This window comes from Microcaecilia unicolor, chromosome 11, assembly GCF_901765095.1.
Source record: "Microcaecilia unicolor chromosome 11, aMicUni1.1, whole genome shotgun sequence".
Lineage (NCBI taxonomy): Eukaryota > Metazoa > Chordata > Amphibia > Gymnophiona > Siphonopidae > Microcaecilia > Microcaecilia unicolor.
Window position 1 is genome coordinate 81,699,693 of NC_044041.1, and position 288,358 is coordinate 81,988,050.

The 288,358-nt window shown below is 43.2% G+C and overlaps 2 protein-coding genes and 1 long non-coding RNA gene across 3 annotated transcripts in view; 2 read left to right on the forward strand and 1 right to left on the reverse strand.

Annotated features, from left to right (window-relative positions):
• Positions 1-76,364: 76,364 nt before the first annotated feature.
• On the reverse strand, positions 76,365-102,338 carry CACTIN (cactin, spliceosome C complex subunit; the record flags this gene model as incomplete). Its single annotated transcript, XM_030218873.1, has 10 exons — positions 76,365-77,394; positions 79,187-79,461; positions 80,022-80,144; positions 80,218-80,410; positions 83,738-83,852; positions 84,036-84,198; positions 84,794-84,939; positions 90,456-90,551; positions 96,873-97,362; positions 101,818-102,338. Coding segments are annotated over 10 exons (2,613 nt in total), but the record flags the coding sequence as incomplete, so codon positions are not given.
• Positions 102,339-114,931: 12,593 nt separating this feature from the next.
• On the forward strand, positions 114,932-240,608 carry PIP5K1C (phosphatidylinositol-4-phosphate 5-kinase type 1 gamma; the record flags this gene model as incomplete). Its single annotated transcript, XM_030217986.1, has 17 exons — positions 114,932-115,196; positions 166,234-166,265; positions 167,776-167,862; positions 169,217-169,347; positions 183,428-183,545; positions 186,882-187,034; positions 190,442-190,741; positions 191,916-192,121; positions 193,677-193,760; positions 193,906-193,954; positions 194,966-195,050; positions 196,120-196,278; positions 197,219-197,357; positions 197,528-197,557; positions 197,805-197,906; positions 199,355-199,469; positions 237,659-240,608. Coding segments are annotated over 17 exons (2,058 nt in total), but the record flags the coding sequence as incomplete, so codon positions are not given.
• Positions 240,609-262,696: 22,088 nt separating this feature from the next.
• Positions 262,697-288,358, forward strand: part of LOC115480354 — a 28,779-nt gene continuing 3,117 nt past the window's right edge. Inside the window, exon 1 of the long non-coding RNA XR_003943808.1 lies at positions 262,697-262,855. This is a non-coding gene — a long non-coding RNA (uncharacterized LOC115480354). The remainder of the gene's footprint in view (positions 262,856-288,358) is intronic.

Here is a 288,358-nt window from a genome sequence, read left to right on the forward strand (position 1 = left end):
GGTTGGTTTATTGCATCCTTCTCTGCCTTACTATACCCTTAGTTCAATTCCTATTAAACCCACTCAGTCACGGCTGACTAACTGTTTATTTGTTTTGCTTTTTTTTTTTTTCAGTAGACAGAATGGAGAAATTTGGATATCTCTTATAAGAGTGATGTGTCAGGAAGAGGACGATTACATTGTTCTTCCAGCATGGGAAACCAAACTGCACTAAACCAGACTTAAACATGCCCAAAATGACCCATCCTGTCTGCTCGATGACTCCTGCTGACACTGCAAAAATATATCCCAGCTGCCAGCCATAAGGTGTGATCACATATTATAGTGCTTCCCAATCTTTTTGTGCCCGTGACCCCATAATTGCAGCCAAGTAAAATTGTGCGACCCCTCCCCCCTCCCCCAGAATGATGTACCTATGGAGAGTCCACCTAGGTCATGGCCCCAAAAGCAGGTTTTGTGACCCCATTTGGGGGACCTGACCCACAGTTTGAGAAGCTCTGATATATAAGATATCTTTCCTTATCTAGGACAGTTATTGCCATCTTCCTGCTTCATACTCCGCCATTCTGGGCAGAAGTGCATAGAATAGCCCCTACTTGATATACTCCCAACTCCCCTCCCTTCCCATGTCAAGTCACAAAGCTTTGTAATAATCTAAACAGCTACCAACACTAGCATTGCGGGTGTCTGAACACCCAGCCTCCTAGGCCTTGCATGGCCTTCCATTACCAACCTGCCACACTAATCCAGCTGGCCTCCTAGGAGTTGTAGCTTTAGTTAGTAACATAGTAAATGGAGACAGTGGCGTTCCTAGGTTGGCTGGAACCTAGGGCGGATCGCTGCTGCGCACCCCCCTGGTGCATCACCTTCCCCCCATGGCACATTACCTCCTCCCCCCCCCCCCCCCCCCGGTCTTACCTCCTGGGGGTGCTGGTTTCCTGCCCCAGAACAGGAAGTAATGTCAGAGGGAGCAGGGAAATGGCAGAGCCGACAGCCGTGTGGCTGCTCCCTGCACCCCCTTGCACTGTGCACCTGAGGAGGACCACCCCCACCATTCCGCCCTCGGCAAGCCACTGAATGGTGGCACAGTCCATCCAGTCTTCCCAACAAGGCAGCCAGAGCCTCACAACAATGTTGCAAACTGACAACATTTTACTTGCTATCAACCTTAAGGTGTCCCGTCCACAACCATCACACACTCCTAACATATGATATGATTGTGATATAAAGTGGAGGAGTGGCCTAGTGGTTAGGGTGGTGGACTTTGGTCCTGAGGAACTGAGTTTGACTCCCACTTCAGGCACAGGCAGCTCCTTGTGACTCTGGGCAAGTCACTTAACCCTCCATTGCCCCATGTAAGCCACATTGAGCCTGTCATGAGTGGGAAAGTGTGGGGTACAAATGTAACAAAAAAAATACATGTTTTTGATTTGTCCTTGCTATTTTTGGATCACAGATGTCTGCCTGGCATCGGCCTTACTTCCCAACTGCTGGAGTTGCCATCTAGGCACCCCTAAGTTCCATATAGTTACTGGTCTGATAATCAGCATTTTGCTGACCTCTGCCAGAATTAAACCCAGAAATTCAAAGCCAGGGCTGGCAAATGCATAGCTGGGTTAAGTGTAATATTCAGCACTTAAATGTACTATAGGTTACCATATAGACATTTATGTGGTCCTATTTACTTGTTTGGATTTTGTTCACACCTTTTTCAGTAGTAGCTCAGGGTGAGTTACATTCAGGTACACTGGCTATTTCTCTGTCCCTGGAGTGCTCACAATTTAATTTTGTACCTGAAGCAATGGAGGGTTAAGTGACTTGCTTGAGATCACAAGGAGCAACAGTGGGATTTGAACCATTCACCTCTACATGTCAAGACTGGTGCTCAAACCACTAGTCCACGCCTCCACTCTGTTTATTCAGTTACTCTGGTTAGTTAAGTGCTGAATATTGGCACCTAATCAGCCAATAGCCGACTCTCGGGAAGATGCACTAAAGACTCGTTAAAGCCCTTCCCTTACCGATTCCCTTAGCGAATCGGTAAGGAACGGGCATGCATCAAGGAAATCGCATGCAAATGAGCTGCTCACTTTTTAGCTCATTTGCATTCGATTTCCGTCAGCCAGCTGACAGAATCGTTGTCAGACAGGACAGAGGAATCGCTGAGCCTACCTCCCTCCCTTGCCCGAAATAGGCGCCGACTCCGTAGGTGCTGTGGGTGCTCGAGCACCCCCAATAGTTCACCCACCACCAGAGTTCCCTGCCAGAATTTTAAAAGTCTCCCCCTCCTTTCCTTCTGAGTTAAAAGCCCCCCCTTCCTTCCTTCCTTCCTTCCTTCCTTCCTCCCTCCCTCCCTCCCTCCCAGTTCCAGGCCCCCCTCCCTCCTCCCTTCCCTCCTCCGAGTACCAGGGCCCCCCTCTGAAATTTAAAAGTCATACCTGGTCGGGGTTAAGACATTTAGAAAAATAATAAAGAGCACTGGCCTCCAGTATCTTCCGGGTGTCAGTTTATATTCAATGGAAATGAGAGAGACTGAAATACCAGGAGAAAAAGTACAATGGAGGAACCATGGGGAGTAAGAAACTGATACCGGTCCAAGTGGCATGCATCAAGGAAATCGCATGCAAATGAGCTGCTCACGGCAGCAGCAGCAGCAGTGAACAGCGTGCTGGCTTGGTGCGCCTTCAACCTTCCCTCTGTCTCTCAAGCTCTGGTCCCGCCCTTGTGGAAACAGGAAATGAGGGCGGGACCAGAGGTTGAGAGACAGAGGGAAGGCTGAAGGTGCGCCGAGCCTGCACGCTGTTCACTGCTGCCGCTGCTGCCGTGAGCAGCTCATTTGCATGCGATTTCCTTGATGCATGCCACTTGGACCGGTATCAGTTTCTTACTCCCCATGGTTCCTCCATTGTACTTTTTCTCCTGGTATTTCAGTCTCTCTCATTTCCATTGAATATAAACTGACACCCGGAAGATACTGGAGGCCAGTGCTCTTTATTATTTTTCTAAATGGGGCCCTGTTGGCAAAACAACTTCAGTGTGAGGGCCAAGATTAATGCTGGACACAGCAGACAGCACAATGAATGAGAAGTTCCCTTCTGATACAGTCAACCTGGCTGCTCAAGGGCATTCAGAATAAGTTATGTAACTAAAATAGAGTCCATCCCTCCCCCTTTCTTTTTCTCTTTTCCTAAGCCCATCTCCCCCATGCATTCTCTATCCTGGTTGCCCAGCTTCTCCCCAACACACTTCCCCTACTCCATCCCCTGCTAGGCCCAATTCCCATCCTATCCCCAACAATCACCATCTTGTCTCCACCTTCAATGTATTTATTTATTGGGATTTATTAACCGCCTTTATGAAGAGATTCACCCAAGGTGGTGTTCAGCAGGTAGAGTTTAACATAAAACTTACAATTTTGTTTACAGCATAACAATAGTAAAATAACGAAGAATAAACTAAATACAATAAATGAGGTAAACTTGAAAACAGTAAATTGAAACCTAATAATAGAACTACCGTGAAACAGTATCAAAAATATACACATTTAACAGCACTGGAATTCAAATACCAGAGATATAATACAATGTTAGCATAATACTAATGATACACCTCCCCTCAAGCTGGCTCCCCCCCCCCCCCCCCCCCCCCCCATTTCTTTTAAATCCTTCTGTAGCAAGACCTGTAATCTGCTAATGCTTTTGCCTCTTAAACGTTTGCTATACATTTCATAACACCATACTGAAACAAGATCTGTAATCTGCTAAATGCTCTGAAAATGCATATCATGCATCTCATAGCATTATACTGAATCCTGAACTGTAATCTGCTAAATGCTCTTTAAATACTTAATATGTATCTCATAGCATTATATCGCTTCTAGTATTATAATCTACTGAACCTGACACTAATCACCTCTTATGCTCCACTGCCTCTCACACTAAACTACTACACAAATTGAATATTGCATACATTATCTCATAGCATTATACCGCTTCTAGAACTGTAATCTGCTGAACCTGACACTAACCACCTCCTATACTCCACTGTCTCTCACACTGAACACTGCATACAGTAACATCAACATTAACACTCACAAACTACTCCTAATCATCTACTGTCTCTACCTAATTCACCACGCACTAACAACCCCTATCGCAGAAAATACTCTTCCCACTACACACAAACTATACACACAACCCAAATACAATACACCTAACCAAAAGACTAAGAAAGGGAATGGACAACCTTCCACCTATGGAAACAACCGACAGAAAGGAAAGATGAGACACAACAAACTCAATGACCAGGAAGACAGACAACTAATAAAAATGATCACATCCCAGACCCTAACAGAACCCCGTCGACTAATACAAATGGGTTATAGAAATGCCAGATCTGCAGTTAACAAAACTACCACAATTACCGATTGGATCACAACAGACAATCTCGACTTTCTCTTTATAAACGAAACCTGGATCCACGATCTCAAAGACCCCATAATTCTAGAACTATGCCCACCAGGGTACAAATTCACCCACTGGACAAGGAACGGTAAAAGAGGAGGAGGATTAGCTATAATCTACAGATCCCAATTCACCGTCACAACAACAGCCGAATCCATACTTCCCCAACTTGAAATTGCCTCAGTCAGAATCAATCACCCAACCCTACAGGACCACCTAAACCTTATCCTGTTCTACAGACCACCAGACAATTGGCAAGACTGCCAAACACACTTTATGGACTTCATATCGAACACATGTATTTCAACCCATAACCTTCTCATAGTAGGCGACATCAACCTCCACCTCGAAGACACTAACCTAACAAATGTGAATGAATGCATAGACTTTCTTCAACTATGGCCAATGGCCAAACATGCAGCCCACCCATACTAAAGGACATACACTAGACATAATTACATACAAATTCTCACACAAACTAAATCTCAGACTAAAAGATACAAAATGGACAGCCATACCATGGTCCAATCACTACAAAGCGAACCTATCCCTTCACTGGCGAACAAAAAAGTCACAACACAAACAAGAACAATCAACCTACACCACGAGAGGCAAAATAGACCCACTAATATTCTGGCAACAACTCTATGACGAAGAATGGACAAAACCAACAGACTCACCACAATTTCTTCATGACTGGGACAACAGATGCAGAACCATATTAGACAACATAGCACCACTACAAACCAGAACCTCACATAGAAAAAAATCAATACTGTGGGTTAATGAAGAGTTGAAAGACCTAAAAACACAAGTCAGAAGATTAGAACGAGCATGGAATAAGAAAAAAGACAACTCGTCACTCAACGAATGGAAACAACTACAAAGAAAATACAAATATACCATCAGACAGACCAAAAGATCATATTATAAAACTAAAATCGGACCAGGCTATAAAGATACACACAAACTCTTCCAACTTGTAAATAATCTACTAAACACTACGCCGGTTACTTCTAATAACAGTGATACCCCATCAGCAAACAGCCTTGCGAACTACTTCAAAGAGAAAATCATAAAGTTATGATACCCAGCAATACAACTGATTATGCAAACCTCCTTGAGTGTCTAGACCCAATACATGGAGAATAACCAGCAGACCGATCATGGACCAACTTTGACTCACTATCGACCGAAAAAATCTCTCAACTACTCATAAAATACGCCAAATCGCAATGCAAACTAGACATCTGTCCTAGTACTCTTATAAGATCTGCCCCCTCAACAATTTATAACGGACCTCAGGGGATACCTAAACTACATGCTACAAAGCGGTCTTTTCCCAAAGGACAAAGGAAATATACTATTAACTCATTTACCTAAAGACGCAAAGAAAAGCACAAATGGCTTAACCAACTATCGCCCAGTAGCATCCATCCTGCTGATAACCAAACTTATGGAAGGCATAGTGACGAAACAACTCACTAACCACCTAAATAAACACTCAATTCTACATGAATCTCAATCAGGATTTCGATCAAATTACAGCACAGAAACAGTACTAGTCACTTTAATGAATAAATTTAAACAAACAATCGCAACCGGCAATAAAATACTTCTCCTACAATTTGACATGTCCAGTGCTTTCGACATGGTCAACCATGGAATATTACTACACATCCTGGAATACTTCGGAGTTGGAGGTAATGTTCTCAACTGGTTTAGAGGATTCCTAACAACAAGATCATACCAAGTATCAACTAACACAGAGACACAGTGGCGTACCAAGGGGAGGGCGGTGGGGGTGGTCTGCCCCGGGTGCACGCCGCTGGGGGGTGCCACGGCACGCGCCTGCTCCTCCGAGTTCACTAAAATTCGTTCGTTCGCTGCAGCTCCCTCTGCCCCGGAACAGGTTTCTTCCTGTTCCGGGGCAGAGGGAGCTGCAGCGAACGAACGAAGTTTAGCGAACTCAGAAGAGCAGGCGCGCCCCGCGGCACCCCCCCCCCAGCAGCGTGCACCCGGGGTGGTCATTTCACCGGAGGGTGTCATCTAGCGGGGGGGTGCTGCACCCGTGGGGGGCGCATCGGCGCTCCGCCCCGGGTGCCATCCAGGCCAGGAATGCCACTGCAGAGACATCAGTCCCATGGTTACCTGAATGCGGTGTTCCCCAAGGATCCCCCCTCTCACCAACCCTCTTTAACCTAATGATGACACCCCTAGCCAAGCTATTAGACAATCAAAAGCTCAACCCATACATATACGCAGACGATGTCACGATTTACATCCCATTCAAACATGACCTAAAGGAAATCACCAACGAAATCAACCAAAGCTTCCAAATCATGCACTCCTGGGTGGATGCATTTCAACTGAAACTCAATGCAGAAAAAACAGAATGTCTTATAATAACATCACAACACAATACAAATAAATTCACCACCATAACCACCCCAAACTTTTCCCTCCCAGTATCAAACAACTTGAAAATTCTGGGAGTCACCATTGATCGAAACCTCACACTTGAAAATCACGTGAAGAGCACAACTAAGAAAATGTTCCATTCCATGTGGAAACTCAAAAGAGTAAAACCTTTCTTCCCAAGGGCTATTTTTCTAAACCTGGTATAGTCAATGGTAATAAGTCACCTGGACTATTGCAATGCACTTTACGCCGGCTGTAAAGAACAGACCATCAAAAAACTTCAAACAGCCCAAAATACCGCAGCTAGACTCATATTTGGGAAAATAAAATATGAAAGTGCAAAACCCCTAAGAAAGAAACTACACTGGCTCCCACTTAAAGAACATACCACATTCAAAATTTGCATGATTGTTCATAAAATCATTTACGGAGATGCCTCGACATACATGCTAGACCTTGTCGACCTACCACCCAGAAATGCTAAGAAATCTTTCCGCACCTTTCTTAACCTACACTTCCCCAGCTGCAAACTAACACACACGACCAGCTTTTCTTATATGAGTACGCAGCTATGGAATTCACTTCCAACTAACCTGAGAAAGATCAACGAATTAACTGACTTCCGCAAAGCCTTGAAGACTTACCTCTTTAACAAAGCCTACCACGCGAACCCTTAACTAACCATAACATAACACCTATCCAACTTTATTTAGAATGTATCCTTCTACAACTGCTTGAACAATCCTCTTGTCTTCTTTAACTTCTTTGTAACACCAATTGTATGATGTAACCTGGCATGGCGATGCCATATCAGGTCGATGTAAGCCACATTGAGCCTGCAAATAGGTGGGAAAATGTGGGATACAAGTGCAATAAATAAAATATTTTCTCCATAGATTTGTTGGCAGTACCACCTCTGAAACAGCAATTCTGTTTTTTTCTGGCACCACATGGCTCTCAGGAAGTCTGAGCTGTTCAGTACCCAGTCTCCCATACTGCTCTCAAGGCCAGAAGTACAAAACCTAATGAGCCTGCAATGTAGGTTTTACACTGCTTCTAGCAGGTTTAGCGAGCATGGAGTTCAACAAGATATGCACAAAAGGGTTCTCATAACTCTTTTCCTATCACAGTAGCAGCTAATGAAAATTGTATGCAAAGCTATTATAATGAGCTTATTACTATACAAATATGCATGCAAAGCAATGCACAGAGGCAGTCCCTATGTTTACCGTGGAAAATTTAACGGGAGGTCTGGAGCTATTGGTCTTGACTGTTCTTCATTGTCACAAGTAGGAGAAGGGGAGAAACAAGATGCATACTTGAGCCCTGGCACATTTTTTCATCCAACAGACCTTTCTGTGATAGTAGCAGCATCTTCAACAAAATTGTAAAAGACTTTTGTACATGAGAACAGCATTGGGCGGCTGTTTCTTTCCCCCTGGAGGCGGGTGCTGCTTTTTCCTGACAGTAGGAAGGCAGGGAAGATGTGGAGCCCCAACACTGATCTGCCCATCAGCCACTGCTCCAGCCCTGGAAGCACACCCCGGGCACACCCCACAAATTAGAAAAAAAAGGCTACACCGGCTTTCATACACACATCTTCTTTGCATGTATGAAATCTGTATACAAGTGCCGCTCTGAGCATGCGCAGAGCAGCCACACTTAGCAATTGGCTGTTCTGCGCATGTTCAGTTGTACTGGCTTCCCTCCCCCCACCCCCCCCACCCCCCCACCCCCGTATCGAGCTGCTTGCTGCCTTTGCGAGCAGCTCATTTGCATGTGATTTGCTTTGGGAATCCCTGTGTATTTCCAAATTGGTAAATTTTACTGTGGTGGAAATACAGAGTGATTCTTTACGGGAACCTTTGTGCATCTGGGTCTCAGTCTTGTGAGAGAGGTGAAAGAGGTTAGGTAACGTATGGCTCAAACTTACAGAGAGCTGAATGGTGCCGTTCAAAAAGAACAGAACAATTGATATGGATGTAGTACCAGTAGCAAGTCTTGGGGAGGGGGCTGCATTTAGGGTCAATGAGAGCCACCACTGGCCCCCAGGCCTTGTAATTAAATCACTGCCTTAGGATATCTCACCCTTTTCTCCTTTTGCTTCAAGACAAAAAAATTCTCACTAGTCTTGCAAAGGTCTTTCATTCACACCAAGAACTCAGACCGGGGTTCGCTACCTCATAAAAGCAGACCCAGATGGAAAGAATTACTCCCTCAGAATGGGGAAACTGTCCACTCCACAGTGAGATTTATCAGAAACAGTTCAGTTCAGCAACAGTAGCACCATATTTATATTTTGATGACAACCACTGTAATAATTTCTTTTCTGTAACCTTTTTTATTGTGTAATATTGTAAATTGCATTTCTGATAATGTTGAACAGCAGTATAGTAAGACTATTGAACATTAAACATCTGCAGACTGTGTGGATCTTTGCATTCACTGCAGTGTCTCAGAAACAAGAAATTGATTTCCTGCCACTTCTAACTCCCATCTATGACTATCAATTAGAATTAGAGAGATGTATGGGGAAAGAAATCTTGCCCATCTGCATCCCTGCTGGAATCTTACCCATCCCCACTGGAATCTTACCCATCCCCACCCGTCCCGCAAGGATTTAACCCAGTGGCATAGCCAGAATTCAATTTTTGGGTGGGCCAACAGGTTGGATGGGTGGGCACTAGACAGTGGTGTGCTGATAAATGTTTAACAACAGGCTCTCTCCCCGGTCCACCTCTGCGCCCCCCCCCCCCCCCCCCCCCGTGCACCTCCCCTCAAAATTGCAGAGCTGGCTATAACCGGGGAGAGAGCCTGGGGGGTGGGGGAGGCAATGCATTACTCTCTCCAGGAAAATAAACATTAAATGATCCCAGGTTCCAATCTAATTCATGTTTAATGTCGGATAAAATGCCATAAATAAGTAAATAAATATAAACTTTTAATGTTGAGCACCTGATTCTCAAAGTGGACATGTTCCAATCATTATAATGAAAATAAAATGATTTTTTTTCCACCTTTGCTGTCTGGTGACTTTGTTTTTCTGATCATACTGGCCCAGTATCTGATTCTGCTGCTATCTGTCCTCTTTACTCCGTTTCCAGGGCTTCCTTTCCATTTATTTCTTTACTTTCCGCCTTTCTTCTTCATTTCTTGCTCTGGGTCCCTCCGCAGACTTGATTGTCCAGTGGATCCAGCTTCTGCCTATTTTCTTCATCCATGTGCAATTTTCTCCTCTCTTCCTTTTCCCTCATCTCATCTTCTTCCTCACTCTTCCCTCCCCTCCATCCATGTCCAGCATTTCTTCTCTCTCCCTTCCCTCTCCTCCATCCATATCCAGCAGCCTCCTCTCTCCTGCCCTTCCCTCCATCCATCCATGTCCAGCAACCCTCCTCTGCCCCCTGCCCTCCCCTCCATCCACCCATGTCCAGCAACCTTCCTCTCTCCTCTTCCCTCCCCTCTATCCACCCATGTCCAGCAACTCTCCTCTCCCCTCCCTCCATCCATCCATACCCAGAAATTCTCTTCTCTCCCCTGCCCCTATCCATCCATCCCCAGCAATTCTGTTCTTGCCCCTGTCCCCTCCATCCATCCATTCCCAGCAATTCTCCTCTCTCCCCTGCTCCCCACCTCCATCCATCCATCCCCAGCAATTTTCCTCTCTCCCCTGCCCCCCACCTCCATCCATCCATCCCCAGCAATTCTCCTCTCTCCCCTGACCCCCACCTCCATCCATCCATCCTGTGACTCTCCTCTCTCCCCTCCCCTCCCACTCCCATCCATGTGTCCTGCGATTCTCCTTCACCCCCATGCATCCTTCCCTCCCATTCCACCTGCCTCTGCAGAGGAGACGCTTCCGGGTTAGAAGCAGGAGGTAGCGTGTTTGAATCACTACCGCTGCTGTTGAGAGTGAGACAGAGGGAGGAGGTAGATCATGGCGGCGGTAGGCAGCGTCTTGGAAGCGCTGCCGTCAGAGAGAAGGAGGCAGATGCAGGATCAGAGCTGCCTGCTCCCTCCGCTCCGCGGCTGTGGGTGGGCCTGAACCCAAACTGGGTGGGCCTAGGCCCATCCAGGCCCACCCGTGGCTACGCCCCTGATTTAACCTGTTGTCATATCCCCTATCTCAACGCAAGCGGCGTCCTCGGACTGTGCAGGATCCCGTTGACACGCACACTTGACTGGCACAGCCCTGAGCCATGTGTGTGTAGTTCTTCTCTGGCTGCAGGCTCCTTGATTGCTTTGCTTCCATGCACCTGGGTCTGATCTCTCTCTCTCTCTGCCTGACTTCCAGTCTCCTTGATTGCTTTGCTTCCACGCACCTGCTCTCTCTCTCTCTCTCTCTCTCTCTCTGCCTGACTTCCCTTGCTTCTCTCCTATTGGTCTTCTGGTTCCTCCTTCCCCTGCTCTTGTCCTATGGCTGTGCTCCTTCTCTCTGCTGGTCCCTGCTGATGTCAGACGCCAGCACTTTATCAGCTGAGCTCTTCCTGGACTCCATGCTTCAGCTTCTACTTTGGTAGGTGTTACTTGGTCAGTAGTTTGCTTCTTCTCTACTTTGTCCCTCGTTGTTGCCTGCCTACTGACTTTGCCTGTACCTGGATTACTCTCTTGACCTGCTGCCTGCCTATTGACTTTGCCTGTACCTGGATTTCTCTCTTGACCTGCTGCCTGCCTATTGACTTTACCTGTACCTGGATTACTCTCTTGACCTGCTGCCTGCCTATTGACTTTGCCTGTACCTGGATTTCTCTCTTGACCTGCTGCCTGCCTATTGACTTTGCCTGTACCTGGATCACTCTCTTGCCTGCTGCCTGCCTGGCCAATACGTTCACCACCCCGCTTCCAGCTCTGTCTCGTAAGTCCTGCAGGCCGCCCGCACCTAGGGGCTCAACCTCTGGGGAACGGCGGTCAGCACAGGTGAAACATGGGGTTGTCCAGCCGCCAAGCAGAACCTGGTCCAAGTACCGGGCTAAGCAGTGCTCTACGTGGTACAAGAACTCACAAGTCTGACACCTGTCCCCATCCAGTCCCACAAGAATTTAATGGTACATAAAAAAACCTCTCGTTGGCTCTCTTGGCCTCTCTCTGGGTTCAAGTCACAGCACTGCAGGCAAGGAAGGAACGGAAGTTGGAACTTTGAACATGCTGGTGCGCATGTGTAAGACTTATCTCTGATTTACTGGCACTCTGTGCTGAGAGGTAGCCACATGCATGCGCTGGTAGGTCAGGTGGCATCTGATGCTCGTGACTGTGTTAGAGCTGAGGTCTGTACATCAGCCCAGGAGCAGAGAGGATTCATAGTAACATAGTAAGTGACAGCAGATAAAGCTCTGAACGGTCCATCCAGTCTGCCCAATAGTCACACTTATTTTCAATTCATGATTAAATCAACAATGAACAAGATATTATATACTTGATTATGGTCTTTCTTTGGTGTTTCTGAGACATAGACCATCCAGCCTTATCCTTGTGTTCCAACTGCTGGAGTTGCCGACGAAGCCCTCTTCAGCTTATTCATCTTCTCATTTGTGGGAAACAGACCGTAAAAGTCTGTCCAGCACTGTCCTCATCTTCCAGCTACTAAAGTTGCTATGTAAGCCCTTTCCAGCCCATCCTAAACCAGATTGTCATATATGAGACACGGGCCATACAAGTCTGCCTGGTACTGGCCCTAATTCATCACGGCCGGAGTCGCCATCTAAGCGTCACTCGACACATCCATACACATGCAGCCATTTAAGTTTAGGTTTTTTATAACTTCCATTTTCTAATTAGAGATCCTCTGTGTTCATACCATGCCTTTTAAAATTCTGTCACCATTTGTGTTTCTACCATCTCCTTAATGGAAGACTTTCCGCATCTGTGCTGTTAAAGCAAGAAGGAGGAGAAGACAGCACTGTCTCAAAGAATTTGGTACTTGGTAGGTGACAGGCTGGTGCAGGTGCAGCTAACAGTTCCATTGGAACCCCACAGGAACTGCTTCCATCCCCATGAACCCCATCCCCGTGCAGGTCTCTAATTAGAGTCTCCTCTCGTTTTTTGTCAACTTCCAAAAGAGAGGGGTCATTACTCTTTTGCCATCTCCAATATACCCTTCACTAGGAGAAGCATAAGGCTTCTTTGCAATAATATCAAATCATACCTCATTTCTTTGTATTGTGGTTATAACCCCACTCCTAAGGTTCACTGTCATTGATTCTACACAAAGCAAGGTCTCTATTTTAAAAGCATCTCTACATGTATGTAACACCCCTTTGCCTTACTGCTTCTGGGTTCAGGATCAGACTCTTCTGGAGCCCCCCCCCCCCCCCCCAAAGGCAGTCTCCAACAGATCCTTCACTCTTGGTGCTCGGTACCTGCATCTAGGGAAAGAAGCGTCAAAGGGTGGGACTACCCTCTTCTACCCCAGGAAATTCCAAACAAGTCCCTATGCCAACTGTGGGGAATGAATTTGGCTGTTAGTTTAACAGGTTGGAGAGACACTTTTACTTCTTACAAATAAATTAATATTCTGGAGTCGGTAGTCCAAGCAAGCTCAGTAGTCCAACTGTAAACCAGGAACCTTTTAACCATTCAGCATAGTTCTTTATCCCAACTCCCCAGATGTTCCTTGGGGGAAATCTGAGGTCCCCTCCTTTGATTGCATATATTTGCAGATGCTCAGCCATAAACTATATATGCTTTTCCCAGCTCCTGTCCATGCCTGTCACTGAGAACAGGGTCCCCAAAGGCTGTATTTCGGCCAATGGTACAGGTCCAGACCCCCATGGCCTGACCTCCCTCCAAGGTGACCTTTGTTAAATCCTTTACATGCTCATCTTCCAATGTGGTATACATCATTCAGTGTATAAAATGTAACGAAGGATGCTATATTGGAGAAACAAGCCAGATGCTAAAGACAAGATTTATTTTACATAGACATCACATGAAAAATGCCAGTGCCAGACAGGATTCCACCCCTGTGGGGCAGCACTTTACAAAACCAGAACACTGTACCAGTGATTTCATAGTAAGAATCCTGAAAGGTAACTTTAAAACAATACAGGAACGTAAGACCTTTGAAGTCAGAATGATTGAATATTTTGACAGCCACCAGACAAGACTTAACAAAGATCTGGGCTTTCTAGCCCATTATAAACCATAAAGTTGTATTGCTCTGTTTGTCACCTTCCTCTCACCTATCCACCCCCATCCTGTTAGACTATCACTGAAATGCTTTCCCATGCATATCTCCTGGTCTGTCACTATCCACCCCACCCTGTTAGACTGTCACTGAAATGCTTTGATGTTTCACTTATATATACTGTCATCTACCAACACTTGCTTATTTCCGATCTGACGAAGAAGGGCAACCTTCGAAAGCTAATCAAGAAATGTATTAAATTATGTCCAATAAAAAAGGTATCATCTTATTTTCTTTTCCATGTTTTATTTTATTTTGTTTTATTTCTATTGATTAGCTTATGGTAGAAATCAGCTGGCGTCTAACGCTAGCTGATTTCTACCGCAAGCTACAAATGCTACTGTAGCTTAGTGAAAGACCCCCTTACTGAATTCAGCCCTATATGTGCTGGCAAATACACATGCACTTCTGCAATTCCTTATGTATATTTTGGAAGAGACTTTGCATTCAGCAGATCCTTTTGTAAAACATTGCTGGAATTGAGCAAGCCTTGACCTGGACTTCTCAGTTCCAATCTCAACCTTGCATGTAAAATGGGCCTTTAGGTGTAGTTGATAACTACTAATTCTATGCAGCCTACCAACCAAACCCAGCTACAGCTGTCCTGCCAGACAGACCCGGTCAACCCTGTACTTAGTAGATTACTACTTATTCTCTACTGAGCAAGTTAATCAAGTAGAGCTCCTTTGCCAGTCGAGCATGCATTGGGTGCTTCTTACTGTTGCAGCAAGCTACAGCTGTCCTGCCAGACAGACCCGGTCAACCCTGTACTTAGTAGATTACTACTTATTCTCTACTGAGCAAGTTAATCAAGTAGAGCTCCTTTGCCAGTCGAGCATGCATTGGGTGCTTCTTACTGTTGCAGCAAGGTTAATACATTGGAGAATTAGACACCTTGAAGCAGAGACATGATCACCTCTTTTCTGCTCCATTAATAATTCAAGGCTTCACAATACTTAAGAATTTTTCCCTGTAATTTAATTGACTATGGGCTCTAGAGAGTTCACTCTTCCAAGGAAGGCTGAATAAAGACTTTGTGGAAAAAGGTATATACCATAAAATCATTGTGGCACTGAAAAAAAGTACAGTTTGCCATCAGGGCCAGTGTTAGAAATGCTGAGGCCCAGGATAGCAATTTGGTAGAAGGCCCCAAAGGCAGATGTCAGGCTTCACTTTCTTCTACTTTGGACAGGTCTGGGGCCCCTAATGGTATGGGAGCCCAAAGCAATTGCCCTGTTTACACCCCCTCCTAATGCTGGTTTTGTCTGCCATCCAGTCCTAGTCCTAAGCAGTGATTGGCCCCTGTCACCACAGGTCAAGTTACTGTCTCTGATATTCTCTTCAAGGCCTTTGTACTAAAGGTTTTCTCCCATTTCCTGTCTATAGGGAAAATGCTACATTCATGGGACCCTAAGCAAGTCAACTGCAAGACAAGAGCTGATGATGGAACTACAGCATGAGAACTTTCCTGGGCATTCACAAATACATAATATCTGCTCCTCCATTTATTTTCTTTTGTGTACAATATTTGTTGAAGAGACCAGAGTGTGCTTGTATTATTTATTCCTTATTTTCTTAAACAGAAAAAGCAACTTGGATAATGAACTGCTATGACATAGTGAAAAAAGAATGTCTCATTTAATCATTGCTTTCCACACTTTTAAACTCACTGGTGGGCAACTTTCCAACCAGAGGAGAGCAGTCCTCGGAGGATAGGTCTGCATTTCTGGATAATGCTAGCTGGGGGCAAGATCTCCTTTGTGGTGTGATTAGCGCCACCCCGGCTGCTGCATTTACAGTCAAAATCCCACTGGGCTTCCTTCAAAATCAACTGAGAATTCACAAATTGAACAGTAGAAGTCATTAAAGACCAAACAATTTTCCAGAACCAGTAGTAAAATGAGAAGATTTTGGTGGAAGGAATATATGGAGTTGGGGGGGGGGGGGGGAGGAGAGAGAAAACAGTAACTATCCTTTGCAAGGGAGCTAGATTTTTCCAAGCCACAAAATTCTTGGCAAACTCAGTTTAAAACAGCATTAATAGTTCTCATTTTAAAACATTACAATAGACTCTCTGATTTTCCACTGCCTGATGTTTGCACGTTGCACCTCACTGTTTCATAAGAACATAAGAATAGCCATACTGGGTTAGACCAATGGCCCATCTAGCCCAGTATCCCACTTCCAACAGTGGCCAATCCAGGTCACAAGTACCTGGCAGAAACCTGAACAGTAGCAACATTCCATGCTACCAATCCCGGGGCAAGCAGTGGTTTCCACCATGTCCATCTCAATAACAGACTATGAACTTTTCCTCCAGGAACTTGTCCAAACCTTTTTTAAACACAGATATGCTAACTGCTATTACCACACCCTCTGGCAATGAGTTCCAGAGCTTAGCTATTCTTTGAGAGAAAAAATATTTCTTCCTATTTGTTTTAAAAGTATTTCCATGTCATTTCATTGAGTGTCCCCTGGTCTTTGTACTTTTTGAAAGAGTGAAAAATCGATTCACTTTTACCCGTTCTACACCCACTTAAGATTTTGTAGACTTCAATCATATCCCCACTCAGCCATCTGTTTCCGAAACTGAAGAGCCCTAACCTCTTTAGCCTTTCCTTATATGAGAGGAGTTCCATCTCTTCTATCATTTTGGTCGCTCTCCTTTGAACCTTTTCAAATTCCGCTATATCTTTTTTGAGATATGGTGACCAGAACCGAACGTAATACTCAAGGTGCATACAGAAGCATTATAATATTCTTGGTCTTATTTTGCATCCCTTCCCTAATAATTGTTAGCATCTTGTTTGCTTTTTTGGCCGCTGCTGCCGCACACTAGACAGAAGATTTCAGCTTATTGTCTACAATGAAACCTAGATCTTTTTCTTGGGTGCTGACTTCTAAGGTGTACCCTAGCATCAGGTAACTATGATTTGTATTATTCTTTCCAATGTGCATCACTTTGCACTTGTCCACATTAAATTTCATCTGCTATTTGGATGCCCAGCCTTCCAGTTTCCTAAGGTCTTCCTGCAATTTTGCACAGACCACATGTGTTTTGACAACTGTGGTTATTGTGTTCGGGAGGTTGAAATTGGTAGAAATCATTAAGATACTTCCTCAGTGGTGTAATTTGCATCCTAGCAGCCCCAGCAGCAGTACAAGAATTCCAAGGAAGAAGGGGTCTATTTGCAGCTGCTCTTGGATCTTATGAGGTGGACTTCCTTGCTCTCAGAGCTGCCAAGTTACCCAGTCTCAAGAAGGAGGCTTGACACCAGGCCTTATGGAACCTACAGCACTGATTTCAGTGGGTAGAATCAGGGACTTCAAATACCACACTGCTTTGGGGTATAAGCTCAAAACCAGAAATGACCAAAAAATCTCCCTCCTGGAACTGGGTAACTAGGCAGCTCTGTGCCCTGGAGGATCTTTCCAAAATTGTCACTTGAACTTATGCCACTGTTCTTCCCCTCGTTATTCAGCTTTTACCAAATCAGTCTTGAAAGGCCTCTGAAACAAAAGACTTTCTCACCATTCTTCCTACTCACCATCAATAACAGGTTTTGACATAAGCGTTGGGCTTACCCGCCGCTCTGTAAAAGGGCTTCTTAGATTGTGAGCTGTCTGGCAGTGACAGCCCTACCATTAGGTTGAGGCGGGGGCCTCAGGCGGCACTGTTCATGGAGTGGCATTGCTCCTTTTCACCCAGGACACTAGCTGTAGTCTGGATTCTCCCCCCTTCCTTTCTCAACCCCCTTCCCCGAGTATATTTCAGGATTATTGTTGCTTAAGTTGGAATAGCTCATTTTAAATTTCTACCTAGTATTATTTGATGTATGAATTTGTGTACCATTCTACGAATGTTTGTAATGGAAGCTACATTGATCCATGATCTCTTCTTGGGCTAATGTGGGATAAAAATGTCATCAATCAATCAACCAATCACTCAATCGCCGATTCGGGACTAACGAGTCATTTTCAGCGACTGATTTGGGGGAGTTTCGGGGATGAATCAACACTTGACTGGTTAAGTGTCAATATTTAGCATTTAACCAGCCAGGGTAACCACATAAATAGGACCATATAAAAGTCATTCCTATCTTTATATGGTGCCCCATAGCCAGCTCCAGAAACCCAGACATTCAATGCTGAAATCTGGACATGGCCAGGTAATGAATTTTCGGCCATAATGCTGGCAGAGGCCAGCAAAATGCTAAGTGCCACCGGACGAATAGCAACCCCTAAATTTATGGGTTTAATGGTTTTTATTCAGGATCAAGATAACTATACATCAAACAACTGAATAGCAAGTCTAGACAGAGTCATCAATCTGTTACATGATAATGAGTAAAGAAAAAGAAAATAGTAAAACACCTTACAATCTAAAACTGAAAAACTTGTGACCCCAATTTTATGAAGAACCCACTACCACCCGACCCCATAACCCTTTTTCTTTGAAACCACAACTGAGATGGCCTGTTTTCTGGACTTTTATGACCCCAGGCCATCTATTGAAATGAGCGTGTGCAATAAAACAACTCCTAAATTTTAAAAAATTCCCAAACCTATCCTTGTAACCTCCACAATGAATATGCATGAGATATATATGCATGCACTGGAGATTTTTTTTTTTTTTTTGGGGGGGGGGCAACATTCAGACCCTGGAGATAGCCGGGCTGCCTCCCGCAGTCAGCACTGAGCCTGGATATTCAATGTCAGGCCATTTCTGGTGACTGGTATTAAATATCTGGTTTATTTTTGGCCAGTTTAAACATTACCGGCCAAGCCAATATTCAGCGCTGGATGGTTATATTAAACCTGCCAAAGATATTCCAGGTATTCACGCGGCCAAATATGGCTGCTAAATGCACACTGAAAATCAGCAGATAGCCAGTTATATCACCCAATATAACTGGCTATCTGCTATCTGCTAACCAGTGATATTCAGCGGGAGACAGGCAGCTATCATCTCCCACTGAATATTGCCTGCTAAGTACCATTTAACTGGCCAAGTGCTGTTCCTGGCCAGTTAAATGGTTTTGAATATCTGGGAGTTGGCATATATATATCATGCATAAGTCTCCAGTTTATGCAGATTTACCTCATGGATTTTCATTGTGGATATTCTGAAAAACTGACTGGCTGTGGGGTCACCAAGTAGGCCTGGGAAGCCTGGCCTTAATAGCTAACACAGTCCAGCATTTTGAAGGCCCCCAAACCCTACATGATGAGCTGTTCTGGAATGTTTTATTGAGGGAAAGGCAAGAACCTGAAAACAGGAGAGAGCTACAGGGCAATGTCAATGTACAATAATTTCCTAGCACGAATTCCACCAGCCTCGGGTTGTCCCAAGGTCTCTAATGAGACCTCATTTAGTGTATACACAAGACGAAGATGGTCCACAGTGTGGCTACTAAAATGATCAGTGGTCTTCTTCATAAAGCATATGGGGAGAGACTTAAAGATCTCAATATGTATACTTTGGAAGAAAGGCAGAAGAGGGGAGGTATGAGAGAGAGAGAGAGACTGAAATATTTCCATTACATAAATGCATAGGAGGCAAGTCTCTTTCAATTGAAAGAAAACTATGCAACAAAGGATGGTCATAGGATGGGGTGAAAGTGGACAGACTGAGAGGTGATCTAAGGAAATATTTCTTTATGGAAAGAGTGTTGGATGCGTGGAATGATCCCTCAGTGGAGGTTGTGAAGATGAGGACAGTATCAGAATTCAAGAGAGCATGGGACAAGCACAGAGGATCTCTAAGGGAGAGGAAAGAAAAGTAGAAATTGCTATGGATGGACAAACTGGATAGGCCATATGGTCTTTATGGAGTGGAGGAGTAGCCTAGTGGCTAGATCATTAGGCTGACAACCAGGGAAGCCCAATTCTAAGCTTGTAGCTGCTTCTTCTGATCTAAGGCAAGTCCATTAACCCTCCATTGCCTCAACATTAGATTGTAAGCCCTCCAGGCAGGGGCGTAGCCAGACACACAATTTTGGATGGGCCTGGGCCCAAGATGGATGGGCAGAAGAGGTAATTTGGTCTCTCTTTCTCTCACCTGCATGCTGTATGGTCTCTCAAACATCCCCCCTCTCCCGCATACCTTTACAATTGCAGATTTCCACCAGTAGCGAGCTGAAACTTATACACACTGCTCATGTTGGCCACACAGCCTTCCCATGATGCAACTTCCTATTTTTGCATAGGCGGGAACACGTCAGAGGGAAGGCTGTGCGCGAAGTATGTATCGGTCACTGCTTGCTGCAGGCGAAGATCTGCTATTTACAAGGTATGCAGGAGGACAGTTGTTGGGAGTTTTTGGCTGGTGGGGCTGGTGGGGCTTGGGGATCCCTGCCAGCCACATCATAAGTACATAAGTAATGCCACACTGGAAAAAGACCAAGGGTCCATCGAGCATCCTGTCCACGACAGCGACCAGTCCAGACCAAGGGCACCTGGCAAGCTTTCCAAACGTACACACATTCTATACATGTTATTCCTGGAATTGTGGATTTTTCCCAAGTCCATTTAGTAGTGGTTTATGGACTTGTCCTTTAGGAAACCGTCTAACCCCTTTTTAAACTCTGCCAAGTTAACCGCCTTCACCACATTCTCCGGCAACGAATTCCAGAGTTTAATTATGCGTTGGGTAAAGACACTTTTTCTCCGATTTGTTTTAAATTTACTACACTGTACATAGGTACATAGGTGTGCTGCTACTGGATGGGCCTGATCCCAAAGTGGGTGGGCCTGGGCCCACCCGCGCCCACCCTTGGCTACACCACTGCCTCCAGGGACAGGGAAATTCCCAGTAAACCTGTGCAACTCATCTTGAGCTACTACTGAAAAAGGTGTGAACCAAATTCAGATAAATAAAATAAATATCCCTGATGCACCCACCAGAAAATTGGAAGGCTTATTGTAATCCTTCTACATTTGCAAACTATGTTCAGATAATAATGTTTATCTGCTGTCATTTTCTGTGTTTCCTGTGTTCTATCCCAACTGATTTCCTGCTTTCCATCATCAGAATAGGGAATGCAGGGCTAATTAGCTTTGAAGTTAGCAGTTTGACCCTTGTATGCTTGGAAAGAAAAGAAAAGCATGTGCATGGGATGGCTAGATGATAAGACAGGATGGATGTTTTTAATGCTCCATTCTTGGATTTTGGAATCACTCTATCAGACACATTATGACCTTTGTAAGTGAAGGTTTAAAGCAAATCTCTACCTTTCAGGTGACCTCTGTGCTTTTAGAAAAGCAGCTTTCCAAAGTATTCTGATCTGGGATAGGTTGTGCTTTTCTCCCTATAATTACTGACACATTCTTGAATGATGAACTGCCGGACCTTTCAGTAGACCCATGCTCAGCTTCCCCTGTGACCCTGCCCCATCACATCAGCCCTGTACTAAGCTCTGACCTGAACTGGGACTCTTGAAGGGCCTTTGTCCTCAAAGGCAGACTTTCCTTTCTCTGTTACATCTGTATCACCCTGCAATGCAATTGAGTTGTAAAGTCTTCTGTGATGCAAAATGAAAATAGAGCAGAAGTAAATTAACCACTGAGATATTCATATCCACAAATACAATTCCCGATGGTATGAGGACATGCTGGCGACAGAGTAGCAGCACCAGACTTGATGATAGACCAATGTTTGATGGGCAGTAATTTGTTTAATGTCTGTAACAGTTCATAGTAATCCTCTGATTCTTCCCCAAACCAAAGCCGCAGAGCAGGAAATGGCAAAAGGTTCTGCCCCCTGAGCTCTAATTCAATTGACTGTTAATTTCAGAAAAAGTTAGAAAGAAATATGATGACCCAAGAATGGTAATCTGGAAGATAGCAGGAGGATTGTTTTTCCCTAGATAATGTTGCTGGAATTGATTTTAAAGTTCTTAGTAACCCTTGCCATTAAAGAAAGGAATAAAGAGGGAGACCACAGATGCCATGAAATAAAAGACTCATACCATAGGCAAGAAACAGCAGGCCAGAGGTCTGTGTGACACTTCTGAATCCTGCTGTAAAAAAAGAAACAGCTTAAATGTGTTGACTGGGTTAGTACAACACTGCTGTAAGTATGTCTTCTGTGTCTAAAAGGTTGAAGACATCTTGCTGGAGGCTCTCCCCGTTACATGGATCAGGGCTCAGAAGGCTGACGCCAACAGACAAAATTCAAAGCTAGGAGCTTCTCTATATATTTTTCTAACTTTCCCTCCAGGATTGAAACTCCTCCTAGCTTTCCAACTTTCACCAATTAGGGGATGGGACACTCCCATTATCTTACAGCTCACTTACGTGTGCCCAAGGATGTTAAAGAAAACAGGAGACGGGGTGTTCCTATCTAGCCCATTATATGGGCTGAAGCCAGTAGATGGAGCTTGCCAGCATTAGGCGGAGCTTGCTGCCATTTTAGTTCACCCAAAACAATAGCAAATACTATTGAAAACAATAGCAAAAGATTATTAGAAATAATGCATTACCAATAGTGCGTGCAGCGCTTCTGACGGACTTTTTTTAAATAGTCTTTTTAAAGACTACTACGTCATTTTTGAAGAACCAACCTCATTGCTATTTAGCAATTCTCCGTGCAAGAGACTGCTGTAAGATCTTCAGAGGATTTCCATCATCATTGCTCTGCAGCACTCTGCACAGCAGACTCCTGATGCAGGCCTGACGGCCGAAACATGACATTGTGTCGAGTCTTCAAACCTTCAATAAAGTTTTTTATTTAAGAACATCCTCCAGTTTCTGGTATCCTTGGTCGTACTCCCACTTTTTGCACATTACATGTTTGACTATACATTTGCATGGAATGGTTTTGATAGAAGATTTTGTAGATGTAAAGCTGTACCTGTTTTATAAACTACGTGCATATATTGTAGCTTTTCCCCCATCTCCACCCAAACAACACCCCCAGGAATGCTTAAGTGAATATTGGCAGCTCCTCCTGTACCAGTTTCCTAGAGAAGAACTCTTTGGAGATGGGGGAAAAGGTACATATAAAGTTGAACATCCATAAACTTCTATTAAGTGACAGATTCAAATCAATGGCCCATCTGACACCATTACACTGAAGAGACTGATAAGGACATGCTGGCTGTCTAGCTAGAGCTGTTCACCGGGCAGCTTTACCAGCTTGTAGGAAGCTTTATATACTTGGTCTCAGTTTGCTGTAATTGACACAGGCTACATGTAGCCAGCTGAAATGGACAGACTGCCTTCTTGCCTGAGAGGACATAGTATTTTAAGTTGAGCATTTTTGCCCTTTTTTTATTTTTTGTTCAGAGTTTATTTGTTAAATGAAGTCATGGTTGTGGTCGATGTTTCTGATACAGACAGCTGTTTACTAAAAGTCTATAACAGTGGGGTTATTTTGTACTTGACAGATATTTTTCATTCTTACACCTCCAAATTGTACTGAATTATAAGGACCTTATGTGCCATGTACTTTTCGTACGACTTTCCACCAGGGCTGTGGAGTTGGTATAGCAAACGTCCAACTCCTCTTTTTCTGTTGTCAGACTCCTACTGCTATTAGGCTTCAATGTTTTTTTTTTTTTGTTCTGGATCTAAAGTACTGGTAAATAGAACTTATATTTACTAGCATTGTTCTCCCTAACCTGAGCAGGAGTCCTCCACTTATAACCCTGCAAGAAGGGGGAGGGGGTGCTGTTCACTATCACATTTTCAATAGTGACTCCAGCGAAGCTGCCTGTCCATAGGGATTGAAAACATAATACTGAATCCCTCTCCCACTCAGCTTAGAGGGAACAGTGTTTTTTTTTAAACATTTATGCTTTTATTATATTACACAAGTAATAAACTTGTTACATTAACTCAGGGAAAAATACAAGACAGAATATTCTCTTATACAGAGTACAATAGAAATAAAACATGGAAAAGAGAATGCCTTTTTTATTGGACATAACTTATTGGACATAAAACATTTCTTGATTGGCTTTCGAAGGTTGCCCTTCGTCAGATCAGAGGGGCAGCCTTCGAGAGCTAATCAAGAGGTGTTTTAAGTTATGTCCAATAAGAAAGGTATTTTCTTTTCCATGTTTTATTTTGTTTTAGTTCTATTAATAAATCAAGGAAATCACAGTAGTATAAAGTTAACAAGTAAGGCCCATGCCCACCCACATCTATTCCTTATTCAGCCTATAAACAGATATTATTGCTCTGACACCCTCTTCAGGTTGATGAAAGCTTTAAGCTGGTCTGGTACAAAAAAAAAACATATTTAACTCCCAGATATCTCACTATGCATTTACAGGGATAAGCTAAGAAGAAAGTAGCCCCCATAGTCTTTATTTCTTCTCTCGTGTCCAGAACTTTTTTCCGTTTTTCTTGAGTCGATCTAGTAACATCTGGAAATATCCATAGTTTTTGTCCACAAAACGTTTGATGAGCATTCTTAAAATATAACCTTCATTCAACTGAAACAATGCTTGCTAAAGTCTCCAATGATATGTTCTTAGCCAGATCCAAAGGTCTCTATTCTATCCTCATCCTTCTTGATCTATCTGCTGCTTTTGACACTGTTGATCACAGCCTACTCCTTGATACGCTGTCCTCACTTGGATTTCAGGGCTCTGTTCTTTTTTGGTTTTCTTCTTATCTCTCCCAGCGTACCTTTAGTGTATACTTCAGCTCATAGGGTCAGTGAGCTTCAGGCCTTAGTGCTGGATGCACCTTATACTAAGTTTCATCACAACAGAGTAGTCCTCTGCATGCACCCTAAGACCTTATACGGTCTGTGCCAGAGCCGGTGGTGGGAGGCGGGACTGGTGGTTGGGAGGTGGGGATGGTGCTGGGCAGACTTATACGGTCTGTGCCAGAACCGGTGGTGGGAGGCGGGGCTGGTGGTTGGGAGGCAGGGATAGTGCTGGGCAGACTTATACGTCTGTGCCCTGAAAAGGACAGGTACAAATCAAGGTAAGGTATACACAAAAAGTAGCACATATGAGTTTATCTTGTTGGGCAGACTAGATGGACCGTGCAGGTCTTTTTCTGCCGTCATCTACTATGTTACTATGTTACTCACCCTCAGTCTCAGCCACGCCCATCTGGGCCGTAGGCCACGCCCCATCTGCACATAAAAAGCACCCTCAACGTTCTAAAGCACACTCTGAGGCTTCAACAGTTCGTATGTTCGAAGCTCTGTAACCATTTTTAAGCACACTACATCTCTGCCCCGCCCTGACCTATCAGAGAAGGGAGGAGTGTCACAGCTGCACCGCTCTGACCTATCAAAGGGAACTGAAACAGGAAAAGGAAGGAGCGTCACACCGAATGACGGACCTATCAGAGGGAAGTCAAGTAGAAGAAGGGAGGAGCGTCAGAGGCCAAGGGGACGGCCATATCTACGTCTCATAGGTTTCCTTGCTTTTCAGTGTATTACAGCTGCAGCCACTTAGGTAAGTCTAGCAAGCCTGTCAGCTACTGAATACAGAAAGCAAAAGATAGCATGTGGGAACTTGCTCCATTTTGTTCTCTGGAATGCAGTGATTATTATACAAATGGTCTTGCTTTCATTATTTTGGTAGGGGCTGCCTTCATGACTGTCCACAGTCCCCCCAGTCCTGACACCTGACAGGGGGGACAGGGAAGGACACTCACTGTCTCACATACGCACTTGCACACACTCATTCTCACATACACACATGCTCTCTCACAGACACACTCACACCCACTCTCTGTCACACACACACACTTGCACATTCTCACTCTCACACAGTCATTCTCACAGACACTCTCTCAAACATACACACTCCGCACAAGACCTTGCTAGCGCCCGTTTCATTTCAGCCAGAAACGGGCCTTTTTTACTAGTGTAAATATAAATATCGTGAAATAAAAATTGAATATCACTAAAACAGCTTAAAAAATTATAGTAGCTGGTAGAAACAGCACTTATAAACTCTGTATTTTGTGCTCATTTTTCTACACTGTTCTATACAAATACAGATGGTTAAATTTTAGTGAGGATATCCTGTTTCCTGATTGGTTCATCTTAAATGTTTTTGTAATCTGCATTGAGAAGCCTTGTGTTATAAAGATGGAATAGACTGCTATTAAATGGAAGTAAAATTAAACTTGCCTTTCATTGGGGCAGATGGAATCACATCTTCACCTCATCTGTTATGTAGAAGTTTACATTTTAGATATATAAATGGATCATTCTGTTTTTAGCCATGTTTCAGGGACAAGTGGTTTTATAAGTCAAAATAAAAATAAATATTTTGTTTCATGCAGATCTCTTTTGTTAAACATAACTAAATGGGCTATAAGCCCCTAATGCAGTCCATTGGTTTTGTTATATTTTGTTCTTGTGGTGACTTATACTTTGCCAAAATTGAAAACTCTTATCTCTTCTATCTGGTCAATAATAAAAGGAGCTAATTGGGAACACTTTCCACCCTAAAAGGTTGTTTTCTGGCTGTACATGAGGAATTATGATATTGAAAAAATAAGTGTATGTTTGTGTCCCTAGACGTGTATCCAAAGTTTATATTTATTTATTTGTTACATTTGTATCCCACATTTTCCCACCTATTTGCAGGCTCAATGTGGCTTACATAGTACCTTAGTGGCGATCGCCAGTTTCGGTAGAACAAATACAAGGTGATATAATAGTAGAGTAAAAGTTCATGTGTGACAGACACATTGGGGAATCATAAGGAGGAAGTTAAGTTATGTCCAGTATGAGCTTTGGTTTCGTTATGTTGCAGGGTTCAGGCGTTTAAGTTTCAGGTAAAATATTCTACTTTCCATTTCTAGGCTGTGAAAGCCAGCTCTGAGGTAACTGAATTGCTTCAGAATATTCGGCAAGCAAAGGAAAGAGCTGCAAAGGAACTGGAGAGTCTGCAAATCATGAAGATTCCACAGATGGCATGAAAAAAAAAAACTGTTTGAAGCTGAGGTGAGATTTTTTATTTATTTATTTAACACATTTATACCCCACATTTTCCCACTTAGTTGCAGGCTCAATGTGGCTTACACAATACCGTAGAGACAGGCTCCTGTTCGATAAAATACAAATACACAATATAGTAGTAGGCATATAAGAAACATAAATAAAAGCAACAAAGAAATAAAGAGGGGGTGGTGATAAAAGTCCAATATGTTCAATAGTTTTGCTGCGTCGCAGGAACTAGAAAGTTAATTTGGGTCAGGGGGATCAACAAATCAAATCAAATATTTGTTTAATCATAACAGTACAATTAATTGTTTCAGCTTTGCTGCCTTGTAAGTCTGTTTACATGATTTGGGGTTGAAGAAAAGTTTGCATCAAGTTAGTTCAGTGCTTTCCAAGCTTTCTAAAATATATTTTCATTGTTCTAACAGAAATTTCTCTTCAGGGCTGCAGAACAGCTGCAGTATTGTAAAACATAGCTTAGAACTTTCTAGAGAGCTCTACTGTGCCTATTTTGGAGTTCCCACATCAGCGCCTTCACTTGGGCTACCTGAATTTTTTCTAGAAAGTCTTTATTTAGTTTTTCTGGTCAAAGTTTACAGTTTTCTTGAAGTTTTTGCACTGCCACAGTCTTCAATAATAGCAGTACATTGGGCAACTTTGTTTGAGAGTTTTAGCAGAGGATATCTCAGTTTGGCTTTGCTTTATTTTATTTTAATTTTTAACTAAAGTCACTTATTGAGACTAACAACAAGTTTACAAAGCACCAAAAACAGCTGCAACTGAATATTCATTTAGATGGTATGAAAACAACCCAGCATCATTGCAGCTATGCTGTAGGCTCATTGTTTCTAGAAAAAAGCAGTTTGGCACCAATGTTTTCATTTTTTTATATTTTATAATATAGAAAAGTATTTCTTACCTGGAATAAATAATAAAACATTTTGTGATTGAGACAAAAAGTGGTATCTGCTACCTATATCGTATCTTATCTGATGAGGGTAGAATGAAAACATTCCTGATTAGCAATCTGATATATTTGCATATTAGCAATTACAGCATTATGTAAATGCGCTACTTAGAGAACATCTGAAGGAAAGAGGTACAATAAGCACTCACAATAGCATACACATTTGGTTCGCAACTTAAAGTACCATTAAAATACCATCAGGTGGCTCTACAGGAACCTACACCAATAGTGCTCGTTTGACTACTTGATGGACAGAGGAATTGCAATTTGAAATCTCAGAAGATTTGCTTCAGTCTTGCCTGAAAGGCACTCAAGGGCTTAATGACATTATAAATCTGTGAGAAATGCAATACAAAAAGGCAAAGTAGCCCCCATGCTCTGGAATTTACTCCCAGAGGAGCTATGTATAATTTCAGACTACCTCTACTTCAGGAAGCAGGTAAAAGCCTGGCTTTTCTCCCAAGCCTTTAATTCGTGGTATGATTGACTATACACTCATTCTGCACCTGTGCTAGTTTGCTACACACACTGTAATTTAAATCAGTTCCTTATCGCTTGCTTAACCATCCAAAGAACTTGCCTTGAGTAAGCTAACTATTTAATTATCCCAACTGACTCTGTGCCACGCATTTGTTCCTATCATATATCTGCCCTTTCCCCATTTCCCTAGTCATACAGATGTCCCTATGCCAACCATCGCAATGAAAACCTGAATGCTACCAGGCAGCAAGTATATGGTGCTTGTTTTCAAAAGAGAAAAAGTCCTGAAAAGTGGCACAAAGTTCCAGATGGATGTTTTTCACAGATGTCAGATGGTTTTCTCTACAGTTTGTCTAAATTGCAAGGGGGCATCTTAGGAGCGGAATTTGGACGGGTCCAGAATGTGGACATTTTCCCGGAATAATGGAACAAGATAAAAATGTCTAGCAAAAATTGAGATGTTTTTATCTGGATCTGCTTCAATCACAACTGAGTCACACAAAGGTGCCTAACTGACCAGCTGACCACTAGAGGGAGGACCCCCATTGATCTCCCAGTGATCCGTGACCCTCTTCAACACCCCAAAGATTTTGACATTGATAGTACATAACTCAGCAGCACTTGAAGATGACAAAACCTTTAATGCAAACAAGGCACAACTCGACACGGACCATGAGGCCTTCATCAGGAGTCTAATGCCACAAACAGAAGCAAACACACTGTAGCAGTATAAAGCAGCAATTGATATCTCTTGCAAAAGAGTAAAAAATGTCACACATCAATCGCAGGCAATCAGACTCCTGATGAAGGCCTAGCCAGCTGTGACATGGCCCGTGTCGAGTCATGCTTTGTTCACATTAAAGGACTTCATTAACACCATTCTATATTGTTGTATTTGGTTTGCTGCTGAGTTACATCTATGTGGTTATGAAGACTTGCTCTTCTGTTTTGTTAGTGACAGTACATACCAGGCTTTGTGACAACTTCAGATATTATGGCCATTCCTATTAGAGCAGCAAGCTGGTCCCAGGAGTAGGCTAGTGGTCAGTGCAGTGGACTAGAGAATGAGACCCAGGTCAATATCCCACTCTAACTAGTACACTTGTGGTGGAAATTGTGAGACTTCCAAAATCCACAAAATATCAACTGTACCTATAGATAGGAGACACCTGAAACCTGAGGCCTTTTGTAGTGCTGTACAGTTAGATACAGTAGGCTTTTAGGTGTTCTTGGAGGGTTCACAATACAAGCTAAGGGTGTTTAAGGTAGGATTTGTACCTGGGTCTCTTTATGTGAAGTCCACTGCACTGACCACTAAGCTGCACCCTGTTCTGCTGGGATGTCTTGAGTGGCCAGTTTACTAGGAATGGTGCCGGCTTCTTTTTGTGCATTTTCTCTAGGATGTTGTGGGGTGTTTTTTTTTAATGGTACCTAAAGAAATACATACTGAACAGAAAAACATCTGGAAATTAGAAATTTTTGTAACAATAAAAAATTGTTTTTCTGGGTCAAAAATTGCTATGTTCAGGATGAGACATTTAGACATTTTCACTAAAACGTCTACAATTCGACTTGGATTTCATATCGAAAATGCCCTTCCACGGGTCCCAGTTAGAATCTCAATGTTTAAAAGACCCCAAATTTTCGCACACTTGCAAATTGTTTTCTTCTGCTTTGCTAGTACCCTTTCCATATCATACAAATACCACAACTTGTTTAGCCACTGCTGATGTGAGGGCACTCCTTCAAATTTCCATGCCCTTGCCAGTATCAATCTCCCTGTATTAAAACAGTGTCCGAGTAAGGCATTCTGAGTCGGTCAACCCTGGTGCATGTCTACCCAGCAAGATTCCACCAGGATCCCAGGGGATTACCCATCCTGCCCATACTTGTATTTTATACTGAGTAGCTCTGCAATACGCCTTCGCCTTAAGACAACCCCACCAAATGTGGTCCATAATTTTCGTTTCTCCATACTTCCTCCAACAGAGGGGCAATATTAGGAAAACATCTATGTAGTCTGTCTGTGGTCAAATGCCAACTATAGAAGACCTTTACATTATTCTCTTGTATATTAATTGCCTCCTCCATTTTGACCCACTTCTGTTCCTCTTATGTCACTCCCAATTCCACCTCCCATCTACTCTGATGAGAAAAAACCTGGGCCCCCAGTTTCCTGAGGTACCTATAGCTGAAATAAGCTCTCTGAGGGAACAGGGACAACTGGTACAGTGTAGAAGCAGGTGTGAGGCTGATGGAATGGTTTCTGCTAGGTACTTGTGACCTGGATTGGTCACTGCTGTAAGCAGGATACTAGGCTAGATGGACCATTGGTCTGACCCAGTATGGCTGCTATTATGTTATGTCTAAGGTACAACACACCTAATCACAGGTCCCAGAGTTCAAAATCCCTATCTATCTACTGATTGGAAGTATGGACCACTAGAAATATGTAAAAAGCAAGTTTATTCAGCACAGCCAGGCAAAAAGTAGTAATGACTTCCAAAATAGCTTTTAAGAATCCCTAATACTATTTCCTATAATACCTAATACCGATAAATAAATAATACAGATACTTAATTTAATGGAAGAAGCAGGTGACATATGGTTTCAACACACATTCCCTATTGGCAAAAGCTAACTGACAACCCAGCTGCAATTGTGATCATAGAACTTAAAATATAAAAGCTTCCTATGTCAGAGTCATCTTCACGATGGCAGCTGGAACATCAGGCTTGTTGCAGGAGCTGGTGCCTTAATGCGATAAAGTGGGTCTCTCAATCTTGATCTTCTGACGTCTCCTGATCTTTGCATGTGCACATTTATACTGTTTGTTCTTTGAGAAGCATGGCATCATTATCTCCCACGGGATGATGCCATTTGATGGAGACCGGCATGAATCAGTCTCCTAACTTCTTTCTGGAAGCCTTTGGAACTGCCACCGAGCATGCACAGGGGTCTTCCCACTTGCCAATGCCATGTGGGACCAGCCCTCTTTATCTATGAAGCAGTGCAGATATACGTTGTGTGTCTCTCTCTTCACCACTTGTGCCTGCATTTTTATTAGGCCTATTTGACTTTTTAGTGCTGAGCAGGACCAGTGTCTCTTTTCCCTTTAATTTTTTTCTTAGTTTTTTTGGCACTTACAAATTTATTTTTCTGTGACTTGCAGCTCCCTTAGGACTAAGCACTTTGGTCAGGAAATACTTTCTTTTTCAATCATTAATTTGTGTGATTTCACTTCAACTATTTTTCTTGACATGTCCCAGAAAACTCCCAGTGGTTTTAAAAAGAACTCCCTGTGTGGCAGGACCATGTCTCTTATGGTCACTCATAATTGGTGCCTGTCATGCTCTGTTGTCTGATGTCCAAGAGAACCGTGAAGAGTTGAGAGTAGTGCAGAAGTATTTTTGGCATTGAGAAGTCCGGTTCATTGTTGTCAGTGTTGGAGGCATCAGTCCCTGTGGCACTTGGAGCTGCATTGGACACTGGGGGATGCATCAACATCAAGGAGGTCTCTCTGCCTGCCTTGACATCAAGCGTCAATAGCGCCCAAAAGGCCCAAGGATTTGATGTCATTGTCATCGGGTAGAGGCCAGGAAGCATCAGTTCACTTTGAAGCACAGTACCAGGAGCACTGGGGCATCAGCATCGCCGATACCTGAGAAGTGTCTGTGCTGAGAGGGTAGGTCCCCCTCTAGGATTTGCCACCACTAGCCTCCTTCAGGCCACTACCAGTCTTCCGATTAGCCCTGATATCTTCTGTGGACCTGAGCCCCCCTACCGTTAGCAGTGCTGGTCTTTGAGGAGCAGTTCCAGGCCATGCTCCAGGAGGAGTTTGGGCAACTTCTCACCTAATGGGGGGAAGGCCGACAGTCGCTCAAAAGAGCATGGTTCGGGATAAGGTATCTTTCAAAGATATCACCATAACAGGGAAGATAGAGTATCCTGATAGTGAGGTTGCAAAAGAGATTGTAGTAGATCGGGTATCTTTAAATAACAATAAAAATCAGACAAAAGATTGCCAATTAATACTGTCAAGTACTAAGCATGATGTACTTAGGAACAACAAACATAGTTTGAAATGTCTATATGCGAATGCCAGGAGCCTAAGAAATAAGATGGGGGAGTTGGAATATATTGCACTAAATGAAAAATTAGATATAATAGGCATCTCTGAGACCTGGTGGAAGGAGGATAACCAGTGGGACACTGTCATACCGGGGTACAAATTATATCGTAGTGATAGGGTGAATCGGATTGGTGGAGGGGTAGCATTGTATATTAACGAGAGCCTTGAATCAAATAGATTGAAAATTCTGCAGGAAACAAAACACTCCTTGGAATCACTGTGGATTGAAATTCCATGTGCAAAGGGGAAAAGGATAGTGATAGGAGTGTACTACCGTCCGCCTGGCCAGGACGAACAGACGGATGCGGAAATGTTAAAGGAAATCAGGGACGCAAACAAACTGGGCAACACAATAATAATGGGGGATTTCAATTACCCGCATATAGACTGGGTTAATGTAACATCTGTACACGCAAGGGACGTAGGAATTCTTGATGAAATTAAGGACAGCTTCATGGAACAGCTAGTTCAGGAGCCGACAAGAGAAGGAAAAATACTAGACTTAGTCCTTAGTGGTGCTCATGATCTAGTGCAGGGGGTAACGATACGAGGGCCGCTTGATAACAGTGATCATAATATGATCGGTTTTGATATTGGCATTGAAGGAAGTGAAACTAGGAAATCAAGTACGCTAGCGTTTAACTATAGAAAAGGTGATTACGACAAAATGAGAAAAATGGCGAAAAAAAGACTGAAAGGAGCAGCTCGCAGAGTAAAAAACTTGCATCAGGCGTGGATGCTGTTTAAAAACACCATCCTGGAGGTTCAGGACAAATATATTCCACGTATTAGAAAAAAGGGAAAAAAGACTAAACGTCAGCCGGCGTGGCTAAACAGTAAGATAAAGGAAATCATTAGAGCCAAAAAACAATCCTTCAGAAAGTGGAGAAGAGAACCAACTGAAAGTAACAGGATAGATCATAAGGAATGCCAAGCCAAATGCAAAGCGGAGATAAGGAGGGCAAAAAAGGACTTTGAGAAGAAATTAGCGTTGGAAGCAAAAATACATAGTAAAAATTTTTTTAGATACATTAAAAGCAGGAAACCGGCCAAAGAGTCGGTTGGGCCACTGGACGAAAATGGTGTTAAAGGGGCGATCAAGGAGGACAAAGCCGTAGCGGAGAAATTAAATGAATTCTTTGCTTCGGTCTTCACTGAGGAGGATTTGGGGGGGACACCGGTGCCGGAAAGAATATTTGAAGCGGGGGAGTCGGAGAAACTAAACAAATTCTCTGTAACCTTGGAGGATGTAATGGGTCAGTTCAGCAAGCTGAAGAGTAGTAAATCACCGGGACCTGATGGTATTCATCCCAGAGTATTAATAGAACTAAAAAATGAACTTGCGGAGCTACTGTTAGAAATATGCAATCTGTCCCTAAAATCGAGTGTAGTACCGGAAGACTGGAGGGTAGCCAATGTTACTCCGATTTTTAAGAAGGGTTCCAGAGGAGATCCGGGAAATTATAGACCGGTGAGTCTGACGTCGGTGCCGGGCAAGATGGTAGAGGCTATTATTAAGAATAAAATTGCAGAGCATATACAAAAACATGGACTGATGAGACAAAGTCAGCACGGATTTAGTGAAGGGAAGTCTTGCCTCACCAATCTAATGCATTTTTTTGAGGGGGTAAGCAAACATGTGGACAATGGGGAGCCGGTTGATATTGTATATCTGGATTTTCAGAAGGCGTTTGACAAAGTGCCGCACGAAAGACTCCTGAAGAAATTGCAGAGTCATGGAATCGGAGGTAGGGTATTATTATGGATTAAGAACTGGTTGAAAGATAGGAAGCAGAGAGTAGGATTGCGTGGCCAGTATTCTCAGTGGAGGAGGGTAGTTAGTGGGGTCCCGCAGGGGTCTGTGCTGGGTCCGTTGCTTTTTAATGTATTTATAAATGACCTAGAGATGGGAATAACTAGTGAGGTAATTAAATTCGCCGATGACACAAAATTATTCAGGGTCGTCAAGTCGCAGGAGGAATGTGAACGATTACAGGAGGACCTTGCAAGACTGGGAGAATGGGCGTGCAAGTGGCAGATGAAATTCAATGTTGACAAGTGCAAAGTGATGCATGTGGGTAAGAGGAACCCGAATTATAGCTACGTCTTGCAAGGTTCCGCGTTAGGAGTTACGGATCAAGAAAGGGATCTGGGTGTCGTCGTCGATGATACGCTGAAACCTTCTGCTCAGTGTGCTGCTGCGGCTAGGAAAGCGAATAGAATGTTGGGTGTTATTAGGAAGGGTATGGAGTCCAGGTGTGCGGATGTTATAATGCCGTTGTATCGCTCCATGGTGCGACCGCACCTGGAGTATTGTGTTCAGTACTGGTCTCCGTATCTCAAAAAAGATATAGTAGAATTGGAAAAGGTACAGCGAAGGGCGACGAAAATGATAGTGGGGATGGGACTACTTTCCTATGAAGAGAGGCTGAGAAGGCTAGGGCTTTTCAGCTTGGAGAAGAGACGGCTGAGGGGAGATATGATAGAAGTGTATAAAATAATGAGTGGAATGGATCGGGTGGATGTGAAGCGACTGTTCACGCTATCCAAAAATACTAGGACTAGAGGGCATGAGTTGAAGCTACAGTGTGGTAAATTTAAAACGAATCGGAGAAAATTTTTCTTCACCCAACGTGTAATTAGACTCTGGAATTCGTTGCCGGAGAACGTGGTACGGGCGGTTAGCTTGACGGAGTTTAAAAAGGGGTTAGATAGATTCCTAAAGGACAAGTCCATAGACCGCTATTAAATGGACTTGGAAAAATTCCGCATTTTTAGGTATAACTTGTCTGGAATGTTTTTACGTTTGGGGAGCGTGCCAGGTGCCCTTGACCTGGATTGGCCACTGTCGGTGACAGGATGCTGGGCTAGATGGACCTTTGGTCTTTCCCAGTATGGCACTACTTATGTACTTATGTACTTATGAGGATGTTGATCTTGGACCCGATGTCTGTCTAGCCCATGCTCTAACTTTTGGCCAAGCATCAACACTGATGACTGAATGGGTCTGTTCTGCTTGAGATGGTGTCGGTGTCTAGCCCCTCAGAAGAGGAAGATTCCTTGAAGTCCAGGTCCTGTAGATTTCCTCAGTGCTCTCATGTGGATTTTGCTCATTTGTTTTAGTAGCTTGAGGCAAGTGAGATCTGAAACAGAGGATTTTTTTTCCTGAGTCTGATACAGTTTCTGAAGAAGAACCCAAAGTCCTCTCAAAGGAGGGGGTCCTTAGAACTTCTTTCAGATCCATCCCCACAAAGCCAGTTAATTGTTTAAGTTATTAGTGGAACATAATCACAGAGGCATGGTATGGTTGCATTTTCAATATGGTAATACTAGGGCCCAGCTAAGGAACAGGTTATTTTGAGCTAGTCTTCACTGGACCAAACTTGCTTTCCTTGAGCCATCACCATCCAGCTGGATAGGCAATGTCTTAAAAGGTGGAGGATAAAGGTTTTTTGTTTGTTTGTTTTTTTATTACATTTGTCTCACATTATCCCAAGCAAACTCGATTTCAATGTGGCTTACATTTGAAAATACAGTGAGACAGAATAATAGAATTCAGTTATATCATGGGAGCAAGTACATGGATATGTCTGAAACATTTAACAAAGATGAGATTACCATATACACTCAGCTGGGCATTTAAAAGTCTGTCCTTTAATGGTGCTGCATGTTTAGAAGTCATAGCCATAAGTATAGAAAGTTATTCAAATATCACATACATACACCAGAACAGGGATCCATATACACATTGCAAAAGTAAACAGCAACTTCTACAGAGTACATCCAAAATTTAATTTTTATTTTCTCATTTCCATCTTCCAAAATTCCAGACAGCAGATCTACAGATCAGCAGGATCCAAAGCAGTCCAAAACAAGTTAAATTAAAAAATAAAAAGTAAAAAAAAAAACCAAACAACACAGTTTATACCTAATTGTTCAACCACCCTTAGGATTCATCTTTGGGTTTAAAAAGCAAAACTATGTGCTGGATAAATGAATTAAAACAAAGTTTACAGCAAATGCCCTTAATATGTAATACTTGGTATAAATAATGAAACAGTGATGGTATATTCACATAGCAAGCAGCCTGAGCCAACAGATTTATTTTCCATTGAACATAATTAACTTTGTATAAACTTGGCTGCTAACAGTGTGCTTAAATGGACAAAGTTGGCACATTTAGACTGCCTCTGGACAGAACTTCTGTATGAAGGAAGCTCCTATCTCATTATTCAATACATATCTGTGAAATCCTATATAATAAAAAGCACCTTCAACATTCTGAAGCTGACTCCGTGGCACTGTGGCAGTGTAGGGTTCGTAAGTCTGTCATTCAGCATTTCATTGGCTCTCACTGTCCCCGCCCTCACGTCGAGGAAACGGAACGCTGCATAGTTGCCAAGCAAACAAACGCGACATCACAGGAACAAAGAACCAATCAGACAGAACGGAACTTGGAGGAGGGAAGTGGAGTGGATTGAATCTCTAACACCCGTCGCTTTGCTGGCAAAAGTTCAAGGGGGCGTGTCGGTAGCTTAGCGAAGGCGGGACATGGGTGGGCATGGGCGTGGCTACCAGATGGCCGGCTTTCGCCGATAATAGAAAAAAAAAGCGGTGTTAAGCAGTATTTCGCCGGGTTTACTTGGTCCTTTTATTTTCATGACCAAGCCTCAAAAAGGTGCCCCAACTGACCAGATGACCACCGGAAGGAATCGGGGATGACCTCCCCGTACTCACCCAGTGGTCACCAACCCCCTCCCACACTAAAACAATAAAACTAAAAACCTTTTTTGCCAGCCTGTATGCCAGCCTCAAATGCTGTACCCACCTCCATGACAGCAGAATGTGTTCTATCCTCTGACAGCCTTTCCCTGGTTGTGATGCGGCTCTCAGGTGAGTGTGACTCCTTTTCTGTTAGGTGCACTGCAGAGTCACATCAGCAATGCATTGTGGTGGGTGTAGAGTAGTGGGCTCTATTCCCATTGTGCTTTTCCCCTGCTAACTGGGTCAGAGTGTGTCCAGTTTTGTTTCCGGTAGTCCATGAGGTAGTGGCCATTTTTGTCAGCCACTTTTAGATCCCTTTCATGTGTTACCCACATTAGAGAACTTAGTTATTAGCTTGAATGTAGCTGAAAGAGGGCATTGTACACCATTCTGCCAGCTCTGACCTACTGCTAATCTCAGTACCAGGGAGACTCTTTACCAGTGGGGCACAACCTCTGATCTGCAGTTAACTGTGAGTAAACGTGCTTATTCAAATAAAGGACTTTTTCAAAGAGATTAGTCTTCTGGTGTCAACTGGTGTGCCAAGGTTATACAGCAGCAACAAGTCCTAGAGGCCTGCGTGTATGCAGGTCCCTGGAGCAGTTTTAGTGGGTATCGCAGTGCACTTAAGGCAGGCGGACCCAGGCCCATCCCCCCTACCTGTAACCCTTGTGCTGGTAATGGGAACCCTCCAAAACCCACTGTACCCACATGTAGTTGCCCCCTTCACCCCTAAGAGCTACGGTAGTGTTGTACATGTGTGGGTAGTGGGTTTTGGGCAGTGGGGGTGGGGGTGGGGGTGGGGGGCTTAGCACCCAAAGCAAGGGAGCTATGCATGTGGGAGCCTATTGGAAAGAATACTGAGCCCTGCAGAACACCATACACCAAAGATACAGGTGCGGAAGTGGAAAAAGGGGAGTGATACGAGAAAGAGCAGTCAGAAACGAATGATGTAAACCACAGCAAGACAGTACCAGTAAGTCCTAGATCTTTGAGATATGCCAGCAATAGAGCATGATCAACCAAATCAAACAGTGAAAAAGGTTGAGTGCTATCCTTCCCTAATCAAGTAAGACATGGAGTTCATTCAGTAAGTCTGTGATGAGAGTTTCAGTTCTATGGGCCGGACAGAAACCAGACGGTTGAGGGTGAAGTGTATTTGAGGCTTCAACGTGTCTCAAAAGCTGGGCAAACAATATCTTTTCAAAATGTTTGGAAAGGAAATTTAATACTGGTCTATAGTTGGTGATAGTGAATGGACCAAGTGCAGGTTTTTTTAAGGAGAGAGAATACAAGAGCTTGTTTCCAAAGAGATGGGAACTCCCCAGATTCAAGACTATTATGATTCAATATAACATTAATAAAGCGAGAAAGGCCCAAGGAGGAGGTGCGTAACCTAGAGGATGGGAAGAAGTCCATTGGGCAAACTGTCAGACTACATGATGGTAGAATTTTAGAAGTCAAGTCTCAAATGAGGACCACTGCCTGGCAAAACTCATAGACACAAATGAAGAACCAGTGGGAGACACATAAGACAACAGAAGAAGGAACAGAGGCTAAAGGGAAGGCAGTTATGAAAGACTGATGAAAGTCCAGGACTTCAGACTCAAAGAAATGAGCAAAAGATGAAGTATTCAAGGTCTCGGGAATAGCAGGAGCAGGTCCTGATGGCAAGGAGGAAACAATAGAAAAAAGTTTATCAACAAGAGTCAGTGTAGACACCAGATTAGATGGGCAAGACCAGAGCATAAACTAAGGAATGGGCCAGTTGGATCAAGGGGCCCTGAAGCTCTGTCTTACTAGCATTATTCAACTTTGCTAATGGGGGACTCAGGCAATTGCCTAGCTGGATGCCACCACCTCTAAAATATGGCTCTGATTATGGACATTATCTGTCACCAGATTGTGTGTTTCTACATTTATCTCCTTGACTCTGAGCCTTAGGGTAAATCACCTGGTAATATACATGCCTTTGACATGGTGGACCACGGAATCCTACTACATATACTTGAATACTTTGGCATCGGAGGCAATGTCCTAAACTGGTTCAAGGGGTTCCTAACCTTACGCTCATACCAGGTCACATCAAATTCAACTACGTCTGCAGGATGGACACCAGAATGTGGAGTACCACAAGGATCACCCCTCTCACCAACTATCTTCAACCTAATGATGACACCCCTAGCAAAACTTCTAGCAAGCCATAACCTTAACCCACATATATACGCTGACGATGTAACAATATATATCCCTTTCAAACAAGACATTAAAGAAATCCACAATGAAATCAACCAAAGCTTACATATCATGAACACCTGGGCAGATGCATTTCGTTTGAAACTGAATGCAGAAAAAACTCAATGCCTGATACTTACCTCCCAATACAACACGAATTAATTCACCGCTATAAACACACCAAAACTAAATCTTCCAATATCTGAAACTTTAAAAATCCTTGGAGTCACTATTGACCGCCACCTAACACTCGATAATCACGCAAACAACACAACCAAAAAGATGTTTTACAGCATGTGGAGACTGAAAAGAATAAGACCATTCTTCCCAAGATCCGTCTTCCGCAGCCTAGTGCAATCACTCGTACTTAGCCATTTGGACTACTGCAACTCACTATACGCAGGTTGTAAAGAGCAAATACTGAAGAAACTTCAAACAGCCCAGAACACAGCTGCCAGACTCATTTTCGGGAAACCAAAATACGAAAGCGCGAAACCCTTACGAGAGAAGCTACACTGGCTCCCACTCAAGGAATGCATCACTTTTAAAGTATGCACACTAGTCCACAAAATCATTCATGGTGAAGCCCCAGCCTACATGTCTGACTTAATAGACCTACCACCTAGAAACGCTAAAAGATCATCCCGAACTTTCCTGAACCTCCACTTCCCTAATTGCAAAGGCATAAAATACAAAGTGATGCACGCATCAACCTTTTCTTATATGAGCACGCAATTTTGGAACAATCTTCCACGTAACCTGAAGGCGACCTACGAGCTGACTGACTTCCGCAAACTATTGAAGACTCATCTCTTCGAAAGTATCTATCGAAAGGATCAAAACACATGAAGTCTACGCACACTGTTAGTAATACATCAATACATTCTCATCTGTACTCTCATTTTAACATACTTAAACTTAATCTACAAGTAAAATGCTATACCCAAACGTTTTTCGCGCTATTGTTCTATAGTCCTATCAGTATCCGTTGTTCTTCCTTTGTTCCATTGTTTTGTTCCATTGTATTATTCTCTTAACGATACGTAGACTCTGTTTTAAACTCAATGCCTAACAATGTAACAACAATCGAGTTGCAACAAATTGTACTTCCATTAATACAATGTATTGTAAGCCACACTGAGCCCGCAAATAGGTGGGAAAATGTGGGATACAAATGCAATAAAATAAAAAAATAAAATAAAACTATATTGTAGGGTGGGCATCAGCCATAATCCATTTAAAAATACTCAGTACGGTTCTTTTCCGGGCTAATACTAATATAGACATTTTCAGCTGAAATGAAAATAAGATGCAAACCGCTCATGTGAGAGTGCCAATGTACAGGTTAAAGCAACCAAAATTCAGGGTCAACTAAAGCTGTGTTTTCCAACTTTTTCAACCCAAGGCACACCTACTTAACAAAGCTTTTGTGTCATACACCAGCTTCCAATGAGCAGGCAGTGCAGAAATGGAGAGAACTGATGTCTAAGGACTGGGAATAAAAAAAACAGGCTAGTAGAACCCAAAGCGAGAGGCTGAGGAGAGGGAAGAAGAGGAGATGCTATGGTATATTAAGTTCAAACATTTTTTTTATTGAAATTTTTGTTTAACATACACACAAATAAAGTGGGTGTACAGCAATAATCAACATAACACCTCTCAATGCCAACTTTACCTCCCCCCTCAAAATACTCTCTCTGCGTCAAGAACAACATCTTTCAGAAGGCCTTGTTTCTTACGGCCTTCCAAAACTTTAAGGTCTACACCCCCTCCCCCTTCTCCACTCCCAAATATAAGGCATCTAGGTAAAACAACATATCAGTACAAAATCAGTTTTAATCTATATCATAGAGTGTTTAAAATTAAGCTTCCTATTTAAGAGACACTTTCCATATAGGGGAGCTACTTGCAGAGGCTATGGTACATTAAATTGAAGCCTGGTTACCTGTGCCCTGCATGCTGCCTATTAATATCAACAGTTCAGTACTAGCAACAGTTCAGTGGAGGTATAGCCTAGTGGTTAGAACACCAAGCTTGATGTACAGAGCTGCCTCATTCAAAACCCACTGCTGCTCCTTGTGATCTTGGGCAAGTAATTTCCCACTGCTGTTCCTTATGATCTTGGGTAAGTCATTTAACTCTCCATTGCTTCAGGTACAAACTTAGATTGTGAGCCCTCCAGGAACTGGGAAATACTCAGTGTACCTGAATGTAACTCCTCTTGAGGTTCTATTGAAAAAGGAGTAAGCAAAATCCCCCCAAAATAAAATAATGTTGGAGTGATCAATTTGCTCAGAAAGGAGCTCCTATATGTTAGAGAACCAATAGCAGTGTTTCTTGTTGCCACGATGTGTTGTTTTAGAAACAGAGAAAATGATGGCAGTTAAAGGCCATATGGCCTATCAAGCCAGCCTTTCCATACCATATCCCTTCCTCTCCCTAAGAAATCCCATGTGCTTAGTCCACAATTTATTGAATTCAAATACAGTCCTTTTTTCCACCATCTCCACTGGAGGTTGTTCCACGGATCCATCACCCGTTCTGCAATTGATTTCCTGAGATTACTTCTGAGTCTATCCCCTTTTAACTTCATCTTATGCCCTCTCATTCCAGTTTTCTTTCAGTTGAAAGAGACTCACCTCCTGTGTATTTATGCCATAGATATATTTAAATGTCTTTATCATATCTCCTCTCTCTCTTCTCCACTCAGGAAATGGTGACGTTTCCATGGCTCATCTGATCATATGTGAAGGACCACCAGTGTACCATGGTACACTGATTGGGAAACACTGAGCTGAAGTATAATTATTCAGGTTCTTGGCCTTGTGTTCCCTAGGAAACATCATTAGCATCTTCCTAAATCACCAGCAGCAAAGGAAAGTCAAACAAACTGGCTGACGTACTTTGCTAAAAAATTTAAAAAAAGAAATAATATAACAATCTGTTTGAGACTCTTTTAAGAAATGGCCTGCCAGGGAAAAATCACTAACAGTAATTAGTTCCTTCTTACAAGATAAGTTAAACTCCGTTTGCTTGGTTGCTTTCATTTCCAGATTCCTATTAACTTGTTTGAAATCTTTTCATCTGGCCAAGTGTCCATTTTGCTTCCCAGCCAGGGCACTTTGTCATATTTGACAGAAGAACCCGATCTGATAGTTTGGGGCTAGGCTGCTTTCTTCTTTCCCACAGATGGCTGGGCTAAGCCATTGGGAAGGCCGCAAGCATCCTCTCTGTCTGTGTGCAAGTAGGAAGTGCCTTTCAGCAGAAAGACAGAAAGTTCCAGTCTCAGAAAAATGGGTGCTGAAGCCTGGGAACAACCTTGGTCTGATTCATTGGGCATTCTTCCCCGTAAATGCAAATTTTTGTGAATCAGACCCTTAGTCAGCATCCCACAAATTTGTATGTTATGGTCAGCCTGAACACTGGACCTGGTGATACTCTCCATATACATTTTTAAAGCACTCAGGGCCCCTTTTACTAAGCCGCGTAGGCATCTACACACGCCAAATGAACGTCAAATTGGAGTTACTGCGTGGCCCTTGCGGTAATTTCAATTTTGGCACGCGTCCGCTACGCACGTCTGAAAATATTTTTTTATTTTCAGGTGCGCGTAACGGACGCGTGCCAAGTGACATTTGGTGCTCGTAGGTCATTACCACCCAGATTCTTTACCACTAGGTCTATGGCTGGCGGTAAGGTCTCAGACCCAAAATGGACGCGCGGCAATTTTGATTTTGCCGCATGTCCATTTTCGGCCCCACAAAAAAGAGGCCTTTTTTACAGGCATGCTAAAAAATGGATCGGTGCGCACCCAAAACCAGCGCCTACACTACCGCAAGCCATTTTTCAGTGCGCCTTTGTAAAAGGACCCCTTAAACATACAAAGCACCATATTAACCTATGGTACTTTATGTATCTAAGTGCTTTGAAAATGAGCCCCATAACATAGTAATTGATGACAGATAAAGACCTGAACAGTCCATCCAGTCTGCCCAACTATCACACTCATTATAAATTAATGATTACATCAACAATAAATGTGATATAAAATACTTGATCGCACCTCGAATATTGTGTTCAATTCTGGTCGCCGTATCTCAAAAAAGATATAGTGGAACTAGAAAAGGTGCAGAGAAGGGCCACGAAAATGATAAAGGGGATGGGACAACTTCCCTATGAGGAAAGGCTACAGTGGCTAGGGCTCTTCAGCTTGGAGAAAAGGCGGCTGAGGGGAGATATGATAGAGGTCTATAAAATAATGAGTGGAGTTGAACAGGTAGATGTGAAGCGTCTGTTCACGCTTTCCAAAAATACTAGGACTAGGGGGCATGCGATGAAGCTACAATGTAGTAAATTTAAAACGAATCGGAGAAAATGTTTCTTCATTCAACGTGTAATTAAACTCTGGAATTCGTTGCCAGAGAATGTGGTAAAGGCGGTTAGCTTAGCGGAGTTTTAAAAAGGTTTGGACGGCTTCCTAAAGGAAAAGTCTATAGACCATTATTAAATGGACTTGGAGAAAATCCACTATTTCTAGGATAAGCAGTATAACATGTTTTGTACTTTTTTGGGATCTTGCCAGGTATTTATGACCTGGATTGGCCACTTTTGGAAACAGGATGCTGGGCTCGATGGACCTTTGGTCTTTCCCAGTATGGCAATACTTATGTACTTATATCTTTCTTTGGTGTTTCTGGGACATAAACCATAGAAGTCTGTCATGCCCTGTCCTTACGTTTCAACTGCTAGAGTTGCTGTTGTAGCCCACTCCAACCTACATATGAAGTACCATGGTTCGTTTTTACTGCTGGGCTTCCTTTGCACCAGATTTTAAAGGGAAGCATGCACAACTTAGACTGAAAGTACTTTTTCTTCCCAAAATGCTATGTATTCTTTTGAAAATGTATGAGTGAGCACTTTGTTTCAATCCCCACCATAATTCTGACCCCCGGGAACATCTCTGTTAAATTTGGGAAAAAGTAAATGCATTGTTTTGCTTTTATGTTTTTAACTTTATTAGATTTTCCAACTTATAACATGTGTTTATTGACCACGTAGGTTTGGATATCCTTTCTAAAACGCCCTTCCACATGTCAGAGAAGCTGTTGCTGGTGAGTAATCGTATACTTCATTGTCTTTCCAATGCATTATTTTTGCTACAGCTCCTGACACACCAGATTTAGAATTTTTACAACAATTTCTATAAATCTTTTCAGTTTGCCTCTATGATGGATCCTTCTCAGCACATCACTTGGGGTATATAGATTATTTCTATTTGCACAATATTACTCACCTTATTGAATTCAGAGGGGTGTTTTTGATATGACGTCTAAGTCGGACTTTGGACTTTTTGCACTAAACGTCCCAAATCTGAATAGAAAACATGATCATTTTTGAAACTACAAAACATCTATCTTTTTTTTTTCAGAAAATATCATTTTTAACAAGGTTTTGTACATTTATTTATATTTCAGGCCATTTTCAAAATCAAGCCATTGGGATGTAGGAATGGCCAGCATTTTTAGCACACTGGTCCCCCCGAAATTCCAGGAGAGCAATGGGGCACCCTAGAGGACTTCACATAAATGCTCCCAGATACACATCTCACTGTTGCTCCCTTATCTTGTCTGTTAAGGCTTCCAAAACCTACTCAAAACCCACTACCCCCAACTGTACACCACTACAATAGCCCTTATGGGTGAAGGGGGCACCTATATGTGAATACAGTGGGTTTCTGGTGAGTTTTGGAAGGCTCACAGTTTCCACCACAAGTGTAACAGGAAGGGGGAGGTACGGTCCTGGGTCCACTTGTCTACAGTGCACTTCACCCACCACTAAACTATTCCAGGGACCTGCATATAACATCTGAGGCTGTCATAGAGGCTGATGGGTACTATTTTTATTCATATTTTGGGGGTGTGGGAGGGGGTCAATGACCACTGGGGGAGTAAGGAGGGGTCATCCCTGAATCCGTCCAGTGGTCATCTAGTCATTTAGGGCAACTTTTTGTGTCTTATTTGTTAGAAAAACAGGTCTACTCTACATCAAAACGTTGACGTTTTCACCCTAGATGTTTTCATTTTGTTCTATTATGGCTATAAAATGTCCAAGTGTTAGGCACGCCCTAAGCCCGCCCTAATCCCACCTTCAAAATGCCCTGACACACCCACTTGTGATTTGGACGCACCACACATGAAATGCATAGATAGACTTCTGCAAAACAGGTTTCAAAAATACAGATTTGGAAGTTTTGAGAAGAAATCTGTCCAAATGGTGCTTTATGACACTTTTAGGACGTTTTTCTCTTTCAACAATGAGCCCATAGATGTTATGGTTTATTGGTTTTCATTCATGATCAAAATAACTACACAACAAACAGCTGACCAACAAGTCTAGACAGAATTATCAATCTGGAACATGATAATGAATAAACAAAAGGAAGAAAATAATGAGCACAACATTGTTCAGTATAAACCAAAAAACTTATGATCCCAATTTTACAATGAACCCACTGCCACCCCACCCCTTAGCCCTTTTCTTATGAAGCTACAACTGCGATGGCCCGTTGTCTTGACTCTTATGACTCCAGGCAATCTATTGAGATGAACATATCCAATATTTCCTAATCCCCCCCCCCCCTCAAACCCAGGCAGAGGATCCCAAAACAGATGTTTGTGGGACAATAACCAAATTAAGATACATTCTGGAATTTATTCAGTACTGCACTTCTGGCCTTGTGTGATATTTTGTAAATAACAATTCCAAACAGACATGAAAGCTTTTTTTCTTCTTTGGTTAGCTTAAGCATCCCGCGCTCCCATAACATTAAGGCATGCAATCTATTTCTTCAGTACCAAATGAAGGGAGGCTCACCCTGCAACCAATGGTTAAGTATACATGTCTTCCCCAATGCATAAGCTTTACTAAGAAATAAGTGAAAGTTTATGGCAGCGGCGTACCGAGGGCGGGGTGGTGGGGGCGGTCCGCCCCTGGTGCACGCTGCAGGAGGGGTGCAGGGAGCAGCTGTGTAGCTGTCGGCTCCGCCAGTTCCCTGCTCCCTCTGATGTTACTTCCTGTTCCAGGGCAGAAGGAGCAGGGAACTAGCGGAGCCGACAGCCACACAGCTGCTCCCAGCACCCTAGGAGATAAGAGCAATGCACCCGGGAAGGTGTTTGGAGGTGATGCGCCGGGGGGGGGGGGGACGACACTGCACCCGGGGGGGTGCATAGTGGCAATCCGCCCTGGGTGGCAGCCGACCAAGGAACACCACTGCCCATAGGCCTCCCACTTATTCAGTAAGACTTCTTTCCAAGAAAAAGCTACGCGCTAACCAAAAATAGTGCCCAAGTATCTATGAAGTGATCTCCAAAAAGCTTGGATACCATCACATCAACAAAAGGCATGAAAGAAAGTATTGTCCTCCCTGCTGACATTTGAGACATTAAGCAAGAGGCACCCAACTTGCTCTAGAGGCCTGATACTGTGAGATATATGTTCTACAAAGTACTCTGTATTGTTTAATCTACTCTGTCACTTATGAGCTTTGATGCAATACCACTTTGCATTTCTCATTCCAGAATTGGCGATCGCCATTACGGAACAATGTAAGCCACATTGAGACTGCAAATAGGTGGGAAAATCTGGGATACAAATGCAACAAATAATAATATAGCTGCACATAAGCAAAGTGATCTTTGCAAGTTAAAGAAAGTCCTTGCTTGCTATAATTCTAAGAAAGAGTAGAAGCCACCTTCCTTGTTGAGTAAATGTTCTATCAGAGTAATACCCGAGTCCGACCATCTTCTAAAGAGACTAGACTCCATTCCTGGCAGGAAATCAGCATTGCCCTACATGGCAATAAATCGCTAACACTTGGATTCTGATTCCAAAATTTCAACAGCTCCTGCCAGACACTTCCAATAGCTGCAGCAATACACACTACTACGGCATGTCCATGGCAAGTTCCTAGCCCTGGCCTGCAAAAGAAAATACAAATGCCAAGGGGCATACAATGCCCATTCCCATTGTGTTGGAGTAAATTGATCAGAGACAAAAGTCCAATCACGGAGATGCTGCAGAAGACAAGCCTGGTTATAGCGCTTAAAACAGGATAAGTCTATCCCTCCCTGCGACCAAGTACCATAAAGATACTCGAGATGCATTTTTTATTTTTTTACAGACCAAATAAAATTCCTACACATTCTCTTTAACAAATGTAAACCTTTCCGCAAAAGATGTAGCAGTAAAACCTGCAAAACTAAAGCCAGCACGGAAAAATTGCCATTTTAAAGAGACTAATGCTACCCATTAGTGATAAAGGTAAATGACTCCACTTCTCTATATTCATACGATATATACCTAGAGTTGTGTCAGAAGATGGCCGCCCTTCTCTTTTGAAAATGCCCCTGCATGCCATACTTTGTGTTGTTATTTGAATATTTTTACTGCTGTAATTGTCTATTGCTTATGTTTGACTTATTCTTACTGTACACCTCCTTGACTGAAATATTTAAAAAAGGCCAAGTATGTCCAGCAATAATTTTGACCTCCTGCAATCCTGACAGCCATACTTAAAGCCTAGTAAATAAATAGGGTCCAAAATAGTATACATGTTCTCCTTATATGTGACCAGGCATTTACATGGAAATTGGAAATAAAAAGATGCTCCTGTAGCCAAAACTTTAGGCTTCTGCTGCAGGCAAAGTTTTCTTGTCTGAGTAACTCGGGCCACAGGAAAACATTTGTACAACTTGCCCACAAAAGAATAAGGGGTCCTTTTACTAAGGTGCACCGAAAAGTGGTTTGCACTGGTGCAAGCGCGTAGCCAGACTTCGGCAGGAGGGGGGTCCAGAGCCGAGGTGAGGAGACACATTTTAGCCCCCACCCCCGCCGACCACCCCCCCGCTGCCACTGCCGACACCCCCGCCCCACCATTGCTAACACCAACAACTTTGACCCCCTCCTGCCGATGACCCTCTCAACCCCCCTCCCACCGCCAACCCGCCGTCGCCGTCTGCTACCTTTGCTGGCGGGGGACGTACAATGTGCAGGACATCAGACTCACAGAAACAGAACGAAGCCCTGCAGATCATACAGGATGTCAGACTCAGAAACAAAACGAAGAAAGAAGACTTCGGCTGGCGGGGGTTGGGGTCCCCCGCCAGCAAAGGTAGCAGACGGTGATGGCGGGTTGGCAGCGGGAGGGGGGATTGAGAGGGTCGTCGGCAGGGGGGTCCAGGGCCAAATCTATGGGGGCCCAGGCCCCCATGGCCCCATAATAGCTACGCCCCTGCACTGGTGTACATGCATGTAGTAGATGCGTGCAGGTCCATTTTTTTTAGTGCACCTGCAAAAAAGGCCTTTTTTTTTTAGCTGAAAATGGATGTGCGGAAAAATAAAAATTGGCGTGCATTCATTTTGGGCCTGAGACCTTACTGCCACCCATTGACCTAGCGGTAAAGTCTCATAAATTAACTGGGCAGTAATTGTCAGCGTGTGTACAATGTTGATTACCGCCCGGTGAGCGCCACACGCCAGAAATTTTCCGGGGCACGTAGTGGCGCGCGTAGAAAATGAAATTACCACCTGGGCCACGTAGTAGCCAGGCGGTAGTTCAAAACCGATGTGCCTAGGACGCACGTTCGCACCTACACAGCTTAGTAAAAGGGGCCCTAAATGTTTCTTTGGAAAATACGTCTTAAAAAAAACAACCTGATTCTGTTCTTCAGTCTGGAAGAATACTAACAGCACCACCCTTTTAGTTATCAGATCTTGGGATGATTCTAAAAACTTTGACAAATCTAAACTATCAGGGGATGCAATAGAATCAAGGGCACCTTCCTCATTAACTACCTTGACACCTCTGAGTAAATAAATAGCATTCAAAACACTAGAGAATCTGGGCAGAATATCCTTAAGATACATCTTTAGTAATTCTAGAGCAGCAAGGTAAGGAGTTACAGGAAAATGTAATATCCTTAAATTCCTAGCCCTAGATCTATTCTCCAAAGCCTCAAATCTAGCATGAACCATTAAACTATCTTTCACTGATGAACTTTAAGCTGATTGTACTTTAGCCATCTGAGAAACTGTCTTTGCCAATTGTTGCTCTATGGCTATGATCTTATGTTCATGCTCTGAAAACTTCTCAGAGGAAACCTCCTTGAATTTAGAGTTGAGCTAAATTTCCTGGCAAAACATTCTCCATCCTATTTACAGCCTTCAAAGCATCCTCTAAAACAGCAGTTCCCAAACCTAGTCCTGGAGGCACCCCAGCCATTCAGATTTTCAGGATATCTACAATGAATATTCATGAGACAGGTGCATGCAGTGGAGGCAGTGCATGCAGATCTCTCTCTATATTGTTTCTGTGGGGATTAAGTGCACCTCCACACTTCGTGTGGCTTCCTTTTTTAGGAGAAATAGTTCCAGAGTCTAAAAATGAAGCAACAGGTTGTTTAACTGGAAGAGACGATAACAACCATGTTTGAGGACCGAGAGAGGAAACTGAAAAGATACCTGCTGGGGAACTCACCACACAGAGAGAGTGGGAAGTGGACCAATGACTCCAGGAGAACAGGAACTCACCGCACCAGTTGGTATAATCCCTGCCTGATCGGCAAGAGTTAATCCCTCCAACAACAGAGCAGTCTGAGGGGATGGGGTTCGCTCACCCGATGAAAAGGATGCGCCTGTTGGAGAGGTTGTTATGCCCTGGCCCCCAGGTTAATATAGAGGGTCTAAATGTTCTGGCTTATGTATCACTCTTTTTTGTTATTTAGACAACTTGTTTCCTCCCCCCCCCCCCCCCTTTCTTTTCACTAGTCAGTGAGTTCAAGAGCTTTCTCATAATGTGGACATGTTGCATAGTTATGAAATGATTTAACTCTTTTTGTGTTTTCCTGCATTTTCCTTTGTACATTTCTTTGAGATGTATTTAAGATAATTATAAGTAAAAAATTATACACATTTATTTGTACTCCACATTTATATGTCACCATGTATGCTTGACAACTATCTGGTCGATATTTGAAACAATTTGGCAGGTTAAATTACTTGGTTGGGGCCATACGGGGGGGGATCTCTTACCTATTGAGGTGGCGGTAAGGGCTCTGCGGTAACCCAGCGGTAACCAGGCAGTGCGCAGCACTGCCCGATTACTGCTGGGTTAGCGCCAGGCTAAAAATTATGGAAATATTTTCTGTAGTGTCAGAAATGATGCACGCTTAAGGCGGAACTACCACTTGTGGCCATGTTGTGCCAGTGGTAGTTCTGGGTTGCTACGTGGCAACCCTTTAATAAAAGGGCCCCTTTGTGTTGTAGTGACTAGTAAAAAACCTATTTTGCATTTCAGTTGGGCTGCAATCCTGTTTCCATCTTGGGTTCTGCGGATTGACTGCTTTGTTTTTTCCTGGACTAAATAAATAAATTACGTAAATAAATATATCTAGGTGGGGTAATTCTCAAGTAGCCCATATCCTATATAATAAAAAGCACCTCCAATATTCTGAAGCTGACTCAGTGGCACTGTGGCAGTGTAGGGTTCGTAAGTCTGTCATTCAGCGTTTCATTGGCTCTCACTGTCCCCGCCCTCACGTCGAGGAAACGGAACGCTGCATAGTTGCCAAGCAAACAAACGTGACATCACAGGAACGAAGAACCAATCAGATAGAACGGAACTTGGAGGAGGGAAGTGGAGTGGATTGAATGTCTAACAATCATATACAGGGAGGTACGAACATCAGTGGAGGCAAGTGCACAGAACGGAAGGGAAGACAAACATTTAATCACTTTGTCACCCACACACATCACACACACACACAATCACTCTGTGTATCTCTCTCTTACACTGTCTGTAAAACACACTGTCACTCTCAGTCTCTCACATGGGCAACTGTATGTTGCATTCTCACGAGTAAGGAGCTCTTCTGATGTGATTGTTAAACTGATTGATGGGCCTGAACAAGGAAAACCTTTACCACATTGTAGTTTACACAAAAACTATCTATATAAATAATTCTCACCTCCAACGTTCTGAAGCTCACTCCGTGGCACTGAAGCCCTGTACTGTTGGTAGGCTAGGATGTGAGCACCACTCACCCTCACTCATAGACCCACCCTCAGCCACGCCCCATCCAGACATAATTCGCAACTCCAACGTTCTAATGAAGCCTCAGAAATTTCTTTCGAACGTTCTAAAGATGTAGTTGTGTAGATTGCAGTTTGTCTGCCCCACCCTCGCGTCACAACATGATGACGTCGAGGGCGGAGCACTGACACTGAACGAATCGGAACAGACGCATCGCAGACCTATCAAAAAGACCTGCACGAAAGAGGGGAGGACTAGGATCGCCAAACCGTTGCTACGCGACGAAATGTAACGTCAGAAGCATCGTGGAACGGACCAATGGCGCGCAACTGCATGGGAACAAGGGAGGAGACTCAGCAGCACAAAAGAGGGGAGGACTAGGATCGTCAAACCGTTGCTACATGATGAAACGTCATGTCAGAAGCATCGTGGAACGGACCAATCACGCGCAACTGCATGGGAACATGGGAGGAGACTCAGCAGCACAACGAGTCACTTTCTGTGCAGCACAGAAACGAGGAACGTCGCTGGAAGGAGAAAACTATTTGGATACCCATGCTCCTGCTCCCGGTATGTGTAACCACCCTCACAAACGACCACCCACACAAAACTAACCACTGACTTGACATCTACACCCCGTCGCCCTCCCCCATGCACCCAAAATCTAAACGCAGACTTCCACACAAGCAGAAAACCAGACAAATACAAATGGAGTTAAAATTAGCAAACACAGCTCTCCAGAACACAGGCATTTTAACGACTTGCCAGGCAGGTTCACAAGTGCTTAAAGGAACTTCACACCCTCCCCCCCCCCCAAAAAAAAAAAATCAAAACACACCCTTCAAGAGAATCAGGAATCCTGACAAATACACATGGACTTATAATTAGCAAACACAGCTCTCCAGAACAGAGGCATATTAATGACTGGACAGGCAGGTTCCAAACTGCTTAAAGGAGCTTCCAAATACACACTCCACCCAACCACAAACAAACACAGCTATCCAGAACAGAATAATATTAACACTTGACAGGCAGGTACCCAAGTGCTTAAAGGAGCTTCCTCCCCCCCCCCCCCCCCCCCCCCCCCACCAAAAACAAACACAGCCTTCTTTGCCTTTTTTAACATCATTTATATCCCTTTATATAAAACAGAAAAAAACAAAAACACACATGCAAATGTGACAGCTCATTTTTCAAAATTATATGGTTGGAGGGCGGGGATAGTGCTGGGCAGACTTATACGGTCTGTGCCCTGAAGAGCACAGGTACAAATCAAAGTAGGGTATACACAAAAAGTAGCACATATGAGTTATCTTGTTGGGCAGACTGGATGGACCGTGCAGGTCTTTTTCTGCCGTCATCTACTATATTACACAATACTACAACAAAAACAAATATATGTAAATATCGAAAACCAATACAGAAAATAAGACAATTCAAAACATTAATGGCAGAAACTAATCACCTTACTAGCGCCTGTTTCATTTGTTTCGGAAACGGGCCTTTTTTACTAGTTGTATATCAAGAAATCTTACACATGTAAACAATAATTATATTCAGAATACAACCGTGGAAACATTAATGGCAGGAACTCATTACATTGCTAGCGCCCATTTCATTGCGTTAAGAAACGGGCCTTTTTTACTAGTCTGTAATAAACAAATAGCTTTAAAAATTGCCCTGTACTGTAAATATGATGACCCCCCCCCCCTCTAGTGGTGAGAGGCAACAACTACAGCTGATAAGAGAATGGGTAGCTGGTTCTAGGCCAGCTGAGATATTCCCTCACACATGCAGAGCCTGAAGAGAGCAGAGAAATATGAAGACAGCTGCATGAGATGCTTCCTCGCTAAAATTCCCTGCCTGCGTATGAAGTTCGTGTTTGTGCCAAGCCTCTAGGACTCCAGGGGCTTCATACTGTGCCTCCATGATTAAAGAAGGTCCCTGTCCTGCTGCTAGCCTGTGGTTTTCTCCGTGCTGACTGTCAGCTACTCAGCATCTGTATCCGACAGATTACAGGGTCTTTTACTTCCTCCACATGCCTTCCAGGCAACAGGAAAAAGAATGAACAGGAGGGGCAGAGAGGGGGATCTTTTCCTCAAAAGCCTGATTAAAGTCACAGACTAATACAGTTTAAATCAGCAACTCAGCCTGCTGCCCTGTTTTCGTGTGAGGCTTTCTGTATCTTAACTAAACCCTATGCAGCAGGAGCTGTGCAGATATGGCCAAGAATGCCAAAAAGAGAAAAGTTTATCTGAGAACATGATATAAGCATTGTAGAAACATGACAACCCGTAGGCACATGGCAGTATGACAGCAGATAATGGCCCTAAGGTCTAGCTAGGCTGCACAATTTCATTCTTGGCACAATGTTATGGACCCCAAGAGTCTGTTCCACATTTGTGATCAAAGGACATACAATCTAGAGAGGGAGCAGGCAGGCTCTCCTTTCCTTAGCGTGAGAAACAATTGCCATTTTGCCCTTAGGCATCAGGCAGCCCTGTAATCTTGAGAGAGCCAGAAAAGCAACATGACTTCTCTTTTTTTCTTGTGAATCTTTTTATTCTTTCCAACCCAACAGAGGTTGGAAAGAATTATACAAAAGGAGTTGAGAATGTCTGCTGTCTGTTCACCTGCCTGTCTAGAATCAAAATAACTCTCCAAAAAAATGTAATGGAATGAATGGGATGAAGCTTGGCTTGAGGGGAAAAAAAAAAAACAGTAAAAAGACACAGCAAATGTGAAAATGGGCCTAACTGGACTGGAGGTTCCAGCAGGAGCGTAGTCAGACCTGCCATTTCAGGTGGGCCCTGAGTTAACCTGGGTGGACCCTTCCCACTCTCACCCCTGTACATACATATAATTTGTTTTAACTTTTTCTCGGCCCCTGCTGTCATCTTTCTCCACCTCAAACCACCCACCATCTGCTCCTCTCTCCCCCTCCCCCGCCCGCCTGGTATCTGCTTGTCTCTTCCTCCCCAGTCTACCTCCAAGCCATCACCAGCAGCGATTCCAGTAAGCAACCTCCACCAGCCCTGCAGGCTTCCCTGCCAGTGAAGAAACAGGAAGTTACATCATCGAGGGCAGGACATGGTAAAGGGAAGCCTGCAGGGTTGGCGCAGGTTACTTACTGGAATTGCTGCCGGCGACGGCTCAAAAGTAGATGGGGAGGGGGTTCAGAGAGAGATGGGCAGCTGCCATGAGAGAGAGGGAGAGAGAGAGAGATAGGAGTGAGGCACTGAAAAATTAGGTGCTTTGTGGCCACTAGACTGGGTGGGCCTGAGGCAAGAATAGATGGGCCCGTGCCCACCCAGGTCCACCCATAGCTATGCCAGTGAGTTCCAGAGATATAAGCCCTCCCCAAAATATGACACAATGTATTTCTGTGGGAGAAAGTTTCAGTTTCTGTAACAGAGAAACTTTGATAGAGTGAAATGTAGCAGTTAGAGAACAGGGCAAGGCAGTTTAAAAGGTGCAATTCCTGACTCTTCCAAATTCATAAACTGCCCCAACCCCCGAAACGTTACCCCACCTCACAAATGCCTCCAGAGCCCAAAAACTATCTCTACAAGTGTCATACTACTCCACATATTGCCCTCACATCCAAAACATATTCTCTGCATTACCACATCACCCTAAAACTGCCACCTGTAAACTGAATCATCAGAACAAGGAACTGCATGCCATTGCTGAAGTTTGCCTTTACCATCTAGGTGACATCTTATTCATATACTTAGTGGTTTTAATAGCCCTTTGCACAGTCCCGGAAGGGATAAAACATGTCTATGTCTGGCTACTGTTTATTTTAATAGTTGTTATGAATAAATATTTCTGAGAGGACCAGTTCTTTTAATCTGCTTTTTTTTTTTCACAACATTGGATCTTGCAGGTCTGCTTTAGAATTGCTTTTTTTTTTTTTTTTTTTTTTGGACCTTCTCTCTCTCTCCCCATTGCCTCTTGTATGAAATTAGGCTGTGAGCAGGGAAATAGCTAGTGTACCTGAATATAACTTACCTTGAGCAATCACTGAAATAGGTGTGAGCCAGTGGCGTAGCTAGGACAGAATGGGCCCTGGGCAGAAAAGATGGGCTCCCTGTAACACCTCTTCCAAGGTAATGGAAAGGGGGAACCACTTCAGCACTCCAGTAAACAAACTCAACAAAAAGCAAGCACATTCCAGACCCATGTAGAAAACTTGTCATAGAAATAGGAACTGAAATGCAAGATATCAGAGATGCACATTTTCCAAAGCTGACACATTACATTTAATACATTCAGAAAAAAATACTTTTTTTCTTCCTTTGTTGTCTGAGCATAGCTTTGCTCCCATTGTCTTTTTTTTTCTACTATTTTCTGCTTTTTCTTGACTCTCTTTTCTGGTTCTCCTCTCCTTTTGACATTTCTTCTCCATCATCCATCTTTCTTCTGTGTCCCTATCTATCCTGTCTAGCATCTCCCCTCTGTGCCTCTGTCCCTATCCTCCCCTCATGTGCAGCATCTGCCCTCTCACTATCCCTATCTTTCCTCCAAATTCAGCATCTCTCCTCTGTGTCCCTAACTTACTCTATTCAGCATCTCTTCTCTATGTCCCTGTCCCTCCCCATGTCCTTCTCCCCTATCTCTTCCCTTCCTCCTGCATCACCCACACTGGGGCCAGCATCTTTCCCTCTCTCTCCACTTCCCTCCCCCAGGGCCAGCAACTCTCTCTCTGTCACCTTGACCCGCCTCCCACTGTGGTCCAGCAACTCTCACCCTCTCTCCCCCCGGTCCAGTCTGTCTCTCTTTCCTCCACTCCCTCCACCCATGTCCAGTTTCTCTCTCCCTCTCTTCCCCCTCCTCCTCCATCAAGCCCAGCATTTCTCCATATCCTCCCTATTCTCCCGCCTCCATCTGGGTCTGGCATCTCTCGATTCCTCTACCCCTACAAGTCTGGTATCTTTCTCTTCCCCCAAACTCATGCTGGTAGCAGCAACAATGAAAACATCTGTTGTTTCCTGCCCACAGGAAGTAGGAGGCGAGAAGTAAAAGAGGACAGGTCCTTTTACATTGCGGCCACTGCAAATTTCGAGGACCGATGGTGAGGGGAGCACAAGAGATGGGTGGGGGCAGAGGTAGAGAGAGAGAGAGAAAGAGAGAGAGATACTGGACAGTGGGGATGAAGTGCAGTGGTTCAACAGCAGGCAGCCCCTACTCTTGGCAGCTCTGGTCTTTTTACCATGCTCACTCAATGGTATCTGTGCCCCTGATGTGAGCTAAATCTAAATAAATATAAATTAGCCCCCTCCAAAAAATATGACAGTACATTTTTGTGGGAGAAGCAGTTCCAACAGCTGCAGCATATATACACTGATTCACTGTAACACAGCAATTAACAAATTTCACTGTCCAAAGTGCTATCTCTTCTCTTAGGGCCAGTAGTAGTGTTTCTGGCATCCTCATCATTCTTTCTTTCTCTCTCCCTCACCGATCCAAGATCTCCTGTTTCTCTTCTCTTCCTTCCCCTCCCCCTCTAGCATCTACCTTTCTATTCCCTCTCCCCCCCCCCCCCAACAGTCCAGCATCTCCCTTTTCTAATTTCTTCTCTCCCCTCCCCCACTAGTCTAGCTTCTCCATTTTTAATTCTTTCCCCTCCTCCCATTCAGCATTGCATCTTGTCTCCCTCCCCTCCCCCTCAGTCCAACATTGCCCCCTCTTGCTCCTTCTCTTCCTCCAGTCTACCGTTTCTCCTCAAACCTCCTTACCTCTCTCCCTTCTGCTGTTGCCGTTTCTGTTGCTGCCATCGCTGCCTGTAACTATTGTACCTCTGGGCCTGACAGCTCACAGCAGCAGTCAAAACACCAATATGTGCTGGAGAACCTTCCAGACCATGTGCTCGCAGCTCACGAAGACCCTGATGATCCTGCTCGCTCTGATACATAAGTTCCATTATCAAGGGATAGGACCAGCAGGGCTTTTGCAAACTACAAGCACAATGGAGTGGAGGAGTGGCCTAGTGGTTAGAGCACTGGTCTTGCAATCCAGAGGTGGCTGGTTCAAATCCCACTGCTGCTCCTTGTGATCTTGGGCAAGTCACTTAACCCTCCATTTCCTCAGGTACAAACTTAGATTATGAGCTCTCCTGGGACAGAGAAATATCCAGAGTATCTGAATGTAACTCACCTTGAGCTACTACTGAAAAATGTATGAGCAAAATCTAAAAAAAAAATGGTTGGAAAGCTGTCCTGTACCTATTGATTCTTTGATTGCTGTTGCTGGACCCAGAATAAAGGTATGATAGCAGCAGCAATAGAGGACATTGGCCTGGGCTGTTATGTAGCAGGACATTGGCACAACAGGTAACACAGCATTTTGCTTGTGGCAGCTTTTGGACCCCGCCAAAGTCAGTGTCCCCCCCCCCCCCCCCCCCCCATAACGCTTACTGGCCTTGTAGTCTTCTGATTACACCACACACTGAAAGCACACACATACCAACACTAAAGTGTACACCCCTCCCCTCCCCTCCCCTGCATGCATTTACTTGTTGAGCCATTAGAAAGAATTCCATGAGCCATGCTATGCATGCTTTCCCCACTTGTTTTGCCTGCGGTTGATATGGTATCCACAGGGAGGCAGTGAAACAGATGATCAATTCGCAGACATGTCTTGCCTCCAAAGAAGATAATCCAATTTGTTTCAACAGCCATATTACACAACTACATTTAAAATAAAAACATACATTACATTATTTACATCACTACCAAATCCATTATTCCTGTTATGATTGTTTTTAGACAAAAATGGATTTTTGGCTGATCTTCAGTTGCTTGTATTAAAGAGTGTCAGCTGGTTTAATTGGTTTTGTGAACTTCTGCTGCTTAAAAATACGGCCCATCATGGATTCTTGCAAGAGGTCATGGGAAAGTATATCTGCATTTCCCGATCATTTTATTGTAATACAAATTGTGGTTTGTTCTCAGGAATTTGTTGCTCGAAATGTTTTATCCTGAAGTGGATGTGCTTGGCTTACATTTTTTGCACATATTTTTGATGATTCATATGTGTATATATATATATATATATATATATATATATATATATATATATATACTAGTAAAAAAGCCCCGTTTCTGGTGCAAATGAAACGGGGGCTAGCAATGTTTTCTTCTGTGTGCATGTGGGAGTGTGTGTGTCCCTGCCCTCTCTCCCCTCCCCCCTCTGAGTCCTTCACTGTTACAGAGCCAAGGATTTGATTTCGTGCTCTGCTGTTTTCCTTCACTGACTGCGTTACAGAGAGGGCGGGGCAGACACTCATGGGGAAACCGGATATCTCTCCCCCTTCACACTTCCGTCTGGAGGCTTCATAGAACGTTGGTGTTGCCTTTTATATATATATATATATATATATATATATATATATATATATATATATATATATACACATACACACACACATTAGGCTGAGAGACTAATACATTTATGAGAAAGAGCAGTCTGGATCACTCAATAACTTTTAAATATGACCAAACAGGGCCGACAGCCTGTCAGTCACACAAAAAGGCAAATTTTAGATAGAAATAACATACACAGTAACATAGTAGATGACAGCAGAAAAAGACCTTTACGGTCCATCCAGTCTGCCCAACAAGATAAAATCTTATGTGCTACTTTTTATTTGTACTTGTCCTCTTCAGGGCACAGACCGTATAAGTCTGCCCCGCACTATCCCCACCTCCCACCAGTTGGCTCTGGCACAGACCGTATAAGTCTGCCCATCACTATCCCCTCCTCTGAACCACCAGTCCCGCCTTCCACCAACGGCTCTGGCACAGACCGTATAAGTCTGCCCAGCACTAGCCCCGCCTCCTCCCACCGGCTCTTGAGACATCCAGGTTGGGACATCTCAAATTCCTCCAGGAGCTTGTCCAAACCTTTTTTAAAACCCAAATACACTAACCGCTATTACCACATCCTCTGGCAATGAGTTCCATAGCTTAACTATTCTTTGAAAAAATATTTCCTCCATATTTATCAAACAACATGTTCAGCTGGGGTTTACAGCATTTAGGCCCTGTTTACAAAGCTGTGCAGCATTGCCAACACAGCCCATTCAAAAATGAATGGGCTGTGTTGGCAGTATCGCACCGCCAGCAGCTAGCGTGGCTTTGTAAACAGGGGGTTTACTATCTTATTATCTTATTATGAGGTCTCTCTGGCACTATATTTACTTATTTACTCCCCTGTTTACTAAGCCATGCTAGTGGCTGATGTGCGCTAATGCCGACTTAGCCCATTCACTTTGAAAGAGCTGTGTTGGCATTGCTGCGTGGAAGCCACTAGCACAGCTTAGCAGTGGCGTACCAAGGGGGGGGGCAGTGGGGGCGGTCTGTCCCGGTTGCATGCCACTGGGGGGGTGCCGCGCACCTGTCTGCTCCGCTTGTTCCATGCTCCCAGGTTACTTCCTGTTCCGGGGCAGAGGGAGCATGGAATGAGCGGAGCAGACAGGTGCGCGGCACCCCCCCCCCCCCCCAGCAGGTAAAAATGCACCCGGGGGAGGTGTGGCCTTTCGCCAGGGGGAGGTGGCCTTTTGCCGGGGGTGAGGGGGTCACGCTGCACCCGGGGGGGGTGTCCTTTCGCCAGGGATGGGGGGGTCACGCTGCACCCAGGGGGGGCGGATTGGCGATCCGCCCCGGGTGTCAGCCACCCTAGGAACGCCACTGCGGCTTAGTAAACAGAGGGGGGGGGGGGAGTTAGTTATATACTTATATTACTTATTTAGGGCCCCTTTTATTAAGCCGCGTAGGTGCCTACGCGCGTCCAACGCATGCCAAATTGGAGTTACCGCCCAGTTACCACGTGGCCCTTGCGGTAATTTCAATTTTGGTGCATATCTGAAAAATATTTTTTATTTTCTGGCGCGCATAGCGGACATGCGCCAAGTGGCATCTGACACACATAGGTCATTAACGCCCAAATTCTTTACCACAAGGTCCATGGCTGGCGGTAAGGTCTCAGACCCAAAATGGACACGCAGCAATTTTGATTTTGCCACAGGCCATTTTTCAACGCGCCTTTGTAAAAGGACCCCTTACTTTTTACCTATATTGTATCTGAAATGTCACCTAATGACCTGACACAGCAAACAACATTAGGGAGAAGAGAAATGTTTTTAATTTTCACACTGAGTTCAAAGTTTTCTGCAATCCAGCTGTCCAGTGGCATTCTCCCTGCAGTCTTTGTATATACACCTGTCAACTGTGGCATGTGATGACTTACATAATTTAAAAAAAGTGTTTGTGGCTCCCAGATTTCATCTCGAACTCCTGCATGTCAGCCTCAAACATCCTCATACTAGGAGACATCAACCTACACCTAGAAGATGACACTTCACCAAGCACAAGAGAATGCAAAGAATTCCTAAAACTCTGGGATCTGCAAGTACCCAACATACAACCAACACACGAAAAAGGACATACACTTGATATCATAACAAACAAATTCGAACCGGATTCCACCATCATACTCACTGACACAAGATGGACACCCACACTATGGTCAGACCACCATAAAGCAAATGTCTCTCTCTGCTGGCGAAAAACACACACTAACACAATCAATAAACATGAGCGAACAACATACACAACGAGAGGAAAAATAGACCCCACAATATTCTGGCAAAAGATCTACCAGAACGAATGGCCAACAAACGCTGACACCATCCAATTCCTCCAAGAATGGGACGATCTATGTACAACAACATTAGACAAAATCGCCCCAATCCAAACCAGAACAGCACGCAGGAAGAAAACAAATCCATGGTTCAACGAAGAGCTGAAAAAACTTAAAACACAAGTCAGAAAACTAGAACGAGAATGGAACAAAAAAAAAAACGAACAAACACTGAACGCATGGAAACTAATTCAGAGAAAATACAAATACACCATAAAACAGACCAAAAGACTACATTACAAAACAATAATAGGACCAAGCTACAAAGACACACATAAACTCTTCAACCTTGTGAACAAACTGTTAGACACCACACCAGTTACAAACAACGGCATAGATGTACTAGATGCGGACAACTTTGCGAAGTACTTCAAGGAGAAAATTACACAGCTACGACTCAAAATACCTGCCAGCCCCATTGAGTACGCCACAATTTTAGACTGTCTAGACCCAGAAGAAGGAACATACCCTGCAGACAGAACTTGGACCGAATTCGAAATACTATCTGAAGACCTCATCTCTGAAACTCTCAAAAGATATGCAAAATCACACTGCAAACTAGACACGTGCCCAAACAACCTCATGAAATCTGCCCCTCAACAATTCATAACAGACCTAACGAGCCACGTAAACTTCATGCTACAAAATGGACTCTTCCCAAAAGAAAAAGGAAAAATCTTACTCACCCCAATCCCTAAAGACACAAAGAAAAGCACAAGTGAAATAACCAACTACAGGCCAGTAGCATCCATACCTTTAATAACCAAAGTAACAGAAGGAATGGTAACCAAACAACTCACAAACTATCTAAACAAACACTCAATACTACATGACGCCCAATCAGGATTCCGATCGAATCATAGCACAGAAACAGTATTAGTCACCCTTATGACCAAATTCAAACAGACAATTGCAACTGGCAACAACGTACGCCTCCTTCAATTCGACATGTCAAGTGCCTTTGACATGGTTGACCACGGAATCCTATTACACATACTCGAATACTTTGGCATTGGAGGTAATGTCCTGAATTGGTTTGAAGGGTTCCTAACCCAACGTTCATATCAAGTCACATCAAATTCGACCACATCTAAGACATGGATACCTGAATGTGGAGTACCACAAGGATCACCACTCTCACCAACCATTTTCAACTTAATGATGATCCCTTTGGCAAAACTCCTATCAAACCAGAACCTTAACCCATACATCTACGCTGATGATGTGACAATATACATCCCCTTCAAACAGGACATTAACGAAATTGTCCACGAAATTGATCAAAGCCTACACATCATGAACACATGGGCGGATGCATTTCGACTGAAATTAAATGCAGAAAAAACTCAATGCCTGATTCTCACCTCTCAATACAACACAAAAGAATTCACAACCATAAACACTCCAAACCTGAACCTTCAAGTCTCAGAAACGCTAAAGATCCTTGGAATCACCATCGACCGCCACCTAACGCTTGAAACTCATGCTAACAACACAACAAAAAAGATGTTTTACAGCATGTGGAAACTAAAAACGATAAGACCATACTTCCCAAGATCCATTTTTCGCAGCCTAGTGCAATCCCTTGTGTTCAGCCATTTGGATTATTGCAACTCACTATACGCAGGTTGCAAAGAACAAACACTGAGGAAACTTCAAACAGCCCAGAATACGGCAGCCAGACTTATCTTTGGAAAGCCAAAATATGAAAGTGCAAAACCATTAAGAGAAAAACTGCACTGGCTTCCACTCAAGGAACGCATAACTTTTAAAGTATGCACATTAGTCCACAAAATCGTTCACGGTGAAGCCCCAGCCTACATGTCAGAGTTGATAGACTTACCACCCAGAAATGCCAAAAGATCATCTCGAACCTTCCTTAACCCCCAATAGCAAAGGCGTGAAATACAAAACGTTACACGCGTCAACCTTTTCTCACAAGAGCACGCAGTTTTGGAATACACTGCCGCGCAACCTAAGAACAACCAACAAGCAAGCTTCCTTCCGCAGATTATTGAAGACCCATCTTTTCGAACAAGTCTACGGAAAAAACAAAACACATAAAGTCCATACTTACTGTTCACTAATGCATCATACATTCATCTCAGAACTCCCACTCCCGTATTATCACATCACTCATACCTTTACTCACAGAAAGTTATATACCATATGACTTCATGTCTTTTAATCGCCCGTAAGCTACCATTGTTTCCTTCCAAAGTTGCAATGCCTATGTTCCACTATTACATCCCTTAACGACACCTCAATTGTTTCGCTTAACCCTGCATAATATAATCCCTAACTATCTGTAACAAATTGTATTTCCAACATTCAACTCATATTGTAATCCACACTGAACCCGCAAAAAGGTGGTAAAATGTGGGATACAAATGCAATAAATAAAATAAATAAATAAATTGTAGACTGTCTTGTTGAAAATGGTTCAACTACTCATAATCATCTCAGCTTCAGGAATCTACCTCAGTCCAGCCTATCTCGGATAGCTTACTCCTCGGATTAATCATAACAGTCCTTCCTAATAACATCTTCATGGACCATTTTAGACCTTCTTGCCCTTTCCCTCTTTTCTACTTCCCTTGTTCCTTCTATCCTATCTCATTGATTGTAAATGTTTAACAACTGATCTGGCAACAGCCTATCATTACATTGTAAGCCACTTTGAGCCTGCACACCTGTGGGAAAAAGTGGGATATAAATGTGCTTAAATAAAATAAATAAATAAAAATTGCAGAGCTGTGGTGAACTTGTTTGTTGCAAGAGCTGGTTGAAGCCATAATAAACTTCAGCGTGTATAATCAACCCATTTGTCACTAAACAGCATAGAATGTGGTTCAGAAAGTAAAAACTCTGTGAAGGGTCTCAGGCAGGCTTGGCAGAGTAGGAGCAAGGGAGACTGAGCAAAGTGCTTTGGGGAACCCTTTCTTTTCTCACCTATAGCACTTCTATCACTCAAATTGACAAGTACACAAACCCCTACAGAAGTATGTGGGAAGTTTTAACAGCCAGATGTTATAACTAATTTTTTTTTTACTGAGAGATGTTCTATCATTCAATATTATATGAGGAAGAGAATCAAAATCTCCAATAAATCGACTGTCTGACCCTGACGCAGCTAGACGAAACGCTGGCCATTGTAGGTCACGGTCAGCATGTGGAGGACAGAAAATGCTCAGCTAAGTACCATACGCTGTTACACGCTTTAGTACTAAGAGAAGTGTTTACAATTTAACATTTAACTTTGAATATTATTGAGATTTTGTATTTCTATGAAATGGAGGTTTTTTGCTGATGATGAAGCAGCCCTGCTCCTGAGGCATCTAGCCGGGAGCTTCTTGAGGCTTTTTCATCCGGTAATTTTGGAATACAATACACTTTATTTACCATTCACGAAGCACTAAATAGAGAATCTTGTGGATTTGTGATTTCGTTTTGAAGATGTTCTATCATTGCCATTTTGTGTGCAGCTGGATTTACTATGGTGAGATTCACCCCAAATAATGTAGCCTCACAGAGCCTTATCAATCAACATGTTTTTACTGCAGTCTTTATTTTATGTTCACTAACAGTCTTTAGTCCTGACAGTGAAGAAATTAGGAAGGTGCATTCCTTGTGCTCATAGAAATGTTGGAACGTCACAGACAAGGCAGTTATAGATCACTGCAGAACTTCCAAAAACCAGAAAAGACTGAAAAAGTGCCTAGGTCTCCCTGTCATCCACACAACTTGTCTTTTCACGAAGCCTGGCAAGGCTAGGGACGAAACTCAGAATGTAAGTCAATGGCTTGACGTTATGGACTGTTGTAGAAAAGTCCCACCTTATCTTCTTTTGGAACGAGGATAAGAAGGATATTTTTGTCAGTACTTTGGAGAGGGAGCATGAAGCTGTGCAGGCTGTTTCTTTCTGGGTACGTCCCATCTGGAGTTCATTAATATTTCTCTTAAGCCATTTATTTGACATTTTCCTGAGCCTAGGATAGACCCCGAAGTAATAAGCTGCAATGAAAGCCAGACTCTTTGGCCCCTCCAGCCCTTTCAAGCTACCCCAGGCAATGTCTTACTTTTTATGCATCATGCAGACAGAATTTGTGAAACAATCTTAAGGTTTACATATTACAGGCCTGTTGGGTTCTCCTCTTCTCTCATCATTATTTCAACTTGTGAAAGTCAGGTTTCAGGAGCAATCAGTGAAATATGCAACCTGATTAGGCAGACACTGCTGTTCATACATTTCTCATTTTTTGTCATAGATTTTATATATCTACAAGGAATGAAGTTGAGACATTTTTTTATCTAGAGCACATAGGTATTAGATACCCTTGAAAAATCTTAAGCCTGGCATTCCCCTCAATTATTTTTCAGGCCCCATGCCACTTCCCACCCCCAGAAATTTGGGGGCCATTTTACAGGGCGGTGGTAGGTTCTCCCTGCATGGGCCTGTGGTCCTGCCTCTCCTCAAGAAATCGGACAAGAAATCCATAGATTCAAAACAAGTGCAATCAAAGCTGGCTCAGACTACCTCTGAAGGGCCTAGTGCCTTCTTTCCTTTCATTTTGATGTTATTAATAGTAGTAAAATTATTTATTCCTTCTTACAGTTATAGGCCTGGGCAAATCACAGTTATCATATATACCAACAAACATCAATCTGTATTACACAGTAAACTTAGAATCCACCCCTCCTCCCCCAACAACGAAAAGGCTTTGGTAAACTGGTTGCTCAGTAAATGTGAAAAGCTTGGAAAGGTGTCACACTTACACATAACTGATTAGAAACACTGTGTAACTGACTTCAAGCACTGTGATTTCTCAAATACCCACTCGAGTCCCAAAGACAAACTTACAAACCTTATGAGAGGAAATGGGACTTGATATACCACCTTTCTGTGGTTTTTGCAGCTACATTCAAAGCGGTTTACATAGTATATACAGGTACTTATTTGTACCTTGCGCAATGGAGGGTTGCATTGAACTCATTTCATGACCAACATTAAAATACATCCATGGATTTTCCAGCTTATCCCCTATTCCGCTTACATTGCTGTCCAGTGTCAGCCAGCACCGATGTAAAACTTGCAGTAGGCCTGCTTCGTACAGCTGGAATGAATTAAGATTGACAAGAATCACACCATCTTAATGGAACTGTATAGAGAGCTTCTATTTCTTGCAATGTTTAGTTTCATACATTTTGCTGTATTGATGATTGATGTTTATTTTCTGTTAGGCAGTATGATTAAGATAAGTGAGTTATTATAAATGAATACATAGACGTGGAGCCCCAGCCCAAAAGTAAAGGACTATCAAAGCAATGACTAGACTAAGGGGTCCTTTTACTAAGGTGCACTGAAAAATGGCTTGCGGTAGTGTACATACAGGTTTTGGGTGCACACAGATCCAGTTTTTAGCGCCTGTAAAAAAGCCCTTTTTCCAAAAATAGACGTGGCATAATCAAAATTGCCGTGCATCCATTTTGGGTCTGCGACCTTACCGCCAGCTAGTGGTAAAGTCTCATGCGGTAACCGATGGTAATGACCTATGTGCGCCAAATGCCACGTGGTGCACATCCGATATGTGCGTCTGAAAATATTCAGCCACGCGTATCGGACGCACGCCAAAAATGACATTTCCGCAAGAGCCACGTGGTAGCCGGTCGGTAACCCCATTTTGGCACATGTTGGGCGCACGTAGAGCCCTACGCAGCTTAGTAAAAGGACCCCTAAGTTCAGTGAGGTCAGGAGGGGGAAGAAGAATTAGAAAGTAGAGGAAAATTGCCAGCCATTTGCAAATGTGGGCTGATGGCACAAGATCCAAGCCTTGGTTATTTTTGAGCTACAAACCCAAAGAACCAGAAGGAGCTGCTGGGTAAAAAAAAAAGTAAAAACTGTCTGCTAGTGTCAGTCAAAATTAAGTAAATCTACCAAAGGAAGAGACACACTTTGTCCACTCATCCTCTGTAGGGAACTGCTCATTTTTACAGAAAAATCATTTCCTCATTTATACACAAACCCTTCAAAATTCATGGTTTGGTAGCAGAAAGGAAACACCAATTGGCTTGACCAAGTCGCACGAAATGTGTGGTGGGAAGGAGAAAGCAGACAGCTATACTGCACTTCTAATATGAAAAAGTATGCGATCACATGGTTATTGTGTTCTGAATGTATATGCCATTCACACCTCCCACTTTATCAAGTTTGTAACGACCCTATTTAGAACATTCTATTACTTTTCCCATAGATCATGGATATCTTAAGTGTTCCTTCAAAGGCACTAGGCCCAGGGAAAAGCATGCATTTGGTAGGTAGGATTGTATATATTGACTAAGATATTGCAGGTTTGGGATTATTGACTGATAATTATTTATGCCTTGTACAGGATTCCATGCAGGTTCATAACTTTTACATGCTATGACTTTTTCTTTTTCATCCAAAGGCCCATGTGAGAGTTATACTGATTCCAGTCCTATCTTTATTGTGTAAAGTCCTACTTCTTTGCTGTGTATGGATGATTATAACATTATTTTTTGTTTCTAACTTTAGTTAAGGGAATATGATTCATGAGAACTGTAGACGTTTTGGTTATATATGAGTGAGAATAAAATTATATGCTTCTGATTTTGACAATAGCATTATACATCCTTTTTTGTTTTCATGATTTGTAGATGTTGTAAACAACCTTATAATATCTTGCTGGTAAAGACTGCATGTCAATATTTTATTAAATATTAGAGAATGGAGGGGGGAATAAAAATAACCAAAGGAAGATCACACATGGTCTTGAAAGCCCTTCGTACAATGGTTCCTGTAACGTTTCAAAGCCCACAGCAAATCCAGTTCTCTCCAGGACCAATAGGACTACCTGATGTCTGCACTTGCAGAAACATGAAAAATGTGAAGTTGAAAGACTGAATATTTGAATATTTTGGAAGCAACAAATTGAAATTTTTTTTAAAGCACATTTTATAATTTGCACTTATAACTTAAATGTTGTCTGTTGGCTCTTTTTGTACTTTTAATCAAAGCCATCATTTTATTTATCATTAATCTTCGTTATCCGCTTTGAGTTAGCGGGATACAAGTACCATATTACATTACATCTTACATCAGATTTTGTCTGCCTGCTCCAGCAGCCAAGCTGAGAGTCCACACTGTAGACTTCTGCAAACATATTACCTTGAACCAAACTCTTCCAATGCTTTCAGCAGAGGTTTAACCTTCACTTACCCATCCACTTCCCCTACTTCCACCCAAAAAATGCACAGATGCATCAAGAGCAGCTTTTAAGAAATTAATTTTGCTACAAGATGGCAATGCTGTGGCAATATCCCAAAATGTTTATGTAGAAGTCTCTTCGCTAAGTTTTCAACCTTTTTCTCAGACAACACAATTATCTCAGCTGAAGACATTTCTCATGGTTTGTTGTTTTTTTCCATACCACCACAAAACACTGTAGAGAGAACCAATAAACAGAGGGGTTGTTTCCAATGGGATTTTTGTTGACATTTTGTTCCCTGCTGGCCCCTTGTTAACAAATGCCATGCCATCAGCAGCAGAAAGGCCAGAATCCACCCCCCCCCCCCCCCAAAAAAAAATACAGTGAGCCACAGAAAATAGCATTAAGAGGTTATCTTTGCCCTACTTCAGTTCTCCAATGGCCAGTCAAACATGTTACTGGATCATAGCCAAGACAAATCCTGGAAGTTTATTTTGCAATAAGAACAGCATCTTCCCTGTACACAGCTCATGCATGGAAAATCTTTTTGACTCATCAAAATAAAATGTCTCACTCTCAGAGCAGCAGTTGGTATGGAAGAGGAAGCAGAAACTGAGTCCTACTTCTCAGACACAGCTAAAACCAAATACGTTTTTGATTGACAGCTAATTAATTCTTGAGAGATAACAAAACCAATGACAACCTGATTGATGGCTTTAATATTTCCCAGATGTGTTATTCAAAGTATGAAAGTTGGGTTTCCTAAAATTTCTAGGGTACTGTAACATGATCAGTGCTGTGAGATTTGCCCAACTCAGAAGTGAGAAGAGACAGAAACAGAATTTGAGGGACGGATTATACAATATCATGGTTAGCAGATGATATTTTGTGTACTCTGAGCAGATCAATCACTTTGCCACTGGTTATTAAAGAACTAAAGGATTTGGGGGCAATATATGTGTTCAGGGCTAATATATTGAAGTCTGAGATTTTGAATGTTGGCCTTGAACCCCAGCAAACAGCAGGGATCCAGGCAAACTTTGTCTTTTGATAAACCTCTGGGAATATCAACTACTTGGAGGTTCACATTACTAAAGACTTGTTATGATCCTTCTGGGACAGGCAGGATAGTGTCTGTGTCTCACTCCTGATTGAGCTGACGTCTGAGGCAGTTGACATCAGATGCCAGACCCTCTTTAAGCCTGCCTGCCTGCCTGCGACACTTTAGCGTTATCTCCTTCAGCTGGGAACTTATCTTGCTTCTGCATAGTCTGTGCCTGTGGCACAGTGTGAATTCTCTTTTGTATGGTTGCCATTATTCTCTTTGTCTATGTTTGATCTTTGAAGGATTGTTACAAGGCAAAATAAAAGAGGCCATTATAGTCAAAAGATTGTCCTTTAAAGAATGGAAAAAGGACCCAAATGAAGAAAATAAGAAGCAACATAAGCACTGGCAAGTCAGATGCAAAACATTAATAAAGTAGACTAAAAGAGAATATGAAGAGAAACTTGCCGAAGAGGCTAAAACTCTTAACAACTTTTTCAGGTACATAAGAAACAGAAAACCTGCGAGGGAATCCGTGGGACCGTTAGATGTCGAAGCAGCAAAAGGGGAGCTCAGGGAGGACAAGGCCATGGTGGAGAAACAAAGAATTATTTGCTTCCGTTTTTACGGAAGATGTAAGAGATCTGCCTGTACCGGAAATGGTTTTCAAGGGTGATGATGCAGAGGAACTGAAAGAAATCTCAGTGAACCTGAAAGATGTACTGAGCCAAATTGACAAAGTAAAGAGTAGTAAATCACCACGACTGGATAGCATACATCCAAGGGTATTCAAAGAACTCAAGCATGAAATTGCTGATCTGATAGTAATATGTAACCTGTTGCTAAAATCATCCATAGTACCTGAAGTTTGGAGGGTGGCCAATGTGACGTTGATTTGTAAAAAAGGTTCTAGGAGTGATCCGGGAAATTATAGACCGGTAAGCCTGATGTTGGTGCCGAGCAAAATAGTGGAAACTATTAAAAAGAATAAAATTACAGAACATGTAGACAAACATGGTTTAATGGGACAGTCAGCATGGGTTCAGCCAAGGGAAGTCTTGCTCTCCAATTTGCTTCAATTTTTTGAAGGCGTGAATAAACATGTGGATAAAGGTGAGCTGGTTGATGTAGTGTATCTAGATTTTCAGAAAGATTCTGATAAAAGTTCTTCATGAGAAAATTAAAGAGTCATGGGATAGGAGGCAAGGTTATGGTGTGCATTAGGAATTGGTTATTGGACAGAAAACAGAGTAGGGTTAAATGGTAATTTCTCTCAATAGCGGGTGGAGTGCTGCAGGGATCTATACTGGGACTGGTGCTATTTAACATATTTATAAATGATATGGAAATCGGAACGATGAGTGACATGATTAAATTTGCAGACGATACAAAACTATTCAAGGTTGTTAAAATACGTGCTGACTGTGAAATATTCCAGGAAGACCTTAGGAAATTGGAAGACTGGGAATCCAAATGGCAGACGAAATATGTGGACAAATGCAAGGTGATGCACATTGGAAAGAATAATCCCAATCATAGTTACCTGAGGCTAGGGTCCACAATGGAGGTCAGCACTCAAGAAAAAGATCTAGGTGTCGTTGTAGATAATACACTGAAATTTTCTGCTCAGTGTGCGGCAGCGGCCAAAAAAGCAAACAGGATGCTAGGAATTATTAGGAAATGGATGGTGAATAAGACCAAATATACTATAATGCCTTTGTATTGCTTCATGTTGTGTCTGCACCCTGAGTACTGTGTTCAGTTCTGGTCGCCGTGTCTCAAAAAAGATATAGGGGAATTAGAAAAGGTTCAAAGAAGAGCAACCAAAATGATAAAGGGGATGGAACTCCTCTTGTATGAGGAAAGGCTAAAGAGGATAGGGCTCTTCAGCTTGGAAAAGAGATGGATGAGGGGAAAAATGATTGAGGTCTACAAAATCCTGAGTGGTGTAGAACGAGTAGAAGTAAATCGATGTTTTACTCGTTCCAAAAGTACAAAGACTAGGGACACTCAAGGAAGTTACATGGAAATACTTTTAAAACAAATAGGAGGAAATAATTTTTCACTCAACGAATAGTTAAGCTCTTGAACTCTGCCAGAGGAGGTGGTAAGAGCAGTTAGCGTATCTGGGTTAAAAAAAGTTTGGACAAATCCCTGGAGAAGTCCATAATCTGCTATTGAGACAGACATGGGAAGCAACTGCTTGCCCTAGGATTTGTCATATGGAATATTGCCACGATTTGGGTTTCTGCCAGGGGCTTGTGACCTGCCTTAGCCACTGTTTGGAAAACAGGATACTGGGTTAGATGGACCACTGGTCTGACCCAGTATGGCTACTCTTATGTTCTTATAGCCAGGGGCGTAGCCAGACAGCAGATTTTGGGTGGGCCTAGGTAAGAAGTGGGTGGGCACCAAGTGTCCTCCCCCACCCCACACACCAGCTGGCGGGAAAATGCTTCTCCCCACCTTGGCAGTCTACAGGAGGCATGCACTGAAAACTGAGCATGTGCAGGTACCAGTATCATGGAGAGCAGCATTTTTGTTACCATCAGGGGAAAGTCTTCAGCTGGTGGAGCTTGGGATCCCCAACAGATACTGCTAAACGTGTGCTACTGTTGGGTGGGCCTGAGCCCTAACTGGGTGGGCCTCGGCCCACCCAGGCCCACCTGTGGCTATGCCACTGCTTATAGCCCTTTGAGTCATTGAAACACACAAGCCCCCTCCATGGTTGTGTGGTGTTGTCCCATTGGAGGGGCTACCTTTTTAATGTGCTGTTAAGGATCTTTCCTATCAGAAATGTGGTGTTCTTCTCTTGATTCTTATTTTTGGTTGTAAATCCCCTTTATAGTAGATGAATGCACAGGAGACAGGCCTCTTTAAGTTGAAAGGAATCTCTGGAACAGAGGGTCATAGGATGAAGATGAACAGGGTTAAATTCAACAGTAGTCTAAGGAAATATTTCTTTAAGGAAAGGGTTGTAGATGTGTGGAACAGCTCCCAGTGAAAGTGGTGGAGATGAGGGCTATATATGAATCTGAGAAAACATAGGACAAGCACAGAGGATTTCTGAGAGGGAGGAAGAGATTGTAGAGCTGGTGTTGGTAGCTATTTGGATTATTTCAAGACTATAAAGACTGGACTTAGGGAATGTGGAAAAGGAAAAAGTATGAAATATGAATTTTAAAAAAGGGATCTCAAATGCTTAACTACTGATGAGGATGGAGCACAATAGCAGAAGACAACTGAAACTGTCCAGCAAGAAACAATATCCTATATGTGATCATGCACTGTAAATAGGGATTGGAATGCATCCTTGACAGTATATAGATAGAGATAATGGAGCAGTTTTGACTCTCTGTTATTTGTTACAACTCTTTAAAAGCTTTAAAAACGAACATTAGTAATAGAGGACATGAATTGAGGTTGAAGGGGGCAGACTCAGGACTAATGTCAGGAAGTATTTTTTCACAGAGAGGGTGGTGGATATGTGGAATGCCCTCCCGCGGGGTGTGGTGGAGATGAAAACGGTAATGGAATTCAAACATGCGTGGGATAAACACAAAGGAATCCTGTTTAGAAGGAATGGTTTCGCAGAATCTTAGCGGAGATTGGGTGGCAACAACGGTAATTGGGAAACAAAACGGGAGCTGGGCAGACCTACAGTCTATGCCCTGATCGTGACTGGATAGGGATGGGCTGGAGTGTAAATTTTAAGGGGTTCAATGTTAGCTTCAGAACTTAGTACAAGTACAGTACTGGGCAGACTTCTACAGTCTGTGCCCTAAGTAAGGCAAGGACAAATCAAACTCGGGTATACATATAATGTATCTTGTTGGGCAGACTAGATGGACCATACAGGTCTTTATCTGCCGTCATTTACTATGTTATGTTATACTGCATTTTGAGACAGGCAAACTAAATTTTATCTTGAAAGGAGAAAAGAAATTAGTGGTATGACAAGAAAGGATGTCAAATAAGGTTTTAAGCTTAACATGGGGAAAGAGGAAGAGAGACCCTTGGACGACAGAAAGGAACAGCAACAATGGCACACAATCCCACTTTGCAAAAACCTATTGTGTGCCACGGCCTTCAAATGCCCAGATAAAAATGGGTCTTCAGTGCCACCTGGAATTTCCTTTGTAAGAGGATTCAGTATACATAGAAATTGACATGGTATTCCAAACAGCTGGTGAAGTGCAAAAAAAAAAAAAAGTACTATGTCTAATGGAGTCAAAACGTGTTTGCAAAAGAGCTGGAATGATCAGCTGAAATTCTGCAGCCAAACACAATAGATGAGCTGGGTGGTAGGGACTTATCAGAGAATACAAGTATAGAGGAGTATCGGTATACAGGGCTTTGTGGGCTATTATAGCATCTCAAACTGGATTCTATAAAGGATAGCAAGTCAGCGCCAGTTGTAAAAGTAGAGGAGGCACATGGTTGAATATCGCATACGGCATAATAGCAATGTTCTTAACCATATGAAGCTGCTTAATTAGGCAGAGAGTGATCCCAGTGTAGATCATGTCACAGTAATTGAGTCTAGAAAGCACTAGGGTGTAGAGCAATGTTAAATGAACTGTCTTATCCACAAGACTCCAGCTGGCCATAAAAAGACAGAAGGGTAAAGAATGAACCCAGATATCTGAAAGGAGAAATTTAGGCATATTTGTTCAATTTTCTTTCCTTTAGTCCTGAGGCACCAGTCTGTATGAATGGGTTGTATCCCCTTTCTACCAGTAGAGAAACTGGCTTTTCCCAGTGACAGCATCACCTGCTGTGATTCGTCATCGTAGAGGATTCCCCTTGTCTTGCACTTTGGTTTTCCCAGTGACATCACTTGTATAAGGGGGTGTCCAGCGATTCAGGCTAGAACCAACTTAGCCAGGTTTCATAGTAGCTGATTCCTCAGTAGCCAACAGGTGACATTTTCAAGACAGTGATGCAGTGGTGAGAGATCAAAATTGCTGGGATTGACCTAAGCGATCAGAAGGATGTCAGCAGCTGCCCTTTAAGTTATTTCACTTCTTCCTGGTACTGGGAAACCCCACTGAAAGTTACAAAAAGCAAAAACACAGAAATTGTTAATCTCTCCTCATTCAAAAAATGATCAAGACAGATCTATCCTGTACACGATGGAAACAAGCCCAAGTCTGCTTGATGCTCTTGTCTCAGCCTAAACAATGTGCACTGTGACACATGCAATGTACTGAGCAAGCCCAGTGGCTCAACAGCTGTACATGCTGAGGTCTTGGGTTCAATTCCCAGTTCAGGTTTCTACTCCCTGGGCTTATGAAGAAGGAATTCATAACCCCAGCCACTGCTCCATGATGCCCTCTACTGGCTAGGATCAGGATCCATGTTAACATCTTCTTGGGGTGGGGGTGCTCTGATGGCTGGGCTAGGTTGAAAGAGGATGAAAAATATGGAGGAAGAAACCTGCCTAGCGCGAAGGAAGGTTAAAGGCATTGTAAACCAAAAATAGGCCATTTCATCTAAGCTGGAAGGTCAAAAGGGAGGACAAAGCTGGACCAAAAAAGAAAAAAGAAAAAAAAAACCCCCCACAAATGTGCCACAGCCCAGACACAAATTTAAGTGGAGGCCTCACGCACAAAGCAACAATAATATTCAAAGTATTAAAGAGGAGAAGCAAAGAGAAAGAGTGGCGAAATCAGTCTAGTGGTTAGAGCCAAGGAGATTAGGTTCAAATCCCAATGAAATTTCATGAGGCAGCGTTTCCCCAAACTGTGCGCAGCAGCAAACTCACAGAGGTGCTGAGGAGGGAGAGGCAAAATAAGCACACGCTGATTGGTCTCCTGCTCTTGTGTGCCAGGACCTGGGTTATCATGTGTAAACATTAACTCTGCCACCAGCCACGGGTTGGGCTCTTCTTCCTGTGACAGGAATGACCTGACCCATGGCCAGTGGCAGAGCAGAGTTCACACATTAACCCGGGTCCTGGTCCACAGGAGCAGGAGACGGACCGAGGGAGCATAGCAGAGGCAGAAGCTATTGGAACTGGGTAGACTAGATCCCTGAAGAGATCTGGAGGCCCTTTGTCACTTGGACCACTAGAGCTCACAACATTATTAGCAAGGTTACTTTTGTCACAGCTTTGTGTGGGGTCAATCCATTGCAACGTTTATATGAATACTGTCTGTAAGTGTTGACAGTTGTTACTGTGGTTTTATACTGAAAACATTTTATGACCACGTAGCACAGTAGTAGTAGGTGTAACAAGGCAGCTCTTTTTATGCATAGAGGATTAAAGGCACATCCCCCATGAATTTTTTTTCCCCAGAATACCTTTTTTTGGTGGGGAGGGGAGAAATGTATGGCAGGAAGAAATGAGGGGCGGGCACCATGAGAATTTCCATGGACATTAAGAGCGCCACAAATTGAAAAGGTTTGGGAACCACTGCCTTGGGCAGGTCACTTCACCCTTGATTTGCCTCAGGTACAAACTTAGATTGTAGGCCCTCTACGGAGACAGAAACATCTGCTCTACCTGAATGTAACTCACCTTGACCACCAGTGAAAAGGCCTGAGCTAAATATAAATGTAAATACAAGCTACACTGCGCCAAAGTCCCAAGAGAACAAACTAGGCAGGGAGAGTTGAGTGATCACTGAATGAGATTTGATTACACCCCTAAACTTGCCCTAAAACTTCCCGAATAAAAGCAAGCTTGAAAAATGCCTTTTTCATAGAGACAGAGGCTGGAGTCAAAACATTTCAGACATGGGAGTCAATGCTGTCTGGAAAACAAAAGAGGATATTATTAAGATATGGGAACCCTTACAAAACTTACACTATTTGGGGCTGAGACATATTAGCCATACCCAGGACAAACATCGATTTTTAGTGTATGAAAACAGATCAAGGAATGTTGTTACAAACAAGTCTGGTCATTAATGCAAGTCTGCAAGCCTGGGTTTAAAAAGCACCAGAAAAATATTTTTTAATACAATGTTAAAATATTGTACTCAAAATCCCAGAGCTATATATACATTACTGAGTACAAGCGTGAATGATCTGTAGGCCGTTCAGTTGACTGTGTACATTTACAGGGTAGAAAAATTTATCAGCATGGAAAATATCTCTGAGATGCGATTGAGGCAAATCAGACAAGTAGGTTCAAAAACTTGTAAGGAAACCCAATGTAATTCAAAGTTTTGAACCACTCTCAGAGGTGCCAACCCAATCCAGGGCAAACAATCAGAAAGAAGAGTATTTGCTTGGACAGACAGTGGAAGTGAGCACCTGCGGTTCTCATCTCCTGTATCGGTAGCGCTTGAAATGGAACCACAGCTGGAAGATGCCATTTGAGAACTGGCAACGGAAGCCGTGGCGGTGCGAGTACTCCCACTCACGACTGACGATCTTGAAAGCGATGTCCTCGTAAGGTGGCCCAGCATGGAAGCGCAGAATAGCAAAGTCTTTGTTATCTTGGCACACCTCCAGGAAGTACTCTGGAGTGGAGCGCTTGTTGATCAGGTCTGGGTAGAAGATGTTGAACTTGTAGCCTTGCACAATTTTGGGTGGTGGATTGTCAAAGTCATAGTGGGTCTGGTTGTACTTATTCCACTCAAAGCCCGTGTGGACCCGATTGAAGAAACGAGGCTTCCTGGGTCGGTACTTGTCGGCCCAGAGATAAGCTTTGCTCGTCAAGGGTACCTCCACGCTGAACCTTGCCTCATCCCCACCCATACCCTCCTTGGCCTTACGGACAAAGAAGTCTTCAGCACTTTCAATGGCATCGCCTATGGAGAAAAGACAGAATTAGGATGACAATGAGACAATGTGTGGAGGAGAAAAAGCCCAAATTCATGAAGCAGGAGTTCCTGGACACATTCTAAATGCTGCCTTTCTACACCATTAAGAACATAAGTGTTGCCATACTGGGACAAACCAAAGGTCCTTCAAACCCAGTAACTTGTTTCCAGAAGTGACCAATCCAGGTCACAAGTACCTGGCAAGACCCCAAAACAGTAAAACATATTTTATGCTGCTTATCTTAAAAATAAGCAGTGGATTTTCCCAAGTCTATCTTAATAATATCTTGTGGACTTTTCTTTTAGGAAATTAGCCAAACCTTTTTTAAACCCTGCTAAGCTAACTGCTTTTATCACATTCTCTGGCAACAAATTCCAGAGTTCACAATTTTGAGTAAAGAAATATTTTCTCCAGTTTGTTTTAAATTTACTACTTAGTAGCTTCACTGCATGACCCCGTCCTAGTATTTTTGGAAAGAGTAAACAAAGGATTCACATCTACTCTTTTCACTCCACTCAGTATTTTATAGACCTCTATCATATCTCCCCTCAGCCGTCTCTTCTCCAAGCTGAAGAACCCTAGTTGCTATAGATTTCCTCATAGGGAAGTCATCCCATCCCCTTTATCATTTTTGTTACACTTCTCTGTACCTTTTCTAATTCTGCTATATCTTTTTTTCAGATGTGGTGACCAGAATTGCACACAGACATAACGTTCTCAACATTAAAAACTCTTCCTCCTCAGATAACAATGTAAGATGTGCTATGCTGGGCTGACCAAAGGTCCAACAAGACCAAAATCCTATGCCTGACCGTGGCTAGGCCAGGTCATAAACACTCAGCAGGGTCTCAACAAGTAGAACCATTCCTTTCTTATTCCCAGGGATAAGCAGTGGCTTTCCTAAGTCCACATGGCTAACAGCAATTTATTGACTTTTCCTCCAGGAACTTGTCTAAACCCTTTCTAAAGCTTGATCACATCCCTAGACAACAAATTCTCTTATGGCCATCTTGATAACACGAACAGACATGCACAGATGCAAAAGTAATTCACCCACAGTCTAGCTATATTTTATTGCTGAACATCCTTCCAGTTTTCTCCTGCAGCCCCACAAGATAGTTTTGCAAGGAGGAGAGGTTCAGCTAAGGAGAGAAACACTATCCACCAGGAGAAGGTTGCGAAAGTTAACCAGCATTGCCCCAGTTCTGTTCTGCTGTGTGTGTGAAAGAGCAGAACTCCTTTGTGTAAGTTTAGTAGCCATATGAAAATAACCTGTATCAAAACAACTTAAGTTCTTTCCTGTGATTTCAGGGCTAACTCGTGGTATGATACCCTGCTGGGAAAGCGGCAGAGAAGTGGCTTTAAATAAATGCAACAAGCATATATGATATAAATATAATTATATAATTATTTTTAACTCCTGCATGTCAACAATGATATTCAGGAGAAAGTATCTGAACTTAGCTAGCTTTCAGATCAGCTGACATGAAATGTAAGAGAAGGAAAAAGATCAGGTTATAACCTTAGCATTATCCATCACCTTCTCAAATACAGCATCTGGATACTGCTGGAATGTTACCCCAGGTTGCTGTTCAAGCCTCTGTGGCGATACTAACAAGATGGGTAATGCCTATCCAGATGTGTGATGCACATTCCACTGTGACAGCAGCACATCTGTTCTCCTTCTGCCCAGGCATACTCAGCTGATTAGATAACATATCTAAAAAAAAAGTCTGAATGGCTGGTTTTGGTCTGTGAGAAGATCTCAGTCCACTGTACCTGTGACCTGCAGCTGCTGTCTGCACAAGAGCAGCCTCTGAAGATCCTCTTCAAAGTCCACCACATGGGCATCAAAGGGCAACTCCTGGTTGGTCAGCAACCTGGGGCTGTACTTCCCTGCGTCATAGTCATCCAGGCTCTGCTGGATAAGGTCTTCCTCCATTAGCACAGCCTCCCCTCCTTCTGCTTTTGGCTCAGGCTCTCCCTCTGTCTCCTCCAAAGTTCCGGCTGTTGATGGACCAGGCTGTTCCGCTGGGCTCTCCTCTGGTTCAGACCTAAAGCAAAAGACGTTGATTACAAAAGCTGCCTAAATGGTACTGAGATCATAGACCCACCAAGTCCAACAGAACCAGAGATACTCTTGTCAACAAAGGATGTCTGATTTAAGATCAAGATTGATCCACTTAGAATGAAATTCCACATCTAAACCTCGAAAACAAACTGGTGAAAAGAAAAGTGGGATCAAAAATAGTATACGTGTTCAGATTTGGTTTAAGAATGGTTCTGTGGACGCAGCATGGAAGTGTGCGTGTATCTATGCAGCTGCCCATAACCCCATTTTGAATCGTACAACATTCACATACCCCCAGCCATAGCTTCTTTATGCTCACGCCTCGCTCTGTGCCAGTTTCTAGCATCGGTCGACCATGCTGTTGTAGGCCTGGCCTCCCATCAAGCCTACACGGGCAGATGACACCCTTCTAAAGTTTTTATTGTTTTGCTACTGTGGTCATGACTTCAAATGATGATCTTGACCCCCATTTGGGGTCACAGCCCATACTTTGGGAACCACTAAATTAAAGTCACCTACAGTGATGGCTCTATCAACACGTACCTATTGCTGGGGGATTCTGGCTCCTTCTTGATGATGGGGAAAAGTGGCTCACTCTCTACTCCTTGCTCCTGTTTCAACTTGTACAGCTTCTGACGCAGGACGTCTTGGTGCCTCTCGCGTAGCCTGCGGACAGACAAAGTGTTACTCTAGCTCTTCCATTGCCTCTAGGAATACCTCACCAGTCACTGCAGCTCACCTTGCCCTGGCCATGTAAGCTTTGAGCTGCTGCAGCAGACTTTCCCAGTACCCAATATCCAGGTTGGGGCCTCCAGCTCGGATCTTGTTTTCGATGCCTTGATAGATGACCTGCAGCTGAATGTAAGTCTTCCCTTTGAAGACAGACTGCACATCTGAGCTCACTGAAGCATTGACTCCTTCTCGTCTCTCTCCTAATCAGCCAGAGACAGCACAGAATGACTATTAGTTATGGGAGAGGGGAGATGAAAGCATTTATTTATTTATTGCATTTGTATCCCACATTTTCCCACCTATTTGCAGGCTCAATGTGGCTTACAGAGTTTTGTTATGACATAGTCATTCCAGGATATCAGATACAGTAATATACAGAGATTAAGAAAGGGAAGAGAGAAGGAAGGTGTTGGGCAGGATAGTATAGATGGTGGATTTTAATAACTGTTATACTAAACATATACTAAACTAAGTTGAATTCTGGAGCCCAGTATCTAACATACCCCTGGCCATGTTTCCCTACCTCAAAAGATGCAACGCCTAAAAACAACCTCCTTGGAAGGAAGGTCAGCTATTGAACCTCTATAAATAAAACTCATGCCTAAATTAACTCCATACCACCTCTGTGAATATGCAAAGGCTGCTTGCAGAGAATCCCAACCCTTCTTCTCATTAGATTTAACAAATGATTTCAACTGAGATGCAACAGGGATGGCACAATTCTATTCTACTGGCATGAAGTAACATCTAGTCAACTTGGCAAATACTGAACAATGAATGCACTTTGCCAAGAGATATTCTGGTACGCAGGAAGCTTTTCTGCAATATAGTGCCATTTTAAGTTATTACTTACCAATCAGTACACTTAGCAGAGAGAATGTGCAATTGATCCACTAAGTGGGCATTAATGCTTGCTTGGCCCAAAGCCAATGCAGTTGGACTTGATTAATGAACATGCAAAAATATGTCACAGATGCCACCTAGTGGCAGCAAAATCAGATGCACACGAGTTTTGGTAACATAAGTCAGCCCAACAAGGCAGCCAGAGTTGTACAGGATGATCTGTGCAAGTCACACCTCTCCATGCCTTGTTTAAGTGCTAAAGCTATTTAAATTTTGCTTTGAATCCATCCAGAAATATTTATGCCAAAAATGCTCATTTCAATCCAGCAGTAACAGTTTGTTGAAGGGCTAGGCATACCATGCTTTATTCCTCTCAGACACATCTAGTAGGCAGGCAGTCTCCACAACTTTTACAAAGAAAGAGAGAGAATTATGCAAGTGTAATTCTTCAATTTGTCTAGCTACATCTGGAAGGCCCCACCTTTTTAAAGGATCAAGTCTATAAAGCAGTTTCCAAGTGTGAAAACATATTCTACCTGTGGAAAATGGCTTTTAACACATTTTGAATGGATATATATGTGTTAAAAGGAGGGCTTTTCTTGTGTCAGTACGTGCCGGTACAGTGTACCAACACCTTTTTTGGCTCCTGCTTCCTCTCGCCAAAGGAAAGGGGGGAGCCCAGTACTTCCCTCCCATGTGGCATGCCCGACATCCCTCTCTCCCCTCCATACTCCCTGGGTCCGGGACCGGAATGCCCCCTCTCTCTAGCTGGTACAATTCTGTAAGAAGAAGAAACCGAGTCCACACAGCGCACTTACTTACCTGAGACCTGATCCGCTACACTGACGCCAGAACTTCTCTATGCCACAGCCTGCCCCCCCCCCCCCCCGATGTAACTTTCTTCTTCCTCAAGGGCGGGCCACGGCAAAGGGACGGTCTGGACGTCAGCGCAGAGGATCAGGCCTCAGGAGAGTAAAGGACTCCATTGTTTCTTATAGAATTGCACCAGTCAAGACAGTGTAAGCAGGAGGGGGGGGGGTCCCAGTCCTGGGGGGAGAGGGACTCAGCTTCTCATAAAAATCGCTGGTCACGGATGGGAGGGGAGAGCGGGGGAGAGAGGAGAATTGCTGAAAATGGATGGAGGGGAGGCAGGGGAGAGAGAAGAATTGCTGGACATGGATGGATGGAGGGGAACGGAGAGAGGAGAATTGGTGGACATGGATGGATGGAGGGGACAGCAGAGGAGAGAGGAGAATTGCTGGACATGGATGGATGGAAGGGCAGAGGAGAGAGGAGAAATGCTGGACATGGATGGATGGAAGGGCAGAGGAGAGAGGAGAATTGCTGGACATGGATGGATGGAAGGGCAGGGGAGAGAGGAGACATGCTGGATATGGATGGAGGAGAGAGGAGAAATACCTGACATGGATGGAGTGGAGGCGACAGAGAGGAAGGATTTACACATGGATGGAGGGAAGGGGAACAATGCTGGACATGGATGCAAGGGAGGGAAGAGAAAAGAAGAAGATGCACATGGATAGAGATGAGGGAAAGAGAAGAGAGGAGAAACACTGCACAAGGATGGAGAAGATAGGCAAAAGCTGGATTCTACTCTACACCTCCTCCAGTCAAGTATGCCGAGGACCCAGCTTTTACTTATGGATTTATAAATGGACAGGAAACCCTGGAAACAGAGTTAAGAGAACAGATAGAGAGCAGCAGGATCAGAGACTGAGACCAACATGATCAGAAAAACAAAGTTGCCAGACAACAAAGGTAAAAAAAAAAAAATCATTGAATTTTAGTGTTTGGAATATGTCCAATTTGAGAATTTGCATCTGCTGTCTTTTTTTCCACTGTATAGGATGAAACGTATTTCTTTCTGTTTTCCTGGTATTGTGCTGCATGCAGAGTCTAGCTTCTTAGGATTTCAGGTTAATTTTTGAAGAATTTAAAGAGGGGCTCTCTCTGTTCTGCATGTGTGACTGCAAGGCCAAGTGTCTGAATAGGGATCCGTTTGTTAGGTTCTGAGATTCTGATAACATATTGGGTTTCAGATTTGGCGAGACTGTTCTCCTAATTCCTGGTCTGTGTGCTAATTTGGTTTGTATCATTTTTGGTATACTGGAGCTTTAATGGCTTACAGAAATTTATAATGAAAAAAAAAATTGAAGTTATTTTTCTTCTATACTTTTGTAATATTTTCAGTGATACCTGTTTATATGCGCCATAGCTGGTAAAAGGAGTGTGGCTACCAAAGGGGTGTTCTGCATAATCTGGGCAGAGCTGGGGGAGAAGATGTGACGTATGGATGTAACTTATAAAGTACACAAGTATACATGCACACTTTTATCAATATTAAGCAGTTGCAAATTGAAGCATATTCTATAAAAGGTACAACTGGTATAAAATAGATGCTTTATTAGACATCATGTTATGAAACCAACTCCCTCTCCCACAGCCAGAATGACAATATAATTCCCTTCAAGATGCTTAACCAAGTCACAAAGTGAATCACATGACCAGTGAAAATATGTTCATAAGATGAGAGCACAGCATAGAGGGGGTAAAGCAGTCCTCAGACAGGCAAAAAGAGGACAACAGACCCAATAGATTCCTCTCTCTTCCAGGGAAATGTTACACCACTATAATAAAAATCAAGATTTTTTCCAGCTTAGTTTTACCTGGTCCTTTTCCAGAGCTCTGCAGCTTGCGAAGTTTAGCGATTTCCTCTTCTGTGATGGTGGTCATATCCCTCCAGAAGTCCACATTCTTGCCCTGCTCCAATTCCATATAGATCTGAAATCAGAAGTTTCAGTGAGACTGAGCTGATACTCCAAGAATGGATGAAACCTACAAAAAAGATCTGATCAGGCAGTGTCTCTACAACCAGAGAAACGAGGAGCAAAGAAGATCAGGTCTGCTTGGCCCCAAATGCCAATTCCACAGTGTGCAACATCAGCAAACCCAGAGGAAACGTACCTGAATATCCTCAAGTAGATCCTCCAGGTCTGACACTGTGAGCCCATTCAGGAAGGTGTACGGTTCATGCATCTCCACAGCCAGATCATCATCCTCCGCACTGATGTATTTAGCTAGCAAATCAATGGGCTTTGCCCGGCCATCCCGAATTCGGATCTTGGACCTGATTGAGGATAGAGCATGACGCTAACCATAAATCCAAGTACTTCCACATGAAGAGGGGACAGAGTTAGGATGCACTAGGAGAGACATACACACCAAAGGAACACAAGCATTGCCAAACTGGGACAGACTGAAGGTGCATCAAGCCCAGTATCCTGTTTCCAACAAAGGCTAAACCAGGTCACAAGTACCTGGCAAGATCCCAAAAAAGTAAAACAGATTTTATGCTGCTTATCCCAGGTACACAACAGTGGATTATCCAAAGTCCATCATAATAACGACTTATTAGACTTTTCTTGTAGGAACGTGTCCAAACCCTTTTTAAACTCCTGCTAAGCTAACTGCTTTTACCACATTCTCTGGCAACGAATTCCAGGAGTTTAATTACACGTTGAGTTAAGAAATATTTTCTCCGCTTTGTTGTAAATTTACTACTTAGTAGCTTCATTGCGTGTATTTTTAAAATGAGCAAACAAGCAATTCATGTCAACCTGGCTCCAATCCACTCAGTATTTTATAGACCTCTATCATATCCCCCCCCCCCCACAAGCCATCTCTTCTAGCTCCAAAACCTATATACTGGGTAGTACACCCACCTCAACTTGGCCTGTTGCAGGTGAAAGTTATCCTCCTGCTCTTCCCAGGTTTTAAAGTGCTCCGCCTCTTTCTCCCGCTGTAGCATCTCCAGCTCTTGCTCACGCATGGCTTTCTCTCGCTCCCGCTCTAAGCGTAACTGCTTCACCTACAAAGAAACAAGTGCAATAAAAAACATAACATCACTTTTTAAGAAATATCTGCTGAAGTACTGAAACTCCCTTGGGAATGTCTTTCGTAAGATCTATTATCTATCATATAAGAAAAGAAAACTTGGAACAGCCTAGAGCAGAGAGGTGGTCTTCAATTTCAACAGATAGTTCACTAAACTTTAGCAGACTTCATTAGATATGGTGGAAGATTTTCCTTTTGTCCTTAGATAATCATACTTCAAAACTGTTTTTCCAGAATAGATTGTTGTTGCTTGTGGGTCAGCAATTGTGGTGTTTCCCGATGTACTGGGTAAATCTCTCTTATCTGCACCCTTCTCCTCCACCGCTAACTCCAGACTCCGTTCCTTTTATCTTGCTGCACCATATGCCTGGAACAGACTTCCTGACCCAGTACGTCAGCTCCATCTCTGACCGTCTTCAAATCTAGGCTAAAAGCCCACCTTTTTGATGCTGATTTTAACTCCTAACCCTTATTTTATCATCCCCACCTTAGTAATTCCCTTATCTCTTATTTGTCCTGTTTGTCTGTCCTAATTAGATTGTAAGCTCTGTCGAGCAGGGACTGTCTCTTCGTATTCAAGTGTACAGCGCTGCGTACGTCTAGTAGCGCTATAGAAATGATAAGTAGTAGTAATAGATCCAGGAAAGGTGTAAATTTTTCTTGGTTTGTTATACAAATTAATGACAATTTTTTTATTTTTGGTATGTTTGGTGAAATTTTCTAACCTATGTTACATATTTTATGACCCTAAACAGCTTAATTTGTTTCTTGATAAATGTTTCCCACACAGCTTGGGTTGGGTCTGAAAATCATGTAGGATGATCTGGACAACTGCAGGAAATTTGTAATTAAACTAATAGTTAGTAAGGGTATCTTTCTTCTATTTCTTTTTCACTTGAACTTCCTCCAAGACAGATGTTCTGTTGGGTCCTTCCTTATTGGGGAGTTTAAGAGTATGGAAATGGGAAATGTGCATTTGAATTGTATTTGGTGTCTATCTTTTTTTTTGTTCCTTGTTTCCTGCTTATTTTCCTGCCTATTTCTGTACAAGTTATAACTTCTTGTTTATTTTCAAATTACAATAAATATAACATTTTAAAAACAAAAAATATAACATAAGAATGGCCATACTGGGTCAGACCAAAGCTCCATCTAGCCCAGTATCCTGTTTCCAACAGTGGCCAATCCAGGTCACAAGTATCTGGCAGAAACCCAAAAAGTAGCAACATTCCATGCTACTGACCCTAGGGATAAGCAGTGACTTTCTCCTGTTCTAACTTAAAATAATGGCTTATGGACTCTTCCTCCAGAACGTCATCCAAACCTTTTATTTTTAACCACAGCTACACTAAAACTGCCTTTACCACATTCTCTGGCAATGAGTTTCAAAGCTTAGTTGTGTGTAATTAAGAAAGGGCAGGGGGGCCAGCATCCCTAAAGAAAGTTTGCCTCTGCATGCAATAATCTGTAGTTTTAACTCCACACTGAAAATATCAGTTCCCACAGATGTCCCCATATGAGTCCATTCAAGAAGCTCTCAATGAGCCCAAACTCTACTCTCTAGCTCCATGAGAATACTGTACACAGAGAGATGATCACCCAGCTAAAGACTGACTGAATCTGGGAAAACAAGGACACAAAAATATCAAGGGAAGAAAGAATGCTGTAGGCATCAGGCAGTAACCTACACAGACAGCGGTTACACTCTTAAAGCAAGGGAGCAGAGGGGCAACCTACACAGACAGCGGTTACACTCCTAAAGCAAGGGAGCAGAGGTGCAACCTACACAGAGAAGCAATTACACTCCTAAACCAAGGGAGCAGAGCTATAACCTACACAGAGAAGCAGTTACACTCTTAAAGCAAGGGAGCAGAGGGGCAACCTACACAGAGAAGCGGTTACACTCCTAAACCAAGGGAGCAGAGCTATAACCTACACAGAGAAGTGGTTACATTCCTAAACCAAGGGAGCAGAGGTATAACCTACACAGAGAAGTGGTTACATTCCTAAACCAAGGGACCAAAGGTGTAAGCTACACAGAGCAGTACTTAACAGTCCTAAAGGTAGATCGGGGAGGGGGGGGATAACTCATAACGTACACAGACACAATTACAACCCTGACCACCTTACTGAGCAGACCAGATGGGCCATTTCAGTCTTTACCTATGATCACTGACTACAAATTGAGGGTCAAGAAAAACATTATAGTGAAATGTCACCCTAAAATATACATAAATTATAGTTAAAACATTCTTCAAACACATAAAATATGAAATGAATCACTTAATTTATAAAGCGAAAGGGAAGATATTTTAGGATGCACAGCTCTTTTCTGATCGATTAGTAAGGCTTACTTTAACAAATTTTTTTCAGTAGTGTTGAGAAAGCTGATGGCTCCACCTTCAAACTCTCCTTGAAGAAACTTTTACAGTGGAACCATGGCCAGGTCAGGGGTTCAAGACTAACTACAAGAGCCCCACTGAAAATGGATACTGACTGAATGACTGAAAGGAAGTTTTATTTGTAAACCATTTTCCTGCCGAGTGCTGCCTGCCTTTCCCTCACTCGCGGCCGGCCAGCCAGCCATCGTGGCTGGTCGCAAATTTCTCAAGCTCCTGCCCCAAACCTCCCCGAAGCCACAGACCACCAGGGAATAACCCAGAATGACCCCAAAATGGGTCAGGAATGCCCTGGACCCCCAAATGGGTCCCGAGAAATAAACCAAAAATTTTAAAAAAACGAACTGGCCCCAGAGCACCCTCGGACCCACAAATGGATCCAGGAATGCCTCAGACCGCCTCTGCAGCCCCGAGAAGCCACCAGCAGCTCCGAGAAAAAATGTTAAATGAAAACCGACAGAAGCCTCCCTGCTTGCGGAGTTATCTTGATGGATTCCTGGACCTTCTTTGCTGCAGTGTAGTCTGGCCTCTAGCCCTTGGAACTTTACCTTCCCAATCTGCCCTGATGTTACACAGCTGCCAGACATCTTCTGAAAAACACACTTTGAAAGCGTGAAACCCCTCCTAAGAAGCTTACATTGGCTTCCTATTCACGCTCGCATAGCATTCAAAATACGCACAATAGTCCACAGAATCATCTACAAACTCGCACCAGATTACATGACGGAACTTATCGATCTACCATTAAGAAACGTGATGAGAACAGCAAGAACCTACCTAACCATTCACTACTCCAATTGCAAAGGTATAAAATACAAATCTTCACATGCCACCAGCCTCTCCTTTATAGGCACATAACTTTGAAACTCACTACCCAAAGACCTGAAACTCACAGAAAACTACCTACAATTCAGAAAAAACATCTTTTCAAGAAGTCTTTCCCCCCTGGATCTGCCTAATTCCACACCACCATACATCATGAAAAGTTCAGAAATGGAAAACAATAATATTAACCTCTCTCACAATACGCTAATATATCAACCTAAGCATTTATTGTACTTCTGTATTATGTACTAGACTTCTACAAATCTAAATTTTGTAACTGCCTTTTTAGCAATATGTAAGCCACATTGAACCTGCCATATGGTGGGAAAATGTGGAATACAAATGCAATAAATAAAAAATATATATATTTACGATTGGTTTATAAGCACCATTACTGACTGTGCACATATCAGATTATAAACAATCCAATGAATGAGCCAATACAGTTTTGGAAACTGTAACACGTTTTTGAGTTGTTTTGAATTATATCCAAATAATTATTTTTTTCAAACTTTCAAATTCTATATTTTAATAAGTCTTGAGTTGGTAGTATTCTCTCCCATTTTACAATTCTTGTGTATTTATAATTTTGTGCAGAGTCTATGACCATTTAGAAATATGTTATTGGTGAAAGTAGAGTTGGTGGGGGTAAATGGCGGGCGTTATTTTAGTTTAAATGGGTGACAATGCTAATCTTAGAATTTTTTTTTAATGTATTGTAGGAAATTGGGGATTTGCTTTTCTTATGGATGTTTTATTATTAATATACATTTATAGTCTGTGAAGAAACTGTGTGTTTTAAGCCTGTAAAATGTATTGGATATTTTCCTGTTTTAATTATGTCTGAAGTGTATTTCTCCTATTTGGCCAGCAGATGGTGCACGTTTATGCTTAAAGATATTACAGAGAACTGAGGGGTCCTTTTACAAAGGCGCTGAAAAATGGCTTCTGGTAGTGTAGGCGCAGGTTTGAGTGCACACCGATCCATTTTTTAGCACGCCTATAAAAAAAGGTCTTTTTTTTTTTTTTTTTGCCGAAAATGGACGTGCGGCAAAATCAAAATTGCCATATGTCCATTTTGGGTCTGAGACCTTACCGCCAGCCATAGACCTAGTGGTAAAGAATCTGGGTGGTAATAACCTGCGTGTGTCAAATGCCACTTGGCGCGCATCCATTACATGCGACAGAAAATAAAAAATATTTTTCAGATGTGTGTAGTGGACGTGCGCCAAAACTGAAATTACCACAAAGACCACACGGTAACAGGGTGGTAACTCCAGTTTGGCATGCTTTTGGAATGCGTAGGCGCATACGTGGCTTAGTAAAAGGGGCCCTGAATGTTTTCTCTTTAGTTTGACACAAACAGCAAGCAAGAAGCAGTATATATATGAAATCTTGTTGACTGGGCTCTTTGCTGAGGCTCGGTGAATTATATGTGGTGATCTTCCCAGGTACTGTTTAGCAAGTATGCAAATGTTTAGTTAGTTTTCTAATTGATCTATTTTTCAGTTACTTGTTACTGTTTGCTATTTGTACATTTTTTTTTTTTGGTCCACTGTTCCAAGTTCTGAGAATAAACACAATTGTTTGTTCACTCTGCTTGTCTGGACTGATAACGAATCCTGGAAGTTGGGTCTGTGAATGCTTTCTGGGAACTGTGGACACTGGGAGTGTGGCTCCAGTAACCTAGAAATCACTGGGGATAATTTGGGAGTGGGAGACTTGCCCAGAGGTGGTTGTGACCCAGTTGGTAGGAGGAGGGTGGTAGTGTAGAGCACAAGCGGCAGGTGCAGGCGGACCTGAGCTATGCTGGGGATAGACCCTCTAAGTGGCCATAGATAACCCCAGGCGGGTGGCTAGGTATTTCGTGACATAGTCACATCTCTGTTTTAATATAATGTTACTGTTCTTATTACTATTGCGTTACTTTTATTCTCTTTGCTAGCAGAGTCTTTTTGACTTTCTATTGGTTAATTTTAAAATAATAAAAAGTGTTGAAATAAAAATATACAATTAACTTTTAAGCTGTAATGATGATTTACAATCACAATCAGCCAGATGCTGATGACAATAATGCCAGCATAAGTCAATCCCCTTTTCCATGTCTTTTTACTCAACATTCACTGGTTTGATATTTTACAGCGTTTGATGCCTTAATACTATTTATGTACATTCTCTTTACCTTGCCTGTACACATGAATTTGCTACTTTTAGGGCTGAAGGATTTTTTTTTCTCTCTATCATTCATAAATTGACTGCATCTTACCTTTTGTAGCTCCAAACGATTGTCCTCCTGAATTTGCTTGTTTCTGTCTTTCAGGTCCTTTTCTCCAAGGTGAGCAATCCCTTTTTTCTCCAGGGCCTGAAACCAAAGGGAGCAGACTAAGCTAGCACCGACACAGATCAGATGCCCTCAAACAGTGATGTGCAAAAGTTTTGCCCCGTTCTGATTTCTCCTCTTATTGCATATATGTCATACTGATTGGTTCTTTAAACAAAATGTGATAAAGGGTACCTGAGTAAACATGTAACATAGTTTACACACTGTTACATCGTTAATTTAAGAAAAAATGTTATCCAACACCCATATCACCATGTAACTGCTCCCTCAACTTAATAACTGGTTGCACCATCTTTAGCAACAAAAATTACAACCAAACCCTTCCTATATTTTGATATCAGTCTGTCTTTCACATTGCTGTTGATAAACAGTCCACTCTTCTTTGCAGAGCTGCTTTAATCCAGACACATTTATAGGTTTTTGTGCATGAACTGCTCATTTCAGGTCCTGCCACAGCATGTCTACTGGGTTCAACTCAGGACTGACTAGGCCAATCCAAAACTTTGTTTCCCCTCAGCCATTCAGATGCAGACTTGTTTTTGTGTTTTGGATGATTGCCTTGCTGCAGAACCCAATTACACTTCAGTTTTGGCTCATGGACAGACGACCAGACATTCTCCTTAAGAATTTTTTGGTATAGTGCAGAATTCATGGTTCCTCTAATAATGGCAAGCTTTCCAGATCCTGAAGCAGCAAACCATCCCCACACCATCACACTACCACCATGTTTGACTCGGTATGATGTTCTTACTGTGGAATGCTGATTTGCTTTACATCAGACATAACAGGACCTGTGTTGTCCAAAAGAGTTCTGCTTTTGACTCGTCTATCCATAGAACATTATCCCTAAAGACCTAGGGATCATCCAGGTGTGTTTTTGCAAATATGAGACACACATTGATGTTTCTCTTGGTAACAGCAGTTTCTACCTTGCTACTTTCCCATTAACCCCATTTCTACCCTGTCTCTTTCTTACTGTGGAGTCATGAACCCTGACCTTAGCTGAGGATACAGAGGACTGCAGTTCTTTGGATGTTCTTCTGGGAAGTTTTGTGACTTCTGGAAGAGTTGTTGCTGTGACACTGGAGTAATTTTGGCAGACTGATTACTCCTGGGAAGATACACTACCGTTCCAAGTCTTCTCCATTTGGAGATAATAGCTCTCTCTGTGGTTTGGAGGAGTCCCAGAGCTTTAGAAATGGCTTTGCAACTCTTACAACTTTTTTTTTCTCATCTCTTCTTGAATTTCCTTTGATCATGGCATAGTGTTTTTATAGAAACCTTCTGATAACTACTCCTTTCATGGTAACTTTCAATATATGGGGTCCTTTTACTAAGGTGTGTTAAAAGGTTGGCCGCACTACCTTTAGCACATAGGTTTCCCACACACTGTGGCCACCTTTACCACATCAGTAAAGTAGCTGCTTTTTTTTTTTTTTTTGTAATGGCTATGTGCTAATTTCACAAAACAAATGCTGTGAATCAAACTAATAGCACACTTGTTATTTAACCCGGGAGGAAAAATCTCATACTACTGTGGCCAATACCGGTGTGTCAAACCGGACTGCAAACTCAGGTAGTTCAGGTGCACACAGTTAAAAGTAATCATTGGTCAAAAAACCTCCTATAAAATACCATTTTCAGGCTTCAATTTTCATTTTTCAAAAACAAGAGAACAGTCATAAATAAATCATCAAAAGCACTTATCTCGAGTGGTGCAGAATATCCGTTCTCAAACGCTCAGTCCTGGCGGGATCAATGAAAAAACAGTGAAGTCCCAATGGACCCGTTTCACTCCAGCTTCCTCTGGAGACCTTCACTGTACCCCTGTTTGCCGGGAAAATCTGCTAGTAACATAGTAGATGACAGCAGAAAAAGGCCTGCACGTTCCATCCAGTCTGCCCAACAAATAAACTCATATGTGCTACTTTTTGTGTATACCTTACCTTGATTTGTATCTGCCATTTTCAGGGCACAGACCGTAGAAGTCTGCCCAGCGCTAGCCCTGCCTCCCAACCACCAGCCCCGCCTCCCACCACTGGCTCTGCCACTCATGACGAGACAATCAGCTGGATAACTGTGTGCACATGAACTAGCTGAGTTTGCAGTCCGGTTTGACACACTGGTATCGGCCACAGTAGTATGAGGTTTTTTCTCTTGGTTTAAATAACAAATGTGCTATTAGTTTGATTCACAGCATTTGTTTTGTGTTTTGCACAGTTTTACAGTGAATCTGATTTTCACTATGTGCTAATTTCCACATTAGCACAGACATGCCTACTCTCTGCCCATGGGCGCACCCCGTGTGGGATTAGTGCGCGCTAACCAGAAAACTACTGCGGGATGCTTCATTGTGTCCTATGGCAGTTTTTAGTTTGTGGTAGGCCCACATTAGGCCTACCATGCCTTCATAAAAGGGTCCTGTAGTCAGGTTGGGATTGAATAGAGCTGGTTGGTCAACTGATTAAGGGGGCAGTTAATTTTTCATATAGGTTAACATGGGTGTTGGATAACTTTGTTTCTTAAATAAATTATGTAATAAATGCAAAACCTGTGTGTTCACTCAGGTTCCCTTTGTCTAATATTACATTTTGTTTAAAGAAAGATCAGAACTATTCAGTGTGGTATATATGCAATAACAGGGGAAATCGGGTGGGGGGAGACACTTTTCACATCACTGTAGAATAAACCTTGCCTTTTTACTACTAGGGGAATTATGAAGGATCTTTTGCAAAGACCCTTAGCTTGCACTGGGGTCCTTTTACTAAGCTGTGCTAAAAAGTGGCCAGAGCTGTTGTCAGTGTGTAGGTTTCCCACTCGCTGTGGCCACTTTTAGCATGGCAGTTAAACGGCCACATTTCCCTATTTTTCTTTAATGGCCACGCGCTAATTCCCAATTAGTGCATGGGCCTTACCGCGAGAACCCTTACTGACACCTATTTTGTAGGTGCTAAGGGGTCCCGCTCTAGCTCCACAATAATCAGGCAGCACGCTGCAATGTGCCTGAGCTACCATATTAGCACAGGGCACACCTACTCTCCGCCCACAGTCACGCCTCCCACACTGAAAAATACAAAACATTTTTCAGCATGGGGTTAGCACATAGGATGCCCCAGCACATCCCCTGGCAGTGCTTTGTGCCGCGCCTACCGTGGCTTAGTAAAAGGGCCTCTTTGTCTTTTCTTATTTTCTGCATTCATAATCTGCACTCTCTTTCTAATTCTAGGTGGAGTACATGATAACATACATAATTGTGATATAAAAAAAACATAAAAACAAAACAATTCACATAAAACAAGTCAAAACAAATCAGCACATATCCTGCTTTTAAAATATTACAACAAAACACACTTCATCCAATCAGCAGAACCTCTCCTATTATTGCCTCTTTATTACATCTTCATCATATTGTCTAATGTTTTAGATGTACCTTAATTTCATTCAGTATTTTTGGATGAATATAGAAATTCTCTCTATATATATAGTATATATATATATTTTTTTTTATATCTACGTCTTGCAAGGTTCCGCGTTAGGAGTTACGGATCAAGAAAGGGATCTGGGTGTCGTCGTCGATGATACGCTGAAACCTTCTGCTCAGTGTGCTGCTGCGGCTAGGAAAGCGAATAGAATGTTGGGTGTTATTAGGAAGGGTATGGAGTCCAGGTGTGCGGATGTTATAATGCCGTTGTATCGCTCCATGGTGCGACCGCACCTGGAGTATTGTGTTCAGTACTGGTCTCCGTATCTCAAAAAAGATATAGTAGAATTGGAAAAGGTACAGCGAAGGGCGACGAAAATGATAGTGGGGATGGGACGACTTTCCTATGAAGAGAGGCTGAGAAGGCTAGGGCTTTTCAGCTTGGAGAAGAGACGGCTGAGGGGAGATATGATAGAAGTGTATAAAATAATGAGTGGAATGGATCGGGTGGATGTGAAGCGACTGTTCACGCTATCCAAAAATACTAGGACTAGAGGGCATGAGTTGAAGCTACAGTGTGGTAAATTTAAAACGAATCGGAGAAAATTTTTCTTCACCCAACGTGTAATTAGACTCTGGAATTCATTGCCGGAGAACGTGGTACGGGCGGTTAGCTTGACGGAGTTTAAAAAGGGGTTAGATAGATTCCTAAAGGACAAGTCCATAGACCGCTATTAAATGGACTGGAAAAATTCCTCATTTTTAGGTATAACTTGTCTGGAATGTTTTTACGTTTGGGGAGCGTGCCAGGTGCCCTTGACCTGGATTGGCCACTGTCGGTGACAGGATGCTGGGCTAGATGGACCTTTGGTCTTTCCCAGTATGGCACTACTTATGTACTTATGTACTTATGTACTTATCAAAGATCCACAATTGTGGAATGCTTTTCTTGATAAAATTCGATCTTTACAAGATTTGAAGGAGTTTAAATTTTTTAAAACTTGGTTATTCCAGGAGGCATACAACATTAATACATTATAATTTTGATGCAGGATAGTAATGATGGAGCAGTGATATGTTATTTGCTTAAAAATGACTCTGTGTTAATGATAAGTCTAGTAAGGGTATGCTTGATATGGTGAATGATTGTACTAAATACTTTAAACACCAGCATTAATACTTTATATCAAATTCAATATTCTACCAGTAACCAATGAAGAGCTATAAGTAAGGCAAGGGTGGACTGAGCATACGGGCAGCCAGGCAATGCCCGAGGGCCCAGAGGGGGTAACAGTGCCTCTCTTCACCCCCTCCCCCCCTCCGTTTCAGTGGACCTTCCCCGGACCTATTTTGAAGGGCTCTGGTGGTCTATTGGCCTCTTCAGGGTGCAGGAAATAACCCCATTCTTTCCTGCCCATTGCGCTGCTCTGTCTGGCACCATCACATCTTCAAAATGGCTGTCGAGAATGCCGAAGGAAGTCTCAGCAGCCATTAAGAAGTAGTGGCACTGGGTAGAGCAGACACGGCAGGCAGGAAAGAGTCGGGAAACTGAAAATGGTAAAGACACTTCTAGTTTCCTTATCTTGGGGGACTCTGCCCCACCTTTTTATTGCTGTTTCCTTGTTGCTTTGTTGTATTGATTGGTATTGTATTCATGTTTGCCTGTTGTCTTACCAATAAAAGTGTTTCAAAGTAAATGTTACACTCTAACCTACAGAGAATGATACCCCTGAGGGAATTCTGTGCAAAATTTGTGAAAGTTCTATGCACAATATTTCAAAATTCTGCATTGTTTATTTGTAGTTTTTTGCACAGAATTTCTCCATCATAAAGCCTGAAATTCCCTCCTGCCTTTTCCCTCCTCAGGCTCCAACCTTCCCAATTAGACAGCTGCATGAGAACAGGGTTAGCGGAAATCCCACAGTTCTCCCCTTCATCTCCATAGGAATACTGCAAGGATGTGCGCAGGTCCTGCGGAAGAGTAGTGCCAGGCCAGCCTACCTATCCTTTCCTTGTGTTTCTAAGCTAGATTAATTATAATAGCACTAAAACAAATTAATGGATATGGTTGATAGCATTAAAATCCCCATAAGCACTAAGACAGGAAATTATCAACATGGGCTACTGTTAAGTTGGGTTATTTTACTATAAGTCGGGTTATTTTAGTACAGGGGACGGGCGGGGAAGGAGATTACTTGCGGGGACAGGCGGGGAATGAAGAGATTCCAGTGGGGACGGGTGAAATATCTGTCCCCAAGCAACTCCCTATTCCCACTTCCATCTCTCGTTCTAAAGGCAGGTCTCTCTCCCTCTACTTCCCTGCAAGACCCCTAATTCTGTCTGCCCCCAAAGTCTTCTCCCACATCAAGTACCCCCACCTCTCACCCCACCTCTCACCCAGCACATCCCTACCTCTTATTCTTCCTTTCCCCAGGCACACACCCAATGTGCAGTGGTTCACTTCCTCTTCCTCCTGCCACACAATCTCTGTGGGGGAGGGAGGAAAGAGACCCAATGCCTGCACTTCTTGTGCAGAATTCTGTGCTGTGCAGTTGCTCAGAGTTTCCCCTGGAGTAGAATGATTCATGTCAAATTAGCAAAAGAGAAATTTGTTAAGTAAATACAAATAAAGCATTATAACTTTGTAATGCTCAACCAACATAAATTACAAAAACAAATGTTACAGTATCACATTTTAAGAAAAGCCTGTCAACTCATGGAAAGGACTGTGCTGTACATGCGTGTCCTTTGTAAATATGATATACTGTTTTGAACTTCATAGATGATGGGTATAAGAGCATGGAATAAGATCTCACTTGTGCCTGATGGTTCTATTTAACACCAAAAATTGTTTTTAAGTATTATCAGAGCTTGGCTGCAACTAGAGTTGTCTTGTGTGGAAATCCCTACTCTCTTCTTACCTTGTGCCATATGAAGGATCCAAGCAAGTTGTTATCTCCAAAGGGGTTGTCTGTGTTGGTGTAACCCATATACTCTTCCCCCCAGCCCATCTTCTCTCGTTTTTTCCTTTCCTTGGCTTCTTTCTTAGCCAAGCGTCTGGCCCTCTTCTCTTCAGGTGTCTCCATGGCCTTCAGCATCTCTTTATGCTGCTTCTTTTCCACATTCAGGCTCTCCTGGAGGCTCAGTTGTTGGCCCAGGTCCTCTCCTGGACTTTGGGAACGTGAGGGAGAAGAGGACAGCACAGAAGAAACTGAAGTTTGGGAGGCAGACCTCCTATTCCTGTCTCCTTTACTGGGTGTTCCCCCTCTTTTCTTCCTGCATGTTCCTCCAGAGTCAGACGGAGAAGAGTAAGTCTTTGATGGAGATTCATGCTTCCGACTTTTCTGATACTGCTCCCGGCTTTTACTCCTCTTCCTTCTCCTTGGTTTCTTGCTCTTACTCCTATCAGACCTAAAAATAAGTCCATATCACAGTAAAGCATTAACAACACATTATGAAAAGCTATAACTTGATTCAGTCAGAACCTGTAGCACTGGCAACAGACATGGCTCAGAGCCCTAAAACCTAGACAATTACCTCTGAAATGCAGTATGTGACACAACCTCCCTATGCTCAAGGATAGCCTGAAAGCTTTTACTACAAAGATATAGTGAATTATATTACAGCTGTATTTCTATTTTTCTGCTATATAAATAACAGACATCTTAAAAAGTTGGTTAGGAGAACAAAATATTAACCTTTAGGTAATGTCCTGTCCTCGATGGAGCTTACAGTCTTAAGTTTGCACCAGAGATAATGGAGGGTTAAATGACTGTCCCAAGGTCACAAGGAGCATTAGTGGGATTTGAACCCTAGCTTCCATGGTTGTCAGCCCACTACTCTAATTACTAGGTTACTCATCCACAACTGTGTTAACATAATCTAACTGCACACACACTTAAAAAAGACAAGGCTTAATTCCTGGGAGAACAGCCTGGAATGCAGTTTCACCACTTCTTTTCAGACTCCAGAGCAGCAAGGATGTTCTGCTCTAAACCCTCCCTTCCAGGCAACCTGTAGTGTAGAGAAGGGGAGGGATTGAGCTTGGAGCAGAGAATAGTCCATAATCCAGCCCCTATTCTCCTGTTGCTCCTTCCCTGGCCGACCACCTCCTATCCAGACTCCAGTGCAAGGAGGTTTAATGAAGACATGACACGGCATGACGTTAAAAAGTTGAAGCCAGCCCCCTGGAGAAGCTGCCATATTGGTGATATCAAAACAAAGTATCTTCTGCTGCATGCTTGTTGGTAGCATTTTAAATAAATAAATAAATAAATAAAATCTCAGTTACAGAAACATGCCAGCTTGTGCAGCAAACGGATGTACACAGACGAATCATCAGAACAGAATAACCTTTCATTGCTAAGAGGAGTAATTACTTCTAAATCGTAATCAGGGTGTCATTTTGAGGGCTGGTTATAGGGACTCCCTAGCAGGTGTTGTATTCATGCAGAGATGTTTTCACCTAGTAATGGTCAAAAAAAAAACAGAGATCATGTTATAAGAATCACGTGCTCGCCATTCAGAGTTTTGTGTAATCCTGTGTCAAGATGCTAAAGAAGAGATTTAATTTACATAGACACCATATGAAAAATGCTAGTACCAATAAAGATGTCATGCCTGTGGGGCAGCACTTTACAAAACCAGAACACTGTACCAGTGATTTTATGGTAAGAATCCTGAAAGGGTACTTTCAAACAATTCAGGAATGTAAGACCTTTGAAGTCAGAATGATTAAATATCTTGACACTCACCAGACAGGACTTAAAGATCTGGGTTTTCTAGCCCATAATAAACTATAAAATTGTACTGCTTTGTCACCCTCCTATCTCCATGCATATCTCCCTGTCCCTCATCCACTCACTCTTCCTGTCTCTCCTATCCACCCCCATCCTGTTAGACTGTCACTGGAATGCTTTGATGTTTCACTTATATATACTGTCATCTACCAACATTTGCTTATTTCCGATCTGACAAAGAAGAGCAACCTTTGAAAGCTAATCAAGAAATGTATTGTTATGTCCAATAAAAAAAAGGTATCCTCTTATTTTCTTTTCCATGTTTTATTTCTATTGATTACATTCAGAATTTTAAACTACAAAGGTTTTTTGTTTCAAACCTTACTTAGGTTAAAACCTAGCAGCATGTAAATTCGTTTTTTTTTTCAGTGCCTAGATTAAAAGAGAAAGATGGTATGTTTTATGAAATGCTGTCGTATATTATAAAAATGCATTTGATATTTTTTATATTACTATTTAAAAGAGAGGTGTTGAACAATGAAAAGATTATATAACCTTTGAATGAATGACTAGGAACAAAAAACACACACTTATTTATGCACTATCACTATTCCTCATGTACAGCCACAAAACATCCTTTTAGGATGGACAGTGTTCACAATGACCGCCTTTTATTATCCACCAGAAAGAAAAGATAAGAGTTTTCAGTTTTGGCACAGTATAAGTCATTACAAGAACAAAATATAAGAAAACTAATGGACTGCATTAGGGGCTTATAGCCTATTAAGATATATTTAAACAAATGAGAGATATGCATGAAACAACACAAAGTCTTAGGACTGCTTATGTGTATGTTTGTTTTTGTTTTTTTTTATTTCTCAGCTTTATTTATTTGAAAGCTTCCCATACATAGATGTGGTTTTTTTTTTATTTCTCAGCTTTATGTATTTATTTGAAAGCTTCCCATACATAGATCTGTGTTTAAAACAGCATTAAAACTTATTGTAGCTGGTAGAAACGGCAGTAATACTCTCTTGGTTTTGTGCTCATTTTCTACACTTTTATACAATGTAGTAATGCATGGTCAAATCTCAGTGAGGATATCCCGTTTCCTGATGGGTTCATCTTTAACTGTTGTAACCTGCCTTGGGAAGCCTGGTGTTATAAAGATTGGAAGTAAAACTCCTTTCATTGAGGCACATGGAATCACATCTTCACCTCAGCTCTTTTATAGAAGTTGACATTTTAGATACACAAATGGATAATTCTGTTTTGAGCATGTTTCAAGAACAAGTGGTTTTATAAGTGAGAATAATAAAAATTAATATTGTTTTTATATAGAAATATCTTGTCATCACAAGCAAAAATAAAGACATATAGCGCAGCACTTAAATGCACAATACAGCATTGCAAGAAAGAAAAAAAAAAGCACAAGCAAGCTCCAGAGCACTAACAAATACATTTTGAATATTTGGAGTGCAGAAGTGGCCTAACGGTTAGTGCAGAGAATTGTGGATCTGGGTTTGATTCCCACTGCTGCCTGACAGTGGGTAGTGTGTTGAGATCCTAAGGAACCAGGTTCAATTCCCTCTGCAGCTCCATGTGACCCTGGGCAAATCACTTAGCCCTCCATTGTCCCAGGTACAATGCGTAACTTATGGCCCTTGTTTACTAAGGTGTGCTAGCGTTTTTAGCACATGCTAAAAATTTGTGCGTGTTAACCATGTAGACACCCATAGGATTATTATGGGCATCTACACAGTTAACGTGTGCTAATGCTTAGCGCGCTCTAAAAACGCTAACGCTCCTCTAGCGTGGCTTAGTAAATAGGGCCCTTAGATTGTGAGCACATTAGGGACAGTGCAAAGTACCTGCAATAGATTGTAAACCACAGAGTCCCCTCTGGAATTAGTTGCGGTATATCAAGTGCTCAAAAGAAATAAATAATCAGCCCCTATCACAGACCCCTCGAAACTCTCCAACCCCCTCCTCCCCTCCTAACAAAGAGAATGCAAACCCTAGGAGATTTAATACAACTATATAAAGCTCACAAGTTTGCCAATGTTTTCAATAGCGACTGCTATTGTTTTGCTGTGACCAATATGGTGGAAAGCTCCGCCCACTGCCTTCAGCCCAGACAGGTTTGTGCAGTCTCCTGTCATTAAACCTCCTTGCTCCAGTATGTTATTTTCCTTTTATCTACAAATTAAGGGGCCCTTTAACAAAGGCGCTAGAGGACCTACGCATGTACAGCATGCGCCAAATCAGTGCTAGCGCATGAGTCAGGCAGTAATTCCGAATTTGGCACGCACCGAATCCAGCAATAGAAAAAAATTTCTATTACAGGCTGCTTACCCGGAGATAAACAGCAGTTGACGCCCGCTTACCGTGCGAGTAGGTCAACGGGTGGCGGTAAGATCTCAGGTCGAAAATGGACATGAGCTGGTTTCAATTTTAGCGCATGCCCATTTTCCAGCCACTTAAAAAATGGCCCTTTTTCCTAGACGTGGTAAAAAGTGGCACAGAATGCGCCCCAAATACGCACTCGAACTACCACAGGCGACGTTTTACTATGGCTTAGTAAAAGGGCCCCTAAGCCCTGATAGGAGCCCACTCTCAACATGATTAGGGATGTTTATACACACAGAGCTGGCATTTGTGTAGGTACGCACACATATTTTAATTTTTACTTTCAATTAATGGGATGGTTAGGACTCAGAACTATTACTAAAACATACAAACACAAAATATAATAAGAAGATATCTTATGAAACAACTCCAATTAAGCTTGGTATTAAAGAAGATCCAACTAAAGACTTCTGAGTTCTGACCAAGAAAAACAACAGCCGCTCCATCTCTGGCAGTCTTCAAAACTAAGCTAAAAGCCCACCTTTTTGATGCAGCTTTTAACTTCTAACCCATATTCACTTGTTCAGAACCCTTATTTTATCATCCTCACTGTAATATTCCCTTATCTCTTGTTTCTCCTGTTTGTCTGTCCTAATTAGATTGTAAGCTCTGTCGAGCAGGGACTGTCTCTTCATGTTCAAGTGTACAGCGCTGCGTACGTCTAGTAGCGCTATAAAAATGATAAGTAGTAGTAGTAGTAAAAAGATGAATCTCCCACCTGGAGTGCGACTCTCGGCCTCGGCTTTCACGTCCGCTGTCCTCCGAGGCAGACCTGCTTTGAGTTTTCTGTCTCTCGCTGGAGTCAGAGCCTGTAGATGGGGAGTGAGACAGAGTTCGGCTTCTCCTCCGTCTGCGCTTGTCTTTGTCCCTGCCTGTGGAATCAGACCGCGTGTGCTTCATTCTCCTGCTATCACGATCGGACTGGCCTTTCCTACTCCGATGCTTGCTGTGTGCTTTTTTTCGGGTCCAGCTTTGTCCATCACTGCAGCTTTCAGCAGAGCTAGACCGGGCTCGATTTCTCCTGCTAGTCTTACTATCAGAACTAGCGGATCTTGACCGATTCAATCTTTCTTGTCTGCGAGGTTTCTCCTGCTTTTTTGCCCAGGTCCGGCTTTGGCTGGTGCTCTCTAGTCTGGATCGAATTTGGTCTAACGTTGCCAGTTCTGCGGTTTTCCCGCTCACTCGGGCGGTTTTTGAAAGTCGGTCACGGGAAAATACTAGCAATCGAGGGGTTTTGTTTTACTTTGTTGCATGTGTCTATTTTTTGGGGGTATGGGGGGGTCTATCGTATCCGCTTCAACGAGGCTGTTGCTTCCGGTGGTGCATTTGAAGACTCATTCTCTAGAGTTCCAATAAGAGTAACTGTTGTATTCCACATCCACACCTTCATTGTAGGGCTCCAATAGCTTCTCTCGTTGTTGGTGAGGTCATCATCGTTGCAAGGAGGTTTACCTTAAGGAGGTTTAATAGACAGGAGATGAAGTGACGTCAGAACGCTGAAACCAATTGGGTCAGTCTAAGCTTCCTCTTCCCAGCGCAGCTGTCATCCCCGTTCACTCAAAACAAAGCAATCAAAGCAATGAGCTGCTGCATTAACCTTTCGTTCTTTATTGTTGGTAGCATTTTTATTTAATCTCATTTATATTTTTAAACGGCACTGCCAGCTTGTGCCGCATACGGATGTACACAGAGGAAGTATAATAACGGAATAACTTTCCATAGGTAGAGTAGTAATTTGTTATAAATCTTAATCAGTGATCAGTTGGAGGGGGGCTGGTTACGGTTACAGGGACACCCTAGCACCCTGATGGCGAACCTATGACAACCGTGTCAGCACTGACACCCGTAGCCATTTTGGATGACGCGAGTTGAAAGCCGGCAGCAAATAGAACCCAGCCTACCTGCTCTTACTGCCAGGGCCGGTCTTAGGCAGGGGCGACAGGGGCGTTGGTGGTCTTATCGCAGCTTCAGAACCCCCCTCCGAGTCGGAACCCCCCTGCTCCGCCCCACCTCGCAGCCTTGGTAACCAGCAGTCCTCTTCGTCAGAATCATCCAATTAGGAGTGCCCTTTTAGGCGCCAGACAGGCTCCCTACAACCAATCAAGCTCACTGCAGTTGTAGCTCAGCCAGGTGAAAAAGCTGCCTGAGGCTCGAGGCAATTGTGATTAAATGTCGAACCTGAGTGCTGAGTTGCGAGTAACTCAGGCAGCTGCTGCTCTCTTCAGACAAATAAAGTCGGGTCAGCAGCCGCTTTCTTCCTCTCTGTGATCCTGTTGCAGCCTTAGCTCAGCTGTGCTTGGACACTGACTGCTGCTCCTGCTCCACACTTGTTTGGGAAGTTCCTAAAAATACCAGTCCAGCTAAGAAATCACTTTTCATTGCTTTTATAATGCTCCTTTCACTACTTGTTTGTAGCAATTCGTTATGAGAGAGGGAAAACAAAAAGGGAGAATAAATCATGGGTGCCGTTTCCCGCCATTAGAAATAGCGGCAGGTAAGTTAAATAATTAGTTTTTGGTTTATTAAATACAGTTATATATTACAATTATACATTTTTGTTATTTAAAACTATAAATATCGCGAAATTATGTTTTTTTTCTCGAAGTGACACACCACCTGAGTTATGCTCGGTTTTTTGGCGAATTTTGACACACCAAGCTCAAAAGGTTGCCCATCACTGCCCTAGCACGTGCCATATTCATGCAGAGATTTTTGTCACTAAAACAGACCATGTTATGAGAATCAGGTGCTCAACATTCAGAGTTTCTATTTATTTATTTATGACATTCATATCCCACATTTAACATGTATTAGGTTGAAACCAGGGAGTATTTGAAAGCTTTTTTTCTTTTCCTGTGCCTAGATCAAAAGAGAAAGATGGTTTGTGGGAACTTGCGCCTTCTGTTTTGAAGAATGCAGTGATATATTATAAAAATGCACTTAATATTTATTATTATTATTTACTACTGGTGGATATACAGCAGAAGCTAACCAAGTCAACTTCATGCTTTGTAATATAATTTTAATAGCATTTTCTCAGTTATTACCCAAATACAAATAAAATTATAATGTTAATTATACAACCGTGTTTGCCTCTTATGGTAGTTAGGATAACTCTTATGGTAGTTAGGATAGAGTTACCCAAGGCAGTCAGGATATTGACAATGAATATTCATGAGAGAGATTTGCATACAGTGGAGGCAGTGCTTGTTATTAAATGCTTTGAGTCCTGTACATCTGTTGTGCTATTTTGGCGGGTGGAAACAGGTGGGCTTAAAGGGAGGGAGGGGAATATGAAAGGATTCTTGGGGTATGTTCTCTGTAAACGTTTTTATTGTGCCATGTTGGATGGTTTACTGTTTTTTTTTTCTTCTGTTTGAAGCTTATCATCCAACATGTTTTGCTTTTAATATAGATGATTAAAACATAAAAAAATAAGTTTTGGATATTAATTAATTTTATTATTCTGTCTCACTGTATTTCCAGTTTTGGCACAGTATAAACCATCACAAGAACAAAATATAAGAAAACCAATGGACTGTATTAGGGGCAAATGAGAGATCTGTTTGACAGAAAATATTTTTATTATTTTGACTTGTAAACCACTTGTCCCTGAAACATGCTCAAACAGAACAGGGGCATAGCTATGGGCGGGCCCAGGCCCATCCAATTTCGGCTCAGGCCCACCAACCCAAGCGTGGTTGCACACATCACTTTTGTACCGCGTCGTCGCACCAGCGGTGGCCGCCCGCTCAGCTGATCTCCAGTCCCACCCACCCATAGGCGCCGACTCCTTGGGTGCTCGAGCATCCCCAATATTTTCCCGGCCGTCAGTCATCCGAAGTTCCGGTTCCAACATCCCCAGCCTGACCTACCTGCCCTCTTCTCCCTCAACAGCCCTCCTTGCTTTCCTACTGCCCAGCCAGCGCTTAAAACTCATTTTACCTGACTTGTGACTGCAAAAGAAGCAGAGTAGAGCAGGCTCACCTTCAGCCTTCCCCTTCTCTCTCAGCGTCCCACCCTCATTTCCTGTTTCTGCAAGGGCAGTACGTTGAAAGAGAAGGGGAAGGCTGAAGGCGAGCCTGCTCTACTCTGCTTCTTTTGCAGTCACGACGTCAGCCAGGTAAAATGAGTTTTAAGCGCTGGCTGGCTGCAGGAAGGCAAGGAGGGCTGTTGAGGGAGAAGAGGGCGGGCAGGTTGGGCAGGGGGGGTTGGAACTGGAACTCAGGGGCAGGTAGGGTTTGGGGCATCACTGGACGTAGAGGGGAGGGCAGAGGAGCATTGCTGGACATGGAGGGGAGGGCAGGGGAGAGGAGAAATCGCTGGACATGGAGGGGAGGGCAGAGGAGAATTGCTGGACATGGATGGGAGGGAGGGGAGAGAGGAGAAATCGCTAGACATGGAGGGGAGGGCAGGGGAGAGAGGAGAGTTGCTGGACATGGATGGAGGGCAGGGGAGAGAGAAGCTGGACATGGATGGAGGGAAGAGCAGGGGAGGAGAAGAGAGTTGCTGGACATGGATGGAGGGGAGGGCAGGGGAGGGGAGAGAGGAGAGTTGCTGGACATGGAGGGCAGGGGAGAGAGGACAGTTGCTGGACATGGATGGGGAGGGGCAGAGGAGAGAGGACAGTTGCTGGACATGGATGCAGGGGAGGCAGGGGAGAGAGGACAGTTTGCTGGATATGGATGCAGGGGAGGGCAGGGAGAGAGGAGAGTTGCTGGACATGGGTGGGGGAGGGCAGGGGAGAGAGGAGAGTTGCTGGACATGGATGGGGAGGGCAGGGGAGAGAGGAGAGTTGCTGATATGGATGGAGGGAAGGGCAGGGGAAAGAGGAGAGTTGCTGGTCATGGATGCAGGGGAGGGCAGGAGAAATGCTGGACATGGATGGAGTGAAGAGAGGAAGTGAGATGCACATGGATGGAGGGGAGAGAGGAGAAATGCTGGACATGGTTGGAGGGGAGGGAAAGAGAGGAAGTGAGAATGAACATGGATTGCGGGTCGGAGAGAGGAAAATGGTGGACATGGATGGAGGAGAGGGAAGAGAGAGAGGAAGGAGATGCATATGGATGGAGGGGAGTGAAGAAAGAGGAAGGAGATGCATACTGACAGAGATGAGGGAAAGGGAAAAGAGGAGAAAAACTACACATGGATGGAGAAAATAGATGCTGGATGGAAAGAGGAAAGAGAGGGGCAGACGCTGGATGGAAAGTGGAGAGAGAGGGGGTAGACGCTGGATGGAAAGGGGGAAGAGAAGGGGCAGATGCTGGATGGAAAGGGGGAAAGGGGGAAGAGAGGGGGTAGACCGCTGGATGGAAAGGGGGGGGAGAGTTAAGATTGAGGAAATAAGAAACAAGAGACTGGGACCAACACAATTAGAAATAGTAAAGAGCCAGACCACAAAGGTAGGAAAAATAATTTTATTTTAGTTTAGGATAAATAGTGTGGTAGCTGTGTTAATAAATACAGAAAATGGAAGTAAGGTGATATCTTTATTGGACTAATTTTAATACATTTTTGACTAATGTTTGGAGACCAAACCTCCTTTCTCGTGTCAGAACAGAATACCATAACAGCAGTATACTGTCCTGACCTGAGGAAAGAGGTCCAATAAAAATTATATTATCATATTTTCCATTTTTCATTTTATTTGTATTTGTTAACACTATAGTATAGTGATTGAAATATGTCTTTGAAATTTGTATCTCTTTATATTTGCACAGTACAGGGGACTAAGGGGTGGGACTGTTCAGGGAAGAAGTCCTGGTGCAGGTTGTAGGCAGCCTATGAGTGGCGCTGCCACTGCCCAGGTGAAGACTGCAGCAGACAGGATTTGAAGGGGGGGGAGAGAACGCACTGCCTGTAAAAAAAAATGTCCAGCACTTCCAATCATTTTGAAAAGTTGGCTCCTATGCACCCACCTACCTTTTAGGCAGAGCAGAGGCAGACTTGGCACACACGCAGTCGCACTGCAGGTCGCAGCTTGACCTCTGGTGACCGTGCATCCTTCCTTCTCTGCATGCTACTGTTGAGTTGAGTCCATGCTTTGTTGTATATCCCCACCCGTGCGCGCACTCAGACCTCGTTCCCGCTCGTCATTGCTGGTCAAAATAGCTGCACGCATGCACGCACCACACTTACTGCTGCCAGGAGTTGACTAGTGCAAGAAAAGGTTAGAGATACGGATCAGCAAGCAGCTGCCCAGCACTGCAGGACCAGGTAATAAAATTTTAAATACATATTTTTTTACATCATCATGTAATTTTTTTAACATGATCATGTAATTTTTAAAAAATTAAGCTAGCTGGGCACTATTAAAATTTATTGTTCGGAATTTCTGGGTGGGGTAAGCACTTCACTGCCAGTGCCTAGGACAAAAAATGTATATTTAATTATTAAAATATATCTTTTTTGCCCTAGGCAGTGAAGAGCCCACCCCCCACCCAGAAGCCCACCATCGTGGACCAGCCAGCGTTTTGATTTGTAATCATAATGATGGCTCTGGTCTGGTGGTAGGCTTCTGGATGGGCCATGGGGGGGTGGGGTAGACTGTTCACTGCCTAGGGCAAAAAAAAGATGTATTTAGTCATTAAATATATCTCTTTTGCCCTGGCCTAGGCAATGAGGAGCCCATCCCCCACCCAGTAAGTATGTGGTTTATGTTGATGCAGGGCAGCTGTTGGGTAGAATACTTAGAAATCCATCATAAAGTGCATTCTAAGGCATTATTTTGTTAGTATCCCAAGAAACACTACTCATACCTATATATATATATATATATACATACACACACACAGTGCACTCCATTTAAGTGCACAGTCGGATGGTGCCTCCGGTACTTCGGTCCCGTTTTTTGGCACCATCAATTTCTATGGGGACAAACTTTGTTTTAGCGCACCACTGATAAGTGCAAGATTCGCTTATATGCATGGTTCAAGACTGCTCCTCTGCAGGAAGACTCCGCATAAGTGTGTGCATGGAATATGAAAGCCAATTGGCGCGTGACAACTGAGATTTAAAATTTACCACCTCTTTAACTGCCCCAGGCAGATAAGGGGAAAGAATGTTGTTGGAGCATGCACTGGGGTCGTTGTCGTTGTTGCGGCAGCGGTGGAACTGTAAGACTTTAAACACTGGCTGAACGAATAGAAGTTATTAAAAATTAGAAAACAAAGTCAAGCATCTATTGCTAAAGAATATGTTGTTAATCCCAGTCAAATTTCACGTGTCTTGAAGTAGAAAGACCAGCTTCTGGAAGACTGGCAAAACAATACAAATCCACAACGGAAACGAAAACATGCGGGAAAAGCTGAGGAGGTAGAATATGCTCTTCTTCTGTGGTTTTCTCGAGTCAGGAGCAGACAGTTTCCTGTCAGTGGTCCACTGCTTATGGAGAAAGCTAACCAGGTAGCAGAAAGTTTTGGACTGACTGAATTCAAACCCACTGTTGGATGGTTGGAAAGATGGAAGGAACGCATAAAATTCAAGAAACAACATGGTGAGAAACAAGACGCTGATGACTTTGGTGCTGAAAATTGGGTTGTTCAGTTCTTTCTACCATCTTGAACGAGTTTGCACCTCGTGACATTTTCAATGCTGACAAAAATGGTCTCTACTGGTGAGCGATTCCTGGTGGAACACTTGCATTCAAACATGCCGAAACTACTGGAGGTAAAACATCGAAGGACCGACTGACAATCCTCCTTTGCTGCAATATGGATGGGAGTGAGAAGTTGGAACCCCTCGTCATTGGAAAGAGCAAACAGCCCCATTGCTTCAAGAAAGTTAAGCGACTTCCTGTGTCATACGAGGCTAACGCAAATTCGTGGATGACTGGTGAAATTTGGAAGCAGTGGATAAAGAAGTTAGACACTAGAATGCAGGCACAAAAGCTTTGGATAGGAAACAGAGAGTGGGGTTAAATGGGCAGTATTCACAATGGAGAAGGGTAGTTAGTGAGGTTCCTCAGGGGTCTGTGCTAGGACCGCTGCTTTTAATATTTATAAATGATTTAGAGATGGGAGTAACTAGCGAGGTAATTACATTTGCTGATGACACAAAGTTATTCAAAGTCGTTAACTCGCGACAGGATTGTGAAAAATTACAGAAGGACCTTACGAGACTGGGGATGGGCGGCTAGATGGCAGATGACGTTTAATGTGAGCAAGTGCAAGGTGATGCATGTGGGAAAAAAGAACCTGAATTATAGCTACGTCATGCAAGGTTCCACGTTAGGAGTTACGGACCAAGGAAGGGACGAAAATGGTGTTAAAGGGGCGATCAAGGAGGACAAAGCCGTAGCGGAGAAATTAAATGAATTCTTTGCTTCGGTCTTCACCGAGGAGGATTTGGGGGGGACACCGGTGCCGGAAAGAATATTTGAAGCGGGGGAGTCGGAGAAACTAAACAAATTCTCTGTAACCTTGGAGGATGTAATGGGTCAGTTCAGCAAGCTGAAGAGTAGTAAATCACCGGGACCTGATGGCATTCATCCCAGAGTATTAATAGAACTAAAAAATGAACTTGCGGAGCTACTGTTAGAAATATGCAATCTGTCCCTAAAATCGAGTGTAGTACCGGAAGACTGGAGGGTAGCCAATGTTACTCCGATTTTTAAGAAGGGTTCCAGAGGAGATCCGGGAAATTATAGACCGGTGAGTCTGACGTCGGTGCCGGGCAAGATGGTGGAGGCTATTATTAAGAATAAAATTGCAGAGCATATACAAAAACATGGACTGATGAGACAAAGTCAGCACGGATTAGTGAAGGGAAGTCTTGCCTCACCAATCTAATGCATTTTTTTGAGGGGGTAAGCAAACATGTGGACAATGGGGAGCCGGTTGATATTGTATAGGATTTTCAGAAGGCGTTTGACAAAGTGCCGCACGAAAGACTCCTGAAGAAATTGCAGAGTCATGGAATCGGAGGTAGGGTATTATTATGGATTAAGAACTGGTTGAAAGATAGGAAGCAGAGAGTAGGATTGCGTGGCCAGTATTCTCAGTGGAGGAGGGTAGTTAGTGGGGTCCCGCAGGGGTCTGTGCTGGGTCCGTTGCTTTTTAATGTATTTATAAATGACCTAGAGATGGGAATAACTAGTGAGGTAATTAAATTCGCCGATGACACAAAATTATTCAGGGTCGTCAAGTCGCAGGAGGAATGTGAACGATTACAGGAGGACCTTGCGAGACTGGGAGAATGGGCGTGCAAGTGGCAGATGAAGTTCAATGTTGACAAGTGCAAAGTGATGCATGTGGGTAAGAGGAACCCGAATTATAGCTACGTCTTGCAAGGTTCCGCGTTAGGAGTTACGGATCAAGAAAGGGATCTGGGTGTCGTCGTCGATGATACGCTGAAACCTTCTGCTCAGTGTGCTGCTGCGGCTAGGAAGCGAATAGAATGTTGGGTGTTATTAGGAAGGGTATGGAGACCAGTGTGCGGATGTTATAATGCCGTTGTATCGCTCCATGGTGCCGACCGCACCCTTTTTTTCATTATATGATTTGTTGGTAGTTATATTTGTTTTATGTGTTCAGCAATGGTCTCCGTATCTCAAAAAAGATATAGTAGAATTGGAAAAGGTACAGCGAAGGGCGACGAAAATGATAGTGGGGATGGGACGACTTTCCTATGAAGAGAGGCTGAGAAGGCTAGGGCTTTTCAGCTTGGAGAAGAGACGGCTGAGGGAGATATGATAGAAGTGTATAAAATAATGAGTGGAATGGATCGGGTGGATGTGAAGCGACTGTTCACGCTATCCAAAAATACTAGGACTAGAGGGCATGAGTTGAAGCTACAGTGTGGTAAATTTAAAACGAATCGGAGAAAATTTTTCTTCACCCAACGTGTAATTAGACTCTGGAATTCGTTGCCGGAGAACGTGGTACGGGCGGTTAGCTTGACGGAGTTTAAAAAGGGGTTAGATAGATTCCTAAAGGACAAGTCCATAGACCGCTATTAAATGGACTTGGAAAAATTCCGCATTTTTAGGTATAACTTGTCTGGAATGTTTTTACGTTTGGGGAGCGTGCCAGGTGCCCTTGACCTGGATTGGCCACTGTCGGTGACAGGATGCTGGGCTAGATGGACCTTTGGTCTTTCCCAGTATGGCACTACTTATGTACTTATGTACTTATAAAGGGATCTAGGTGTCGTCGTCGATAATACACTGAAACCTTCTGCTCAGTGTGCTGCTGCGGCTCGAAAAGCGAATAGAATGTTGGGTATTAGGAAAGGTATGGAACAGGTGTGAGGATGTTATAATGCCATTATATCACTCCATGGTGCGACCGCACCTTGAGTATTGTGTTCAATTCTGGTCAGCATCTCAAGAAAGATATAGTGGAATTGGAAAAGGTGCAGCGAAGGGCGACGAAAATAATAGCGGGGATGGGACAACTTCCCTATGAAAAAAAGACTAAGGAGGCTATGGCTTTTCAGCTTGGAGAAGAGACGGCTGAGGGGAGACATGATAGAGGTATATATAAAATAATGAGTGGAACAGGTGGATGTGAAGCGTCTGTTCACGCTTTCCAAAAATACTAGGACTAGGGGCATGCGATTAAATACAGTGTAGTAAATTTAAAACAAATCGGAGAAAATGTTTCTTCACCCAACGCGTAATTAAACTCTGGAATTCGTGCCGCCGAGAACATGGTGAAGGCGGTTAGCTTGGCAGAGTTTAAAAAGGGGGGTTAGACGGTTTCCTAAAGGATAAGTCCATAAACCTTACTAAATGGACTTGGGAAAAATCCCAATTCCGGGAATAACATGTATAGATATTTGTACGTTTGGGAAGCTTGCCAGGTGCCCTTGGCCTGGATTGGCCGCTGTCATGGACAGGATGCTGGGCTCGATGGACCCTTGGTCTTTTCCCAGTGGCATTACTTATGTACTGTGCTGCACACAGGATGATGTCAGACTGTCTAATGTCAAGGTGGTCTTCCTGCCACCAAACACTACCTCTCTGATATAACCTCTAGATCAGGGCATAATAGCCATTTCAATAACATTATCGGCTCTTGTTCTACGTCATCTGATGAGCGTTATGGATGACCAGACTGGGAAGGATAAACGTGCTGTTGAACTGTCTCGTAATCTATCACTGTTGGATTCTCTACATATGCAGACAGAAGCCTGGAATCATGTTACACGGGCACCATTGTGAACTGCTACAGCGGCAAGCTTTGTTAAGGATGTGGAGAGGGATGAAGCAGGGCAGCTGTTGCAAACGCGTCAGATGAAGAGGTATTGACATCCCAGCCAGTTTTACTGAAGAGGCGTTCCATCACTACGTAGCTGTTGATTACGATCTATAAACAGCTGAAGACAGCACTGATGTTGAGATGCTCTTACATGCAGGCAACAATGGCTGATGATGGAACAGATGAAGAAATGAGCAGCGGGCACATGCTGATGAAATTCAACAACCTCCTCCTGTCACTTTTGCAAGAGCACTGGAGAGTCTCAACACCGTGTGGCCTATCTGGAGGCCACTGGATGTCAATGCTATGACAGTTTTTACCGTCTGGCAGACGTAGTCTATGGAACTCACAGACCCACGAGTGTACAGAGGACTATAACTGATTACTTCAAGCCAGCCTATTGTCAGTTAACTGAGACTGTATACTGTACTATAATAATAAACAGTACTGTACATATGTTTATCAGATGTCAAGCTTCTTTGGGTCACAATGGTTAAGTACATGCTCTGGTTAACTGCATGCATTTCTTTGGTCCCAGACCCTTGCACTTAAGTGGATTGCACTGTATATATATATATATATTTCTTTGGTCCCAGACTATATATATAGTGCCCACCCATATTAGCTCTGGGCCCAGCCAAAATGTCAGGTCTGGCTACGCCACTGCAACAGAATAATCCATTTGTGTATCTAAAAGGTAAGCTTCTACAAAACAGATGAAGATGTGATTCCATGTGCCCAATGAAAGGAAAGTTTAATTCTACTTCCATTTAATTACAATATATCCATCATCTTTATAACACCACGCTTCCCAAGACAGATTACACACAGTTAAGATGAACCCATCAGGAAACGATATCCTCACTGATATCTGGCCATCTGTATTGTATAGAACAGTGAAGAAAAATGAGCACAAACTACAGAATTTATAGTTGCTGATTCTCCTAGCTACAATAATTTTTTTAAGCTGTTTTATTGATATTTGTTATTACTGTTCTCCTCCACTTTTTAAGGCACTGCCTATCCAACAGAAACAGCTTTAGACTTGTTACAGATGGACCAACAATAAAGAAAGGCTACGTGATCGTTGTGATCCTGGGCAAGTCACTTAACCCTCCATTGCCTCAGGTACAAACTTAGATTGGGAGCCCTCCTGGACTGAGAAATATCCAGTGTACCTGAATGTACTCACCTTAAGGCAAGCTACTACTGAAAAAGTGTGTGAGCAAAATCTAAATAAAAATAAAAATGGATGCAGCAGCTCATAGGTTTGCTTGCTTTGTTTTTAAGTGTATGACAATGACTGCTGCAAGAGGGAGTGGAAACAGAGATTAACCAAATTGTCTTCCTTGCTTACAGTGGACTAGATAGGCTCACTTCCACTCCTGTCTACTGAATCTCCTTGATCTAACCCCCCCTTTTTTTAAAGTCTAAGTTTATTTATTCAAAGATTTTGCAAATACAAAGGAAAAACAAGAACCTGCAAAACAAAACTGCAAACTGAGGGGTACGTTTACTAAGGTGTGTTAGCGTTTTTAACGTGCCTGTAAATTTAAGGTGTGTTAAAACAATAATGCACCTATACATTCCTGTGGGCATGTTAGCGTTTAATGCGCATAAACCATTTACATGCGTTAAAAATGCTAACGCACCCTTAGCCCTGAAAGCCTTGACATTGTGATACACATTACCTATAAAATATAGTCAGGCAGTATCCTGAATAAAAGAAGATACAGGGAACCATTTATCGTTGAATTTATGTATCATTGGATTTCTTTGCTAGATATGCTTCAAATTTATTTGATTATAATGAATATTAGATACATTCTTCCACAAAATTAAAATAAGTTTGAGCAAGAGATATTAAGGAATCCAGTAAAGTGCATTCAGATTGTGTTAACAAATCTTAAAAACAAAGAGATTTCATATAACATAGTCAAACTGTAAATCACACTTTATAGGAAGGATTTTAAGAATGGTATCCCAGATTGAGGACCAATACGTCTGAAGGTGGAGACATTCAATTAAAAGATATTTCAGGGAACCCAATTCTTTGACACAAGAAGAACAGCATTTTCCCCCTCTAAGTTCCCCACCATACATATACCTCATTATAACGCAATATCACTTTGTACTCATTCATACTATGTATTTGTCCAAACCGTAACCGGCTAACGCCGTTAACGGTATATGTAAGCCACATTGAGCCTGCAAAGGGGGAAAATGTGGGATACAAATGTAAACAAATAATTTATTATTATTGACAGGTAAGATCTTATAGGGGTCCAAATAGCTTTATGCATTAAAAAGAACATGGATTGAGTAACATTTGCAGATCGAGATGCACTGAAACTAATAAGATGACAGGCAGCTGGCTGCGCGGAGGGGGGGGGGACTGTGCAAACAGAGCGTGCAGGCGTAGCCAAGGAAGTGGAGTGACGGCGTATGAAAGACGTTTGCCACGTGACATAATGCAGCCGACTGAGTGGACCAAGCAGCTCCTATGTTCGAGGTCGCTCTAGCTCTAGTCTTGCTGTGCTCCTGAGGAGTGGCAGGGGCGGGTGAGGGCTGGTGTAGACGTGCTCGCGTGATGACGCAGTGGTTCGTCAGCAGTGGCAGAGGTGGTGGTGACCGAGTGCTCGCCGGCAGTCGGTGCTGTGGAGCGGCCCTGGGGGCGCGCAAGCTTCCTTCCATGGTGGTGTGAGGGCGCGCCCGGCGGTTGTTCTCTCGCGTTCTCTCTACCACCGGCCTGAGCCGGGAGATGGAAACCTCAGAGGAGGAGGAGGCGGCTGGCAGTGCGCCCGAGGTCGGTGGAACCGGTTCAGTGGAGGCCGGCTGGGGGCTGGAACCCCTGGGAGGAGGAGGAGGAGGAGGAGACGCCGGGACGCCGCTGCAGGTAGAGGGGCTGTGGCCGTCGTATCCATAGCAACTGGGAGGGGGCGAACGAGATGGTTCTCTCTTCCTCCCCTGTGATGACTTTGAATGGAGGGCGGGAGAGTAATGGGATAAAGAAGCAGAGCCTGGACTAAATGTTATTAGTAGTGGTAGAGAGGAAAGCTTGAATCTGGTATTACTCAAGATTGGGAGGTTGAGAGGAAGTAAGAAGTGCCTGGATTTCATGTTACCACGATGGGGGCCAAGCAGAATCTTGGAATCAGGTAGGGAGGGAAAAAGCTTAGACCTGAATCCAAGCCTCTGCTTGGCCCCCATCATGGTAACATGAAATCCAGGCACTTCTTGCTTTTTCTCTTCCCCTCCCCTCCCCCAATAATAATAATGATGATGAGAAGAGGCAGAAGCTAGTCTGATGGGCATGTTTATTTTATTTATTTGTTATTTGAGGGGGGGTATTCAGAGTCTTAGATACCTGGTTGATGGGTGGGGAAGTTGGACCTGGTATTATTGAGGAGAGGAAGCGAGAAACATAGTCTACAGCTCATGTTATGATAGATAAGAGGCAAGCAGAGTCTTGGATTTGATGTTATTGTTAGGGGTGGGGGAAGGTTGGACCTGGTATTATTGAGAGGAGGGAGGGAGGGAAGAGAGAGGGCATGATACAGAGCCAAGCTTCAATGTTACCCTGGTGGGGGGCAAGCACGTTCATGTTATTATTGATGGTGTTGGTTCTGTTAGAAGGAAAGCTTGGGCCTGGTATTGACAGGTGAGAAGGAGGAACAAGAAGAGCATTGACTTGTGTTACCAGGGCAGGGTGCAGAGCCTTGCATTCATAATATTGGGTGGTAATGAGGGAGAGAAGAAGAGTAAGCAAACCCTGGACCTCAAGTTTGGGATGGGTTGTTGGCTTGTTGTCTATTTGGGAGTGAGTGAGAGCAGGGGCTGCCTTAGTATCCAGAAATATAAGTGGAACCCTGTTATAACATGATGTTTGGGATCCTTAAAAATATCATCGCATTAAATGCCTGTTGCATTATATTGGGGTATGCCTTCTTTTCGACCAGCACTGGGAGCAGCCCAGGTCGGGTATACAGGGTTCACAAAAGGTTGTTTTCATGAACAAAGCTTGCCCAAAGTTGTAAACAATCCACCTGAAATTTTCACACCAGCACTGGGAGCAGTCCACACAAGGTTGTTTAGCCAAAGCTGTGTTGAAAAAGAGCCCACCCAAGGTTGTTTTCAGAACAACACCTTGAGCAGCCAAAGCCACATTGAAAAAGAATCCACCAGAGGTTGTTTCAGAACTGTACAGACAGAACCCACCCCGGCGTAGCTAAACACTGGCAGGAATGGTGTTGGGGAAGGCTGGAATGGCTTTTGGGCAGGAGGGGTGGGCTTCACCCCGGCGCAGCTAGACATTGACTGGAATAGTTTTTGGGCAGGGAAGGGGGTGGACTTCTCTCTGGCGTAGCTAGCATTGGTTGGACAGGAAATGTAAGCTTTAAAAAAAAAGGGAGCCAAGACATGATCGCATATAAGCAGAATTGTATTATTGCGGGGTGCGTTCTAATGGGGTTTCACTTTACTACTTGGAGTAAGTAGGCAAAGGTTACAAAGGTGACAACTTGGTGAGTCCCAGATTATATAGTCCCTGTTCCTATGATAAAGGGAGCCCTCCTACCCCCTGTTAGGGATGATAGGGTCCCACTGACTTGGGAGGGTAGTTGTAACAAGACACCATGAATTTCCCCATGGGAGATGGGACTCCCTAGTGAGGGCTTTCACAAAATAGGTCTTTTTCATGTGTACGAGTCGTATAAAGAGCATTTTTATAAAATTCACTGCCATAAACATGTATACAAACAGAGTATCCTCCACATGCTTTTTGTATGTGTTGAAAATGGGGTAACACTGTATTTACAAACATGAAAGTGTAGGTAGATAATGACAGCCATACATGTGTATGGTTACTCCTGGTCCAGAGTAGGTGCAAATATATGGATTATACTTTTCTCAGTGTTGCACACATAAGCAGCAATTTTACAAAAGGGAAGTATATGTGTTTTCCCCTTCTGTTTATAACATTTCTGCTTTTTTTTTGTATACTGGCCATATCCACATATGCAGGTAGTTGTAAACTTATCCTTCCTTTGTTTTTTTGGCCAGTTTTTTTAAATAGTCTGAAATTAAAATATGTGGTCATGAGACCTCTTCCTCCTGCAGCTCCTGTCTGCACTGTGAATCCAAACAAACTAATGGAAGGGCAGCCGGAGGAAGAGGTCTTTTATGACCATATTATTTTTGTGAAGGTATTCTATACTGAAAGACTCAGCAGTGTACTCCTGATGAAGGCTGTAAAGCCGAAACACAACGTGTGTTAAATTCACTCAGCTGGGATTTGTTTTTACTGGATGAAGAATAAACAGACTTTGGTTTGCATCATCATGACACTTGGTGTTCTTCCACTTCTGTGATTCGTTGTGTTTGCCTGTGGAAACTTTAGTTTTCTCTTACTTTGGAACTTCTTTGAATCATGAGCCATGTTACAAAATTGGCAATTTGAAACCATTTCTTCTTTGGCCATGGAACCCTATTGTGAGCGGTCATTGTCCAAGAACATTTTACTTTCCCCCTTCTCTTGATTTTAAACTTCTAGTCTCTTTTTATTAACCTATAGTAGGAGTGTAAATTGAATTTGCTGTATGTTGATTTTGTGTGTGAATGTGCGTGTGTATGCACTTGTGTTACCAAGTAAATTGACTCTCCAAGAAGACAGATACAGGCTAAAAGCTGGAGAACAGACTCTAAAATCTAGTCCTTCTGAAAGGTGTGTAGGTGAGGATTAATGGGATGGAAACAAAGCCCCAAATCCTTCACAGCAGAACTTTGACTCTGGTAAGTATTACGAATAATCAGAGCTTTTGGCACGGCTGCGGTCTTGCTGTGGTACTTGAAATTTATGTTGTTAATCAAGGATATCTTTTTGTATATAAACAGAGGCTGAGAAAATGGGGCTGTATTACATAAAACGTCTGAGATCCGAAAAGAATTAAGTGACTTCAGGGCACTTAGAATGAATTGTTGTGGGTTAAATGAAATCCTGAAGTTTAACCTTCCTCTCAATATAAAACAGCCTAATATTTGCATGATAGGTATTAACACCTTGGAGCCTAACGGCTTCCAAAAATGCCTTGGAATCATCTGTTTATGAATGGTATGTTTGTTCCTTACAAGTAGGTTCCAGTAAGCTAAATCTCCCCCTCCTCTCCCTCCACTCCTGTAGATTCTTATTTGCTATAACACTGGAACACAGACCTGACTGGCACTCTTTCAGTAGAAGCAGATTGTTGGTCATTGAAATCCAGGTCTGCTCTGACTTGGTTGTGGTCTGGCATTAAGCACTGCCTTTAAAATGCTTCTTAGAGCCATACTGTGAATAGTTGGCAACATCTTCATCTCCCACTGGAAGGCTTTTTATATTTCTTGCCTCTGCAGGTTTTTTTTCTTTGTTTCCTGGTCTGTCCCACTAAGGTCTGTAGTTACATAATCTTTCAATTCATTCCCATTGCCTTTGAGATTTTCTTAATCTTCTACCAGTTTCTGGTTTTAGGCAGTAGAAATCTATATGTCATAATGTGGAAATCATAAGCATATGTACTGACAATACGTAAGTGGATTCTGAAATCCACCCCCCCCCCCCCCCATGATATCCTAGGAGGAAATAGGAATGCAAGACTATCAGGTATTAAAGAGGATAAAGACATCAATATTTTCTTACTTGAGCCAGCCTGTAGCCTTCAGATCCTGACTTTAACCATGTCTTTAAGTTCCTACAGTGGGCCTGTGAATGATGCATCCTGGAACAGTTTCTATGGCATATGAGAAGCACAGCGTTTAGTTTAGTATGGCCACTATGTTCCCTTGCCAGATGTGAAGCCTTCCTGGAATAGGGTCTGATGGCATGCAGTAAATGAGTAGAACAAAAACCAAAGAAAATCCCACATAGAATGTAGCACAACAAATGACAGTGGGAAGGTGGAGATGGCTTGAGAAAAACCAGATATGATCAATCTGTGTACCTGGTTTTTCTCAAGCCAGCTCCACATTCCCACTGTCATTTGTTATGCTGTAAATGAAACATCCAGGACTAAATTATCTGTGCACAATATTTTAAAATTCTGCAGACACCTGCAGGAGCCAACATGTCTTCCAACTGCATAGGCCGCCATCACTGTTGATGTACTAAAATCATTGAGACAATACGGGTTTCAGTATGAGAAAAAGTGATGTGGTAGCTGTGTTAGTCCACTTTTAAAGTAATCTATAGAAATAAAATAAAACATAGAAAATAAGATGATACCTTTTTTTATTGGACTAACAATACATTTTTTTATTAGCGTTTGAAGGTAACCCTTCTCAGATTAGAAAGAAGCAAATGTTGATAAATAGCAGTATATATAAGTAAGACATCAGAGCATTCCAATGAGTCTTACAGGAAGAGGGTGGGGTAGGAAGGAGCTGGGTGGATGAGAGACAGAGAAAGATGTATGGTGATAAGATGGTGACAAAACGTAGAAGTTTATGGTTTATAATGGCTTCAATCAAGTCCTGTCTGGTGGGTGTCAAAATATTTAATCATTATGACTTCAAAGGTATTACGTTCCTGGATTGTCTTAGTTTCCTTATAGTATTTTCACCATAAAATCATTGATGCAGTGTTCTGGTTGTTGTAAGTGCTGTCCTACAGAGGTGACATCCTGGTTAGCATTGGCATTTTTATATGAGTCTATGTAAATTAAATCTCTTCTTTAGCATCTGGCTTCTTTCTTCAATATAGCACCGTTTGTCACACTTGACACATGAGAGAGGAGTTTTCAACAAATGCTGCATTCTCAGAATATCCCAGAAATAGTTTTTTTGCATTCAAAGGACCATTACAACTCTTCAGCAAGCAACGTTCATTAGTATGATATATCTGTTGCTTGTTCTCCTGCTCACTGAAGATAGGTTTCAAAAGTTTAAATTTCTTCCCCTCTTCAAAAATGAGCTTTCCTTCATATTCTCTGTTTTCTAGAGCATCATAAGCCTGAGTTTGAGGTTAGTAGGTTCACAGGGATCAACTTGGATGCCTCTCATTACTTGTTATAACTTGCTCTAGAAGTTGAGAGAACGAGGTGATGTCTGCAGAGACAGACTTGTATGATTGGCAAAAGCAATAAAGGAGATTGGTTGTATGCCTGTATTCTTTCAGGTTTCTGCTGTAGTGTTCTGAAAATGTCAGATGCCTTGCATGGAAAATTAAGTTTATGGTGATGATTATAAAGTGCTACAAGTAGATTTGCACATCTACAATTGGAAAGACCTGTGGCAGAAATAGCTTATATTTAAGCCGCTCTCTTTTTAAATTAGTGCACTTATTGTAGACACTATGGCATTTCCATTCATGAAATATTCAGTCAGCATGGATTCACCAAGGGAAGTCATGCCTCACCAATTTGCCTCATTTCTTTGAAGGTGTGAATAAACGTGGACAAAGGTGAGCTGTTGATGTAGTGTATCTAGATTTTCAGAAAGCCTTTGACAGAGTCCCTCATGATATACTCCGGAGAAAATTAAAAGCCATGGGATAGGAGGCAGTGTTCTGCATGGTTAAGGAACTGGTTAATGGCTAGAAAACAGAGGGTTAAATGGCCATTTTCCTCAGTGGAGAATAGTGGAGTGCTGCAGGGATCTATACTGGGGCAGATGCCATTTAACATGTTTATAAGTATCTGGAAATCGGAACAAGTGAGGTGATTAAATTTGCAGATTACACAAAACTATTCAAAGTTGTTAAAATACAAGTGAACTTTTAAAAACTGCAGGAAGACCTTAGGAAATTGGAAGACTGGGCATTCAAATGGCAGATGAAATTTATTGTGAACAAATGCAAAGTGATGTACATTGGGAAGAATAATCCAGGTCATAGTTACTTGATGCTAGGGTTCACCTTAGATCTTTTATTGGGTGCCAACTCCTAAGTGTCATTGTAGAACTGTAAATTGCTTAGCTGTCTTATGTACACATAGTGGCATATCGAATAAAATTGAGCCTGAATTTACTTTTATGAGTTGTATGTGAAATAAATCAATGTCTAATTTTCTGTGCGGTCTTTCTACTGTATTGCTAGTCCATTTAAGGATCTCTCAAGTATTTTCAAGGTATTTAATGGAACAAAATGATCCCCTCAGTACACCAGGAGTTCTTAGTGTTGCAGGACTTCATTGTCCTTTTCTTTCAGAGCTTTGTATTGCTGAAAGATAGTCATCCAAGACTTTGAGTGTAGCAGAATTGTAAACTCCTTGGTCTCTAGCTCAAAGTGCTTGATGTAAGATTATCTATTTGTATGCCAGTTATAAGACGTTACCACCAGGTCCAATATGAGCATATTTTTTCAGGGGCATTGGCGACCATTAATTTAAAGCTGTCCCTGGTGTTCAAGACACTTATTATTAGTATGTGCTTTGACTTTTTTTTCTTTGATTTACTTGTGCCTTTCTCAATAGTAGTCCAAGACAAATTTACATTAAAGTATTTCCCTGACTACAGAGTGTTGATATTCAAAAGGGTTTAACTGAGCAGGCCTCTGTCCAGTGAAACATAGAGCTAAGTTGGCCATCCAGCAATGTTCAGCAGCACTTAAATGGGCAGTACCACTGCATATTGCCTGTGACTAGAGAATGACACAGGGACAACGTTTGGCTCCGTTCCCATGAGCTCTGTCCCCATCCACGGTAATGGTAACTGGGTCATTCACTAAAAAGTATAGGTTTTGAGTTCAGGTTTGTTTTTCAGTAAAAAAAAAAAAAAGAAAGAGTAGTTCAGACAAGCACTTTAATTTTGCTGCAGCAATTTGTATTAATCGTCAGTTAGCTGTCATTGTATTTTGAAATTAATTTTCTATTTTGTATAATACGTGCACATTTAGAATTTATTTCTCGTATATCATTGGCTTTTGCTGTTTTAACACATTTCCCTCTCCAAGAAGCCTCGTTTCTTCCCCCCCCCCCCCCCACCTAACATAAAATTTTTCCCCAGTGACCTGGTTACCATCCTTCAGATTTCAGACTGTAGTACCCTAATGCTACTGCCACCCTGCCTTCCACAAACATCTTGATCAACAAGATCAAGGGTGCCAAGTTTCCCACCCCTACCATGCACTCCTTCTGAAGGCCTTCAGAAGGGAGGGTGTACCTCTCCCTCCAGCCTGAAACTTGTCTTTTGAAGATCTCCCTAGGAGTAGGGAACTTGGGGAAGGAGGAGAGCAGTGGGTCAGAGCCCTACTGAGCAGCAGATGAGGAGTATGTAGCCTGATATGCAGCTGCTCTCCTTTCATCTGCTTGTGATCAGCACTGAGCCAGGACTGCAGCTGTGGGTGCAGGGGTAAGGAAGATGTACGTGCATGGAGCAGCCAACACTTTTCTCCCTTTCCTTCCTTCTCGCCACAGGTGTCACTCCCCCCCCCCCCCCCCCCCCCCCCCCGCAGGATCTCCTAACTTTATCCACCGAACTAACGGCACTGGTACACAGCTTCCATGTGACCTCTTTAACCTGGATAGTCAATGCCAGCGCTCAGACTTGGCCCAGCATTAACTATCTAGGTTCAGTTCAGCCCGCAGCTGTAAGTGGTTTAAAAACCACTGACCACTGCCTGCCGAATATTACTCCCTAAGATTCTACCTGAAGCAGTGGAGAGGAGTAGCCTAATGGTTAGAACAGTAGGCTGGAAACCAGGTTTCAAATCCTGCTATGGCTCCTTGTAATCTTAGGCAAGTACTTAACCCTCTTTTGCTTCAGGTAGAAACTTCAGCCTTCTTGGCATAGGGAAATATTATCATATCTGGATTAATACTGAAAAGGCACTGTAGAAAGAATAAACACTCTAAACAGAAAAGGAATTTACCCAGTTAATTGTATGTTAAGATAAAGTGCTGCATTTTCTATGTTTAGCCAAACACTTGAAAGAAATTAACCATGTACTAAAGCGACAACAGTTTTCAGGCATGCTGGATGCTGTTCAGAAGATGGCCAAGTATGTTTATTTTGTTCTCCGCCACAGTTGAAGAGCACAATTTTTAATTAGCTCTTAGGATCATTTCTGCCTGTTAAGCATACCTGTTGGTATAGACATACATCTTTGCTGGCTGGTGGCAGTTCTGCGGTTTCACATTTATGTGATCAGAGAAGGGGAAAAAAAAAGATTTTTGGGTGTAGTCTATGAATGTTAATTTGGGCCTTGTAGAAACATCTCCATATTTTTCTGGTATTCATGGATACTGTAGCTTGGAAACAAACATTAGTGGCTGTTTAAAGATGATGGGTGTGTCTGAGTTTGGCTTTGCACTGTTGACATTACATTTAATACACTAGAGCAGGGGTTCTTAACCCAGTCCTCGGGACACACCTAGGTTTTCAGGATATCCACAATGAATATGCATGAGATACATTTGCATACATTACTTTCCTTCTTTGCAAAACAGTCATGTATATTCATTGTGGCTCGCCTGAAAACATGACTGGCTAGTTATGTCCTGAGAATTAGGTTGAGATCCCCTGCACTAGAGCAATACCCTGTGTTCTCTTTTGCTTCTCAGTTCCAGTTCAGTGGTGAACTGAGCATGTTAACTTTCCATTTTTCATCTTGCCAGCCCCTTTTTTTTTTTTTTTAATTGTCATTTTCTTTAATGGAGTGTGATCCTATCATTTCCTACCCCACCCCTCCCCTTCAATACAGCAATCGTCTCGTACAGTGACAAAAATGAAAATGGTTCAGCATATATTCATAGCGATTTTAAGTGGGCAGGAGAGGCTCCCGCTTGCTTATATTGTCTTATGCTGCCTAAACCCACCTAACCCCTGATACTCAATGGCATTAAAGCGGGCAGTGCCGCTGAAATATTGCCTCTGATCCCTGAAAAAAAGGGGGGGCAGTACAGGAGGCAGCAAGGAGGAGCTGGCATTATGTGGGTGCCAGCAATATTCAGTGCTGGTACTTGCATAGCTAAGCAGCCTAATTTAGGACAGCTCAAAAGCTGTCCTAAATTTAGGCCATTTAGCTATGCGGGTGCTGGTACTGAATATCGGCCAGCACCCACATAACGTTTTTGCTTTAAAAACAAACAAAAAAAACCCTGATCCCTCTGCTGGGCCCACTCTGTCCCCAATCCCCCTTCTGTCTAGGTAGCTTCTCTCTCCTGCAGCCTACCTGATGTCCCTGGTGGTCCATGGGAGTCATTGGGGGCAGGAGCATAGCCATTTCTTCAGGGAAGCCACAAGGAGCAGGAGTGAGTAGCCTTTTCTCTCCCCCCAATGACCCCCCACTGACCACTAGGAGTACATCAGGACCAGGGTGGGGGGCTTGATCATGGCGGCAGCAGACTGGGGAGGAGAGAGCTTTCTCAGCCCCTAGTTCCAGCCCCCTTCGCCCATCTTAACCCTTCTTCTCAGCTGCTAGTTCCATTTCCAGCCCCAGTCCCCACTTGTCTGTCCTCAGCTCCTGCAACAGTCCCCTTCTTGTTCCTGCTCTGCATTTAAAAAATCTTTTACTTTGAATCGCTGGCAGCATCTATGAGGGAAGCAGGCTGCCTCAGGCCTTCCCTCACTGTGTCCTGCCCATGCGGAAACAGGAACTTACATCAGAGGAGGGCAGGATGCAGTGAGGGAAGACCTGAGGCAGCCTGCTTCCTTCACAGACACTGCCAGTGATTCAAGGTAAAAGACTTTTTAAATGCAGGGCAGGAATGAGAAGGGGGCTGTCAGGGGAGCTGCGGAAAGGGAAGAAAAGCAGTAATCTAGTAGCCAAGCACGGCTTGTAGCATCCTCCAGCGGTCAGTGTCCCTTGCCATGCTTACCGGGTTGTGCCGGCCCTGATGAGATACCTATCTCGGCTGTTATCTAGGAATATTCCTGTTTGAGCTGCTGTCCCCGGTAGGCTCAATGAAGTGCTTAAAGGAAATTTGTGATGAAACCTGCAAAATAGTTAGAGGTGAAAGGGAATCCTGCACTGTTGCACATCCCCAAGAGACCTTTTCAGCTTAGGTAGTTTTTGATGTGTAAAACTTGAAATGTTTCCTTAATTCTTGCTACTCCTACCTTTCTTTTTATCCTCCTCATAACCTTGCCATGTTTTTTTGTGGTTTCCCTGGACCATATGTGGGTTTGTGTAATATTGTGTGGTAAACATTAATCCTCAGGACCTGAGTCATGTAAGTGTGGGCAGAATAAACAAGGATTAATAGACAAAACTTCAGACCACTTATTGCTTGTTTGAGAGATGCGTAGGCATTCTCAGTGCTCAGTTCACTATCATACCAGGGTAGAGGTGCAGGAGCCTTGTGAAAGGCTGTTTCATCTAGAATGTAAACCGCACTGAACCCTGGAAAGGGGATATTAGCGGTATACAAGAATTGAATTGAATTTCCATTTTGAACTGTACGTTTACCATTTTTCGTATTTTTCTCCTTTTCTCCTTATTTTCTTTTACTTCTGTGTGATACATCAGGTGGCTCAGCTGAACGCTTGATGCCCGTGAAAAGCAAGTTTATCTCTTTATTTTTTCAGATTTTTCTACTATTTCACATGAGCTCTGAGTAGGAGAACATAAGACTGCAGCGCAATAATTTGCAAAGTAAAGGAAACAAATTCTTAAAATAAACTTAAAATAAAATTGGTTACCATGCCCATTTGCCATAACTCTTCTAGTGTGGATGTTTTATTCGAGCCATCATGCTACTCTACAGACTTATACCAAGCTTGGCCTTGAATTCTTCAGACTGAATCAGATTTCAGCCAGTGGATTTCCACTCATATTTCACTAATGTCATTGACATTTTGCTGTAATGCTACACAGCCAGCAAAAATAAAAGTACATTTTATTTTGCCTTTTACCATGTAATATGACAGATTCAGACAATTGGAGTGGTAGGAATAGGCAGCTCCAGTGATCTGCTTTTTATTTAGATGGGAGGGAGAAAAGGGTTGTACATTTCGAGGGTAATTTTGCAAGGCATTTTTGCCTATAAAAGCGTGTTACAGACAGTAATCACCTTTTCATAAAATCACCTGGGGTAAAGATGCCTAAACTTATGTGCTTGTCCTATCTGGTTGGAGGTATTAATTGGGGCAGCTTTGCAGTTATGCACATACATGATAAAATATGCACTTAAGTTTGTCAGTATATATAGAACAATATAAATTGAACTGTGTCAAATTACTTAGGGCAGTTTTAAAAGAGAAAGCATGTGCATTCTCTTCCTTTTCAGCATTGGTGTAATTTGTTCTCATTTCTGCTATGTAAGCTAGGAACCTGATATAACAGTATCCAATGTGGCAAGCAGATCCATTTTTATGTTTAACCCACAATCAGTAAAGCAAAGCATGCCCAAGAACAGTGAAATACAAACAATGCACTGCTGCAGACATGTATCACTGCATCAATTTCAGGTACAACCATGCCCCCCCACACACACACACTGCAAGAGTAAACAGAATGTACATCTAGAAATGGTTTATAAGAGACCATTATTGGTTGAGGACTCTACTTTGAGTCGCTAGTTGCAACGCTGCCCAGAGTCTCTCCCAAATTCATTGAAATCTCTCTCCCCGAACTGAGTCTTGTATATCCAATCTGTCCATTGAGAACAGTAAGATCAGCTGGGTCCGCCAGAGTGCAATAGTAGGTGCAGAAGAATCCATCCAGTGCATCAGAATCAAATTTTTTCCCCACCCCCCAGTCTGGGTAGCTCTGCAGCGGAATCCTTTTATCCCTGGCTGTACAGAGTCAGAGATATTGAAAGCTTCAAATGAAAGAGTCTGTGAAAGGGCAACTCTTTGGAACCACTGAGCCATTATCTGTTAAAACACCTGGGACCAAAACACTTGAATGAGGGGACAGCACCAGAACATGTAACCTAAAGAAGCTGCAGAGGCATGACACTTCGGGCATTCCCCAAATAAACCAAAAAAGGATCTGGAAGCCCGATGCGTAGAAATGTAGAGCCGCAGCACAAACTTGTACTCCAACTCCCACAGCACAGCATTACTCAACAGTCGTTGAACTCCAAAAACAGTTTTTCATCTGAGCTGATGACAGATCCACCACAAGATTGGTGGAAAATCCATTTTTATCCAAAGCGAGATTTGTCAAGGAGTTTTCACTAGTACAGACCAACACAACTACCCTTCTGGAAGCTTTATGGAGCAAATTTGAAATGTTATAAAGGTACTGAAAGGGGCATTTTCGAAAGAACGTCCAAGTCAGAATTGGAATGTCCCGCTCATAATGTCCAAAAGAAAAGTCCATTTCAGAGCCATTTTGAACAGGAAAAACATTGGGGTTTCCTGTTCAAAAATATGCGAGAATGCCCAAAATGAACTGCCATTTTCCAAAATAAAATGTCCAAATTATGACCCCCCCCCCCCCCAAAAAAAAAAATGGCCACACAGGTGTCCCTGCAGCGTAGAGGGGAGCCTAGTGGTCAGTGCAGTGGACTTTAATCCAGGGCACCTAAGTTCATATTCCACTGCAACTCTTAAATGGTGAGCCCTCCAGAGATGGGGAAATACCTACTGTACCTGTGTGCATAACCTCATAAGTACAGTAGGTATAACTCTGTTTTTGGAGGGTTTGCAATTTAAAGGTTAAAAAATTGGAAGTGGGATTTGAACCTGGGTCCCCTAGTTTATAGTCCACTGCACTGACCACTAGACTACCCTTCAGACCTGCTTGCTGCTGTGTTCAGATTGTCCATAATACCTGATGATGTCATGGAGCCTAGTTTCCCTTTCTGGTGTCACTTATAGGGGTGAGGGAGGGGACAGTAACCACTGGGAAATTCATGAGGGATCATGGCTTAATCCTTCCAGTGGTCAGGTACTCAATCAGGGCACCTTTTTGTACCCTGGATGTGATTGAAACAGGTCTAACTTAGGACACCCTTCTTCTTTGACTTGAACGTTTCTTCTCGTTCAGTTATCACTGTTGGACATCCTAAATTTGGGCCCCCCTAGTCTCAACTAAACATGTACCCTTTCTATTTGTCCAAACTGCAGTGTAGGATGTCCAAATTCTGTGTTTTGAAAATTACAATTTGGACGTTTTTGGTAGGTGGACTTTTGGGGGCATTTTGAGTGTCTTAATGTCCCACTAGCAGTGTGCCCCCATGCTCATAGCAGTCCTAAGAGAAAATTAACCTTTGCCATGGTTTTGGTATTGAAATGTTCTCAGAATTATTTAGACATTATATAGGTACCATTTAGGGTATTTTGGTCCTCCCTTCATTATGTTGAGCTCCCTGTTCTCCACAAATATTCTTCTCCCTCTCTTGAAGAAGCAATAGCTGTTTATCTGTGTTTAAAGTCTTTTGGCATTATTGTTTTCTTAGTCTATGTGCCTCCACCTGTCTCAAACTCATCTGCACAGGCACTTTATCCTTTCTCCCTATCTTATTGATCATCCCCTCTTATTATTCTGGGCAATTTTAATGCTCATATTGAAAATCAAAATGACACTTGCCTCTGATTTCCTTATGTTTCTCTCTCTGATACTAACCTGACACATGTACTCTCTCTCCTACTCATATGACGGGTCATATTCTAGACCTCCTTGTCACATCCACACTTCGTAACTCACATTCAGTCTCTAACTATCCTGTTCCCTGGTTGGACCATTCACTTCTCACTTTGTTACCCACTCCTTGTTTCTGTGTCTAGCAATGCCTCCAGTACCCCCGGGATAGAGATTTAGCACCTGAGTGCTTTTTAGCTTCATGTGACTCATTTCCTCTAGATTACACCTGATTCTCCTTGGAAGATCAGTTATCCATTTGGGATAATATTATGATCTTTGCTTTTGATAGGACAGCCCCCCTTGCACCCCGTACTCTCTAGTAGGCATCGTATCCATCACTGGTACCACCATGGCCTCCATCTTCTGAAGCGCCAACTGCAACACCATGAGCGCAGATGGCATAACTCCAGATTTCCATAGCGTCACACAGATCAATCCAGAGACAAGTGGGTTATTGTGCCTGTGGGGCTGCTGTGTGCTTTCCTTTGTTGGAGGGTCTGGCCGATGTTGCATCCCGATGCATGTGCACATTGTTTTCTGACACTATCCGGCCCTTGCCTTATGGTTCGGACAGGGAGGACAGCATCACAGTTTTTTTTGGCAAGGTCGGGGCAGTTTATTCTTTAGCTGCCATCTTTGTGTGCTTAGCCGTGGGTTTAGCTTCCAGGCTTAGTGTCCTTTCCTGGCGCATCCAGGCTGTTCTCATTCTGTGCCGCGGACCTTTCTTAGCCTTCCCCTGGAGATGCACAGGTGGCATTCGCAGTGTGTGTGTGTGGGGGGGATTAGGACTCCGGTTCGCTGGACCGGTTTCTTTTGCCTTCTGCAGGCCGGTTCAGGGGGAGACGGATTCTCTTAGTCTCAGCTTTCTCAGGCTTTTGAGCAGGCCGGCATTTCAGCAGGGCTGTTCTTGACGCTGCCTGCACCTGCCTCGTTCTTGTGGCCATGTCCACATCTCCGGTCCAGGCTTAATTTTGATTATTTTCGATTATTGTGAATCTTTATTTTTGGGGAGTTCTACTTTCTGTTTCTGCCTAATGTCTTTCTCCTTGCAAAAACAAATAATTTATCTCCCATGCTTTTGGTATTGTTTCTTTCAACTTCTTTGGCTCTAGAGCAGTTATCCTCCCTTAGTAGGGGGTGTTCAGCGCTTTTGTGTTTTTTATTCCTCAGGTTGACATTGATTGCCCAGGGCATTATCTCCTTGTGCTCTTCTCCTGGCATTTGTCAGAGGAGTTGTAATTCAGACCTCAGTGCTGCTGGCTTTACCGCCTGAATTTCACAGCTACACAGCTGTTTATTCCCCTTGCCATGGGCTATATCACTGTGTAAGGTCAGCGGTGTTTCTCATTGTGGCAGTATTGGCTTCACTGTAATGCAGTACATCAGCCTATTTTCTGCTGTGTGGGGTCAGTATTCTCATTTTGTGTGCTAGGTAGCATATTGAATATGAGCAGTCCATTGTCTGCTATGCTTGGTAACATTCTGCTTGTGGCTTTTCATTAGATCAACATGGTGCCTTACCAGATTTTTTATCCTGCTCTTGGACGGTACCTGGGTACTCTGGGTGGTACCCAGAATGCTGACAATTCAGACAGGAATACTGTCCCCACTGCACCTCCTGTAGCGCTGCTATTTTCAGGCAGCAAACAATACTGGCACTGTGCAGACCACCAGTTGTCATGATACAGCCTTTTAGTAGGCATCCACGAGACAGATTACGAGAGAATTGCTGGCAGCACACTGGGAAGCTGCAAATCCCCCTCCCCCCCCCCCAAGCCTACTAAAATGCTGGTAAACTCTGCTATGGGGATGCAACCTTGCGACTACACCATGGCATAAGTTGTACCGCCATACCGGAGTCTGCAAGAAGCTGAGAGACAGTTCTGTAGGTTCTGTTCTCCCCTTAATGGTAGCACCTTTATTTTTCTTTCTTGGAGCACAGGAGCCATATCTTTATCTCTTCTTTCTGCGGTGTGCTTTTGGCCGCTGAGCCTTGCTCTGTATTTGGTTGTCGGGTTGTGCTCCGCCGCTGAGCCGTGTTCTGCTGACGGCTCCCGAGCTGTGCTCTGTTTGAATCTTCTCCCGGTCCTGAGAGTCAAAGGGTGCTCAGCCTTTGGAGGTTGTGCCTTGCTATGACTCTGGAGTGTGGCGTCTTGCTGTGTCTCGATCTTTGCGCCTTGCTCCCTCTCTGGATGTTGCATGGTATTCTTTCCGGCTGTCAAGCCCCATGGGCCTTGCCTTGTTGCGGCTAGCACAGCTTTCGCAGTCTCTGGGGAGGCTTGTTCTGTCACTGGCTCCTCTATCCTTTGGGTCTAGTTCTATTGCTGGCTGTCGCTGCTGCCTCTTGTGGGCTCCACTGGAAATCAGGCCTTCTCTCAGGATTTGGGACTGTAGCGATCCATCTCAGAGGTCTGGCTGGGCTTCGTTTCTGAGCTTCGGCCTTCCTTGTTTGAGACTTCGTGCCTTTTGTGGTTGTAGAGTTTTCTTCCTTCCGGTGTGGAACCTGACTCCCTTTTTATGATCCTGGTCACCTCACTTCTCCTGGTCCTGGAGGACATTTCTTGTGCCATCTCGGTATGGCGGGTCTCTCGGAAGTCACCCCTTTTCGTGGCCTCTGTATGCGGAGTCTAACACTAGGGCTGCTGGTCAGGGCTTCTTCTGTATCTGCGGTCCCAAGCTACTTGGTGACTGATTTGATACATCCCACTTATATCTGGACTGATCTGTGGGATGCTATGGAAGGCAAAATTAGGCCTTACCTGATAATCTTGTTTCCATTAGTCCCAACAGATCTGTCCAGAGGCCTGCCCTTTGTTGTTCTTCTCTGGGACATTGTGCTTGTGTGTTTGTCGTCCCTTTCATGTCAGGATTTGCATTACCGCAGATGTTGCTTGCATTCGGTCTCTTCAGGAGACGGATGTTATGGGAGAATGAACTCCGGTCCATTGTCCACAGGGTCGCTGGTTCTCTTCTTGGCTGTGTCAGAGGCAGGAGTTTGATGTATGATTTCATGGCCTCTTTACTGCTTTGGTATCAATCACACTGAAAGTGAGGCTGCTGCACAGTACCCTTTATGGCAGAGTTCTGGCGTTCTCTCTATCTCCACTTGCTGGTAGAGGGACAACCCACTCGTCTCTTTATTGATCTGTTGGGACTAGGTAATGACTAATTTTACCTTCCCACGGGCCTGGTTCTTTTTACTGCTGCTGCTTCACACTACAAAGCTGCTCTCATGGCCTCTAAAAAGGAATATTTTTCCTCTTTACTACAGTGACTGTTCTCTTGTGCTTGACTGCTTAAATATTAAATGCTTTACTTTTTGTCTATTTAGATTGTAAGCTCTTTGAGCAGGGACTGTCTTTCTTCTGTGTTTGTACAGCGCTGCGTACACTTTGTAGCGCTCTAGAAATGTTAAATAGTAGTAGTAGTAGTAGTGAGAAAATAATCGCTTTCGACTGTATAAAATCTTTTGTCAAGTTACCAACTCTTTTCTCATCATGTTCCTTTATCATGTGGAGTGAATGCAGATGCATTTACCAAAAAGGTTGTGGATCTAAAACAAATTCTATCTCCCCCCACCCCAATCTCCTCCTGCTGAATCCTCACTGCTTACTGACGGGATTACTTCTTTCAGTATGAAGTCGTCCTTCAAGTTACCAACTCCATTTGATGCACTTGTTATTATCTCTAGTGTTAATTCCTTAACAGCCCCTACTGATTCAGTCCTTTCCTCTTTGAGCACACCACCAGAACTCTCGTCCATGCTCGCATTACCTCTCGCCTTGATTATTGCAACTTACTCCTCACCGGCCTCCCACTCAGCCATCTATCCCCCCTTCAATCCGTTCAGAACGCTGCCGCACATCTTATATTCCGCCAGAACAGATATACTCATATCACCCCTCTCCTCAAATCACTTCATTGGCTTTCGATCAGATATCGCATACAATTCAAGCTCCTCCTCCTTACCTACAAATGCACTCAGTCTGCGGCTCCTCACTACCTCTCCACCCTCATCTCCCCCTATGTTCCCGCCCGTAACCTCCGCTCACAGGACAAAGCCCTTCTCTCAGTACCCTTCTCCACCACTGCCAACTCCAGGCTCCGCTCATTCTGCCTTGCCTCACCCTATGCCTGGAACAATCTTCCTTTACCCATACGCCATGCCCCCTCCCTACCCTCTTCAAATCTCTGCTTAAAACTCACCTCTTCAATGCTGCCTTCGGCGCCTAATCGCTTGAGAAATATAGAATGCCCCAATCTATCCACCCTATCAGATTAACTGTTCACTCATCCTCTAGATTGTACACTTGTCTTTAGATTGTTCTCTTGTCTTTTAGATTGTAAGCTCTTTGAGCAGGGACTGTCCTTCTATGTTTAAATTGTACAGCGCTGCGTAACCCTAGTAGCGCTTTAGAAATGTTAGTTAGTAGTAGTAGTCCCAGCCTACTTCATAAAACAAGTTGGTCCATCACCGATTTCCTGTATTCATACCATGATCATCACCTATCACATCATACTTTATGCTGTGAGTTTATTTTGTTGTGCAGACTGGATGGACCATATAGGCCATCTGCCGTCATCTACTACGTTACGTTACATTACTTGTCTTTTCTCTGGATATTTCCCTCTCAAATGAAAAACTACCACTGTCTCTCCATTTTTCAAAAATTCCTCCTCAGATCCATCGAATCTCATAAGTACATAAGTACATAAGTAGTGCCATACTGGGAAAGACCAAAGGTCCATCTAGCCCAGCATCCTGTCACCGACAGTGGCCAATCCAGGTCAAGGGCACCTGGCACGCTCCCCAAACGTAAAAACATTCCAGACAAGTTATACCTAAAAATGCGGAATTTTTCCAAGTCCATTTAATAGCGGTCTATGGACTTGTCCTTTAGGAATCTATCTAACCCCTTTTTAAACTCCGTCAAGCTAAACCGCCCGTACCACGTTCTCCGGCAACGAATTCCAGAGTCTAATTACACGTTGGGTGAAGAAAATTTTCTCTGATTCGTTTTAAATTTACCACACTGTAGCTTCAACTCATGCCCTCTAGTCCTAGTATTTTTGGATAGCGTGAACAGTCGCTTCACATCCACCCGATCCATTCCACTCATTATTTTATACACTTCTATCATATCTCCCCTCAGCCGTCTCTTCTCCAAGCTGAAAAGCCCTAGCCTTCTCAGCCTCTCTTCATAGGAAAGTCGTCCCATCCCCACTATCATTTTCGTCGCCCTTCGCTGTACCTTTTCCAATTCTACTATATCTTTTTTGAGATACGGAGACCAGTACTGAACACAATACTCCAGGTGCGGTCGCACCATGGAGCGATACAACGGCATTATAACATCCGCACACCTGGACTCCATACCCTTCCTAATAACACCCAACATTCTATTCGCTTTCCTAGCCGCAGCAGCACACTGAGCAGAAGGTTTCAGCGTATCATCGACGACGACACCCAGATCCCTTTCTTGATCCGTAACTCCTAACGCGGAACCTTGCAAGACGTAGCTATAATTCGGGTTCCTCTTACCCACATGCATCACTTTGCACTTGTCAACATTGAACTTCATCTGCCACTTGCACGCCCATTCTCCCAGTCTCGCAAGGTCCTCCTGTAATCGTTCACATTCCTCCTGCGACTTGACGACCCTGAATAATTTTGTGTCATCGGCGAATTTAATTACCTCACTAGTTATTCCCATCTCTAGGTCATTTATAAATACATTAAAAAGCAACGGACCCAGCACAGACCCCTGCGGGACCCCACTAACTACCCTCCTCCACTGAGAATACTGGCCACGCAATCCTACTCTCTGCTTCCTATCTTTCAACCAGTTCTTAATCCATAATAATACCCTACCTCCGATTCCATGACTCAGCAATTTCTTCAGGAGTCTTTCGTGCGGCACTTTGTCAAACGCCTTCTGAAAATCCAGATATACAATATCAACCGGCTCCCCATTGTCCACATGTTTGCTTACCCCCTCAAAAAAATGCATTAAACTGTCTTTGCATCTCCCATTTATTTCCAAAGTAACTGAAAAAATTGTGGCAAAACAATTAACATTCTTTGACAGTACCATTGGATTATATGCGGGTTGTAAAGTACAGCTTATGAAGAAACTCCAGACAACCCAAAACACAGCTGCCAGGTTGATATTCCATAAACCACGATTCGATAGCGCTAAACCTTTCCAATTAAAATTGCACTGGCTCCCAGTCAAGGATCACATTACCTTCAAAATCTGCTCTTTGGTTCACAAGATTGTCTATGGTGATGCCCCAGGATATATGATAGATCTTGGTAGATCTTCCGACCAGAAACAGAACCAGAGCGTCACGTACCTATTTGAACCTCCACTATGCAAGCTGAATTGGACTCGGATACAAATCAACATATGCACTACCAAAGAGTGTGAAAACAATTCAAGACCATCAAAACTTCAGGCGATCATTAAAGACCTATCTGCTTTGCAAGGCCTATCCTACTGGCCCTACTTAAATGCCTCAGGAATATATAATGTCCAATGCGATGTAAGGTATTGATGCATTGCAGAGTTGAGGCATTTCCTTGTCCCTTTTTATACATGTTTACTCTAACCTTACCTGACCCTTATTTTAAACTGTATTTGTTTAACATCTACCGGACTTGGCGATCGCCTTTACAGTATAATGTAAGCCACATTGAGCCTTCTAATGGGTGAGAAAATGTGGGATACAAATGTTACAAATAAATAAATTACTTCATTGCCAAACTATCTTCCATGCTCATTATAGTACTGAATGCTCCCTTATTACTTTATCAGGTTTTGTCCATTGTTCCCTTGATAATGGTAAGGAGATTCTCCTTTATTTCTCTCGATCTTAGCACAGCATTTGTTTATTTGAAAATGTTTATTGAAACTTTCCAACCAAAGAATATAAGTACATAAGTATTGCCATACTGGGAAAGACCAAAGGTCCATCAAGCCAGCATCCTGTTTCCAACAGTGGCCAATCCAGGTCACAATTACCTTGCAAGATCCTAAAAAAGTACAAAACATTTTATACTGCTTATCCTAGAAATAGTGGATTTTCCCCAAGTCCATTTAATAATGGTCTATGGACTTTTCCTTTAGGAAGCCATCCAAACCTTTTTTAAACTCTGCTAAACTAACCGCCTTTACCACATTGGAAACGAATTCCAGAGTTTAATTACACGTTGAGTGAAGAAATATTTTCTCCAATTCGTTTTATGTTTAAATCTTTTTTATTCAAAACAAAAGTGACAATTGCAATTATAAGTCGCAGGTAAAATTAACAACTTATCAGGCCTGCATTCCTACTTCAATAAACATATTATGTGGAAAAACACGTTTCAAACTCCCTTTCCCCTTCCCTTCCCTCCCTATTCCCCCCCCCCCCAAAAAACATTCAAACAGTGCATCAGAAAGGTGTGGCACATTCAACACTGTTTCACAGAGGCCTTAACTGTTAAGGAGACTGCTCCTGGCTGCGGGCTGTAGTGTGTCCCAGAAACGACTCCACACCAACCGCAAACGTTTGCCCTCTGGTGACTCAAAATTCTTGATTCCCCGTCTCTCCAATTTTAGTCTCTCAATCATTTGCACCCTCCAATGCGCCACAGCTGGAGCGGTCGACTCCCTCCAGTTCAGTAGCAACACTCTCTTTCCCTGTAGCACAGACCTCCTCAGGAAGTCTTTCAAACCCGATACGTGAAGATTTCTTAGTTTAAAGTCCTCAAATAAAAGCAGAGGCTGCATGGGCACTGAGTAGTTCCAATATTTCTGGATAGCCGCTAGTATCTCTGTCCAGAAGTTTGCCACTAATGGGCAAGTCCAGAACCTATGGCCCAAAGTAGCTGGGTTCCTGCCACACTTTGGACACGCCCCTGTGGATCCAAAACGCGCCTTGAATGCTCTATTAGGCGCAATATATAGTCTTAGCGCAAACCTATACTGCAGCTCCCAGTCTCGGGAAAAGGTGGTCTGTCTCAAGATGCTTCTGAGAAAGTCTGTGAACAAATTCTCCGAGACATCCTCCGCTAGGTCCGCTGCCCACTTCGCCGCATAGCCCGCATAGTCCAGATCTTCTGTTGTGTCCAACAAATTCCGATGGAAAAATCTTAATGGTACTGCATTTTGGGAGCCCAAGGTAAGAGCCGAGCTTAAAACATCCTGTGCATCCTCGCATAGGTTCTCCCAGCCGAGGGATGCTGCATAATGCCGCACCTGGTAGTAAGCATAAAAGTCCTGAGCTGGTAATTTAAACTCCTGCTGCAGTTCTGTAAAGTCTTTAATCTTCCCCTCCTCATTCAGCAGCTGGTAAATATAGTGGATCCCGCGCTTCTGCCAGGTAAGAAGAGTCTTTGAAGATGTGCCCGCTGGGAAGTCTGGGTTGTTTCTCAACGGCAAAAATGGTGTTGCTGCGGGCGAAAAGTTGTGGCGCCTGCACAGCCACCTCCAGGCCGCTCTTGCAGAACTAATAAACGGATTTTTCCGGATCTCCAGCTGTGGTTTTCTGCTTGTTGTGTGTATCAGCCATCCCAGATGCTCCTCAGGGGCCAACGATGTTTCTATTGCAGTCGGTGTGAAGTCCTGGGTCCCCGCCAGCCAGTCCCGAACATGCCTCAAGACACAGGAAACTACCAAGTACCTAATATTCAGCAATCCCATTCCCCCATGAGACTTTGGCTTTTGTATTACTGCCATCGGCAATCTAGGGCGCCGATCCCTCCACAAAAAGCCTTGCACCATGCGATGTAATATCCGCTCTTCTCTGCGCCGCAAATATAGCGGCAACATTTGGAATAGGTAGAGCCACTTAGGCGCTATCATCATGTTAAAAAGTGCTATACGGCCAGTAAGCGAAATGGGATAGGCGCCCCAGAGTTGTAGCAATCGACGGGTTTCTGCCAGCAGTGGGAACACATTCACTCTATATAGCTTAGCTAGATCAGTCGGGACCATAACCCCCAGATATTTTATTTTCTCAGTCGCCCATCCCAAAGGGAACCGTTCTCCCCAGCCAACTTTCACCTCTTCTCCCAGGGGCAGACCCTGTGACTTTAGTGGGTTTAGCTTAAAGCCGGACATCGCCCCGTACCCTTTCAGAACTTCTAACAGGCAATGGAGTGTCGAGTGGGCCGGGTCTAGAATGAGTAAAAGATCATCAGCATATGCAAGTATTTTGGGAGCTGCCCCCTGCGTTTGTATGCCCCGTATCCGCTCCGCCGCCCGAATCTCACATAAAAGAGGCTCTAAGGAGAGCACAAATAGCAGAGGAGACAGGGGGCATCCCTGTCGTGTCCCACATCTAATCTCCATCTCTTTCGTTCTAATCCCATTCACTATCAGCATAGCTTTTGGGGATGTATAAAGTGCTCTTATAGCTTGCAAGTGCCATCCCGTGATCCCCACCCATTGTAACACTTCAAACATAAAGGGCCAAAACACTCTATCGAAAGCACGTTCCGCATCTAGGCTGACTATCAACCCCGATGTGCCTCCCACTGTCTTGTGTATGACTGCTGCTAGTAATTTGCGCACATTTAGGACTGACTGGCGACCTCTCACAAAGCCTATCTGATTCTCCTGAATTACCTGGGGCAGCAAAGGGGCCAGTCGGTCTGCCAGGACTCGTGATAGAATCTTCACATCCACATTTATTAGTGAAATAGGCCGATATGAGCCAGGGTCCAATAAATCCCTCCCACTTTTTGGCAGAAGACTAACTAACGCCATATTTGCCTGAGGAGGAAACGCCTCGTGCTCTATGATTTCTGTATAGTATTCCCATAATGGTCCCAGTAGTTGGGGGCCTAACATTTTGTAAAACTCGCCCGAAAAGCCGTCAGGCTCCGGCGCAGAATGTAACTTTAGAGCCTTGATGGCTCTCTGAACTTCTTTAGCCGTTAATGGCACATTTAGCCCCTCCACTGCTTCAGCCGAGAGCTGCGGCATACCCGACCGAGCCAAGTAGTCCCTTATTCCTTTTCGCTCCTCAGGCTCTCCTTGGTATAACCCTGAGAAATGCCTCCAGAGGGTCTCCGCCACCTCCTCCGCTCTGGACACTCTCTGTCCTGCACTATTCCTCAGGACCGGTATATAGTGGGACCTACGCGCTCCTTTCACCATGCGTGCTAGCTGCCCTCCCACTTTGTCTCCATGCTTGTAAAGTTTATACTTTCTGTAAATAAGGGAACGGGTCGTTCTCTCATGCAAGAGTTCATTTAATGCAACCCGCGCTGCCCTCAATGTATCATAATTGTCTGCTACTGGGTCTTTAATGTACTGCCTCTTTGCCTGCCGAAACTGGCGTTCTCGGACTAGGATCCCCCTTGCGATCTGACGATTTCTCTGGCTCACATAGGCTATTATGTCTCCTCTTAGCACAGCTTTAGCAGCTGCCCAAAAAAGAACTGGGTCTTCCGCATGCTGGGCATTAAAGGTGCTATATTCTTCCCATTTTTTTAGAAGATATTCCTGAAATTCCGGGGAGGAATATAGATAGGCCGGGAAGCGCCAGTGTCTCGCTGTTTGATAAAATGGCTGTGCCTCCAGGTCTATCCAGACCATAGCATGATCTGACAGCTCCTCGGGCCCTATCCTCGCTGCCTGGACCTGCGGGAACAATTCCTGGGAAAGTAGTATATAATCTAGTCTGGATTGTGTACGGTGGACTCTTGATGTATGGGTGTAATCGTTCTCATCCATGTTCAGCAATCGCCATGGATCAACTAAACCTGCAGATTGACAAAAGGATTCTAGTAGTGTGGGCCCATCAAGCTCCCCTCTTCTCTTTGGTCCCGTACGATCCAGCCCCCAGTCAAATACCTGGTTCATGTCTCCTGCTATTATTTTGGGCAGATCCGGGTACTGTTGACATTTGCTTAATAACTGTGAGTAAAACTGTTTGTTCAGCCCAGTTGGTGCATAAACAGCCACCAAAAGTCTATCTCTGCCCTGCAGGTGTATTTTTACTCCAACATATCTTCCCTCATTATCCTTGAATAAGGGCGTTACTTGACAGGCCAGAGCCTTATGTATTAAAATTGCTACCCCTCCTTTTCTGCCTGCCGCTGGGGAACAGTAGACCTCCCCCACCCACTGTTTTTTTAACTTTTCATGCTCCTCTTGGGAGAGTCTCGTCTCTTGAACGCAGGCTATCTGGGCCCCATGACGCTTCAAAGCCCCCAAGAGCTTTGTTCTTTTTATTGGGGACGTAATCCCACAAACGTTCCAGGAGATCACTCGAACCTCACTCCCCCGTGGCGTGCTCAAAGCTCTTGTCTGGTGTTACCGTCATAGTATCCTCTCTGCGTTCCCAGGAGAGCCCAGCCTCCCTCCCAGGGGATCTTCCCGTTAAGTTCTTAAAGTCTCTGTCCGTACTTTTCCTCTCATGCCCCCACCCTGTCGTTGTCATATGTTCGTTGCTACCAGTGCCCCACCTTTCGATGCCCCAATTGCACACAAAATTGGTTCTGCTGCCCCCCCCAACTACCCCTTCCCAAGCCCTCCCTCTTCTGCTTCTGACCCCTACCTTCCCCCCCTGCTCCCCTCTGTCGTCCCTCCCCTCCCCCATTCTTTGTCCTTCCCTTTATTGTCCCTCCCAGCTCTGTGTCCCAACCCATCTCTCTCTCTGGATGGGTTATCGGGGTTTCCGTGCCTCCGGGCCCCAACTTTAGCGTAATCATGGCCGTCCCTCCATAAACAATCGTAGGCATCCACCCCTGAATCCTACGTGGGTTCTTTACTATATTGTAACTAACACTCCAACATAGCAATAAACATGTGATACATTACATTAGGTAAATTATTTCTCTTTCTCTCCTCTGTCAGGCCTGTTTTTCTTGTCTTCCAAGTCCTCCACGTGGTGTTGTGCTGCAGAGACTGTGCTGCAAAACTTCCATTTGCCTTCACTCTTGATTTTAAGTACCGCAGGGTATATTAGCATGAACGGCACTTGCATTTCATGGAGACGCTGACACCATGGAGTAAATTTTTTCCTCTGCTCCTGCAGTGCTGCCGAATAATCCTGGTAAATTCGGACTTGGTGTCCATTGTATTTAAGATCCTGGCGTTTTTGTCTATAGCCTTGCAAGATTTCTACTTTGTGCACGTAGTTGTGCACTTTGACTATAACAGTTCTCGGGTTTTTCTTTCCCTCTTGATATCTTCCCACCCGGTGGGCCCGTTCCAGACAAATCTTGCCTGCGTGGTCAGATAGCGCGAATTCTTCTGCTAGCCACTTTTCCAACACAGACGCTAGCGCTTGGTCTGGGACCGCTTCTGGGAGGCCCACCAGCCGCAAATTTCCCCTTCGCGATCTGTTCTCTAGGTCATCGAGTTGAACCTTCAGCCGCTCCACGTTTGCTGTAAGGTCTGTTACTTGGCGCGAGGTGGGGCCCGACGCGTCTTCGACGTCTGAGACTCGCTTTTCAAGCTCCCCCGTTCTCTGCACAGTGTCCGTGAGGAGCGTCTCTATGTTTGCGGTGCGTACACATAATTGGTCTAGCTTTTGCGCCATCACCTCCTCCATCACGTCTCTGAGCTGTTTTAGCTGCTCCTCTGTGAACGCGGCGTTCCCGCTCTGCGTCGGGCCTTCCTCCGCACCACCCGCTACCTTGGGTTTATCTTTTTCTTTTTTCGTGCTTCTGCTGGTCATCGCTCTCGCTGGAGTGCTCAGAAACTTTTCCATAAAGGTTCTTTGCTATGTTCCAGTGTTTAAGGGCTTTGCCTTTTAATATAATCGTTTTAATTTCAGATTTCAGGGGTTAGGGCCTCGGAGCTCACGAAACCACGTCTGCCTCCTTTCAGAGCATCACGTGACCCCCTCCAATTCGTTTTAAATTTACTACTTTGTAGCTTCATCGCATGCCCCCTAGTCCTAGTATTTTGGAAAGCATAAACAGACGCTTCACATTTACCCGTTCAACTCCACTCATTATTTTATAGACCTCTATCATATCTCCTCTCAGCCATCTTTTTTCCAAGCTGAAGAGCCCTAGCCGCTTTAGCCTTTCCTCATAGGGAAGTCGTCCCATCCCCTTTATCATTTTCGTTGCCCTTCTGCACCTTTTCTAATTCCACTATATATTTTTTTGAGATGCGGCGACCGGAATTGAACACAATGTTCGAGGTGTGGTCGCACCATGGAGCAATACAAAGGCATTATAACATCCTCATTTGTGTTTTCCATTATTTTCATAATAATACCTAACATTCTATTTGCATTCTTAGCCGCAGAAGGTTTCAATGTATCAACGATGACACCTAGATCCCTTTCTTTGTCTGTGACTCCTAACGTGGAACCTTGCATGACGTAGCTATAATTTGGGTTCCTCTTTCCCACATGCATCACTTTGCACTTGCTCACATTAAACGTCATCTGCCATTTAGACGCCCAGTCTTGTAAGGTCCTCTTGTAGTTTTTCCCAATCCTCCCACGATTGAACGACTTTGAATAACTTTGTGTCATCAGCAGATTTAATCACCTCACTAGTTACTCCCATCTCTAGGTCATTTATAAATATGTTAAAAAGCAGCGGTCCCAACACAGACCCCTGGGGAACCCCACTAACTACCCTTCTCCATTGAGAATATTGACCATTTAACCCTACTCTTTGTTTTCTATCTTTTAACCAATTTTTAATCCACAATAGAACACTACCTCCTATCCTATGACTCTTCAATTTCCACTGGAGTCTTTCATGAGGTACTTTGTCAAACGCCTTCTGAAAATCCAGATACACAATATCAACTGGCTCACCTTTATCCACACGTTTGTTCACCCCTTCAAAGAAATATAGTAGATTGGTGAGGCAAGATTTCCCTTCACTAAATCCATGTTGACTTTATCTCATTAATCCATGCTTTTGAATATGCTCTGTAATTTTGTTCTTTATAATAGTCTCTACCATTTTGCCCGGCATCAACATCAGACTCACCAGTCTATAATTTCCCGGATGTCCTCTGGAACCTTTTTAAAAAATTGGTGTTACATTGGTCACCCTCCAGTCTTTCGGTACCACGCTTGATTTTAAGGATAAATTACATATTACTAACAGTAGCTCCGCAAGTTCATTTTTCAGTTCTATCAGTACTCTGGCATGGATACCGTCCAGTCCAGGAGATTTGCTACTCTTCAGTTTGTAGAACTGCCCCATTACAACCTCCAGGTTTACAGAGAATTCATTACGTTTGTCACAAACAAAGATCAAATTTGAAAAGTGCCACGATCCAAAGGAGCAGTAACATCAGCTTATTCCAAGAATCCCCCTATCCTCCAATACAGAACAGATAAGAAAAGCAATATGAAGTTTGACAGAACCTTAAGACTCATTAAAAAATTAAATTTCCAAATGATTAAACACAACCGAATGAACTTGTGTAGTAAGAGTGTTCCCAGTGTCCAGAGCTTGAGAAATTGTCTCTTAAATGAATAACTACGATTTTCAACTGATAAGCATTCCACCCGCAAAAGTTCATGTATGTAACTCTTCCATTGTGATAAAGTGGGAGCCTCACAATGAATCCATTGAGCCAAAATGCAGCGCTTGGCAATTAATGATGCTGTACGGAGAAAGAAACCTAAAACTTGGGTCCCCTCTCAAATCATAGTCACTTTATCCAGTCAACAGATCTGAGGTGTTGCCTTCCAATATACATCTGGCTCAAGTGGGTCTAAACTGCTTGCCAAAATTGGCAAAAATTTGTATGTAGTCCCAGACACAATGTTAAGAGGAGGCATCTGGGCTGCCACATTTCACAGAAGATCCATCCATAGAAAATCTCATCTTTCGAGCTCTGGATGGGTAAATGTACATTCTCAACAAAAACGTAAGCACAGATTTTGATCTGGTGTCTGCTATCATGAGATTTTACTTTGTCAGTTAGAGTCAATGGGTATTGTCAGGACCATTCTTGTTTCAAATCTTACTTGTCTGATAGGGTCAATATTCGCAATGGAGAAGGGTAGTTAGTGGGGTCCCTCAGGGATCTGTGCTGGGGCCTCTGCTTTTTAACATAGTCATAAATTACCTAGAGATGGGGGTAACTAGTGAGGTAATCAAATTTGCTGATGACACAAAGTTATTCAAAGTCATCAAATCGCGGGAAGATTGTGAAAAATTACAAGAGGACTTTATGAGACTGGGAGACTGGGCTTCTAAATGGCAGGTGACGTTTAATGCGAACAAGTGCAAAGTGATGCATGTGGGAAAGAGAAACCCAAAATATAACTACGTCATGCAGGGTTCAGCGTTAGGAGTCACGGTCCAAGAAAGGGATCTAGGTGTCGTCGTTGATGATAACGTTGAAACCTTCTGTTCAATGTGCTGCTGTGGCTAGGAAAGCAAATAGAATGTTGGGTATTATTAGGAAAGGGATGGAAAATAAAAATGAGAATATTATTCTGCCGTTGTATCACTCCATGGTGTGACCACACCTCAAGTATTGTGTTCAATTCTGGTTGCCGCACCTCAAAAAAGATATAGTGGAATTAGAAAAGGTGCAGAGAAGGGCGACAAAGATGATACAGGGGATAGGACGACTTCCCTATGTGGAAAGGCTGAACAAGCTGGGACTCTTCAGCTTGGAGAAAAGGCGGCTGAGGGGAGATTTGATAGAGGTCTATAAGGTAATGAGTGGAATGGAACAGGTAGATGTGGAGCGTTTGTTTACGCTTTCCAAAAATACTAGGACAAGGGGGCATGCAATGAAGCTGCAGTGTAGCAAATTTAAAATGAATCGGAGGAAATCTTTCTTCACTCAGTGCATAGTTAGACTCTGGAATTTGTTGCTGGAAAAATTGGTTAAGGCAGGTGACTTTATTTATTACATTTGTATCCCACATTTTCCCACCTCTTTGCAGGCTCAATGTGGCTTACAATTACATCATGATTAGTGGAAATATATAAGAAAATAGACATTTAGTATAGCGGACTTTAAAAAAGGTTTGGACTGCTTCCTGGAGGAAAAGGCCATAGAATGTTATTGAATGGAAGTGGGAATAATCCACTATTTCTGGGACAGGCGGGGTACACTGAAACCTTCTGCTCAGTGCACTGCTGTGGCTAGGAAAGCTAATAGAATGTTGGGTATTATTAGGAAAGGTATGGAAAACAGGTGTGAGGATGTTATAATGCCTTTGTATCGCTCCATGGTGCCGACCGCACCTTGAGTATTGTGTTCAATTCTGGTCGCCGCATCTCAAGAAAGATATAGTAGAATTGGAAAAGGTGCAGCGAAGGGCAACTAAAATGATAGCGGGGATGGGACGACTTCCCTATGAAGAAAGACTAAGGAGGCTAGGGCTTTTCAGTTTGGAGAAGAGACGGCTGAGGGGAGACATGATAGAGGCATATAAAATAATGAGTGGAGTGGAACAGGTGGATATGAAGCATCTGTTCACGCTTTCCAAAAATACTAGGACTAGGGGGCATGCAATGAAACTACAGTGTAGTAAATTTAAAACAAATCGGAGAAAATGTTTCTTCACCTAACGCATAATTAAACTCTGGAATTTGTTGCTGGAGAACGTGGTGAAGGCGGTTAGCTTGGCAGAGTTTCAAAAGGGGTTAGACGGTTTCCTAAAGGACAAGTTTATAAACCACTACTAAATGGACTTGGGAAAAATCCACAATTCCAGGAATAACATGTATAGAATGTTTGTATGTTTGGGAAGCTTGCCAGGTGCCCTTGGCCTGGATTGGCCGCTGTCGTGGACAGGATGCTGGGCTCGATGGACCCTTGGTCTTTTCCTAGTGTGGCAGTACTTATGTTCTTTTGACCGCTGTCGGAGACAGGGTGTTGGGCTTGATGGACCCTTGGTCTGTCCTGGCATGGCGATGCTTATGTACTTATTGAAGAAGTATCTCTGAAACTGAGTAAGATTGCTACGTGGCTCAAAACCATCTCTCTTCTCTTTCCACTTGTTGGCCACCTGCTCTGCCGTGGTCCCTTTTGCTCTGTGACCTGCTTATCCCACTAAAAGACAACAAGATACTTGGCGTAATTGATAATCTACTCGCTTTTGGCCCCCATCTCTTCAGTTGTACAGAAATCCTTTTTTTTTTTTTGGGTTAAAGACAGATTAGGACTGCTTGTTCCTTCTTTGATTTACCATCCCTTTGTCTACTGGTTTTCAGCATCCCTTCATCTACTGGTTCATTCATTAATCATTTCTCACCTTGACTATTGCAACTCTGTCTTTCATTGTCTCCCTCTCTATCAAATTAATTCTAAACACTGCAGTAAAGCTTATTCATGGTGCAAAAAAATATGATAGTGTCACCTCTCGTCTATAATCCGAACACTGGCTCCCTGTTCACTACTGCGCTCTCTTTAAAATTCAGACATTAACACATCCTGTACTTTGGGCTCCCCCAGTTTCAGATCACTTCTCCCCTATGTTCCAAGCCTTTCTCTACATTCCTCTATTTGGTACTTTTTTGTTATGCCCTCACATCTACAGGTAAGCTCACACCATACCAGATCTACCTAAAACTTTTAAGGCTGCCCTAAAAACATATTTTACTAAAATGATCACTAATTAAGAGTATTGTCTCACATATTCAAAACTGCTGTGCCCATGGCCCTTGACAGCTTCTCACTTTTGTATGTCTCTTTCTGTCAGTCCCTCCCCTCCTCGTGTGTTTGCTTAGGGTTTAACGATTCCCTGCTTATCCATTTCCTTATAAATATTTGTAACCTAGCTCCCCTTTGTGGTCTCTTTTTAACTTAATTTTTCTCTTCTTTTTTAATTTATATTGTAAATTGCTCATATACCTGTCGATTTTTGCGGTATATTAAATGAAGTTCAACCTTGGATTAACTCTTAATAAATCACCCCATCAATTTCAGCTTTGTTGAATTATCCACATTTGGGTCCTTGTGATCAAAGGCCAGGCATAAAGAAATCCTCTGAAATGTATTTTCCTGACACAAAGAATGTACCTATAGTCAGGGCTTTTTTTGAGGGGGTACTCGGGGGTAGAGTACCGGCACCTTTTCCAGTGTCTCCTAAAATTGACCTATGACCACAAGTGTTAATGAAAGAGCTTAGGCTCAAGACACCAATTCTGCCTTGTCATATATTCTGTGACTGATTGCAGGGGGCCTGGCTATTGTGGAGTGAGTCCCTCAGTGATCACCCCACCCCCGAAGGGTGGCCTGGCATTTGAGTACCGGCACCTTTTTTGCTAGAAAAATTGCACTGCCTATAGTTATTGCTGTGTTCCAGGAAGATGGAATATAACACTGTTTATTTTTACGTACTGTATAAAGTGAATCATGTGTTTAGTATGTGGGCCATCTAGTTTGTGTTACAGAAACATATGCTCAGTTTCTATACACATTGCGTGATGGCATTCAAAGAAAAGTAAAAACCATGTAATTTTATTACCAGATTGGAACAAGGACTTGCTAAAAGCCATAGCAGTCCTGTCTTCCAGTTGTTTACTCAAACCAACTTTTTTTTTTTTTAATTTGTAAATTTTTTATTAACAAATCGGAATAACAACATCTGGAGACAAATACTCCTTGAAAAGTTCAAAACATCAACATTCAAGCAATATCACATCCAAATTCCCCCCCTCCCTCCCTCCATGAACTCTCAATCTCCCTCCCTCCATCTTCCCTTCCATCCCCTCCACCCCTCCTCATCCGCATCTTATCCCCCAGGTTTATTTCTCCCGTTAATCATCTCTCCAAACCTCTGCTAAGTGTAGCCACTCTTCCGCATTCGGATTATAATGATCCCTGCGTCTGTCCTTCAATTTTTTAAGTCCCATCAATAGCTGAAGTTTACCCTTCCAATCTTGCCCTGTTGGGCCCAACTTGTGCTTCCATTTCAATGCTATAGTTGTTTTTGCTGCCACCAGGCCCATTCATGTAATTCTACTTTGCCATTTCTTCCCACCCTTATTTCCATAACCTAGTAAACACCATTTGGGTTCACAAGAAAACTGGATTCCCATCGCTTGTGATATGTAACCCGTAACTACCTCCCAAAATTCCTGTATCTTCGGGCATTTCCACCATATATGAAAATATGTTCCTTTCCCCTCCTCGCACCTCCAGCAGGTATCCGAGGTATTAGGATACATAGCCTTTATTTGGTCTGGAGTATAGTACCAGCGACTCCGGACCTTATAGGCATTTTCTTTAATTAGGACACACACTGATGCCTTTTTAACCTCTTTGCAAATTTTCCTCCATTGCCCCTCATTAAATTCCGTTTTAAGATCTTGTTCCCAAGCCCTCATATAAGAAAGCTTTACCATCCCAGAGCCCCTAATGTGCTCATATAGCTTAGAGATTCCTTTCCCACCCTCTCCTATTGCTTCCCGTAAATTTTCGAACTTCTCACTCTCCAACCCTTTATCTTTGAACCACTTTTCTTTGTTCATGTAATTCTTTACTTGTAGGTATGCATATAGGTCGGTCTGTGGAAGATTATATTCTTGTTGTAGCATTTCAAAGCTCTTAAGATTCCCCTCCACTATGAGTTCACGAAATCTTATCAGCCCTTTATCAAACCACGTTGCGAATGTGTTATTCTCCCGCCCACCAGGGAATCCCGGTTCTTGAGTTAACCAGGCATAGGTGGAACGGGTCTGCGACCCCCTCAAGTTCTTCTTAAGTTTCCCCCATATTGTAAGTAAGTGGGAAATAAAGGGGTTCAGGGTCAGGGATCTATACATGTTGTCTGGGGCAGACCCCCACAACAAAGCATCTAGATTTCCCTCCTGGACAAAAATCTGTTCAAGTCTCGTTACGGGAGATAGATCCACACTACTCCAGACCCCAATTTGCCTGAGTTGCGCCGCCCAATAGTACCAGGTAATATTTGGCATGCCTCTTCCTCCCTGCTCTATCGTCTTCCACATTATTTTCTTTGGTAATCGAGCTGGGTGACCTCCCAATACAAACTCCCCCAGCTCTGTTTGTATTTTCTGTAACTCCCCCTTAGGGACAGCAATTGGGAGAGTCTGAAAGAGGAAGAGTAACCTTGGTAGTATATTCATTTTTACAGCCGCTATGCGGCCCCACTACGATAACCATCCCTTCTTCCATTGGATTAGATCTCTCCTGATTGCCGCTATAAGCGGTACATAATTCAACTGGTATAGTGTAGTAAGATCACGTGGGATATGTATACCTAGGTAACGGAAACTTCTGTCGGTCCAACGGAACACGGATCTCTTCATTTGTTCCACCTCCTGCTCTGTTACTGTTATCCCCATAAGTTCCGATTTATCAAAATTTACTTTAAACCCGGACATTCTTCCAAACATATTTAACTCTCTAATAAGCACCGGCAGGGTACTCCCTGGGGAACCTATATAAAATAATAGATCATCTGCAAATAAGGCTAATTTGTGTTCTTGCCCCCCCCATCCGAACCCCTTTTACGTCTTTAAGCCCCCGGATTCGTTGAGCTAAAGGCTCAATAGAGATGGCAAACAATAACGGGGATAGGGGACACCCTTGAGACCATCCCCCATTCACCTTAATTCTTGCCACTGGGTGTTCATATAGCCCTTTCACTCATCCCACAAAAGGTCTACCCAGCCCCATTTCCAACATTACTTCCCATAGATATTCCCATTCCACTCTATCAAATGCCTTTTCTGCGTCTATTGTGAGGAGTGTCATAGAGTCCCCTCTTCTCTGCGCTCCCCAAATCAGGTTAAGAGTTCGTCTAATGTTATTTGCCACTTGCCTTTGACTTATAAAGCCAGATTGATCTTCATGAATAAGAGAGGGCAATATCTCGCTCAGTCTATCTGCCATAAGTTTAGCTAGAATTTTTACGTCTACATTCAGCAAGGATATCGGGCGATAAGAGCCACACAATGTTGGATCTCTCTCAGGTTTTAGGAGCACCGATATCCCGGCTTCATGCATGCTTGGCGGTAGGCCCCTTTCTACAAAACAAACATTGCCCAATCTTACCAACAGAGGCCCTAGCTCTTGATGAAAGAGCTTATAGTATTTGGCCGTGAACCCATCCATCCCAGGGGATTTCCTCCCTTTCAGCCCTTTGATAACTTTTACTACTTCCTTCAAGGTCACAGTGGCTTCAATTTTCTCCCTCTGTTGGGCCGTCACCCTCCGCAGACCCAGGCTCTGTAGGAATTCTTTGATTTCCCCTTTGGAGGCTGTGGATTCCGTACTATATAAAGTCTTATAAAACTTTACAAATTGCTCTCTCATTTCCCCATCTTGGTGAAACATCAAATCCTTTGGCCCCTTTATTTTAGTAATCGTATTTCGGACCCTTCTATCCTTTAGCCCTCTAGCTAGCATTGCGCTCGCTTTATTGCTGAATTCAAAGAATCTCTGCTGTAGCAACTGCCTGTGGAATTCCATTGCTCTCCCCTCCACTGGGGTTTACCCTCCCTCTGATGTAGTGCTTCCAGTCTCACCAAATTACTCCGTACTTCCATCTCATGGGCTGCCCTCTTCTTTTTCATGTATGCTCCTTTACGTATGAGCACCCCCCTCACAACCGCCTTAAGGGTGTCCCATAAGACCCCCTCCGACACTTCTCCTGTATCATTTATTTCTAAATACTCTTTGATGGTGGACCGTACTTCTTGACAATCCTCAACCTTATCTAAGAGGGATTCATTTAATCTCCAAATTTGACTTCCCCCCTGTTCCCCTAACCCATCTAACTTCACCCATACCGGTGCATGATCAGAGGCATGGATATTTTCAATTTCTGCTTCTCGCACTTCCCCCCACTCATTCCTGCTTCCCCAAATGGCGTCTATTCTCGCATATGTCCCCTGTACGTGTGCATAGTGTGTGAACTGTCGTCGACCCAGATGTTTCAAACACCATATATCAATCAGATCTAATTCTCTCATCAATCTGTGGAATTGTCGCCCATTATATCCACCCCCTCCCTTCTGCCTGATGGAGTGATCCAGTGACCCCACTGAATGGTTAAAGTCCGCCCCCCATCAACACCCCCCCCCCCCCACAAAAGGGAGCAATTCTTCCCGAAGTGAATCAAAGTATTTTCCCTGACCCACATTAGGAGCATATACATTGATAAGTGTAATATTTCGACCATTCAGTTGCCCTTTAATTGCCAGGCATCTCCCCTCTCTGTCCTTGTAAACTGCTTCTTTATTAAACTTCAAATGGTCCCTCACATATATCACCAACCCTCCCGTCTTATTTCCCCTGGAGTCTGCTAGGGCGTACCCTACGCCCAGACCTTTATTTATGGTTAGAGATTCATCACGTTGTTTAATGTGTGTCTCTTGCAGCATGACTATATCCCAATTCAATTTACGCAGTTCCCTGAATATTATGCTCCTCTTACCCGGGTTATTTAATCCATTAACGTTCCATGATCCAATTCACACTCTCCCCATCCCCAACCTAATCCCCCCTTGTTCCCCCCCTGTAACTGGCAAACTATATCTCGTAAATTAATAAATATAACAGAAACCTTCAAAACAATTTTAAACAAAAATTATCACTCTCATTATTCATATATATATAATTATTTTTTAAAATAAAATCCAATAAATTATAGAAAATTTTTTTATGTTGTGCTCAGTTTTTGGTGTATTGCTGTGGACTGATAATCCAGGCTTAGCAGGAACACCACCCTTACATCATAGCACATCCTACCTCCATCCTAATAGTATTGTTCAATAGATGGGCAAAGTCCAAAAGAATATAATAAACTTGATGTTCAAAAAATATATAAATAGCAATTACTTAACTTAAGTAGAGATGTGCAGAAAAAAATCTTCTTCCTGCCAAGTTCTTGTCCACTGCAATGCTTTTTTCAAAAAAATCCCTCTGTGCAAGATGTAAGACCATAAAGGTCACAGTTCAGCAGTTTCAATTCCCTACATGGGCCATGTTTCGCCAGACTAATGGCGTCTTCAGGGGAACTGATCTGAAATGCAGGTTAAAGATTTTATAAAACCTAGCATTTTACCATATCTAAAATAAGTGCAAAACAATCTCACAAAACTTAAAACTTAGAGTGTATTCCATTATAGTGAAAAATTCAAAATGTAACTCACTGTTCAGCAATACCAGGGAGGAGCCCCACTCTGTCCGGTTCACAAACCTACTCGAGAACGCCCACACATGCGCAGTATAAATGTCAGGCATCAGCTGTTTTCAAACGGCGGGAAAAAGCATTAAATGAGAGCTTGCCATTCTATTTCTCTATTCAGGCCACTAGAGGTCACTATATCTCGTGCCAGTCTTACCCTTTAGGAAGCTAGCCTTCCCCAGAGCATAACCACTCAAATATACATCCATAGAAACTTAACCCCCTATGTTTCCAACTTAAACATTAACATTTACTCTCCTCCATTTTGACATCTGCATATAACATGCCCACCCCCAAGTCTCTCACCAACTGCAATCAGAAAGACAGTATAAGTCCAGAAGCAGTACAGCTCTCGCTCAGGTGACCACCACTGTCCGTTCTTCCGCTCTTTCCACCCTTGGGGATAAGTGGTTTTTCTTTCCTCCAACCTTCTGCCAGCTATTCTGCTCCGTCCTCCTCGTGTTATTTGTAGGATGCTGTTTCGCCTCTTCATCTCTGGGGACAGCTGTGCATCCCATCTCTCTCAGTAGTTTCCACGCTCCTTGATGTGTATGTAAGCGCCTGGTATTGTTTCCCACTGTGATCTGTAATCCAAATGGGAACAACCAACGGTACCGCAGTCTCGCCTTTTGCAGATAGGCGGTAATTTCTTTAAAATCTCTTCTTCTCTGCAATGTTTTCTTTGCCAAGTCTTGGAAGATTTTAACTTTAACCGACCGCCAGTTTACTTCCCCCAATTCTCTTGCTCGCCTCCATACTCTCTCTTTAACTGTAAATTTGTGGAAACACGCCACTATGTCTCTGGGCAAGCCCCCTCTTGGTGACCCCAGGCTTCTGTGGGCTCTCTCCAGTTCTATGGGCTCTTGTCCTTGCTGCCCTTCCCCGTTAGGGTCTTGCTGGAATAAAAAGGTGCAAATTTCTTTTACTACCTTTTCTGGATCTTTATACTGATCCTCTTCTGGAATGCCTCGAAATCGCAAATTACACCTTCTTGTGTGATTTTCCAAGTCCTCCAGCGCTGTTTCCAGGTCTGCTCTTACTTGTTGTTCAGCTTTAAGAGCTCCCTGGCGTTCTCTCACCTCCGCCATTGCAGCCTCCGTTTTTTCTTCATTTTCAGCCACTCGATTTCCAATTTCTTTCATTTCTTCATGCAGCTCCGTTACTGCTGTTTGGATACTTCGACGAGTTGCTACCAGTTCAGTTTTAAGGTCTGTGAACCAGCGCACAAAGTCCCGTTTACTCAGCTCTGTTTTACTTTCCATTTGTTCTTCGGGATCCAGGTCTGAGTCACTCTCTTCGGCAGCCATCTTTGCGCCGCGTGTCCGGAGGCTCGATCCTTTACTCGCACTGGGCGCGTCAGCCCCGAATTTGAATTTTGCCAGCTTTTTCTTCGCTGCCATCGTTCCGACGTTCTCTCTTTCGTTTTGGTGAGTAAATTCTACAATTTAGCGCAGGGGAAGCTTCTATTCTGCTCCGAAGACAGCAGAGCTCTCAAATTAAGCTGCCATCTCTAGGGCTGACATCACTTCCTCTCCCTACCTCACTACTCAAACCAACTTTGTCTAGTGACGTGCATTCTCTGGTGACCCACATCCTAGTTTAGCTCTTACCAGAACCTGCTCTCTTTCACAGAACATTAGCAAATGAAAAATTAATCTGTAGTGGATTTCAATGTGGAAAATATCAGTCTCTTTCCCTTCATTCAACCAACGAGAAAATCTAGAGCCACCTTCAAATATTTGTGTATCATTCAGAATGCAGTCTTCTCTGTCACTTCTTTGTCTTCCACATATATTAGCCAAGTATTTTTGTTATCAGGAGATAACCAAGCTGGTAGAGCTTTGTAAAGTACCTGAGTTGGAATAGCAGGTGCTATTATCAGTATCATCTTTACGCTGATGACTCCCAGAAATCTCAGCAGGAATCCAGGCCAAAGTATCAGCCTGCCTGTCTGACATTGCTGCCTGGATGACTCAGCGATTTGAAACTAAACATGACCAAGACTGAACTTCTTATCTTTCCCCCTAAATCCACCTCTCCTCTTCCCCATTCTCTTTCTGTGGCTCTCATTCTCCCTGTCTCATCAGCTCGTAACCTTGGGGTCATCTTCGACTCCTCTTTCTCCTTCTCCGAACATATTCAGCAGACTGCTAAAACCTATCGTTTCTTTCTCTGTAATATCACCAAAATTCACCATTTCCTTTCTGAGCACATTACCAGAACCCATATCCACACGCTTATCACCTCTCGCTTAGACTATTGCAACTTGCTTCTCACAGGTCTCCTACTTAGCCATCTCTCTCCTCTTCAAGATTCTGCTGCACGACTTATATTCTGCCAGTGTCGCTATGCTCATATAGCCCTCTCCTCAAGTCACTTCCCTGGCTCCCTATCCGTTTCCGCATACAGTTCAAACTCCTCTTATTGACCTGTAAGTGCATTCACGCTGCAGCTCCTCAGTACCTCTCCACTCTCATCTCTCCCTACACTCCTCCCTGGGAGCTCCGTTCACTGGATAAATCTCTCTTATCTGCACCCTTCTCCTCCACTGCTAACTCCAGACTCCGTTCCTTTTATCGTGCTGCACCATATGCCTGGAATAGACTTCCTGATCTGGTACGTTAAGCTCCATCTCTGGCCGTCTTCAAATCTAGGCTAAAAGCCCACCTTTTTGATGCTTTTAACTCCTAACCATTACTCACTTGTTTAGTACCCTTATTTTATCATACCCACCTTAGTAATTCCCTTATCTCTTATTTGTCTTGTTTGTCTGTCGAGCAGGGACTGTCTCTTCATATTCAAGTGTACAGCGCTGTGTAAGTCTAGTAACGCTATAGAAATAAGTAGTAGTAGTAGTCGTCGGTACTGTGCAGTAATGGCTCTGTGGATACTACAATTAAGGCATGGTGATGCTTTTCAGAGGTCTCGTAGGGGTCAAATGTTGGTTCTTGTAAAATTTTCTGTGGATTTTTTTTTTTTTTGGGGGGGGGGGTTTAATGTTTTTGAAGACAAAGCAAAAAACCTTTAACTTTGTTGTAGGAGGATGTTTCTAGAGTTGGTAAATTTTAAGCTAACGAGTTATTCTACTAGAAGTATGGTGAAAAGGAAATCGGATTTGGTTGAAGGTAGATATTTTGATCAGGGAGGTCTTCTGCAATTTACTTCCTCTGTATTGTTAATCAGACTCTTAAAGCATGTAAAAATAATCAATATCCTTTAAATAAAATAAACCTATTTGTGTAATGTAACTGTTGGTATATACAAATTTCTTTTTTAAAGTTGCCCTAGTAACTTGCAACTATTTGTTTTGATTGACAAGGTAACTTTAATGTGAAAGCATGCAAAAATACCCCCCCCCCCCAGTTGGCTTATTAAAGTCGATTTCTTTCTTAACATTCCTTGTTTTTACTGGACACCAACTTTCTACATGGACTTGTAATTTCTGATCAGGGTCACCCTGCAAAAAACTGTTCTTTTTAAGAAAAGTGGGAATTACATTTGCAGTATGTAAGCACAGAAAAATAAAGGACTGAAGAAACACTGGACCAGCATTTTATGGACTTTTGACATAAACAGAAACACATTTTTAATTCTGATTGTGTTTATTCACAGTAAATTTACTAGTTTTGGCAACTGGAGTGTCCAGGTGAAAAATAGTGTTCTGTCATAGTGTATGTACAGTACTTACAAATCTATATTCTGCACTGTCCATAGTCTTCACCTTCTTGAAGAAACAGTTATTTTGCTACCTTGAAGAATAAATAGTACCTCAAGCTGGTTAATCTGAATTCCCTGCTAAAAATCCATTTATATCCCTGGTGTTGCTGTCACCACTGAGAGAGAAACACCTCTGCTTTTTCTCACCTAACGTTTGCTAATGTTCTATCATGCTAAGCAAATGGAAATTCTGAGGCACTTTTCGCATTTTTCGCATTTTTAGATTTTTCCTTTGGCACTGTGTGATGTTTCAAAGCTTTAGACTTCACAATATAACTGGTGGCCATACAGGGAACTGTGTTTATTGCCATGTGTTCCATAACTAGGCTTGCATGTTTTTTTTCTGTTGCAAGTGGACAGTATTGATGTTTTGTGTGTGTCACAAAATGCCTAGCACCTTCCTGGGGTTAACCTTGCAGCCACCCCCAGCACTGCTCAGGGCCACCTGCACCTGGGCACGTGCTCTATACTAGCACCCCCCTTTCACTGACTGGGTCCCATTATTCATCGGTGATTTACATAACATGAGAGTAGCCATACTGGGTCAGACCAACGGTTCATCTAGCCCAGTATCCTGTTTTCCAAACAGTGGCCAAGCCAGGTCACAAGTACCTGGCAGAAAACCAAATTGTGGCAACACTCCATATTACAAATCCCAGGGCAAGCAGTTGCTTCCCATGTCTGTCGCAATAGCAGACTATAGACCTTTCCCTCCAGGAATTTGTCCAAACCTTTTTTTTAAACCCAGATACGCTAACCACTATTACCACCTCCTCTGACAAAGAATTCCAGAGCTTAACTATTCATTGAGTGAAAAAATATTTCCTCCTTTTTGTATTTCCATGCAACTTCTTCGAGTGTCCCCTAGTCTTTGTACTTTTGGAACAAGTAAAAAATCTATTTACTTCTACTCATTCTACACCACTCAGGATTTTGTAGACCTCAATCATATCTCCCCTCATCCGTCTCTTTTCCAAGCTGAAGAGCCCTATCCTCTTTAGCCTTTTCTCATAACAAGAGGAGTTCCTTTCACTTTATCATTTTAGTTGCTCTTTGAACCTTTTCTAATTCCGCTATATCTTGTTTGAGATACGGCAACCAGAACTGAACGCAACACTCAAGGTGCGGACGCACCATGGAAAGGCATTATAGTATTTTCGGTCTTATTCGCCATCCCTTTCCTTTCCTAATAATTCCTGGCATCCTGTTTGCTTTTTTGTGGCCGCCGCACACTGAGCAGAAGATTTCAGCATATTATCTACGACACCCAGATCTTTTTCTTGAGCGCTGACCCCCCAAGGTGGACCCTCCTAGCATCAGGTAACTGTGATTTGGACTATTCTTTCCAATGTGCATCACCTTGCATTTGTCCACATTAAACGCCCAGTCTTCCAGTTTCCTAAGGTCTTCCTGCAATATTTCACGGTCCGCACGTGTTTTAACAACCTTGACTAGTTTTGTATCATCTGCAAATTTAATCACCTCGCTCATCGTTCCGATTTCCATATCATTTATAAATATATTAAATAGTACCAGTCCCAGTACAGATCCCTGTGGCACTCCACTGTTCACTCTCCTCCACTGAGAGAAATGACCATTTAACCCTACCCTCTGTTTTCTGTCCAGTAGCCAATTTCTAAGCCACACCAGAACCTTGCCTCCTATCCTATTTCTCGGACATTGGGACCACACTCCAGGGGATCCCAGTTTCTAGAAAGCACCCACAGACCCAAAAACACAAACCAGGATTCTTAGTCTAGAACAGCAGAGTCAATGAACTAAAAAAGGTTTATTGTCACAGAACTTGATCAGTGAACAGAAAAAGGTGAAATCAGCAGACAATAATAAGTTTCTGAATATGGATCAATTATAAAACTATCTAAACATTTGTTACTACCTGGGTAGCACCAAGGGAGGTCATGAAATATAGCTGCTCACAGTTTATATCATATAACTGCTCACTGGGTCTCAGTAAAGAGAGATTTCTCTCTCCACTCCCTGGCTGAGACTGGGGAAAATCCAGTACCTTCAGGCTAGATTTCGCCCATTCCTCTCTGAACAGACCACCCGAACCCTCGTCCACACGCTCGTTACCTCTCGTCTTGACTATTGCAACCTTCTTCTCATTGGCCTCCTGCTTAACCATCTATCCCCCCTTCAATCTGTCCAAAATTCCGCCGCACGTCTTATCTACCGCGTGAACCGATACTCTCATATCACCCCTCTCCTCAAGTCACTTCACTGGCTCCCGATCCGCTACCGTATACAGTTCAAGCTTCTCCTATTAACCTTCAAATGCACTCAATCTGCAGCCCCCCATTACCTCTCTACCCTCCTCTCCCCGTATGTTCCCACCCGTAACCTCCGCTCTCAGGACAAATCACTCCTATCTGTACCCTTCTCCACCACCGCTAACTCCAGACTCCGCCCCTTCTGCCTCGCATCACCATATGCCTGGAACAGACTTCCCGAGCCCATACGCCATGCGCCCTCCCTGCCCATTTTCAAGTCCTTACTCAAAGCCCATCTCTTCTCCCTTGCTTTTGGCGCCTAACCACCTTCCCCATTCATGATACCTACACTGACTACATAGTTTGTAACCTTTAGATTGTAAGCTTTCTTGAGCAGGGTCTGTCCTTCCCCATGTTAAACTTGTACAGCGCTGCGTAACCCTGGCAGCGCTATAAAAATGCTAAGTAGTAGTAGTAGATTTGAAATCCAGGGCCAATTAGAGCCCAGGACATCAATTTTGAAAGTACCAGCCCAATGGTACTGTAGATTGCCATTCCATAAGCTGAAACTGGAAGAGAAAAAGCCTTTTTCTGCAGCAGCTTTAAAACTCAAAACAAGCGCCATCTGCTGGCCATTTAGGAGATATGCACTTCATGAAATAGTACAGTTTTCAGGATCATAAAACCACAGTTTCATCAGTGTTTTTTTTTTTTTAAGTGGTTGTCCTCCGGTTCTCTCCACATTCTGGAAGCTGTCATCTGAGAAGCTCCTGCAAAGCCTGGGCTAATGATGGTCAGATCCGAGTAGGATGAATTATTTTTTCCATTACATACTTTCCCATTATTCCAGACCGTGTGGGATAGTTGTGTCCATCAGCCAGCAGATGCAGATAGAAAATACTGAGACACTAAACTGGATGCCAAGAGAGAGATGTCTCAGCTTAGTTTTCAGTTCTCTGTCTCCAGCAGATGGATAGACACACTTTTTAGCCTCTGGTTCTATGTGATTTGCTCCTGGTGCAGCTGGTCTGTAGTTGATATTTACGGGTGGCTTGAGTCTGCAGAGTCACACCTGGAGGTCTTCAGATTCCTGTCTGTGGTGCCCTGCAAATTTACTTCTTCCCTTCCTTCACCTTTCCCCTGTTTCCTTTGGAGCGCTCTTTTTCCAGCACAACAACCTTTAAAAAGAAAAAAAAACTGAGAAGGAAAGGCTTACTGGAGAACATGGGATAGAGTATCAGTCCTGAGTCTTCTCATCTGTGGTAAGACTTGTGGAAACTGTGAGCTTGAGGGGAGCAGCTGGCAGTGGTAAGTCAGACTAAAGTGTGATTCAGAACTGCTTGGAGGGCTACAAGTTCTACTTGGTGCAGTGGAGGGATTCTGACTAGCTGCTTGGGACATGTGCTGCACTGGTGACATTTGGGGTGAATTGCAACTTCCTTGGAGACAGTTAAGAAGTTATTGGGTTTGGTGATCAACTTCGATAAGAGTAGACTATCTCCATCGCAGACACTGGAGTATCTGGGTGTTCTATTCGACACAGCACTGGAGAGGGTCTTCTTCATGGACTGCAGGAAGGTGAAGCTGGTTCAATAGATTTGTTGTCTTCTCAGTCGAGAATGGCACAGGGTCTGGGACTAGGCCATATTCTGGGGTCAGTGATGGTGGTGTTGGAAGTGGTTCCATGGGCAAGGGCTCATATTCGGCCATTACAGGAATCTCTTCTCAGCCGCTGGTCTCAGATATCACAGAAGTACAACCTTCATCTTCCATGGATGCTGGTTGTCAGACGGAGTATGCAGTGGTGGTTGACCGTCGGAGCTCCCTTTCTGATAACAAAGTGGTAGGTGGTGACAGGTTGTGGAGCTCATTACAAGTTCCCCCTGGCACAGGGCACCTGGATGGAACAGGAGTCTCGGTGGTCAATAAAATGCTTGGCACTCAGGGCAGTGAGGAATGCCTTATGCAACTGTGTTCCCTTTCTGGCAGGAGCCCCGGTCCAAGTTTTCTCCACGGTGGGTATATCAACAAGCAGGACCTGCATCGTCTAATGGTGAAGGCAGCCTCCCTCCTGAGTTGGGTGGAGAAAAATCTTCTCTGCTTATCGGCTGCTCACATCACAGGGTCCTTGAGTGTAGAGGATGATTTTCTCAGCAGGCACTCCTTAGACCCGGAAGAATGGGAACTATCCAGCCATGGATTTCAGCTGATAGTGGACCAATGGGGTTCTCCACTTCTGGACTTGATGGCAATGAAAAGGAATGCCAAAGTGCCCAAGTTCTTCATCTGTTGGAAAGAACTGGGCTTGACAGAGATTGATGCCCTACTGCAGCCCTGGCCAGAGACACATCTACTGTAGGTCTTCCCTCCTTGGCCCATGGTAGGCTGCATGTTGATAAGGATCATGTTGAACTGGGGTCTAATAATTCTCTTAGCCCCAGTTTGGCCGCAGAGGCCGTGGTGTACTGATATGATTTGTTGAATGGGGGTCTTCTCTGTTTTTCGCAGATACACAACTTACTGAAGCAAGGTTCGGTGCTTATGGAGGATCTGTGCCCCTTTGGTCTTGATTCTTGGTCATTGCTACCTTACTTCAGGCTCAGAAATGCTCTATATCCATGGCATATGCGAGGGTGTGGAGGACGTTCAAGGGCTGGTGTTCTGTGTGCGGACTTTATCCCTTCTCTGCTCAGGTCACGCACATCCTGGTGTTTTTTCAGGCAGGCCTTCAGAAAAGATTGGCATTAGATTCTCTAAGATTCAGGTTACGGCTTTGGCCTGTTTCAGGGGCTGACTACAGAAGACCCGAATATCATTCGATTCTTGCAGGGAGCAAGCTGCTTGTGGACTCCCTTTCGTATACTGTTTCGAGAGTGGAACCTTAATTTAGGCCATGGGGCTATTCAGAAGCCTCCATGTGAGCCACTCTGGAAGACTTCCTTGAAAGATCCATCGTTTCACTGAGACGACGAAGAGGCTCAGTATTCTTCCTTTAAGCTTCTTGATGTGCGTAGAGTCCTCATTAGCTATCTGGAAGTCACAAATGAGTTTCACAAATCAGACAGATTTTGTGTTTTTTGGTAAACAGAGGCTTGGCCTCATGGCTTCCAGGCCCACAATTTCTAGATAGTCTCCTTCAGCCATCACAATAGCATATTTGCTTGTGGGAAAGCAGGCTCTTAAAGCCTTGTGGGCTCATTCTACTAGATGTACAGCGACATCCTGGGCAGAGACTACCTTACTGTCTCCGGCAGATATTTGCAAGGTGGTGATGTGGTCGATACCGCATACCTTTGCCAAGCACTACAAGATGGATGTTGTGGCACACTCGGAAGCCAGTTTTGGTGCTTTGGCCCTCAGGGTGGCAGCACCAGGATCCCACCCACACTAGGGATTGCTTTTGAACATCTCACAGGTTCTGCAATAGTGGGTAGCTATGTAATGGAAGGAGAAATTGTCTTACATAATGATTTTCTTTCCATTAGTCCTTCCCACTATTCCAGAGGCATACCCAAGGTTTCTGAGATGTTTAGTCGGAGCAAAGTGATGGGTCAGATAATGGACTGTCACCTTGCATGGTACTTTCTGCATATCTCTTGCTTTCTACAAGTTGTCCAGAGATGAGAGAGGTCCACACACTCGCTCATCTGGTTAGTGTTAGGTTAGCGAGTTGTATAAGGTGGTTGTGTATGCTCTAGTTTCTCCTTATTGCTTATCTACATAAATACTGAGGAGCTGGACGATTCCAAAAATGATATCTCAGCTCAGTTTTCAGTTCTTTATCGTCCTCTGCTGGTTGATGGTCACAACTATTCCACATGTTCTGGAATAGTGGAAAGGACTAATGGAAAGAAAATTATCTATCAGGTAAGTCCTAATTTCTCCTTCCCTAATTTAGCTGGGAGAGCCCTGTGCTGATCACCTTCAAATCAGTATGCAGCATCAAGATACATTCTGTGTGAGAACATCTTAAATGGCCCAGAAGAAGCTGCTCATTGTCCTTTTATCACCACCAGTGAACAAGACTAGGAATAGGAGTCACAAAGAGCCATCTTGTTTGATTTTTGTTATACTGTGTGATTAGGTTTTCAGCTAGTTTGCGCCAAGTGGGAGTTGCTGCAGAAAATGGTGTACATGTGACTGTAAAGCTTGGCACAGCATGCTGGCTCTGTTAAGCTAAGCATTGCAGGGAATCGTGTAGGTGTATTGCACTAAGAGCTACTTTCAGTCCGCCTTTACCAGTGTGACTGATTTTGACAGTTCAAGTTGGTATTTCGTTCTTGGTGCTCTTTTTATCACATTAATTGAACTGACTTTGTTTTCTGAAAAGTTTCAGGAAAAAAAGAAATCTAAACCTTGGCTCCTTGCAGACGTTTAGGGCTGTTGATTTGATTTAAGTTAAAAACTTAATTTGGTTCTTCATACTACACCTCTATATATTACCTCTACTAATCTGTGAATTGCTGAATCTTTGAGTCGGAGCCACTTAGTGAACCAATGAAGGTTGATTTTTCAACCAGAAGAAAGAGGGACGTGTTTGCAGAGACCATTTGCATCCAAGTACATGTAAACTTTTGTGAATGTGGCTTAATTGTTTATCAGTTATATTATGTTCTAACCTATCATGCTAAAAAGTTCAAAAACTAATATAACCAATAAAGTGGCTTAACTGGACTTCACGTTTGTGGTGGTGGCAGTGGCACAGACATGTAATGTGGAGCCTGTGGACCGTTCTAAATATAAAAGTTTAGGATCGTTTCCACTGTATGTGGGAGAAAACTGAAGCTTCTATATCTTTGGCTGGAAGTTCATCATTTTTTGTCTGAAGAGAGAGAATTTATTTATATGCTGAGGGATTTTTTTTTTGTTTGTTTGCCTTTCATTTGGCTCGGCTTGTTCTACCAGTCCTTAAAGGTTAGAAACAGGTTGTTTATTGTTAATTGTGTAGAAATAACAGCTGCTGCCTGGTGAAGACCTGCAACGCTTTAATGTCTTTAGTATATATCTACATTTGTTACAATGCTGTGCTATGCGGTTACGCAGAAGAAAACGTTTACTTCACCTTCTTTGGTAGAATCAGGTCTGAAGGTTTATTATTCTCGGATGGAACTTTAACTTCTGTGGATCACATGTTCCGTGAAAACATACACAGGAATACTTGCGTCATCCTCTTCCTCCTTCCCCAGCCCTCTTGACGTGTTGCACATGGCACCTCTAGGGATATTGCTTGCAAATGAAAACCATTCATTGCAGTACAGCACTTTCTCAACTCTTTCCTCCTCCTTTTCCTCTCCCAAACCTGGCTCTGTATAGTACTATAGCAAGCCAACCAAGAAATGATCATTTCTAGTCCTACTTTGTTTTTTTTTTTGGGCACTTCATACCCTTGTAAGATGACTGAGCTTAAACACAGTACCTCCATTCTGTCTGCAAAATGTATTTGGTCTGTGTGTGCATGCAGGATACATAAATTTGTCCTGATTAGTTCGCTCCTCTCATGGGAGGCTTACCTGATAACGTACTGTAGTCTGATTTGATACTTTCTGGTCTCTTTGGATTTATATTTGCTTTGTGTTGCAGCCTTGTTAACCTAAAGCTGAAACCTAGGCAAAAAAACAGTTTGTGCTGTGGATAAGATAGTTGACAGCATGTGACTGTGCTCCAACCAGAAACTGTGAAATTAAGACATGTGCAATTAAGGTTTGGGCTGGGTAGGTGGGAGGTTCCTGCAAGTTCTGCTATAGATGTTGTACTGCTTGTTGTCCACAGCATAAACACTCTATGTAATAGTGTCTTTATTGGTGGGAGCAATGTTGTCACTGTTTGCTGTGATGACCGACAGCCTTAGGATTGTGTTATGGCCCAATAAGCAGGAAATACGAATTTGTTGCATTTTTCACACTTGCTGTGATTAGTTCAATGTATTTTTATTTCAGCTTGTGTTTTGAATCAGAGGCATAGACATGGGTTAGGTATGGCCTCTTCACTTTGGAGTCAGACCAATAAGAAGAAAAGTGTAGGCAAAGTCAATATCCACACTGCCTGGTGCCCATCTCTGTTAACTTCAGACCCCCCCCCCCCCCCCCCCCCCAAAAAAAAAAAAAAAAAAATCAACCTGGCTATGCTACTGCTTCAAATCATTTGGGTTACCTTCTCCATTATCAGAACATTACTGATAATCCAGAATAGTTAATGTCTTGATCATGCCATAAAATTTGGAATTTAGAAAACAAAGGAACTCTTAAACTCAACATGAGCTTGATGAGAAAAGAATGATCTCGCCTTTTACTGGATTTATTTCAAATAGCTGACATTTAGGCCCAGATGCACTAAACTTTAACGACCCTTTAACGAAGAATTTTTGAACCGTGGCATGCATTAAAGGCCATTTTCCGACGACAGTAGCAGAAAACGAAAACGGAATGCAGATGAGCAAATTGTGTAGAAACCCTATTGAAACGAGACGCACTGAAGTTTTCCGCTTGCCCTAACGCTGGAAAACTGCTGGAAAGCTAACGACAGGTCTGTACCTGTCGTTAGGGCGGTCCGACTAAAATCTTCTATGTAAAAACCACCCCAAAAAAAGCAAGGGGGGTGAAAACGCGCGTCAGGGGCGTCCTTTATTGACGCCCGAGGTCGCTGCTTCTCCCCACTCCCCCTGCTTCAATTTAAAACTGAAAAAAAAAAGGATCGGGAGGGGGCAAAGGCGCTCATCAGGAGCGTCCTATATGGACGGCCTTGCCCCCCCCCCCCCCTCCCGTCCGAGATCGCCGCTTCTCCCTGTATGAAAAAGAACTCAAAATAAAAATCAAACCTTTTGCAGCACCGGGCCCCCCCTCCCTTCCTGTCTCTCTCTTCTCCTCCTCCCACCACTGCTCCGCCTCCCGCCATCCTCTGCCCCCCCGTGCCCCGCGCCTCTCACCTCTGTGTGAAGGTGCTGCAAGGGCAGAAAGAACAGCTGATGCCTCCAGTCTTCGTGCGGGCCAGTAAGGAGGAGGGGGGACTGGTGGAGGGGGGGAGCAGCGGTGACAAACAGGGGGGCGGGGCACGGGGGCAGAGGATGGCGGGAGGTGGAGCAGTGGTGGGAGAAGGAGAAGAGAGAGACAGGAAGGGAGGGGGCCAGGCGCTGCAAAAGGTTTGATTTTTTTTTTAGTTTTCTTTTCATACAGGGAGAAGCAGGGAGCGGCGGAGACCTCGGGGGGGGAGGGGGGCAAGGCCGTCCATACAGGACGCTCCTGATGAGCGCCTTTGCCCCCTCCCGATCCTTTTTTGATGTTTAAGATTTTATATTGTATGCAGGGGAAAGCGGGGAGCCACGTGTTTGTGTTGTTGTTGGTTTTTTTTTGTTGTTTTGACGTTTGTGGCATGCGCAGAGCAGCCAGCATAACGCTTGGCTGCTCTGCGCATGCTTTAGGGGCCGATTACTGACGGGGATTACACCAATTTAACGTATCTTTAATGCATTGTACTTTACAATACTGTACCGAACATTAAAGACTTGTTTTTTTGGTGCATTCTTTGTTTTTTAAAATTCGTTAAGGACTTTTACGATTTACATTTTTTTACGAAAGGTTGATGCATTTGGGCCTTAGAGGATCAATTTTGTAGTTATCAGGCTTGACACCTGCACTTTCTTCTCTCTCCTAGGCTGGGCCCAAGCCTCCTCCCATCCCTCCCCCCTTCCCAGTCTTGTTTGCCCTTTTATAACTCCTAGCTCTGCAGCTGTGGCCTGCCTCCTGGCACACAGCTGTCCTGCCCTGAATAAGTAGGTTGAAAACTGGAGAGTGCCGAGGAAGTGGCGTCAGCGTCCAAGATGACTGCTTGAGCTGAGTGCTCCACATGTCCTGAGGATAGAACTTAATGTGTCCCTCACTGTGAGCTCTGTCACTGCCAGTCAAAAAGTGCACGCTGGTTGGACTGATTATACCCACACTTCAGTCTTCCCTTTACCTCATAAGGAAGGGATGTGGATTGCGTGATATGTTGGGAAGCCTTCTCAGTTTAACTGACCATTGCAGTGAAGAAAGTAAATTTTTTTTAGCCAAGTAATGCCTGGCTTTTTTGGAAGCTGCCTATACCTCTGAGAGAGAGGTTTATTTTTTGTTGAACAGTAGGAAGAATCCTTGCTATGTGGTAGACTGGCAAAGATTCAGCCCAATACTGATATCCCAGTGTTAGCAGCATGGGCTTGGTCTAAACCCTGTGAAATGACATGTTTTCTAGTAATTTTCAAGTGCCTTTAGATTTAATCCCTCACAACATGACACAGATGTGATGCCCACCCTATGATGCTGCCTCGATTGTTCGCTTGATCTGTGTAGGCTTATTCTTGACAGACTTTTTTTTTAGATTTTTCTTTTTCCTTCTCTCCTCAGATTTGGCATTTAAGAAGACCACTGTATCAGAGGTGAGTAGCAAGAATGGTGTAATTTTGAATTCATTCAAATGAGGTACAGAAAGAAGATTATGGTGATACTATGATGATACAGCACATTAATTCTAACATGGTGGGTGGAGCAGTGTTACTCCTTTTTTTATTGGAGGGAGGGAGATGGTTGGATCATGATCAAAGCACCACCATAACGTACCTCATCCTAAATGTTTAGGTCTTGCATTCTTTTTTCCTGTTATGTGCCATGATTACAGCTGTTTGCTGCTTGACACCCTTTCATTACCATTTATTCAACGCTGAGAGTTGAATGTGATGGCGACAGTCATTCAGAGTTTTGAAAGGAGGGAGTTGAATGGTGGTTAAAGAATATCTTTTTGGTTGTTATTCGTTGGTTTTGGTATCTTCATGGAAAAAAGGAGAGCTTTGATTTACTATCAAAAATGCAGATTGAGAAACCTCTGTAGTTGGGTTAAGTATGTCCGTCTGGCTGGGAGAAGAGAACATTCAAATCAGTAACTTCTATTTCCAGAATCGCTGTCTTGTTTTCCACTAGAATTTTTGTAAGATATAACATTTTTAATTAAATCGACCAAAAAAATTGTAGTGGTGGTCATGAACTTTGGAGACCATATATGCCACTATGCGGTCATCCAAAATCATGTTCTGGAGGAGTAACCCAGTGGTTAGAGCAGTGGACTGAGAACCAGAGAAGCCAGGATTCAAATTTTGCTACGGCCTTGTGATCTTAGGATAGTGATTTAACTTTAACATGGTGGCTGCTACAAAATTTAGATTGTAAGCCCAACAGGGACAGGAAATACTTTCTGTACCTTGTTGCAACTCACCTTGAGCTACAACTGAAAAATAAAAATCATGAAGTATCCTTAACTTTTCTTACTGATCCCCAATTTAAAATATACCTATATCAGAATCTGACAATAAATTTGAGGAATTATGGCATGAACTTTGTGCTGGACTGTCACTTCAGGCCTCTGTTATTGGTTGGAAAATCATGTAAATTTAGGAAAAAAACTTGAAATTAAGTCCTGGAGATGACATTTGTCAAAAAACATGTTTTAGTGATATTGGAATAAATGTACAGTGTTGTGTGAAGTTTGTATATGTAGTAGGATGAATTGTCACTGTGAATTCTGTAGTTGGTTGTTTGGAAACTGGTAAAAATATACCTATTTAACCTTCAAAGGTTCAGTTTTCATCCAGGTTTGCTCTAGCTGCTAGAACTCTGTGCTGTCATTTTGCCAAGTGGAAATATTTTACCTGTTAAATTTATGAAATTCATTGTGCACTTTTAGTATTGGTAATTGCAGACATGTGGCATATTTGCACTGAGTGTTTGATTACCCCTTTTGAATGTCATTTGTTGCATCAGTGTGCTGTGCAGGGCAAGAACCATTTTTTTTCCCTCTTCAGTCCATCCATCTGATCCATTTCAGCAGTCCGTGTTCACCATTCTGATCAGCCCCACTCTGCGAGATCTGACCTGACACCACTCTGTGTTCCTCAGGTCCCATCGCTATCTGGCCAGCCTGGCTCGGGGAAGAAGATTGGTCACCGGGGAGTGGACGCCTCAGGAGAAACCACCTACAAAAAGGTTCCATTCCTTCCCCTGCACCCTCAGCATGCCCCCCCCCCCCCCCCAGCCAGCAGAGCCATGGGCGCTCTTTGGTTTACCAAATTCATTCTGAAAACATGTAGCGTGAAGAAACTTGCCCCTTTCAGGCAATCTTCTTATATACGTATATTAGAGAATGACACAGGGACCCCGATAACCGTGGGGACAGGGACAGACTTTGTTCCCGTGTCATTTTCTACTTTGAAGCTTGTTAACGAACTGGACTGTTATGTTTGAGTGATGCAGATGACGATATTTTGATTTTTTTTTTTGGAAAAACAATCAAACATGGTGGCCACAACTAGCAAATTTGCGTGGAGGATCCTGTACATTCCTGCTACCATCACATCTTCTAAGAATACATCTTCTATTGCAGGAAGGACTGTGGAATGCAGGAGAGCTAGACAGACAAGGTCCTATTTCTCCCCTGCTAGGGCATGCAGAACGGGTTGTATTATGTACCCCTGGAAATTTTAACAGTGGATTAGGATTCCTTGGGGTAGTAGAAGTCAGCTATCATTGGGGTTGGAATGGTAGAGGGTGGTGGTGGTGGAGGTTATTATAGTTGCTTGTTGTTAGGGTTATTATAGTTGCTCATTATTGTTTTCTATCTGTGATTCATAAACAACAGTTGCACAGCATATTCCTTTTTATACTTTAATAAAAAGATTTAAATATAAAATCATAAGTGCTTGAGGCTTCTGCAGATGAGGACAGAGCCCACAGGGATGGGGTGGGGAAGGAGACAGAACTTGCGGGGAAGGAGACAACACAAGTCCACAGGGGTGGGACAGGGATGGAGACAGAACCTGCGGGGATGGGGTGGGGACGGAGACAAGAACCCATGGGGATGGGGTGGGGACATCAGAAACTTTTGTCCCCCGTGTCATTCTCTAACGTATATATATATTGCTCTAGCCTTAGTGGCATCTCTAGGTTCACTTGGTTTCGTTTTCACTGGGAATAGTCCCACTACATTTACTGCCAAAATTAGTACCATTCCAAAATAGTCATGTAACCAATTTTAGATAATTAAGACATTCAACAACATTTTCACCTTCCTTCTTGGAGGATATGTTTAAAGCTGAGAACTAAATTTATTGTTTGTGCTTTCCCCTAGAAATTGTTTAGCTGAGGAAGGGAGCCAGTCACAACTTCATTGGGTTTGCAGTTGCATAAAACAGAACTGTCTGCCTTCAGCATGTTTACTGACTCTTTTTGCCTGTGTGGTTGGTGTCAGTTTGTGTATACTGAGTCAAGTGCTACCTTGTAAGATCTGCCTCTGTTCTGGAAGGTAAGCTTTTAAAATGTTTTCTTTTTTCCTTTTTGACAGACTACATCTTCCACACTGAAAGGGGCCATCCAGTTAGGTATCGGATACACGGTAGGAAATCTGAGCTCCAAGCCAGAGAGAGATGTCCTTATGCAGGATTTCTATGTGGTTGAAAGTATTTTCTTCCCAAGGTATTGATGTGTTTTTGTTTTGTTTTTTTGTCATTTACTTTGGGAAGTACCTGAAATGATGCACAGATAGCAGCAGAAAATGTTACATTCGGCTGTCCACTTTTATCTGCTTACTACAGGTCTTGATCCATGGTCTTTTCCTTCCCTGCCACTGTTCTGACTCCTATAACCTTTGCTGGCAGTCTCTTTTAGCTATCCACCATCCTCTCGGTGAAAAGTATTTTCTCACATTCCTTTTGCATTTGTCTTCCTTTGGCTTCATAATGCACTTCCTCTGTTTCATTTTGTATTTATATCTTGCCTTTGTTGAGGGGACTGAAAATGAGTTTAGCATTATAAAAGTGCAGCATAGGTAGTTTAAAATATACTGCTTAACTTAAACTTTTCATTCTGTAGAAATACTTCCTTCTAGCACTTTATTGGAAACAGATTAGGAATTCTTAATCAGTGGTGCCTTCTCTCCCAAGGGGTTTGGAAAGAGAGCAAACAGGGCGAAGAGAAAGGTCTTGAAATCTGAGATAATTTATTGAAACTTTCTAGACAGAGTGAAAGGCAGTTTATAGGACAATTTTAGTATAACTGTGTCCCAATGTAATTTTAGTGACACATTAGCAGTTAGCACTGTTAGTGGCTAACAGCAAAATATGTTGCTGTCAGTAGTCTCTAGTGGACATGTGGTTTAAGAAGGGGGAGGATGCGATGGTTTCACTGACCTGTTAAAGGGATGTGGGAACCAAAAAAGGTTTAAGAACCCCTGTGCTGGATATTTTGAATATTTTCTATTTCTCTCTCTGTCTCCCCCTCTTCCCAGAGAGTACATGTTTATCTCTCTTGATAGTATCTCCAAATTCATTAATTTTCCATACACCATGACTAGAATGAACCTCAGTCCTCTGCTGGATTCTCTTTGTATGGCTTTTAGTGCCGGCTATGCACCATTTTAGTGGTTCTCCTCTGTATTGCCTCTTCTTTATCCATGTCCTTTTGGAAATGGTAGCGCCAATGTGAGCCTCACCAGAGGCTTGTAGAAGAGCAATATTTCCCTGTTTCTACTAGGGATCTCTCATTATGCACCCAAGTGTATTAGCTTTCTCAACTGTCTTGTCACAATGTAGCAAGCAGTATGGTCATCAGAGCTGAAACCCCCAGGTCTCTTTCCTGGTTGATATTTTTTCATCTCTAAAGAATTATTTGATCTTAGATTTCTGCATCCTAAATGGGACAATATTTCTTTTTGTCTCTAAGCATAGTTGCCTTACTTTTGAACATTTTTATGAGTCGTGAAAAGAATGTCTTATGTGTACACTGCATCTCTGTCCTACCTTATATCACTGTGAAGCCCACCGCACTTTTCTTCATTGTCTTTATGGTATTCAAGGGCTGTCATATCTTGGATTGTCGTGTCTTGAATTTTGAGAGTTGGTAGGGTAAATGCAGTGCAAGAAAGTTAGAAAGCCAGAGTAGGGAAACTATGCATTGTAACCAGCAAATGAACAATCAGCACTGGGATCCCATAGCAGCTGGAAACTCTACCAGCGATGTCAAATGACAGCATTCTTTACTGGAGACATAAGTAGAAGGCGACCACTCCCATACACACAAACTCTAGTTGAACGCAAGTCTTTTATTCTTGTTCAGATTTAAAATCTTTAATCTTATTTGCCCAATCTGGCATGTATTCACTTGCAAGTATTCATATCATTTTTAACAGGCAGATTTTCCCTTCTGCTTCCCAATTTACATATAAAGATGTCTGATCCTAGCCCTTAAGTTTGCAACACCCCACTGACTACTTTTCCATTAACTACCTCCTCTCTGGGTTCTGTTACTCAGCCAGTTTATAATTTCTGTTCCAACTTCCAAGGTGCTACACTGTCTGCCTTGCAAGTGTGCTTCCATTACTTCACCCCTGTGGAGTAGTCCCACCTCTTCTCCACCCCTCTCCTATGTCAAGTGAGAGCTGTTGTGAGCACTCCTGTAACTCCTTCAGTATTTCTGGATTTACCCAATCAGATCCCAGAGCCATGTTTTCTATTGGCCTTTCTAGTACCTCGAATACTCCCCACTCTAAACAGCAATGTGTTCATTCCATACCCCTTCTGCCCTTGCTGCAACACTCCCCTTCTAGTGTGAATACCCAGTAAAGAGATTAGCTTTCTTCTGATCCTACACTTGAACTAAACCCATCCTTCCCTTTAATGCTTGCTGTTCTTGTTCTGGGCTATCTAAAGAAAGTACTATCTTCAAATTGGGCAGTATACTTCATTATTGCATATGTTTGTCTCTGGTTGTGGTTCTTAGCTCTTTCTGTTGCTCCTGCTGAGTTTGCCTATCTTTCTTCTCCTCCTCCTTTGTCTGTATTGCCTGCATGCCATTCTGTTTGTACCTTTTGTCTTCATTCTCATCCTTCTTACTAATATATATGTTGCTATTTCAGTGCTCTCCCTAGTTTTGTCTGTCTCTTAAAGCCTGTACTACTGACAAAGCTTCCTTAACATAAGGTGAGAGGAAGCGACCTAATGATTAGAACAATGAATGGGCTGAGAATTGGGGAATCCAGGATCAAATCCCTCGCTTCCTGCCATTAAAACATCTGTGACCTTGCGAGCTTATCTTAGAAGCGTCGTTTGTGTGTTGGATGTGCATAAACCGGCATTTGGATGTGTATATTGCACATCTCCGAGGACAAGCAGGCTTATTAATTCTCATAAGTGGGTGACACCGACCCGCGTTGGCTGGTCTGGAATTTACAAAAGTCTAATGAGTGCTTTGTAGCGTGAGAGACATGCTGCTACACGAATGAGTGAGTTCCTTCCTGCCTGCCGTGTGAACGCAGTTTCCACAGTTCTTTTTTTCTACCGCAGTGAGAAGAGGGCGTGTTTTTTTTACCATCTCCTCACATCGCTTGGTCCTAGAGAGCTTTTTTGTGCCTTTCAGCTGTTTTTCTTTTTTGCCGTGCCTTGCACCTTTTTTGGGCACCATCGCTTCGTTTGATTTAGACGAGGAAGTTTTTCCTTCCACGTCCACAAAGATTTCCAGTGGCTTCAAGTGCTGTACCTGGTGCAATCGGACAATCTCTGGGAACAACACCCATTTTTGTTGTCTACAGTGTCTTGGGCCCAACCATAGCCCTGCTAACTCTGTCTTCGCATGAAGAGGAGAACCCAGGTTTCCAGAGGGGCTCAGTGAGAGAGGATTTTTGGAGCCAAGTCCGGTTCCTCAACATCGGCTTCGAGTATCGCACTGGCATCAGGAGTGTCGGTAAGCATGGCTGCTGCTAGACCCTTAGACACTGGGAGCAGTGAAGCATTGAGTGGGTCCTCCACCTGCCTTGAGGCGATGTGTGGATTCGATGTCCTCATCAGTCGGTGACATGTTTCGGGCGAAGGCCAAGAAGCATAGTCATCGGTCGCCCTTGACGCATGGTGCCAGGAGCTCCAGGGTGTCAAAGGACTTGGCACCCGAGAAGTGTCAGTACTGGGAAGACCACTCCTCCTCCATATAGGAGTTGCCAATGCGTTGGTCTCCCAGCAGCCAAGAACCCTGATCCTATACCTACCCCGGCAGTTCTACAACCTCTGTCTGAGCCGGCACCAAGCTTTTCCCAGTGTCCTCGCTCGATGAGTGCATCTGGGCCTTGCTCCCTGAGCCTTTGGATGGCCTCATGCAACGGTGTGCATTGGGGTGCTTGTGCCTACCCTGCCTCCCGTTGTGTCCCCCGCTTGGCCCTCAGCCTGTGATGCGGTCTCCAACACTGATTCCGCATATGGCTCTGGTGACCACTGCCACCCAAGTCGCTACTCCCTTGACGACTGAGAAAGCTTCACTGGAGTCAAGACGGGAGATGATTTCTCAACGCCGTTCTTGAGGACTTGGTTCCTCCACGTCAAGGCAGGTTCAGTCTCAACACTCCCATCAGGAGGTATTGCCTGACAGTGAAGAAGAGTGCTCATGGGATTCAGAGGAGGATCCACGGTACTTTTCCTCAGATAAGTCCTATGGAATTCCTTCTGAACCCTCTTCTCCACCTGAAAGAAGAAAGTCTCCTCAAGAAAGCCTTTCATTTCTGTTAAGGAAATGTCTGATGCCATTCTATTTCCTTTGGAAGTGGAGGATGAACCCAGAGCCAAGATGCTCGAGGTCCTGGACTACACATCTCCTAAGGAGGCTGTGACTGCCCCTCTCCATGAGATACTCAAGGACATCCTCATCAGGAACTGGGAGTCCCCTCTGTTGGTCCCTGTCATTCCCAAGAAGATTGACACCCAGTACCGGATCCACAGTGCACCTAGTTTTGATAGGCTTTAGTTGCCTCACAATTCGATGGTGGTGAAATTCACTCTCAGAAGAGCCAGGAGTTCCAGGCACTCCCAGGCAGAGAAGCTAGAACCCTGAATTCTCTTGGGAGGAAGATGTACCAGCAGTGCTTTTTTTTTTTGTGCCGGTACGCACCAGTACGGCGTACCGGCATCTATTTCCTGAGGTCTGGCTCACCTGCCTGCTCCCTTCCGTTCGTGCACCTATGCTCCCTGAGTTGAAATCTTTTGTTTACTCGAAGTCGCGGTGAACTGGCAGTGAAAGCAGCAGGCGGGCAGGTTCAGCATCCTCGTCGCTTCCCTTCCTTCTCAGTGCATCCCGCCTTCCTCTGATGTAATTTCCTTTCCGTGAGGGTGGGACGCGCTGAGAGGGAAGGGAAGCGACAAGGATGCCGAACCTGCCTGCCTGCTGCTTTCACTGCCGGTTCTCCGCGACTTCGGGTAAGCAAAAGATTTCAACTCAGGGAGCACAGGTGCATGAACAGAAGGGGCAGGGAAGAGAGAATCGCTGGACATGGATAGGAGGGGAAGGCAGGGGAGAGAGGAGAATCACTGGACATGGATGGGAGGGGAGGGCAGGGGAGAGAGGAGAATCGCTGGACATGGATGGGAGAGGAGGACAGGGGAGAGAGGAGATATTCTGGACATGGATGGAGGGGAGGTAAGGCAGAAAGGAGATGCACTTGGAGGGGAGGGCAGGGGAAAGAGGAGAAATGCTGGAAATGGATGGAGAGGAGAGCAGGAGATAGAGGAGAATTGCTGGACATGGATGGATGGAGGGGTTGACGGGGAGAGAGGAGAAATGCTGGACTTGGATGGAAGAGAGGGGAGAGAATTATTTCTTTATATGGATACAGGGGAGGAAAGAGAGAGGAGAAATGCTGGACATGGATGGAGTGGAGGAGAGAGGAGAAGTGCTGGACATGGATGGAGGGGAGGAAAGAAAAAAAGAAGATGCACATGGATGGAGGTGAGGGCAAGGGAAGAGAGGAGAAAAACTGCACATGGAGAAAATAGGCAAAAGCTGGATCCACGTTGTACCTCCTCCAGTCAGTTCCACGGAGGAGGACCCAGCTTTTATTTATGGATGTAGGGCAAGAAATGAAGAAGAAAGGAGGAAAGTACAGAAATAAATGGAAAGGAAGCCCTGGAAACGGAGTTAAGAGAACAGATAGAGAGCAGCGGATAGAAAAACGAAGTCACCAGACAACAAAGGTAGAAAAAATCATTTTATTTTTATTTTAGTGTTTGGAATATGTCCAATTTGAGAATTTACATCTGCTGTCTTATTTTGCACTGGGAATACTGAAGTTGTAAAAGCTGACAGAAATTATTTATAATGAAAAAAATCACGTTATTTTTTTTCTCCTATACTAGTATAATATTTTCAGTGATGTCTGTTTATATGCGCCGTGGCTGGTATAAGGGGTGTGGCTAATGTGGGTGTGGCTATAATAGGGGTGGAGCCATATGTGGTGATCCCGCCCATAATGAGTACCGGCACCTTTTTTTCTACAAAAAAAGCACTGTGTACCAGGCTTCAATTCTCATTTCCCAAATACAATCATACCAACTCTTCACAAGCATCCACTTGCAAAACTCTGTGAGCAAGTTGTCCAACCTGGCTGAGATGCTCCCTCTGGAGAAGGCTGAGTCAGTTTGCCAGTTGGTCAAACAGCAGACTTTCTGTTGAAAGTTCTTGGCCAGGGGCACTTATGAAACTTTTGATGTGGCATCCAGGATCTGTGCCCAAAGTATAGCAACACGCAAACTCTCATGACTATGCGTTTCTGACTTGGAACATTCTGTTCAGCAGAGGTTGGTGGATGCCCCATGTCGGGTGGATAACCTTTTTGGAGAGAATCAAAAAACACACTGATACCATCTCGTCTCTCTCCCGCCGGACGCCTTCTGCATCATTCTTCTCAGCTAGGCGGACTTTTGGCAAGCCAAAGAAGAGTTCCTATTACTATCTTAGGAGTAGGTACAACCCTTTGGCTCACCAGCCTACTCAAGCTCAATACCAGCATGCTCATTCACATCAACATTGTGTGCCAAAGGCTCCTGCTGCTTCCCAGGAGGAGCAAGGAACATACCCACAGTAAAAGTGTCCATCCTGGACAACTTGCCAGTCGGGGGGGGGGGGGGGATTAAAGTTTTTCACAAAAGGTGGTCTCTTATCTCCGACTGGTGGGTTCTTCAAATAGTCCGTCTTGGATGTGCCCTCAATTGATATCTCAAACCTCCAAATTTCCCACCGAGGGCTCATTCATTCAGCTCTCAGCACAGGCAGGTACTTGCAGAGGAACTCTCAGCCCTTCTGAAAGCCCATGCAGTCCCATTCCACCAGGGGAAGAAGGGCGGGGATTCTATTCTAGGTACTTACATAAGTACATAAGTATTGCCATACTGGGAAAGACCAAAGGTCCATTGAGCCCAGCATCCTGTTTCCAACAGTGGCCAATCCAGGTCACAGATACCCAGCAAGATCCCAAAAAAGTACAAAACATTTTATACTGCTTATCCCAGAAATAGTGGATTTTCCCAAGTCCATTTAATAATGGTCTATGGACTTTTCCTTTAGGAAGCCGTCCAAACCTTTTTTTAAACTCCGCTAAGCTAACCGCCTTTACCACATTCTCTGACAACGAATTCCAGAGTTTAATTACACGTTGAGTGAAGAAAAATTTTTCTCTGATTCGTTTTAAATTTACTACATTGTAGCTTCATCGCATGCCCCCTCCTAGGATTTTTGGAAAGCGTGAACAAACGCTTCACATCTACCCGTTCAACTCCACTCATTATTTTATAGACCTCTATCATATCTCCCCTCAGCCGCCTTTTCTCCAAGCTGAAGAGCCCTAGCCGCTTTAGCCTTTCTTCATAGGGAAGTCGTCCCCTCCCCTTTATCATTTTCGTGGCCCTTCTCTGCACCTTTTCTAATTCCACTATATATTTTTTGAGATGTGGCGACCAGAATTGAACACAATATTCGAGGTGCGGTCGCACCATGGAGCGATACAAAGGCATTATAACATCCTAATTTTTGTTTTCCATTCCTTTCCTAATAATACCTAACATTCTATTTGCTTTCTTAGCCGCAGCAGCACAGTGAGCAGAAGGTTTCAACGTATCATCAGCGACAACACCTAGATCCCTTTCTTGGTCTGTGACTCCTAACGTGGAACCTTGCATAACATAGCTATAATTCAGGTTCCTCTTTCCCACATGCATCACTTTGCACTTGCTCACATTAAACGTCACCTGCCATTTAGACGCCCAGTCTCGTAAGGTCCTCTTGTAATTTTTTCCAGTCCTCCCGCGATTAAACGACTTTGAATAACTTTGTGTCATCAGCAAATTTAATTACCTCACTAGTTACTCCCAGGTCATTTATAAATATGTTAAAAAGCAGCGGTCTCAGCACAGAGCCCAGGGGAACCCCACTAACTACCCTTCTCCATTGAGAATAATGACCATTTAACCCTACTCTGTTTTCTATCTTTTAACCAGTTTTTAATCCACAATAGAACAGTACCTCCTATCCCATGACTCTCCAATTTCCTCTGGAGTCTTTCATGAGGTACTTTACACAATATCAACCGGCTCCCCTTTATCCACATGTTTGTTCACCCCTTCAAAGAAATGTAGTAGATTGGTGAGGCGAGATTTCCCTTCACTAAATCCATGTTGACTTTGTCTCATTAATCCATGCTTTTAAATATGCTCTCTAATTTTGTTCTTAATAATAGTCTCTACCATTTTGCTCGGCACCAATGTCAAGACTCACCAGTCTATAATTTCCCGGATCTCCTCTGGAACCTTTTTAAAAAATCGGCGTTACATTGGCTACCCTCCAATCTTCCAGTACCACGCTCAATTTTAAGGATAAATTACATATTTCTAACAATAGCTCCGCAAGCTCATTTTTCAGTTCTATCAGTACTCTGGGATGAATACCATCTGGTCCAGGAGATTTGCTACTCTTCAGTTTGTAGAACTTCCTTGTGCAAAAGAAATCAGGAGGGATGCGTCCTATCCTAGATCTAAGGGCCATGAACAAATTCCTAGTCTGAAAAAAGTTCAGGATAATTTCCCTGGGTACCCTTCTCCCAATGATTCAGAAAGACAATTGACTATGCTTTCTGGACTTAAAGGATGTGTGAAGAAACAGTGTGTTTTAAGCCTGTAAAATGTATTAGATATTTTCCTGTTTTAATTATGTGCTGAAGTGTATTTCTCTTATTTGACCAGCAGGTGGTGTTTCTTTGCTATAAAGCTGTTCTAGGGAGCTGAATGTTCTTTTTCATTAACACAAGCAGGAAGCAAGCAGCAGTATACTTTTACAACTTGTTGACTGGGCTCTGATTAGCCTGGAGTTTGAAAAATTAACCAGAAGTACTGGCTTTGCTTCAGTCTTAGCCCAGGAGAAGATACAGACAGATCTCTTTACTAAGGCTCTGTGAACAGTTTTATATCCTGATCTTCTCAGGTACTGTTGAGACAGTATACAAATGTCTAGTTAATGTTATAATTGATCCATATTTCAGTTACCTGTTATTGTTCTGCTGATTACACAGTGTTTGTTCATTGTTCAATTTTTAAGTCAATAAATAATTTGCCTCTCTGTCTGGACTGATAAAGAATCCTGGTGGTTTGTGTGGGGGGGTCTGTGATCGCTTCCTGGGAATTGTGGGACCACTGGAAGTGTGGCCCCTAGTAACTTAGAAATCACGGGATAATTTGAGAGCAGGAGACTCACCCAGAGGCGGTTGTGACCCAGTCGGTGGGTGGAGGGTGCTAGTATAGAGTACAAGCAGCAGGTGCAGGCAGACCTGAGCTGTGCTGGGGATAGGCCCTCTAAGTGGCCGCGGAGTAACTCCAGGTGGGTGACTAGGCTTTTCGTGACAGGATGCATATACTCACATCCTGATACATCCAGCCCACCGGAAGTATCTTCGATTTCAGCTGGGAACACATCACTTTCAGTACCGCGTGTTGTCTTTTGGCCACATGTCAGCTCCTAGGGTTTTCACCAAATGTCTAGCGGTAGTTGCAGCATCACTATGCAGACTGGGATTCCATGTGTTCCTGTATCTTGACGATTGGCTGGTGAAGAGCACCTCGGAGGAGGGTGCTCAGGAGTCCATGCGGATGACTATCCGGGTGCTCGAGCTACTAAGGTTTGTTTTAAATTACCCCATTTCCGCCCTGTCCAGCAATTGGAGTTCATAGGAACTCTGCTTGATACTCAGATGATTTGAAACTACCTCCCGGAGATGAGAGCACACAATCTGTCACACTCTCGTCCAAGGTTCATACCTCTCAGCAAGTCACAGCTCGGCAGATGTTGATTGTTGGGCCACATGGCTTCCACAGTGTACGTGACACCCATGACATGTCTTCACATGAGATTAGCTCAATGGACTCTAGCTTCTCAGTGGTATCAAGCCACGGGGAGTCTAGAAGATGTCATCCAAGTATCGCCAGAGCTTGTACACTCCCTTCATTGGTGGACCATTCGATCCAGTTTGACTCTGGGATTTCCATTCCGAAATTCCTCAGCCACAAAAAGTTCTGACGACGAATGCATCTCTCTGGGGATGGGGAGCTCATGTAGATGGGCTTCACATTCAAGGAGTTTGATCCTCCCAGGAAACAAATCTTCAGATCAATCTCCTGGGCTCTGGGCGATCTGGAAAGCTCTAAAGGCTTTCAGAGATTGGCTATCTCACCAAATTGTTCTCATCCAAACAGAGAATCAGGTTGCAATGTATTACACCAACGAGCAGGGGGGGCATCGGATCATGCCCTCTGTGTCCGGAGGCCATCTGGATGTGGCATTGGGCTTGCCAACATGACATATTCCTTTGAGCCACTTATCTGGCGGGCAAGAACAACACCCTGGTAGACTGAGCAGAATAATGCAACCTCACAAGTGGTCTCTCAATATGAGCATAGTCCGCAAGATCTTCCGAGCATCTCCCCCCCACCCTCGGGTGAATCTTTTTGCCACTCAGCTCAACCATAATGTCTCTAAGTTCTGTTCAGGCTTCAGGCTCACAACAGACTAGCATCAGATGCCTTCCTCCTCAGTTGGGGGACAGGTCTTCTGTATGCGTCTCCTCCCATACCTCTAGTGGGAAAGACTGTTGAAACTCAAGCAAGACCATCTGCATCCCAACCTCCAGTCTCTGGCTCTCACAGCTTGGATGTTGAGAGCCTAGAATTTGCTTCCTTGAATATTTTGGAGGGTGTCTACCGGGTGTTGCTGGCTTCCAGGAAAGACTTCACTAAGAGGTGCTGTTCTTTCAAATGGAGGAGATTTGCCATCTGGTGTGAGAGCAAGGCCCTAGAATCTCCTTGCTTGCCCTACGCAGACCCTGCTTGAATACCTTCTACATCAGAGTCTGGTCTCAAGACCAACTCCATAAGGGTTCGCCTCGGTGCAATTAGTGCTTATCATCAACATGTAGAGGGTAAGCCCATCTCTGGACAGCCTCTAGTTTTTTGCTTGATTAGAGATTTGCTTTTGTCAAAGCCCACTGTCAAACATCCACCAGTGTCATGGGATCTCAGCGTCATTCTCACCCAGTTGATGACAGCTCCTTTCGAGCCACTGAATTTGTGCCATCAGAAGTACTTGTAGGGTCAGTGAGCTTCAGGCCTTAGTAGTGGTTGCACCTTATACTAAGTTTTATCATAAGAGAGTAGTCCTCCGCAAGCACTCCAAGTTCCTGCCTAAGGTGGTGTCGGAGTTCTATCTGAACCAGTCGATTGTCTTTCCAACAATCTTTCCCTGACCTCACGCCCATCCTGGGGAAAGCAGCTTGCACACCTTGGGTTGCAAGAGAGCGTTGGCTTACTACATGGAGCAGAGAAGGCCCACATACAGTCTGCCCAGCTGTTTGTTTCTTTTGATCCCAACAGGATGGGTAGGGTTACCATTCGTCCGGATTTCCCCGGACATGTCCTCTTTTTGAGGGCGCCGTGGGGAGTCCGGGCGGATTTCCTGATTTGTTGGCTTTGTCCGGGTTTCTCCTCCTCCTGACTCGACTCCTCCCGTCATCCGACGCCGACGTGCAGCGTCCGTGCGTGTGCGCTAGCCAGCCCAGCCCGCCCGCCCCAGTCAGCTGATTAAAATGATCCGCCCTCCGTCCGTCCTCCTGCACGAGCACACAGGCAGGCGCGCAGTGCAGCGCTTCAGTTCTAGTGCCTGCCGCCTGCACAGCCGCTGCCATATCGACGACGATGAGGTCAATTTTTTAAATCCTGATTCCGACTTGTCTCTCCTCCAAGGGCGGCCTCCCTGTCTGAGTCCGGGGTCAGAGCCACTTTCTTTCGGATGGTACTGGTCTGGAGCTGGTAGGTAACTTGGTAGGCTGCCATGTGGCCCATGCATGCTGCCTTGTGCAACACACGGATGTACACAGATGGAAGTATAAATAACGGAATAACTTTTCATAGGTATTGTAGGAATTTGTTATAAATCATAAACGGTGTGTTATTTGGAGGGGCTGGTTATAAGGACACCTTAGCATGTGTTATATTCATGCACTGCAGAGATTTTTGTTTCTCCTGGTAAAGACATCAAGGTATAAAAATCAGGTGGTCAACATTCAGAGTTTCTTTCTAATTATTTATTTACATATTTATGGCAGTTATATCCCACATTAAACAAGAATTAGGGTTGGGTTTTTTTTGTTGTGCCTAGATCTAATGCAAACTCATAGTAAAGCATCACAAATACATGCATTTGTGATTATATACTTATTAAAAGTCTCCTGTCCTAATAACAGCATCAAAGCGGGGTTCAAAATGAAAATTTCCTTACATCGACAGTTTTAAAAACACTCAATACATTTTTATATGGACAGCAAAGGCTGTACTGGAGATTTGTAAACTAGTCTAGGTGGGGGAAGGAAGGGGGGGAGAAGTAGAAGAAAACTGGGGCCGGCCTGGGGGAAGGGAAGGGAACCTAGAAGCGTGTAAGGGGGGGCGGGGGGGGGGGGAGAGAGCTGGCAAAAGGTGGATGGTGAATGTACGCTAATACGATTGAAGCGGCAGCTTCCCGAGACTTCCATTGAAGTCTTGTATAGGGGGCGGGGCAAGGGGTGGGGCATGGGTGGGACAGGGGCGGAGAAGAGGTGTGTCAGGGGGCGGGGCACGTGTCCTCTTTTTTCTTAGGGCAAATATGGTAACCCTAAGGATGGGGGTCGCCAAAGGGAAATGCACCATTTCTAATTGGCTTGCAGATTGCATTTCCTTCACTTATGCCCAGGCTAATCTGGCCCTAGAGGGTCATGTCCCAGCTCATAATGTCAGAGCCATGGCTGCATCAGTAGCCCACTTGAGGTCAGCCTCCACTGAAGAAATTTGCAAGGCTGCGGCATGGTCTTCAGTCCGCACATTCACATCACACTACTGCCTTGAGCAGGATACCCGACGCAACAGTTGGTTTGGACAGACAGTATTGCAGAATCTGTTTGGCGTGTAGAATCTAACTCCACCCTCCTAGGCCCTTTTTATTCTGTTCCAGGCTGCGCACTTACTCAGACTATATATAGTTTCAGGTTAATCTGTGTTATGTCCTCGCCGTTGTGAGGCCCACTTGGCCAATATTTGTTGTTTTTGGTGAGCCTGGATGTTAGGGATTCCCCACTTGTGAGAATTAATAATCTTGCTTGTCCTCGGAGAAAGCAAAGGTACTGTGTTCTCCAAGGACAGCAGGCTTTATATTCTCACAGTCCCATCTTTCCTTGGAGTTGTCTCCTTTGTTATTTTTACTGTAGTATAACACTGAGGTGATCACATTCGCACGGTGGGCGGGAAGGCACTCGCGCATTCGCAGTGGAGCATGTCTCATGCTCCACAAAGCTCTCATTAGACTTTTGTAAATTCTGGACCAGGGTCGGCATCACCTACTTGTGAGAATATAAAGCCTGCTGTCCTCGGAGAACACCTGCTACAGGTTGCTACACGTCTAAATCCTGGTTTTGGAAAGCTGGGATATACATGTCTAAAACTCAGATGTTCATCTGGCAAGGGGATGTGGTCTGGGAGTGTTTTGGTTGGGACCAGGGCAAGGCAAAAAATAAACAAGTATTCCCCATTTCAGAATGGGAATGCATGTCTCTGACCAAACAGATCAACACTGGGGTTTGTTTGCTACACGGGACATCTAAGTTCCAGAAATGTGTTTTTATTGAACAGCACTCCACTGGAGGTATTGGGTCTGGTCACCCCCTTAATCCCCTAGTGGTTTCCTCCCCCCCCCCTTCCCGAGAAAGCAAAACTTTCAAGGGATATATGGTTCTGTTGACAGCATTGGGAATGACAATGTGTTCGTTTCTAAAATGGCTGTCATATACACATGTATGTTGCTGTTTCAGAATATACATGTGTATGTGAAGATAGGTACATACCTATATACGTGTTTCGACCCCATTGATATTTTATATGTTTATGGTTCTAAAACAGATGCCCCCACCATGCATAACCCTGCACAAACTTCCATTCCTCAATACTAGCGGAACTTGTGATGTCCCAACCTGGATGTCTTTTTGATTTGTAAATTGTTTCTAAAATGCTATTCTAGGTGTATGAATTATATAGGAGAAATTACCTGCAGAGGTGGGAGGATGAATACACTCCAGTATTTGGGGGGGGGGGGGGGGGTATCAAGAGATCCTTTATTTTGGGTGAGTTAAGCAGGAAATTCTTTTGTACTTTGGCACTAAGACTTATGTATCCTTTCTGTACAGTGAAGGAAGTAACCTTACACCAGCCCATCATTACCCAGACTTCAGATTCAAAACCTATGCACCTGTGGCTTTCCGGTACTTTCGAGAGCTCTTTGGTATTCGTCCAGATGACTATTTGGTATGTTTCTGCCCTCTAAGATCTAGAAATATTGCAGGGTGCATAATTTAAATCTGTGAAGGAAAAGGAGCTCCAGACTTCATGGTGTGGATTATTATTGTAAGAAATGTAGCAGCCAAGAAGTACTGGGTAGAATTATTAAAATATATGCTTGCATTATAGCTGATGTCCAAGGAGACTTATGTGAATAAAGTCAACCTTTTGCAAGTGTTTTTGTTCATCAGATTTTTGTGATAGTGCTAGGAAAAGATCATGTTCAGGGAGGTCTAGAATAGGACAATACATTGTGAAAGGTCAATTAAGTTGGGGGATAAACACATAGCTAATGTAGCCATTCCATCCTCAAAGAGAAATCTGTGCATTTGAGAGGAAGAATACACCTGCCATTTTGATGATGGTCTAGGGAAGGGGGGGTAAAAAGCATTGCCTGAATCCAGTTTGGGAAAGGGTTGGTGATGCATTTGTACACGAGATGTTTGAATGGTTAATACTGAGATTTGAGTAATTGCTCGATTTTAGTTCTTGGTATATCCCAATCCTGTTCTTCACCTCGTTCTGCCCAGTACACACTACGATCACTTGCCCTTTTAGGTGACACTAATTTTAGGGAGGGAAACAAGCCATCAAGGACAGCCCTTATGATGCATTGTGTATCGGGAAGAGGTATGGGGAGAAAATGCTTTAATTACATTTTCCTGTGCTGATGCAATATCAATACAATGCTACCAGTCTGGCACAATTGTTGAATTGTGTGCTTCCTGTCATTTGGAAGGGGAAATGTAAAAAGAACTAGGAAACCAAGAACCTTTGATTTTTTTTGTAAACTTGTTACATTTCAGTGATTTAATGGGTGGAAAATAATATTTTGGAAGCTGCCCATCAGTCAGATGACTAGAATGCCTTCAGTTTTCCAGTATTCCTTCATCCCCTCCAACCCACACACTTGAGGTTTGGCTGTAATCTTATCTTGTGCTGTCTGCATAAATTAAAATCATGTCAACAGCTGCACATCTTTAATCATCTTTTATTTTTTATCACATGTTATTCACCAGTAATTTAACTATGTTGCTACTATGCCAGCAGGCTAGTGTTAAATGTTGTCACGTAATTAGCATCTTGCACTGCTGGCCTCAAGCATTCCTAAGATTTTTCATAGGCAGTAGCCCTGTTAACTCACCATTATGCTTGATTCTTGCACATGTTTTGCATGATTGGAAAGCTGATCTTATTACTTTTCTCAGTGAAGTTACAGCAGTTGCTTGTGAGGCACAGCAGATCTGGAAATGTGTATTGAGATTGTGATTTTATAAACAAAATTGTTGTGCATGCTGAAGTCTCCTGCTAAGGAAAATAAGTGCAGAAGAATGGAGAGCTCTGGGAGGTGACATAGATAAGTAGACTGGAAGTAGATATGTGCACAGGCAAAAAGAAAATGTCAGTTTGTTAGGAAAATGTGGATTTTTTTCCTTGATTTTCTTAGAATTTTTGGTTCACTTTACACATTCATGTTCAAAATGAACACATGCAAGAGGGTGGGAGGAATTTGTTGTATGTGTGCCAGCTGTCTAGTCCTCTGGGTCATCGTGAAGGAATAACATGGTTGACTTGAAGTGGGATGGTATTTGCTCTTGTTCAGATATTGTTGTAGCTTTAGGTTTGGGTGGGTGTAGGGGTGGGAGGGTAATGCGTTCTTCAGATGTGCAGATTTGGTTTTTTTTTTGTGACTTTAGTAAACTATAATTTAAAAAAAATGAACACATGCAAACTGTACAAGTGTTAATTCATAAGTTAAGACCTGTTAATTTTATATGCACTAATTTTTTTAAAGCTTGCTAACAAATCAAATGCAGTTCAATAAATGCACTTCATAACAGGAAAGCAATATTTAATGATGCCAGCTTTTGAAAGAATCCTTCCAAGACTGTGAACATTTTATTAGAGATTAAATGTGAAGGTATGGGAAACTTGAACAAATCCAACCTGCAAGTCTTCTGCTAAACTCACATACAGAACCTGCAGATTTCATTTTAAATTTATAGCCAGAGGCCCATTTTTATAGAAGCAAACTATAAAGCATGTCCTGTGAAAACAAAATCAATTGATTCTCCTCTTGACCACAGGTGTTACCATTTTTTAGACATTCTAAAATATTAGTACTTGGAAAAGTATTCTTCATCTCACCAGGATATGGTAGCACCACGTGGCCACGTTTCGCCCTCAGGCTGCGTCAGGGGTACAAACTATAAAAACAAAACACAAATGTGAAAACATATATAACCATTTAACAATGTCATAAGCATGATTCAACTAATAAAAAGCAATTATTTAAAACGCAATTATTTAAAAAAGATTCAACATATATAAAACAATCCTTCAAAAGTTCTAAAAAGCATGTATGGGCCTACATGATATCATCTATAAAACAAATATTTATAATTATTAAAACAATTCAATGAAGAGGGGAAGAAATTTCTTTATACATATGTATAAAGAAATTTCTTCCCTTCAGTGAATTGTTTTGATTCTAACTGTATGATCTTAACATTTTTTTATCGAGAAGTATAAATGTGATGTGAGTAATTGTAGATTAAAAATTTTACATGATGTATGATTTTAATGATAATTATAAATATTTGTTTTATAGATGATATCATGTAGGTCCATACATGTTTTTTAGAACTTTTGAAGGATTGTTTTATATATGTTGAATCTTTTTTAAATAATTGCGTTTTAAATAATTGCTTTTTATTAGTTGAATCATGCTTATGACATTGTTAAATGGTTATATATGTTTTTACATTTGTGTTTTGTTTTTATAGTTTGTACCCCTGACGCAGCCTGAGGGCGAAACGTGGCCTCTGGTATTATTCCAAATAAATGCATTTGATTCCACTGCTTTGTTGTTTTTATCTACTGTTTTGTAAGCAGTTGTGTGCCTTTTTGTTTTTTTTATGGTAGCACCACTACAGAGCGTATGACTGAAAATAAGAGAGAGGAAAGAACAGTTATATAGGACCACACAAAAGGAAGTCCCTATCTTTGTCGTCTTAGCTATGCAGATACCAACAGTGAAAGCCAGCACCCACATAATTTCAGGTCAGGAGATGACCCAGATACTCAGTGCCGATGCCTGGACATGGCCCAATATTGAATATCTGGACTTAATTCCTCCTATGGCTGTTGGCAGTTTAAAAAACCATTGACCATCACAGACTGAATTTCAGTCCCATTGCTTCTTACTAACTGATTCTTCCAATTGCTTTCCTTTAAGATTGTCCTTCACAATAAATCTTACTTTTTTGTGTTTTTCCCCCTCCTCCCTTGTCTCCCCTTTAGTATTCATTGTGCAATGAGCCCCTGATTGAACTCTCCAACCCTGGTGCCAGCGGCTCCCTCTTCTATGTAACCAGTGATGATGAGTTTATCATTAAAACAGTGATGCACAAAGAGGCAGAATTCCTGCAAAAACTGCTCCCAGGTTATTACATGGTACGTATGAGATAAAGCATATGCGGACCAGCTGGTCCCAGCTTATCATGGATTCTGGGACAATCTAGGAATATAACATTCCAACTCTCTGTGCTCTGATACTTGTGGTCTTATCTTTTCAACGGAGACCTTCAAGTAGCAGAATGTACTGCAGTGACAGTTTATAAGGACTGGGTCAGTCTGCCCCTGCAAATCTTACTGTTGCTTCAAACTCTTTTGAAATTGAAACATTTTTACAAAGGCTGATCGTCTCTCCATAAATGTATGGCAGCATGTTTAATAATGTGCCTCTGTGATAATTTATATTGAATTTACCTGTAATATTCAAATTGTGGTGGTTCCACCATGAGCCTGAATGTCCTCATATGGCACAGTGGCTTATAAGTTGCATTGGCTCCTCCACCTTCTGACCTATTTATCTTTTTGTAATTTGATGGAGAATGAACAATTTGAAGATTTATGGTTTTAAGAAGAAAAAAAAGATATTTATCAGCCTGAAAGCTGTATTTCCTTTCAGCTGGTTTACAAAGGGGAGACTTGGCCATTGCAGTGTATAGTAAGCAGTAGCAAAAATTGACATTTAAAACAGTGAAATCCTAATGACCAGTTCCCGTGGCCACATGAAAGTCTGTGTTTCTATTAAGTGAATCAAGACTAACTCAAGTGCCCAGTGTTGAGCATAAGAAACCTGGAAAGCATAAGTGGGAGTGTCTCTGTGAATGTGCTAACCTCGTTGCTTTGCATTTTGAGTAAGATATGCTGAAGAGGGGACTAGCCATGAATAAGTTAAAACTGTCCGTTCAGGGCCATTTCTTCCTCTTCTGTTTGGAATTTTCGGACCATGGATCACTTTTTGTTTTTCCAGTGGGAAAACCACAAGACAAATAGAAATTACTTAGCAAACTCCTAAAGGGATTTTCTTTGTACTTCTGTGCTTACCATGCACATTTAGATGAAAGCAGCTTCCTCAGAAAGCAGTTGCAGGAACCTTCAGACCAGTGGCATAAACAGAATTGATATTTGGCGGAACCCAAGGTTAACTTGGGTGGCCATAAAGCAGTGCAGTTGTTGACACTGACTCTATTCACCTGAGCTGCTGCCGCTGACTGGCTCCTACTTCAAACTAGAAGATGGGCTCCTCCTGAGTGCTGCAGCTTTTCTGTAGCAAGGGAGGATTGTTAAAGTACCTCATTTTATCTGTGATTGTCTTGGCTATGGGCTTTTTGACTCTCAGAGAAACTGGTGTTAGGGGAAGGAGCTGTAGTAAAAGGTGGATTTTTTTTTCTTTGAATCTTATTGATTAATATGCGTTGTGATAACTGTCCACATCATTTAGTTTGTCACAAAGTCCCTCAGGTACTGAAACTGGACAGTTTATGCATGAGAGAAATACAGGAAAATGGTATCTGTTCCTAGAGCTTCAGGGGTGAACTAATATTGCATGACTGAAGAAGTCTATCTTTTTTACTGGTTCAGGTAGAGCAGAACAATCAAAGTACCATTGGCCCCTAGAGAGTTTTATGGGAAGAGGAATTTTCTTCAGTTTCTGGAAAACATTGCTGGCCATTTTCTAGTCTATAACCACTGTAGCTGTACTACACTGCTTTTCTGTCTGATGTGGACACATGTCAGGAATTTCTAAAAATCATGAGCCAGTCCTTTCTTTTCTTTGCATGTCCTGAGACTCCATAAGTTTTGCTTGTGACTCTTAAAACCACATGCATATTGTTTTCAGTTTCCTGTTAGCTATTGGTAATTCATATTGTACCAACTGGGGGCTTTTCGTGACTTCCTTAGTGAGGGAGGGAAGATTCTCAGTATGTTAAGCCTGAGGAGTCCTTTAACTTGGCTTAGTTACATCTGTCTGCTAACAATGCCAAAAGCTTTTTTGTGAGTGTGTGTGTGTGTGTCTGTGTCTGTGTTTTGCTGTCTGTTCTTAGTTGGCAAGACATATTTGGTACTAAATCTGGGACTGGAAAGGAAATCTGCTTGAAGGGATTGATCTAACTGGCTGTAATGGGGTGGCTTTTTGGAGCTGGAAATTCTTTTGGTTTCTGCTTTCTATTACATTCTGTATTGCCATGTGTCTTTTAGCATTCAAACACTACCTCATAATCTCCTTAAGGTTGGTGTCCAGGGTTTCACCTTTATGGTTTAAACAATTTTTATTGAGCAATATGAATAACATATAAATCTACTAATACAGGGTTATACATCTCAATGTGTTCGTATAATTTACTAATCTCACCAAATCTTTGTTGTTTTGAAGGGCTTGAACTATGTTTTGTTTTTTTGTTTGGGGGGGGGGGGGGGGTGCTATAAGAATCAAACCAAATAACCACCCTTTCCCTTTAAATTCTCCCTTCCTTTCCCTTGCACCCATAAGAGCTTAAGGATAATAAGATACCTGCATAGAAAATCTCCCAAACTATTAAGTACAAAGCTCCGAGCTCTGGGTGCAAGCACTTGATTATAAGGGTCTTATATGGATACAAACTGTGTTTGACATTTAAATGAATGTCTCGCAGTTTGCAGTTCCAAAAGGAATAATATGTGGTTTGTTTTGCCAGTGCCAAATAGGAAGGTGACTGCCTGTGTCCAATACTGTAAAATACCTTTTGTCCCCACTATACAGTCTTTGGCAAACACAGTCCTTGCCTCTTTCCCTCTTATATTGACTATTTTATTTTTATTTATTTATTTATTTTAACCACTTTTACTCCGCTTATATCCTAAGCGGTTTCCATAAAAACATACATATTAAAATTTTCAAATATATACATAACAAATAATACTGCTGTCACAAAATCCCAACCACATGTTATAACTATCAAAAGCCTTCATAAAAAGCTGTGTTTTCAACATAGTCTTAAATTGCTGTATACTAGAGATAATACCGATAGTTTTCCCAATAAAATTCCCACCGGGTTAAGTGAATATTTTAACCCAGGATACGTGTCATAAAACTCAGTATAGATCTCCGGTAAGATTGAATACAGTGACATTCCCACAATGCATGGCAATAAGTGTAATTTAACAGACAATACTTAAGATATACTGGAGTATGATCACAGCTCGACTTAAATGCTTGAACCTGGAAAAACAAGGTTTAATATGTTTGAAAAAGTAAGGCAGAAAGTTCAGGTTCTTCTATACTTATGCCTTATCACTCTTATCCCTCAGTTCCTGAACATATATTGGAGTTTGAGAATCAAACTTGTATTGTGCTTCTCCATCACGGAGTCTGAATATTTTCCCTTGCACCTTACTCCCCTTCCCTCTCCTTTCTCCCCCCTGCTATTTTACATGCAGCTTAACCTTCATCTTTTTTGGGGGGGGGGGAGGGGGGGCGGCGGCGGCGATGAGCGAGTGCATAAAATATTTTAAATCCTCCTCTTGCTCCATAGAACCTGAACCAAAACCCACGGACCTTATTACCCAAGTTTTACGGCTTGTACTGTGTGCAGTCAGGCGGTAAGAACATCCGGGTGGTCGTGATGAACAACATTTTGCCCAGAGTAGTTAAGATGCACCTTAAGTACGATATGAAAGGTTCAACCTACAAACGACGGGCATCCAAGAAAGAGCGGGAGAAGTCCAGCCCCACGTTCAAGGACTTAGATTTCATGCAGGACATGCCAGAGGGTTTAATGCTGGATGCAGACACCTTCAGTGCCCTGGTGAAAACTCTGCAGAGAGACTGTCTGGTGAGTTAGAAGCAGATGATGCCATTGGCGAGGTTCTCCTTATTTTATAGAAAACTCAATGTGCTTTTTGTATTTTTAAAGAATATGCAGAATTATTCCAGTGTAAAAATGAAAGAAGGTATTTTAAAATGTTCAACTGGCATTCCTTTGGGAGCATCCCCCATGTTAGTGAGTCATGGACACATTGCAGCCAGCACATCAGATGTGTACCATAGAGAGTATTATGAGCAATTGGGTTAAAGTCTGAAGGATTTAGTTGTATACAGGAAAGGGAATTGCTCCCTTGTCACAGTCCTTGGGGGTGGGATAGAGGAAGAGTTTAAACAAGAATGTTACCAATTTGATTTCCAGGATTCATGGCTAGTGATGAAAATTGCCTGTAGTACTGCAGACATACTGGGCCAGACCAAAGGTCCATCAGGCCCAGTACCCTGTTCCAACAATGGTCAGTCCAGCCTACAATTATTTGTGCAGCTTGAAATTTTTCATTTTATATTGTCTCCTGTGTCTTTTATGGGAATTTTTGTTTTGTTTGAGGATTTTTTTTTCTCTTTTTTTTTGTTTTGTTTTTGTTACAGGAGGATTATTTCTTGCGGTAAGAGGGCACATGTGCATGCATTGTCAAAGAAAGGGTATGCCCTCTTTTTGTAAAGAGTGCACTATTAAAGATGCACAACCCCCCCCCCCCCCACCACCACCACCACCACCACCACAAATTTTCTTTTTTGGAGGGGGGGGGGGAGGGGATCACAGAATGACATGAGAAATGTTATTTCAAGTGAATGCACATCCCTAGTCACAAGCACCTGGCATTATTCCAAATAGTAGATACATGGTCATAAACTCTCATTAGTCCAATCTGTTATCTGCAAGATTACCACGTACTTTACACATAGTGGAATACCAGTAAATATGGTGATGTCGTCTCCCTGACCATTCTTTTGGCTCATCGGAGCTACATATACCATTCCTGAAGCAACAAGTCCAGATTCTACTTTCTGACTGATAAATGTTCATAGTCACCAGGAGTTTTGTAAGTGTCTATATTTCTTCTGTTCTTGCTATAACTGCTATGTGAAATGGAGACAGAATAATTTGGTCACTTTTTCCTGGAACACTCCATTCAGTGAAGCAGCATCGTTTCCAATTGCTTTTTCCACCCTGACCTTTGTAGGTATTAGAAAGTTTTAAAATCATGGACTACAGCCTGCTGCTTGGGGTGCATAACCTGGACCTGCTGGAGCGAGAGCGACAGAATGATGGCAACCAAAGCATGTCGGATGAGAAGCGACCCATCGGTCAAAAGGCCCTGTATTCTACTGCCATGGAATCCATCCAGGGAGGTGCTGCTCGAGGGGAATCTATAGATACTGATGACACGTAGGTCACAACAGTCAAAGATGTTAATTTGTTAAAGGGAATTATATGATTTAAGGACATGTTAAATGGGACAGATGTCTAGTAGTTTTGGAGGATGAAACTTGAAATATTGATGTTGATGTGATGTTACTTTTTTTAAATGTTATTTTTAAGTTGTTACCCCTTCAGATGCCTTGTTAGATAACATGTAAGAAAGAAATAGGAATGTAGTTGGAAAAATTAGCAGTTTTTGTACTGCCACCAGTTTTTTCAGAATATGTGCCAGGGTCAGACTTGTTAAATTGGTGAAATCTGTTTACACCTACCCAAATACCATCCATGGATCCTTCAGTTCTCAGTATCTGAGTGAGAGGCATTAGATCATGCATTATGAAACATATAAACGGCGAGTGACCGACTCACTCGCAAATGCGCAGTAGAGACTTTCCTCTCTGTCCCTCCCCCGCGTCAATATGTGATGACGGGGGCAGGACAGAGAGGGAAACTGCGCAAAGCCGCCGAGGTCGCCACTACCGCTCCCCCCACACGGTGTTGCTGCCGCCAGCCCTCCACCCGGCCCAGGCCCTCTCTCCGCTACTGATTACTTACATCCATTCGCCGGAACGCAGCACGCACATCAGCTGAGCTGCCGTCCGCCTTCCTTTCCTGCCTGTGCCCCGCCCTCGCTGATGTTACGTCACACGAGGGCGGGACACAAGCAGAGAAGGAAGGCCGACGGCAGCTCAGCTGATCTGCCCTGCTGCGTTCCGGCGAATGGATGTAAATTCAGTAGCGGAAAGAGGGCCTGGGCCGGGTGGAGGGCTGGCGGCGGTAGTGGCGACCACGCGTGGGGGGGCCAGCGTCGACCTCCGAAAACCCCAATACCAGCCCGTTTTAACGGGCTCAATGGCTAGTTTGACTATAACATGGTACCTTACTGCCATAACTTAGGAGTTCTGCTTAGACTGGGGGAGGGGGATTTTACACAAACTTTATTCTTTGCTTTCCTCCTATCCTTCACTGAATATACCTTATTTCTTTTCTCAACAGCCCCTATCCTTTTCAGGTAACCTGCTAGCCAGTTATGTTCCCTCCCACCTTGCTTCACAGTGTCTCCCAGTGCTGTTTACAGATCAGTTGCTACTTACTGGTACTGCACCAACTCTAAGTGAGTTTGAGATGCAAAGAGCTGCACTTGACATTGGTCTCTTGTCTTGCAAGACCAGCGTGGGGATTTGGATACTGTGTAGCTTAATTTCACCAAGATGTAAAAGATGTGGGAAATCCTCAGCTCTCCTGTGGTGGTGCTATACAAGACTGCAGAGTTGTGGGAGAAAATAGGACTAGGCTGGTGGGGATGAGCTTAGGAAAAGATGCAGGATAGAGGATGCTTGTTCCTGGATTGTACTGGGAGGATTAGGGAGAGACTAGAATTAATAATACTGATTTGCTCTGGCACCTAGACATCTGTTTTGTTTCCTTCCTCTCAGTAATGAGTTTCCACCTCTGTTTACTCCATAATCTATCAAAATTGAAATCCTGTTGAATCTTACCTTCCCCCCCCTTTCCCCCCTAGAATGGGTGGCATCCCAGCAGTGAATGGTCGGGGAGAACGCCTCCTACTTTATATCGGAATCATTGATATCCTGCAGTCCTACAGGTAGATGATTTCTTTGGTTTTAATACCTGCTCACCTGTTTTGAAGTTGGTTGAACATTTTCAGTTCACAGCACAGTTGGATGTGAAGAGTAAGTGGGTGTCTTAAGAATAAAATTAGTGTTTTTTTTGTTTGTTTTTTTTGTTAGATTAATCAAGAAGTTGGAACACACGTGGAAGGCCTTGGTCCATGATGGGGTTAGTGCTGCTCTTTTGTAATGTGATTTTTTTTTTTCCCTGTTAGTATTGCATTGGACTAAAGAAACAGTGAACAAAGTCCACTTGAGGAGTCTTTTCAAAATAGCGGTTATTAACTAGGTTACCCAGCTCATCACTACCAGGCATCCTTTTATTATTTTTTTTAGGAGGGGGGGGAGTTTTCACCTGACAATCTGGCTATGAAAATTTGCTTCTAAAAGAGACATACAGTGTTAGGTTTTTTAAATCCGTGAATTACCAGACTCCAAAATTATGATGATGATGATGATGTTACAAGAAAATTCCAAAACCCTATATAGTAGGTAGAAGTATTGGAAAGAATTAGTAATAACCAGCCTACATTTACATTTTTAAGGCTGAACTGTCCTCCCATGTCAAAGCAAGCTCTTTCATAACTGCTAACAATGCTGTCCTCCCCCTATCTGGTTCTCATCTTAGACAAGTTCAGGGTCTTAAATATTCTTGTAGATCATGAAACTGCAGCTAGAGAGGAGGCAGATCTCACCAATTAATCACCCAGCTCTTTCCCATAGCATATATAAATCCAATTTTTTATTTAAATGTTGGTTCCCAGGCTCAATCAGCTGCTGCCACACTTCTTTCAGCACCTTACTGCTCTGTTGATTAGGAGCGTATGAAGATAGTCATGCCTTTATTTCAGCTTTCATTTTTTAAAAATAAGTTATATGGGTTTCTAATCAAATTTCAGATTCAAAGATACTTATTCAACTCCACTGGGTTTTGTTTTGTAGTGATAGAACCTCTTTGTTTTATTAAAGCTAGTGCCTGCAGTCAACTGCAGTGTAATCAGCCCTGCAACAGTGTGCTCCATTATCTTACTTCAAATTTTTTCCAAGAATAGCTTTGATTCTGCTCCATTCTGAAATGGATAAAAAAAGCACCTAAAGAATGATATAAACCTGTTCATTGAAGGTTTTACTGTCATACCACAGCATAATAAATCATGGCTCGCTTTCTTGGTGTTTTTAGGACACGGTGTCTGTGCACAGGCCCAGCTTCTATGCTGAGCGATTCTTTAAATTCATGAGCAACACCGTATTCCGAAAAAATTCCTGTGAGTATGCAGTGTTTTTTGCAATTGGACAGAGATTTGAATTCTGTCTGTATCCTCTTCTTCCCCAGGTCCTTGAGCGTATCTGACACATCTTTTACCTTATGTTCTCTATGTAGTTGGTGTTACCTCACTTGGTGCTCAGATGCTGAAGTCTAGCATATCTTTTGATAGCGTAATTTTGATATCATAATAAAGCCCTGCCCTTCTTACCCCCCCCCCTTTTTTTTTTTCGCTTTAGACTGAATTGTAGCTATAAATGTTTACACCTACTGGCTAGCTCTGGTCTGTTCTCTTCCATGCACCATGCTTTGATGTCCCTGTCACGTTGCCTGCAATATTTTCTCATTAAATATTAAAGTTAGAGCTGTACCAAATAGCATATTCTACTATTCAGCCAAATACGAATAATGAAAAATATTTGGCTGAATACTAATAATGGGCATTGAGTTTTAACAGAACAAATAATAAAAGAAACAGTGTGAAAATCAGAGATCTTTCAGTAGGATTTATCACAGTTGAGCCCTAGATTATTCATATTTGAATTTAAATCGCTATTCAGCCAAATACAAATAATGTATTTGGGGCTGAATCGAATACGAATATTCGGTACAGCCCTAAATAGCAGCACTTTGCTTGTCTAATAACTTCTTTCTCAGGGTCAGATGTGGAAGAAACACTTTTTAAATGTTTTTTTTTTCTTATTTGTGGTTCATCAAATTACAGTGACTATTTAAAAAAAGATACATTTAACAAAAAATAAAAAAGTATTGAAAACCTCTGTCCTCTAGTCTTAACAAACGAGTATGTTTACAAGGGTGCGTTAGCGTTTCTAACGCGCTTATAAAATTAAGGCACGTTAAATGCTAACGCGCCTATACATTTCTACGGGCGCGTTAACAGTTTACGCACATTAAAACCATTAATGCACCTATAGCGCCCCTTAGTAAACATAGGCGTTATAGTGGCTGTTATGCAAATCAAGCAGTCTATAGTGTTAGAAAATCAGTGTCAAAGGAATCTACTAATTAAAAAAAAAATAAAAGGTATTGTCTCTGGCTTTCCATGGTAGCACTGAAATCATCACCATCTAAGAAAGGACGCAGTGCCCTGTTGGGTCCAAAGCATGCTGGACCGATGGCCGCATTTTCAGCAAGCCAGATTCCCAGTGAGGCAGAGGAGAAATATGACCTGCGTGGAGCTCGCAGTTATCCTACACTTGAGGATGAGGGTAAGAATACCCCAAATTATTAAACACTTGAGAAAAGTGTTATATGCGCTACAAGGAAAGTGTTTTGGGGGGAGGGGGGAGTGAAGGAGAGATGTAATTTTTCCACAACTCAAGAGATGATGAGGAAGGAAAACCCTATTGATTATGGAATCATTTACTGTTTTTCAGTACCAGAAACAAATTTATAAACAGGAGTTAGCTTTTGTCTTTTAGTCCCCTTTGTGTGTTTCCTTCTACGGGAAATGAAGGGACTCTTCCTGCCATTGACTTTCTATTAACAGTTCTCACTGTTGTCCCAATAACACCTTCTGCTCAGTTACTGCAAACCCCCCTTCCCCCTAAAATTTAAACACTGCGGTGAGCATTGGATATTTAAATGCTGACCGAGACATTTAAATTTATACCCGAATATCTAGCACCAGTCACTGCCTGGATAATTGGCACTAAATATCCAGCTATAGACTGAGTGCAAAAGCTTTCTGGGTATTGTAGATATTCAGCACCAGTAACTGGATAACTATCTAAATAAGTTAGGATTGCTGTTCTGCTGTGTAGTTAATCTGGTTGCCAGTGCTGAATCCTTGAAATGCACTACCCAAATACTGCTGGGGTGAAAATTAGGGTATGGCCCAGTGAGTGGCACTTATCCTGGTGAGAGCTGCTGAATATCAGGCCCACAGTCTATAAACCAGTTACTCTGTTCATTGCATGGCTTGAAACTGACCACAGGGGCCAAAAGTAATGAAAGCAACTTTTGAAAATGGACATACACAATATGCTTGTAATGTGGCATATCTTTTGCGAGTTTTCTTTTAGTTGGAATTCTAATAGTGTTTTCAGTGCATTGGTGATTTGGTCCTGGCAGTGTATTAGCCCAATGTGGTAGAACTTTGATCTTCATAGAGGTGCTTATCTTTTTTTCTCCTCGTGTATTGAGCAGGCAGGCTCGACCTTCTTCCCTGTACTCCTCCTTCTTTTGAGGAAGCCACCACCGCCTCCATAGCGACTACACTCTCATCAACCTCACTTTCTATTCCAGAGCGCTCTCCTTCTGAGAGCTCGGAGCAGCCGAGATACAGGTAAGATCTCACTCTTCCAGATCCTTTTAGGGAAGAAAACAAGAATGCATGGAAATGTTAGTAATGGGTTTGAATTAATGCTTCTCAGGCACAGCCTTGAAGGAATTCATTGTTGCTAAAGTACAGGATGAGCCCACTGAGATTAATCTGTTATTTTGTGATTTTTGTAGGAGACGCACCTATTCCTCTGGACATGTCAGGTATGACAGATACACTTTATTCTTTCTTAGGTTGTATCCTGGTGGAGGTAGTGGGCGAGGGTGGAGAGACACGTGAACTCTCCACCATGGTATATAGAATCTAGCAGGGGTGTAGCAGGCAGGGTGGCTTTAATATGCTGACCTTTTATTACATCTGGAGTTCTGGGTTTGAAACTCAGGTCAGGTAAAATATAGTGTGTTAAAACAGATCTTAGGTTTGCATTGTTCATTTGTTTTGGCATCACAGGTCTCATGAGGAGATTCGGATCGAGGATGGACTTCAACAAATCACAGTGGAGCTGGAGACAAAATGCGAGGCTGAGCCCAGTATTTCTAAGGATGAGCAAGGGTATGCTTCCTTTAGATAGATCTGTGGCAGTCATCAATTGTAGCAGTGCTGCTAAAGGAATTCTCCATGGATAGCATGGATCTTGAGTCACGTCATGGTGATGGAGTTGAATAGCTGGATTTCTAGCATAGACATATCTAGAAGGGATTTCTGTGCTTGTGCTGGTATTCTCACCTACTGAACCCTTACTGAACATACTGTTATTTGTCAGTTTTATTGTTTCTTCGGTAGCAACAAGACCTTGTTCTGGACTCCTCAAGAAAACAAAGGAATCCAATATAGGCAATGCTTATAAAGCAGGCAAAATGAGCCATGGCAGGTGTAGTGAGGAAAATAAATTGTTTCTGCATTCCGATGAACATGTGAAGCTCATTCTTACATTGGATTGCAAGAGCCCTCCAGTGCTACTTGGATAGAACTAAATCATTGAATATACCAACCTGGCTTTTTGTTCCTAAGCGGCATCAATACCTAGTAACAAAAATATTAGCCAACTAGATAGCTGGTAGTATATTCTTTTGTTATTGCAATATGGACAGCTAACAAAGTGCTGATACTCGAAGAGTCAGAGGCACACACAAGCAGATGCAGAGAGCAAAGTAGCCACCTGGTCCACCGTTCACACCTTTGAAAAATGCTGCTGTCTGGACTATTCATCAAATACAGATTCAGTATTTGGTGTTCAATTCTATTCTAAATGGTTCAGCTTTCCACTGCCACCAACATTGTGGGTTGCAGACCAACAAACTAGCTAAAATAGGAACACTATTTTCTGCAACCATCAGCTTGAGAGTCATTATTTATGTGGCTCAAAGGTCTACACTGCCCATGGAGAAAAATGAGTTGCATATCTATAACAGGTATTCTCTTTGGACAGATGAATCTTTCAGCCACACAGACTTGCCCTCCCAGCTCGCATTTGAAACAAGCTAGATGATGAACTGACAAGTTATGGTAAGTATAGTAAGGGCATAGTAGGCAGGAATACCCGCGCATGTGCAGAAATATGTTCTAGAGATTTCTGTGCTAGTAATCCAGCTGGTCAGCTCTGTCACAGTGACATCACCACTTGTTTAGCTAAAAGATCCATCTGTCCACAGAGAACTGTTACGCAACTCTGTTTTGTCCTTCCTTTTTACTTTCCTCTAGTTGCTGGCTGTGATTCAGTCACAAGAGAATCCACAGTCCTGGAGCATTTCGTAAGGTGTAAAAGTCCTTCTATGACCACAGCTACCTTGACATTTTCCAACACCCCTACATGTATATGGAGTGTTCGGTTTGTGCACCTTGTTGATTTCCAGAAATAGCCATCTTCTTCCATAGACTTACTGAAGGATGGGGTTGCTTTCCCACTATAAACTGTACATGTGTGTGCTAGATACTCCTCTGTATATTCTAAAACCTCTATTATTTTTAACATCACCCAATTTCATTTGATTGCTTTCTAGGGAAGCTTTGTTAAGCTGCACCATAACGTCGCCTGTCCTAGTTGTGCAGGAGACAGAAACAGCCAGCCAGGTCTCTGAAGAGGAGGAGGATGTGCCAGTCACAGACATTTACTTTGTAAGCACTCAATGGATTTTTCTTTTCTTTTAGCTCATGATTGTGGCTTTATTAGGTCAGCAGGCTCTCAAGCCCTATCAATTCCACTTCCTTGCAGGCGGTCATATGAGAATTGCTGAGGAGGAGATAGTGTGTAAGCCAGGGCCCTTCTTTCAGGTCTTGCAGTGTCACCCGCAGAACACTGTAAAATGAGTCTAATGATTTTCAGAGATTTATAGTTACAAAGTACTAGTGAAGGTGACAACTTGCCTGTGGAATTTTGGCATTGCACAGGTTACTCCCTGTGCCTCACCAGGACCCTTGATATTTGGTTTTCTGTGTGGCACCTATATTGGCTTTTTTTTCTTTTTTTTTTTACCTTTTTGTTAGTGTTGTTCTAAAAGAACCAAACCAATCATGCAGCTCAGTGTTTATTGTAGATAAGAACAAAAGGAGTCTTGTTTTTAACAAGAAAAAAATAAGTAGAACCCCCCCCCCCCCCCCCCCCCCCCTAAAGCTGTAGAGACGTTTTTCAGCATTTATTGATTACTGCACCACCGTTCTGATCACTACATAGTTACAGATGTAATAATGGCATATGTTGATGTTTGATTTTCGGGGTCTGGATGGACAGAGTCTGGGCAAAAAGATTTCTTGGCGTGCTCGTCCCTGTGATGAGAGGGAAGATTTTGGTAAAGGACGTGCATTCAAAATGAAGCTCATGTCCTCTTATTGAACACGCAGGGTAATTCTATAAAGGGAAAATACATGTGTATATTATACGCAAGATCACACAAAATGCTTGTACCTAGATTGCTTAAAAAAAAAGGCACATAAATTATAGTATTCTATAATTTACATATGTAATCGTGTTGTTCCCTGCCCATGTATATACTGAGGTTCAAACTACATACTATCACTTTTAGGCACTGTTTTATAGAATAGTGGGTAGCCTGAATATTTGGTGGTTTGTCTGTATGTTCACACATACATACATTTATGCCAGTATTCTAGTCATTTACATGCATTTCTGGTGCCTAAATGTTGGTGCCCTATTTAATTACCTCCATTGTGTCAGCTGAGATAACCGAGGCACAGGGATATTTAATTATACAAGCCCACCAAAAGGAGCGGAAATGGCGGAGGAGTAGAAGAGAAAATGGAACAGGATCAGTGCAGTAAACAAGTAGACCTTTACTGAAAATGACCCGACACAGCCATGTTTCGGCTAATGCCTTTGTTGGGGATCTTATCAGAACATAGATAAAAATATATATATGAGCAGCATGACTTGATAAACAAACATAAATTTTTATGCATCTTTTGCTTACTCATTATTTTATGTTTATTTACATAACATATCCACACTTGTCTGTGTGCAGCAGTTCCTGTGCTAAGCCCTAAAGTGGGCTTAAAATACTAAAAAAAGGCTTACCATGGGATGCGCTAAAGCGTCTTGCAGTAATATTTCCTTTACTATACACTAACTGTCCAGTATTTTATTTTTGGAGTGGGTGTGTCAGGGCAGAAAACGGGCATGGAAGCGCTATTCAGGTAGCACGCTCATATTAGTGGATGCTAACTGAATAATACAGGGTTGATAGAGGAGCCCTTAGCTCCTTAAAAGTAGAAAGCAGTAAGTGTTCCCACTTTAATTATTTTCATTTGCCACATGCTAATGACAACATTAGTGCATGTCCTGAAAATAATAAAGTAGAAAAATCCCTTTATTAGGGATTTGCTCAGAAATAAACTTTAGCGCATTTAAAAGTCACACATTAGGACACGCTAAGCCCATTTCCTAGTGCATCTTAGTAAAAGGGCCCCTTTATCCCTTGTATGTTTGTAATTTTATTCACCTTCTTTTAAATATTTGTTGCTTTGATACATATGTTTTGCGTGTTCAACCATGTACATATTAAATCACTTTATTTTATGTGATTTTTATTTAATTTTGTGTAATTATTATACATGCATTAAGATTTTTTAATTCTATGTTTTAATAAGATCCCTCTGACAAGGTATTAGCTGAAATACGACCATGTCAGAGATTGTTTTCAATAAAGCTCTGCTTGTTTATTCAATCCTGTTCCATTTTATCATATTCCCCTTGGTTGTCTCTGCATCTTTTGGTTGGTTCTGCTTTTGCAGAGTTTGTTTTTTCTTTCTTTTTCCTTTCTTTTTCTTTTTTTTTGGCCCATCTAATTCAGTAGTACCCAAACCTGTCCATGGGGGAACCCCTGCCAATCAGGTTTTCAGGATATCTACAGTGAATATTCATGGTTAGATTTGCATGCACTGTCTTCAGTACATGCAGATCTAAGTCATGAATATTCATTGTGGATATCCTGAAAATCTAACTGGCTGGGGTTCCCCCATGGACAGGTTTGGAAACCACTGATCTAATTATACAAGCCCTTCATTGCTTTATGTTGAAGTCTTTTTTTTAATTGAAGATCAGAGAAAACAACAAACAACTATACAACGAAATGATAAATTCAATGTTAATTCACAGTTCCTGACAACATAGAACACATTGCACTGTATTTCGATTAGCATCAGTGCCAACTGTACATTATCTTAGATTACCAAATCATATACTACCATATATACTCAACTATGTCGAGGGCCAATGGACAGAGGATCTTGCAGTCACACAAGTGGTGATATCATGGTCACAGAATCGATGTGGCCGTTCAGAGCTCAGAAAACTCTAAAACTCTTTTGTGTACATGAGTGGGTATTCCCGTTCTAATGTATGTACTGCACATTCCATCTAGCATTGGTTCTTATTTTTGCACAGTAGTGGCATGACCTGTCAGTTATTCTTTCACCATTGCCTCGGTTCATCACATTGAATTTGATATAGCTGACATCTTTTTCAAAATTATAGATATAAAGCCAGGTTTTAAGCACTGTGAATGCAGTAACCAGAAGATGTCATCAGATGTTTGGGCCAAGAACATGATGTTCAGAAATGTTTGGACTGTAAAAAAAAAAAATGCTGACAAGCCCTTGAAACTAAGGATTTAACTCCAGTTTTCACAGCAGCCTTCTGCTAGCACTACTACCAACCCTTAGAGAAGAACGAGTTTGAAGACTTCTAAGCGGGTGATAGGTTCTCAGGCTAACCTTAATCCCGCCTCTGTTACCAGACCACCTACCTGGCACACAGAGCAGCCTACCTCACGCTCCACTGCATCAAAGCATGGAGTCCAGGCTAGGCACACTGAATCTCGCTGTGCCTCCGTTAATTGCTTGTCGCCGAGGCCATCAATGTCTGCATCCCATTGTGTGCATTATGATGCAGAAGCTCCGCCTACCAATGACACTGGGCCTGAGTTATAGAGGCATTCCCTGACACCAAAGAGGCAGTGTTGGGATTCTCCTTTGTGGAGTGTGTCACCTCAAAGCTAGCACTGGATTTCGATGTCGCGAGCAGGGCAACAGCCTTCTGCACCGGCATCATCTAGACTAGGGGACACTCAAGGAAGTTGCATGGTGTACTAGCTGCATTTGATTGCTATTCTTATAAAAAAAAGCTCAGGCTAAGTTAGAAGAAGAAAAGGAATCATTATTTCTCACTAGCAACAGCACAAGAAATATTGTTGACTCTTGGCATTAGTAGTTTTACAGAACAGAGTCTAACAATAGAAAAGAAGAGAAAGAAAGGAAGGAAGAATGAATGAATGAAAAAGATTCTTAGCTGTAAAGAGTTCTTACAAGGGGCGGAGAAGGACACCTCCCCTGGAAATAGGCTGTGGCAAGGATATGAAACTTCTCTTGCCATCCGGACTATTTCAGAGTCTCTTTAGATGAGCAGTTACTTATATACCCTTCTCATCACAAAGGACTAGGACTAAGGGGCACGCGATGAAACTACAGTGTAGTAAATTTAAAACAAATCGGAGAAACTTTTTCTTCACCCAACGCATAATTAAACTCTGGAATTCATTGCCGGAGAACGTGGTGAAGGCGGTTAGCTTAGCAGAGTTTAAAAAGGGGTTAGACGGTTTCCTAAAGGACAAGTCCATAAACCACTACTAAATGGACTTGGGAAAAATCCCAATTCCAGGAATAACATGTATAGAATGTTTGTACGCTTGGGAAGCTCGCCAGGTGCCCTTGCCTGGATTGGCCGCTGTTGTGGACAGGATGCTGGGCTCGATGGACCCTTGGTCTTTTCCCAGTGTGGCATTACTTATGTGCTTATGTATATCACCCATCACAACTGACAGCATGGACAGTTTAATAGAAACCTATACCCAAAAACGAGATCTCACAAATAACAAGCAAGATTGTTACACCCCACAAATACTTTAAATGGAGGAAAAGGATCTCGGAGACCCACACAAACATATTTAATGCATTTAATTGTTTGTGATTTACTGCTCCAGTTCTCATTCATCAATCCTAAAAAAACTTCTGATGTTTTGTAGTGTGGTGCTCAGTGTCATATATCAATATTCTATTAATATGTTCCACTTCGAAATGAAAAAATTCTTTATCACATTATGAACAATTCAAAGAACAGCCAAAAAATGCCTGCACTTAGCGTCACATCACCCAATGAGACCCGTTTCACTAGCAACCCAGCTTCATCAGGGTCAATTGTGCGGGCTGAAACAATTTTCCACTCTATCTGCAGTTGAAAACATATAATTGACTGTCTTTAATACACACTAAATCATATTTAAGCTCTCTGCAGCTATAATTCAGCAATTTCTGCAACAACAGAAGAGTAATGAACCATTCTCGCCTCAAATTCAGCAAGAATCTTCTTCCCGGGAAGAATATTACCATTCCTTTCTCCCCTCATCAAGGAAGCAAATATGGTCCATCTCAACATCAGAATCGATGGAGGTTGAGGCTATTTCTGACTGTACTACTACTACTACTAATCATTTCTATAGTGCTGCTAGATGTACGCAGCGCTGTACACATTATATGCAGGTACTTTCTCTGCCCCTAGTAGACTCTCACTGTACCTGGGGCAGTGGAGGGTTAATTGACTTGCTCAGGGTCACAAGAAGCTGAAACGAGAATCAAGCCCAGGTCGCCAGGATCAAAGCCCACTGCGCTAATCATTAGGCTACTCCTCCCTGTCACCAAGATCAGACCAGGGACGCCGAGAGACAGAGCTGGGCCTGGGGCAGGACCACCCCGCTACCTTACTTCCTGCGTCTGCGCCTCCCCTCAGTCTGTCACTCTTCTGCTCCTGTGTGCTGGGACCCAGGTTATGGCGTTAGTGCAATCACTCGGATCCCGAAACAGGAGCAGGAGAGAGAGACAGACCAAGGGAGCAGAAACTTCTAGGACCAGGCCCTTGGAGGCCAAGCCTGGAGAATCTTGTCCCGTTCCCCGCTCCCCCCCCCCCCCCCCCCCGACGGCCTGGATCAGACTGCTACTCGTTCTCCTGCTCCTACCCCTGATGAGCAGTCGGGCAGAGGAACACCAGGACTTTCGTCAGATCCATGCCCACCAGCACCTATAAAAAAAGCCACTCACCCAGAAGACAATAATTATCGTAAGTTTCTTCTGAAAATAAGGCTTTGGAAATTCCCCTCTCCAATTGGTTCAAAACTCTGCTGCCCGTCTCGTCTTCCGCCAGGGTCGCTTTACTCATACTACTCCTCTCCTCAAGTCGCTTCACTGGCTCCCTATCCGTTTTCGCATCCCGTTCAAACTTCTTCTACTAACCTATAAGTGTACTCACTCTGCTGCTCCCCAATATCTCTCCACACTCGTCCTTCCCTACACCCCTTCCTGTGCACTCCGCTCCATGGATAAATCCTTCTTATCTGTTCCCTTCTCCACTACTGCCAACTCCAGACTTTGCGCCTTCTGTCTCGCTGCACCCTACGCCTGGAATAAACTTCCTGAGCCCCTATGTCTTGCCCCATCCTTGGCCACCTTTAAATCTAGACTGAAAGCCCACCTCTTTAACATTGCTTTTGACTCATAACCACTTGTAACCACTCGCCTCCACCTACCCTCCTCTCCTCCTTCCTGTACACATTAATTGATTTGATTTGATTTGCTTACTTTATTTTTTTTCTATTAGATTGTAAGCTCTTTGAGCAGGGACTGTCTTTCTTCTATGTTTGTGCAGTGCTGCGTATGCCTTGTAGCGCTATAGAAATGCTAAATAGTAGTAGTAGTAGAAATTCCTTCCTGTTGAAAACCAGATCCTAGGGCTTATTGCCTTAATGTACTTTGCTATCTACCGTATGTGTATCAAAAGAAATAATTGCCCTTCCAGTTCATGAAGTCTTTCTAGAGCACCATAAGACAATTTGGTCTACTCCATACACATCATGACCTACCAAGAAAAGCTAGGAGACTAAATGCAAAGGACAGGAATTAATAACAGCAGTTCTCCCATCAATCTATTGTAGTCATCCCAGTAATGAGGAGGTGCAAAAGCTCTCGTGAACTTTCAAATTTTCCTCCCACCAAAGACCAGATGTTACTGGACATCATGGGTAAGCGTTTGTTCCAGAATCAATGCTGAATGCATGCATAATGGTGCACTTATCGCACTATACACAGGATCTTTATAAAGTCATGGATGGGTTGTTGCATTCCACGATTGACACTGTCTCTATATCTACACAATCTACATTTGCTCCACTGATGGCAGATCTTGAAGATTGCTCCAAAAGTATAATCTGTGTATAACATGATGTCTGTGACATGGCCATCTGGTTGGCTGCAGCTGCTAAATTGACATGTAAATTGGCATGGCTTAAGGCCTCTGCATTTGAGAGATGTCAACGATAAAGCTGCAGACGCGTCATGTCTAGGAGATGCACTGTGGCGACAAGGTTAAAGAAATTATTGATTTCATTAAAGATGATTGTACCACATTAGATACATGAGAGGAGTATAATATGGAACAGTACAAATGTTCTACAAGAGATCATACTATAACTCCAACAAAAAGAAATGTGCGCTAAGGAAATAGTACCCTTACAGTAAGTCTTATTCTTCAGCACTCTAATCACCAGCAGAGGCAAAACAATCAGTGCACCTCTAGAGACAAAAAAAAAAAACTAGGATTCAAGATGGCGTCCAAGCAGGACGTGTGACATAGACGCTTCTGAAAACTCTTTCACTTTAAGCCTTATCTTCGTTGAATTAATGCCGAAAAGGAAAGGAAAGCCAAGGGGACTACCCCTCCCGAAGCCGATTCCTCCCTTACCTGGACAGCAGTCTATGGATACATTTCTGGTTTCAACTCCAAATGCGGACGTTTCTGCTAGTGGGGAAAGGAAGAGCCCTGCTCAGGAGAGCGAATTATCGCTCAGTCCACTGGGACCTTTGACCCCGACGCCGCGAGCACCTGGAACTGCAGCACTGAAACCCGATAGCGAGGTGGTTTCGAAGGAGTGGTGCGCTCTGGAGGTAGCAGCAACGCCCGATGTGAACTAGGGGCTGGCGCAGGGAACCCAGAGATTACCAGGAACAGCAACTGGGGAAACCAGTGTGGAACCGCCGATAGCAGCTGAGCAGGAAGCTATTTCCTGCGTTCTAGCGATCCAACCTCTGGTGAAACCCGAAGAAGTATCTCTGGAGTCGATTTGGATGGCGTTAGAATCTCTTCACAAGGTCTGTATTTCATTTGTTACTGTCTCCTTGAATAATGCTTCACAGATAAACTCTTTGAAAAACCAGACTGAGGGGTTAAAGATAAGGCAAGCAGACTTGGAAGTACAAATTGGAAAAGTATCCCAACAACAAGCTCAAATTTCAGGAGACCGTATACTAATCCACAGGAAACTGGAAAATATGGAAAATCAATCAAGGAACCTGAATTTAAGGTTATTAAACTTTCCAAAATCCAAATTTGTTGCCCCCAAGGATATGTTTGCCAAATATTTAAAAGAGGTATATAAATATCCTGAACAATCATTTCCCCCACTGCAGAAAATGTATTACTTGGAAACAAAAGCTCCCCTGCTACAAGATATTCCTAAACAGGCTACTTTACATGAATCATTGGATCTAACAAACCTTCTTGAACAGTCTATAGACAACACAGAGACTAAAGCAACCTTAATTGTAACGTTTATCTTTTTACAAGATAAAGAATCTTTGATGAGACTTTATTTTAAAAATGTTCATCCATTTTTTAAAGGAAGCAAAGTCTCAGTGTTTCCAGATATTGCCCGTTGGACCCAACAGAGGCGGAAGAAATTCCTTGATATGAAACAGGAATCTGTTAGCATAGGGGCTGTTTTCCAATTACTTTTCCTTTGTAAATGTATTTTGATATTCAAGGAGAAGAAATATATATTTTTTGAACCCGAACAATTGAGATCATTCCTTGATATGAAGAGAAACTAGACTTTAATTCAAATATGAGTCCCGTAAATGTATTAAAGGGAACCACTGCTTGATTTTTGTTATATATTATTTCTTATTATACCAACTTCCTTTGGTTATAACTGTCTTGAATTCACTTTTCTAGAGGACTATAAACCCAATTTAGAAAAGTTTTTCCATGTAGTATATTTCCTTAATTTCTATGTATCTAAAATGGGTGTATCTATTCAAAGAATGTATCTTTGTATTAACTTTAAAATGATAAGTAAAGAATTTTAAAAAATAATAAAATCCCAAAAGCCAGCACCACCTCAATCGGCTAAACTGAGCACAAGTTTTTGACTATGTACCCAGTCCCAAAATCCCGATGGGGGGCCATTTACAGTCATCTCATCATACCTGTACTTCAGGTGTGTGGGTGTTAAGCATTAACAAGTATGACTACCATCTCAATTTTCTGGAAAAGCCACTATTCACAAAATTTAGTTGCAGCAAGTTACCTCTTGCTCAGACTTATCAATTATAGGAGGAGGTTCAGCAGCCAGAGTAATAGAAGTGGTACCATCACACCAGCACAACATGGGATACTTCCTCATCCCAAAAAAGAAAGGAGGTCTGTGTCCTATCCTAGACCTCAGAGCGTTGAACAAGTATTTAAGTACATCAAAAAGGAGAAATTCAAGATGAATTCCTCACACACAATTCTACCGCTGCTAGACAGACAGTTGGTTGACTTCTCTGGATTTGAAGGATGCGTATATGCACTTCTCGATACATCAAGGAGATACTTGCGTTTCACATTGGGAGGAAATCATCATCAATATCAAGTGCTGCTGTTTTGGCCTTGCGTCAGCAGCAAGGGTTTTCACTTGAGAGGAAATGTTGACACAAAAAGGTTTGGGAACTACTGCTGTAGCGGGTACCTTAAGCTGCCAACTGCAGCCACATGAATGGTCTTTGAAGACAAGACCACAGTTACTCAAAACCTGTTTAGCAAGTGGTGAACTCCAGAGATAGATCTATTTACATCCCCACTGAACAAGTGGCACAGATTTATTTATTTATTTATTTATTTATTGCACTTGTATCCCACATTTTCCCACCTATTTGCAGGCTCAATATGGCTTACAATACCTGTAATGGCAACGCCATTCCAGGTTACAGAAATACATTTGGTGTTAAAAAGATGACGAGTAGTAAACTTAACATATCGATCTGATCAGACAGTTGAAGATTTAAAAAAAAAGACATTCATTAATCAGGGACACGTAGTGCTGTGTTGTAGTTATGGATTTTCGTGGTAAGCTTTTGTGAAGAGAGAGGTTTTCAACGATTTGCGGAAGTTGGTTATTTCATTGATTGTTCTTAGGTGTTTTGGAAGTGCATTCTACAATTGCGTGCTCATGTAGGAAAAGCTGGACACGTGTGTCAGTTCCCCTTTGCAGCTGGGGAAGTGCAGATGAAGATAGGTACGAGCAGATCTTTTGGCATTTCTGGATGGGAGGTCCACTAGGCGTCTCCGTAAATGATTTTATGGACTAACATGCAGATTTTGAAAGTTATACGTTCTTTAAGAGGGAGTGTAATTACTTTCTTAGGGGTTTTGCACTTTCATATTTTGTTTTTCCAAATATGAGTCTAGCTGCAGTGTTTTGGGCTGTTTGAAGCTTCTTGATAAGCTGTTCTTTACATCCAACGTAGAGTGCATTGCAGTAGTCCAAGTGACTTAGTACCATCGATTGTACCAGGTTTCGAAAAATGGCTCTTGGGAAGAAATTTTTTTACTCTTTTGAGTTTCTACATGGAGTGGAACATTTTCTTGGTTGTATTCTTCAAGTGGTTTTCAAGAGTGACATGTCGATCTATGGTAACTCCTAGAATTTTCAACGAGTTAGAAACAGGGAGGGAAAAGTTTGATGTGGTTATGGTGGGGAAGCTGTTTGTGTTATGTTGTGAGGTAAGTATAAGGCATTGTGTTTTTTCTGCGTTGAGCTTCAGCTGAAATGCATCCGCCCAGGAGTTCATGGTGTGGAAGCTTTGGTTGATCTCGTTAGTGACTTCCTTTAGATCGTGTTTGAACGGGATGTAGATTGTAACATCATCTGCATATATGTATGGGTTGAAGTTCTGATTATCTTGCAGCTTGGCTAGAGGAGTCATCATTAGGTTAAAGATTTTACTCCAGGTATCCAGCTCCAAACAGAGAAACAGAGGGTGACTTTCAAATTTCATGGTAGAACCACTTGCTGTACATGTACCCTCCCATTCCAGTCTGTCAAAGATACTACAAAAAACACAAGCAAACAAAGCCTGCTTAATTCTCATTGCTCCTTATTGGTACAGGCAACCATGGTTTCCTTTTCTTAACAAAGTGACTTCTCAACTACCGATTTTTCTTCCCCAGCATGTCGATCTAATCACTCAACAGTAGGATCCGTTATGGCCTGGCTGATTCAACCAACCGAGGCAAAGTGGATGGCTTCTCCCAAGGTGTTCTAACAGTACTAATGACCTCAAGAAAGGACTCGACAAAGAAGTCTTATACTTCTAAGTGGAGGAATTTTCAGCACTGGTGCAATCCAAGACACTTGGACTCCTGCTTTTGTTTGTTGCTTTTGGATTTCCTCCATCTGTCACATTGAGGATTATCCTACACTTCCATAAAAGTTGATGTAGCGATATCGTCTGTTTTTCATAACTATATTTGTAATACCCCCATCATCCGTCACCCAGTCATGCAACGTTTTTTACGAGGATTGCTTAATATCCACCCTCTGGTACGACCTTCAAGCCTGACAAGGGATCGTAATCTGGTTTTGGAAACTTTGATGAGCTCTGCTTTTGAGTCCCTATTTGACAACTCATCCAGAATTTTTGCCTACAGTTTTGTCAGAGTTTCACCTTAATCAAGTAATTACATTGCTTAGTTTCTAACCACCTCCACATAGCAATGAGCAGGAGAAACGTTTCCACACATTAGACTGCATCAGAGTCTGAATTATTTGCAAAGAACTGCATCACCACACAGACCTTCTCAGTTGTTTATTTCCTTCCAGTCAGATACTGGTCAGCATCTTGTAACGAAAAGGGCACTCTCAGCGTGGATTGCAGACTGTATACAGTTTTGTTACACTACATCCACAAATGCATTGACTTCTGATATTCCAAGAGTAACAGCACACTCATGCAAAGTGATGCACTTAGGGAGTAGAAATCCAAGAGAGGAGTATGTGTTAGGCGGTGAGAGTCTGCTAGGTACGGATGGGGAGAGAGATCTTGGGGTGATAGTATCTGAGGATCTGAAAGCGATGAAACAGTGTGACAAGGCGGTGGCCGTAGCTAGAAGGTTACTAGGCTGTATAGAGAGAGGTGTGACCAGCAGAAGAAAAGAGGTGTTGATGCCCCTGTACAAGTCGTTGGTGAGGCCCCACCTGGAGTATTGTGTTCAGTTTTGGAGGCCGTATCTTGCTAAGGATGTAAAAAGAATTGAAGCGGTGCAAAGAAAAGCTACGAGGATGGTATAGGATTTGCGTTACAAGACGTATGAGGAGAGACTTGCGGACCTGAACATGTATACCCTGGAGGAAAGGAGAAACAGGGGTGATATGATACAGACGTTCAAATATTTGAAAGGTATTAATCCGCAAACAAACCTTTTCCAGAGATGGGAAGATGGTGGAACGAGAGGGCATGAAATAAGATTGAAGGGGGGCAGACTCAAGAAGAATGTCAGGAAGTATTTTTTCACAGAGAGGGTGGTGAATACTTGGAATGCCCTCCCGCGGGAGATGGTGGAGATGAAAACGGTAACGGAATTCAAACATGTGTGGGATAAACATAAAGGAATCCTGTGCAGAAGGAATGGATCCTCAGGAGCTTAGCCTAGAATGGGTGGCAGAGCTGGTGGTTGGGAGGCGGGGCTAGTGCTGGGCAGACTTATACGGTCTGTGCCGGGGCTGATGGTTGGGCGGCGGGGATAGTGCTGGGCAGACTTATACGGTCTGTGCCAGAGCCGGTGGTGGGAGGCAGGGATAGTGCTGGGCAGACTTATACGGTCTGTGCCAGAGCTGGTGGTGGGAGGCGGGACTGGTAGTTGGGAGGCAAGGATAGTGCTGGGCAGACTTATACGGTCTGTGCCAGAGCTGGTGGTTTGGAGGCGGGGTTGGTGGTTGGGAGGCGGGGATAGGGCTGGACAGACTTATACGGTCTGTGCACTGAAGAGGACAGTACAAATAAAAAAGTAGCACATATGAATTTATCTTCTTGGGCAGACTGGATGGATCGTGCAGGTCTTTTTCTGCCGTCATCTATTATGTTTACTATTATGTTCTGTAGTGGCAACTAGAGCGCATTTACAGAGAGCCTCACCACAAGACATTTTGTAAAGCTGTAACCTGGTCTACAACACACATGTTCACAAAACATCACTGCCTAGACCAGGCTTCTTCCATGGATTCTTCTTTTGGACAACGGTCCTTCCCTCTGGAATTTGAGGCTTCCCTTCTCCTCCTCCACCTCAGGGAGCAGGTAGCAGTCATATAGAAAAATGTTTTAATGTATATTCATCTGCTACTTTTAGCTTTGAAAACACCACATGTAGCTGCAAGATCCTCTGTCCATGGAGAAAGTAGAGTTGCTTACCTGTAATGGTGGTTCTCCATGGATTAGAGGATCTTCCAATCACACAAACCCACCCACCCTCCCTCCCAGAGTTGAAGTTAGCTTCTGGATTAACTGATTCTAGATGGAATGTATAGTAGCTACGTTAGTGTGGGAATACCCGTTCATGCGCAGAAAACTCTTCTAGAGTTTTCCGAACTTTGAACTGCTGGGTCAGTTGCATGACCATGATGTCACCACTTGTGTGGCTGGAAGATCTGTCCACGGAGAACCACCATTACAGGTAAACAACTCAACTTTTCCACATGGTCTCAGCTAAACTTCCTCTTTGAAAAAAATATTTGAACCATCAGCCAATCAAATGATGCTTAGCTGTATCCAGGACTCCTGTAATAGTCATGCAGATTTCCTGTAGGCATTCCCTCCTCTCTGTGTACATACTCAGCACAAACTTGCAACCAGCCAGAACATTTACAGTTTTTAAACTATTACTACTACTGGTGTTTATTTTTATCACTCCCCAGTCTTGCTTGCACATGTCCTCCAAACTTCTCTTTAATTTGAATACTGTACAAGCTCACACTTAAGAGTTCTTCCCACACCAGGGACATATATAGCACTGGCTCTATCCTGTAAAACAAGTTCAGCAGAGCCAGAGTCTGTGTACTTCCATGAAGCTAACAATAGCAAGAGTGCTATGGCACTGATGAGAAAGACTCATAAGATGACTCTGGTTTATTGATGGGATTTTGAAGTTAAAATCAGTATATATGGTAATACAACATTTCAACTGCTTTAATACCCCCTTCCCTCCCTTAAGCTGCCCAACTTTAGAGTCCAACAAGGCTATGAGCTACTTTACAGTACTACGGGAAGCTCAAAATTCTACTGTGTGCTATAGGTGTGAGTATTGTCCAAAATGGTTCCCAAATCCTCTGAAATAGTTCACCTCTCCCAGAAGTCATACCTTGAGGCATATTTTCAAAGCACTTAGCCTTCCAAAGTTCCATAGGTTTCTATGGAACTTTGGAAGGCTAAGTGCTTTGAAAATATGCCTACTTGTATCCCAATTTGCTCCATGGTAAACAAAGAAATAATTTGGGATCTCCCCAACAATATTGTGGGAGCTCCTGCTCTAATCTTTGTAATCATTATAGTCTTTTTCAATAATCTTACATGGCCCAAAAATCCCTTCAGTGCTTTTGGAATCAGAAACACAATCTCATAATCAACAAAGAGCAAATTTGGTTTAACAGTGATCCTCTTTGTCCAGCGTATTGAGACAAAGCTCAAACGTTGTTGCCAAAAACCTGTTACTCTAGGGCAGTTCTAAAACATGTGACCCAAAGTAGCGTTTAGTGTCTGACATTTTGGGCAATGATCCGTCAGTTGTTATTTCGCTTGCATGCTCTCTTTGGTAACACACTTGGCCTCATCACAAATTTATATCATATTTCCCACAAGTTCCTTTATTGCTTTATAAGAAAGAAAACTAATGTCTGAACAGAATAACCAGAGCTCTTAAAAAAAAGAAATAGAACCCAGATGAGATCCCTGCAATAAGTCCTGCATTTTGAGCTGCATAGGAGAAAATAACCTGAGGTTTATGGGTTACATTCTGCCCCTTTCCACCAAGTTCAGGAACATTGCTGCTCATAGGGGTTGGAGAGGGCAGCTTTTCAATGTTTTTCTTAAAGCATACAGTTTTGACTTCTGAAGATTTTGCCATTATCTCTTTTGCTGCTTTTTCTTTGCATCTTATTAAATTAGTTCTAGAAAGAATACTCTTGCCACATTCTGCCACATTCATATTAATTGTAGATGGGACAAGACATGGTATTTAGTATCCCCCCCCCCCCCCCCCCCCCCCCCCGTGTTGAAAATTTTAGAGGGTCATTATCCAACTAATTTGACATTACTAATAACTTTGTTGGGTAACTTTAATGATCAACGAACTTGTACGTATCTTATGCTACAATTTCCCTCCTTTAGAGTTGTTTAATTGAAAAGTTTTTATGAGAAGGGTTTTATATTTTTCAAATAGCAAAACTTTGGAATATTTTGCCAGTAGAAGTTAGGTCATATTCTTCTTATATAGAATGGGCTATAACTACTCATCATCATCATCATAGTGATGGGCATACTGCTGCTTTTGCCTCAGCCCTGGTCTGCTAGGATAAATCATAGTGGGTTTAACTTCCCTAATGTTCAAGAGATGGAAGGACAAATCTGCAGTATTATCGTTTAAAAGCAAGAGATACTACAGTACAAAATCACCCTTTCTTAGCATCTATACCAGACCATTCCAGAACCTGTGGGTTATGTCCATCAATCAGCAGATAGACAGAGAAACAAAGTAGTTCTATATGATTCTTCCCCTAAGGGTACAGTGCAGTCTTAGAATGCTCAGTATTCTCTGTCTCTCGTGGATGGAACAGATGGACTATACAGTAGAGCAGAGGAATTTCTCATTTGAGGGTTATGCTCCATTTAAAATATACAATAAGACAGAAGAGGTAAAAGTGATCTTTGAGCTGGTTTTGTTCCTCCTGCTCCTGGGTCATCTGAAGAGCTTACACCAGTTGAGCAGGGGGTGACTTTAATTAGTTTTCAGCTCTAAATTTATGTATTTTTGGATAAACATTTGGTTGTTTTTTTTAAATGAAAGTTGAGGGGATAAGTCAGGAGGAGGGAGGGAACTACGTGGAGATACTGTTTATTTGCAGCCTTGGTCACGAGAAAAAACCCCCAAAACAATAACAAAAAAAGACAAGTGGTAGAACAGCTCTACCTGGAAAGTTGCTGCTTCTAAGCCCGAGGTTATAGATTCAAGTTAGTTTCAGCATCCCCTTATAAAAGAGAGAATTTGGAGATGCTTGGAGGAGTCCAGGTCCCTTCCTTCCTTGGTGGGGATCCTTTGTGGTTGAGGTACCAGGAAGCTTATAAATATAAAGCAGCCTTGTCTTCAGTCTGGGCAGCACTGCAAGGAACAGCACCTGAAATGCAGCATTTTTATGCACGGAGGTGCCAAGACACTTGCTGGCAGAGTTGCCATAATTTGAGAGATCTGATAAGCCAGAGGATCAGGAAAACTTCTTTGTTCTTACTCTGGTTCCTTACACTAATTTTTTTTCTACCAATCTATTGGTTTTTGGAGGCACGTTGCAAGGGCAGCTTCCATTTTTATCTCCGCGCCCCCCCCCCCCCCAAATAAAAACTAGGCGCAATCCCTCTGTCTTCCCCTGCTCTCAAGACATCTCTTGAGAGTGCACATATTGGTTTGCTTAACTTTTGCTCGCTACGTTCTAAGTTGTCTTTAGTCCATGATTTTATTATTACGAACTCTCTTGATATCTTTTGTCTCACTGAAACATGGGTCAAAAAAAAAAGGTGAAGTGTTATCTTTATGACTGCCTTCCCAATGGTTTTGATGTCCTTTCTTTATCTAGGCCCTTTAGACTTGGGGGGGGTGGATGGCTTAGCAATTATTTTTTTCTTCTAAACTACAGGTTGTTGAACTCTCCCTTGTTTTCCTGTTCTGAAGTTTTAGCCGTTGGAATATGCGGTCCTTCCCTCCTGGTCCTCCTCTTCTTTTGTCCCCCCTTACCCAAGCATAGTGGGTTTTGTGTTACCAAACTCTCACTGATGCCACTACTTGTTTTCCTAACATGATTATCTTGGGCAATTTCAATACTCATATTGACACTCCTGAATGACCCCATTCTAAGAACTTTGTCCCTGTTGACTGATCTTAGTCTTTCCCAGTGGGTCCCCACTCATCAAGCTGGACATACCTCTACCTTGTCCTCTCCCCTCAGGACTCTTGTTTTGCTTTGTTTTCCTTTTCTTTTAACCAGATTCCTTAGTCTGACCACTTTGCTATTTTCTTTTCACTGTCTCTGGTCATTTGCTGTGCCACCTGCTTAGAAATAGACCAGACAACTGTCCCAAATTAAGCCCCTCAATCTTTCCTCTTCCTCCTCCTCTTTCCCTCCTGATTTTGCTGTTAAATCATTAGATGACCAAGCAAAGTGCTTATACTCTGGTTTTAATGGAGCAATCTGGTTTAGTGCACCAGAAAGAATATTTTCCTCTTCTTCATCTTGCCAAAGTAAACCCTGATTTCATAGTGGGCTGCAATTGCTAAAATGGCATCTTTGCAAAGCAGAGCAAGTCTGGAGAAAATCTAGATTGGAGATCAACTTGATTCCTAAAAATTGCTACTTTAAACTTTCATTTATGGAAAGCCAAGAGCATCATTTCTCAAATCGTCTCAAAAAAGGCTCCAAATTTAATTAAGGAAATTTACTACATTTTTCATACTTTTAACTGCTCCTTCAACCAGTGCCCATTCCAAACTGGCCTCTCCTGCTGAGACCCACTCACAGTTCTTTGCTTCACAAATATTGAATCTTCTCCACCCCTTATTCCCCCGTAGCTCGATTGCATTGGCCCCTCAGCTTCAGGTTTCCTGTTCACCTTACCCCCTCCCCCTCTTGAATTTGTCACTCCTGGCATGCCGTGTTCTTCCTACTTGTCTTTCCATCTGTAGACAACCTTTTCCCTCTCTAAAATTATTCTGTCAATGACGAATACTTTCTACTCTTGATCCCTCTCCTCCCAGTGGTTAAAAATACCAGAGTTGTATCTCCTGCCCAAAATTCTTTTGCTTATAAATCATAGTTTAGCTTCTGGTCAGGTTCCTACCCTTAAAAAATTATCCTTTGATCCTCTAGTCCCAGGGTATTATCGCCCTGTATCCAATTCACATTTTCTCTCTAATGTCCTTGAAAAAATTGTCTATTTGCAGGTCTCTCCCTACATGGAGAAGTCCTTTTATCCTTCACCCAAAATAATCAGGCATTAAGGCCCATTACAGTACAGTGTTAGCAGTATTACTTAGTGAAATCCACTCCCATCTTGACAAACACCAAATTGTTCTCGCTATCTCACTTGACCTTTCTGCAGCTTTTGACATGGTTAACATTCCATTTTGCTTCTCTTGGTTTGTCTGGTACTGTCCTCGCCTGGTTTTTATCCTTAGCGAATCGTTCCTACCAGGTTATTACCTCTTCCTTTTCATCTGCCCTATATCCACTGGACTGTGGGGTTCCTCAAGGGTCTATCCTTTCTCCTCTTCTGTTCAATCTCTTTCTCAGCCCTCTGGCAACTCTCATTTAAACCACTGGTGTTTATTTTCACTTTGATGTAGATGATATCCTTTTACTTTTTCCCACAAATCCATTTGCCCCTTCTATTGGTCCTCTTCAAGACTGCCTCTCTCATCTCAAAGTGGCTCAGTGAACACAGTTTAGTTTTCAATAGAGAAAAAAATGGTCACCTGCTGGTTTACCGGCGTCTGTCCACCGTTACCTTTAAATTTCTTTGGAAGCACTCTCACACCAGTTGATTCTTTCCACTATCTAGAAATCACCCTTAACTCACAGCTCACCTTTTCTCCTCAGATTTCTTCCCTATGGAAAGCTGGATTCTATATTCTTCGTCAGCTCCATTCTGTTAGAAGGTATTTCGATCAAGACATCTTCCACTCCCCCATCCTCTCCTTATTCATCACTAGAATGGATTATTGTAGCATAGCCTATTTAGGTTGTTCTTGGTCTAATCTCAAGAAACTACAATCCCTCCAGAACAATACCATTAAAGTGTTGTGTCACGCCCGGAAATACGATCACGTTTCACCTCTGTTATCAAGTATCACTGGCTCCCAGTTGACAAACGACTAAGTTTAAAAACTCTCACACTTTCCTTTAAAGCCCTCAGACTGATCCTTCCTCTCTGTTTATCTTGTCTTACCATCTCTTACACCCTGGCATGTCTCCTCTGTTCCATTAATGACCACAGTTTGTCTTCCTGGCCCTAGGTCTGCTCAGCTTGAGTCTACTAGACTTTTTTGCAGCCCCTTTCTTTGGAACTCTATGCCTCTCTCTATTCATACTGAACATTCTTTCAAAAAATTTTAAATTTGCCTTAAAAGCCTGGTTGTTTACCAAACCTTCAACACTACGTAAGATCGTTCTTCTCTTTCACCGTTGTCTCCTACAACCTACCCTCCAAGATTTACTGCCCTTCTCCTTTTTCTTTTCCCATCCCCTATCTCTCCTGTGCATTTGTATGGACTTAGAATGTGTTGTTTTTGCTTTCTTATCCAATTCTCGTTCTTGTTTTTAGATTGTGAATCTGCCTTGATCTACTAGTTAGCTAATGACAATATAACAAAACCTAATAAACTGTAAACTGTTTTTACTGCTAATATTGTGCCCAGTCTGCTAATTGCTGCAGACTACAGAATAGTTTCATCACCCAGTTATTACGCTGCATGCCAAACATAGAAAGTTACCCCTGTGTGATAACTCGGAATGACTGGAGCTTGTATGCCATGCTAAAAGTCACAAAGAGCCATCCTCTCAACATATAAGTGTGAGAGCAGAAGAAACTTGCATCTGAATAGCACAGCACCGATCTACCCTGCACCGTTGGGCTTTTTCTGCTAGAGTGATGTGAAATTTGAAAGGTTGTTATGAATAGAATAAACCATGTATTAGTGTAGTACATTATCACTGTGAACACTGTTTCACTCAGTGTGCTGAGAGTGCATTGCTGGAGGCAGTCTAAGTCACGTGCTGTGGTGAATAGGTTAAAATAAGTTCCCTAGAATAGAAAATGATCCTACTGGATAATTTTTTTTGGTTGGTGCTGTAGAATTTGTGTCTTCATAATCACGGTACAGATATTGCAGGTAACTGACATTTTCAACCCTTTCTATCTGAGCCATTGTTTAAAACAAAGTCAGAAAAGAAACACTGTCTGTGACAGCCGGCACCTCAGTGCATGGAATTGGAGAGCTGCACGAGAATGGGGTTAGTGGGAATCCTTCAGTCCCTGCAGGAATCCCATGTGGATCCCCTCCAGGTCCATGGGACTCTTGTGGGGATGGACGCAGGCCCTGCGGGGTTCCCGTGGAAGTGTTGTTAGGCCAACCTACCTATCCTTTCCTTGTGTTTTTAAGCTAGCTTAGCAATTATAGCACTAAAAAATTAATGGATGTAATTAATAGCATTGAAATCCCCATACGCACTGAGAGGGAAAGTTACCAACATGGGCTACTGTTAAGTTGGGTTCTTTTACCACAAGTCGAGTTACTGTTGTACAGAGGACAGGCAGGGATGGAAAAGATTCCAGTGGGGCCGGGTGAAATTTTTGTCCCCGTGCAACTCTTGAATGATTCCATGTACAGAAGCAGGGAAGGAAGCATATTGTGCATTCCTTATCATCCCAATAGACTAGCCCAAATGCTTGGGTTTGTGCTGTCCTGCCAGTAGGTAGAGACTAAACTGCTGAGCTGTGATGTCATCACTTAAGAATCCTGTGCAACCCCCTGGCCAGTTATCATTTCTCAGTGTTCAGCAGGTGGTAAGCTTCATCTGGTAGTCTGGTAGGACTTTTTCTGTTTCCTTGGTCAGCCATATGTTTAAAAAAATTTAGATATGTATCACCTGGGGTATCAGGTTCCCCCAGAGCCTTTTGTATGATCAGAGATTTAACTCTACTTCTATTTCTTTACCTTTAATGCCTTTGCTGCGTCTCCTAATGTAGCTGTTAGTGGCCCAAGTTGGGAAGGTAGAAGTTCAAGATGATAGGCCTCTGGAGCGAAGGAAGAACTAGATTTAGTTTGGGCTAGAGGAAGACATCCTCTAGGAGAAGAATGAAGTTTCACTGGGAGAGGATACGCCTCTCCCCCCCCCCTTACCTTTTCCTCTTGAGAGATTGAGTTTTTCCCCCTTTTTAACTTCATGTTCTCTATCATAATTTGTATTGTAAACCACCTAGATGGTTTGCCTCTCAGATGGTATATCAAATAAAGTTGACTTTGACCATGACCTTGTTAGGAGGAATTGATTACTTTAGTTTCCCACATTTTGTCCACTCTTAAGATTTTGGTAGCTAAGCCCTGTTTTGGTTGGTATCAGAAAGCCTTCCAAAGTATTCCCTATACTTCAGTTGATAAATGTTATTTTTGTAGAATGGAAGGTTCCAGATGCCAGTTTTGTGTTAAGCAGTCTATGGCTTGGCTTTACCCAGGATGGAGTATCTTTTGAAGTCTCTGGTCAGATCAATGGATAGAAAAAGCTACACGTTTGTCAGCAGGGGTGATCCAGATTCTACCTTTTTTAATTTGGGCACAACCTACTTGGTGGATGCTTCATATGATCTGAGCTTGGGTAAAAAAATACAGCTCTCCTTGTAATTGCTCAGCGAAATCTCTGGCTTGGAAAGTGGTCTGCAGATGTTACTTCTAAAACACATCTCAGAAAATGTGCCTCAGTAAACCTTTTATACTTAAACAGTTTTTATTGACAATAAAACATAGAAATTATAAAGGAAAATGAGTAATAAGATTTTTTTTCTCTTTTACAACATATAACCTCTCCACTCCCCTCCCATCCCATCCAGTCTATCTTCCCTCCACCCCCGTCCCCTCAGAGTGCTACAGCCAAAACAGAACAGAGCCTGGCAGGGCCTTCCACAATATATAAACTATGCAGAGAACCTGTGGTTTTGTGCCCTCCATAAGTCAATCATAGCGAGGGTGACAAAAGAAGGAGCAGAAGATGATGTCCAAGAAATAGGTTTATTATGGCATCCAAGATGCGACATGAGCCGTGTTTTGGCCTGAAAAGGACTTCTTCAGGAGTTTTTTGTTGGATGTGAGGTGGTGCTTAGCTTATCTTTATGAAATGCACGTGGTGTCTAATGCCTTACTGCTTCCTATTAGTAATAAAATGTTGAAACGCTTGAACTCTACGGAGTGCAAATGAAGAAGCAGTAAGGCATTAGACACCACGTGCTTTTCATAAAGGTCAGCTAAGCACCACCTCACATCCAACAGACTCCTGAGGCCAAAACACGGCTCATGTCTTGAATTGTAAAGTGTTCAATACCAAACTGCGTCCACAAGGATGTAGAGTCTGCAAATAGTGGGACCTCTTAAGGATTTATTTAATAGATCTTTAGAGATGGAAGATACTCCTCTGGATTGGAGACTAGCTGATGTGGTCCCTCTTCACAAAAGTGGGGACAGGGAAGAAGTGGGAAACTACAGGCCTGTAAACTTCGCATCGGTGGTAGGAAAAATAATGGAGTCACTGCTGAAGGAAAGGATAATTAACTTTCTAGAAGCCAGTGGATTGCAGGATCCAGAACTGGATAAAGGACGTGTGCTAGATGTAATCTACTTGGATTTCAGCAAAGCCTTTGATAGGTTCTCTCACAGAAGACTTGTGAATAAGCTGAGAGGGCTGAACTTTGGACCCAAAGTGGTGAAATGGATTGGAAACTGGTTGGCCGACAGGCAACAGAGGGTGATGGTAAATGGAATTCACTCAGAAGAAAGGAAAGTGAGCAGTGAAGTACCTCGGGTCGGTACTGGGGCTGATTCTGTTTAATATATTTGTGAGAGACATTGCTGGTAAATTAGAAAAACTTCGCCTTTTTGTAGATGACACGAAGATAGCCAATAGGGTGGATACACTGGAGGGTGTAGAAACCATGAGAAGGGAGCTCCAAACGTTGGAAGAATGGTCAGGGGTCTAGCAGTTAACATTTAATGCTAAGATGTGCAGAGTGATGCACTTGGGGTGCAAAAATCCAAAAGTGATGTACCAGATAGGAGGGGAGAGATTGGTAAACTCGGCTCAGGAGAGGAACCTTGGGGTGATGGTGTCTGGAGTATTGTGTTTAGTTTTGGAGGCTGTATCTTGCTAAACACGTAAAAAGGCTGGAAACAGTTCAGAGAAAAACAACAAAAATGGTATGCGGTTTGCGTAGCAAGACATATGAGGTGAGACTTGATGACCTAAACATATGTATACCCTGGAGGAAAGGAGAACCAGAGTAATATGATACAGACGTTCAAATATTTGAAAGGTATTAATCTGCAAACCAACCACTTCCAGAAACGGGGAAGGTGGTAAAACTAGAGGACATGAGGTTGAAGGGGGGCCAACTCAGGAATAATGTCAGGAAGTATTTTTTCACCGAGAGGGTGGTGGATACTTGGAATGCTCTTCCGCGGCAGGTGGTGGAGATGAAAACTATAACGGAATTTTAAAAATACATGGGATAAACATGCAGGAATCCTGTTTAGAAGGAATTTATCCAAAGAAACTTAGTGGAAACTAGGTGGCAACACTGGTAATTGGGAAACAAAACCAGCGCTAGGCAGACTTCTACAGTATGTGCCCTGAAAATATCATGATCAAATCAAGATCAGATATACATATGTTGTATCACCTCATACCTTTATGTAATGAGTTTATCTACTCAGGCAGAGTAGATGGACCATGCAGGTCTTTATCTGCAGTCATCTACTATGTTACTGTGTAGAAGAGAGAACAGGATGATGTTCAATTTATTTTGCAGTTCCAAAGAAAGAAGGTACCTTTCGTCTGATTCTCAGTTTCAAAGCAGTCAAATTTATCAAGGTTCCAATTTTTCAAATGGAAACTAAGATCGATGATTGATTGTGGCATTGCAGCAAGAAGAGATTTTTTAGATTTAACAGAAGCTTATTTATTTTATGTATTTCCAGAACTTTCAAATCGCTCTGACTAGCAGAGCAGAGCTGTGTACAGGCTAAAATAAAGAAACAAAAGGTTCGTAATTAAAATGTAGGAAAGTAACACACTCGCACAAAAGAAAAACTAACTAGGAGAGAAAAGGTAAAGGTGGACAAGAAAAGATCGAATAAGGGTAGGGTAAAAAGGATAGTGTAGTAGGTGCGTATCAATTAGACAATCTCACCAAATGCCTGTTGAAAGATCCAGGTTTTTAAGTCTGTTTTAAAACTTTTAAAAGAGCTATTACTGCTTAAGGTGAGGGATAAGTTGTTCCAAGTATGTGGGGGGGGGGGAGAAAGAAAAATGCTCTGTTGTGTGTAGATTCTAGGTAAGCTAACTTTGAAATGGGCCATATTTATGTATTTACTTACAGTAATTTGATATACCACCTTAACTAACATGTAGACGTAGGTAGTTTACAATTCTAATCTAATATAATAAAACGCACCGTGAACGTTCTAATGAGGACAACGTTCTGTGAAGCCATCTGACGTCACTGAAGCTGTAGGGTTCGTGGATTCGTGGTGTGAAGCCTCCCTTCAAGCCAGCCAGCCAGCCGTCTCTGCCCCGCCCTCGCGACAAAACAAACAAATCCGGAAGCGAAACGTCAGGGAAGGAGGCGGCGCTCCCGACGTCTAGCCTTCCCTTCGCTGTGTTCCGCCTTCAAATAAGGCGGAACACAGCGAAGGGAAAGCTACACGTTGGGAGCGCCGCCTCCTTCCCTGACGCTTCGCTGCCGGAAACGCCACAGAGGTAAATTGAAAAAGAAGAAAAAAAAAACCAAAACGATGCATGGATGCAAAGGGGGGGGGGGGGGGACATGGATGCGAAGGGGGGGAGGAGAAGAGGGCGGGCCAGGCTGGGACATGGGATAGAGAGGAGCATGGATGCGAGGGGGGGGGGTCATGGAAGGGAGAGAGGGGACTTGCTGGAAAAGGATGAATGGAGGCGGCAGGGGACAGAGGAGCATGGATGGGCATGGATTGGGAGGGCAGGGCTCAGGGAGAGAGGGGAATTGCTGGAAAGGGATGAATGGAGGGGGCAGGGGACAGAGGAGCATGGATAGGCATGGATTGGAAGGGCAGGACTCAGGGAGAGGGGAATTGCTGGATAGGGATGAATGGAGGGGACAGATGGGCATGGATGGATATGGATTGCAGGGCAGGCCTCAGGGAGAGAGGGGAATTGCTGGATAGGGATGAATGGAGGGGCCAGGTGACAAAGGAGCATGGATGGGCATGGATTGGAAGGGCAGGACTCAGGGAGAGGGGAATTGCTGGATAGGGATGAATGGAGGGGACAGATGGGCATGGATGGATATGGATTGCAGGGCAGGCCTCAGGCAGAGAGGGGAATTACTGGAAAGGGATGAATGGAGGGGGCAGGGGACAGAGGAGCATGGATGGGCATGGATTGGAAGGGCAGGACTCAGGGAGAGGGGAATTGCTGGATAGGGATGAATATAGGAGACAGATGGGCATGGATGGATATGGATTGCAGGGCAGGCCTCAGGGAGAGAGGGCAATTGCTGGATAGGGATGAATGGAGGGGCCAGGTGACAAAGGAGCATGGATGGTCATGGATTGGAAGGGCAGGACTCAGGGAGAGGGGAAATGCTGGATAGGGATGAATGGAGGGAACAGATGGGCATGGATGGATATGGATTGCAGGGCAGGCCTCAGGCAGAGAGGGAAAATGCTGGATAGGGATGAATGGAGGGGGCAGGTGACAGAGAAACATGGATGGCCATGGATTGGGAGGGCAGGGCTCAGGGAGAGAGGAGAATTGCTGGAAAGGGATGAATGGAGGGGGCAGGGGACAGAGGAGCATGGATGGGCATTGATTGGGAGGGCAGGGCTCAGGGAGAGAGGGGAATTGCTGGAAAAGGATGAATGGAGGGGCCAGGGGACAGATGGCCATGGATTGGGAGGGCACGGCTCACACTCTCTCTCTGATATACAATGTCTTTCTGACTCTCACTCTCACACACTCTGTCTCACACTGTATCACATTCACTCTCTATGTGCCACACAGTCACTCACACACTCGCTTGGTCTCATACACTCACTCAAACAGAGAATCTGTGTCTCACACACACTCTCTCTCTCGCCCACACACACACACTCTCTCTCACACTGTGTCTCACATACACACTTGCACACACTCTCATTCTCACACACACACTCTCTCACAAACACACTCACACCCAGACTCACTCTCTCTCACACACACTCACACTTTCACTCTGACTCTCAAACAGTCACTCTCACATACACACTCCGAGAAAACCTTGCTAGCGCCCGTTTCATTTGTGTCAGAAACGGGCCTTTTTTACTAGTACAATAATAAAAATAAGAACATGGCATTCTTTCGCCCGGGGTCCTGACTCCGAAACTGTCCAACGTCGTTTGCCTCAAGATTGGAGTCGACGTCGGCACCATGAAGGTAGGGGCCTGCGTTTTCCCCTTTCCCTTTCCCATTTTTAAAATCGGAAAGAGAACTTCTGCCTACTTCGACGGGTTTGACTCCTTCGGGAACTGAGCGCAGCGCTGAGGGAGTGACGTTGAGTCCTCCCGATTCCACACACCCCCCCCCCCCCCCCTCCACAACCCGGAAGTGTGATGGTGCCGGCAGGACCACAGCAGCTGGGGAATGCAGCCTTGCTGTTTGCGGAAGGAGGATCTTTCGGTGCACAGACTCCTGTGAAGGAAACAACGAGTCGGGGACAGACGCTGGTCGCTGCCCCTGGAATCCAGGATCTACCTTCCGAGGATATTGGAGGTATGGAGAGACCAATGAGGGTGACAATGGAGACATTGTGGGAAGCAATCCAGGGGGTGAACAAGACATTACTTCAGATGAATGTCTATCTTACTGGCGAAATTAAGGACTTAAAACAATCTTGCCAAACACTGACTAAAGATGTTCAAGAACATAGAGGGCAAATTGAGGTGATTGAAAATGAAGTCAAACAATTAAAGAATTTAACAACTACTTTGATTAAAGATAAAGAAACCCAAGAGAGAAAAATAGAATATTTGGAGAATAATGGGAGGAGAAACAACCTGCGGTTCTTGAATTTTCCCAAGTCACCTTTAATTTCAGCGGTGGATATGCTCAAGAAGTACTTTAGTGAAATATTGGGGATTCCTATGGAGGGATATCCCCCTATAACGAGGACCCAATATATTTCAGGGATAGTGAAACAATTGAATGAACAACCACAGGTAACCCCAAGTTTAAATTTGACTGAGTTTCTTGAAAACTCTCTGGAGCTTGTAACAGAGAGAACCACGCTGATTGCATCATTTGCTCTTGAACTTGATAGAAATAATATTTTAAGACTCTACTTTCGCCATTTAAACGAAATGTTTTGGGGACAAAAAGTTCAAATTTTTCCTGATATGGCAAGAAGTACACAGAAAAGGAGGAAAGAATTTCTCTCTTATAGATCTAGAGTTGTTAAATTGGGTGCTACTTTCTTGCTAAAGTTTCCCTGTAAATGCTTTGTAACTTTTGAAATGAATAATTACATATTTTTTCCCCTTTGAAATTGTTAGAATTTATCTCATCTAAAGAAAATGTTAAGTCGCCAACTGTTTTGCCTCCCTAATTACAGTGCTGTAACGTCGGCTGTAGACATCCGTAGCCCCTCCCGTTTTAATTTTTGATTTACTATATAGATTTAAATTTCCTAGTGTCTTGATCCACCTATTGGGGACAAATGTAAATTCTTTTTTCCTTTATAATTTAACTTGTTTAGGTTATAGTAATTTGATTGCCTTTACTTGATTGCTGATATTTCATGTTTATATTATTGGATGTAAACAAAAAATTTATAAATAAAGAAATTTAAAAAAAAATAAGAACAAGAAAGGAACTACAATGTTCTGATAGGAAAGTAGTCAACACCCAGAATACCGCAGCTAGGCTTATTTTTGGAAAAACAAAATATGAAAGTGCAAAACCACTAAGAAACTACATTGGCTTCCACTTAAAGAACGTACTACATTCAAGATCTGCACGATTGTTCATAAAATCATACACGGAGGTGCCCCATCGTACATGATGGACCTCATTGACATGCCACCCAGAAATGCTAAAAGATCTGCCCGAAGATTTCTTAATCTACACTTCCCCAGCTGTGAAGGAGTAAAATACAAACTAACACACGCGACCAGCTTTTCCTACATAAGTACGCAGTTGTGGAATGCACTCCCAACTCACTTGAAATCAATCAACGAATTAAGCAACTTCCGCAAATCTCTGAAAACCTACCTCTTTAACAAGGCTTACCAGGAGAACCCATAACTAACTATGACACAACTCCTATCTACCTTTATTCAGAAAGTATATTTCTATAACTGCTTGACCAGATCCTCTTGTTTTCCTTGACTTCTGTTTAACATTCTGTACCCTAGTATGGTGATGCCATAACAGGTCTCTGTAAGCCACATTGAGCCTGCAAATAGGTGGGAAATGGTGGGATACAAGTGCAATAAATAAATAAATAAACACACATACAAATAGAGCCAATATATATCCATACAGGGATAAAGAAAGGGGAGATGGTAGCGCTATAGAAATGATTTGTAGTAGTAAGGTAAGGAAAGAGAGGGGGTGGGTTTGAACCAACAGCAATAATCTACAAGTGACTAACTTGGAAGATTAAAAGCCTGATGGAATAACCAGGCCTTTAACACAGACTTAAACCTTTTGAAAGACAGTTCTGCACGGATGTCCTGAGGAAGAGAATTCCAATAGGCAGGGGCTGTGAAGAAGAAGGCACAGTGTCTAGTGGATTCTAAACTGGCTTGTTTGGGATGCGGCAAAACTAAACAATAGTCATTGAGTGATCATAACAGACGAATGGGTGAATATGGGATGGTAAGATTAGCCAGGTAATGAGGAAATCCCAACCAGAAAGCCTTAAAATTAAGGGTAAGAAGTTTATGAACGATTTGTTGCTCTATTGGAAGCCATTGATATTTTTGAAGTAAATGTGAAACATTTTCCGTTCTTTTAGCATGGCAAAGTTTAATTTCGGTATTTTGCAATGTTTGGAGACACTTTAAAGACGATCCTAAGTGTATTATGTTACAGGAGTTGTTGGAGAATAAAGAAACCTGACTTGCATGATTGAGAAATTTGCGCATAGAATGTGAATACCAAGATTAAAGTAACACTTGTATATCTAAAGGATACTGGAGTGATAGAGTTGCCAAAGAGACTTAAAGGGGTGTTTGGGGTTGAACAACCCCCGGAGAACCAGCACGTGACTGTCTTTTCTTTATTTATATGACCTGAGAGCCATTTATTAACTGCCTCTAGGCAGTCCTGAAGTGGACGTATTGAGGGTGAAAACAGATTAGTTGGGAAGAGTAAAAGAATAGCATTGGCGTAAAAGTAGAAGCAAATTTCAAATGACTGTATAAGAGTTGTTGGTGAACTAATGAACAGGTTAAAAAGAAGAGGACAAAGGACACAACCCTGAGAGACTCAATAGGTCAAAGGCCGAGGAGAAGCAGAAAGGGAAGGGGTAACTACCTGGTAAGAACATCTAGTAAGAAATTAAGACAGAGCCTGATAATCCAAGTGAAGCAAGATGAGAAAGTAAGAGAGAGTGGTTCAGTAAGTCAAATGTGGATGATAGGTCAAGAGAAATTACTAAGACGTGTTAAGTTTGTCAGACAGTGAATTTCACTGATGAGTGCCATGAGGACAGTCTCAGTACTACAATGAGCAGTGAAACCCGATTGTTTAGGGTGTAGGGCCAGGGACTTATCAATAAAAGAGAAGAGTTGGACATAATTTTTTCTAGTACTTTAGAAAGGAAACACAGGACGATAATGAGCTGAGGACTGAGAATCAAGGGTAGGTTTCTTTAAGAATAGGTCGAACAACCGCTTCTTTCAAGGAAAGAGGAACTTGGCCCCAAGAGAGGCTGTTATTAATAAAAGCATCTTAGGAAGTAGTTGCAAATCAGGGAGTTTAAGCCAAGCTGAAGGAACAGTGTCAAGGGCAAAAGTGGTACTAGGCATTGTGGAGAGCGTCTTGGTGAGTAAAACCGGGGTTTGCAATTGAAATTAGGACCATGAGGAGGAACCAGATAATGGAGCCATGGGAAATGATGGTAATGGGGAAATGATGGTAATGGGGAAAAGGCATCATGGGGAGACTGAGAAACTAAACTGTTTCTCTCAGAGGGACTGGGCAGAATAGTCAAGTCAGTGGTGGGTAGTGAACTATCTGTACCTGGTTGAGGGACACCTCGCTAGTGCTGGAATTTTCCCACAGATCTCTGGGCGGTCATCGGTGCTTCCCCGATTGATGTTGCAGCTCAGATGAAGGCTACAATCCTGTGGTAATGTATGTATACTGCTGGAATTTTCCCACAGATCTCTGGGCGGTCATCGGTGCTTCCCCGATTGACGTTGCAGCTCAGATGAAGGCTACAATCCTGTGGTGATGTATGTATACTGCATAAGAGTGTTATGTAATATGTGGGTGCCTATTGATGTATGTATACTGCATAAGAGTGTTATGTAATATGTGGGTGCCTATTGATGTGTGAACTGCATAAGAGTGTTATGTAATATGTGGGTGCCTATTGATATGTGAATAAACAATCTTTAAAGCAATATCCGAACCCTTGATTTGCTACACTTTGGCAGTAAAGTATTGTGATAATTACTTCACAGTGGGGGAACAAGTCCTATTAGCAGTAGGAGGAGTAGCCTAGTGGTTAGTGCAGTGGACTTTGATTCTGGGGAACTGAGTTTGATTCCCACTGCAGCTCCTTGTGACTCTGGGCAAGTCACTTAACCCTCCATTGCCCTTGGTAAAAAATAAGTACCTGAATATATGTAAACTGCTTTGAATGTAGTTGCAAAAACCTCAGAAAGGCGGTATATCAAGTCCCATTTCCCTAGTTGTGGAAAGGATGTCAGATCTTGAAAGACAGAGAAGCTCTCCCTAGTAGGATTTAGTGATCTCTTAATGCAAGCAGAAAAGAAGAAAGTTTTAGATTTCTTCAACTAGTTATTATAGGTTTTAAGCTCACTCTTAAAGGCCAAAATATTAGCAAGGGAGCTAGACTTAAGCCATTTCTCTCAGCCTGATGCATACATCTTTTTTGTTCTTAGTCCAGGATGGAACCAGGGTTTCTATTAGAAGAAGGAAGTTTAGTAAGGGTCAAAGGAGCAATTTGGTCCAGAGCAGAAGAGAGTGTAGCAGGAAAAGTGGAAGCCTGATTGTTCAAGGTTAAAGATTCAAAATCTGAAGGGAAGGAAAACATGATGGGAGAAAGGGTAGCTGGATCAACCCGAGACAGATGTCTAGACCATTTTTTTGTTGAGGAAGGAGTAAGGGAAGGTAACGAAAACGGCAGAGAAAATCAAATTAGTGAGTGGTCAAACCAAGGGACTACTAGAGAAGACAGTGAACTAGGTCTGAACACGGAATCCAATGGGGAGATAATGGGGTCTAAGGTGTGCTTGCCTTGGAGTGATGGAAAAGTAATCCACTGTGTGAGGTTAAGATCAAAGAGGAGAGTCTGAAAAGTTCTTGAACGGGGATGTGAAGGGGCATACAAATGAATATTAAAATCTCCCAGGAAGATCACATGAGGATAGCGGACAGTAGCCTCAGAAATTGTTTGGAAACATAAGTCCCATTGCAACCAACCAATGGTCATTTATTTATTGTCCTAGTAGGGCAATACGGAATAATTAAGCAAGAAAAATAAACAGGAGCACCAGTTCGAAGAACCTTGAAAGTGAGTAATGTGGAGAAATATGGTCAGTGATGAGCCTTCCATAGTAACCTAATTGCTATGTTTTGTAACGTTTATAATTTCCACAGTGTAGCATATGGTAGACCAGCATAGATAATATTGCAGTAGTCGAGGCGTGAAGTAACAAAAGCAAGAATTAATGCATGGAAACTGGAAGTATCAAAGAGATGGCTCTAAGTTGATAGAATACCAAAACACTGCTCTTTGTTAGATGTGAAATTTGTGGAAGAAAAGAAAGAGAGGACTTCCCTGTAAGGAATTCTCATTACCTGAGGTTCACAATACTTACGGTGTTTTCAGTTTTATGCTGTACTTTTTGGACGGGCCATGGCATCACATATATTTATAAAGCTGGTGGTGGTGGTGGCATCTGCCTCAGACAAAGAGGAAATTATGATTCACTCTTATTGAGACAACTAATAACAAAAATCTGTTCCAAGAAAGTACTTACGGTGTTTTCAGTTTTATGCTGTACTTTTTGGACTGGCCATGGCATCACATATATTTATAAAGCTGGTGGTGGTGGTGGCAGCTGCCTTAGACAAAGAGGAAATTATGATTCACTCTTATTGAGACAACTAATAACAAAAATCTGTTCCAAAAAAGTGAAACAGTTGCATGGCGAGTGGTGCACTCATTACAAGAGTTGGGATGGGTTATCAAGAACAACCTTACCCTGTCCCGAAGGGTGGATTATTTAGGAGCAAAGTTCAGTACTCTCCTAAGCAACCCACCACCCCCCCCCCCCCCCCCCCCCCCCATCAGAAACTTCCTCACTTTTCACACTTCAAGTTTTGGTATCAAGAATGCAACTTTAAGAGTTAGTGCCGTGGGCCAGGATGCACATAAGACCTTTAGAAAGGTCTCTACTCTCTCGATGGTCTCCACAGAGTCGAGAGTTCCAACTTAGTACCGGAGATCAGACAGAGTCTTGATTGGTGACTATACACCAACAATCTGTCCAAAAGAAAGGGTTTAGAAAACCTCTACTCGGATTCTTGAAATGATGGATGTAAGTCTCACAAGTCGGGTCACATTGTCTCGACAAATGGGCACAAGGTTGATGGTCCTTGGTGGAAGCTCAGTGATGGATTAATCATCTGGAAGCACAGGCAATCCACTTAGCTGTCCTGGAGTTTCATCAGCTACTTCAAACAAAGTAGTAAGAATTCTCTTTGACAACTTGGCAGTAGCCTGTGTCAACGAGCAAGAAATCTGCAAGTGGCAGAAGAGGTACAGATGTTGATGGATTGGGCGGAGGAGAATCTAAAAGACATTTTGGTTGAACATGTGGCTGAAACCCAAAATATCTGGGCAGATTCCTTCAGCCAGAATTCTATGGGTCCAGAAGAATGGAGTCTAGTGGAGAATGCTTTCTTGGGAGAGGTACACCTTTGGGCTTATCTGATCATGGACGATGGCCAAGCCCAGAATGCAAAGGTTCCAGCATTTTTCAGTCAGAGAAAGGCCTGGAAGTCAAAAGGAATAAATACCTTAATTCAACCATGGTTTTGGTTGAGTCTTTATGTATTTTCGCTGCTCATTGGCAAAGAATTCAAAAGATAGAGGAGCTCCAAGGCCCAGTAGAATTAATTGCTCTGGATTGACCAAGAAGATTCTGGTAAGGGGACTTGATGCATCTGAAAGTAGAGGATCCTCTGTCTCTAGCAAGGAGGTAGTGTCTGTTGGTTCAAGGCCCAATCAGCATTCTGGTTGCGTCTCAGTTTTGCCTTGTGGCTCAGTGGCATAGCTACGGGTAGGCCTCAGTGGACATAGGCCCACCCATTCTTGCCTCAGGCCCACCCAGACTTTATACTCTCTTTTGTCCACTGACAGGACAGCATCTGCCTGTCTCTCTCTGAACCCCGCCCCCCCAGTCTACCTTTAAGTCATCACCAGCAGCAATTCCTGTAGGCAATCTGTGCTGTCCCTGCAGGCTTCCCTCTACTATAGCCCGCCCTCGATGACATCACTTCCTGTTTCTTCACTGGTGAGAACGCGGTAGAGGGAAGCCTGCAGGGCCTGAGCAGGTTGCCTACAGGAATCACTGCCAGCATTAGCTCAGAGGTAGACCAAGGGGAGGGGTTTATGAGAGAGTTGGGTCAATGGTGAGGGTGAAAGAGGATCAGATTGCAGGTGGAGGGGAAGAAAGATGACTATATAGGAGTAGGGGCAGAAGGGATGGATGGAAAAAACGAGGGAGAGATGGCAGGGGCCAGAGGGAAAGGTTTTTAAAAAAAACTGTATGTATGTACGGTGGTGGGAAGGGCCCACCTGAAATGACAGGTCTGGCTACGCTCCTATTATGGCTTGGCTCTTGAGAAGGTGAAGTTAAAGAAGAAAAGCTATTCAAGTAAAGTTTATCTTATCGTCATATATAAGGGTTTGGAAGATTTTGGAGAATTGGTGTCAAGATAAGTGTATTTTTCCACTGCACTCTTCTATGCTAGATATTTATATTTCTTGCAAGATGATTTGGACAAGGGACTGGCATTCACATCATTGAAGATACAGCTGGCCGCTTTGTCCTCATTTAGAGGTTTACTAAGGAGAGAGAACTTGGCTTCGCATCCGGACATGGCATGTTTTGTTCTGCGGTGTTAAACTTGTCAGTCTGCTGTCGTTGATTCCCCCTGGGATTTAAACTTGTCTACCTTAGTTCAGCCTCCTTTTGAACATATGGATTCAACAACTTTAATAGATAACATCCTTAAGAACCTTTTTTGGACTTCAGGAATGAAGAGGTTGTGCTTGGACTGGTTCCATCCTTCCGCAAGTGGTGTCATGCTTCCATCTGAATCAAATTCTTTACCTGTTTTTCAGGATCTTAAGTTTTAGGGTAGTGTAGTTTGCCCTGCACAAATTGGTTGTGGGGGTGAAGTACTGAAGAATATAGATGCAATTAGGCAATCAGGTCATTCGTTTTGGAGGAGCCCATAAAGGGGGGAGCAGCATCAAAAATGACAAATCACATGATGGGTTAAAGAGGCTTTTACTTCTGTGTATATTTCCTATGGTCATTTAGTTCTACAAATTTTGAAAACTCATTCAACAATGGGTCAATCTGCTTCTTGGTCAGAACACTCCTTAGTTCCTTCTCATTAAATTTGCAAAGCAACAACTTTGAAATCTATGCATTCTTTTGTCCATAATGATAGATTGGATATTCAAGTTTGAAGTGATATGGCCCTTGAGGCACCCTATTGGCATCAGGGATTTACCCTGGTACGTATTGCTGTGGTGCATCTTGAGCATCTGGACTGGTCTAGTGGGACAATAAGGAAGGGTAAATTAATTCTTACCTGCTAATTGTCTTTCCTTGAGTCTTTCCAGACCAATCCAGAGCCACCCGTGATTCTTAGCATCAGTTTGTTTTTATTTCCTGAAGCATGAAGATTTTGATTTTGGCTAGTTCATTATTCCTGTTGTTTAGTCTGGAGGGCTTTATCCTTCATTAGTGGTTCTCTGATAGTGGTTCATTAGGGAAGATTTTGTCCTTGTATTACCTTTGTTCTTCTTTGTTATGATAAGGGTGATGACAGCATAGCTCAGTAGCTCCCAGTCTGCACCTGCTGGCAGGACAGCACAAACCTAAATGTCTGGACTGGTCTGGAGGGACATGACGAAAAAGATTAGCAGGTAACCGGCACAGGTGAGGCTGGCTCAGGGGAGTGTTCAGAGTCTGGGAGCTGTGGGAGGAGCTTCCTTGGCATTGGGGCATCAAAGGACTGGCAAATAATTAGATCTGGGGGGGGGGGGGGTCTATCAGAATCCAAGCCCTGGGGCTCTTTAGCATCGAGGACGTTCTGATGCCCAAAGGTCTATTAACAGGGGGGATTTTGGAGGTTTAAGATAGAATGGATTATCTAAAATGATGATGATAGATGTGTACAGATAATTGTGAGGGGATCTAATTGTTATAACTGTTGCAAAAAATCTAAGATTGTTTGTTACCATGGATGTCATCAATAAAAATTGTTGAAACAAAAAAAAAAAAAAATGTGGCAGGGCCATCCACGGCACAGAAAAGTGGAGAGCACCGGAGCCAGACAAGCAGCAGCGGACAGGAGTGGGATTCTTTCCTGCCCCCGCAGAGACCACTACACCACCAGGGCGGGTGGCAAGGTAGTAGTTCGCGGGAGAGGGATGGCGGCATTGCTGTGACAGAGTGTGGGGGGGGGGGAGGTAAGCATGGCAGTCTCTGGCACCCCCTGAATATTGGCACTTCCCTGCCATGCATACCCTGTTTACCACGTTCTGCTGGCCCTGTGTAAAAGTACTGCGAGTTATGTAAGCTTATACTGTATGTCTGGAATGTTCAATAAAGATGGAATAAATGGATTAAAAAAAAAAAAAAAGCACCAGTGCTATATAAACCCTGGCTTTTCCTAGTTCTTGGCCTTAACAGTTTACTGGATCAAAAGTCCTACCTCCAGAATTCAATGAATAGTTAAGCTCTGGAACTCATTGCTGGAGGATGTGGTAATAGTGTTATCTGCATTTAAAATGCATTTGGACAAATTCCTGGAAGTCCATAATCTGATATTAAAATAAGAAGTTGAATCCAAAAAAAAATTAGCAGGTAAGAATTAATTTACCCTTTATACCCCCTCCCTAACAAAAAGTAGATGGTAAGCTGTTGCTGCTGGACACAAGGCCGCATTTTGCAATCTCTGCACCTTGCTTCCTGTAGCTTACTTTCAGCTTTACCTTCCCTCCATCCTTCTCTCTGGCTCCTCCTACCTCAGCAATCTGGCACTGTCCTGGGAGGAGAGATAATGGGTGTTCTGTCTGCCAGTGTAGTCTTAGATTAGCTTTGTTTTTCATGAACACCATAAGTGACTACAGTAATGGCTGTAGAGAATTGTGGGCCCCCAAAGTACACATTGCATAGAGAACTTCATGGCACCAGCATGTTCTGGCTACAGTTGAGATAGAAACCTATAGCAAATGTGACCCTTGTTACTTTTTACTCAAGCTATGTATGGTGTGCAGGTTGGACTTCATGCTTCAAGAAAAAAGCATCACAGAGTGGACAAAAATCCAAGCAATAGTCTTAAATGAGACTGATAAACCTGCAGCTGTGCTTTAGAAAGAGGAGTATGTCAGGGTTGTTGAATGATGTCATCTATTTGCATGGCTAACATTATACTGCCTGTAGAAAAGAGCACAATGGTCTGAATCAGACCTTGGAGATTCTCTGTTCCTATCACTAAAACTGCTGTCAGTATCAATACGCTATTGAATTCGACACCCTACATTTGTTAGAAAAATTGTGAATGTTTGTGTGGCATGGAAGCTGCGCTGCAGCCTACTGTGAAGGGATAACCTTTGGTGATGAGGGGAGAGGCAGTCTGAGGATCAACTCACCCTGCCACTTCTTCAGACCTGCTTTGCAAGTGGGTAGAGGACTTTAGTTCCAGTACTCTCATCTGGCATCTTTCATTCTCTTGAATTTTAGTTCAGAAACAGGTGCTTCCTTTTGCAACATTACTTTCAGTTTGGTTTTCACTCCATCCTCCTGCACCCTCAGGGATGAATGAGGTCTGTAAAACGCATGACACACAATAGCTGATGGACTGATGAGTTTAGTGTTTGAACAGCTGCTGAAAGTTTTACATAGAATTCTATTGGGCGGATGATGTCTGTCGCCCTTTCATACCTCTCCGCATTTCATTGTATTTCTGCGTTCACTGGGTATGCAAGAAGCAGCCGCTGGACCACATAAAGGTCTTATGTTGAGAGAATTGTAATGTAACTTATGGATGATGATTTTGGTAACACAGTCCCAGACTGCTTTGTGTGATAGGCAGGTCTGGCAGCTGAGCAAGAGATAAATGGCCTTTGCAGGGTTCTGAAATCTAAAGCCAGAAGAACTTAACACATTAAAGAGGGAAACTAAGGTTTTGTTTTCCATTTATTGCCCCTTACAAAAAAAAAAGAGGGGGAACCCCTCCCCCGCACACACAAAAGCCCTAAATTGGTTTTAGGTGTACAACTGCTTGTACTGTATGAAGTTTCCTTTTTTCTTTTCTTTCCTGTCTTCCTTGCTCACTGCTCTGCTCTCCTGTTGCTGCCTCTCTTCCTACTCCCCTGCACTGCCTCTAACCTCGCTTAGCAGCCTCCAGACGATCGGAGCTGGGTATACTCTCCCCTCCACTATAGCACTCAAGTCCGCCCCGTCTCTGACGAGGAGAATGACACAGTAAGTGTAAGGTCAAAACATTTGCTTGATGTGCACAGAGCTTAGACCCTTCCTTCCCCCTGTCCAAAGACACCAGGCACTAAGCACTATGAGAGAAAGGAAAAGGACCTTCCTATCTGCATGCACCCTTTAGTTTTAGGATTGTGTCCTTGCAGTATGGTTTTCAAAATTATATTGGTGGGTTGCATGCCGCTCTCAGGCTTAGGCTTTGTGCAGATTGGAAACCTGTCACTTCCATTTCATATGTTCCACTGCACTAATTTCTTCCTGGCTTTGTAGAGAAAGCAGCGTCCACCTGCTTTCCCCTTTACTTTCAAACCATTGCACTGCTCAGTTACTGCTAAAACACTGTGAGTGAAAATGAACAATGGATAACCAAGAGCTGATGCAAATAAGATTCATAAGGGAATATTCAAGCCACTGTGAAGACCCTCTCTTCACAACGATGTCACTCAAATGCAGTGTGACAGGGAATGTGGTTTATGAACTGCATTAAATGCTCCTTTCAACGTTTTGTTTTTCGATTAGTTCTAAATGTATTCAAGCTAATTTTCTATCCCATAGGCTATTGGCTTCTGATATGCTTTTCTGTGTATATTAACTTTTCCTCTGCTTCCTCCCTCAGTAATCCCTATGCAGAGCTTGGAGGTACATGAGGTGTGTTGGAAAGTCAATACGTTCCATTTCCTCGACGATGGCTGCCATTCCAGTTTTTTGTTCGTTTCCTAAAACATGCAAGCAACTTGCTGACAAATTGGTATCCTGGCACACTGCAGGACATCAAGCAATCCTTTTCTGAAAAGAGCCAGATGCCTTCCAATATAAAGGCGAAGAAAAGTGTACCGCAAGAGAAATTAAGGACAGCTGAGATGTGTCCCAGCCACCCCTCCTTGTGTGGTTCTGGTTCTTGCACATGTTATACTGTGAACCTTTTTACATTTTGGACCATTTTATTTATTTTTCTCCTGTATCTTTGCACATAGCACAGTTGTGCTTCTGGTTTTGTTTGTTTTTAGTTTTTAATGTCACTGCACTTTTTGGGGTTTCCTGATTAACTATACTTTGTATGCTTGTGTTTTCCTGTAGGTACTTTAAAGACTTAGGCCCTCGTGTGTAAATGGTAGGGGAACGAGAGCTCGGGGCTGTGGTGATGCCTGGTGCAGTATCCAACAAAAACAGACAAATCCATCTACTCAGTGCTCAGATTGCTGTACAAAGAAACTGTCACTTGTCTGTTGGACCTGAGCTGTCAGATGTTGAATGTCATCACCACCATTAAATATGTTTAGCCAGTCCCCCTATTCCAGGACAAGTCGATTTGGCAATAATTCACTGAATAGTTTTACGTTGAAAAGACAAGGCACTATCTAGCTTGTTTTAGAAACGCAGATTGCATTCCATCCAGGATTAGCAAATCCACCAAGGAATTCATACACAAGGTTAATCATCTTGGTGAAGATCAGGAAAAGGTTTTACCCGCATTGTTGGTGTGGATTCATGTTCTGGTTGAAGCGTTACCAATTGGCTATTGCGTATGAGTATGTTCCATTCCTTTGCCTATGCCAAACTGATATGTGATACTGCAAACTCATACTAACATGAGTGCAAAGACTGATTTAGCTTGCTGACCCCTCACAGCTTCTTTTCAAAGGCCAGCCCTCTTCTACATTTCATAATGAGTAGCTTGGGTTCCTATATTGTCACCTTTCCAGCTCAAGCAGTTCGTCACACAATTTGAGGCCTTTTTTTTTTTCTTTTCTTTACTTTTTTTAGAGCTCAGTGTAATAATACTTGATGGGAAAGAGAAGGTACTGTGGAGACATGTTGTGGGGAGTCAGCAAAGGACCGTTTTATATGTCATACAACATCTTGCACTGTTGGTACAGCTGTTCCTGAGCATCAAAGAGTTTAATCTGAGTTTAAAAGCTACATTTGAGTAAATCTTATGTTGAAATCATTGTAATGGCAAAATATTCATCATTTAGAAGACCAAATAGTTGGTCTGAAATGGTCCTGCCAGGCTGAACAGAGCAGTCTATTTTCCTGGATTTTCAACAAGTCAAACAGCAGCGCAGAGAGCATGAACTCTGTGTCTGAACTCTGATGTAACATGTTTATTAGTGTTCAATATGAGCAGCACCATGTTGTGAATAAGTATTACTTCTATATGTATGCATCTAATCTAAACTTAGCAGTATGGAGCATTTTAAGTTCATTTGGCTGACAGCGAGATCAAGAAGACTTATATTCTGACTGCTCAGCAGTGCATGCCTTTGCCAATCCAAATGGGAACCACACATGTTCCCCAAAAGATGAGGAAAACGGTGCTCCTTCCTTGCCAAGGGACCATATGGGGGTTTCACAATTACACTCCTTTAGTTTCAAACATTTCATGTACTTTTTATGCTTTAGAATCAAATATTTTATTTGTAAATATATTTTTTTAATTTAATAGTCTTATCTATTTACTATGTAATGGGGACTGGATAGTTTTTCCATAGGCAGAGAATGGTAGAAAGAGCTGTTGTCTGTTTCTTCAATTAATCTTCATAAAAAGTAATTTTTCTATTCTGTGCCTATGGAGGAAAGTATATTAAGGCTGCCTGTTCAGATATGCTGAGGCCTGCTAAATCTCAAAAGTTCATGTACTACATTTTTTTATGTCAGTGATGCTTTAAAGGGTCTCGTGACATATAAAGACATTAGCACTTAGTTCTGAAAGCAGTGGGTTCAGTTGCTTGAGGAAGGTTGTCGTAAACATCATTCAGCTGTGGTAGTTTAACATATTCTGAAATCTGTATCTTAAACAGAATGTGAGGCATAGTGTCTAGAAAATGGAATTCAGTGGGACTCCATGTGAATACAGGAAATGGGCCTCAGTAGGTGTTAAGTTTAGTCCTTCATTCAGATTAACAGATGGTTTGTATTTTAAGAAATCAGAGATGGTGCAAACCTAGCTTTTATCCATTGTGAAACCTAGGTTTACAGTGCTTCATTTTTTTTTTAATGATCGCACTGTACCTCCATCCCCTCCTTTCAAATGATTCTGGCTCAAGCTACTTCTGGTGGTCCTTCTCAATGTCTGTTTCAGCGTTCAGAACTGGAAGCAGGTAGGATATGGATAAATGAAGCAGCTCACAGAACCACAAAACTGAAACTTCAGTGATTTGTTTTGGGGGTGGGGGGAGGGTGTAAAGAGACAGATGCTTGCTGTAGGTGCAATTTTTCTGAAAAGAAATAATGTGTATAGATTTACTTGGGCATTTCTGTGAAATATTAATGATGGTATTGCAGCTGCTTTTAGAAACCAGGATTTCATGCTTGCTGATAGGGCTGTGGCTCTTAATCTTCCTTACTTGACCTGCTGAATTTGCTCTGTTGTTGAGTTGGGAGAGGAGAGACTTCTGTTACAGCTTCCATGCAACATACAATAATGGTTGTTAGCGATGTATAACTTCTTAAATGCTGTGTTAAGTGGACAATTGCAAGATTTCTTCTTTAGGAAATTGGCAGTAAAACTGATTTGCAATCGGCCCTTTGGTTTGCTGCTGTATTGAGATATATCATTGGGGGGGGGGGGGGGGGTGCTGGAGTTTTCAGTTCTATTAAAACACTAACCAGAAATCTAATGATGTCAGTACTGATGGTCTGTCTGTAAGATCATTAATGCAACTGGTGGGAAGAGCAGATGTTGAGTGTCTGTTTCCATTTTTTTTCCTTTCTTGCTTAATGTTCTACTTGAATTTCATGCACAAATTGCTAAAGGGCATTTTTAAGTTAAGCTTCTTAAGAATAAGTCAAAATAACTGCTTTGCAGAGAGCTGTTCCAGACCCTTTTTGAGAAGTCTGGGAGCTGGCACATTTTCCAGCAGATTTTGGTATTTGCAGGTCCTGCCACTTGGGCAGCAGGCATAGGTTTCAGAAGTCAGCCACCCCAGCTGGTATTGATGCCTTTTGCACTGCTGTGCTGGAATACAAGAAAGCAGGTCACAAGTGAAATGCTTTCCCCAGCGTTCTTCTACCTAAGCCACTAAAGCAGGCAATACTGCCGCCCTTTGTGATACATGGAAAGGGAGACTTTGGCCTAGGTGGATTGTTTTGATTTTTGAAATCTAGATGTTAGGCCTGAGTCTGGATGCAATGTTCAATCAATGTCCTTTTTGTGTGTGTGTTGCAGATAATTTAAAGAGTATAAGTTTTTAAATTTTAATTTGTTCACTTCATTTTCTGGTGGGAGAAAATAGTAAAAATTAAATCTTATGCATTTGCCCATATTTCTTTAGTTAAATGAAAAATCCCCTTCTTTTTTTTTGTTTGAAAGGGCATTTTAAATTAATTGTTAGACTGTACAGTGATATTATAGTAATATAGACATTGATGTAAAAACAAAAAAGTGGGCAAAAGCTTTTTTTTTTTTTAATAATTCATATTGGTTAATTAAATACATTACCTGAAAGACAATGTTGAATGCCCTGTCCTTCCTCCTGCCCCTGCACCCTTTCTAAAAAATCCCAGCTTTTTCCTTGGTGTGAATAATTTTGACTACTACTTCATGATCGTTGGCTGCTGGCTGCCATTCCCTAGAAGATGGGTGATGATCATTGCTGTATTAGTCCAGGGGTGAGTGTAGTAGTTTTGGTGAATTGTCTTTGTCCTGCTGTATTCTATCAATCAGTTTCCATGAGGTGGGGTAAAACTAGAGCCCATTCTTGCCAAACGTTTCTTGCAAAGGGCAGTCTTCTCTGGTACTGATTCATCAGTGGATTTATTGATTGGATGGAGAAGCTTTCATTACATCCGATTTCAGTTCTGTATCAAACTTTCTCACAAGTGTTCTGCTATGTACTTTGACAATCTAAAGCTTCTTCCCTCCACCCCCATTACTGGAGAGAAATTTTATTTGATGCAGAAACAGTTGGACTTGTGTTGATGTACAAATGCCTGCTGGCACTAATTAATGAGGCTTGTATGCAATCTTATTTTTGGTTCTGCTCATTTTTCACACTTTCCTCTTCCATTTTCTTTTGGAAAAGGATCTATTGAATAAAGAGAATATTAAAACCATTCAGTTTTGTGATGAATTGTTGTGTTTAATTCATTATTGTGGTTGCTGATGAAGCCCTAGAATTAAAATTTTAATGCAAAGTAGCTAAGGCACTAGATCTGCTGAGGAAAGTGCAAGGAAAATAAGTGACTGCTCCTTTCGTAGTTGTGTTCTTGTAACTGTGCTAAGGGCAGTTTACAAGAGGCTAAAGAAAAGCAGGAATAAGGAGTAAAGGAGAGCTGAATCTTTAGACCTCTCTCGCCAACATTAGTAAGATGAAGGCAAGAAACGGTCATTAAAATATAAACGACGATGTACTACACTAAAGTCTGTGAATTACATGATCTTAAGGACACCATGTTTTCACAAAAGAACAGAGTAGTAAACTATAGCTATGGGACTCTGATAAGACCTTGACACAGTTCCATGTGGAAAACTGGTAAGCAAGCTGACCAGTTTTGTGTGTGAGTAAAAATTATAACTAGTGTGATAGTGGTTAAATACTTTAAGGGATGAGTGCTAGCTAGGTTCAGTCCTTTTAAAGCAGTGCTTTGGAAGAGTCAGAAGAGAAAAATGTGATGATATAAACATGGTGCACAATAGGGCAAAGGTGTTAGATAAAATGAAGTATAATGTTAAAAACTGGAAGAACAGTGTAGAATCTGAGAGGGGAAGAACTGGCAGTCACCAAATAAGGGAAACAGTTTAACAAGTAAATACCCTTAAACTAGTGTGAGCATTCTGAAACAGAAGGAATAAGGAAGAATTTACCAGCACTGCAGGAAGCAACAGGTTTGCAAAACAAGAAATAAAAAAATAAGTCTTTAAAGATCAGATCAGGAAGTGGCAAATGCACAAACCGTTTTTAAAAAAGGCGTCATACATTGATCAAAGCCAGATATGTGAATAGTTAGAGAGGTGAAGTTGAATTAAGGATGAGAGTGGTAGTAATACCTGTGACAAGGGATTGTGAATTGGATGATTCACAGCAAGCAGTGAGAAAAAAAAATTGTGAAATAGAAAAATGCAGATTCATTTAAGAAATAGCTGAGAAGCTGCTGGATGTGAACTTCTGATGGGAGAAAAAGTGTACACAGAAATAGTAAGGTGGCATGTCTTTTATACAGTTTCTAGTAGATAACGTTGTAACAGGATGCTACTAGAAAAACACTGGAATAATGACCCTGGCTGTGATCATCTGAAACATTCCAATCTGAAGTGATAAACTTGAAGTAAGAAAACTAGACAATGCTAAATAAATGCCATGTATGTCAGATGGAGAGATGTAACATCCTTCACTACCAAAAAATATAGTCAGACCAAGAAAATGTGGCAGGATCTATTCACCATTGTGCTGGATTCCACAGGCCTGATAAGTAATGTCCAAGCTTACCTTGATACATATATTACATCCTATGAATTCTATAAATAATCTCTAGCATTACTAAGGTGAGTGTTACAGTAAATTTACATAAGGACAAAAGAATAGCCAGATTACTTCAGACTGATAGTCCATCCTGCTTCCAACAGTGCCCAATCAAGGTCACAAGTAACTGGCAGAATCCCAAAGAGTCCACAAGAAAAACAAGGGACACAGCACTCCACAATCGTTAAATAATTCAAAATAAAGGAGTACTATAATAGAGCAAAATGTCAAAATACCTAACAATACATTTATAACTTTTGGCCTACAATTGCTCTGTTGTAGTACTCCTTTATTTTATATTGTAGAATCCCACAGCGTAGCAAGATTCCATGGTTCTGATCCCAGGGATAGCTATCATAATAAAAGATTTTTGGCTTTTCTTCCAGGAACCTGTTCAAACCTGTTTTAAACCTAGATATGCTAACTGCTGTTACTGCATCCTTTGGCAATGAATTTAGAGCTTACTATTTGAGTGAAAATAATTTCTTCCATTTGTTTTAAAAGTATTACCATGTAACATAGTAGATGACGGCAGAAAAAGACCTGCACAGTCCATCCAGTCTGCCCAACAAGATAACTCATATTTGCTGCTTTTTGTGTACTTTGATTTGTACCTGCGCTCTTCAGGGCACAGACCGTATAAGTCTGGCCAGCACTATCCCCGCCTCCCAACCACCGGCTCTGGCACATACCGTATAAGTGTGCCCAGCACTATCCTCACCTCCCAACCACCGGCTCTGGCACATACTGTATAAGTCTACCCAGCACTATCCCCGCCTCCCAACCACCAGCCCCGCCTCCTGATCTTTTCATAGAGTATCCCCTAGTCTTTGTACTTTTTGAAAGGGTAAACAATGTTTGTTTACCTGTTGTGTTCCACTCAGTATTTTGTAAATCTCGATCATATCTCCCCTCAGCTTGTCCTCTAAGCTTTTCCTTGTCTATGAGATGAGTTCCATTCCATTAATTGTTTTGGTCACCCTTCTGTAAACCTCTTCCAATTTTGTGGGGGCAGCATAGATCGCACTGGGAGCTGGTGCAGTTGAGAATTGTGATTAGCATTCCTGGAATTTATAACACATTTTATGCCCCCTTTTGAATCCCCAGTTCTACTGATAACTAACACAAGGCTCAAATATTATAAAATGAATAGCTTGTTTAATTAGCAGCATGTAAAATAATATGAATGTGAGAATGCACAGATGCTAAATTACCTAAGAAAAGCATTGAGTACCTATCAGCCAAAAGGGACACACACCATATACCCTAGGCCCAGTAATTGTTTGTGCCACCTATCTTTTCCAGAACTACAAAAATAACAGTTACAACCTGGCCAGTGGAGCATAGTCCTGCATTGGATGCCAGAGTACAGGAGCTGTGCAGTGTGACTTTCTCCTGGAATTTGCTGAACTCATGCAAACTCATTTCTACTCCACCGGATTTGTTCCTGTCATTCAGCTCCCACTCTTTTATTGATGATGTCCCTTAGCCTTCATTTTTCCCAGGATGCATCTATATACATTTAATGTATCATAAATAGTAATAAACAATATTAAGTGCATTTTATAATATACCACTGCATTCCACAAAACAAAAGGAGCAAGTTCCCACAAACCATCTCTCTCTTGATCTAGGCACAAGAAAAAAAAAACAGATTTGAAATGCTCCCAGGTTTCAACCTAATTAGTGTTTGATGTGAGATATAAATGTCATAAATAAGTAAAGAAATAGATGTTAATCACCTGATTTTCATAACATGATGTCCTAGTGGTGCTTTACCAAGAGAAAAAAATGCATGAATACAACACGTGCTAGGGTGTCTCTATAACCAGCCCCTCTAAATGACACACTGATTAATTACTACCTATTAAAAGTTATTCTGTTATTATGCTTCCTATGTGTACATCTGTATGCTACACAAGCTGGCATGTTTGAAAATATAAGTGAGATTAAATAAAAAAAATTAAAAAAAAAAAAAGCTACCAATAATAAAGAACTGCAACATGGATGCAGCAGTTCATAGGTTTGTTTGCTTTGTTTTGAGTGTATGCAGAACGACGGCTGCACAAGGAAAGGGAAACAGACTAACCTAAGTGGCTTCAACTTTTTGATGTCATGCTGTCTCCTGTTTTCAATCAAACTTCCTTGGGTTAGATCAAGGAGGTTGGATGAAAAGTTAACCTATCTAGCCTATTATATAAGCTGAAGCCAGTAGGCAGAGCTTGACTCTGTTTCAGTTCACCCAAAACAATAGCAAAGATTAGAAATAACTTAGGGACTGCCTATATGTGGTCTATCTGTAAAAAGTCTAAAGCTGTTCCAGTTGGATAGGCAGTGCCTTCATATATATTTTTTTTTTACTTATTTGGTAGCTTTTTAATTTATTTGTAAGCTTCCCATGTCTAGATATAGATATGAATTTTAAATTGAATATCACTAAAACAGCTTACAAAATTATTGTAGCTGGTAGAAACAGCACTTATAAACTCTGTATTTTGTGCTCATTTTTCTAAAACACTGTTCTAAACAATACAGATTGCCAAATTTCAGTGAGGAAATCCTGTTTCCTGATGGGTTCATCTAAACTGTTGTAGTCCGCCTTGGGAAGCCTGTTATAAAGATAGAATATAATGAAATTAAATGGAAGTAAAAGTAATCTCTCATTGGGGCACATGGAATCACATCTGCATCTGGTTTGTAGAAGTTTAAATGTTAGATACACAAATGGATTATTCTGTTGTTTGAGCATGTTTCATGGACAAGTGCTTTATAAGTCAAAATAATTAAAATAAATATTTTCAAACAGATCTCTCATTTGTTGAAACATAACTAATGCAGTCCATTGGTTTTCTTATATTTTGTTCTTGTGAAGACTTATACTGTAACACAATTGGAAATACAGTGAGACAGAATAATAGAATTCAGTAACATCCAAAACTTTTTTTAATCATTTTTATTAAAAGCAAAACATATTGGTTGATAAGCTTCATACTGAACAAGAAAAACTAGTGAACCATCCAACATGGCGCAATATAGTCATGGCACATGACTACAAAGGGCCTGCACCAGCTCCAGTTGATTCAGAATGCAGCAGCAAGACTCATAGAAGGTTGCAAGCGACGTGACCACATCACACCATTTTTGCAAAAATTTCATTGGCTACCAGTACAATCAATACAGGGCTAAATTTAAAACTCTATGTCTGATCTTCAAGGCCCTGAAAGGAAATGGCCCCGAGTATCTGAAGAATAGGATGATCCTCCACACACCACCAAGGGCACTAAGGTCCTCCCAAGGACTATCACTAAATACATCCTCTCCAAAAGACATTACACAATGTGATAACCGCAAGCGAGCCTTCTCCGGAGTAGCCCCCACACTCTGGAATGCGTTGCCTGAAAGGCTCCGCTTAACACAAGACTACCTCTACTTCAAGAAGCAGGTGAAAGCTTGGCTCTTCAACCAGGTCTTTAATGAAAGAAGCAACTGACTTGTTAGTCTCACTCACACACACAAGGATTGACTTGGGCTGCACATATTGCAGTGGGACATGTTTATCCACTCCTACCCTAGCTGAGATAATATTTAACCATCTCTCTGACCTCATGTGCAACTTTCTTCAAATCAGTCACCTTACTTTCTAATTTTCCTACTTTCTTACTCATCTATATGTTACAACTTTGCCTTACCCTTCACTACCAATTATAATGTTCTAGTACATATTGAGGGGCATAATTGAACGAAAACGTCTATCTCCATGGGCGTTTATCTCCGAGAACGGGTCCGTGAAGGGGCGGACCGAACCGTATTTTTGAAAAAAATAGACGTCCATGTTTTATTCAACAATTTGTGAGCTGGGCATTTTTGTTTTTCAGCGATAATGGAAAATGAAAGCGCCTAGCTCAAAAACGAATAAATCCAAGGCATTTGTTCGTGGGAGGGGCCAGGATTCGTAGTGCACTGGTCCCCCTCACATGCCAGGACACCAACCGGGAACCCTAGGGGGCACTTTTACAAAAACAAAAAAAAAGGTAAAAGAGCTCCCAGGTGCATAGCACCCTTCCCTTGTGTATTGAGCCCCCCAAATCCCCCTCAAAACCCACTGCCCACAAGTCTACACCATTACTATAGCCCTAAGGGGTGAAGGGGGGCACCTACATGTGGGTACAGTGGGTTTGGGGGGGTTGGACGACTAAGCATTAAGCAGCACAATTGTAACAGGTAGGGGGGGGATGGGCCTGGGTCCACCTGCCTGAAGTCCACTGCACCCCCTAACAACTGCTCCAGGGACCTGCATACTGCTGCCAGGGAGGTGGGTATGACATTTGAGGGTGAAAATAAAAAGTTGTGAAACATCATTTTTTGTGGTGGGAGGGGGTTAGTGACCACTGGGGGAGTCAGGGGAGGTCATCCCCGATTCCCTCTGAGGGTAATCTGGTCATTTAGGGCACTTTTTGGGGCCTTATTCGTGAAAAAACAGGGTCCAGGAAAAGTGCCCTAAATTCTAGCTACAAACGCATACTTTTTTTCCATTATCGGCAAAAGGCGCCCATCTCTCCTCGGTCGATAACCACACCCCAGTTCCACCTTTTCCACGCCTCCGACACGCCCCCGTCAACTTTGTACGCTTCCGCGATGGAGTGCAGTTGAAAACGTCCAAAATCGGCTTTCCATTATACCGATTTATTCGTTTTTGTGAGATAAACGTCTATCTCCCGATTTGGGTCAAAATCTAGGCGTTTTTCTCTTTCAATTATAAGGTGGATTGTGTTGTCATTGCAAGTAGTATACCATGCCATACTTTGTATTGTTGTTTTAATATTTTTACTGCTCTAATTGCCTATTGCTCATGTTTGATCTATTCTTACTGTACACCGCCTTGAGTGAATTCCTTCAAAAAGGCGGTAAATAAATCCAAATAAATAAATAAATAAATAAATAAACTTTTACAGAGAACACCCCAAGAACTCTTCCCCTCTGGTATTCTCCTCCCTCCCTATAAGCCCACCTGTTCCACCCACCAAAATAACACAACAAATGTACAGATCCATAGAATCCAAAGCAGTATAAAAGAAGTAAAGTCATAACAGTTTATACCAAATTGTTTAACCACCCTTAAGTTTTGCCTTTGGGTTTAACAAGCAATACCTTGTGGTAGCTCTGCCCTTATTAAATATCTCTTCTTTTTAAATAGTAGTAATAAACAATATTAAGTGCATTTTTATAATATACCACTGCATTCCACAAAATGAAAGGATCAAGTTCCCACAAACCATCTTTCTCTTTTGATCTAGGCACAGGAAAAATAAAAAAATTTTTAAATGTCCCCAGGCTTCAACTTAATTCAGGTTTAATGTGGGATAGAAATGTCATAAATAAGTAAATAAATAGAAACTCTGATGTTGAGCACCTGATTCTCATAACATGATGTCTGTTTTAGTGGCCCTTTACCAGGAGAAAAATCTACACGAATATAACGTGCTAAGGTGTCCCTATAACAAGCCCCTCAAAATGACATACTGATTACGATTTATAAGAAATTACTACTCTACGTATGACTTTTCATATTCCGTTATTATACTTCCTCTGTGTACATCTGTATGCTGCACTAGCCAGCATGTTTGAAAATGTAAGTGAGATTAAATAAAAATGCTACCAACAATAAAGAATGATAACATGGATGTAGCAGTTCATAGGTTTGTTTGCTTTGTTTTGAGTGTACTCTAGATGACGGCTGCATGGGAAAGACGAAACATAGACTAACCTAAGTGGCTTCAACTTTTTGACATCATCCAGTCTCCTGTTTTCTTCAACCTCCTTGGGTTAGATTGAGAACAGGAGACAGCATGACATAAAAAAAAGCTACGACCTTTGTGTCGACAGCAATCTCACTATGGAATGCACTTCCTGATCAACTTCATCGTTGTGGCAGCTTGGTGCAGTTTAAGAAACCCTAAAGACTCATTTATTTGTGACAGCATATTTTTGAAGCAGCTATAGTAGTTATGCAGAGCAGAGATCATATTTTTTAGTTTGTATTTCTTTGTTATTTGATGGTATTTTAATTATGTATGTTCATATTTGGAAACCACCTAGTTTATAGGTGGTTTATAAATTTTTAAAATATAAATAAATAAGCTGAAGCCAATTAGGTTAATCTCCCTTTCCCTCTCCCCCGCCCAGCTGTCATCCTCATTCACTCTAAATAACTACTTATCATTTCTATAGCACTACTAGAACTACGCAGCGCTGTACACACTTTAACATGAAGAGACAGTCCCTGCTCGATAGAGCTTACAATCTAATTAGGACAGACAGGACAAACAAGAGATAAGGGAATATTAAAGTGAGGATGATAAAATAAGGGTTCTGAACAAGTGAACAAGGGTTAGGAGTTAAAAGCAGCATAAAAAAGGTGGGCTTTTAGCTTAGATTTGAAGACGGTCAGAGATGGAGCTTGACGTACTGGCTCAGGAAGTCTATTCCAGGCATATGGTGCAGCAAGATAAAAGGAACGGAGTCTGGATATAGCAGTGGAGGAGAAGGGTGCAGATAGGAGAGATTTACCCAGTGAACGGAGTTCCCAGGGAGGAATGTAGGGAGAGATGAGAGTGGAGAGGTACTGAGGAGCTGCAGAGTGAATGCACTTATAGGTCAATAAGAGGAGTTTGAACTGTATGCGGAAACGGATAGGAAGCCAGTGAAGTGACTTGAGGAGAGGGCTAATATGAGTGTAATGACCCTGGCGGAATATTAGTCGTGCAGCAAACACAACTAAACCTATGAAACCAATATTTTCTCTGTGTACATCCATATGCTGCACAAGCTGGCCTATTTGAAACTATAAGTGAAATCAAATAAAAGTGCTACCAAAAGAGCTCCTACGTTTTTCGCTTTGTTTTGGGTGAACGGGGATGACGGCTGCGCGGAGAAGGAAATGGAGATTAATCAAATTGGCTTCATTTTTTCACGTCATGCCGGCTCCTGTTCTCAAGCTAACTTCAGTGCAGTGTTGCCAGGTGGGCGGTTTTACCGCCCAATTGGGCGGTTTTCCGCGACCCGCCGCGGGAAATTTTTGCCCGCGGCGGGTTGCGTTTTTTTGGGCTTCCGGGCGGCTTTTTGGGCGGCTTTTTGATTTTTTTCGGCCGCGGGGGGCGGGGTTAGTGATGTTTTTGGGCGGGGTTAGTGACGTTTTGGGCGAGGCCGATGACGTGGGAGGCGGGGCCGATGATGTGGGAGGCGGGGCTGATGACGGGGAGGCGGGGCTGATGACGGGGAGGCGGGCCCGATGACGTGGGAGGCGGGGCCGGTGACGGCGGGGGCGGGGCTTGTGATGCGGGGGTGGGGGTGTCAGGGGCGGGGTTTGTGTTTGGGCGGGTTTTGGGCTGGTTTCTGGCCTGGATTGGGCTGGAAAAAAAATTTCTACCTGGCAACCCTGCTTCAGTGATGTTTGACACAAGTGTTAGATTTTAGTGCGGGGTGAGAGAGAATGCTCCTATGCAGACCTAGGAGGTTATACAGACAATAGGAACTCCGCCCTTTTTAAACTGAGGGATTCCTCCCCTTCTCCTCCCGGAAGAGTTTCCGCAACCCGCCGCAGGAAACTTTTGCCCGCGGTGGGGTTGCGGTTTTTTGGGCTGGTTTTATTTTTTTTGTGCGGGTTTTGGGGTGGTTTTTCGGCCGGCGGGGGTGGGTCTAATGGTGACAGAGGCGCGGTTTGTGACGTTTTGGGCGGGGTTTGCCGACATATTGGGTGGGGCGATGATGGCGGGGGCGGGGTGATGATGGAAGGGGCAGGGGTGATGACGGCGGGGGTGGGGTGTGTGCGGTTTTTGGGCGGGTTTTGGGCTGTTTTGGGTGGGAATTTTTTTTTTTATATGGCAACCTCTACACCTTTTATCTTTCGAGCCAATGCTGATATGATACTTGATCATGGTTGTGATTATTTGGAAAGCTGATGGTCACTTCTAAGATCTTGTTTGTGGGAAAAGGCAGCGGTGAAACTGTAAGGAAAACAGACCTTACTGAGGCGGCATTGTTGCAACGATCAGGAAAACAACATTTACATTAACTTTAACAGGCAAAGTGATTCAGAGTTTGTATGACACTCAGATATTTGTGCATATTTTCTCCGATCACACATAACTGATAATTTACAGTATTGTTTACTTTACTGGAATTTTGGCTTTAGTTTCCCAAGCATTAAATGTCACGAAAGCGTCAGTCAGCTATTTCTGTTCTGAGCCCCGGCACAGTGTTTCCCCTGTGATATAGTGCCACCTCGTGGTAATGATAAGGCACAGCCCTCAACTGTTCCACTAACAGCTGGAAGAGAACACCGGCTTATCCCTGCGCCACAGTACAGGCAAATATAAGCTTATTTATGTTGTTTCTTCTGTGCATTTTAGTGTTTTCCTGTGGTTACATTCTTATCAGTTGCAGCACCTGTTGTTTTAGGCCATGTTCTTTGGTTGTATGCCGCTTCTCATACTTAATTTGGATAAGCTGAACAGGTTCTGGAGCAGGTCAGGGCTGCGGTTATAAGAACTACCAGTCTCACCTGTCTTTATCTTAATAACATATATTATGGACTTGTAGCTCCGATTTTTTTTAAATTGAGATGAATGGGGCATTCAGATGGGTGCATGCAATAGTGTAAAATCAGGACTGGATGAGCTTGTACCTTATGGCATGGAGCCAGGTAGTAACTGCACAGGAGTGAAATTGGTATGTTCCAGGGCTGCTCATCTAATTCTCTTGCCCAGCTTCCCTGAAATACTGCATGTCTCTTGCCCTCTTTTGGGATCTTAGATGTTATATATAATCAGTTCTTTATTTGTAGGAAAAAAGGTACCGGTACCCATTATGGGTAACCTTTGGGGTGGGGTCACTATCAATGGCTCCACCCCTTTGGTAGACACACTCCTTTTGCCAGCCATGGCACATATAAACAGGCATCATTCAAAATATTATACTAGTGTAGGAGAATAAAAATAACTTGTGAATTTTTCATTATAAATAATTTCTGTAAGCTGTTACAGCTCCAATGTACCCAAAATGACACAAACCAGATTAGCATGCAGACCATCCATGTCCAGCGATTCTCCTTTCTTCTGTCCTCCCCTCCATCCATTCATGTCTAGCAATTCTCTTCTCTTCCCTGCTTTCCCCTCCATCCATGTCCAGAGATTCTTCTCTCTCCCCTGTACTCTCCTCCATCCATGTCCAGCGATTCTCCTCTCTTCCTCCATCCATGTCCAGCGATTCTCCTCTCTTCCTCCATCCATGTCCAGCAATTCTCCTTCCTCCTCCACTGCCCTCCTCTCCATCCATCCATGTCCAGCAATTCTCCTGTGTCCCCTGCTCTCCTTTCCATCCATGTCCATCAAGCCTCCTCTCCCCCCTGTCCCCCTCCAACCATCCATGTCCAGCGATTCTTCTCTCTCCTGCACTCCCCTCCATCCATGTCCAGCAATTCTCCTCTCTTCCCTGCACTACCCTTCATCTGTGTCCAGCAATTCTCCTCTCTCCTCCCCTCCCTCCATCCATCCATGTCCAGAAATTCTCTTCTCCCTTGCCCTCCCCTCCATCCATGTCCAGCGATTCTCCTCTCTCCCTTGCACTCCCCTCCATCCATGTGCAGCAATTCTCCTCCCCTCCATCAATCCATGCCCAGAAATTTTCCTCTCTCCCCTGCCCTCCCCTCCTGCCCATGTCCAGCGATTCTCTTCAGAAGAAGCTGAGTCCCCTCTCCCCAGGACCGGGACAACCCTTCTCTCTCCTACTAACACACTTGTCTGCTGCAGTTCTGTAAGAAGAAGAAACCAAGTCCTTTACTCTCCTGAGGCCTGATCCTCTGTGCAGACACTGGACCATCCCTTTGCCACTGCCCACCCTTGAGGAAGAAGGCAGTTACATCAGAAGGGGGGCAATGCCACGGCATAGGGAAGTTCCAGTGTTGGTGCAGCAGATCAGGTGGTCTCAGGCGAGTAAGTACGCTGTGTGGACTCAGTTTCTTCTTCTTCTTACAGAATTGCACCAGACAGAATGTTAGCGGGAGAGAGAAAGGGGATGTCCTGGACCCGGGGAGAGAGGGATGTCGGGCATGTCACATGTGGGTAAAAATGAACTGGCACGTACTGGCACAAGAAATGCCCTGTAATATAATAGATAATGGCAGAAAAAGACCTGTATAGTCCATCCAGTCTGCCCAACAAGATAAACTCATAGCATAAGATATGATGTGATACTTCATAAGTATACTTGATCTTGATTTGTCCTTGCCGTTTTCAGGGCACAGACTGTAGAAGTCTGCCTGACACTGCTTTGTTCTCCAACTACTGAAGCTGTCATCGAAGCCATACTCCAGCCATAATCATGGCACAGACTGTAGAAGTCTGCCCGGCACTGTCTTTGCTTCCCAATTAATGGAGTTGCCATCTAAGCACCGCTAAGTTTGGTTCCATTCTTTACATGCAGGATTCCTTTGTGTTTCCCAGAGAGGGAGAGGAGATTCTGGAAATGGTAGAATCATGTGGGAGAAGTCAAAGGTAGGTGGCAAGAAGATGAGTGAGCGGTGAATAGTCAGTACAGAGGTAGAAATGTGGTAATGTGGAGTAGATGGAAGGAACTAGAAGGCTGGGAAAGGAGTGAGATGGGAATGGGAGAGCTAGGGACTGAGAGGAGATGGAAAATTGTTAGGTAGCTGAAAATTAAAAAGAAGGGTGAGCTAGAGAGAGTGAAATTTGAGTGGACAGAGGAAGAAATAGTTAAAAAGGAAAAATCAATATGTTAGAGACAGGTGTAGTGAGGGAATGGAACAAGAGAGGAGAAAATAAAAATGGACAGCAGACACTGGAAAGAGAATTAGCAGAAGATAGACAAAAAAGCAGAAAAAGAGAAACTGGGACCACAATGATGGAAAAACAAAATGCCCAGACAACAAAGGTATAAAAAGTGTTTTATTAATGTATTAACTGGAATATGTGCATCACAAATGGTTTTTGTATTGTATTCTGTGGCATAGCCAGATGGCTGATTTGGGGGAGGGAGGAGGCTTGAGACCTAAATGGGTGGGCACCAAAATTTCTCCCCATCAGAATGCAAATTGTAAATACTTTAACTGGCGGGGATCCCCCCCAAGCCCCACCAACTGAAACCTCCTCCTCCAGTCTGGCAGCCAGAAATCTCCAAGCTCTGCAGTTGTTGGCAGTATCCCCAAATTGCCACTGCTACCCCCCCCCCCTCCCACCACCACCACGCATGTTCAGAATGTGTGAAAGACGAACAGGTATGGGGGGGCAGCAGCTCTGAAATACTGCTAGCTACAGAGCTTGGAGAGTTCTGGTCACTGGACATGAGGAGGGGAAGGAGGTGGTCATCAGCTAGTGAGGCATGGGTAGCCCCACCAGCCACAGCAAGGCAGATGTTAATTTGGGGGGGGGGGATCTAAGTCCTCTTCCCCCACCCCTTTCCTGGTTATGCCAGTGATTGTGTTCAGTAGAAAATGAATGTGTTCAGTAGAAAATGAAGTTAATTTCTATTTTTATTTCTCCAGTGTTGCAGTACTTGCCGAGTTTAACTTCTCAGGGTTCCCAGTTCCATTGTGGTGTTCATATTTCTAATCTATGATCCCTTGTTCTGTATTTGGTGAAGGTCTGTCTGTGTTTTATGTGTGAAGAAGTCATTTAAGGTTGTTTTATGTGTGGTAGTAACAATGGGTAGGGAAATCGAGGGAGTGGACAGGGAAGAGGGGGATTGGGGGCCCCCTCCTTAATTTCTGCCCTGACCACCACCACATCTCCCCTGGACCTGCAGCAGTGGCAGTGGCCATAAAGAGGAAAATCCGTGGTGCAAGGCCTCCAAATCCTTGTATGCTGCAGTCCGAAAGTCCAACTGCGTCCCATCCCCTCCAACGCAGATTTCCTAACTGTATAGGGGCAGGGCGCAGCTGGACCTCCAGAACATGCATTCCTTTGAAGGCCCTTTGCTGGTTTCCTTTTTATTTTATGGCTGTTGTCATTACTGCAGCTCCCAGACAAATATGACATAGCAGTAAGGGTGTGATGGGGAGGAGACTAAAGGAGAGATGGACAGGGAGAGAGGATCGCCTGGTGACTTGCCTGCCTGGTGCGAAGGTGGCGGACCTTACGCATCACCTAGATAGAATTTTAGATAGTGCTGGGGAGGAGTTGGCTGTCTTGGTACATGTGGGTACCAATGACATAGGAAAATGTGGGAGAGAGGTTGTGGGAGCCAAATTTAGACGCTTAGGTAGAAAGCTCAAATCCAGAACCTCTAGGGTAGCGTTTTCTGAAATGCTACCCATTCCATGCACAGGGCCCAAGAGACAGGCAGAACTCCAGAGTCTCAATGCGTGGATGAGACGATGGTGCAGGGAGGAGGGTTTTAGATTTGTTAGGAACTGGGCAATATTCTGGGGAAGGGGGAGCCTATTCCGAAAGGATGGGCTCCACCTTAACCAGGGTGGGACCAGGCTGCTGGCATCGGCATTTAAAAAGGAGATAGAGCAGCTTTTAAACTAGAAATGGGGGGGGGGGGGGGGGGGGGTCGACAGTCGCTCAAAAGCGCATGGTTCGGGATAAGGTATCTTTCAAAGATATCACAAAAATAGGAAAGATAGGGTATCCTGATAATGAGGTTGCAAAAGAGACCATAGTAGATCAGGTGTCCTTAAATAAAAAATAAAAAACAGACAAAAGATTGCGAAATAATACTGTCAAGTACTGAGCATGATGTAAATAGGAGCAGCAAACATAATTTGAAATGTCTATATGCGAATGCCAGGAGCCTAAGAAATAAGATGGGAGAGTTAGAATATATTGCACTAAATGAAAAATTAGATATAACAGGCAGGGCCGGTTTTAGCAACTGCGGGGCCCTGTGCAGACCAGTTCACTGGGCCCCCCCCCAGCCCCATGTTGACAAGATATGTTTTAAACATTTTCTTTTATTTCAAATAAAGACAAATCAAGCAAAACTTGTATACAAAAACTAGTGGAGGAGTGGCCTAGTGGTTAGGGTGGTGGACTTTGGTCCTGAGGAACTGAGTTCGATTCCCACTTCAGACACAGGCAGCTCCTTGTGACTCTGGGCAAGTCACTTAACCCTCCATTGTCCCAGGTACAAATAAGTACCTAAGCCACATTGAGCCTGCCATGAGTGGGAAAGCGTGGGGTATAAAAAAATAATAATAATAATTCAAACATGCTATACTAGGAAACCTTTGGGTTTAAAAAGCAAAGCCATGTGCACGTAAGGACTAGATAAATAATTAAAATGAATCCCCTTAATATGTAATATTTGGTAGCAATAATGAAACAGTGATTGAATATTCAGATAGCAAGCAGCCTGAGCCAACAGATTTATTTTCCACTGAACATAATTAACTTTGTATGAACTTGGCTGCTAATAGTGTGCTGAACTGGACAATGTTGGCACATTTAGCCACACCCTTTTACCAGCCATGACGCATATAAACAGTAATCATTGAAAACATTACTCCAGTACAGGGGAAGAAAAATAACTTTTTTTTTTCATTATAAATAATTTCTGTAAGCTGTTACAGCTCCAGTATAACCAAAATGACACAAACCAAATTAGCATGCAGATTCTGCATGCAGCATAATACCAGAAAAACAGAACATTGCTATACATTGCAAAATAAGACAGCAGATATAAATTCTCAAATTGGACATATTCCAAACACTAAAATGAAAATAAAATGATTTTTTCTACCTTTGTTGTCTTGTGACTTTGTTTTTCTGATCATGTTGGTCCCAGTCTCTGATTCTGCTACTCTCTATCTGCTCCCTTAACTCCACTTCCAGGGCTTCCTTTCCATTTATTTCTTTACTTTCCTCCTTTCTTCTTCATTTCTTGCCCTACATCCATAGGTAAAAGCTGGATCCTCCGCGGACTTGACTGGAGGAGGTATAGAGTGGATCCAGCTTTTGCCTGTTTTCTCCAGCCATGTGCAGTTTTTCTCCTCTTTTCCTTTCCCCTCATCTCCGTCAGTATGCATCTCCTTCCTCTATCTTCCCTCTCCTCCATCCATGTCCAGCATTTCTCCTCTCTCTCCTCCCCTCCATCCATGTTCATCTCACTTCATGTCACGTCCTCTCTCTTCCATCCCCTCCATCCATATACAGCATTTCAATTCTCCCCTCTCCTCCATCCATGTCCAGAATTTCTCCTCTCCCCTCCATCCATGTGCATCTCCTTCCTGTCTTCCCTCACTTCCATCCATGTCCAGCATTTCTCCTGCCCTCCCGTCCATCCATCCATAGCAACTCTCCTCTCTCCGCTACCCATCCATGTCCTGCAATTCTCCTCTGCCCTCCCCTCCCATCTATGTCCAGTGATTCTCCTTTGCCCCCTGTCCTCCCCTCTCATCCACATCCAGTGATTTCTCCTCTCTCCCCTCCCCTCCATCCATGTGCATCTCCTTCCTGTCTTCCCTCACCTCCTTCCATGTCCAGCATTTCTCCTGCCCTCCCCTCCGTCCATCCATGTTCAGCAACTCTCCTCTCTCCCCTGCCCTCCCCACCCATCCATGCCCAGAGATTCTCCTTTGCCCCCTGTCCTCCCCTCTCATCCACATCCGTGATTCTTCTCTGTCCCCTGCCCTCCCATCCCATCTGTGTCCAGCGATTCTCCTCTACCCTCCCCTCCATGTCCAGTGACTCGCCCGCCCCAGCCCCCAGCTTAACTTACCCCCCTTTTCAGCCCCTGTTTCTGAGGTCCCAACCACAGCCCCAGCTGTGCCCTCAGTTTTCCTCAGCTGCTTTCCTTCCAGCCGCCCTGCGTGTAAAAAGTCGCAGCGGCAGCAGCGAAAAAGCAGGCTCGCCTCTAGCCTTTAAGCCTTCCCTTCTTTCTCAGCATGCACTGTGCTGCCTTCGCGGAAACAGGAAATTGCATCAGTGCACGCTGAGAGAGAAAGGGAAGGCTTAAAGGCTAGAGGCGAGCCTGCTTTTTCGCTGCCGCTGCAACTTTTTAAATTCAGGGTGGCTGGAAGGAAAGCAGCTGAGTGACAATATGGCAGGGGAGTGACAGGAAGCACCGCGGGGCCCCTGGAGGCGCGAGGCCCTGTGCGACCGCTCCTGTCACCCATGCCTAAAACCAGCCCTGATAATAGGCATCTCTGAGACCTGGTGGAAGGAGGATAACCAGTGGGACACTGTCATACCGGGGTACAAATTATATTGTAGTGATAGGGTGGATCGAATTGGTGTAGGGGTAGCATTGTATATTAACAAGAGCCTTGTGTCAAATAGATTGAAAATTCTGCAGGAAATAAAACACTACTTGGAATCACTATGGATTGAAATTTCATGTGTAAAGGGGAAAAGGATAGTAATAGGAGTGTAGTACCGTCCGCCTGGCCAGGATGAACAGATGGATGCAGAAATGTTAAAGGAAATTAGGGACGCAAACAAACTGGGCAACACAGTAATAATGGGTGATTTCAATTACCCCAATATTGACTGGGTAAATGTAACATCAGGGCACGCTAAGGAGGTAAAATTCCTTGATGAAATCAAGGACTGCTTTATGGAGCAGCTGGTACAGGAGCCGACGAGAGAAGGAAAAATTCTAGACCTAGTCCTTAGTGGAGCGCACGATCTGGTGCGGGAGGTAATGGTGCTGGGGCCGCTTGATAACAGCTATCATAATATGATTGGATTTGATATTAGCTTTGAAGTAAGTATACATAGGAAATCAAATACGTTAGCGTTTAACTTTAAAAAAGGAGACTACGATAAAATGAGAAGAACGGTGAAAACAAAACTTTGAAGAGCGGCTGTGAGGGTCAAAAATTTACATCAGGCATGGATGCTGTTCAAAAACACCATATATTCCGCGTATTAAAAAAAGAGGACGGAAGACCAAACGACATCCGGCGTGGTTAAAAAGTGAGGTGAAGGAAGCTATTAGAGCTAAAAGAAAATCCTTCAGAAAATGGAAGAAGGAACTGACTGAAAATAATAAGAAACAGCATAAGGAATGTCATGCAAGGCACTGATAAGGAAGGCTAAGAGGTACTTTGAAAAAAAGATTGCATTGGAGGCCAAAACACATAGTAAAATTTTTTGTAGGTATATTAAAAGCAGGAAGCCAGCAAAAGAATCGGTTGGACCGCTAGATGACCAAGGAGTAAAAGGGGCGATCGGGGAAGACAAAGCCGTAGCGGAGAGATTAAATGAATTCTTTGCTTCGGTCTTCACTGAGAAAGATTTAGGTGGGATACCGGTGCTGGAAATGGTATTTGAAGCTAACAAGTCGGAGAAACTTAATGAATTCTCTGTAAACCTGGAGGATGTAATGGGGCAGTTCTACAAGCTGAAAAGTAGCAAATCTCCTGGACCAGATGGTATTCATCCCAGAGTACTGATAGAACTAAAAAATGAACTTGTGGAGTTATTGTTAGTAATATGTAATTTATCCTTAAAATCGAGCATGGTACCGGAAGATTGGAGGGTGGCCAATGTAACGCCGATTTTTTAAAAATGTTCCAGAGGAGATCCGGGAAATTATAGACCGGTGAGGCTGATGTCGGTGCCGGGCAAAATGGTAGAGACTATTATAAAGAACAAAATTACAGAGCATATTCAAAAGCATGGATTCATGAGACAAAGTCAACATGGATTTAGTGAAGGGAAAATCTTGCCTCACCAATCTACTACATTTATTTGAAGGGGTGAACAAACATGTGGATAAAGGTGAGCTGGTTGATATTGTGTATCTAGATTTTCAGAAGGCGTTTGACAAAGTACCTCATGAAAGACTCCAGAGGAAATTAGAGAGTCATGGGATAGGAGGTAGTGTTCTATTGTGGATTAAAAACTGGTTAAAAGATAGAAAACAGAGAGTAGGGTTAAATGGTCAGTATTCTCAATGGAGAAGGTTAGTTAGAGGGGTTCCCCAGGGGTCTGTGCTGGGACCGCTGCTTTTTAACATATTTATAAATGACCTAGAGATGGGAGTAACTAGTGAGGTGATTAAATTTGCTGATGACACAAAGTTATTCAAAGTTGTTAAATCACAGGAGGATTGTGAAAAACTGCAAGAGGACCTTACAAGACTGGGCGTCTAAATGGCAGATGACGTTTAATGTGAGCAAGTGCAAAGTGATGCATGTGGGAAAGAGGAACCCGAATTATAGCTATGTCATACAAAGTTCCACGTTAGGAGTCACAGACCAAGAAAGGGATCTAGGTGTCGTCGTTGATGATACGTTGAAACCTTCTGCTCAGTGTGCTGCTGCGGCTAAGAAAGCAAATAGAATGTTAGGTATTATTAGGAAAGGAATGGAAAACAAAAATGAGGATGTTATAATGTCTTTGTATCACACCATGGTGCGACCGCACCTCAAATATTGTGTTCAATTCTGGTTGCCGTATCTCAAAAAAGATATAGTGGAATTAGAAAATTAAGTTTTAATTATTTACACGTCTCCCCCTTTGATTGGAAAGAGCCTATTCTCCCCCACTCTTTTCTTCTTTTTACACGGAATTAGAAAAGGTGCAGAGAAGGGTGATGAAAATGATAAAGGGGATGTGACAACTTCCCTATGAGGAAAGGCTAAAGCGGCTAGGGCTCTTCAGCTTGGAGAAAAGGTGGCCGAGGGGAGATATGATAGAGGTCCATAAAATAACGAGTGGAGTGGAACGGGAAGATATGAAGTGTCTGTTTACGCTTTCCAAAAATACTAGGACTAGGGGGTACACGATGAAGCTACAAAGTAGTAAATTTAAAACGAATCAGAGAAAAATTTCTTCACTCAACGTGTAATTAAACTCTGAAATTCGTTCCCAGAGAATGTGGTAAAGGCGGTTAGCTTAGCAAAGTTTAACAAAGGTTTGGACGGCTTCCTAAAGAAAAAGTCCATAGACCATTATTAAATGGACTGGGGAAAATCCACTATTTCTGGGATAAGCAGTATAGAATGTTTTTGTACTGGATTGGCCACTGTTGGAAACAGGATGCTGGGCTTGATGGACCTTTGGTCTTTCCCAGTATGCAATACTTATGTACTTATATATACTTATGAGGGTAGCGGAACCCTACCCTACAGCCCTTGGCACAGGAATGTAACCGAGTATCCCTGAGATACAGTAACAGAGAGCTCAGAGTCAATTTAAAATGTAGGCAAACCTAGAAAATGCTCTAAGGAAGGAGTGATGGGAGCAAGCTGAGCTCTCCTGCCAGGTTTGAAACCCCCATTTTCCAATGAGGGAGACTTAGTGCTTGAAAGCTTGTCACAGATGTATTGAGGTAATCCAATAAAAGCTTGTTTGTTGACCTTTATTCCAACATATTTAAGTGACCTGACAAAAGAACTGCAATAATAGCATAGATGCCAAGTTACCCAGGTCCTGCCAGGAGACCTTTTAATTTGACCAGTCCTGGTTTTTTTTTTTTACTTACATCCCAAAGCAATGTGGGATTTTGTAGTGCCTGATCCTGCTCATTGAACTCAGTGCTGCAAGCAGTGGCGTAGCCACGGGTGGGCTTGGGTGGGCCAGGGCCCATCCATTTAGGGTTCAGGCCCACCCAACAGTAGCACACGTTTAGTGGTATCTGGTGGGGATCCCAAGCTCCACCAGCTGAAGACTTCCCCCTGATGGTAACGAAAACGCTACTCTCCATGATACCGTCACCTGTGCATTCTCAGTTTTCAGGGCATGCCTGCTGCAGACTGCCAAGGTGGAAAGAAGCATTTTCCCGCCAGCTGAGATATTTTTTTGGTGGTTGGGGGGGGAGGGGGAACACTTGGTGCCCACCCACTTCTTGCCTAGGCCCACCCAAAATCTGTTGTCTGGCTACGCCCCTGGCTGCAAGTCTCATAATTCACCAGGATGGGGTGGTCAGAAATCCAGGTCTGTCCCAAAATCTCCAGCCTGGAACTGGGTAACTTGGCAGCTCTGTACTAGCTTCCACTGAGAAACCTAACTTAAGTGTTTCTTTTGAGCATCCATAGCCCTCTACTATTCCTAGTACTGCTGCAGTTGCAGTGCTTCTTGTACCAGAGTAATCTCCTCACCTGGTGGCTGGTTAAGGCCAGGGTTCTTCAAACAGGCAAGCTGTGGTTTGAGGGCTCTCTCTGTTCTCTTTCCTGGTATGGTTGCCACTAGCCCACAAAGGGTTAATAGAGGCTGGCTGAAGTGAAAGCTGCATACTTTTGTTAGTACAGAGCCTGTAGCTTGTTTCTGAGCTTTACCTGGGAGCTGAGAGCAGCTCCCTCAGGAGGGGCACCAGGTGCTCTTCCCCTCCATGCAAGGCTGGAAGCCTGCTCCTGCCCATAGCTAAGGAAGAACCTGCCAGTTCCAGTGAGTATTTCTGGCTTCATGTTATCTACTGAGTTTAGGAAAAGGCAGCTTAGTTTGTTTCTCTTGCAGTGAAAGAGGAAAGCCCAGTTTGACAGGCGAAGCCTTGGCGATTTATCCTCCCTCCTAGTCTCCCCTTATTGAAAGATAGCTGTAGGACTCCTGTTGGGTTTTCAGGGGCTGTTTGTTCCTGGGCTGGACCACTGTAGTTTGCTCTCTCTCACACAAGTAAAGAATTTGTAACTCACCTGGGGTGTGGCACCTGATTCATAACTACTTATCTGTTCTGCTTTGCCTGTGTGTGTAGAATAGAAATATGTGTGGGGGCAGGTTGGCTTCTTGCTTGGTTAGGTTTTATTTATATTTTTTTAGGGAAGTTGTCCAAAACTGTTTGTCCACTGGCTTAGTGAGGACAGTTCACAGTGTTCAATAATTACATATCGATTTTGGTTCAGCTTCCTGAATGTTGCAGCTCTGGAGTGGGTGTGTATACTGTGACTGTGTCTCTTAAAGATGTTCCTTGAAGTTTTCATGAATAACAATTGGACTTTGATCTCGCTTTGCTTGGCTTGCTCAGTTTTTATCCCCTGTTAAAAAAAGGAAATGTTCTGTGATTTAGCTCCTAAGCATGCCTACTCACTGATGAAAGAGGAGGGGGAAGGTTAAGATGAGTTCAAGAACACACAATTCAGTCAAAACTCTTCCTGTGTCTAAGAATTGTTAGGGTGGGGGGAGGGGTTACTTTTGTTTAACTTCTGCTCACAGAAGTACATTTCATGGTTAGAAGGAACTCACTATGATATTCTTGAGGGATACCATGATGATAGGTGTAGATAGCATAAAAATCAAAGGTTTTAGCCTTAGGGTGAATTGGAAATGCTAAAGGTATGGAAGGGGTTGCCATGCCATTCCACTCTGGACACACCTCATCTCAGGTCTGGCTGCAAATTCCTTTGCTATTCAGTTGACTTATAGAATATGGATAGTAACAGAAGATATGACTGCAGATAAAGATCCGCTGGCCCATCCAGTCTGCCCACATTGCTAAAGATTTTTCCCATTTATAGAATATTCTGGCTTTTACTGTCTTTCCATCCTTATTTCAGCATAGTTGTTCCCACACAATTCCAGGCATCTCCCACAAAGTTTTGTGATATTCTAAACAGCTAGCTGCTCCCCACCTTGCCAGACAACCCCCCCCCCCCCCACCTGTGGTTTCTGGGGCGCTGTACAGTGATTTCCACCTGTTTGGTCCCGTAGGTGGCCTGCAGCTTGTCACTGGGTCATGCTTCCTATATCTTCTTAGCTTATTATGCCTCTGTTGTTGAGAAACTTAAGCATGAGAGCCAACTTTTCAAAATTATTCGGGGTGCTAAGTCCAGTGGAAATAACCCCTCCCTTGATTTGTACAAGGAATTTTCATAATATTATGGGTGCTCAAGAGTTGGCTCCTATGAACTGAAGGATGAGTTATTTGCAGTCTCACAAAATTCCAATCCTGTTCCTCTCTGTCCATTTCTACTAGGGGTACACACAGTTTCTATTTTCAAGAGTTTTCATTCATGTAAAGCTTTTTTGTTGTTTTTGTTTATCTTTTACATATGCTAAACTACAAAGTATAATTTTGCAGAATAAAATTACGCAACACATATAGACAAACATGGTTTAATGGGATAGTCAGCATAGATTCAGCCAAGTCTTGCCCCACCAATTTGCTCAATTTCTTTGAAGGCATGTATAAAACATGTCGATAAAAGTGAGCCAGTTGATGTTTATCTAGATTTTGACAGAGTTCCTCATGAGAGACTCCTGAGAAAATTAAGAGTCATGGGATAGGAGGCAATGTTCTGTTGTGAATTAGGAATTGGTTATTGGTCAGAAAACAGAGGGTAGGGTTAAATGGCAATTTTTCTTAATGGAGGAGGGTGAATAGTAGAGTGCCACAGGGATCTGTACTGGGACCGGTGCTATTTAGCATATTTATAAATGATCTGGAAATTGGAATGGCGTGGTTAAATTTGTAGATGCCACAAAACTTTTCAAAGTTGTTAAAATACATGTGGACTGTGAAAAATTGCAGGAAGACCTTGGGAAACTGAAAGACTGGGCATCCAAATGGTAGATGAGATTTAATGTGAACAAATGCAAAGTGATGCACATTGGGAAGAATAATCCAAATCATAGTTACCTGATGCTAGGGTTCATCTTGGGTATCAATAACCAAGAAAAAGATCTAGGTGTCATTGTGGACAATATGCTGAAATCTTCTGGCCAGTGTGTGGCGGTGACCAAAAAAGCAAATAGGATGCTAGACATTATTAGGAAAGGGATGGTAAATGAGACCAGGAATATTATAATGCCTCTGTATCACTCCATGGTGCAACCTCGCTTTGAGGATTGTGTTCATTTCTGATCGCTGTATCTAAAAAAAAAAAAAGATATAGCGGAATTAGAAAAGATTAAAATAAGAGTGACCAAAATGATAATGGTGATGGAACTCCTCTCATAGTAACATAGTAAGTGACGGCAGATAAAGACCTGAATGGTGCATCCAGTCTGCCCAACTGTTACACTCATTATCATTTCATGCTTAAATCAACAATGAATGTGATGTAAAATTCTTGATCATGATCTTAGGCATTTCTGGCACATAGACCATAGAAGTCTGCCCAGCTCTGTCCTTACATTCCAACTACTGGAGTTGCTGTCGAAGCCCACTCCAGTCTATCTGTCTTGTCATTTGTGGGATACAGACTATACAAGTCTACCCGGCACATGCTCTAGTTCATCACAGCCGGAATCACCATCTAAGCGTCGCTTGATATACATCCACACACATGCGGTCATTTTAAGTTCAGCTTTTTTTTTTATAGTATCCATTTTCTAGTTAGAGATCCTTTGTGTTCATCCTATACCATTTTGAATTCTGTCACCATTTTTGTCTCTACCACCTCCCTCAGGAGGGTATTCTAGGCTTCGACAACCCTCTTTGTGAAAAAGAATTTCCTGACATTACGCCTAAGTTTACCGCCTTCAACTTCAAGTTCTCTTGTTTTACGGTGTCACCTTCTTTGGAAGGAAAGGCTAAAGAGGTTAGGGCTCTTCAGCTTGGAAAAGAGACAGCTGAGATAGTGGAGGTGTACACAATCGTGAGTGGTGTAGAACTGGTGAAAGTGAATCCAATTTTTTTTTTTTTTTTTACTCTTTCAAAAAGTACAAAGACTAGGGGGACACTCAATAAAGTTACATGGAAATACTTTTAAAACAAATTAGGAAGAAATATTTTTTCATGCAATAAATAGTTAAGCTCTGGAACTTGTTGCCAGAGGATGTGGTAACAGTGGTTAGCATATCTGGGTTTAAAAAAGGTTTTGGACAAGTTCCTGGAGGAAAAGTCCATGGTCTGCTATTGAGAGAGACATGGGGAAGCCACTGCTTGCCCTGGGATTGGTAGCATAGAATCTTTCTACTATTTGGGCTTCTACATAAAAGTAGAGGGGGAAACATAAAAACTACTCCACCCCCCCAAATGTATATAAATAGGGAAAAGGGGGGTTTGAGTGGTCCACCATGATGTTGCTTGTCTGAGCTTTCAAGAAAATGTTTTGCTGCTCCTTTGTGATCCCTTCAAGCAGGTCTGTTCAAACCAAAATGCCTTTTTTGGACACACGGGGCTTCGGGAGTGTCTGAATATTTTTACAGCGCTGTCACCGCTGCTTGCGGTTCTAAGATAAGTAGCCGCTATTCTTTTATTATTCATGTTTTGGTATTTTGAATAAATTTTGGGATAAAGTAATGGATGAAGTAAAAATGTATAAAAATTGAATTGAACACCGTTAACTTGGAGGCACATGATTGACGAATTGAAAAGGAGCTTGGACCTGAAATAGCTGGGGCTATAAAAGATCCCATAGCCCGATGTAAATTTTATCTGATGGCTCTTCGTGTCTTGGTGTTTTTTGAACTTATTTGATTTGTTATGTTTGAGTGTGTACTGCCATTATTTGAGTTTCTGCCAGGTACTTGTGACCATGATTGGCCACTTTTGGAGACAGGATACTGGGCTGGATGGACCATTGGTCTGACCCAGTATGGCTATTCTTATGTTCTTATTTTTTGTTTGTTTCATGAGGAAATGAGACAAGCCTTTTTTAATTGTGTTGCAAAATGAATGCAAGACTCTTGTTTCTATCAGCTCTGGTACAGTGCTCCAGGCATCTACTGTACTCAGAGAATCTTCTCCTCTTTCCTCTGAACCTTCCTCTGCCTTGTGCAAATCCTCAATTTGCCAGTAGCTGGCAAAAGGGCTGGTCAGAAGTGTATTAAAGGTGTCCTGAGGAAGGGATCTGCCTAGTCCCAGAAGCCTATGCCTTTAAATAGTAGGTTTTTACAATGGGAATATCTCTGCCTAAATGCATTACTCATTTTTTTCCCTCTGGGTCTAGAAAGCTGTTATCGATAAGACATGCCGAGCAGGGATAGGTTAGTAATTAGTGCATGTCCAGGAAGTTTTGTTCAAGCTATGAAACAGAGGTTTCAGGGTTGGGTTTCAAGTCATTAACTGAGCACTGTGTTCTACTGTTTTTGATAGTCAAGCAGGGCTCATAATTATAAAGGAAAGCACCTGTAGGGTAGGCCTGCCCACCTGATATTTCTGGAGCGCCTAGCTGCGGCCTGCATCCAAACCACTTCAGAACACCTGTGGGTAGAAAGTGTGACCAAACAGGGTGTTTGAAGGCTGGAGCTGTTGTTATTGGCTGCTCATCTTTTCTCTCTATTAACTCTTGAGGCAGAACTGATGGTACTGTCAGGAAAATGCATGCTGAATATGATATTAAATTGTGCATGTATACCATCACGCTTATTTTCAAAAGTGATCGGCGGCCATCTTCCGACATAAATCGGGAGATGGCCGGCGATTTTGCAAAAGCGGCAAAATCGGTATAATCGAAAGCCACGTTTTTGACAACATCGCTGCTTTCCTGTCGCTGCACCGGCGAAAGTGCAAGGGGGCGTGTCGGCGGTGAAGCAAAGGCGGGACATGGGCGGGCATGGGCGTGGGTACTAGATGGCCGGCTTTCGCGGATAATGGAAAAAAAGAAAGCAGCGTTCAGTATTTCGCCGGGTTTACTTGGTCCTTTAATTTTCACGACCAAGCCTCAAAAAGGTGCCCCAATTGACCAGATGACCACTGGAGGGAATGGGGGATGACCTCCCCATACTCCCCTAGTGGTCACCAACCCCCTCCCACACTAAAAAAATAAACATAAAACACTTTTTTGCCAGCCTCTATGCCAGCCTCAAATGTCATACCCAGCTCCCTGACAGCAGTATGCAGGTCCCTGGAACAGTTTTTGTTGGTTGCAGTGGACTTCAGGCAGGTGGACCCAGGCCCATCCCCCCCTACCTGTTACACTTGTGGTGATAAGTGTTGAGCCCTCCAACCCCCTCCCCCCCCAAACCCACTGTACCCACATGTAGCTGCCCTCCTTTGCCCATAAGGGCTATGGTAATGGTGTAGAGTTGTGGGGAGTGGGTTTTGAGGGGATTTGGGGGGGCTCAGCACCCAAGGTAAGGGAGCTATGGACCTGAGAGCTATTTGTATATATTTTTTTAATTTTTAGAAGTGCCCCCTAGGGTGCCCGGTTGGTGTCCTGGCATGTCAGGGGGACCAGTGCACTACAAATGCTGGCTCCTCTCACGACCAAATGCCTTGGATTTCGCCGGGTTTGAGATGGCCGGCATTTTTTTCCATTATCGCTGAAAACAAAACCGGCGATCTCAAACCCGGCAAACTCTGGCATTTGGCCGGGCTAAACCATATTATCGAAAAAAAGATGGCCGGCCATCTTTTTTGAAAATGCGGTTCCGGCCAGCTGTTGCGCCGCTGCCACAATAGATCGCCGGTGACGTGCGATTATACCCCTCCATTTGATCTCCACACACTGAATTCAGAACTGTTAGTTGGCTTGCAGACGGGTGGCACTTCAGTTGACATGTCTGGTGGCTGAGGTCCAGTTGATGGGACTGTTCATGTTTCTACATTTACTGGCGGGGGAGAGGTAAACACGGGAAGCATGTGTGAAATTGGTTCTTACTGAGAACTTAGATGTGATGGGACAGCTGTTCAGTAGCTACTTAATGGGCCATGTACTCATGGACTTTCCAGCCCACATGAAACTAAGGGACCCATAGATGTTGCTTGAATGTTGGTTTGGAGATGGCATGCGTATTATGGCCATGCAACTCTCCCCCCCCCCCCCCCCCCCCACCAACACACAAATGCTTCTCTTCTATAAATTCTAAAGTAGGCACATACTTTCTGGTAAATAAAAATCTTTGCTGGATATGACTGGCTTAAGCAAGATAACTCTAATGTTTTGCCTGTATGACAGGCACATAAGCCTTGGAAAATTTACTGCAGTAGCTCTGTGAAGGTTTTGCCTGGGTTCTAAATGCAAACCTCTGCTCTCCCTCCTTCCTCCTGCTCACAAGAAACACAAGGGCTCCATAGCCCAATAATTCTGACACAGGAATCTGCAGGCCCCTGTGATGATGAAACCCCATGGGGATATTTCCATTCTTCGGGGGGGCTCCCAAACACATTAGAAACTGGGGGAAGGGGAGGGGAGTGGTGGTAGGTAGGTATAAAAATGAATAAAAATGTCTCAGCACTGACCCTTTGGGGCTTTGCTGAGCCCCATGCCCAACTCTCCTTTGTTTCTGAAGAGTGCGGTGGTGCAGGAATGCACCCTGGCAGCCGGCTTCTCTCATGGAACTTGTTAGACTGGCTTTTCTTGTCCTCCTCTGGAGCCCTAACCTGCCATGGTCCATCACGTGGCTTCTAGCATCAGTGTTTTAGGATAGGGCATAATGTTCACCCATTCTATCTGTCCGTGATGCTTCAGATCTTTTTTTGGTATCCAAGCCTACCCCTTTTTCCTTTCCATTATTCCTATGTTCACTTACCTGCCTTGGTTTTCTTGTTTACTTATCTGAAGGGAGGAGCAGCCTAATTAGAAGCAGTGAGCTAAGAACGAAAGACTAGCCAGGACTGAAATCCCACTGATGCTCCTTGTGAACATGGGCAAATTACTTGTAACGTAGGCAGCTGTGACCCTCCCCTGCCCTGCCAACTATGTACTCATGCACCATCCCCTTCTTCTTCATCCAAAATGATTGACAACAACTCACACAGCTTTTTATTGGTAATAACATTAGTCTGCAACTTTATTAACGTACAACATGCAAGGAAACCAAACCCCATACCTGAGCCAGCTGGTACATTTATATCAACTGCCATACAGGCCTGCCATCTGACCAGCAGAGCTACAGTCATTTCCAAATGCAAGTGTGGTGGGGGAGTGGCACCTGCTGTGAAGCCCTGTCCTGCAACCAAACAGGCCCCCAATGTGAGCAATGCTGATCTGCTGAGGGTACCCCTCGTGCAGTCAATCTCTGTCTCTAATCCCTCCAGTTCTCTCTCTGGCATGGGTACTGAGTCCCGCTACTGCGACAGCTGCTGCTTTGGAATTATGCTGGCTCTGAGGTGGGTGGGCTGGGACGCTGAACGTGGTGGAAAGAGGCCTGTGCCTTCTGGGGGCCAGCTTTAAGAGCTGCAGCCAGCTCCCATCATCCCCTTCACTTCTGGCTGATGTCATTGCTGGTCTTTGCAGCTTCTGCAGTAACTGGGAGCCACATGTGTTGTGAGGGGGCAGGGCATGGTGGCACAGCATCATGTTATTCCCGGCTGCCATGCTCCATGACCCACTGCCTTCACAAAACCTTCCATTGCCTCAGGTGCAAAATTAGATTAAGCTTTCCAGGGACAGAAAGCACCTCAGACTGTAACTCACCTTGAGTTTTATAACTGAAAAAGCATAGACTAAATCCAAAATCCCTTTCCTTCCCCTTCTTCTTTTGTGCTGTCTTTCCCATTCTTACAGGGCTTTCTTTCCGAACCTCAACTTTGTCTTCGAATCTTGCCTTATTTCTCTTTTCTTTGTTTTCCCTCTAAGATCCTCGCATGTGCTCTGTATCTTCACACCCTGGCCTTTATTTATTCCTAGTGCTAGCAGTGACTCATTCCAGTCTGGTTCCAATAACAGTTTACCCTATTCCTCTAAGTCTGCCTTATCTATTTGTTTAATCAACTTGATTTTGCTGCTTTGTTCCTTTTCTTCTCTCCTGCTCCATTGGGCTTCCAGCCTCTCAGTTGGAACTAGCCTCAATTGATTCTGTGCCATTTAGCCCTTATTCACAACTAACTGAATACTTTACTTTTCTCCTACTTATATCCATAACTCACTTATTGCAGTAAAGGTTATTGACCAGGAGTCATGTGTTAGGACTCCTCCTGGACCTCAGCAATCATGGGCCTGAGTTTAGCCATTAGATGTCACCATTGTGCAATGACTGGTTCTCCCTCTTGCCCATCCATCACCTCAGGGTCTGCAAATGCTGTCTCCATATCATCCCAGGCCTGGCAGAGATATGTAAGGTCTATTCTGGGAATCTAACCCATGCTACTGTGCCTTTGGTTTTTGTCTTTGGCTGCCTTGGTCACTATTGGGTTGGCCAGCCTGTTCTAGCTTTGTCTTCCCTGTGTTTAGGTTATGCCTCATTCTCCCCTTCAAGACTCCTATCAACTGTTCTTTTTCTAAGCGATCTTCACTCCTTGAGGATTGGACCCAGGTTATTTCCTGCTTACATTCAGTCATTGGTTTGCTGATATCTGGACAGCAGAACGGACCAATTCTGCTGTCATCTACCGTGTTACTTTCCTGCACATCCTGTTTTCTCTTGCTTTTATCCATCCAAAATGAGAATTTTTATACTTTAAAGTCCTTGTTGGTATCCTCTTTAGGTTTCCTTAATGCCACCCCTCTTGCTTCCCCTTAACCCTGCCAAAAGCCACTAGTCTTTCCACATTGCTGTAATCTACCTCTTCTCTTGGCAATCAACTCCACTGTGACTGTAGGATTTGCCTTCATGATTCAACTACCTGTCCAGTAGGGATCTGTATTTGTTAGCGCACTTTTGGATCATTTGGACGTCTTAAAAAATGTTAGTGTGTGAAAACTCAATTGTACGTGCTTACTCCTTTGAATTAATGTATGCACAGTCGAATGCATGTTAAAAACTTGTTTTAATAAAAAGTTTGTAAAATGATCTGAAAGAATACCCAACAATCTAAAAGAAACTTAGAAAAATCCCAAAATGCAATAAACATTTATTAGTAGTGCACATCCCTACTCATCCAGTGTTCTTCCCATCTGGCATTTAACAGTTAGGATCACCGCCACCTCGCTGATCTCATGGATTCTGACACTTGTAGCCCCATCAGCGTATGTAGAGTCAGTGGGCTTTAGGGCTCCCCTTCAAGTTTTTGTCCTGGGCTCCCACTAAGGTTGCCAACTGGATTCAGATTTACCCAGTTGGGTTGATCCGTACTCCAGTGCATGCTGGGACTTTTGTAGTCTTGCTTTTCTTAGGGAATGAAATGGGGATATCAGAACTACAAGTCCCTGCATGCAATGGGGTAAACCTAGGACTGGATCAACCCTGCCAGGTGAATCTAGAGTTGTGGGTTGGCTCAAGGGATAGTAACCCCCCCCCCCCCACCAATTGCATTGCTTCCGACACCCCAACCCCCTGTGGGACCAGTATCTCTCTTCACCCCCAGCCCATTCTCTCTTTCCTCCTCCTTCTCTGTCCCCCCCCCTCCCCTTGGATCTGGGACTGCTCCGTCTCCTCTCTCTCCCCCCACCCACCCTGCAGTCTTGTAAAGTTTACATTGCTTGCTGGCAGCAGCAGCATGATAGGCTGCCTTGCCAGCCCCTTGGTCTTCCCTCTGCCGCATCTTGCCCACAGGAAATTACATCAGAAGAGGCAGGATGCAGCCGAAGGGAGACCGAGGGGTTGGTAGAAGGCAGTTTAGCCAGTTTTTAACCCTGTCACTTTAGGTCCCATACTGAGGGCACTCAGTTTACTTATCAGTTGCCTGTGTGGAACCCTGTGAAAGGCTTTGCTAAAATCTAAGTACACCACACCTAGCACTCCTCCCACGTCCAACTGTTTGGTCACCCAGTCAAAGAAGTCAATCAGATTTGTCTGACAAGATCTGCCACTAGTGAAACCATGCTGCCTCAGGTCCTGCAGTCCATTTGAGCAGAGCTTCCTACACAGCCACTTGACTTTGAGTGGGCTGAGCTGAGCTGTGAAATTGCCTTTTTAAAGCCATAAGAGAGCACAAATAATCTTTTGATTCAAATACCAACCCAAGCCTGATTATCAGATTGAATTCAGTTCTGGTCGCCATATCTCAAAAAAGATATAACGGAGCGACCAAAATGATAAAGGGGATGGAACTCCTCTTGTATAAGGAAAGGCTAAAGAGGTTAGGGCTCTTCAGCTTGGAAAAGTGATGGATGAAGGGAGATATTATTGAGGTCTACAAAATCCTGAGTGGTGTAGAACAAGTAGAAGTAAATCGATTTTTTTTTACTTGTTCCAAAAGTACAAAGACTAGGGGACACTCAAAGAAGTTACATGGAAATACTTTTAAAACAAATAGGAGGAAATATTTTTTTCACTCAACAAATAGTTAAGCTCTGGAACTCTTTTGCTGGAGGATGTGGTAACAGCGGTTAGCGTATCTGGGTTTAAAAAAAGGTTTGGACAAATTCCTGGAGGAAAAGTCCATAGTCTGCTATTGAGGCAGACATGGGAAGCAACTGTTTGCCCTGGGATTTGTAGTATGGAGTGTTGCCACGATTTGGGTTTCTGCCAGGCACTTGTGACCTGGCTTGGCCACTATTTGGAAAACAGGATACTTGGCTAGATGGACCATTGGTCTGACCCAGTATGGCTACTCTTATATTCTTAATTCTACATTACCTTAGGCTGATGCTGATTTAAGATTCTGTCTGGTTCCCTCTGTTACAGCCCAGGTTCAAAGCAGATGATGACCAAACCCTTCACATTTTGGTCCTATCATTTTCCTCCCTGTGGCTGGTGTCAGAGGCTGATTTTGTTCTATAGCAGCTGCAGCTATGGAGCTGCATTCAATATTTTCCCCTTAGACGGTGACATAAGCACTCGGATTCCATAAGTGTAAAGAGGTAAATCTATTGCTGGCCCGGAAGCCTAATTGGTTAGAGCAGGGGACTGAAACCAGGAAACCAGGATTCAAATCCCACTTCTGTTCCTTGTGATTTTGAGCAAGTTGCCTAACCTTCCACTGCCTTGGGTGCAAACTTCTAGCTTCATATGCAGCTGCACAGAATGTCAAGATAATGCAGTCAGCACCCAAATTTATCTGGGTAGTGGCAGTATTCAGTCTATCTAGATAACCTAGTAACATAGTAAATGACGGCAGATAAAGACCTGAACGGTCCATCCAGTCTGCCCAACAAGATAAACTCATTTTACATGGTAATACTTTATATGTATATCCGAGTTTGATTTGTCCCTGCCTTTCTCAGGGCACAGACCATAGAAGTCCGCCCTGCACCGGTTTTATTCTCCAAATACCTGCGTCACCACTCAATCTCTGCTAAGATTCCGCAGAACCATTCCTTCTAAACAGGATTCCTTTGTGTTTATCACACACATGTTTGAATTCCATTACCATTTTCATCTCCACCACCTCCCGCGGGAGGGCATTCCACGTATCAACCACCCTCTCTGTGAAAAAATACTTCCTGACAATACTCCTGAGTCTGCCCCCCTTCAACCTCAATTCATGTCCTCTAGTTCTACCACCTTCCCGTCTCCGGAAAAGGTTCGTATTCGTTACAAGCCTTCCAGAGACGGGAAAATACCTGCTGTATGTCAGTGTAACTCATGTGAGCTAAATCTATATCCCTACTTCAAGACAACATGGATTCAGTAGCAATACCCTAGCTGTGACAGTTTAACCAGTGCTGGAGGTACAGGACTGTGCTCCTCTCTCCAGCTTTCTGTTTTTCCCACATGTAAGGCGAGGGCATCAGTCCATACTTCCGGTGCCATATTTTCCAAGCACTAGCGCAAGCTTGTTTAGAGCTTAGCATTTATCACTAGAGGAAGCAATGCTGCCGTATGCCGGCCAAGGAGAAAAAAAGGAAATGGTGCAAGGAAATCTGAGAGGAGAAATGGCAACCAGTGGGAGTGAGTTTGGCTGGGCTTCACGTTTCTGACTGGTCACTTATTTGTAATTGTCCGTCATTTCCATTCCATCAAAATAAAGTGCATAGACCTCCTCTGTCGTTGCATGTGTCCACTGCTTGGCATGAAGTGCTATTTTCATGTTCTTTGGTGTCGTCTGGGCCATTTGTCTGTCCTGCCTCATTTGCCCCTGATGTTAGACACCTAACCTCCACAGCATGGGAAGAGTTGCACTCCCCTTGACCAGGCCACTCAGCTTTCACCCTACCTTAATAAACTTGAAACTCCTCTCCTGCACTTCTGGCACCCTTTTGCACAGTTAAAAATCCATCTAGTATGTGACCTGTAATTTGTAGCAAAAGAATGGAGCTCCCAGAAAACCTCAAGATGAAGGCTGTTGGGTTCAGTAGGCCCTTGAAAGCCGGGGTCATCCATGGTGGAGTCTTCCACTTCAACTGTCTCATGGGTGATGTGGGTTTCACTCACTAGTCTGGCCTGGGGGACACCGTAGATGCCACGTGCACAGAGTGATGCATGATTGTGGGTCTCCCTGCTTATGCAGCATTGCTCACTCTGCTGTGTAATGCATAGGGATGAAGAATCAGGGACTTGTGTCCTTCTGTCTATCGTTGCCAATGCACAACAATGCTCTCACTGCCCGCCTTAATGCACAGGGGCCTCCCCCTTCTCATTGGCTCCTATTCTAGATGTTCATACACCATCATCCACCCTGCACCGGGTTTTCCCTTCCTGTAGCACCTGGAAACACACAAGGACTTATCAGCTAAGTAAACCCCAGGACTAGAAACTCCCTCCCTGCTACACAAACAGTGGGAGGAAAGGATCAACCATGACTGATAATCCTGAACACTAGGTACCAGTCCCATTAGCGCCAGAGTCTTCAGCGGGGTGAGAATTTCTCATATATGCTAGCTGTTTAGCCAATCAGAGGGGAGGAGGGTAAATACAGAAACCTTTACCCAGAGATCTGTGATGGTGCCTGCAGAATGCTTTCCTGCTGACTTTTTTGTACGTCTGGTAGGGTTGGTTGCTTTTAAAACAGAGAATAGTGAAGTTTCTGGAATCCAGTGGATTACAGGACCCGAGGCAACATGGTTTTTCTAGAGGGCAGGTCTTGTCAGACAAATCTGATCAATTTCTTTGACTGGGTGACCAGAGAGATGGATCGAGGGAGAGCGCTAGATATGGTGTATTTAGATTTTAGCAAATCCTTTGACACAGTTCCACACAGATGTCTAATTAATAAACTGAATGCCCTCAGTATGGGTCCTAAAGTGACAGACTGGGTTAGGAATTGGTTGAGTGGAAGATGGCAGAGGGTAGTGGTAAAAGGAGCTCATTCTGAGGAAAGGGATGTTACCGGTGATGTGCCACAAGGTTCAGTTCTTGAGCCTGTTCGTTTTAACATTTTTGGAAGCGATACTGCTGAGGGGCTGTCTGGTAAGGTTTGCCTCTTTGCGGATAACACCAAAATCAGCAATAGGGTAGACACCCCGATGGTGTGGATAGCATGAGGAAGGACCTAGCAAAGCTTGAAGAATGAGTCAGAATTTGGCAGCTAAGATTTAATGCTAAGAAATGTCAGGTCATGCATTTGGGCTGCAAAACCCCAAGGGAACAGTACAGTTTAGGGAGTGAAAAACCTTTTGTGCATGACTTGGGTGTGATCATATGTGATGATCTTAAGGTGGCTAAACAGGTAGAAAAGACAACGGTGAAAGCTAGAAGGATGTTTCGGTGTATAGGGAGAGGAGTGGCCAGTAGGAAAAAGGAGGTGATGATACCTCTGTATAAGACTCTGATGAGACCTCGTGTAGAATATTGTGTACAATTCTGGAGAGCACACTTATATCAAAAAGATATAAGGATGGACTCTGTCCAAATGACAGCTACTAAAATGGTCAGTAGTCTTCATCATAAAGCGTATGGGGACAGACTTCAAGATCTCAATATGTATACTTTGGAGGAAAGGCCGGAGATATGATACAGACATTTAAATACCTCCATGGCGTAAATGCACAGGAGGTGAGTTTCTTTCACTTGAGAGGAAACTTTGGAATGAAGGGGCATAGGATGAAGGTGAAAGAGGATAGACTCGGCATTGATCTCAGGAAATAGTTTCTTATGGAAAGGGTGGTGAATTCATGGAATGGTCTCCTGGTGCAGGTGGTGGAGACAAAAACTGTATTTGAATTCAAGCAAGCTTGGGACAAGTACACTGGGTCTAGGAAGGGAGAGTAGATGGCATAGATGGGCAGACTGGATAGGCCATATGGTCGTCATCTGCCTTCATTTTTCTCTGTTTCTGTGTCCTGAGATTGAGGGCGCATATCCTAGCATTGTCTATCTCAGACATTTTACTTTTTGGTGGTAGAGTAATAAGGACCTGTTGTGATAACATAATTCTGTAATCTGTCAGCAGAAGCTGTCTAGAGAGTGGAATAAAATCAATGTGAACTGAGGCAGCGGATTGCATCTTGGTAACGAGAGCCGGGTGAGCAGCTGGGCACTAGATCTGCCAATCAGGAACTGGGTTCTTGGATTTCTGTCTTCGGTCTGTGTGATTTTCAGTATCGTATGGCGTGTGGGGAGATCTTTACACTATGAGTTTTAAAATAAAAAAAGTATATTTTAAGGTTTAAAATTCAAAGCACAGTGTTCTCCCCAGGACCTTTGAATAGGCACTCCACCTGGCTAACTTCAAAGAATAATACTGTGCAGTACTGCCCTGCCCCACCTTTATGCAGAGGAGGAGTAACCTAACGGTTAGTGCAGTGGTCTGAGAACCAGGGGAACTGGGTTCAGTTCCTAGTGCAGCGCCTTGTGATTCTAGGCAGGTCACTTAACCCTCTATTGCCTCAGGTACAAACTAAGTACCTTTATATAATATGTAAACCCTTCGACTGTAAGCGCAGAAAGGTGAATATCAAACTCCTTCAGTTTTCCTTTTCCCTTTCCACCCCTCTTGTTTTCTTATCTGCGGTGTTTTCTTATGAGAAGATGGCCGACTCAGTGGTAGTGCTATGTACTGCCATGTGGAGATCCACAATTTTATTCCCAAATTAGCCGGGGCTGGGGATTTTATACAGGCAGTATTCACAGCCCCTGGAGGGAGGGGAGGCAGACAAGGTCAAAGGTCACTCCTGATTGGTCATATTTAGAGCCCATCATAAAGCAACTGATTTTGAAGGGGGGGGGGGCTAAAACACAATGAAAATGACCCCTTCCTGGACACACTAAAAGAGTTTGTTCAATATTGGTTATTCAAGCTCCCGTTGTTCCCACAGATCTGGCACCTATGGATACAAGCTTCAGCCTCGGACATGTTACTGCAGTGACCAGGCTAGGAACCAGCTGCATTTCCGGATATTCAATGACTGGCCATGTCCGAGCTACGGCATTGAATATCCTAGGTTGGCCACTAAAGCCAGTGGTGTGCCTTGGTCGACTGCCACCCGGGGCGGATCAACGCTGCGCACCCCCCTTGGGTGCAGCATCATATCCCCCTCCCCCACTGGGTGCAGCATTGTCTGTCCGTCCGTCCGTCCCCCCGGTGCATCACCTCCAAACACCCTCCCCCCTGGGTGCATTGCTCTTACCTCCTGGGTTGCTGGGAGCAGTCGCTTGGCTGTCGGCTCCGCCAGTTCCCTGCTCCCTCTGCCCCAGAACAGGAAGTAACATCAGAGGGAGCAGGGAACCGGTGGAGCAGACAGCCATGCGGCTGCTGCCTGCACTCCCCCTGCAGTGTGCACCCGGGACGGACCACCCCCACCGCCCCACTGCCCCACTGCTGACTAAAGCTTATTTAGTTAGGAACAATATTCAGCCCTCGACTGCATAAGCTGAACTGCTTAAAGATAGAACTTAAGTAGTTATCTTTTGCGGTCAAGGGCTAAATATCAACTTATTAATAGTGGAAAAAGCCCCGGGTATGGTGCTAGACTCCAGCACTGGTTCTGACTGAGCTGGGAGAGAATGGATAAAGGGAAAGGGAAATGGGACTTGATATACCGCCTTTCTGAGGTTTTTTGCAACTACATTCAAAGCGGTTTACATATATTCAGGTACTTATTTTGTACCAGGGGCAATGGAGGGTTAAGTGACTTGCCCAGAGTCACAAGGAGCTGCAGTGGGAATCGAACTCAGTTCCCCAGAATCAAAGTCCACTGCACTAACCACTAGGCTACTCCTCTTTAAAAAAACTGCTGAAAGTCATGACCTCTTACTGTGGAGAAGGAGCAGTGAAAGCCAGAGCTCAAATCCTAGTGTCTCTCCTTGTCACCTTGGGGAAAGTCAAGTTACCATTGCTTCAGGTACAAACCTAGGACCTCATTTACTTAGGGACCCTTTTTCTAAGCCCACCTCGGACTTACCGCATGCCAATACGGAACTATCACAGGATCCCGGCAGTAGTTCTCCCCCTAGCGTGTGCCTTTTCCGGCGCTACAAAAATACATCTTATTTTGTAGCACTAGAAGTTAACTGGTGGTAATGGGGCAGCGCCACATGCTGCCCGGTCAGTGTGGGAGCCCTTACCACCATCTCAATGGGTGATGGTAAGGGCCCCCCCCCCCTGAAATGGCCACACAGAAAGTGTTTCTTCCCAGAAAGACAGACTTTTACCCACTGCGGTAAAAGGGGGCCTCATGTGCATCAAAAACACGCGTTGATGGTAGCACAGGCCCCCTCTTACCGCAGCTTAGTAAAAGGGCCCCTCTGTGAATTAAGCATAGCTCCAGATAGCGCCTATGTGTTATAAAATACCAGTAAAATTCCAGCTAAATCACTAATAAGTCAACTTGTGTACATGTCACACCTGCTCAACGGCAGGTGTAAATATATGCAGATATTTTTATAAATCATGAGTCCACCTGCCGTCTACGCAAACTCCACCCCAGAACACATTTTTATCATAACGTACATTCGCGGGATAAAGAGGCCTTTAATATGTGGAGATTACTTTTATAAAATTCTCCTCCTAATTTTTACTGGCCTTCGGTGATGGGGGGGGGGGGGGGGTATGATGGTCTTTGAAGGTTTGACAATTCCTTCCTGTCTAGATTTGTATGGTGAATATCTTTTTGCAACTGTGCGTTTGGAGAAAATGAGATACTTTTATATGTATAATGAGTTTGATTTGTCCTTGCCATTGTGTGACCAAAGATGTGCTTTCTTTTACTTTTATTATTTCTTTACTATAATACAATGGAGTTCCTTTCTGTTATTTGGTATTGTAAACCGATTTGTTATATTAATAGGAAAAGTGGTAGAGTAAACAAAATAAACCATAAATAGAAAAATAATGGAGCTTCTTATTTTGCATTAATAAATGAGGTCCTTAGACTGTAAACCCTCTGGACAGGGAAATAACTTACTGTAAGTTGCCTTGAGCTACCTGTGAAAACATGAGCACTAAATTCAATAAATGTTAGTCTAGCCCTTGCATTTGTGACTTGACAGAATGTCCCTCGTTGCTGTAGCTCCTTGAAGTGTTGGGAGTTCATTTGTGTTCAGGTTGGACAGAGCTGTGGCTGAGTAGAGCAGGTGACTTAATGCTTAGAGGGGATCTTTTACTAAGCAGGGGTAAGCCCAATGCAGGCTTACCACTTGCTAAATCGGAAGTACCGCCCTCAGCATGCGCCATTTCCGGCGCTACAAAAATATTTTTATTTGAAAAAAATGTATAAAGTATTGGATGCAAGAAGAACCTCCCTCTTTTTGGTATTGGAGAAACAGATTCCATGAGTTAGTGCTTTGGGAAGGATGGGCAGCTCGGACTTCCCCAAGGAGAAGGGCCTTTATCTCTATCTGGAATTATTTGCCAAATATTTCCCATAAAACAAGAAGTGCTGTATTCAATAGGCTCCCAAGTGTTTCCTAAGACAAAAAGTTTGGTAAAAAGGTTGCTTTGAGGTTCTCTGCCTGGGTGGAGTGGGGAGGGGGGTTAGGAAAGTAGATGTTATCATTCCAATGATGTCCTGGGGTCATAAGAGTCCAGACAAGGGGTCATCTCTGTTGTAGCTTAAAGGAATGGTTACAGTAGGGTGGGAATGGGGTGTGATTCAGTAAAGCAGATCTAAATTTTAATGTGCAATCCATGTTCAATATGTGAAACCATTTGTATATTTTCCCTTTTTTTGCCTGACTGTTCATTTAGCATTCATGTTCTATATATATTACCAATTGTATATGCATTCTGAAATGACATAAGTCATGACGGAAAATTGTAAGCCACATTGAGCCTGCAAATAGGTGGGAAAATGTGGGATACAAATGTAATAAATAAATGCTTTATTTTTGTATGTTCATCATTCTGTATCAGTTTGATAGCTTTACTTAGTCGTTTGATTATTTGATGTTTAGTTTTTTTTGATCCAGCTAAAGATTTATAATCTTCACAATCTTGAAATATGTTGAATATGAAGGGTGGGGTGGGAGGTGGGGAGTTTGGGTCAGACGTGAAAAATTATAAAATATTGAACACCACGTGTTTCTGTTTGAATTCTTGTACTTTATTTCCTTGTTCAATAAAAATTGTTTACAGTAACCCTTCAAAAAATTTTTTTTTTAATTTTTGTACCGCTGGGGTTTACCTGGCGGTAATCAGGCAGTGCCGCATGCTGCCTAGTTACCGCCAGGTTAGCATGGGAGCCCTTACTGCTACCTCAATGGGTAGCGGTAAGTGCTCCCCCTGAAATGGCCATACGGCAAGAGCTTCACATGTCGCACAGCCATTTAATAAAAAAAAATTTTAAACAGCCTTTTACCTACTGCACTAAAAGGGGTCCTCAGTGCTTGTCAAAAACATTTTACCGCAGCTTGGTAAAAGGACCCCAGAGTAACGGACTGGGAACTAGGTGACCTGAATTCAAATCTTGCTTCTGCCACTGATGTGCATCATAATTTTGAGGAAGTCATGTTGTCCTGTGGCCTCAGATAATACATTTGTATTCAATAGAAATAAAACAAAATAAAACATGGAAAAGAAAATAAGATGATACCTTTTTTATTGGACATAACTTAATACATTTCTTTAAGAAATGTATTAAGTTATGTCCAATAAAAAAGGTATCATCTCATTTTCTTTTCCATGTTTTATTTTGTTTTGTTTCTATGGATTACCTTTAAAAGTGGACTAACACGGCTACCACACCTCTCTACATTTGTATTGTAAGCTGTCTGAGGCATGGACTCAATATATGTGCATGTAATTTCCTGTGAAGCTCCTAGGCTTAGGGTGTTATACAAACTTCATTACTATAACGATGTATTCATCTATTCCATAAATCAGTTCCACTTGGGGAATCCTGTGTTTGGAAATCCATTAATCACTTTCTGGGGATGATGTAGCATCCTCTGTTAGAGCCGTGCACTGATACTTAGCACACAGCAACGCCTATGTTTTGCTTCTCAGTGGATATCAATAGAAATCAAACAAAATAAAACATGGAAAAGAAAATAAGATGATACCTTTTTTATTGGACATAATACATTTCTTGATTAGCTTTCGAAGGTTGCCCTTCTTCCTCAGATCAGAAATAAGCAAATGAGGTAGCAGATAGTATATATGTACAGTCTCAATTATCTGACCTAAATGGGACTGACCCATTGTCAGATAAATGAAAAGTCAGATAATATGTAAAACAATGGTAACCCCTCAAACAGTGCATAAAACAAAGGCACAAAGTTCCTGATTTTCAAAAATTCTCTTACCAAAAACGTTTTATTTAGACCAAAACAAGTTAGAGCTGATGATGACATCACCGGGGGGTAGGAGGAGGAGTGTCTGTCAGATATGCTGGACGGTCGGATTAGCGAAGGTCAGATAACCAAGACTGTACTGTGGTATACAAATGAGCCCAGTTCAAAATGTGCGCTGACCTGGCAAAGTGCACCAGATGGCGTGGGCCCCTGGGTCTACCGTGCGCACAAATCTGCACTCAGAACTGAATGTGTGCTGGAATGCTATTCTGTGCAGAAATATTGGTATCGCAAAAATGATGGTCAGACTAGTATTCCAGCATTTTTTCAGCGAGACGCTTTGCGCTTTATGGCTCCGATCGTTTTTGCTCACTGAACTTTACTTAAGGTGCACATTGAGAATCATTAAATACAGAACCTGTTACTGATTTCATTTCTTAACATCTGGCATTTCCATACTAGAGTTTACACCCCTGAGGCAGGCACGTGTTGTGCCGAAACATAGCTGTGTCGGGTTTTCCCTCGTATTCAGTCGCTGAGTATATTAAAAGAATAATCTGGTTCCCATTTTCACTGATTTTTATTGACAGTATTCCAACAGGTGCAGATGGTATTAGCTACGCAAGTTGCATGTGCCTTTTTTTTTTTTCTTTGTGCTCAGACCTGGGCATCCATGCAATTCTCAACAGTCTTAGCACTTCACTCTTTGTTCTGCCATGCCTCCCCTTAGCTTTTTTTTTTTTCTTTCTTTCTTTTTTCACCCATGAGCTTTATGGAAGCCAGAAAAAAAGTTGCAGGTTTTACAGTATTTGCTCACAGTAATGAGAAGAAACAGGCTTAATGTTGATCGCAGAATGAGCTAACTTTTTACGCCTCCTCAGATCTTTATTAAAGTCCTGGCATTTTAGCTCAGCCTTTTGGTCTTCTGCGCACTTCTCTGATTGTGAGTTGAATAGCTAATAGCTCTATTAGCATGGATTTAAATGTGCTCTGAGCTGGAGTTTATGCAAGGCTTTTTACATGAGTAGCTTGTGTGCAAATTTTTTTTTTGCATTGTTCCCCCATAAAAGTAAACCTGAGCTAACCAGTGCACAAAACCTAGTATACATTTTACTGCATGGACCCTCTTAGTTTCCCAGAGATTTCTTTACCTGTTTGAAACCTTGAAACCAAGCAAAGTCTACACCTGTGATTGGAGACAGGTAACCCCTGGACTGGAATTTTATTTACAGGATGTGAGTGGATTATGTGAATACATCCCTGACTGGAATCCCTTTCCGCCTCTTTTGACTGCCCTGCCCTCCTGGGACAGCAGCCAGGCCACCCTGCAGCGTCAGCAGTGGGCAGGACTCTGAGTGGAGCAACAGGGACAGGAAGGAAAGGAGCAGGTGTAACACTACAGCCTACCTGGGAAAGAGAACAAAACATGGGCAACTGAGCAGCTGCAGGCGTCTTATCCTTTACCACTTTCTGCCAGTGCTAGGCTGGGATTCTCTAAGGAGAGGCACCTAGCTTCAGAGCAGGGCTGGAGTCAGTGAGCTGTGCCCTGGAGAGGACATGGCTGTCCGATTTCAGGCAAGTTCCTTCTTGTCTGGATTTGTGGGGCTGTTTTGTGCTGCTGGCCTGGAGTTGTGTGTCCTCTCCACATAGTAAAATCATCTCAGGTAATGGCTCTTACACTGGGAGAGATAGCTGGACCTAGGCATGTAAGGTAAGGTGCAAGATTAGAAAACGAGGTAGGTAAAGCAAGGGGAGGGTCTGATGCCATCACAGACTGAGGCAAAGGGGTTAAGGCAAGGGGAATTTCTGGTAGGAAGGGACACCCAGGAAGGGGAGGGATTTTAGATTTAGCTTACGCATTTTTCATTGTAGCTTAAGTGAATTCTATTCAGGTACACTCACTAGATATTTTTCTGTCCCTGGAAGGTTCACAATTTGGAGGGTTAAATTAAATGACTTGTCCAGGATCACAAGGAGCCAAATAGGATTTGAATCCTGACTCTCCCTTTTCTGAGCCCAGTGCTGTAACCATTAGGCTATTCCTCCACTCCATAGGGTGCTGATTAACTTGATTTAGGTAGGATTTTTCAACTTTCCCTGAAGAAAAAGGCATTGCCTTTCTTTAAAAGATGGTTAAAATGTATTGTTAGGCCAATAAAAAAGGGGTAACTTTTTTTCTCTCTTTTTTTTGTTTTTGGTGTGGGAGGGGGTGGTGTTTTATTTCTATGTATTACATTTTAAAAGTTGCCTATCACAGCTACCACCAATTTATTCAACTTCCCCCAAAAACCTTCATGGGAAAGGGATGTAACTGTCCTTAAGTAACATATTTTATGTTTTATATAATTCTCGGTTTTATTTTGTTTATAAAAATTCAATAACATGTTTGGACTTTTTATAAAAAAAACAACAACAAAAAAGCTAGATAAGATGAATATCCAGCTCATTTTCGAAAGTGATCGCCGGCCATCTTCCGACACAAATCGGGAGATGGCCGGCGATCTCGCAAAAGCGGCCAAATCGGTATAATCGAAAGCCGCTATTTTGACACCATCGCCGCTTTCCCATCGCAGAGCCGGCGAAAGTTCAAGGGGGCCTGTTGGCAGTGACGCGAAGGCGGGACATGGGCGGGGTTACGAAATGGCCGTCTTTAGCCCATCTACTATAATAAAACTCACCCTCAACGTTCTGAGGACACTGACGTCAGTGAAGCCAAGCCCTGACTTCCTTCAAAAAGGTTCGAAGGTTCCTGGTGGTGAAGCCACCAAAATCGCTCTGGGCCCCGCCCTCGAGGGCGGAGCAATGGCAGAACAACGAAGGGGTTGGCGGGGAGGGAGGTAGGGAGGCATGGGGGGGGTGGGAAATCGCTCCGGGCCCCGCCCTCGAGGGCGGAGAAATGGCAGAACAACAAAGGGGTTGGCAGGGAGGGAGGTGGGGGGGGGTGGGAAATCGCTCCGGGCCCCGCCCTCACGTCAAACGTCATGACGGGGGCGGAGCAATGGAATAATAACGAAGGGGTTGGCCAGGGAGGGGGGGGGGGGGTGTTGGCGACGAATACCTTGCTAGCACCCGTTTCATTTGATCTGAAACGGGCCTCTTTTACTAGTAATGGAAAAAAAAAACCCGGCGATGAAGAGCATTTGGCCGCTTTTACTTGGTCCCTTTTTTTCAGGTCCAAGCTTCAAAAAGGTGGCCGAACTGACCACATGACCACCGGAAGGAATCGGGGATGACCTCCCTGTACTCCCCAGTGGTCACTAACCCCCTCCCAGCATAAAAAACAGGTTACAAATACTTTTTTGTTAGCCTCAAATGACGTACCCATCTCCATGACAGCAGAATATGTTCTGTCCTCCGACAGCCTTTGCCTGCTTGTGATGTGGCTCTGGGGTGAGTGTGGCACCTTTTCTGTTATTTGCACTGCAGAGTCACATCAGCAATGCATTGTGGTGGGTGTAGGTATTCGTAGTTGGTAGGCTCTACTCCCCTGGTGCTTTCTCCCTGCTTACTGGTTCAGAGTGTGCCCTGTTTTGTTTCCTGTTGTAGTCCATGCGGTAGTGGCCATTTTTGTAAGACAGTTTTAGATCCCTTTTCTATGTTACCCACGTCAGAGAACGTAGTTCTTACCTTGAATATTGCTGAAAGAGGGCATTGTACACCATTGTGCCAGCTCTGACCTACTGCTAATCTTAGTACCAGGGGACTCTTTGCCAGTGGGACACAACCTCTGATCTGCAGTTAACTGTGAGTAAATGTGGTTATTTCAAGAAAGGACTTTTTCAGAGAGATTAGTCTTCAGGTGTTAACTGCTGTGCCAAAGTTATACAGCAGCAATAAGTCCTAGAGGCTGTATGCAAGTCCCTGGAGCAGTTTTAGTGGGTGCAGTACATTTGTGGGTAGTGGGGTTTTTTTTCGGGGGGGGGGGGGGGTTGGGGGGCTCAGCTCCCAAAGTAAGGGAGCTATGCACATGGGAGCTTTTCTGAAGTCCACCGCAGTGACCCCTAGGGAGCCCGGTTGGTGTCCTGGCATGTCAGGGGGGCCAGTGCACTAAAAGTGCTGGCTCCTCCCACGGTCAAATGCCTTGAATTTGGCCGGGGTTTGAGATGGCTGACATAACTTTCCATTATCGCTAAAAAACGAAGCCGGCCATCTCAAACGCCGGCCAAATTCAAAGCATTTGGCTGGCCGGAACCGTATTATCGAAACAAAAGATGGCCGGCCATCTTTTTCGAAAAAACGGGTCTGGCCAGCTGTTTGTGGTGCCGCCAAAATACATCGCCGGTCATGTATTTCGCCGGCGCCGTTTGATTATTCCCCTCTATGACAGCTAAGAACAAAAGATGTGGATCCGAGCCCGTTGAGGATTCTCTCTTGGGTACTGATGCCCCACTGTACAGAACCTGGCCAGTAGGGGGCACAGTAACATTGTACAGTCAGGATGGCAGAAAGATGGATTGGTTTGGAAGACTTGATAGTCCATGGGCGTGGTGGATTATAGGCATGATACAAAAGGGCCCCTCCCCCCATCCTCTCTATTAGGAGCCTCTTGGTTAGGCTGGCAGGGTCTTGTACTTGTATAACCAATGCCATGGCGCTCTCTTTGCCCACTACTGTCCAAGCTCCTGTTTCAATCAGGTGCTGGTGAAGCATTGATTTCTCCAGGGAGCACTTCAGCTTTGTCATTTTGTGCTTGAAGTTGCTGACTGTTCTTCTCACCAGGCATCCTCCCCAGAGGAAAAAAAAATCTAACTCTTTTATCATCCTTCCCCAATAGCCTCCTGACTGCCATGCCAGTCGGGCACTCACCCAGTTGGTGCTATACCGGTCTGATGCCCCCAGCTAGTGCTGTACTTGCTGCTTGCCTTCAGCAGTAGAACTGTACTTTTCTGGCACATGGCAGAAAATATTTTTAACTATTATTCTAATTTATATTTGAAACCAGCCTTTTGTGCTGGAAGCAGAGTCTTGCATCTCCATATGCGTAAATATTCTGTTATGCGTGGTGCTCTCTGCTCTTCAGAGATTTACCCAAAATGTTACAGTTTATTTTCTCTGTAATCTGTCTGTGGGGTTCATCTGGTCTCTGATTCCATACTGGGTACATCAGTACTGAATCCTCCCATAGTTCACCCCAATCCACAGCATCCCCAGCTATTCCAGGTGAGGGATTCCCTGATGCACATACAGGCACATCACTGCACCAAATTCCTGCCTGCAGCTCCCTTAGGCCCTCATGATCAAAAGCAAACTCCGGCGCTAGAGGCTGTTAACGCCATACTAGTGGCGGAGTTTGCTGCCCACCCATGATCAGAGCCCTCGAGCGCCTGAAACAACGCACTCGAGGGCTCTTAGCGCAAGTAGCATGCAAATGCATGCTAAACAGGGTTTCTAGCGCAATTAGCTTGCAAATGCATGCTAATCAGCGCTTAATGCATTCACCCCCAATGATCAGTGGCCAGCGCGCCAAAGATTGGGTCGCTGGCCGCAGCAAATCAATGCCAGCTCTGAGCTGGCGTTAGACTTTGCGGATCATTGGGGAGGAATGGTGAGCCCTGTCCAGCATGCAGTTGCATGCTGGCAGGCCCCCGTCCCCCCCCAAGGCAAACGCAAACAGGAGACTGGAGGTCCGGTGGA